This window comes from Carassius auratus, unplaced genomic scaffold (genome assembly GCF_003368295.1).
Source record: "Carassius auratus strain Wakin unplaced genomic scaffold, ASM336829v1 scaf_tig00214205, whole genome shotgun sequence".
In the NCBI taxonomy this organism is placed as follows: Eukaryota; Metazoa; Chordata; class Actinopteri; order Cypriniformes; family Cyprinidae; genus Carassius; species Carassius auratus.
This window is the reverse complement of record NW_020527558.1, coordinates 121,895-410,252: the sequence shown is the minus strand read 5'-3', so window position 1 is coordinate 410,252 and position 288,358 is coordinate 121,895. Positions and strand designations below refer to the sequence as shown.

At 39.3% G+C, this 288,358-nt stretch overlaps 3 protein-coding genes and 2 long non-coding RNA genes across 8 annotated transcripts; 3 read left to right on the top strand and 2 right to left on the bottom strand.

The window, feature by feature from the left end:
• Nucleotides 1–16,606: 16,606 nt before the first annotated feature.
• On the top strand, nucleotides 16,607–17,243 carry LOC113091528 (uncharacterized). Its single transcript, XR_003287378.1, has 4 exons — nucleotides 16,607–16,661; nucleotides 16,910–16,944; nucleotides 17,052–17,084; nucleotides 17,178–17,243. It is a non-coding gene; the product is annotated as an uncharacterized LOC113091528 (long non-coding RNA).
• Nucleotides 17,244–119,761: 102,518 nt separating this feature from the next.
• Nucleotides 119,762–178,131, top strand: LOC113091514 (NACHT, LRR and PYD domains-containing protein 12-like). The gene is made up of 12 exons (XM_026257086.1): nucleotides 119,762–119,812; nucleotides 125,705–126,047; nucleotides 128,425–128,562; nucleotides 128,752–128,799; nucleotides 144,523–146,317; nucleotides 155,670–155,843; nucleotides 155,953–156,126; nucleotides 156,236–156,409; nucleotides 164,244–164,417; nucleotides 164,882–164,928; nucleotides 165,518–166,047; nucleotides 178,066–178,131. The coding sequence occupies exons 2-12, from the start codon at nucleotides 125,792–125,794 to the stop codon at nucleotides 178,129–178,131; spliced, it is 3,576 nt and encodes a 1,191-aa protein (XP_026112871.1). The 5' UTR covers nucleotides 119,762–119,812; nucleotides 125,705–125,791.
• Nucleotides 178,132–181,619: 3,488 nt separating this feature from the next.
• On the top strand, nucleotides 181,620–181,921 carry LOC113091529 (uncharacterized). The gene is made up of 2 exons (XR_003287379.1): nucleotides 181,620–181,696; nucleotides 181,852–181,921. It is a non-coding gene; the product is annotated as an uncharacterized LOC113091529 (long non-coding RNA).
• A 15,379-nt stretch (nucleotides 181,922–197,300) lies between these two features.
• LOC113091513 (repetitive proline-rich cell wall protein-like) lies at nucleotides 197,301–202,288 on the bottom strand. Its single transcript, XM_026257084.1, has 4 exons — nucleotides 202,217–202,288; nucleotides 201,974–202,039; nucleotides 197,392–197,980; nucleotides 197,301–197,308 (listed from the first exon to the last, which is right to left on the bottom strand). Exons 1-4 carry the CDS (start codon nucleotides 202,286–202,288, stop codon nucleotides 197,301–197,303), a joined length of 735 nt encoding a protein of 244 aa, XP_026112869.1.
• Nucleotides 202,289–209,836: 7,548 nt separating this feature from the next.
• Nucleotides 209,837–235,821, bottom strand: LOC113091522 (gastrula zinc finger protein XlCGF8.2DB-like). Of its 4 annotated transcripts, XM_026257102.1 has the most exons (4): nucleotides 235,769–235,821; nucleotides 234,754–235,052; nucleotides 218,070–218,331; nucleotides 209,837–211,776 (listed from the first exon to the last, which is right to left on the bottom strand). In XM_026257102.1, exons 2-4 carry the CDS (start codon nucleotides 234,979–234,981, stop codon nucleotides 211,112–211,114), a joined length of 1,155 nt encoding a protein of 384 aa, XP_026112887.1. In that variant the 5' UTR covers nucleotides 234,982–235,052; nucleotides 235,769–235,821; the 3' UTR covers nucleotides 209,837–211,111. The 4 variants fall into 4 exon arrangements, with proteins under 4 accessions (XP_026112887.1, XP_026112889.1, XP_026112888.1 ...); XM_026257104.1 differs by lacking the exons at nucleotides 234,754–235,052; nucleotides 235,769–235,821 and adding an exon at nucleotides 234,692–234,753 and having other exon boundaries at nucleotides 218,070–218,362; XM_026257103.1 differs by lacking the exons at nucleotides 234,754–235,052; nucleotides 235,769–235,821 and adding an exon at nucleotides 219,049–219,118 and having other exon boundaries at nucleotides 218,070–218,526.
• Nucleotides 235,822–288,358: the final 52,537 nt, after the last annotated feature.

The following is a 288,358-nucleotide window of genomic DNA, read 5'->3' as shown; positions in this document are numbered from 1 at the left end:
GAATTCAGTGATGCCATCTCTGTTCAGTTAAATAGTGTGCATTCATTTGCAATCAAGTCAACGATATCACTGTAGACGAAGTGACCCCAACTAAGCAAGCCAGAGGCGACATCGGCAAGGAACTGAAACTCCATCGGTGACAGAATGGAGAAAAAAACCTTGGGAGAAACCAGGCTCAGTTGGGGAGCCAGTTCTCCTCTGACCAGACGAAACCAGTAGTTCAATTCCAGGCTGCAGCAAAGTCAGATTGTGCAGAAGAATCATCTGTTTCCTGTGGTCTTGTCCTGGTGGTCCTCTGAGACAAGGTCTTTACAGGGGATCTGTATCTGGGGCTCTAGTTGTCCTGGTCTCCGCTGTCTTTCAGGGCAGTAGAGGTCCTTTCTAGGTGCTGATCCACCATCTGGTCTGGATACGTACTGGATCCGGGTGACTGCAGTGACCCTCTGATCTGGACACAGACTGGATCTCGTCGCCACGGTGACCTCGGAACAAGAGAGAAACAGACAAATATTAGCGTAGATGCCATTCTTCTAATGATGTAGAAAGTACTGTGTTATGTGAAGTGTTTACGGTTCCGGTTTACCTAATTAATGCAGCCTAAAAATCCTTCAACGGATTTGGATATTAAAAGCATATTAGTATGTTATGTGTATGCCAGGTTAAAGAGATGGGTCTTTAATCTAGATTTAAACTGCAAGAGTGTGTCTGCCTCCCGAACAATGTTAGGTAGGTTATTCCAGAGTTTAGGCGCCAGGAAAAGGATCTGCCGCCCGCAGTTGATTTTGATATTCTAGGTATTATCAAATTGCCTGAGTTTTGAGAACGTAGCGGACGTAGAGGAGTATAATGTAAAAGGAGCTCATTCAATACTGAGGTGCTAAACCATTCAGGGCTTTATAAGTAATAAAGCAATATTTTAAAATCTATACGATGTTTGATAGGGAGCCAGTGCAGCAATGACAGGACCGGGCTAATATGGTCATACTTCCTGGTTCTAGTAAGAACTCTTCCTGCTGCATTTTGGACTAGCTGTAGTTTGTTTACTAAGCGTGCAGAGCAACCACCCAATAAAGCATCAGCAACGGCTCTGTGTAGTAACAGCTGCTCTATGTGAAATCACGCACCTGATTGAATTAACCGTTGATTAGAAAACCGGCTTTACTGACGAGATGCGCATAACGATCGGCCGATCGTGATCGGAGCACCCCTAGTACCTGATACCCAGCTAACAGGGAACGTTCCCAGAACATTCACTAATATTCTTTAAAAGTTCTGTAAATGCTAGTACAAAACGTTATTAAAATAATGTTTTTGAAACGTTCTCATAACGTTATTAATGTTCTTGTAAGGTCGCTAGAAAACGTTCTAATAACAACGTTCTCAGAACATCTTCAAGACGTTATTTGCGCTTGATGAATGTTCTTTAAAGGTCGAGAACAAACGTTCTCAGAACAATGTTCTCGGAACATCTTCAGGATGTTATTTGCGCTTGATGAATGTTCTTTAAAGGTTGAGAATAAACGTTCTCAGAAAAACGTACTCTGAACGTCTTCAGGACGTTATTTGCGCTTGATGAATATTCTTTAAAGGTTGAGAATAAACGTTCTCAGAACAATGTTCTTAAAATATTGCTAGAAAACATTCTAAGAACAACGTTCTCGGAACGTCTTCAGGACGTTAACTGCACTTGATGAATGTTCTTTAAAGGTCGAGAACAAACGTTCTCAGAACAATGTTCTCGGAACATCTTCAGGATGTTATTTGCGCTTGATGAATGTTCTTATAATGTTGCTAGAAAACGTTCTAATAATAACGTTCTCGGAATGTCTTCAGGACGTTATTTGCGCTTGATGAATGTTCTCATAATGTTGCTAGAAAACGTTCTAAAACAACGTTCTCGGAACATCTTCAGGATGTTATTTGCGCTTGATGAATGTTCTTAAAATATTGCTAGAAAACATTCTAAGAACAACGTTCTCGGAACGTCTTCAGGACGTTAATTGCACTTGATGAATGTTCTTTAAAGGTCGAGAACAAACGTTCTCAGAACAATGTTCTCGGAACATCTTCAGGACGTTATTTGCGCTTGATGAATGTTCTTATAATTTTGCCAGAAAACAGACCACAGACCAAAAGTTTGGACACAACTTCTCATTCAAAGAGTTTTCTTTGTTTTCATGACTATGAAAATTGTAGATTCACACTGAAGGCATCAAAACTATGAATTAACACATGTGGAATTATATACATAACAAAAAAGTGTGTAACATCTGAAAATGTGTCATATTGTAGGTTCTTCAAAGTAGCCACCTTTTGCTTTGATTACTGCTTTGCACACTCTTGGCATTCTCTTGATGAGCTTCAAGAGGTAGTCACCTGAGTCTTGAAGGAGTTCCCCGAGAGATGCTTAGCACTTGTTGGTTCTTTTGCCTTCTGTCTGCGGTCCAGCTCACCCCTAAACCATCGATTGGGTTCAGGTCGGTGACTGTGGAGGCCAGGTCATCACCCCATCACTCTCCTTCTTGGTCAAATAGCCCTTGATGCATTCAGTGTGACTCTACAATTTACATAGTCATGAAAATAAAGAAAACTCTTTGAATGAGAAGGTGTGTCCAAACTTTTGGTCTGTACTGTATTTAGGAGGTTATTTGCACTTTCCAAATTCTTACGATGTTCTTGTAAAATGATTAATAGATGTCATGAGTCAGGTTTTCTTCCCCCTTTCTTTCTATCCTTTCACACATACATGCACGCGCACACGCACATCTTCGTATGTTCCTCTGAGATCCACACACACTTGGACAGCCTTCGTCGCGGCGCTGTGATGTAACATCCTTCAAATGAGTCCTCCGAAGGATGTAGACCCTGAATTTGGACACAGAAACTCTCTCTCTCTCCCTCTCTCTCTTTTTGCTAGTCTCTGTCTACTCGCACCTGTTAGTCATCGCAATCAGCGCTCACGCTGCTTTGCAATGACACCTGTTCCCACTTTCTCCTTAATGCTCACTCTTTATCTAGTGTTGGTTCAAGCAGTCAATTGTCGAATTATTGTTTCATGTCATGCGTTTTAACTATTGCTCTCTCCCACATAGCAAATGTCTTCTGGCCCAGATCCGGGCTTCAAAATCACTTTTCCCTTGGCCCAAGTACTACTACGAATGATGTCCCTGTTCTGGTTAAGTAAACCAGAATCCCTCAATCTGAGCCACACCTGAGCCTTATATAGCCCAGACCCATACAGAATCTTAATATTTTGAATTATTGGCTTGTATATTACTATAATCACAAATATTCATTTTGTGAAATGCTTTGGTAATCCAGACGGCAATATAGTGTTGGACCAGATCCGGCCCACATCTGAGATGACATTGCAGTCTGGGAATGTACACACAAACCCATGGTAAACCAAATAAATATTTCATCATAATTGTTAAAGAAGTATATCTTCCTCTCTCTCTCTCGCTCTCTCTTCGTGTAAGAATTCTATGATTATTTGTACCAAGAATAATAAACATTTAATAAAATTATAATAAAGTGCAGTATAATGCACTTGACTGATCTGCTTAATTTTGAAATGATAATGTTTTATTCTGTTTTGACTTGCCATTTAAAAGACTACATTTTAACAGTACTACACTTCATTAAAATGTCTGTGATCATTTAATCATTATCATGCAATATTGTATTTATCTTGTTTATCATGGGTCACATAATATACTTCCAGATCTTAGCCTGATTTGGGCCACATATCACTGGACTGATCTGGGCCACACTCCTCCCACCAACAATCGGCCCTCATGTTGTTTGGCTGAAAGACTACATGCCATTGCCGACAGGAGGCCAGCAGTGCAAGCTTGAGGCCACATTTGGGCCAAGTCTGTTTGCTATGTGGGCTTCTTGTCTATAAGATATTTGGAAGAACTCACCTTGTCCTGTCTGTCCGGTACAGTCTGCATCTACGTGTCTCTGAACCCTGCCTCTGCTGCATGAGTACCTCTGCGTTCCCTAGCTGAGAGACCAACTAATCGGTCTCTTTCATCTCTACGGGTGACCAGATCTAAGTCTCCATCGAGACAGAAGGTTTTTCATTGAAGGTGCTTCAATGACAGACAGCCTTGTTTTTCTTATTCATTAAAGACTGTTAAAGCCTGTGAACCTCTGCTTTTGGATCTTTCCCCCCCTTAAGACTGTGACAATATAATTTCTAAATTAATAATCAATTGCTATATTTTCTTATGGTGTTATCATAAAACATTCTTAGAAGAGTATTCATGTCATTTTAATTGCAGGCTACTTTATGAGATTTGTCATTAGTGATGGGTCTTTCTTGAACGATTCGTTCATTTTGAATGGATATTTAATGTGACTCGGGAAGAACGAGACATCTCGGGGAGAGATGCATGTGCAAAATTCTATAGGATCTGTACTGGTACTAGTAGTTCACCTGTTTCAGTCAATGCAGTTTTGAGCCGGAAAAAGAATTTATTAGTTTATCTCTCGAGTCTTCAGGTTTTTCAAGTTGTTCATTCATCACGTGACAGACCCATGAGCTTTAACCCATGCAGGATTAGTCAGAAAGAAACTTCATAATAATTATAGCCAACTCTTTATTACAGCATTCATTGTATGGAAATGACCACTATGACATAAATTCACACATTTATAAACTGCAATAAGTAACAAGCTACAATTTGAGAACAGAAACACAGAAGCCTAACTATAAGATGATGATGATGATAATAATAATAATAATAATAATAATAATGACTATGCATCCGTTTGTAAGGAAGCTTGTAAATTAATTTATCTATCCAATGCTGTCACGACACGTGTACGATTGGTAGGTTAAAGCCTTTGCATACTATCCACCCTATCTGCCCTAAATAGCAATGAAAATTACTAATATCACATAGAATTAAGGATGGATATGCACATTGGCACACAGGCTATGAGTAAAGCTGTCATGTGATGAAGGAATAACTCAAACCCGATGATTTGTCAGATAAGAGGTGAGGTGAGCTATTCATAGACCCAGGTAAAGAATTAATTAATATTTTTAATTATGTTATATGTACATATATATATATAATTATTAATTACATATCTTTTATAATTTATTGAAGTCTCTTAATTGGCGTAAGTGTATGTCATGTAAAACATCTGCAGAAAAAAAAACTTTTTAAAAAATTTCATATTTCATATCATAAATATTTCAACTCAGAATATGTGAACTCAAAAGCTAATTAGGTTTAGCAGAAATCTTTACAGTCTATGATTATTACTTCTAAATGACTGATCACAAAATATGAATATTAAATATAAAAATAAAATAAAAGAAATATGAGCTTAATTCATGATTTGTAAAAAAAAAATTTAATAAGTTATTTTTGTATCACATAGGACTAATATGTTATGCTTTATGTCTTTCTTAACTAATTAGCCTAAACATTTTATTTTTATATAAATATTTTAATAAAAGAAAATATAATACAATAAATACATTAATATATTTCATATTAAGCATAGTTTAGTCCTTTTAAAGTAATTAATTTTACTCGAGACAAAATATTATCTGGTTGTTTTTCAAAAAACCAGCGCAAATTTCAGTCAGTAACGTCCGCTCCCTCATCCACTGCTCACTCTTTCACGGGATCACAACGGACGGCTGGAAAATAACAGGTAAGCATTCGAACTTCTTTTTTCCTATTTAAAGCCTTTTTTGTGAAGATTAACCAGCTTGGCTATCATAATGAGTATTATTAGGCAGAAGCAAGGAGCTAAACCGCCATTACATCAAAGTAATCAACGACAAGAGTTAACGTTATATGCAGTGTAACGTTACTGTGTATGTAAAAAACATATGTACTTTTATGTAAGTTATGTGTCTGTATAATTTTTTTTTCATAGCCGGACACAGACAAACCAGTCACGCAAATTGTATTTTTTCAACAAAGTTAGAGAGATCGTTGACTGACAGGCCATATGAAACTGCCTCGGATTCGCCATTTTGTGAGGGTCAGGGTGGCTTGATTAACGTTACTTGATAATAGGCAGCTGATTTTGAAAATATATTTGAATACTTCGATGCTTTTTGTCTTTGGATACCAATCTAAAGGTATGGCATATTGAAAATCGTCTATGCTATTATTGTTATCCTGAGTCATCCGATGTTAATTTATCAGGACTTGCCTTCGCGCCATTTCATGAGGCGTCATGTAACGTTGCGTTAGAGATTAACTTAGCTGTGATTAACTTTAATTCTATATATTTTTTATAATGTGAATATTAATTAGAATTAGGGGAGCTGGTGTGTTGATATCATGACAACGAAAACTTATCAACGTTAGAAATTATGCTATTTCATTTATATCAAGGGTGTCAAACTCAGAGGGCCAGAAGCCCTGTAAAGTTTTGTTCCAACCCTTCTCCAACACTCATACCATATAGTTTTAAAATAAGCCTGAAGGACTTCATTAGTTGGATCAGATGTTTATTAGGGCTGAATCTAAACTCTGCAGGTCTCTGGAGTTTGAAACTCCTGGTTTATATCATTGCATTATGTAAATATATACGAGTAATGTTACTTAACACTTTTTAATAATTAATGTCATGCATGAATGACAAAATAAAATGTAGATAATGTTAACAAGATAAGTTTTATTCAGTAAAATAAAGCTTTAATTAACAAGGAACTGAGCGCTGTGCTCTGACACAAAAATTGTGTCAGCCAAGTCTCCAGGTTCAGGTTCAAGTCTTCATTTATCCTGTCCCCCTTAGGTACGGTAATTGTTTCTCGTGGGGCCTTAAAGGGTTAGTTCACCAAAAAATGAAAATTATGTCATTAATAACTCATTCTTATGCTGTTCCAAACATGTAAGACCTCCGTTTATCTTCAGAACACAGTTTAAGATATTTTAGATTTAGATCTCAGTCCCTCCATTGAAGCTGTGTGTACGGTCTACTGTCCATGTCCAGAAAGATAAGAAAAACATCATCAAAGTAGTCCATGTGACATCAGAGGGTCAGTTAGAATATTTTGAAGCATGAAAATACATTTTGGTCCAAAAATAGTAAAAACTACGAATTTATTCAGCATTGTCTTCTCTTCCGTGTCTGTTGTGAGAGAGAGTTCAAAACAAAGCAGTTTGTGATATCCGGTTGGTGAACGAATATTTCGATGTAACCGGATCTTTTTGAACCAGTTCACCAAATTGAACTGAATCGTTTTAAACGGTTCTCGTTTCTAATACGCATTAATCCACAAATGACTTAAACTGTTAACTTTTTTAATGTGGCTGACACTCCCTCTGAGTTAAAACAAACCAATATCCTGAAGTAATTCATGCACTCAAACAGTACACTGACTGAACTGCTGTGAAGAGAGAACTGAAGATGAATGAACACCGAGCCGAGCCAGATAACGAGCGAATGCACAGGCCATAGCGTGACATCCGTGTAAACATAGATGACGTCACGTTTTTTTTTTTTTTTTTTTAAATGTAGTCTTCGTACTTTTACTTACGATACTTACTAAAATATAACGAATATTATTTTATTGCTTTTGTATTAGTTGTTTGAAGAGTACAAAAAAAAAAAAAAAAAAAAGGTCGGTCTTAAAAGCAAAAAAATTAAATAAACATTTGAGTCGGTCCTAAACTGACAAGGTTACGGCAAACAAGAATATTTCTAAGGATGGCCTAAAAGATAATAAAGCACAGTAATAAAGGCAGCAACATATCAAAGAGAGGACAGAACAATAAAGACTATTAATAATCTTTGATTGCGCAGAAAATATAATTATATTATAATACTAAAAGCAGCCTAATAGAGGGTGGGCGTACACGGTGCGAATTCGGATGGTCGGAAGATCGTATTTCCACGCACATGGCATGAGTGAGTTTATCTGAAAATCGTACGGACGAGATGATATACGACACAATTTTACTACCCGCAAATTCCAGAAGTAATCGCACAAAGTTGATAGACACGTTTGACTTGAAGCACCGCTGCACGCACAGAAGGATCACTGTATGACATTAAAGTACCGCGAGAGCGATAGAGAGCACACATATCCAATGCATTCGAATCGCTCTCGCGGTACTTTGATGTCATACAGGTGATCATTCTGTGCAGCTCTGCTTCAAGTCGAACTCGCCTAATATAACTGCTCTCCCTCTCTCATAAATGCATATCAAATATTAATACAAGCCGTGACTGTTTCCTACACGTACAGGTTATTTTACAAAATTACAAAAGGAAACTGGGACGTTTGGTCACCCTGTGTATGTGTGTGTTCTTGTATATGGTTTATAGATATCTGAAATAGGTATTACAATGTAAACATGGTTTGTGAGGACAATTCCTGTGCCCTCGTAAACCAAATGGCTTTAAAAAATACTATAAGGTATTTAATAGAAATTTTAAACATGCATTTTCCGTGATGGATATAGGTAGTGTATGGGGATATACAGAATACCAGTTATGTCTATGGAGAGTCCCTGTAAACTACATATGCGTGTGTGTGTGTGTGTGAGAGAGAGAGAACGAAAAAGCATGGTACATGTTGCTAGAAACATCATAAAACGCTTGCTGTTCCTGTCAGACTTCAGCGTGTTTATCCTCCTGGTCCACATTCGCTGTGGCGCTGCCGTCTTCGTCTTTCTTCTTCTGTGGTTTTCCTAGTTCGTGATTGGTCAACTTCAGATAAATGAACAAATCGTCTCATTCAACCGCACAAATGTCACGAATTCAAACCGATAGCTCACAAACTTTTTAGACATGTTTAAAAATGATCGGGAGGTCGGGAAGTGCTCGTAAGCCACTCTGCTCGTCAAGTAATTCATCGCAAATGATACGAGCTGAGACCATACGAGCATACGCGATTTCCACACGATTGCAAAAAAATCGCATGCGAACTCGTACGACAGCTAAAATCGCACCGTGTACGTCCGCCCTTATGCGCAGAATGGTGAGCTTGAAACAACACGGAGTTACAGTGTGCAGGCTGCGCAGTCCTCCGAGCCCTCAGTACAACACACAAGCTGGTTTTCATCTTCAGTTCTCTCTTCACAGCAGTTCAGTCAGTGTACTGTTTGAGTAAATTAATTACTCCAGGATATTGATTTATTTAGACTCAGAGGGAGTGTCAGCCATGTTAAAAAGTGAATAATTTAAGTAATTTGTGGATTAATGCTTATTGTAGACGCGAACCATTTTAAACAATTCAGTCTGATTTGGTCAACTGGTTCAAGTGGTTCACTAAGAAGAACCTGTTAAACGACACACAGTTTGATTGCTGAATGGAGGATGACAGACAGCCACAGCAGAAAGAAGAGTTTATGTGAATTTGAATTTAAGGACTTAATATTAATCTGTACCTCACATTGAACTATGAAACTACTTCAGAACACTTCAGAAAAGTTTTGATGCTCTTATAATGTTTTTGTGCCTTTTGTGCTTTCGAGTTCAACAATAACATCGAATAGTATACGCACAAAAAGGGCCTCCTGCTGGCAGAAAATTTATTTGCTATGCATATATGGGGGCGGGGGAGTGCTGCCACAAATACTGTGTGTAAGACTGTGGGAAACACTATATATAAACAGAGCACTATGTTTACATTGTCTTTTTATTCTCATTCATAGGGAGACAGAAGTGGAGATGGAGTCTGGCTTGGTATGTTGGTGACTGTTTCGTCTTTCCGTGAACAGCTTCAGGAGGAGCACCACCACTCATCTGGAGTGTCTCATTTTTGCATGCTCCAAATAGACAGGAGACAGCAATTTCCTGCTGATTACATGCATCAGTGCTGTCTTGGAGTAATGCGAAAACTGCTTGTTTTGTGGTTGCGTGGAACACTTAGAACCAGATTATCTTTTGGCCAAGTAAAGGAGATCAGTTCCAGGCTTCTTGGTTTGAGACCATTCATGCCAGTCCTGTTTGCAAGGAAGCCACGTGGCCTAGAAGACATTGACCGGTGGAAAGCTACTGAACTGTGACAGTTTGCACTTTACACAGGCAAAATTGTGCTGAAAGGTGTTCTCTCTGATGAACTTTACGAACATTTCATGCTGTTCAGTGTCGCGTTGGCCATCCTAGTGTGTCCAGGACTAGTGAAACAGTACAGCTCTTTTGCATCAGATCTGTTGGTTCACTTTGTAGAGGAAGGCAGAAAGTTGTACGGGGATGAGTTCCTTGTGTACAATGTGCACTCTATGGTTCAGCTTGCTTCTGATGCACATGCGTACTGTGGGCTAGATGAGTGTAGCAGTTTTCCCTTTGAAAACTACCTGCACCAGCTGAAGAGGTTAGTACGCTCAGGTAGAAACCCTCTGTCACAAATGATTAAACGTCTAGGTGAAATTGACAAACACAGAGAGGAACTGAACAACAAGCCTGCAGCTATGGTGAAAGCACAAAAACCGAACAATGTCTTTGTTCTCAGTGACTTACAGTGTTGTGAGGTAGTTTCTGTAGCAGATGCTACAGGGGAGGAATGGTGCTTTGTCGCGTGTATGAGCCTAACCTGATTTTACCAAGTGAGACATGTTCCTGGGACAACATCGTTGTTGACCCTAGAACAACATTGTGATTAACCAATCAGATTTGAAGAACCAGTTTATAGATTTTGTGAAGTTTATGCTTAAAATCAGTGTTTGGTGCTTGTACATCAGTGTCATTCATCTATCATTTCCTCTGATTTTAGGGATTACTCATGGTTAAGGTTAGGTTTAGGTGTAGGGATATGGTTAAGAATATATTTTTGAAATAAAATGTTGTTCCAGGGTCAACAAAATATGTTGACCTAGGAACACATCGGACTTGGCAAAATCAGGACGTGCCGTGTATGACAACCTTGAACCTCTTTTCATGCACCCTTGTGACTCCAGGTTAATTGGTGTTTACAAGGCCCAAGTGAGTCACACCAGAATGAAACAATTGTTTCAAAGGCTACTGGTCAGAAAGGTGATTTTGATGCAGAAGATGATGTCAAGATTGTCCTTACAGTGCTCCATTCATTTTAAGCAGTTATCTAAATCTCTTTTTCACCACCCTTTACACATTCGATTGATACAGTTGAATTCAGATTTTACATTCAGTATCAGCAAATAACTGCTATTTTCACAATATTGTTCAGGAATCTTTTGCCTGAAATGATAATTTACTCACCACCATGTTTTTCTGATGTTTGTCTTTCTTCAGTCAAAAAAAATTAAGGTTTTTAATGAAAACATTCCAGGATTTATCTCCATATGGACGTCAATGGTGGCCAACCATTTTAAGATTACAATTGCAGTTTCAATGCAGCTTCAAATGGCTCTACAGAATCCCAGCCGAGGAATAAGGGTGATATCCAGCAAAACAGCCAATCGTATTTATATACTTTTTAACCACAGAAGCTCTGGTTGCTCTAGCTCTGCGATGAGATAAATCTTCACACATTACGTAATCCTGTTGGAAAGGTCATGTGCGGTTAGTTCTTTGTGTGTGTACTTCTTATTTTCTCCTCCAACTTTAAGATCATCCAACATTGTTTTACCTATTTTGTAAAGGTCATTAGCCTTTTTTTTTGTAAACACTGGGTCGGGTACTTACGCCTACATCGCATTTTACCTTTTCGATATCTCCTAAGAAAGACATGCATCGCAGAGATAATTTTAGCTGAGCATTTGTGGTTAAAAAGTGTTTAAATATTCTTTCTTTTTTTATAGAAATTTACTGATTGTTTTGTTAGATAAGATCATTATCAACTGGGGTCATTTCGATCCCTTGGAAAATGTATTAAAACTGCAATTTTAACCTTCAAAGAGGTGGTCACCATGGAAATCCATTACATGGAGAAAAATTCTGGAATGTTAACCTCAAAAAACCTAATTTATTTTCGACTGACGAAAGAAAGACATAAGCATCTTGGATGACATGAGGGTGAGTAAATTATCAGAAAACTTTTATTCTGCAAGTGAATGGACACTGAGCTAAATACTTGTGTATATACTTGTGTATGTTAGTTTTTTTGTGTGCAGTATCTCACTTATCAAGGGTTTGGAGCCAAAGGGGTTTAAAGTGCAGATCACTTATGCCCCTTTGGCTCCAAACCCTCAGTATCCTTTTCTTTCAGAGATACGCAGTGATTAAATTCCCAGAAGACAACACAGTTGACGTTGTTCCTTCTAACTGGCTTGAAAAAACAACAGAGGTATTTTCAATTACTAATATATCTGAAAAAGATATAGTTCACCCAAAAATGAAAATTCTGTCATCATTTACTTATCCTCAAGTTGTTCCAAACCTTTATAAATTTGTTTGGCTAAACACAAAGGGAAGCACGATTGTTTTGCATGATATTTAAAAAAAAAAATGGAGATAAATGCTGCTGTTTGTGTTACCAACCTTTACTAAACCCATCTTTTTTTCAGTTAATGTCTATTATAGAGGGTTGACATGAATATCTGGTGTTAACAGGGTGTATATTGCTACTGGCCAAGAAAAAACTTTACTGCTAAAGCAAAAAGGAGAGACAATCCAGACACTACCCTCTGGTCAAAACATGTTTCACTGGTTCTGGTGTATGCAGGTATTTAGGATGTATTTAAGTTTTATATTTGTTACATACATGGTTATAGGATAAGTTCTTTTCCAAATAAAAATTCCCTGATACTTTTCTCACCCCCAGGCCGTGAGTGCACAGAGTATGCATGGACATTGCAAAGCTAGACAAGAAGAGCATTTGAAGAATTTGGTTCCAAAACATGATAAACGGCTTTTAAAAAAAGAAAACAAATTAGTTCCTGCCAAAATTAATTTGACCAAGAATGACAAACATGCACTTCTTTGATGGCATGGGGTTGAGTAAATTATCAGGAACATTTTATTCTGGAATTGAACTAATCCTTTAATACTGTTCTCTTACCGATGAAAAAAATCTGCCATGTTCCTTACAGATAGCTATGAGGAAGCCAGACTGAAGGCCAACCAGCCAGACTGAGGAGCCTACACGGAGACCAGTAAGACCTCCAGCGCGATATAGGAGACAGCTGGATAGTGGTAAAAACTTTTTCTGTAAATTTTATATACTTAACGTGGCTGCAACAACTAGTCAATAAAATTGATAATAACTGATAATGAACATAATCAACAATTAATGTCATTATCGATTAGTTGTGTCTGCCCAACGTGCACAGGAAACTTCCGCTACTTTGCTTCATTATTATCTCCACTTTTATTGCAGGTATTTAAACTGTCCTTTGTCCATGTCCATTTTTCTATTTAAACTCTCCATTTAATGTGCTTTTTAACTCTTTTTACACTTATTGTAAAGCATGGATATATATAGGTGCTTCTCCATAAATTAAAATGTTGTGGAAAAGTTCATTTATTTCAGTAATTCAACTCAAATTGTGAAACTTGAGTATTAAATAAATTCAATGCACACAGGCTGAAGTAGTTTAGGTCTTTGGTTTTTTTGATTGTGATGATTTTGGCTCACATTTAACAAAAGTCCACCAATTCACTATCTCAATAAATTAAAATACTTCATAAGACCAATTGTTTTTAAAAAGTCATTTTTAGTGAACTTTTGGCCTTTAATTACTGCTTTAATTTAGTGTGGCATGGAGGTGATCAGTTTGTGGCTCTGCTGAGGTGGTATGAAAGCCCAGGGATTTTTGACAGTGGCCTTCAGCTCATCTGCATTTTTTGGGTCTCTTGTTTCTCATTTCCTTCTTGACAATAGCCCATAGATTTTCTCTGGGGTTTAGGTCTGGTGAGTTTGCTGGCCAGTCAAGCACACCAACACCATGGACATTTAACCAACTTTTGGTGCTTTTGGCAGTGTGGGCAGGTGCCAAATACTGTTGGAAAATAAAATCAGCATCTTCAAAAAGCTGATGAGCAGAAGGAAGCATGAAGTGCTCCAAAATTTCTTGGTAAACAGGTGCAGAGACTTTGGTTTTCAAAAAACACAATGGACCAACACCAGCAGATGACATTGCACCCCATATCATGAGCTTCTCCACCCTTCCTCCAGACTCTAGGACCCTGGTTTCCAAATGAAATACAAAACTTGCTCTCATCTGAAAAGAGGACTTTGAACCTCTGGGCAACAGTCCAGTTCTTCTTTTCTTTAGCCCAGGTAAGACGCCTCTGACGTTGTCTGTGGTACAGGAGTGGCTTAACAAGTTGAGTCACCTTTTTTATATAGCACTTACAAAATACATTGCGTAAAAGCAACTGAACAACATTCATTAGGAAAGCAGTCTGTCAATAATGCAAAATGATAGTTAAAGGCAGTTCATCATTGAATTCAGTGATGTCATCTCTGTTCAGTTTAAATAGTGTCTGTTTTTATTTGCAATCAAGTCAATGATATCGCTGTAGATGAAGTGACCCCAACTAAGCAAGCCAGAGGTGACAGCGGCAAGGATCCGAAACTCCATCAGTGACAGAATGGAGAAAAAAACCTTGGGAGAAACCAGGCTCAGTTGGGGGGCCAGTTCTCCTCTGACCAGACGAAACCAGTAGCTCAATTCCAGGCTGCAGCAAAGTCAGATTGTGCAGAAGAATCATCTGTTTCCTGTGGTCTTGTCCTGGTGGTCCTCTGAGACAAGGTCTTTACAGGGGATCTGTATCTGGGGCTCTAGTTGTCCAGGTTTCCACAAGAGGACGACAACTCTGTCCTGGACAACAAGAGGAATATGACTACAGTAGCCAAATTCCTTGGCACTTCTGTGTGTGGTGGTTCTTGATGCCTTGACCCCAACCGCAATCCATTTCTTGTAAAGTTCACTCGAATTCTTGAATCGATATTGCTTGACAATCCTCATAAGGCTGCAGTCTTTTTTCTCCCAGTTTTTCTTTCCAATCAACTTTCTGTTAACATGCTTGGATACAGCACTCTGTGAACAGTCAGCTTCCTTGGCAATGAATGTTTGTGTTTTACCCTCCTTGTGAAGGGTGTCAATGATTGTCTTCTGGACAACTGTCAGATCAGCAGTCTTCCCCATGATTGTGTAGCCCAGTAAACCAAATTGAGAGACCATTTTGAAGGCTCAGGAAACCTTTGCAGGTGTTTTGGATTGATTAGCTGGTCGGCATGTCACCATATTCTGTTTTGTTGAGATAGTGAATTGGTATGTTTTTGTTAAATGTGAGCCAAAATCATCACAATTAAAAGAACCAAAGACTTAAACTAGTTCAATCTGAGTGCTTTGAATTTATTTAATTCACAAGTTTCACAATTTGAGTTGAATTACTGAAATGAACTTTTCCATGGCATTCTAATTTTGAGAAGCACCCGTATATTCACCATACAGTATGTTTATTGCGTTCAGTTGTCATGTCTGTTTGAAGGACAGCACTGGGCAGCATGTTGAATAGTGTATTTTGTCAAAGAAAAAAAAATCCTTTGAGCTCAATTGAAATAGTACAGATCATGTGAAACTCAAGTGCTCAATCAGAGTGTTCAGCGAGTGAAAATATTAGGAATGCATGATATGCTGTTATTTTTCAACTGATTTGGCCAATACCAATATAATTCCTTTGTTTGGAAAAGACACCAAGTCTCTCCTGTGCAGAAATTATTAGCAAAATTTTGTTTAGTTTTTAACAAGTTAAAATTAAATAAACAATAGTTATTTTTTTCTAATCTTTTCATGTTAGCTATAGCTTCTGTCCTTTAACCTTTTGAGAGGTTCGGTCTTACATATGGGATTCTTATTTCCGTGTCCCTGGGAGTATGGTCCCACTTATGGGATTTGGAACTTTGGAACACTGAACGGTGACGTCACATAACTGCCAAACAAACTGTTTTTGTACGTTGTCTGGCACTGAGCCAGAGAGAGATGTGCCCTGCTCTTGTCATATTATCACAACTATGCAGTGTTATTAATCACATAATGCATATTTTAGGTTTAAGACATTTAAATGCACATAAATACTAGTAAAACAATACTTTTAGAGTTTGAAAAATACAAGCATATGTCTATGGAAGCAACAATAACAATACATTCAAATTTAATCTGCAGATGTGTTTTATTGATATCAGATACACATAGTGTAAGTAAATATAAAGTTCATCACCCAGTTCACCTGCCACTTATTACTTGTATTTTGGGAGAAATTGATGAATTCACATGCTTTGAATCCGACTGATTCTCTGATCAGCAGCGCAAACAAACATGGCAGTGCCCATCTCACGTTACAGATCACGATCAAGCTCATTTAGAAAGGTTTTTAAATGACAAAACACACTCATTTACACATATTTATCAATTGGACTATCAGATTATTCATGACATGGTATGCAGGTTCATGAATATTTTAAATAAAAAAAGGAAAAACAAAATAAAAGCGATCCCTCTGTCACTCAGTGTTATTGTAGACGCGGTGTGTCACATGACAAACCTGACACGTCACCATGGCAACTTCAAGGGGAATGTTCTAAAATAATGGTCGTCTTAAAAAAACTCACTCTGGGGAGACCGCTGGAATATTTTTAACTCACCACTGAAAATGTTAAATCAAAACAAATATTTTACTTGCATTATAGAGGGTTGGGCAATTTACTGGTATGAGATGTTTTGACATTACCATTATATACTGTTAACTAGGTGATGATGAAGACTCAACGCCACCAAAGACACGCATTGTCAGCACACCAAAATGTGAGTAAATTTTTTTACATATTTTATTTACATCATTACATCACTATGCTCAGTGTTCATAGAAATATTTGTGATCTTGGCTGTGAAAACACAGCTAAAGTCATTTTTTTTTCTTTTATGATTTACTGATTTCTATATAAAAAATCACCCTTCATAAGCTAAATAACATTCTGTGAATATGTAACATTGTTTAGCCTGGATTTCACAGAGAGGGTCACATTTATTTAAAGTTTTACATTTTGTTTCAGTTACACCAAGAACAGAATATTTTGAAGAACAAAGTGTGAGTTTACTTGCTCTTTCTTGTTATCAAACACATTCAGAGAAGAGAAACCTTTGATAATACAGCATTGTCATTACTGTTATTTTTTCACTTTATTTTCACGTCAGTAAATACTCCAAGCTGTGGCACCACTCAACAAAGTGAGTGCCGCACCACCATTTATAAAAAAACAAAAAAAAAAAACATCCCTATACAATTGCCAGAAGACACCTTTTTGGAATTTTGTTTTTCAGGTTTTCTAAGTGCCTTAAGAACCAGCACCCACAGTGTCTAACAGGGAAACGCAACATGAAGGTGGGATATTCAAATGATTATATAATTTTACACATGTAGTAATGTGACACTTAGTTACTATTTGATTAACATTTTTATTAATGATCTGACAGTAACTAGAAAACTAGAAATAGATTTTTACTTAATTTAACAAAATTAATGAAAGAATGTGCAACAAGTAGCCTAGTATGCAGAGTTTTGGTTCATTTGTGTGCTGCAGAAAAGGAAACCAGATGATAGAAAGCTTAAGTAACAAAGGCTTATTTTACAAAAGCACAAAGATTAGATTTTATTGCATATATACACAATTTGAGTTATTGCGCTGGCACCGCATGCACATTTAAGCTTTGTTACTTTGACAATGCAGCCTGTTCATTATCATAATATAATACAGTCAGCCAAACATATTGAGAAAAAAGCACACTGCTCAGTTTAAATATATAGTAAAATCTGTGCTGATCAGTGTTATCACCGTATCACCATAATGTTATGTAAAACATTTTATGTCGATATTGGAATGGGAGTAAATTACATCATAAATAATAATTTTGCATTAAAATACATTGCGAATATGTAAACATTTGATTCTGTGTCATATGAGAGACCCAACATTGTTTTAAATTAAGTTTTAGCCTAAATTAATTTGTTTTGGCTTGATGTTTATATTGCTATAGCTTCTTAAATTTTACATTTTTGTTCTTTTATGTAAATTCTTAATTAATACTTAAATACTTAAAAAATAATTGAAAGGATTTGTTGAGGATTGAAGGGAACTAAAATAGCCTAGCTATGTTAACATTATTTATTATAATGTTTGTAAACATTTTGTGTTGAAATTAGGTCTATTTTTGAATGAAATAATAGATTTATAGCCTACACAACTTTTTTTCTCTACATTTCTTTTTTTTAAAAATACGTGTAGCATATTTTAACCTAGAGCAAACCTTTTTAAATATTTTGATAAATTACTTAAAATAAATAGATTACCTTTTTAAACCTTTTAACTGATTGCATTAATCGGTCAAAATGATTAACACTCAGTTAACAGTTAACCAGTTAAAATGAACATCCCTATTTGTGGCCAATAAGATTTGTTAAAGGGTTAGTTCGCCCAAAAATGAAAATTATGTCATTAATAACTCACCCTTATGTTGTTCCAAACATGTAAGACCTCCTATGATGTTTTTCTTACCTTTCTGGACATGGACAGTAGACCGTACACACAGCTTCAATGGAGGGACTGAGAGCTCTCAGACTAAATCTAAAATATCTTAAACTGTGTTCCGAAGATAAAAGGAGGCCTTACATGTTTGGAACAGTATAAGGGTGAGTTATTAATTACATCATTTTGGGTGAACTAACCCTTTAATGTTTTTGAAAGAAGTTTCTTCTGCTCACCCAGGTTGCATTTATCTGATCCCCCCAAAAAAGTAACATTGTAAAATAATATTAGAACTTTAAATTCAAAAACTTAAAAACTCTTGTTTTGATGTATTTCAAAATGTAATTTATTCTTGTGATCAAAGCTGAATTTTCAGCATTATTATTCCAGTCTTCAGTGTCACATGATCTTTCAGAAATTACTTTATTCACATAAACTACCAATGTAGTTGTGTGTTAAATATTTTTATACAAACTGTTCCAATGTATAAAAGAAGTCATGCTGTACAGTTTTATACAATGTGTAACAAATGTGTTGTTTTTATCAATCTCTATCTTCGTGGTCTATAACAGGAACTGTAGACCTGTTTCTTTTTTGCATGTTAACATGTCAGCTTCACATTTCAGACAACACAGAGTTGAAGAAACTAGAGCGAGCCATCTTCATTCGACTTGACAAAATGGACCAAAAGCTTTCAACTATAGAAACACTTTTAAGAAGTATTGCCCAGCCAACCGACATTTCTGAGTTTTTTCTTAATCCTTGTAAGAGCATAGAGGAACTGGAGGAGTTGTGCTTGAGGATGAAAGACAGTGAATGGAAGAAAAAAACTAAGTAAATTTAACAGCAGATATCCAAATTAATCTTCTTATTGATTCTTACTTTTGGTTCCAATGAGATAATAAATCTAATATAAAAAGATTAAGTCAAAAAGAATTGTCAAACATTTATTCTGTCTTATAAAGCATTCTGTTGCAGCTGAATTACAAACAACGAAAATCAACAGCCTACAGAACACTTTGCAAGAGGAACTTTTGCCTATGCTTTTAATAAAAATACCACAGCAAAAACTAGATTAAATTAAATTAAAATTTCAAATATTAATGCGTCGAAGACAAGTAAAAATTTTGTAATAAAATAAAAACAAACAAATTAAGTAGCAAAATTATCAGGTACAGAAAGTTTAAAAAATGCAGTTTTCTTTTTATAAATGAAATATAGATCTAATTTAAGTTGAAATACTTCCTTTTGTTCCATTGATTAACATTAATGACAGACAGTGTGTTTATTAGGATGTTTATTTAACACCAATTGCATGCAGATCTGTACTGTTACACGTGTGTCCTCTTTCTCATCTGTTTACCTTCACAGGACAAAAAACATCTGTGTTAATGATGATTTATTGATGCAGTTTTCACCATACTGATCAATACTATGAAAGAGATCAGTTCCAGCTCAGAACAAACTTTTCTGCAGTGGAAATGCATGGAATGTTTTGAGAACGAACACACACTGCAACCACTGTTTTCTGCACTGCAGACATGTGCGCGGCGCATATACAGGGCGCAAGTTCTTTCCATTCCACACCTAAATTATTTTAAAATCACATCAAAATGCACATAAAAATAGTGTAGATGCAGGAATCGTAAAGTAGAATTGAAATGCAACCATCTTATCGTATACCTGGTTCTTGGACAGAGGGGTTATCAGGATGTCATGTTTGGGGGGGCATTTGGCTTTTTTGTGGGGGCAACATAATCGGCGCAAAATAATCTATAGCCTACTACACACAATCTGTTTTAGTGCATATCTTTTTCTAAGCCAGGAACCCAGAAATAGGTACAGGGCCCCTATTAGACTATAAGGCTGTCACATAAAAGTTAGTTAAACCCGGTCAACATTAATAATATGATGATGATATTATTATTATTATTCACAGATTCATATATAGAACAGATCACAGTGATTGCCTGATGATGAGTGACAGGTGTTTGCTTGTGAGAAGACTTGCTACACGAGTAGGCTTTTTAAAATGAATCTGAAGTCATGTTTGTATAGACAAGTTAAATTAATTTGTTTCTTCTAAGCTGTTCCAGACGTAGGTGCTACCATAAATTTGCCAGTTAGCCTCTTAAGTTTCTTTGTGAATGCGGCCCCAGGTAAAAAAAAAAAATGCATATGCTCATTTGAACAGTATGAGAACAGTATTTGAATGGTATTCTCTGGTTGTTAGTGGCTTTGGATAAAAGTGTCTGCTAAATGAATAAATGTAAACATGTAGGCCTAGATAAAAGTGAACATATTAGGCTACAGGGGGTAAGGAGACTTAGAGAGTTGAAATAAAATATATTTTTGTGAAACTATAAGAATTGAATTTATGATCTCATTAGCAGAGGCAACATAACTATTTTTAAATATGGTTTTATTTTTATTTTAATTGTTTATTTAATTTTATTTATTATTAGTGATGCTTGACATAGGCAAATGTTATTATTATTTTACAGGGGTGTGGAGTCTGTATGGGTTTGTTCTCCCTCAGGGGGTGGATGATATAATAAAAATCTAATAAGTCTGTTTTTTTGTTGTTTTTTTTTTTTTTTTTAGAAATCATGATTTTATCCTGATTCTTTGTCATGTTGGTTTTTCTGTTTTGCAAGCTGTTTGAGCATCACAGCCAAACTAATTTCCCTATTATAAAGCATTTTAAGGTAACAAAATATGAAAAAGTATGGCGGATATTTAGGCCAAAGTGCATGGGTGAAAATAAAAATCTTTATTTATTAAATTAAAATTAAATAAAATTATTTTATCTTTGTTATTAAAAAATGAGAACAAAGATACACATTAAAAATACAGATATTATACAAATAAAGTGTTTTGTTTTCAGGTACAAGAGATGTATTTAGCAGGAGCATTAAAAAATAATAATGAACAAATATAAAAATAAAACACTATATACACTGATTCCTATTAAAGCAACTGTATTAATTTTTATTTTATTTTTTCAGTCAAGAGTATTGAGTGATTTTTCTCTGTGGGTTTGGTGTTTTGTTAACATTAAAGGAATAATTCACCCAAAAATTTTAATAGTGAAGAAAAAAACCTGAATGAGTTTCTTTCTTCTGCTAAACATAAGCATTATTTTGAAGAAAACCAAACAGTTGCTGGTTCACAGTGACTTCCAGAGTATGTTTTACTACTATCTAAGATAATGTGAACCAGAAACCGTTTGGTAACACAGATTCTACAAAATATCTTCTTTTGTGTTCAGCACAAGAAAGAAGTTAATATAGGTTTTGGACAACATGTGAGTGTATAAACAATGACAGAAATTACATTTTAGGGTGAACTATCCCTTTAATTCACACGGCAGCATGTACTGCCTACTGTCCCTTTAAGACCTGCATGCATACAGACATGCATCCTCTTTCAGTTGTTTACTTTCATTTTAGATATCCAACTTAGTCTATACATAAACCTTGTGTGTTTCGACAGTATTAGCACAGAACATAACTTAGAAATCAAGCACAGTTTGAAGGGCTTTTTCGTTTTCGTGCCGCACTTTGATTGTGCTTAGAAGAACCGAACGTCAGAAAAGCACACGAATGAAACTTTTAAATAAGCAGTAAGGATTTAAAGCAGATGCAAAAAAAAAAAAAATTGTGAATAAGTGCAGCATCCTGTTTGAGTAACTCTACCGCTGAGTTAACACTTATGTTAATGTATTATAATAATTCCGTGGCGCCAGAACTGCAGCTGATAGAATGTGCGCTGCGGCACAATGCAACAATATTTCTTCAAAAGCAGATCGTGGAGACATTTTTATCGTCCACAACCAAAAATATTAATATACTACCCTCGGCAGAAATTGAGGACGGGGCAGACGGGACCGCGAGGGCACTTTAGTGTTGGACCTCAAAGTCGTAGTTGCAAGTCGCAGAATTCTCCGACTTTCAAAAAAACCCTGTTTCAGTCAAAATCACGATGTTCCGCTCTCAATGCACTTCGATCCCATATGCTGTTTTGGGGTGGCAACTGGAGTGGCAAAGCTCATTTGTGCCACCCTTGTGGACACGCCACTGCTCTAAGGCTCTGTGCCAGGTAAACATTTCATTGGCGTTTTATTCTCACATGATGCACTTTTTCTGAGCCCGTAAGCCTGAAGCGCGCACGCACTGTCAAACAGCGCCAAACTGGATTTTTGTTGGGTCAGACTCATCTGCTACTGATTGAAAAATATGCACAAAACAATCCACTTTTAAATGTTCATGTATCATCAGAGGGACAGTCCGTTTCTCGGGGAAGCAGGGCTTATCCTAGGGGAGGCACTGCCTCCCCCAGCCTCCCCCTAGACACGCCCCTGTTCTTGGAAATTTGGAACTGGTTTTTGATAACCAACCCTATACAGACTTACACTGTATTTGTGGCGGCTGTTCGTTTCCTTCTGAATTCAGTGATATTAAATCAGCCGCACCAGTTTTTGGTTTTGAAAAGTGCCATGCTCATGTTTATTCAATGAGGTTAAGGCCTTTTGGAAAACCCTGTAATATATGAGTGGAATAAACATAAATAAACCAGTCAAAACATAAACATATAACCAACCAATTACTGTCCCAAAGTAATAATTGCTTTTTTTATTACAGGTCCATTACTTGAGCCTCCTTGGAGGCAGAACCCCTGGAGATGCCATCCGCAGGGTATTGCGGACAGTAGGAGTAAACAGCGTTTGGTCGCAGTATAGCATGAAGGGAAGGAAGGGGAAAAAAACGTTTAAGGACCTTGACATTTGCAGTGTGATCATTCGTAAGTATTACATTTTACATTACATTTTGTAACACTCACTGTATTTACACCAGGTATTAAAGGAATAGTTCACCCAAAAATTAAAATTCTGTCATCATTTACTCAATTGAAGAATGCAGGTAATCAAACAGTTGGTGGTTCCCATAGTAAGGAAATAAGTCAATAGGAACCACCAACTGTGTGATTACCAGCATTCTTTAAAATGTCTTTTATGCTCAACATAAGAACGCAACTCTTTCAGGTTTGTAACAACATGAGGGTGAGTAAATGATGACAGAAATTTCATTTTTGGTTGAACTGTCCCTTTAACTCACTGAGAGCAGGGATCACGCTGTGAAGACACATAAACAATCATGAGCTCTGAAACTTGTCATCAATGCTCCACTGCGAACTTTAGTAACAAAATAGCTTTGCTACTGAGTCGCTACATTATATTACTCATCAACTAGAGCAGTTGTTCTCAACCCGGGGACTCCCTGCGGCACGTCACCAATTCAAATGCAGCCCACTATGCTGAACACAATATAAAAATACAAAAAAATTAACTTTAATGCTGCGTTAACACCAAATGCGAATAGAGTGTCTGGCGTGAATGATTTCAATGTTAAGTCAATGTAAAGACGGGTTTACGTGTGTCTGGAGGTCTCGCGGCGCGAATGAGGAGTTTAGCGCGGCGTGGTAGACGCCAATTCACCTCATTCGCACGTCTAGTTCACACAAATTTAGCGTCTGGCGGGAATGGTGCTTTTGTGCATTTACTCATTTGACGCGAATTCGCGTCTGCCGCGCTAAATGCCTCATTCGAGCCGCGAGACCTTCAGAATAAAAAGGACCTCGCTTGGAAGAGTGTGTTGTAAATACGCATGTAACTTTTGAGTTACGTACAAGTTTATCGACCCACTGCCTTTCCGCTGTTTTTTACAACTATTTTCCCCCTAATATAGCCTACAGCTACTTTTTGCTAACAAGATAATATGTTTATTCAGAGGACGTGTGCAGGAAAAAGTGGAAAAGCCCCGAATGCTCGATCAACATCAGCCATCTTACAAACAGACAACCGCCTAGCACTTGCCCCTCCCACAAGAAGGGGATTTCGCCTCAGACGTGCGTCAATTTCGCTTCTAACTCTTGCTTTCTACGCGCGAATACATTCAAAATGTTCAAGCGGCAAACTAGACGAGGTAGACGCAAATTTGACGCTCTATTCGCGTTTGGTGTGAACGCAGCGTAACAATTGATATTTTTGCTGAATTACCACTGGGTGTGAAATGCAGTCAAAAAAAAGTTGCCTTATCTTCACTTACGACTTGTGACAAGCATTCTGCACATGCAGCTGACGTAACTGTAAATAAACGCAAAAAAAGTGTTTTGTGTGTTCGTGTGTGTTGACAAATCTTTCCAACACAACACGTCTGCTAAAGTCCGATTCACGACCTAATGACTCCTTTGAGCCGATTCATAATAATGAATGGTTAAAGCAATTGGTCTGCCCATCTGAATTGGTGGATAACAAATCATTACTTCTTAGAAGAACATACACAACTGAAATGAGAAAGAAAGTGTGCTTACTAGGGGTGTGCCGGTTTCAGAATTGGTGATGACGGTTATGACGTGAGTCAAATGTGACGTCGGGGGGGGGGGGGGGGTTCAAGTCAATTGGTTGTTCTTGGAGATAGCGGGTTAACTCCGTGTCAGCGCGCGCTCTGATCGGTAAAGGGGCAGAGATTTCAGACCTCCATTTATTAAGGAGATCTGTCACAAAACTCATCATCCGCGCCAACGTTTTTTGATCAAATTTCAAAGCCGCACCCGCCCGCCATCCGCTGATTGTTTTGGGGTCTATGGCGATGCAATGCTTTGCTGATGCGAGCCGCAAAAAAAAGCCATTGCCATTTGCCCATTAGCTCCGCCCACTACCGGAGAAACTGGTATGTCTTCTGCTTGTTCGAAAATGAATATGAATAATTCTAAATTAAATCCATTATTTTGACAGGAGAAGACAACAAAGAATAGTTTACATATAAGGTGTTGTTTAAGCGTGGTAAGACTCTCGCTCTCTCTCTCTTTGCATGTGTGAGAAACAGCGCTATCAGTAAAGTGACGGTGAGTCGTGTGCCTTCACAAAGAGTTTACAGAGTGTCAAATACAGGTGCGCTGTGTGTCCATTGAGATGAGCTGAAAAGTTCAGATCGCTTGAAGGAGAGAGAACTCTGAAGCTCAGATGCTGAAATTAATGCAAGCGTCATGCGCTTCAGTCTATGTAGTAAACAAACCTGCACGTCTCTGCCATTCATTAATTCACACAGAGACGCGCAGAACACGGATTTATATTTTAAACAACTTTTGCGGCTTAACATTTACAGATACTGGTCCATATGGAGATTTGATTATTTTATGCTAACTTTGGCAAATTCCATGACTGTCCATATTAAAATGCAAGTTTCATTTTCATGACTGGATTTCGAGATTCTGTCCTCGTTTTTTGCTTCATGGAAATCATAGAGCAAATTTCAAAGCCGCACCCGCCCGCCATCCGCTGCTTGTTTTGCGGTCTATGGCGATGCAATGCTTTGCTGATGCGAGCCGCAAAAAAAAAAAAAGCCATTGTCTGTTCTAGAAAGGATGCAGCAAAGATATTTAATGCTAAAGTATGAGGCATAGGCCTACGCTGAGTTTCATTTACGATGAGATGTGCTCTTGGTCACAGTGCAGTGCAAGTGAACGCGGCGCGCTGGTGCTTCCATGTCACGGTTATCATTGTCTGCTTTACTTGCTTTTTATTTATTAAAATACATGCAATTGGTTGATGAAACATTTATTAAAATTAAGATAAAATTTGTACAAAACGAAATTCGTTTTTAAGAAAGGTTTTCTACAAAGCAAAATTTTATGAAGTGGTAAATATAATGTCTGACGATTTACAAAACTTCATTAAGTGGTAAAAACCATGTGTCCCGATATATTGCGCATCTTATGATCCTATCTAAAAAATTAAAATAATTTTTGATAAAAAATTTTTGTAAAAAATATTTTAATGACACGGTTTTGGCGGTTATAGAGTTCTAATGACGGTGTTCAACTATAACCGCCGGTCTCACGGTTATATACTAACCGTCACACCCCTAGTGCTTACCCCATTTAGCTAGAGTGTTTAGTCAAATGTAGCCTTAATAATCCACAGTATGTATAGGCCTATGACAATTTGTAGTAAATTACCTATAAAATAATTTAGTTTAAAGTTAGACTGGAGTGAGATGAAACTACATCAAAGCACAAAGCAAGCTGTTGCTAGCTAGCTGCTAATTTATTATATTTTATATGGCAAAAAAATACACTATTACACCTTTTAACGCTATGTTTTTAATTGATATGATTATACTAAAATAATTATCATGTCTATCAAAAAACTATTTTATCTTTTTAAACTATGAAAGCCAGTCGTGGAAAAATCACAGCTTATTTTGCAAAGAGGGCAAGAAAGGATGACAGTGATCGTTTTTTCATGAATAAATAGGATCTTTGTATTTATTTTAAGTGTAAAATGTATTGTCAGTATTGGGCTTGCAGATCATGTGGGTACTAGGGTGTTCTTTGCTGTGTGTGGATGACCATGTTGTTCAGTCACCACCGAAGACCAATTTTGACCCAGGAAAGCCCTGTTATGGGGAGTAGAATTATTTATTTATTTCAATTAATGTAATTGATTAGATATCATAATATTTAGGCTATAATATTATAAATAAGGTTGGTTTATATTGGTGACGTTATATGTAATTGATATGCGTACAACATATTGAGAAACATGTTGACTATTTAAAATTACTTTTCTATGAGAGTATCTGTTAAGATGTAATTTATTCCTGTGATCATAGCTGAATTTTCATTGTCATAACTTCAGTCTTCAGAGTCATATGATTCTTTAGAAATCATTCTTATATGTGGATTCATCTTCAGAACACAGTTTAAGATATTTTAGATTTAGTCCGAGAGCTCTCAGTCCCTCTATTGAAGCTGTGTGTACGGTCTACTGTCCATGTCCAGAAAGGTAAGAAAAACATCATCAGAGTAGTCCATGTGACATCAGAGGGCCAGTAAGAATATTTTGAAGCATCGAAAATACATTTTGGTCCAAAAATAGCAAAAACTACAACTTTATTCAGCATTGTCTTCTCTTCAGCGTCTGTTGTGAGTGCGACTGCTGTGACTGTTTATGTACGACGCTGCTGACATGTTTTCTGTTGCGCCCAATAACAAAGATAACACGTCAGCAGCATCGTACATCAACAGGGTGAGTCATTAATGACATTTTCATTTTTGGCTGAACTAACCCTTTAACCAAACATGGGAACTGCTCTCTGTGTGTTAGCAGCAGTGCGAACACAGATTTGAATGATCTGGTAAGACTTTGTCAAAGGTTTAATAGACACGGGAGAATCGTTGTCATTTTGAAATGAGTTTGTGTGGTTCTCTGATTAATGATCAATCATGCAGCTGTCAACATACTGGTTTTTCAAACATTTTTAATGAAGTACTTAACCAAGATGTTGCAAACTTCTTTTTAGAGGCTTGTCAAAAGATGCACCCAAATGTACCAGTGAAGGTGTTCGAAGACTACAACGCAGAAACCCTGAAATACGTTCCTCACCGTGATTCAAGAGTGGGTAACATTCAAGAATAGGGTTATGCCAGGATTACATTTTCCTGTTTCGATTAATTGCTCATGCTTTTGTCACGGTATGCGGTATTATCACGGTATTTAAATTAAGTATTAAAAGGGCAGGGGCATAATACAGTATAACAGGTTAAATAACTGTTTTCTTATAACAAAAATGAAAAAATTTAAATACAATAAAGCAATACAGAAAAATATATAAAGTTAAGTTCGTGTTAGCTCATTAAATAATGAGTAATAATGGTGTTATTAAATATTGGAATACGTAAGATTAATTAATGTTTAGAAGCGTTTTTGTTTGTTAACTAATGAATTAATGAACTAATGAAACCCTTATTTAAAGTGAATTAACTATAAATAATCAAAACACTTTCAAACAATATCTAGGGCATGTTGAAAGTCCAGATTAAAATGAAAAAAAAAAAAAGTTTGAAAATAAACATTAATTCTAAATATTTAAGTATTTGATCGGAATGGTTATTTACAATTTTTTTAATATGTTTTAGAAAGTAGTGCAGCTGCTTTATGGGGTTTCCAGGCAGCATTTTCTGCAGTTTATCACCATATACTGTCAGAGAGTGAATGTGCTTTCATTCAGCGTGTCTCTTACATGTTCCTCGTGTGCTTCTCATGCGTGCTTGTTAACATCAGAGCTCACATGTCTTTTAGACAGCATTTTGACTAGTGTTGGGAATAGTATTTTTAAAATGCATTCCAAATTCTGAATAATTTGTAATTACAATTATTCCCTGTATTAATTTGATCAATATCAATAACGTGTCATCAGTACTACACACCCTTTACTCCATTGATTCTGGCTTTTGTTCAGACAGTGCTCATTCCAAGACCGAACCCCGCAATGTTACTAGGTCCCCAACATGGTGTTTGCTTACACACAGAAGGTGACCTGGCAATTTTCTGGTGTCCTGACATTTTATCCTACCCGTCAGATTTTCCTACCCAGGTTTACTGCGCATGCGCGCATCAATATCACAATCCTTTTTCTCATGCTAAACAACGATATTTAATGTATCTGCATTACTGTAAGGGTAGGTTTAGGGTTGTGGTAGGTGTAGACTTTAATAAAATGCAATCTAATTGGTAGAAAATAATATTTTATTGGTTTCATGTAGCTGTATCCCTTCTAGCAACAACCGCAAATATAACACATAATTACTGTATTATGTGTTAGGGTAGGTTTAGGGTTGTGGTATGTGTAGACGTTAATAAACCATAACTTGACAGTAGCATTTTTCGTTGTCGAATTGTACTACCCACTGTATTAGTGGGTGGTAGGAAAATCTGACAGCATAGGAAAAATCGACAAGAAAACCGGGTTTTTTCAATATTATTACTATACATTTATGACTAATTCTTTAATAATTGACTAATGACTAATAGCTTTTTAATCAGTTTTCTTTTTAAATGTGGAGTTTATATAACTAATTTTTGTAATTCACATTATTGTTGTTATCGGAATGGTTGTACCATGTGTTAATAAAAATAAACTTGAGAGAATGGTTCAGGCACATTATTCCAGTGTTAAATTTACATTACCATTAATTAATGCGAGAACTTTAATGTTTTTAGAATGTTCAAAATAACTTTCTTAGAATGTTGCATTAATAAAATTTAGGTTTCAGGAATGTTATGCTAACCTATAACATTCTAGCAACGTTCAGCAGACTGGACATTTTAATGTTCTTGGAATGTTCCAAAAAACGTTTATAGAATGTTATATTTTTTATGAAATATGGGTTTCCGGAACGTTGTAGGAATGTTATGCTAACCATAAAATAACGTTCTAGCAACGTATAGCCAACTAGACATTTTAACGTTCTTGGAAGGTTCCAAAAAACTTTATAGAATGTTATATTTTTTATGAAATAAAGGTTTCAGGAACGTTGTGGGAACGTTTTGCTAACCATAAAATAACGTTCTAGCAACATTAAGCAAACTGGACATTTTAATGTTCTTGGAATGTTTCAAATAAACTTTCATAGAACGTTATATTTTTTATGACATATAGGTTTCAGGAACGTTGTAGGAAAGTTATGCTAACCATAAAATAACGTTCTAGCAACATTAAGCAAACTGGACATTCTAACGTTCTTGGAATGTTCCAACAAAACGTTCATAGAACATTATATTTTTATTGAAATTTAGGTTTCAGGAACGTTGTAGGAAAGTTAATGCTAACCATAAAATAACGTTCTAGCAACATTAAGCAAACTGGACATTTTAACGTTCTTGGAATGTTCCAACAAAACGTTTGCAGAACGTTATATTTTTATTGAAATTTAGGTTTCAGGAACGTTGTAGGAACGTTATGCTAACCATAAAATAACGTTCTAGCAACGTTAAGCAAACTGGACATTTTAACGTTCTTGGAATGTTCCAAAAAAACTTTCATAGAACGTTATATTTTATTAAAATTTAGGTTTCAGGAATGTTGTAGGAACGTTATGCTCACCATAAAATAACGTTCTAGCAACGTTAAGCAAACTGGACATTTTAACGTTCTTGGAATGTTCCAAAAAACGTTCAGAGAACGTTTGATTTTTTATGAAATTTAGGTTTCAAGAACGTTGTAGGAACGTTATTCTAACCATAAAATAACGTTCTAGTAACGTCAAACAAACTGGACATTTCTACGTTTTTTGGAACATTCCAAATAACGTTCATACAACCAAAACAGAACGTTAGAAAAACGTTCTCAGAACATAAATTTGTTAGCTGGGTACATCCAATATATCCTATCTAAAGTAGCAGTCTGCGGCTAGTCTTGGCAAATTCAGAAACAAATTGATTCATGTCCAGACCTTTTGTGATTTTTTTTTTCGTGTGCCAAAATGACCAAATCTCTCTTCCTTGAATGCAGCATTGACCTTCAGAGAGGGGTGAGAATGCGGCTCAAGGTAGAAAAATTACTTTCACATGCAGCTGAGGACACACCAAAGATGAGAGCTGTGACATACAGCTTATGCAAAATGGGGAAGGCCTCTTTGTACTGCTGAATGCACTTGCATACTTCAGAGAGGTTAGCATCAGTGGACAGTTTACGGAGCAACATAGCTTTTGCCACAGCAATTTCATTTTGCAAGGACATAGTATTTTGATCTGTGTCTGCAAGCACTTGAAGTGGCTTCAGGAGAGAAGAGTCTAGGAAAGACACTGATTTTGGTAGGAGAAATGATGTTGCCCTCATTAAATTAACATTTCTTTGAGAGAATCTGGTCTCCATCTCCACAATAGCCCTATCAAGGATGTTGAACATAGCCATTTTAAAAGTCTCATTAGGAGCAGTGTGGTCATCAGAGTCACCACCACTGTTGGGAACGTTACTTTAAAAAAGTAATTAGTTATAGATACTCACTACTTGTTCCAAAAAGTAACTGAGTTAGTAACTGAATTACTCTTTAATGAAAGTAACTCGTTACCAGGGAAAGTAACTATTTGCGTTACTGTAAAAAAAAAAAAAAAAAAAAGTTGCTATATGTCAAGGATTTTTTTTTTCATTATATTTTTTATTTTTACTTTATTTTTTAGCAGTTTTCAGTCAGTTTAAATGAGTAGAACAAACAGGTGTTCGATATTTATTGCATGTCAACAGACAGCAAGAGTTTTATTCTGCACTTTAAATATTATCTTTCTATAAAAAAGTGTTTTTGGCCACTAGCTTTGTAGATGCGTGTGTATCACATTACATGTACACATTACATGCACTTTCTTGCCTTTGAATGCAATGCAATGAATTTGAAGTAGTGCTTATATCTCCACCTTGAAAATGCCAACTTTACATCGGATTGCTCCTGACTCGCCATCTCTGCTGCTGCTGCGAATTTCTCTTGTTGCGTTCGTGCGAGTGTGTGTGTTTGGCACCACTGGCGTAAAAACACTAGCTCTGATTGGCTACCATGAAACACATGACTCTGCCTTAGCCAATCATAATCGCTTATCTCGTTATTGACCCACCTCCTTACTCGCTGTGTGAGCCAGGAGTGCGTTTGGATTAATCAATGCATAGTAACGGACCGCATTTTACGTCCAGTAATGTTAACGGCATTGTAACAACGGGAAAAGTAATTAGTTAGATTACCCCGTTGCTGAAAAAATAACGTTATTACCTAACGCCGTTCTTTTAAACGGTGTTATTCCAAACACTGGTCACCACCATGCCCTATTGTAGACAAGATAACACAACTGACAAGTTGTGAATTAACTGTGTCCTTTTAGGTGGGTTGGTAGGCCTACTTCCACACTGAGAGCAATGCTCCTCCCAGAATGAGTCGCATCACATCTCCTTCAGTGTGACCAGGGAAGCTGTCACCACTTCTCCTGCAGTGCACAAATCCACTGTTTCTTACTGCAGAATTGAATTGGCTGACTTGAGCGCACCAAACACATGCAGAAGAAATTTGAAAGTGTCAAAGAAGTTCTGTCTGTTAAAGAGCCACACAGATGGGAAATCAAAAATTACCTGTATTACAGTGTATGATGTAGCTGTCCATCTGTGTAAACAATGTGCAAATAATTAAACCAAAAAGTACACGATTTATAAAGTTATTGGCTTCTAAAGTAAGGAGTCGACTCTGAATCGCTGAAACCAGTCGTTATAGATTTCAAATCTTTTGCCCATCTCTATGTACGTCACTAGGAACACTTTGCATAATAATCTCCGCCTACCGTCATGCGAGAAACGGAACTCTGACCTGCCCCCCCCCCCACAGACGCTCTGGTTGGTGTGAGAGCATCATGTCAAGGAGACAATGTGTTTTTAATTGTAAAGGCAAGTTTGTTTTATTTTCACTGCCAAAGAATGAAGATCAGAAGAACCAATGGCTAAAATTCATTTTTACCACAATACCAGAGCAGTACAACAAATCCTTGTTGTGTTCACAACATTTCACTGATGACTGCTTTTCTAATGTCGGTGAGTACAAGGCGGGATTCTCAAAGCGTTTGGCCATAAATGCGAAGTATGATTATGAAGTTATGTGTCTGTTTTCTCCCGAGCGTCTTATCAGTATGTGTGCTGTCTGCAGCCTTTCTCTGCGCTGATCGTCATGTACAAACACGTCATTAAAATGAAGTGTAACTCCGTGAATACTCAACGAAGAGACATGAGAGAGATATCTATAGAAAGCTTGACATGTCTACTTTAAAACTAAACAAGTGTTGCCGAAAACAGATATTCTGTGATAAAGTAATCCATATGAAAACAACGCGATGTCTGTTTTTCATGTCTCGCTTCCTTATATGTGACCACGCCACCGCGCTGAACGCGCTATTCAGATTCAAACTGAAGCGCGCGGCTTGAATACACACACACAGAAGAAAAAGCACCGAGACTGTTCAACTTTTTTATTTTACTGTTTGCTTCGCGGTGAGAGGAATAAGACATAATTCACCCCAAACAGATGCTAACATAGTTTACCGTGGAGGTGTGTGCAAACAACCAATCCAATCTGCTTGCATGTTAGTTGACCAATCAGAACACAGTATGCTACCGAAAGGTGGGGTTTAAGGAAACTGAATCTTTTGAACAGCTTCGTGCAAACCGTTTGGGGATCTCTGAGAATTGAGGTAATTTTAAAATGATATTTTGACAAAATGACAATGTTTTTTAACCTTGGATGGATTTAAACCTAATGTACAGGACTTAAACAGTGATAGGAAGCTTAGAATTTTCATCTTACTGGCTCTTTAAGCTGTGTCAAAAGACCACATGCCTCTGTGTTAATGTCAAATGGAGCACTGTCATCCTCTGCTATCTCAAACAGAATTTCTAGTAGTCTTTTCAGTGTGGGTGTACTGTATATATTTGCAACATAATGTCTGTGACAAATTGTGTTCAGGGAACTGGACCAGTCAAATAACTTCTTTGCCACAGGTTCTGCATGCATTGCATGTACCACTGCCAAATGGACTTGGTGGTTGTAGCAGTGCACAAATGGGATATCTTTACCCACTTTGTTTTGCAGCAAAGCTTGCACACCGCCCCTCACTCCTGACATGACAGAAGCACCATCATAACACTGAAACACTAAAATGTCACCACTGTATCCCAGGTCAGACAGATTAGACAGAATTTGGTCACACACATACTCAGCATCAAGCTGATTCAATTCAATGAGGCTGATTAGGTGTTCCTCTGGGATCAAGTTGTGGACAAATCTAATGATGACTGACAAATTCTCAATGTTACACCGATCTCTGTTACCATCACTTTTAATACAAAGGCCAGGAGAGTCGGCCTCCTCATATTTGGTCTAGATGTCTTTTACTACCATTTTGGCAAGAGTTTGAATTCTCTCGTTCTGAATCAAATTGGATGTGTATTTCGCATTTTCGGGAATGCTTTTTGCAATCTCTGCGAGTTTAGGGTCTTTTTGGAGGGTGTAATCAAATAGCCGAATTAAAAGACCTTCCTCATCCCCACCCCCGTGATGGTTCATTAACCGCAAGAAACTGAATAACTTCCTCAATACTTTTTACATAATATCAGTTTTTTTTCTATGCGAGTTTGACCAAGCTGGTGAATGATGTTATAATCTGTCTCTATCCAGCACTGGTATTCCTGCCACACAGACATGGCTCTGACGTGCGCAGTGCCGGAGGCATGTTTCTGAAAACCACTGTTTTTTATCAGCGCTTTTTTCCAATTGGTGTAGCCTACTTTTGTGAATGCGTCATCTCTTTCAGAATTGGACACACTAAATTTACCCCAGGGAAAGCAAAAGCTGGCACCACATAAGATAGAATATTCGAGCCATGGTCGAGACTGATACCAGCCCGCATTGAAACACCTGAGAGCCTGTCCAAATGGGTGCTTAGGATAGCCACTTAGCTTGGACTGGGATGGGCTATACCAGGGGTAGGGAAGTTCAGTCCTAGAGATCCACAGTCTTGCACAGTTCAGCTCCAACCCTGAAAAAAAACTCACCTGCCTGTATCTTATTAATCCTGAATGGATTGATGAGTTTGTTCAGGTGTGTTTGATTAGGTTTGAAGCTGAACTCTGCAGGTCTGCTGCTCTCTAGGACCGAACTTGCCTACCCCTGGGCTATACAAATCTAAGTCAGGGGGAACAAACACATTAGAGCTGGAGGAGGATTGTCTATTTTGAGGAGGGCAGAATGTTGCTGGCTTTGACACAGATGCAGATGTGGAGGGTGGTGCATGTGGATTTTGTGGAGGACATGCGTTTGGAGGATTTACTATTGTGGATGCAACAAGGCTCTGCTCGGTGTTGGAAGCAGAGGTATACTGGGCTTGTCAGAGGCAGCATGCTCACTGTTGCTAGTAGGTGTGCTGAGTCATTTGTGCATTTTTTTTATGTTTAATTAAAACTAGTCTAATTATTATATCCAAAAGCCTACTTCAGTGCCAACTTCAGTGACTAGAGACTAGCAACATAAGTGGCTACCAGCTGGCTAAGCAGCTAGGGTATATTAACCAACAAATTAATAGCCTGCTAAAATGACAAAAAATTAAAAGTGCAAACCAAACTTAACTGTTCAACTACAAGACTTTGTGGAAAAGCTTATAAGTACACACTAGCATTAAATGAGAAAATAAAGTTGTGAGCAGTGAGCCTTTTAACATGAGCTGCCAACAGATTCAAAATCTATATTGTCTGTGTGCAGAGTGACTGTGACTGCTGCACTCTCTGGTTGTTAATGTGATACACCCCCAATAAAGGCCAATAGAAAAGCAATAGACTAAAAAAAAATTTAATGAACTTTGGGACTGTTCGTTTTTTATTAAAGGGGCTACTGGAGGAGTTTTGAGATCTATATTCAAAATAGACTTAGATAAATGTATTTAATTAAATACTATATTTTTTACGGTCATCTTTTTCTTTTTTTAAGACCGGGGTAAAACAAGCAAAACTACAATTTACCTCAAAAAGGCGGCATAATGAACGACGTCTCCAACGTCTCATTCATGGAGGTGGAAAAACAAGTTCTTTGTAAAATGCAAGATTTATTTATATTTTTCATTCTATATATAGAAGTAATGCTTTTTAGTTTAAACATGAATACATCTATTAAAGAGTATATGTGTACAAGGAGAACCGCAATGCTGACAAAACTTTTTTTTTTTTTTAAATAAGAATTGCTGATAACTTCTGGATTTGAAAAAATAAATAAATGTGAGTATCTGTTTCTGGTACAGTCGCGGATCACCTACAAACGCAGCATGTGTGAAAGCACTATAGGACGGACTGCTCCTGTACTGCATTCGCACTGCATACGGCTTTCTCTTACACATCACACTCCACTGTTATGGTGGCCAAATGTTTGCTTGATTAATGAGGATAATCACCCATTCAATTGATAAATTAACAGCTAGTTAAAGATGTAAATGGAACTGAACTACTATAGTATTCATTAAAAATAAACTGACATTAGGAATCAATCTCTTACTCTCCTTATGTTTCTATATGCGTGTTATCAATTCAGCAGCAAATGAAGAACAGGATGTGTTTTTTACAAAAAAAGATTTTTACTTCAATTTCAGTTAAAAAGGAAATAACCGAAGTCAAATAAATCACTGTTAACACAATTTAATATTACACTGCTCACTTGTATCACATTCCTCACTTACATTACACTGCTTAATTAAATTACTCCCTTATACTGCTCCCATACTATCCATATGCATCTTAGCTCTTTCGTGTTTTTCACCTTCTCCAAGAGATGATGCATTTCAGTGACACCTGTAGTCGCCCATGCAATGTCCCGCTCTCGCGATAGAACAAAATCCAGAGGTAAATTAGCAGAATAAGCATCAGCTACTTCGCAGCCTATAGATGGTTTCATCGGGCGCACACGTCTGGATCTAAGTTAACTTCCAGTCTGTGTTGTGTATATCGGTCTGGCTGCAGTGCCTTCTACAAACACAGTTAAAGTCAAGGTGATGGATAGACTGAAGTTGGGCTCATGTGGTTGTGCTTCGGGATGTATTTTCCATACATTTTTTTTTTTTTGGAGACTCGCCACAATTTTAAAACTGATAGATTTTCAAAAAGGCTTCATTGAATAAACATGAGTAACATTACGCACTGCACGTTTATTAATTATAATTCCTTACATTTATATGTTTAAATATCAAAATGAGGCACGGGTGTTTTTATATCACTGTATTTCTGAAGGAAGACTTGCATGTTATATGCCTGATAAAGCAGCGTGTGAGCGTACCAGCTCTGCTTTGTTTACAGCTGTTACTGGGGAAACCTCTATTTCTCATGCTTTATGTCTATGCTTTAAAACATCTCCTGCTGGCAAAGAATGAATTTGCATTTTCATTAAGTCCGCCTGATCCACGCAGCAAACATATTTTGTTTTTTATCCAAAAAATATCTACTCTAGAGAGACTTGGTTGTTGTTATTGATTCTATTTGGAAGTCTACCGGAAGTTAAGTTAGGTCCACAAAAGCGTGCATGCGCAGTAACGTTTGTTTATGTTGCTGCTGTTGAAACCGTCTATTAGCCTTTTTCTCCGCTCATACCACGTCCTCGAAAATTCTCGTTTATACAGCTTCCCACCCTTTATAGATACTTGTGTGATGTTTAAATTTGGTCTGAGTTGTCCTAATTCTTTAATTGCCAAATCATCCTTATTACTACACAACCAATAAATGGTATTTCAATGACACAATATAATTAATCTGCGCTGAGGTAACGTTCACTGTGATATCAATCAAGTTCAGCTGACAAAGGCTGACAGCTGAAAAATAATGTCTTTTTTACATTTGATTAAGATATTCATGTCGTTTTTCCTTTTTTTTTTTCTTGTTGTTACAATTCAAAATAGTTTTTAAATATTATTGGATGTCACTGTTCCCACCAGTCGTTGCACAAGTTAAGGTTACGGAAGATGACGAAAGTATGTTAGTGCAAGCCCTCCCGGAACTGAGATTGCATTGCAGTGCCTGCATTTCGAAAAAAAATATCTTTGAATGGAAGTCTATGAGAGCATTCGGGGCGATTCTCAGTTTGACAGAAAATCGCCCCAAAGGGGCGGTACTACACAAAACGCGACTCAACGCTGATTGGACTATTCAGAGGGAACACAAAAAGTCTAGAATAGAATTGTTAGAATTTAACAAAATAAAAAATAAAGACTGCAAGTAATGTCACTAGCGGAAGTGCAAGTGTCTGATAATGCAAGTCTGTGCAAGTTAGTGCAAGTCTGCAGCCAGACCCTCTTGGAATAACCGGCATGCTACAATGACAAATCTCCCATTTTTATCAGAAATCACTTCCTCAGCTTGAAAGGGAATGTCCTTATGTACGAGATTTGCTGTCCCTCTGGCTTTAGCATTGAACTGGGAGTGGAACACTTGACCAACCCACAGCCTTTATAAAATGGTTGAAATTGTTGTTCTTAAGATGGGTTTCCCTGCAGTGAATGGACCGACTTTGATTGTAACTAGTTTTAAAAGACATGCTTTAGAGCAGGGGTTCCCAAACATTTCCATTCCACGACCCACCTAGACAAGTGTAATCTATTTTACGACTCACCAAAATATTTGAGGAAAAAAAAGATAAAAAGAAAAAAAAGTGGACATTACTTTAGGCCTAATCTTACTTAAAAGTTTGAAGACAGAAATTATGTAAGAGAAATTGGCATTTTATTTTGGAGTACAACTGAAAAATTTCACTACTAATATGATAATATGTAGTAAGTTTAAATTTTTTTTTACAGACGTTAAAATATGAAATGTCTATAAAACCATGAAACGGGCTCACTCCAGTGAACTGTAATCTTCACTGCTGTGTTTTGTTTCAGAAAATGCATTCATGATCCTTCTGTGTGTGTCGGCTAAAAAAAGGAACCCAATCCAACAGTTTTTTTAGAAAAGCATAAGAAGCAAAGCAGAACTATCTAAAACAGTTTGGAGATTAAAATAATTGTGAAATAGGTAAAAAAAAATAAATAAATAAATAAACAATGTTTCTCGTTTTAAATAAAGAAACAAACAAAAAAAAACTGGATGACATTTAGTTCAGGCAGAAATGTATTTTTGCAATGGTTAAATGTTCAAATGCAGTATCTTCAAAAGATTTCTGAAGTTTGGCAAATTTTTCTCTAAACAGAGATGATAGGGCAAGAAAATATTGCGAAATTTTGTACATTTTGTTATGTGGAAATGTTTAAATCTTGTAGTGTTACAATTAACCCTGCATTTGTGCCCTGTTCACCCTGTACATGTGAAATGCTTTTTACAAACCGTTTCCGAACGAAAACAGTGCAGAGTTCATACAGATGATAGAAATGAGTGAACATGGCCTACCTGAAACCGTTTTGTAACATTTTAATTTTCTGGTGTATGCAATCTCATTAGGCGGGAACCGGCGGACAATCAAACAAACTTTTAAAAACCAAATAAACACAAAAGACACAAACAAAAACCTAACACAAAATAAAGCCCAGGCCTGGTCCTCTCTCTTCCTTCACTGTCATACGCTCCTCTTTTGTATCCTTCCGATATCCTCCGTGGTTCTCGAGACCGGTGAGTCACAAGGTGTTGCTCATTTCCAAATCACTCCACCGGCCTCGCTCCGTTCCCACGGCTCTCGGCCCCGCCCCACTCGTCACATTTGTGCAGCCCTAGACTGAACTGTGTGAGTGTGTGTGTTATTGAAATGCAAATTTAGCTGTAGCCAAGTGACTTTGTGTGACCCACCTTATTCCATTCTGCGACCCACATTTAGAGGATTATGGGGTTCTGCATAGTGAGTAGCGGCGTGGGCTTGGGCTGAGAAGAGAAAAAAAAAAAAGATTATCTGTAAGGAAATCTAACAGAACTCGGAGCTGCCGGCTTAGAGAACATCAAATTTACACTTGAACTCTGTTTTACAAAGGAACAAATCAATTAGATTATTACAGCTTATTACTGTCACAAGGAATTGATGTTGATAGTGTTGAAATTATGCAGCCAAGTGATATCTCAGAACATTATTTAGTTTTGTGCAAACTTCATATAGCCAGTATTGTAAATTCTACTTCTTGTTACAAATATCATAGAACCATCACTTCTACCACAAAAGACTGCTTTTCTAAGTTATCTTCCTGATGTATCTGAATTCCTTAGCATATCCAAAACCTCAGAACAACTTGATGATGTAACAGAAACTATGGACTCTCTCTTTTCTAGCACTTTAAATACAGTTGCTCCTTTACGCTTAAGGAAGGTTAAAAGAACCAGTCTGACACCATGGTATAATGAGCATACTCGCACCCTAAAGAGAGCAGCCCGAAAAATGGGGCACAGCTGGAGTAAAACAAAACTAGAGGTATTTCGTATTGCTTGGCGGGAAAGTAGCCTATCCTAGAATAAAACAAACATAACTCCAGGTATTTATTCAATACAGTGGCTAAATTAACAAAGATTATTTCATTTTTATTTTTATTTATTATTACTATGTTATTGACAATTGACATTTCCCAACATCACAGCAGTAATGACTTTATGATCTACTTTACTTCTAAAATCGATATTATTAGAGTTAAAATTGTAACCATTCAGCCATCACATACAGTATCGCATCAGACCGTGCACTATAGACCCCCTGAGGAACAGTTCCACTCATTCTCTACTATAGGAGAGGAAGAATTGTATAAACTTGTTAAATCATCTAAACCAACAACATGCATGTTAGACCCTATACCATCTAAGCTCCTAAAAGAGGTGCTTACAGAAGTCATAGATCCTCTTCTGAATATTATTAATTCCTCATTGTCATTAGGATATGTCCCCAAAAACTTCAAACTGTCTGTTATTAAGCCTTTCATCAAACAAACACAACTTGACCCCAAAGAGCTAGTTAATTGTAGACCAATCTCGAATCTCCCTTTTCTGTCCAAGATACTAGAAAAGGTGGTATCCAGTTTCCAGTCTCCAGTCTCTCTGTTCTATTAGATCTTAGTTCTGCGTTTTGACCACAATTGACCAAAACATTCTTTTGCATAGACTTGAACACTTTGTTGGCATCAGTGGCAGTACATTAGCATGGTTTAAATCGTACTTATGACCGCCATCAGTTCGTAGCAGTGAAAGAAGATGTATCACATCAATCACAAGTACAGTATGGATTACCTCAAGGCTCAGTACTAGGGCCGCTACTCTTCATGCTTTATATGTTACCGTTGTGAGATATCGTCAGTAAACATGGTATTAGCTTTCACTGTTATGCTGATGACACTCAGCTCTATATTTCTTTGTGGCCGGTGAAACAAACCAATTTGAATAACTAATGGAATGCATAATCAATATAAAAAAACAGGATGTCGAGTAATTTCTTACTGCTAAATTCTGAAAAAAACAGAGGTGTTATTTATAGGACCTAAAAACTTGCATGTATTAACCTAGAACACGGTCTAAGACTTGATGGCAGCTCTGTCAATTCTCCGTCATTAGTTAGGAAATTAGGTGTGCTATTTGATTGCAATCCTTCCTTAGAAAACCACATTTCTAGCATTTGTAAAACTGCATTTTTCCATCTCAAAAATATATCTAAATTACAGCCTATGCTCTCAATGTCAAATGCAGAAATGTTAATTCATACATTTATGACCTCAAGTTTAGATTATTGTAATGCTTTATTGGGTGGTTGTTCTGCACGCTTATTAAACAAACTACAGCTAGTCCAAAATGCAGCAGGAAGAGTTCTTACTAGAACCAGGAAGTATGAATATATTAGCCCGTTCCTGTCAAAACTGCACTGGCTCCCTATCAAACATCATATAGATTTTAAAATATTGCTTATAACTTATAAAGCCCTGAATGGTTTAGCACCTCAGTATTTGAATGAGCTCCTTTTACATTATAATCCTCTATGTCCACTACGTTCTCAAAACTCAGGCAATTTGATAATACCTAGAATATCAAAATTAACTGGCAGATCCTTTTCCTATTTGGCACCTAAACTCTGGAATAACCTACCTAACATTGTTCGGGAGGCAGACACACTCTTGCAGTTTAAATCTAGATGAAAGACCCATCTCTTTAACCTGGCTTACACATTACATACTAATATGCTTTTAATATCCAAATCCGTTGAAGGATTTTTAGGCTGCATTAATTAGGTAAACCAGAACCGGGAACACCTCGCATAATTCCCATAATTAGAAGAATGGCATCTACGCTAATAGTAGTCTGTTTCTCTCTTATTCCGAGGTCACCGTAGCAGCCAGATCTAGTCTGTATCCAGATAAGAGGGTCACTGCAGTCACCCGGATCCAGTACGTATCCAGACCAGATGGTGGTTCAGCACCTAGAAAGGACCTCTACATCCCCGAAAGACAGCGGAGACCAGGACAACTAGAGCCCCAGATACAGATCCCCCTGTAAAGACTTTGTCTCAGATGACCACCAGGACAAGACCACAGGAAACAAATGATTCTTCTGCACAATCTGACTTTGCTGCAGCCTGGAATTGAACTGCTGGTTTCGTCTGGTCAGAGGAGAACTGGCCCCCCAACTGAGCCTGGTTTCTCCCAAAGGTTTTTTCTCCATTCTGTCACCGATGGAGTTTCGGTTCCTTGCCGCTGTCGCCTCTGGCTTGTTTAGTTGGGGTCACTTCATCTACAGCGATATCGTTGATTTGACTGCAAATAAATGCACAGACACTGTTCAGTTTAAATAGAGATGACATCACTGAACTCAATGATGAACTGTCTTTTTTCATTATTGACACACGGTTTTCCTAATGAATGTTGTTCAGTTGCTTTTGACGCAATGTATTTTTTTTAAAGCACTATATAAATAAAGGTGACTTGACAGCTTTTAACGTGTAACTGTGCAAAGGCACTGTGTGTCTAGTAAAAACAAATTGAACAATTGTACACTATGGTCATGCTGCATTCAGCATTATTCAAAGTGTGTGTAAATGTGTACATTTGTACTTGTATGTGTGTGCGTGCACGCATGAGTGTATGAGAGTAAGTTATACTGTATGTAGAAGGGAGCGCTTTTATCCTAGTGGGTTACAATGTGAAATTAAAAACAAAAGAACAAATGGAGGTCCATGGTAAAACATTGAAATGAAAGCTGCATTGTAAATGAGTTGATTTTCAACTTAGACCATGTATTCGACTAATAATAAGAGTATAAACAAAAAGCAAATGTGTACATTTGAAGAGTAAAAAAAATAAATAAATTATATTAAAATTAAACAACAATTAAATAAAATACATAATATAAAGGCAACCATTGTATTACATGGAAAAAAATGCATAAAAACACCAAGAGAAAGCTAATAGGTCTTATAAAGTTTGCAGCGCTGTCCAGCCTGAGGATATACAGACGTCAACAGACTTAAACATTGCAGCGGAGCGATGAAACACAAAGCTTACTAGCAACAGGATGGCTGCCTCCATCTCAAAGTAGTTTTAACGCCATCAAAATCAATGTCTCATGAAGTAGAGAGAGTGAGAGGAATACCTGGACGGTTGTTTTGAAAGGTTGAAACTTCTTCAGTGGATGAAAAAATATTAGTTATTTGAAGTTTAGCTGAAAAAAAAAAAACAACCAATATGCGAATCCGGTTTATCTCAACTGAGACTTCACGGTGTAGTACACTGCTCTTGTCTTGGAAACCTCTGCGCTTTAGTCGGGGTAGATGTGTATCTCAGAACCGCTAAAAGAGAGGCACCTAGCCTCTCTTGCCAATTTCAGGATGATAACTTGATAACGATGGATACGTGCAATGAACAGACACGGAGGGTCATCTTGTTTCCTGCATAAGATGGCTACACTATGAGCCCTGTCGACAGAAGGAGGTGAGGGAAAAGCCTCTGCAATAAATGTTTCTTCAAGGAATACCTCTATGACAGCAGTTGGACCCGAACCTTCAACTTTTTCAGGTAGGCCATTAATACGGATATTGTTGTGCCTCAATCTATTTTCAAGAACATTCATCTTAAGTTTAAGGGCCTTGTTTTCTCTAGACAGGGTCATGCAGGTTGACTCAAGGGTTGGTAGTTTTTTCTCCATATCATTAAGGGACGTTTGGATAGTCTAGTCACGTCAGTCAATAATTGCTCGCTCAGCAGAAATTTTGACAGATAGTTTGGCAATAATGCGGTCCTCCCATTTGAGAAGTTTCTCCATATCTGCCAAGGTAAGCGGTGCATTGCTAACAGCATGCTGTTCATTTTGGTTAGCCTGCATACCAAAATCTTGGATGATGAACTGTTACGCTCGGGAACACAGGAGCCGAGAGATCCAAATGCAGTAAGGGTTTTAATGGGTAATCCAAATCAGAATCCATCAGGCAGGGCATCAAAACCAAAAATCAATCCTAAACAAACAAACAGGAATAGGAACTAGGAATGTGAGGAAACTGGGTGATAGAAAGTAAGGACTTCAAGAAAACAAACAGAAACAGACCGGTTAATATAGGCAGGGTAATGACTATCAAGTGAAGACACCTGAGTGAAATTAACAGGAGTGCAATTACTGTGATGAAGGAACAAGGTTTTGTGGGAATTGTAGTGCCTGCTGTGAGGTGCCTATGGGGAAGTGAGACCACTAGTGGAGACCCAGGGAAACAGAGACCAGACACTGTGACATAAACTGATCACCATTTATAAGCTACTTCTAAATATTGTAGAAACATAATCTTCTGTAAAGTTGCTTTGCAATGATTTATATTGTAATGTGTGCTCAAAATTTAGGCTCATATCTTGAATTAGCATTGAGGTTTTTTAAGGTGCAGTACCTAACTTTGTCCATTATATGTGAGCAAAGCTTTGCTATCCCAGCAAACCATACACATAACATGTATCCTAGAGCTATGAATCATATTTATTCATATGACCACAGTGATCAAGTATTTTTTTGCAATGCACAAAATTCAGTTTCTTTGGCAGAATGACAAAATCATGCAATCCTGAAGTTTATTTTTTGTTTACTGGATGAAAAAAATAATGTAAAAAGTCACCACATTATCATTTTTGTTAAGTTATGAATTAAAATAATTACATCCTGTAATTCTTACTGGCGCCGAAACAGGATGGCTGCCTCTGTGACGTGCTCTACAGTTGTTTTTGTGTTTTAGTTAGTTTGTCCTGTTTTTAGTTATATTCCTGCAATCAGTTTCACCAGGGATGAACTGCAGAACATTCGCCAGAACACACTACAAGATCTTTTACCGGATTTCAATTATTCAGATGTTTTACTGAACATTGTTATCGGAGGAGCAGCAGCGCTGATCAAACGCTACAGGAAACGCAGATGGGGAAAGCGAGGGGGAGCGCTCGTCAGACTCAGGAAGCGCAGATTTCGAACGCCGTCGCCTAGCATCCATCTGGCAAATCTCCCCTCTCTACCCAACAAAACGGACAAACTCCTTGAAGGCACAAAAAAGTGCACTCCATCTGCCGGAGCGAATTGTGACTCGGAATCAACATGGAAAACGTGCAGCAGTGAGCTTTTAATGAAAGGTGGTGTACAGATTTAACTGTGTTAAAGAAGATGTGCTATCCTGATCTAGAAATGCTGTTTGTCAACTGCAAGCCGTTCTATTCGCCGTGGGAGTGTCACTCGTTCATTCTGGTGTTTACATTCCTCCGCAAGCGCACATAAGTCTGGCTTTACAGAAACTCGCTGATCAGATCACAGAGACAGAACAACAACACCCAGACTCTGTTTTAATCATTCTCAGGTACTTTAATAAAGCCAATCTCTCCGGTGAACTGCCAAAATACAGACAGCATGTTACTTGTCCCACATGAGACACTAATATATTGGATCACTGTTACACCACAATTAAGAATGCATATCACCCTGTTCCACGAGCAGATTTGGGACGTTCTGATCACTCTCTGGTTTATCTTATACCGACCTATAGGCAGAAATTAAAATCAGCTAAACCTGTATTAAGGACTCTATAAAGATGGACTAATGAAGCAGAGCAGGATTTACAATCTTGTTTTGACCTCACTGCTTGGAGTGTTTTTGAAGCTGCTGGACGAGCTCACGGAGACTGTAACATCTTATATCAGTTTGTGTGAGGATATGTGTATTCCTACCAGGACTCATTTAACTTACAATGACAAACCGTGGTTCACTGCAAAACTCTGTCAGGCCAAAGAAGACGCTTACAGGAAGGGGGACAATGTCTTGTATAAACAGGCTAAATACGCACTGAAAAAAGGAGGTCAGAGTGGCAAAGAGGAATTATTCTGGAAAAATAAGGACTCTGTTCACTTCCAACGACTCAGCATCAGTGTGGAAAAGTCTGAAAGAGATCACCAACTACAAGACACCATCTCCCAGCACTGTGGAGAATCAATGACATGAGAATCACCTCTCCAAACAACCGTTCACACCATTCACAACTCCTGCAACCCATCCTGAACACCTCTCCCAACAACCGCTCTCACCATCCACTCTTCCTGCATCACACACCATTCACAACTCCTGCAACCCATCCGGAACACCTCTCCCAACAACCGCTCTCAACATCCACACCTCCTGCATCCCCCCTCTCCCCCACACCTGCAATACAGATAAGCGAGGATGCTGTGCGCCAGGTCTTACGGAAACAGAAAAGGAGAAAAGCACCAGGCCCAGACTGTGTTATCTTAAGCACTAGCCTGTCTGAAATCATGTGCTGACCAGCAGGCCCCAATCTACACAAAAATCTTCAATAGATCACTGAAGCTGTGTGAAGTCCCTTCATGTGTCAAACACTCCACCATCATCCCCATGGCCTGTGGCTCTACTGTCTGTAGTCATGAAGTCATATGAAAAACTGGTGCTGGCCCACCTGAAGGACATCACTGGATCCTGGCTGGATTCTCTTCAGTTTGCCTACAGAGTAAACAGGTCTGTGGGTGATGTAGTAATCTTTGGACTGCATTATGTTCTGCAACACCTAGACAGAACGGGGACTTATGTGAGGATCCTGTTTGTGGACTTCAGATTGGCCTTTAACACGATCATCCCAAACCTCCTCCTGTCCAAACTAACTCATCTCTCCGTGCCCACCTCCGTCTGTCAGTGGATCAATAGCTTCCTGTCAGACAGGCAGCAGCTAGTGAGGTTGGTCAAACTCACATACAGCACCCGTACAATCAGCACCGGAGCTCCCCAGGGCTGTGTTCTCTTCCCACTGCTCTTCTCCCTGTACACTAACGATTGAAGGTCTAAGGACCCCTCTGTCAAGCTCCTGAAGTTTGCAGACGACACCACACTCATCGGCCTCATTCAGGATGGTGACAAGTATGCTTACAGATAGGACGTTAAAGAGCTGGCTGTCTGGTGCACTCTCAACAACCTGGAGCTTAACATGCTCAAAACAGTGGAGAGGATCGTGGACTTCGGGAGAAACCCCCTGCTCTCCCCCCACTCACCATCATGAACAGCACTGTGACTGCAGTAGAGTCATTCAGGTTCCTGGGCACCACTCAGTGGTACCACTCGGGGCCTCATCTCTCAGGACCTGAAGTTGGACATTCACATCGACTCCATTGTGAAAAAGGCTCATCAGAGGATGTACTTCCGTCGCCAGCTGAGGAAGTTTAACCTGCCACAGGAGCTGGTGAAACAGTTCTACCCCACCAACACTGAATCCATCCTCTGCACTTCAGTAACTGTCTGGTTCAGCTCAGCTTAAAAATCTGACCTCAGAAGACTACAGAGGGTAGTTCGAACTGCTGAGCGAATCATCGGTAGGGATGGGTATCGTTAAGGTTTTAACGGTATTACTACTCTTACCGATACTGCTTAACGGTCCGGTACTATAAAGGTATTTTTATCAGTACTTTGTGTTGTGTGTGTGTTTTTTGTTGTTTTTTAAAGTTGAGAACAGAATGAACATTTCTTTATGATTTTAATTTAAAATAAAAAAACAATTATTTGTAAGCTAAAAAACAAATCAATGTAAAACAAATTAAATAAACTATATTTTTATAAACAGAACTTCTACTAAGATTAGCAAACCAGGGAGATTTTACATTTATTTTAAATGATGTGAACAACGTTGATTCAACAAGATTTTAGCATACATACCTGACGTAGATGGGGCAACAACCAGAGACTAGCTGGCTAGGCAGTCAAAAACTTTGCATTTCTCTGTCTGCACATAATTCACTTTTGAAAGATGTTTTGTCATATTGCTTGTGTTTCCACCCTGTGGGGACATGACCAGAACAAAGGCGGGGAGACGCTTGCTTGCAGTCAAAAAAGGTTTATTGAATCACATCGGACACTGGAGACATTAAAGTTAATCCTCCTCATGGAGGCCCCAACCAACACTAAACCCTGAGAGGCCAAGTATGCCCTTTTTAAACTCAAGGGTCAAACCATCCCAAATTATAGGGAAACCCACAAAAATGAAAATCATATACAAACACATAAACAGACACATAAACTAAATTGAAGATAAAGTTCAAAACCTCATAAGATCAACATTACAAAAATACATTCAAAAACTGAACAATACATTTACATATACACACATTCAAAATAAACAAACGATGACCCCCCTGCTCTGACTAACCAGTAGACTATGCCTACATTACCCAGAATTCCATTTGATGGTATAAAATAGCTGCAGTCATGAGCCCAGAGGAAAAAAGGTACGGAAATCAAACAAACTTTGAATAAATAACTACAAAAATAAACCTTTTTGGCGTCTCTTTCTTGACCTAATGTGCACCTTAGACCAGAAAATAAAGCCAAAAACAAACAAACATTCATATCAATAATATAAACCAAATGAATATAAACCAAACAAAAACACAGGGCATAGCCCACCGATTAAAGATGACTTATGACATCGTCACATCTTTCCCCCCCGAAACTCTCACAAGGTAAGCGAGAGAGAAAATCAGCGGTCACATTTTCTGACCCTGGCCGATGTCTAACAGTGAAATGGTAAGGTTGCATTGACAAACTCCAAAGAGTTACACAAGCATTGGTATCTTTCATTTTATCAATCCATTGCAGTGCTCGATGATCCATTTCAACTAAAAAGTCTCGTCCCAAAAGATAATATTTGAAAGAATCAAGGGCCCATTTCAGTGCCAAACACTCCTTCTCAATAACGGAGTACCTTGTTTCCCGAGGATTCAGTTTCCGACTCAAATAAGCCACAGGACCAAAACCGCTCCCAATCCTACTTCAGAAGCATCTGTCTGAACATTTTCTCAAAATATCCAGGACATATCCCAAATACTCAGTCTCCCTTTTAGCCAAAGAACACTTAGCAGGATTGATAGTCAGACCAGCCTCCTTTATTCGCTGAAACACCATAGCAAGATGAGAAAGATGCATCTTCCAGCTATCACTAAATATAACCACATCATCGAGGTAAGCTGCGGTAAACTCACCCAAGTCCTGCAGCATAGTATTCATTAGCCTTTGAAATGTAGGGGGAGCCCCGTGCAGCCCAAAAGGAAGAACCCAAAAATGCATAAGACTTGTAGGGGTTCGGAAAGCAGTCAATTCTCGGGATTCAGGAGCCAATGGCACCTGCCAATATCCCTTTCATAAATCTATTGTACTGATGAATTTGGCTTTTCCTAATTTCTCAATAAGCTCCTCAATTCGGGGCATAGGAAAAGAGTCAAATTTGGATTTTGGAATTTTGGAGTTTGAATAACGGAAATCAATAAAAAAAACGCAAGCTTCATCCTTTTTCGGAACCAAAACCACTGGATTATACCATTCACTCTGGGAAGGCTCCACAATGCCCATCTCCTGCATTAACTTAACCTCCTCAGTGAATGCTGACACCATACATTCAGGAATGCGGTAACTCATTCTTTTCACTTGAGTAGTAGGCTTCAACATAATTTGATGCTGAACGAGTGTAGTACAACCGGGAATGTTCTTAAACAATTCTGAATCGCATAGCTCTTCAATTTGCTTTTTCTGTTCCCCTGATAAGTGGTCAAGATTAACCGAGGAGGAATCCTGACTAACAGATAAAAACTGTTCTTCTATCTCCTCCTCATCATCTACCAGCCGAATCACATTCACACTCGCAGACTCCGTCGGTGGAAACCATTCCTTCAAGAGATTAATATGCAATGTTCTATGAGAACGTGATGCACCAGGAGTAGCAACTTGGTAAGTGGTAGGACTTAACTTCTTTGTGACCTTGAATGGACCCTCCCATTTACCTAGCAATTTGTTCTCCTCCGTTGGAAGCATGACTCAAAACCTGCTGCCCTATTTCGAAAAAAGAGCACGGCTTTGTCTTTCTATCATACCAGCATTTCTGCCTTTTCTGTGATTCGTGTAAGTGATCTGCCGCCAATTTAGTCATCTCCTCCAATTTCTCCCTCATTTGCACAACATAGTCAATAACGTTGACTGTACTCACAATCTGTGAACTTTGCTCCCAGGATTCCTTCAACAAAGACAAGGGACCCCTCATGTCTTGCCCATATATCAACTGAAAGGGAGGAAAACCTGTAGAGGCCTGAGGAACTTATCTATATGCAAACAGTATGTAAGGTAACCACTGGTCCCAATCAGACCCTGTGTCACAAACAAACTTACGGAGCATTTGAACAAGGGTTCGTTTAAATCTTTCAACAAGACCATCAGTTTCTGGACGGTATGGGGTGGTCTTCAAACCTCTTATCCTCAGCAGTTGATAAACCTGCCTCAGTAATTTTAAGGTAAAATTTGTTCCTCGATCAGTTAATATCTCCTGGGGTAAACCCACCCTAGAAAAGAACTGCACCAAACAAAAAGCTACACTTTTTGCCTTAATGTTTTTCAAAGGAAAAACCTCAGGATATCGGCTTGCATAGTCACAAATTACCAACATTTATTTGTTACCTGCTTTACTTTTCTCCACAGGGCCGACAATGTCCATGCCCAGCCGTTGGAAAGGCACCTCAATTACTGGCAAAGGCATCAAAGGCGCTTTTGGGGGACCCCGAGGGGCAGTGCTCTGGCATTCTGGACACCTCTTACAGAATTCAGCTTTATCTTAAGTCATGCCTGGCCAGAAAAAGTGTTTGCTAATTCGATGGTACATTTTACGGCGACCCAAATGACCAGCCCAGGGAATAGAATGTTAACCTCTAAATACACTTCAGCGGTCGGATAAGACCGTTCATCACCATGGATACATTTTACCATGACAGGGCAATCAATTTCCATAGAACACTCCGATACAAGACCAGCTTCTACTAACGTTTGGGTGCATCCTGTATCTACTAAAGCTATAACCTTTTTACCATTAAATTTTACAGGAATGGTGACCTCACTGGGCATGTGAGAATTGGTAGGTTCAGGTATCTTAATTCGGGGAACATAACAGACATTGGCAAGCTTTTTATTCAGGATTGGACACATGGGTTTTTTATGGCCAATCTGGCCACAACTAGAGCTAGAGTTGGGTCCGAGTCCACCTTTGTCGAGTACGAGTCAAGACCAAGTCCACAAACATCGAGTCCAAGTCCGAGTCCAAAAGGGGCCGAGTTGGACTCAAGTCCGAGTCCTTAAAGGCCGAGTCCGAGTCGAGTCCGCCCGAGTCCAGAAAGTAATTAAATTTAAAAAGATTATAAATTGGTATTGTACATTTTTACATTCTATTTATATTTTAACCTTTCAACCCATTAAACCAATGGCAATATAAAAATTTAATAAAAAAAATACCACTGTTACATCTAGTCATTGCCATTGAACATTTTTATTTTATGTCAACAGAACTAGTTTCCTATCAAAAAAGTTTTCAAAGGTTTTATTGTATTACAAGTGCATGAAAATACAAATGAACCTATTTTATTATTGTATCACACTATATTGTCCTCCAGTTAAAAATGACATTTCAGTTATTTAATGCCTCTCCCCCACATTTGACAGAGGTAAAGTGCAGCCAATGAGGAGATCCTTAATGATGACATTATGAATTTCTTGTTGTCTTGGAGAACTTGCATCATAATTTTGCATTGCTTGTTTGGTCAATTCTAGTCTTGCAAATCCTGCAATGCTGAGCTGTGCAGCATCTGTTGGTTGCTGCTGCTGTCTTTGGTACTCGGTTGCATCGGTTTTCGGATCACCAGTACACTGAACCGAAAACCGTGTCTTTCGGAGGCGTCCGATTTGAGAACCGATGAACTGATGATACTGCACATGAGTGTAATTTTTCAAGTATTTTGTTAAACATCGGAAAGTGTGATAAAACTATAATATATATATATATATATATATATATATATATATATATATATATATATATATATATATATACTTTTTTTTTTAAGATAGGGGCTACTTGTTTCTAATCTGTATATTGTAGATTATGTATGGGCCAAAGGGGTTTTCAGGGAAGTTGGACAATAATTAAGACTCTAAAGACTCCATGTTTAATATGAATAAGGGATGATTTATGAAATATCTGTACTGTATTTATAGTTAATGATGACAGATTCACAAACTGAGTTTGTAGTAAACAGAACATGAACACGAGTAGAGCAGCTGATGATACTGCGCAGCATGTGCCGGTGTCCTGACATTTTATCCTACCCTGTCAGATTTTCCTACCCGGGTTTTGAGCGATTCTCGTTCTCGAGTCAAGAACCGGTTGTATCAGTTTTCAGATCATCAGTACACTGAACCGAAAACCGTTTCTTTCGGACGCGTCCGATTCGAGAACCGAGGAGCTGATGATACTGCGCATTCGTGATTCAGCATGAAGCCAACTGACTCACAGCGCGTCTGAACCGAACTGATTCTTTTGGTGATTGATTCTGAACTGATCCTGTGCTAATGTAATGAGTGCGGGTAAACCAAGGGCTTGAATGAAGGGCAATCTGACGAAACGTAAGTTCATTTAATAACAAATACATCGCAATGGATTATGTATCCGGTGAACTGTTTTTTTTTCAACCGGTTTATTGAATCAAACCGTCCGAAAGAACCGGTTCGCGGAAAAGAATCGAACTTCCCATCACTAATCCACACTGATATCCAGTGAGTGGTGCGTGTGTTTCGTCTGCAAGCAGGAGACTTCTGCCTGCCGGTGTGGTGCAGTAAAGTGACAGAAGGGGAGACATTCATTAATTTATCATTTCAATTTTATGCTGGTTTTATTGTTACACATGACGCGGACTCGACTGTACTCGGAATATTTTCAGAGTCCAAAATGTTCAAGTCCGTGTCAAGTCCGAGTACAAATTCACCCGAGTGCGTGACAAGTCCGAGTTCATTCAAAATTGGACTCGAGTCCGGACTCGAGTCCGAGTCCAAGTTCGAGTACCCCAACTCTAACTAGAGCACTTAATAGTCCCCCCAGTAGCTACGCTTGAAGTTTCTGTTTGTTTCACCAGTCTCTCACCCATATTCTTACCACCTTCTGCAGTGAGGATATCTTGCGAGAGGAAGGCCTGTCCCTTACGGTCTTCCACTGAGCATAACTACTAGGCTCTGTCTTTCGCCTAGCTGCCACAAAGACATCAGCCAGCCTGGCGGCTTCATCAGCAGAAGATGGATCATGCTCTTTAATCCAGGTTTGCAGCTCAGGACACAGCATTCTCAAAAACTGCTCCAAAATTATAGTCTCTGCAACCTCATAGACGGTCTTTCCTGCCGGTTTCACCCACTTGTAGAACAAATCCTTCAACCGAACATACAGTTCGACCGAACATACAGTTCTTTTGGAGTCTCTTCCGTCAACACTTCCTTCGTACGAAACCATTGCCGGTAAGTCTCAGCATTGATAGAATATTTCCTTAATATTGCCTCTCTTACTTGTGCATAGTCGGTCACTTCATCCACAGCCATCGCTACATAGGCGGCACCGGCTTTGCCAGTGAGCAGGGGAACTAGGCGAATGGCCCAAACTTCTGGAGGCCATTTACACACTGTAGCGATTCGCTCAAAAATAGTAAGATAATGCTCCACGTCATCCATTTCACTGAGCTGCTGCATCTTTGGCTCCTTCCACAGACTCCCAGCAGTTGGATGTTGCGCTCCATCAGAAATTCTGGAAGAAGTGCCTGGATCTTCACCTCCCCCTGCTGGCATGTTTTCCTGTGCAGTATGCTGACCCACTTCCTCCTGAAGGAGTCGAAACTGATGCTGCAAAGACTTCCATCTTGTCTCTTGCCGTGCAGTTTCTAGCTCTTGACGATCCTGTGTCTCTTTTTGATTTACCAGGAACTTCTGGAACATATCCTTCAACTCTGCAATATCCTTAGAAGAACTCTCATAAGAAATCAGCTCAACAGCTTCTCCAAAAGCCCCTAGCAGTTCTACCTCATCTTCTCCAGGGTCCATCCTGGCTGGTTTCTCACCACGTGCCCGCTTTGGTGCCATCACACCTGAAGATTTGACACAGCAATGCTTCTCTTCTGGAATATCCCACTGCTGCCACCATATTGTAGGGACATGACAAGAACAAAGGCGGGGAGACGCTTGCTTGCAGTCAAAAAAGGTTTATCTGCATCAACTCTAGTGAAGTATAACCACACTTTGGAATGTTTTGCTTTCTCCACCATCATCACTCTATGTATTAAGCAGGAGTTTTCATACTGTTATGCGTGTACCACGTTCGTTCTTGTTATGTGTGTGTGACTTACAGACAGCCTCCGCGTCGCGCATGAGAGATCTCGCAGGTCTCACAGACAAACGTCTTAATAATATTGCAAATTAATTAAGAGGAGTGGCTGGCCGTACACTGATCCACTCAAGACTGGAAGTCTACAAAAATTATTTTATTTTTCAAATTGCATCGTGCAAAAAGGTGCAAAGTGCATGTGGGTTAAAAACACACATGCACTTAACCCACATACACATTGCACCTTTTTGCACGATGCAATTTGAAAAATAAAATAATTTTTGTAGACTTCCAGTCTTGAGTGGATCAGTGTGCGGCCAGCCACTCCTCTTGTTCATTCCAATGACATTGGCTCTACGCACCTGTAGTACAAGGACCTGCAGTACTATAACTTTTTTTTCTGTTTGGAGCGCTACATATTTTTTCCTAATATCGCAAATTAAAAATGTTTGGCAAGATAAAATGTGCATGATAACATTCTAAAGCAAATCTCTTCACCATCGTCACTCTTTATTATTAAGTGGGAGTTTTTGTACGGCTATGCGTGTCGTGTGCATGCGCATGAGAGATCTCGCAGATTTCACAGACAAACGTCTTTATATGATCGCACATTAGAAACATTTGGTGAGATAAAATGTGCACGATAACATTATTAAGCAAAAATACATAGTACATTAATTTGTTTTCCCTCCAATACCGAAAGCAGAACCGGTAGCGTTAGATCTTACTGATACTACAGTCTTTCATAATTTAGCCCCGGGGCCAGTTTAATACCGGGTTTCGGTACCCATCCCTAATCATCGGTACAACCCTCCCTTCTATTCAAGAACTGTACTTATCCAGAGTGAGCAAAAGGACCAGTAAAATCAATCTGGACCCCTCACATCCAGCATACTCCCTCTTTGAATTGTTGCCATCTGGTCAACGCTACAGAGCACTGAGCACCAGACACAGGAACAGTTTCTTCCCTCAAGCAATCCATCTAATGAACAATTGATAACAGCAATTATTATATGATGCAGTCATACTTTTATCAATATTTGTTACTTCTTTTTGTTGATTCAGGGTTAGCATCATCTGGGGTCCTCAGAGTGGTCAGCTGTCATGAACTGGGTATCCTCCTGTCTCTTTCTCCCTCTTCTGGTTAGTCTCCTTCACACACTCTTCCACTCATCTCAATATCACTCACAGCTGCCTCTCATTAATGGAGACCCCCTTAGATGACCGATCTAACCAGCGTCTGCACCACCTTCACACTGATTCTCCCTCTCACAGGAATTCCAGGAACGCTCCAGAGCCGAGAGTTAACAATCCTCCTTGCTATGCGGGTGAGTGTCGTTCTTTTTTAAAACATTGTGGGGATGGTTTTCTCTCTCCAGCCTTCAACATATTCGCAAGATCGCTCCTGCATTGCCTTTGTGGTCTCCCTTCTCACTGGTTGGGCACGGGAGTGGGGCACAGCTGTCTGGAACTCCAATGCTGACTGTCTAGTCTGGTATGCACTCTTTAAGGAGGAGATGCTGCGAGTCTTCAACCGATCCGCTCATGGGGCTGAGGCTTCCCGACTCCTTTCGTCTCTCCGTCAAGGGAGGAGGTCTGCAGGCCTTTTCCAGCGTATTCCATCGTATTCCGCACCTTGGCGACCTCCTGTGAGTGGAACGAACACGCCTTGGTAGCGCGCTTTCTCGAGGGATTGAACGCAGACATCAAGGATGAGAACTTAGCCCACGAGACCCCGGCTCGCCTCAATCCCCTCAGCGACATGGGCTATCCGCGTCGAGAAGTGCTTCGAATTATGCCGCCATGCTCTGAACCTCGAGAGATCTCTGCTGGACACCCCGGCTTCCCCATCGCCTCCTACTGCAAACTCTGAGACGGAGCCCATGCAGTTAGGTGGCTTAAGGATTTCCACTGTGGAACGCCAGTGGCAGATCACAGGATGTCTCTGCATGTACTGTGGTTCTGCCTCTCACTTGTGTGCAGCCTGCCCGGTAAAAGCCAGAGCTCGCCAGTAGAGGGACGGTTACTGGTGAGTGCTTCAGCCTTAGTCCCTCCATCACGCAACCGAACTACATTACCTGTTCACCTGCGGTGGCCAGGCGGCACTGTTTCCTGCTGGGCATTGGTTGATTCAGGGGCCAAGGGAAGCTTTGTCCACGAGTCCTGGGTCCTGAGTCCCGATAGCATGCCATACCCCTTTATTGAACTTAAGGACGCTACCCCAGTTTATGCCCTTGATGGCAGCATCCTCACCAGGATACGTCATGCCATGGTTCCGGTGAGTCTCATCATTTCTGGCAATCACAGAGAGACTATTTCCTTTCTTATTTTTTATTCCCCCTATACTCCCGTGGATTTATTTTAATTTAATTTAATTTGATGGGGGCAACAGCTTCAAATGTATTAGATAAAATAGTGCCCTTGTTGCCAGTCATTTCATCTAAATCATGTGTATTTTTGGGTACAAATAGCAGTTGAGATAAATCAGGCAGGTTATTTGCGAATCTGTCTTTGGTGGCTGTCCAGTTAATATCAGTGATATGCAGCATGCACGATACAAGGAAATGGTGTGTAACATCATCAATTTGAGGTACGATATCTATATCAGTAAGATCAATAACATGCAATATAATTAAATCTAGTGTATGATTAAAACGATGGGTGAGCCTGATGACATTTTGCTCGACTCCAAAAGAGTTTATTAGGTCAGTAAACGCAAGTCCTAATTCGTCATTTGTATTATCAATGTGAATATTAAAATCTCCCATGATAAGCGCTTTATCAACTGTAACCAGAAGGTCTGATAGGAAATCTGCAAATTCTTTTAGGAATTCTGCATACAACCCTGGTGGTCTATAACCAGTAGCCAGAGCAAGAGATACATTAGATTTGTTTTGCATATCTGACAGTGTAACATTAAGCAGAAATATTTCGAATGAGTTAAACCTCTATCCTGTTTTCAGGGTAACATTGAGAATATCACTATATATTGTTGCAACACCTCCGCCACAACTAGTCTGACGGGGCTCATGGTTATAACAGTAGTTTGGTTGAGTAGACTCATTTAGACCAATATGATCATTTGGTTTTAGCCAGGTTTCAGTCAGGCAGAGTTCATCAAAACTGTTATCTGTGATCACTTCATTTACAATTACTGCTTTGGGTGTGAATGATCTAATATTTATTAGCCGAAACTTTAAAAATTGGTTTTTTTTCATTTACTTTTAATGTTTCTGGTTTAATCACGATTAATTTTTTTTAGATCCAACATTAAATGTATATTTTGACCTCACTATTCGGGGAACAGACACAGTCTTAATAGATTTAACAGCGCATGTACTTGTAAAAAAAAGTCATCATAATGGTTGTTTGAGAATTGGCTTACTAGTCATATGGAGCAAAGCACCCTGGAGATGTTGTCAGAGGGCAGCTCTGCTCCGACTCTGCTGGGGTGCAGGCCATCATCGCGAAAAAGCCTAGGACACTCCCAGAAAAGATTCCAATTATTAACAAATAGCAGTTTCTGTTCTTTACACCATGACAACAACCATTCATTTAAAGCAACAAGTATCCTGAACCTTTCGTGATGATCGTCGCCGCAGGCACCGTGCTGCGAACCATCTCGATCAGGCTCCTGAAGTCCCTCTTCAGTGTCTCCGTCTGCTGCAGTGTAGTGTCGTTAACCCCAGCATGAAGCACAACCGCTCTGGCGCTCTTGTCGGCCTTCGGAATCATGGGTATCTATGCAGAAATATCGAGAACACAAGCACCAGGGAAACAGTGAGTGTGCACTTTACCTTTGGTTAACGAAGCATGGATATGTTGGACGATGGAGTCTCTGATGATCACAGAGTCACGTTCTGTCTCGCGGAGGGGAGTGAAGTGTTTCCGGGTGGAAATCTCAAAGACTGGAGGGGGAGAAGTCATCGCCCCGGGGCCTGGCTCGTGTCGCAGAACCTGATTTTACCAAGTGAGACATGTTCCTGGGACAACATCTTTGTTGACCCTGGAACAACATTTTGATTAACCAATCAGATTTGAAGAACAAGTTTATAGATTTTGTGAAGTTTACGCTTCCAATCACTGTTAGGTGTTTGTACATCAGTGTCATTCATCTATCATTTCCTCTGATTTTAAGGATCACTCATGGTTAAGGTTAGGTTTAGGTGTAGGGATATTGTCAAGACTACATTTTTTGAGTAAAATGTTGTTCCAGGGTCAACAAAATATGTTGACCTAGGAACACATCTAACTCAGCAATATCAGGACGTGCCCTCGTGTCCTCCACTGTGGATGTCCCAGCTCTCCACTCTCTCAGCTGGGCCTGCCTCACCTCCAGATTGCGTTTCTGCTTCTCCATGACTTCCAGCTCACGCTGCACCGAAGGCAGCTTGAACGTGTCCTCACCTGCAATCAAAGGTAGACATTCATCTGCCATAAAAGCAAGTAAAAGTTATTAAAGCAATGGTAATGTGTGTGAATAGAGTATTATCAAAGCAAGCTTGGTTAGCAGCAACCACGCTGCCAGTGCTAATGGGCTATAAGCTTATAGCGGACCCGGGAGATCCAAATAAAACTAGTGATAACGAGGAGCTCTGATTGTTTTTGTTGTAAAATACGATAGAGGATATATTTACACATTAAAGAAACGGAAATGATGGTGTATACAATATATTTTTAAGATAAAAAATAGTTGATAAAAATAATATAGTGACGGAGTTCAAACGCAGAACAAATGGCAAAATAAGCCGTTTGAGTTGAGTATGAAAGTAGGTGAGTTTTAGTTACCTTCGAAAAACATCAAAACTATACACAAAACAGAAACTGCACTCCCCACTTGCATTTGTGATAGGTAATGTCAGGTAAAGTCTGAGAGCAACATCTACATTTGGGAAGATGGTTTGTAGTTTTCTTTTCCTAATGGTTAATAAAAGTTCCCTTGTAGATAATGGCTCATCATGGCAGATGAAGTCTTTGAACTGGATGATTTCTTTTTTTTTCAGGTCATTTTCAAGATGTTCAGCAGAAAGAGCAGGGATGTTGTTCGGGAAACCAAAGGAGACCGATCCAAATTGAGATCGTTATAGGATTTAAAATGATGATCAAGTTCTTCCAGCAACCTGTCCATCACAACTAGAAACACACCAGATGAGAACTGACAAGTGAGCCTCAGTTGTTGCAGACTAACCCAGAAGAGTCTTGTATCTTCTTTGTCTTTGTGTGTCTTGTTTGTACATTGCTTAAACGGTGGGATACATTGCTTTTGCTCAGGCCTCAAACACATCGAATTTACCTCTCAACTACAATGTATTCCTGCAGTGATCTCACCAAATCAACAATAGTGCACAGGTCAAGATCCACAGCTTGTAGTGCAACACTTGTCCCATGAAAGCGTTGGAGAACAATATTCCACATAGTGCACAGAAAAGCAGTCTCTAGTTTGTTCATTTTTTTATGCAGTGACCTTGCATCATTTTGTATTGTCTGTGTGGCAGTTGTTACGTCACCTGCCGTGTTTAGCCAATTGAGGGCGCTCACAGGCTATAAAAAGGTAAATGATGTGCTACCTGGGATACGTCACCTGTTGAATTGTTGCGTCGGTAACGCGTTTCCGTCACTTCCGCACTTCCATCACTCCCTGGCGCTAGGAAACATCAAGGTAAGCAGAAAGCGCTTCTAGTGTGTTGGCTGTGGCTCCGTTATTTGGTTAATACAGTTTTCATGTGTGTTTATAGGTTGCAATTATTTTGGAGCATCGTTTTCGATTCAGTGATTGCTGCCGTGCGGCTATGTAAACAAGCCGTGCGTAGACTTTAATGACGGTAGGATGAATGCTTTGTGTATCTATTCATGACGCACATTTTATAGCAACTGAAAAGTTAAGCACGATAACTTGCTCCCTTTCTCAGCTGTGAGACCCAATGCAGTCGCTGTAATTTTGTTAATTCCTACCCTGGCCTTGGCTGTAAGAGTCCTGTCGTGTGTGTTCTTCAAATCTCCTTGACGATTGGTAAGATATTTTTAATCTGTTCCTGTATTGGGATGGGAGAGAACCAATCTAACAGAGTCTCGTTTTTGTGTATAGGTTTGGGGAAGCCAGTAGCTGCTTTTCATTCGAGGCACTCGTGTCCTTTTACAACTGCATTGCTGTCCTGTTTCCAGAAACTATTTTTTATTATTATTACTTTTCCCCCCAAATAATACTTTGGGTTTCTAATATTATTTTCTAGTTTTCAAATCTTTTTTTCTCTTTCTTGTTTTTTTTTTTTCAATATTATTGTTGCTCTGGTTGTTTTTCATTGATTTTGTCTACCTGCCTCAGTTGCATTCTCTGCTATTCTTTTTGATATTTGAATTGTTTTACAACAAAGTCCTAATTGCGTGACTTCCTTTCTGTCTTCATTTTCTTAAATCTTGTTTAATTTGTTTCTGTTTCCATCTATTTGTTTACTTCTGTGGTAGGTTTATATTGTTGTTGGTTTTATTTTTATTTTTTGATTATATTGTGATTTTATTTTCTGGCCACACGCTCTTCTCCAGTGGCTGTGTTTATTCCATATATTTGGATATCTGTTAAATTTTGATTTTCTTTTATATTGTTACTGTGACCTCCCCGCGAGGCAACTGCAGATTTTATATTTGCAAAAGTGTTTTTTTTTTTTTTTTTGTTTAATTAACCTAGTTTTAGATAAACTGTTTATTTGATATATATATTTTTGTCTTGGCAGGGTCTGGGCACCAGGGCAGAGAACCAGCTTATTTTAGGTGGTGGCACCTCTGTCACAGTGTGCAGTGATTTCTCACAGTGTGTTGTGGTGCGTCTTCAAGTGTGTGTATGTGTGTGTGTGTGCACACCGTGATTCACTTATAGGTGGTGTGGTCTGGTTACCCGCTGTCCTGTGGTAAGCTCCAGCCCCTTGCCTTTTGGCGTTGTATTAAATTTCTCTTGGTGGCCCATTGGGCTGAATAACCCATGGGTGTAGGTTTAGGGGGGGTACTAGTCCCTATCAATATTTTGAGATGACAAATTTGTCCCCACCAATATTTAGCAAGCACCTTTAAACTGCTATTTGTATCTTTGCACTGCTATTTGGATCGATTCTAACGGCCACGACGGCAGTACAAGAAACGCTGTAATTTTGATGGGCGGCGAGATATCTGACAGGCTACACGCGCGGGCCAGGACTACTATTGTGCTTGCACTAGCAGCGAGCGGCTGGTGTGTGTGTGTGTGTGTGTGTGTGTGCGCGCGCGCATGTTGTCGACGGTAAGCTACCAGGGCTGTCTCTGTGCCACATACAAAGGCCAGTAAAAACATTTTAATATTCAGTTTTTTGCCCCTTTTTGTACGTTGTAGATGCCACACAAGAAGAAATAAGGGGACATACAGTAAGAAGCCTTTTCATAAAGCAGAGTCAGATTGTAACGTTAAGTAGGCAAAATAACTAGCTAGCCACACAAATAAACTAGTTACTAGTAGTAGTGAATGACCAGGCTTTCAAATGCAGATTCTACTGTGGAAAATAGTATAACTGGTGATAGTATGTGTTACCCAGGATGATAGAATGCTACGTTAGCAAGTAACTGTCAATGAGCCTGTACCTTAACTTGGAATCTTGCAGTCAACATAAACGTGAGTGTACTGGAGGGTAAATAGTATTTATAATAGAAAAAGGTTATTATATTTATTTAGATTTGTTTCCTTGTGGCAGAGTATTTTTTTTTTTTTTTTAGTGTAAATACTAATGTACATAATAATTTTAAGTTAATGAAACGTTTGGTTGTTTAGTCTCAGGTTTTTATTTTTATTTTTTGAGAGTGCATTTTTGAGATTATACAGTTATACTAGCTCTTTAGCGACATTATACACGATGGTATGTCAGGGCACAATATAATGAGATGAAGTAGATTCACTTCTGTATTGTGATATTCTGTATTGCCAACAGTCAAGGGGGTGGGGTGGGTGTCCCTTGGTGTCCCCACCAAAGCTGAGACCAAACCTACGCCCATGGAATAACCAAATGCTCCATTGCCTATTTTAATATTGGTTTTAACTGTCAATAAAAAGATTATTTTTATATTGTTACCTCTGTCTCTGACTCGTGTATATAAGTGGTGATACGAACCTGTGTTTGCCCTTTTAAAAGGTGGTTTAAAATCTTTGGGTGAAATTCCCATCGTGGTGTAGTCTGGTTATATTTATTATTGTAAGTCGCTCCCCCGTGACGTAACATTTTCAGTCTCCACCGACCCTCGTGCCACATCTGGTTCTATGCTGTTTTCTGCGATGTTCATTAGTGACTCTTGAATATGGGCATAATTTCTCACAGTGCCTTGGTGCCCTGTGCATGTGCAGGCCACCTGGTGTCAGAGTTTTTAGTGTCTCAATGCAGTGATTTTCATTACCCTGCAGTTACCACCTTCCATTTTGCTGTAGTTTTGGAGGAGAAGTAAAAATCACTAAGGCACTGGGTTACTCCGCCGCGGTACCCCCGAAGCAATCTAAAATAGTACGAATATAAACACTTATTATAGGTGCACCCTAGTGTTTCAGGACAAGCTAAAAATACGGTTTGGAAAATGGATTAATGGCGTACTCGCTTATTATATAAATTTTTCCACATTTTGAACACAAAGTTACGGACCGCAGCTCTGATTGGTTGCTTCTTACCGGGAGCGATAGTATTTCTGCAAATGGCAATAGGACCAATGGGAGGAGCCAGAGGAGCTTGATTTTTTATTTCACAGATTATCTGTCTCATATTCTATTGTGAGGACATAATGACAGGTTTAACAAATATGTAAAAAATACATTTTTACAAAAGTTACCTACTTTAATACCAACAAGATTGAGCATGTGTGTGGCACCCAGCACCCACTCTGCTAGTGGATTAATGTATTTGATGTGAGCTTGCAAGCCGTTGTACACTCCTGACATGTTTGCATCATTATAGTAGCATTGTCTGAGTACGGCATCACACAGTGCCTTCCCTGCATGGCTTGCTTGAAATTTTAGGAATCTCTTTTCAATGAGGCATTTAATTCCCATTGTCAGCTATACCAAATATTTCACTTGAGCTTCAGAGAGCCAATCCCCATTCTGAAAGAAATTTTACAAATTTTACCAATTTAACCACTCTTTGCAAAACTTCACTCCCATAACAGTGCTGCTGCACTGTTGTTGTAATTAAGTTGGCTTGAAAAAGTAAACTTACTGAAATTCTATTTAAACTTCTTCTACTGAGACTAAATTTTTAAATGTATCTCCTCCTAGAGCTTTCAAGCTAGAACCACCAAACCTTCAGACTGGTCTGACTCGGCTTGCTATATCTTTTCTAACTGATCCGGCTTATGGTTTTCGTAAACCAGACTATTAAAACCACCTAAAATCCCATAGACTTTCATTGAGAGGGTGAAAATTTTAGGTAATAAAGACTTATAATGTATTTTAACTGTATACTGCCATAGCAAAACTTAAAACTCCCTACTGAAAATACAGCTAAAACCAGCCTAAGCTGATCGGTTGCTTTGGATGGTCTCTCAAGCTGGTGGTTTTTTGGCCACCGTCACGCTGGTCTCATCTGTTTTTTACTGAATCAACTGGATTTAGCAGGATTAGCATGGAAACATGCCAGCAACATTCTAGTAACTTGCTAATCAGGATAGAAACATGCTTTTAACATGGTTTTAAAGTGGTTTTGGCCAATGTCAAGCTGGTTTTAGCTTTGTTTGTTTTTTACAGAATTAACTGGTTTTACCTGGATTATCATAGAAACATGCTAGCAACATGCTATTAACTTGTTAATCATGCAAGCAACATGTTAGTAATCATGCTGGAAACATGCTAGTCATTTTTAAAGTATTTTATTTGTAGTCAGCATAGAACTGACGTAATTCTGCCACCTCATCAGTCAATTAAATAAAAGAACTGCTCTGTGAGCCCTTTGTCACTTTAATCAGACTGAATAAGCTTTTTTGCACTACAATCTTTTTATCTGCACTATTTTATCACTTCACTGGTTTGCATCTGCGAGGTGCCTTGTGCTGCTTTATTTAACTTTATTTTTATTTTTATAAATTGTTTTACATGCCTTTAATAAATAGTGTACTGTATAGTTGTATTCTATAGTTGTATTTTATATTTGATCTACATGTTTAGGCTCTACTGTTAGTGTTATCTGTATACACCATGGGTCTGAGACGCAATTTCAATTTTAAATTCAATAGTTAAAATGTTCCTCAGTCCCTGGCTTGAGATGGCACAATACAATTTCTTGATATTTTAAGATTTCTAAATTTCATAGATATAAAACCGGGGGAAAAAGATTAATCTTATTTCATATTAAAATTTTTCAAAACTAAAAAAGCACAGATTTCGTGGAATGTCCCGGGAAGCATTCTCACAAGACCTTGAGAAAAACACGTCCATCAACAGCAGAACAGAATTCTCCGAAAGATTTCAATCTAATATTAGTGACTGCTGTGAGATTGAGACCATTTTACCAATCACACTGAGACATTTAAAATGACACCAAACATGGTAGTGAAAATAATAATAGATTCACAACATACATCATATGTGGTTTAAAAACGTATACCACAGGGCCGGTGAATGCTTGAATCTGATTGGCTGCTGAACGTTCTGAGATGTGTAATTATTTTCTGGGAGATGCACGGCAAACATAGTTCCAAGCAGCTCTCTTGACCACATTACAATATCACTTCACATATTTAACTATAATAATGGTGACGCAGTTTGCACAAAAAGGTCTTGTCAGCACTGCTCTGACGATTTCATCAGTTAGCCTATACTATACACTGTAGCAAAGTAAAGGCTACAAATGACATTTCTTACTAGCGAGGTAATAACAGCTCAGTTTAGACACACACAGAGGTAGCCTAATTCACACAAGCGCTCTCTCTCTCTCTCTCTCTTTCTAACTACTTCATTGATAACTTAGAATGCCAGCAACAGCTCAAGCCTCCATTATCAGCTTTAAAATTACATTTTGGAACTAGCAAAAACGGCATTGGTTGAGATGCGGAAGAAATAATCCTACTCAAAATAGCAATTTAAGTACAAAAAACGGACAAATCCCTTTAAATATATAATCTGATCGATGTCTTGAGGTGTGGTAACCGTGGTTTAAGTGGAATAATTGACTCCAGGCCAATTATTAGAACAATAATGCACACCCGAGGTGTAACGGTGAAAATCTGCTTCGTGTTGTGGCCACATCACCACCTCGGGTGTGTGATATTTTTCTAATAATTTAATAGCCCGTCATCAATTATCCCTTACATATTTAATAAACTCTCAGTGACTTGAGTCTGGTGGAGGAGAGTAGGGAAAGGGGGAGAGTGTGGAGAGATGTTTGGACAAGTGTTGTATGCTCTTTCTCTGAGATCTCAAATTTTTGATTTTGTGTTCTGCCTTAGCAGAAAAACCACACTTCCATAAGTAGGTACTTATTTTGAATAAGTAAATACATTATAACTGCTAAAAAGTATATTATATATGAATGTGTGTAATATGAATCTAATCTGGAAATTTTACACCTGCAATGTTGTGAGTCAAATTATCGTGATTTAAAACTAATTTTGTAGCCAGAGGTGGAAAATGCCACCCGTGCACTTTGATTCCATTTGTAAACTAGTTGTGTATGTAGAGAATATTATTGTTTATTACTGATGTCATATAAAGATCATCTCACAATTGGTACTTATAAGAAATAACTATTAGAAAAAAATTATGATTTATTTTTACATTAATTAATAATTATTTTGACATCATGTAAACCTATTCTAGCTGACCCAATAAACAAAATCACTATACAGTCACATAACTCAATCATTTTGGCTAGAGTTATTTTTATTTTCCTAATTATTTCCTTTTATGTGTAATATTCATGTGAATGAAATGTGTTATTAAAATGTAAGTGAATAATTGTATACATTTGTGTGATATTTGTAAAGTAAGAAAGAAAGACTGTTTACTGGACAAGAAGACTTTATTTAAGAGAATTTTCCCAGAAGAGACTGTGGCTAAACTGTGAAGTGAGCTAAAAAACCACTGGGTGTGTGTTTCTCGATCTGTAATCTCGATGTGTCGAACTGCAGATGTGGTCTGCCAAAAACCTGGTGTTGGTGGTTCACATGATATTTCGTGGGAAAGCTCTCTTTTACAGCAGATCCCCTTTTCATCCTCTTCATGTGATTGTCAACATAAAGATGGATAACCAAAACACTTAAACTGTGTAATGTATAAAACTTGCCCTGTTTTTCTACTGGAACAAATTGATTCAGTGACACACCTCAAGAGACTCTGGGCCCAGTTCCATAAAGCACCTTACGTTTTTCCCTTAAGTATGAGCCTTAAAGGGTTAGTTCACCCAGATAGCAAAATTATGTAATTAATAACTTACCCTCAAGTTGTTTCAAACCTGTAAAACCTCCGTTTATCTTTGGAACACAGTTTAAGATTTTTTTTAGATTTAGTCCGAGAGCTCTCAGTCACTCCATTGAAGCTGTGTGTACGGTATACTGTCCATGTCCAGAAAGGTAAGAAAAACATCACCAAAGTAGTCCATGTTACATCAGAGGGTCAGTTAGAATTTTTTGAAACATCGAAAATACATTTTGGTCCAAAAATAGCAAAAACAACGACTTTATTCAGCATTGTCTTCTGAATCGTTTTAAACGGTTCGCATCTCTAATACCCATTAATCCACAAACAACTTAAGCTGTTAACTTTTTCAATGTGGCTGACACTCCCTCTGAGTTCAAACAAACCAATATCCCGGAGTAATTCATGTACTCAAACAGTACACTGAATGAACTGCTGTGAAGAGAGAACTGAAGATGAACACCGAGCCGAGCCAGATAATGAACAAAACATTGGTTGCATCGGTTTTCTGATCACCAGTAGTTCTGGTAGAACCGAGGAGCTGATGATACTGTGCATGTGTGATTCAGCGCTAAGCAAACCGACACACAGAGCGCCTGAACCGAACTGATTCTTTTGGTGATTGATTCTGAACTGATTCTGTGCTAGTGTTATGAGCGCAGGTAAACAGAAGGCTTGAATCAAGGGCAATCATCGCAAATTACACCAGTACGTCGAGCGCAAAAGAACTGGTGAACCGTTTTCTTCATCCGGTTTATTGAATCGAACTGTCCGAAAGAACTACTGGTGATCAGAAAACCGATGCAACCAATGTTTTGTTCATTATCTGGCTCAGCTCGTTTTCATCTTCAGTTCTCTCTTCACAGCAGTTCAGGCAGTGTATTGTTTGAGTACATGAATTACTCCGGGATATTGGTTTGTTTGAACTCAGAGGGAGTGTCAGCCACATTGAAAAAGTTAACAGCTTAAGTCGTTTGTGGATTAATACGTATTAGAGATGCGAACAGTTTAAAACGATTCGGTTCAGTTTGGTGAACTGAATAATTTGTTCGCGAACCGGAAATCCAGACTGCTTTGTTTTGAACTCTCTCTCACAACAGACACGGAAGAGAAGACAATGCTGAATAAAGTCGTAGTTTTTGCTATTTTTGGACCAAAATGTATTTTCGATGTTTCAAAAAATTCTAACCGACCCTCTGATGTTACATGGACTACTTTGATGATGTTTTTCTTACCTCTTTGGACATGGACAGTGTACCGTAAACACAGCTTCAATGGAGGGACTGAGAGCTCTCGGACTAAATCTAAAATATCTTAAACTGTGTTCCAAAGATAAACTGAGGTTTCACGGTTTGAAACAACATGAGGGTGAGTTATTAATAACATAATTTTGCTCTCTGGGTGAACTAACCCTTTAAGTGATTTTCCCTTACCTAAGGGAATGTCTTTAGGGTGTTGCATACAGTATAATCCCTTAATCACTTCCCTTAGCAAAGGGAAACCGTTAAGTATTTCATGGCAGTGACCAATGAAAAAAACAACTGTTGCCATGGTCAGTTAAGGGGCTTTATGCAACACTTATTGGGTTTTAATTGATACTTAAGAGAAATTCTAAGGGTTTATGACGTTTAAACTAAAGAAACCCTTAAGTGACAATTAAGGGTAATTTTCAGCAACACCCTTTGTCATCTCCTCTGTTTGATCATCCTGTTCTTCTGTGTGCCTGTTCTGTATATATCTGCATGTTGTGTGCACATGGTGTTTTGTTTTGATCATTCGCCATGCACGTTTTTTGTGGCGTTCCTCCCTCCCCCTTGTTACTACCTCTTCCACTCCTAATTGTTTGACTCCGCTTACCTGAATTCAATGTCTGTTCATTTCTCACACTATTTATTTCCGTTCTTCATTCCAATTGGTGCCAGATCATTGTACGCCAGTAGTCTATGTACACCCACTTTGTCCGGTCCAGTCTAGCACTGTTAAGTTGTGCCATTGTTGTTCCTTGTCAGGTCTTTGCTGCTACCAGTTGTTCTGTTTTTTTTTTCCTATTTTTTCCCCTTCCTCATTTCCTAGACTGGGCAACTGCATTCCACAGAAGTTTTTCGGTCCGCTCAGATGCTGGCTCTCTCGCTTCTTCCCCTCCCTGTTCTCTAAGCGGATGCCCCATTGGGTGCCTCATGCCAGGTGTTTTTGCAGGGCCTTGAAGCCTCTAATTTTTCTGCTGGATTTTTCCTTATTCCTTTGCCGGTTCTTGTTCTTTTGAGTTTCTTTTTGACTTATTAAATAAAGGTCCCTGTGCTGCCTTCTCCCACTGCCTGAGTTGTTGCCGTTCAGACTGGCTTTGGGTGACTAGTGTCACTGGTTGGAGGACGCAGCTCAGCCCTTCCTCGTCTGGACGGATCACAAAAACCTTGAGTATATCCATTCGGCCAAGAGGCTGAGCTCCCGACAGGCTCGCTAGGCTCTTTTCTTTGGCTGGTTCGATTTTACCCTGAAACTTGAGAGACGAGTAGAGGAGGCCCTACCCAGGGGCCTGTGCTGAAGGGGATTCCAGCGGGTAATCCGTCAGCGATTCTGGTTGCCATCCAAAGGTTTTCAGGCAGTTTGTGGCTGCCTGCTCTGTATGTGTTCAGATCAAGACTTCCAATGTGCCTCCCATTGGTCTGCTCCACCCGTTGCCCATCCCTTCTCGCCCATGGTCACATTTGGCCCTTAATTTTGTCACTGGCCTCCCTGAAACAAGGGTAACAAGGGTGTACCGTTTCTCCAAGGCGGCCAATTTCATTCCCCTTCCCGAGCTCCCCTCAGCCAAGGAGACTGCTCAGGTGATGGTTGATCACATGTTTCGGATTCATGGTCTTCCGGCCCACATGGTCTCTGATAGGGGTCACCAGTTTGTCTCCCAGTTTTGGAGGGAGTTCCTAACTCCCTTCCGGCTTCTGCCACAGGTATGTCCCCATTCCAGTGTTCTGTCAATTATCAGCCTCCCTTGTTTACTACACAGGAACCCGAAGCTGCAGTCCTATCTGCTTTGGCTTTTGTCCGACAGTGTCAACGCTCCTGGAAAAGGGCTAAAGTGGCTTTGACCATATCTAATAGGTGGACAAAAGCAGCGGATGATTGTCAATGGACCCCTGCTCCCCATTATGTGTGTGGTCAAAGGGTATGGCTCTCCACCAAGGACCTGCCTCTCAGGGTAGCCTCACGCAAGTTGGCAACTGGGGTTAATTGGCCCATACCGGATCATTAAGGTCCTGAATTGCATTCCCCTCTTGTTCCCTCTGCCCCAACCCCTAGTGGGTGGCTCCCTGGTCTATACGGTGCGGAAGTTGTTAGATGACAGACGTAGGGGTCGGGGCTTTCAATATCTTGTAGACTGGGTGGGCTGTGCTCCAGAGGAGAGGAGCTAGGTTCCAGCCTTGGACATCTTGGATCGGACACTGGTCGAGGACTTCTATCGGTGGCAAGGTGAGTACCTTCCTGCGGAACTTGGTGGCATCTGTCGGAGGGGGGCTACTGTCATCTCCTCTGTTTGATCACCCTGTTCTTTGGTGTGCATGTTCTGCATATGTCTGCATGTTGTGCGCATATGGTGTTTTGTTTTGATTGTTTGCCATGCACCTTTTTGTGGCATTCCTAACTCCCCTTTGTTACTACCTGTTCTGCTCCTAATTCCGCTAAACCTGAATTCCTGCTAACCTGAATGGGTGTTTTTGCAGGGCCTTGAAGCCTCTAAATTTTCTGTTGGACTATTTTCCTTATTCCTCGGCCAGTTTTTGTTCTTTTGAGGGAGTTTCTTTTGGACTTATTAAATAAACTGGTCTCCTACTGAAACCTGCATCTGTGTCCCTGACACCCTTAAGTTTAATGGAACCTTAAGGTCGACCTTAAGGGAAAATTACTCTTAAGGTGTTTTATGCAACTGGGCCCAGGGCTTTAAATGTTAAGTAAAACTGCAGTTAAGAGTCACCCGATGCACAGCAATCCGAGCAACTGAAGCTCCAACAGCTCGTGCAAATGAAACACATCTGACTGCTGAAATAACTGAAATAAATCAAACTCATTTTCTCTGTGAAGAAACAAATTATTAAATGCATGCCTCATTAACTCACACATGATACCAGAGTAATTCTCTCCATGTTAATTTCTGGAGGTACACTAATATTCTCCACTGTAATAATGTTGCATGTCTGAAACACTTATCCAAAAATATGACTGAAAGCATACTCGTACGTGACACTGAGATAGACAGTAGAGTTCAGCATCGACTAGAGCTAAACCTCTGTTCATTGTCAATATGAATTTTTGTAGACATACAAAATAAATCAAGTCAAACTGTTTAGGAATAACTGAAGCTGGTAAAACTGTTTGTGGAGTTGTTTACCCTTAGCCTGCACCCCGATGCCCTCGTCATTTATCATTATAAAGATCTAAGCCTCAAGCATCGATGACAGATCGCTGTTTTTCAATGGAAAGCTTATAAAGACTGTATTTGATAAATTTGTGTAAGCAGTACACATACAAAACATGAACAAAGGAAACACTGTACATACCAGCTTCGTCGTAATAATGAGTCAAAAACACATCCACAGCTTTAAATCCCGGTTTAGTTAGAAAGGTAAGGGTCCACTGAACGACATCTCATGAAGCACGTTTAGTCCAACGAAGCAATAACGTTGTAATATGGATCATAATTCCTTTGTTTAGATTTCTAATTTTTCTCATTTTTCATGATATTTCATTCATATTTGAAATAGAAACTCATGAGACATGGCTTTCAACCCATTACTTTTATAGATTGCTCCAGGACTCATTTCATGGATTTTTATATCAAATAAAAAAGTATTTAAGAGTGGTAAAAAAAATTCAAGGCACCTTAGTGTCTCTAACTTTTAATATTTTTGAGCATTATCAAATCTGGTTAATGAAAAGTGAAGCCCAAAGGGTCTTCTTTCTAAAGACACCACAATTATGTTTGTAACACACTGAAGTAGGAAACTATTACAATTATAAGTTTGGTAGAGCACTTTCAGCTGTGAGTCCCATAATGGGGGTTCAGGTTAACAGGTTAATCATCTAAAGCTGTACAGTTGGAAATCAGTCACAGTTATTTCTCTTTCATTCAGTGATTCTGCTTATCACTAATGCTCAATAAGCACTTCATTATGTCATTAACTTTTTTACACTCAAGTACAAACTGATATAAACACCAAGCAATATTCATTTAACACTGAGAATTTTGCAGAGTATGAAGCAACAGTCTGTCTTAACACTTCTTCAGCACACTTCCTCTTATCATTTACTGGAATACATGACACTTTTCACACATCATGTTTGACCATAACTAAATTTACAGCATCTGGATACAGTCATTTTAGTACAAGAGGAAGAGTGAACATAGAATAATACTGTTATGTTGAGCTGTATTAATAATATTATTGTGTGTAAATATGTTTGTTGTAACGTAAAATTTCATATGGAAGAACATTTAGGACTTTTTTCAAAAGCAATTGCAAATTGTATTTTCAATTGCATTTTCCACGTGGGTGCATAAAGGGTGACAATTCAAATGCAATTGCAAATCTTTGATTAACGTTTGCATTTGCTCTTTCACGAACATACAGTCACTGCCACATTTCAAATGAAAAAGCAGTCAATTTGCAACTGAATTTATGAGCCTTTCATGTTTAAATAGCAATAATTACCACATCTGCATTTTTCACTCTCTCTGCGTCATGCATTTAACCTGCCAAAACTCAAATGGAATCGCAATTCCTTTTACATTTGAATTTCCAACATCTATGCAGAAAGCTGTCAATCAATGTGAGAGGTGGGACTATACTATGCTTATACATGTTTGATTTGGAAGATGTACCGGAAGTTGTATTGGAAAAAAACAGTGCCAATCTTTATTTATTTACTCCTTTTCCACCTTATTTTATATTATTTCATATTTTAACAGTTTTAATCAGTTATGGAGCAAGCGTCCTGTGGCATAAAAAGCTTTGCTTAAGTCTCAAGATCTCTCACTGTGGACAGTCACCAATGCACGCACATGAATATTAGAATGAATTCACCTTGGCTGCGGAATGTTCTGTGACAGCTGCATCTAGATCGTTGGTGTAAAGTTAAGTCTCATCTAGAGCAGACAGCTAGGAGTAGCAGCATTTATTGTTTTGTCACGTGCATCAATTGCAGCATAAACAGACTGAAATCTCTTGATTCAGGTGATTATTTGTACGATAGGAATAAGATATGGGTGGCAAACTACTTGACAGTGTCAGTCCACTATGTGAGAGAGGGCTCCATGAAAGAGAAATACCTACATACAAGGGCAGTATACACATCCCAGAAAAATCTGCTGCTTTGCTCACTCTCTTAATATTGCTCACGATGGGCAGGAAGGATCAGAGCCAAGGTGATGTGGCTGAAAAGATCCAGCCTGGTTAAACCGGTCCTTAAATAGAAGCAGCATCTTCTCAGAAGGTAGAAATCAAATAGAACATCTTAAGTGCAAAACTTTTTGAGTTTAGAAAAAAATCCTTTGTTAAATCAAGTAGTAAAACATTTCTGCAAATGAACTTCCATGTTGATAACCACACACACATCAACTTCCTCTTTCTCACACTTGGTCTTCCAGAACATGCTGTCATCCTGGATGTGAGAACAGGGAGGAATTACCTGTTCCTCTTGGTGGAGCGATTCCTGAAGCAGTTCCCTGCCAACCAGGCCGCCTCCATGGACCCTCAGCTTCAGAAATCAATGGAGAAGGACAGGTAAAGAATTGTGTGACTAGCTTTGTCATGGATTCGGTTTTCCTCCCCCCCCTCCCCCTCCATTCAGCTGTTTCTCATTATCTCTCCTCTGTCTCGCTAATAGATTCACACCTGTTCTCGTTTCTCCCTAATCTAACTCTTCTCGCCAGCTCCCCTGGCTATTTCTAAGTCCCAATTTTTTGTGTTCTCTGCTTGATTATTTTGTTTGCTGTTGATGCTGAAGTGTCTCTATCATCTTGTGCCAGTCCTGTCCTGTCCTGTTGTGTCGGATCCTACCCTGCCTCGCGTGCTCCAGTCTCAGGTCAGATCTAACGGTGCTCTGGGTTAACCTTTTGCTCTGCTCTCTGTCCAGCCCTGCTGGTGCTGACGAGTACTCTGGACAGTTACCATACCTGCCACCTGAAGTTTATCTCGTAAGACCGGAGGTCAGCTAACGCCAATCTCCGCACTCTGCCCGAGCGCCGGATTCACGCAAAAGACTTTGGGTTTACCTTTTGGGTACCGGCTCATCGGCTGCCTTTTGTTGTTTATACCGAAGACGTGTTTTTGTTGCAATGCTACTTCATTAAAAAGCTTCCTTTTGCATTATCACTCTTGGGTCCTCATCTTTCCACATCACAAACTTATAATATTTTCACCATTTTCAGTCTGAACCATTGTGCTCATTAAACTATAGCCCAGCTAATGAAACTGATGATATTTTTCAGACTGCAGAGAGATTCTGATGAGGACTTCAGAAAAGCAGAATAGTCTGTCAAAGTTACAAAGATACTTTACACTTAAACCCTCTGCGTCTCTGCTGAAAGGAGCCCAACCTTGGGTCAGATTCTGATCTTGAATAAACTCCAGCACCACTTCACAGTTAATGATGAGGACTCCTCCTTCACAAAGACCTGGAGAGATCTGGAAGGATCTGTAATATCATTTTAGGATGAAATTACAGATATTTCTTACAAGCATTCTGTTACGTCCCATCCCAGTTATTTGTGTAAGGGTATCAAAAATTTACAAGTATAAAAGGACAGGAACGTCAGGTTTGTAATGGACAGCTTTAAAGTACTCTTTTGATAATCTGACACGAGGCAACAGGGTTATGTGCATAAATGAGAGTGGTATATTTACAAATAAAATGGTTTAAATTGCATTTGCCGTCAATTAATTTCTTTAAATTCTTAATTTCAGGGACCTGTGATCTGTATTCTTTGTAATTTAGAATTAAATATCCAGATACCCTAATGAATATCCTGTGAAAGATCTGCTATAATAAAATGTTTAATAATACCATTTTATAATTTTCTTTCAATTTATTTTCCTTATTAATTGCTGTATTTTCTTTTATTTTCTTGCTGTCTGTTTTTGACTTATACATTTGAGTTCTGTACAGCTGCTGTTCAATGCAAAACTGTGAGAAGTGCTTGGCTCCAGTGAGGTTGGGGTTAGTGGTGGGCCTTTGTTCTTGCTTTCTTTTTGTAGATAATTCCCTTGATGTCATGCTGCTTTCTCAAGCACTTCCTTCGAAACTGAGAGCCACATAACATTCTAAACTACATTAAAATAGCCTTTCAAGTGAATGTTTCAAATTAATAAGGTAAATTACTGATCTCACACACAAAACTTACACATAAGGGAGAGTTGGGATTGTTTGAACACAGCTTATTCTTCCAATTAGGAACAACTGTCCCTTATCACAACACTGATGTTAAAGCTTGTCTTTCTAACATATAACAATTGTAATGTAATGGATTAATAAAGAACCATTTTAACGGCAAGGTTTCCCCCCTTTTTACTCCTTATGCATTGTTGGGGACGTTTTCGTCCACTAGGGGTAAAGTTGAGTCTTATTTTGGCCACAACTTTGTGTTTGAGCTAATGGAATGAAGTCTTATTTTACCCATATTTTGGGAAAATGCTTTGAAATTTTTAAAAAACTAAATGGTACACTTTGGGCAAATTCACTACCCTTTCGTTATGTTCGTAGATGAAAACATCCACTAAATTAAATTGCTGTAAAGATGTATCAGTATCGTTTTAACATAACGAAAGGGTAGTGAATTTGAGCAATGCACAAGGGTTAAGTACAGATCACCTGCAAGTTTATACAAAGCCACACGTTGTAATAGACATAATGTTTCCCAGCTTTTTGACAATCTTAGGAAGGTGCCAAGCTCAAATTTCATGCACAAGACGTGTGGAAAATGGATGAAACGGGTAACAACTGTCCAAAACCCAGAGAATATTGTTGCTAGGCGTGATGGTGGACAGTTTGGGTCATCCACATCAGCAGAGACAGGTACACATGTGACCCTTGTTTGTGCAGTCACTGCACCGGGGAATATGTTCATATGTTCCCACCCCACTTTGTATTTCCTCATGTCTATTTCAAAGAACATGTGTTGGAACAGGGAATGCATCTGGCTGGATGCTGGATTAGGACTTTATCATTACATTACATGTTCTTGAAACACTTCACTAAGGCCGGTAACACACTGGCTGCGTCACGTTTTCTGTGTCTTTACACACCAGGCTCGCCAGACCTTTTTACATGTATATTGGCCACAACTGCAAGTCCGATGTGGATTTATTTCTTACCTTCTCTGTCACACACTCATGGTCTACCTCACACACACACACACAAACACACAGTTCAAAGAAGTTCACCATTGAAAATTTTATTTAGATGTTTTTTTCTTTGTAGTTCAAATTTATTGTAATAATGCATCAAAACATTATTTCTTACTCATTAGTTTGATATGTTTTTTTTACAATTTAGTTTTTATAAAATCAATTTAACTGATCACACACACACACACACAGTTCAGAAGAGTTCACAGAAGTATTTAAAGTACATTTTCAGTGTCTTTTGTAGTTACATTTTTTGTAGGTCATATAATTAACCAAAATGTGGTTGTTACTTTTCCTTATACTAGTTTTTTACTTTATACAGACAATTTGACAAATTAATAACGGTCCTCTGTTATGGATTCAGTTGCAGCATTTGAATTTGTCTTTTTAAGTATAAATTGTACATATATTATCACATGTACGCCTGTTAGAGCAATGCAGGTGGGTATCTGACAAATGTGGGATTAGTGTATTAAAGTTTTGACTTTCCACTAAAAGCATTCTCTGAGACTTCCAGTTATGACGTTCGCTGCTGAATATACATTTAAACTCTTTCAGAAAGCCTAGAACTCATATAATAAGGAAAACAGTTTAAAGTACGGCGGGACAAAATGCCACCCAAAATTACCAAACATGCACAGCATCCGAAGATGTCTGGACAGATGGAGGAGGAAGGCAAGGTGCTAGCTAGCAAGAAGCTAGCCGAACCAGAGTGTAGATAACGCGGCAACAAACGACGATATCCTACGTGCGGTTCAATCTTTAAAAACCTGATTGTTTGAGACAATTCACTGTCACGATGGATGCTATAAACGCCATAAAATCAGACTGTCACAAGAGCAAAGAATCGGAGAGGATGAAGAGAGGATCGCACAAACTTAAGAGGACGTCTAAGCCCTTCAACACAAAGTTAAAAAACTCGAAGAAACAACAGAAATACTACGAAATAAATTACCAGATTTGGAGCACAGAGGAAGGCGTTCTAATCTGAGACTAATTGACCTGGCCGAAAAAAACAGAAGGATCAAATATGTGTGACTTAATTGAGAACCTATTCCCCATGATTCTGAAGGATGAGTTCAGATCTCCACCTGTCATCGAACAAGTGCACCGAGTAGGACATGTTTAACCCAAGCCACCCGTCAGCTTCAAGAGCGATTGTGAGGAAGTTTCTAAATTATCAGGACAGGGAGAAGGTTTTGAGAATGGCTAGGAAAATGAATGGGTTAAAATATGAAGGACAATGGATAAGCTTTTTTCCAGATCTATCAGCTGAGACTCGCCAACAACAGCAACAGCTTGATGGAGTAAAGACAAAACTTTAGAGACATGGAAATTCGAGGCAGATGACTTTGTTCGGTCAATACGTACCACTGCTTTAACACTGTAACACAAAACCGAAATACTTCCGCTGATCACCTTGCTGGGTTAAATGCATAGTTTAACCTGTTGTGGACTTATCTGCTGCTCTCACCTAATCTCCCATTCTACTCATGTGTGAAGTGTGTGCTCTCCAATTATCTCCTGGTGGACAGAATAGACTGTTACTATTCATTCAGCAATATCATGATGTTCATCATCTCTTCTACTCATTTCTCACGCCAGCATCCATATTGTTCAGTAAAAACTGCTTTGGTTCTTTTATAATATCGGCTTTAAGTGATGTCTGGGGCATCCGGAACTGATCAGTGTTTCCCTGGGTCTTTTGCCCTTTAGCGGCATGGACGTGACTGTCGTGACCACATGATGCTTCATGGTCAGTCCAGTGTCAAAAATGGAAATTGCTTTACTGTAAACTGTACAGTAAGCATTATGCCCATCTTTACTTTAACCCCCCCCCCAAAAAAATTTTCTATTCTACCCAGTATTTTCAGAGCCTTTTGTGTCTCATAGGAGGACTTGACATGTTTATAAAACAAGTAGGTTTACGGCTCATGATCACAGACACTGTTGATATGGAAAAAAAGACATTAAAATGCAATCACATGCAGATGTCCTTCTTTATTACTTCATTTTTTAATACCCTTGAGCCAGAGGGTTAATTCTTAATAGGAACTTTTGTAGACATATATAGGAAAGTCAAACTCCTATGTAATAATTGAGTACCCTCACTAACTGCTACAGTGTTACTTTTAAAACTCTGTAGTGTGGATTAAACAAACACTGAGCAGAGTTAATTTAACACCAGAGATTTTGCTGTGTAGACCTTGTCTGTCTCTATGATTGTTAGGTGTTAAGTTTGTTTTGAGTGTGTCTCAAGTGCTAGTTTCCTCTTCCTGCTGCCTGTCGAGATGTTTGTGTGCTCTTTTCTAACATTAGAGTTAGTACTCTTCAAGTCACATTAACAATACAGCGGTCGCATTGAAACACTTTTAAACACTACTTTAAAAATAGACATCTCACATTAGCTTTTTCCCCGTCAGCCACCAGCAGCATTTTTGATTACTGAAGTGCATTTTAAAGTTGCGGTCTGAAGTGCTGGTTTCCTCTTTCAGCTCTTGAGATGTTTGTTTGCTCTTTTCTCACATAAAATAATGCATCCCAATATAGCATTTATATACTGTTTTTTAATTACAGAATAATTTTTATATTTTATATACTGTTATAATCCAATACACTGTTAGCTAGTGGACCCAAATCATTTACAGTAATATTTATAAATGGCGTTTTTCGACTAGAATATAATTTTTACAATTCATTCACTATTACAATCAAATAAGAAGTCAAGTCCAAAGTAATTCTGAGTGAAAATTGAGGAAATAACATTAAGTTATTATATCCATCAAATGATACATCAGCTATTAAATATTTTTTATAAATAGTGAAAACTGAGGAAATAACATTGTTATTACATCCATCAAATGATACACCAGCTAGTCTCTGATGAAACAGTAAATATAGTTTAACGATAGCGTTTTTAAGGAACCATAGTAGCCACAAATTTACCATTGTCTGAGACTCCATGAAATACACTTTAACATCATAAACCATAAAATGTAATATACTTTTACTATAATAACCAGGGTTCATTTTCATTATAGGTAAACATGGGTCACAAGTTAACACAGCCCCATTTCCTTGATTCTGCTCGCTGTTTAATGTAACACTGAGAATTCCTGACCTAAATCCAAAAATCTGCTGCTGAGCTAGAAAAGTCAGATAGCTCAGTGTGTACATAACTGTCATCACATATGGCACTTTTTTTTAGCATGTGCAGTCGAAACCCATGCCAAGCAGACTTTTTTATTTATTGATTTTTGATTTTTACATGATTTTTATCTCAAATCATGCAATAATCAAGTCTGCATTTATTATAAAGCTTAATATTACATCAGTTTGTTCTTTCAGAATCTGCGGCGGTGATTCCATCACATCTAGAAACTGGACACGTTCCAGGACCTGAAACTGGACACGGTCACCATTAAACTGTAACACCGGCTGTGATTCAGCTACAGATAATAACAGCATGCTGACATACAGCCAAATCTCACAGCTACGACTGTGATATTGTGTTTATACAACGGTTCAACAGCACGAGTGTGTAATTATATAAAAAAAACAATGAAGTGTCTGGAAAAACCCTTTTGGTGCAGAACTCCTTCCGCGACAGATTCAAGTGTCAGTTTGACAGTTTAACAGCTGAGCTCAAGATCCATTACTATATCAAAACATCACTTCAGAACTTTAGTAATGAAACAACGTTGAGTTGCTTCATTGCAAGCTGTGTATCATATGGAGTCGAGTACGATGAGAGAGAGATGGACTAAGAGTGTGATTATCTGAATCTGATACAGCATTCAGTCTCATATTCACAATAAAACATTAGTTTGAACGTCCACTGAGGAAATATAACTTACAAATAGCTTCCGTGTTTACAGCCCTGTTTCAGTCTCTTTCAATATAAAATCTTGACTGCTGAGAGTATAATACAAAAAAATAAAAATAAAAGTACAGTACAGACCATAAGTTTGGAAACATTACTATTATTAATGTTTTTGAAAGAAGTTTCTTCTGCTCATCAAGCCTGCATTTATTTGATCAAAAATACAGGAAAAAACAGTAATATTGTGAAATATTATTACAACTTAAAATAATAGTTTTCTATTTGAATATACTTTACAAAACATATCCCTGTGATGCAAAGCTGAATTTTCAGCATCATTAATCCAGCCTTCAGTGTCACATGTAACATCCAGTCTATCACATGATCCTTTAGAAATCATTCTAATATTCTGAGTTATGAGTGTTGGAAACAGTTCTGCTGTCTAATATATTTGATCAATAACAGGTTAAAAAGAACTGCATTTATTTAAAAAACAAAAATTCAAATAATATATATTCTAATAATATATTTTCTTTACTATCAATTTTTACCAATTTAACACATCCTTGCTGAATAAAAGTATTGAATTTATTTAAAAAAAAAGAAAGAAAGAAAAAAATTACTGACACCAAATTACTGACCAGTAGTGTATATTGTTATTACAAAATATTTATATTTTTTTAAATATAGCTTCTTTTATTTATTTTTTTTTTACTTTTTATTCATCAAAGTATCCTAAAAAAGTACCACATGTTCTGAAAAAATATTAATGAGGCAGAACTGTTTCCAACTTTGATAATGAATCATCATATTAGTGTGATTTCTAAAGGATCATGTGATAATGATCCTAAAAATTCAGCTTTGCATCACAGAAATAAATGATAATTTAAAGTAAAGTATAATAAATGTAAAAACAATTATTTTAAATTGTAATAATATATCACAATATTTAAAAAAAAAAAAAAAAAAATCTGTATTTTTGATCAAATAAATGCAGGCTTGATGAGCAGAAAAAAACTTATTTCAAAAACAGAATAGTAATGTTTCCAAACTTTTGGTCTGTACTGTATGTTTAACTATTTTGACTACCAGCCAAAGCTGACAAATTCTGACAAATAATGGAAAAGATACACAGTAATTTCATGTCCTTTTTTGTTTGAATGATGTGTTATAGATCATTTGGAGATTGTGTCAAACTCAGAACAGAAAGCACACAGATAATTACTTGACAGATGTTGGATGTCTTCAGATTCATCACTTGCATTTCTACAGAGTATATACCAAAATGTTTTCTGCATTATTTCCCAGCCAACACACCCATGAGGGGCTCAAAGGAGGCCTACCTGGGCTACCCAACTTGGACCCAGCTAATTTTGTCCTCACTTTCCCCTCTTCATGGGCTCCAAATCAAACCCATAAGGGTAGCCCAGGTAGATCCCATTTAGAACCCACATGGATACACCCACATGGGTTAATGATGGGGCCCAGATAGTACTTATCTAGGGCTCTTATGGGTTACAACAGGTATATGGGCTACCATATTTGTTGATTTGGGTTACCTTATTTTACAGTAAACCCCTAAATACAAACATTCCATGTAATCCACTGAACTACAATAAAATGTTAAAGGTATTCATCGAACAGAAACCAGTAGTTAATGCTTTACTTTATTAAGCAAGGTTTAATAATAATTTAAACATGACTATTAGGGTTTGTATATTTACAACTTTAGATTAAAGCTGCAAGCAGCATTTATCGGGGTTCAAGCACATTAAGGCCTCTGAGGTAGTCTCGGCCAACCTGGATGTATAGATGACAGTTAAACACATCCAAAATGGAGAACAGGTTAACAGACAGACACACACACACCGAAATTAAATGATTAGATTAATATATTAATACTCTCTAAGCATATGCATGCACACACACACACACACACACACACACATAGACAAAGACACACATATACATGCACACAAATTTTGTTGCAGATATAGGTATTTGAAATAAGTGATAGGTGATTATAAACTTATTGCAAGTCTTCTCTTTTTAAGAGTTTATATGTCATTTTCAAGTTAAACTCTAAAAACTGATATATCTGTATGATCAAAATGGAAAACATTGACTCAATGAGAATTTAAATGTTATAACAGTTAATTTATTAATGTTTTGGCATGAATTCATGAAACCTTTGAACAGTACTGTTTAACTTAGCTGAATGAGCCCATTAGTGGTCTTCCATTGCCATCTAGTGGTTATATATTGCATTTTCTCAAACAACACTGCGTATTAAACATAACTGTTATAGTGTTATTTTTTGCCCAATCTCTCTTAAATTTTGCATGCTTGTTTAGAAGGAAATCATGCATAATTTTACACAGTCTTGAGAATTTTTGACTTTCTGTTTGTATTAATAGGCCTTTGGGTACACTACGTAAAAAACATTTTACAAAATGACCGTTATATAGTTGCCCAAATGCAAATGTTTCGCTTTTTTTTTTATATATATAATGATTGACCTAGAGAGGCTAGAGAATTGTACCGAAGTGGTTTTATTGATTTTCAGCTTAACCTGTTAACCTGCACTCCGACGTCCTTATCATCAAAGCCTAACCACGCGCACGTGTCAGTGATTATGAATAGATTAAATGAAACGGGACAAATTCAATCTTGACAAACTATGTAGGGGAGAACGGGGTAATGTGAGACAACGGGTTATGTGAGACACCCCCTGTATATAGGCAACGGAATACATTTGTGGTCATGTGATCATTATGTTTTCAAGTCTCTCCCATTTCCCCTTGGCCATGAAGGAGAGGACCTCATGTTGCTGTGGTAAGCATGTTTTTTTCACAAAAATATTTTTTTTGTGCATGTAAAAGTAAATTTTCTTGATGTCAACTTAATCAACTGTTGTGCTAAAGCAAATTGATTCAGGTAGAAAACCTCATATCATACATGTTGATGAACTAAAACCATGTGATGATGCTAGCTGAAGATTAGCCTGAATTGCTAAGGGAGATAATTTTTTTCTAAAATGTGGCAGTGGGGTAAAGTGAGACAAATGCTGTGGGGTAAAGTGAGACATGAGAAATATGTTAAGTTTAGTATTAAACATATTTTAATGTAATATTACATTACATATGTTTTATTTTTAATGTTCTAAACATTGTAGAAAAGCCATCATGCCAAGGCAATACACCAGGAAGACAACCTGGGGCAAAACACCCCTAGAGGAGATGGAGAGTGCAGCCACTGAGGTCAAGGAAGGAAAGAAGTCTATAAGAGCAGCTGCAAGGGATAGAAATATTGACAAGTCAAGCCTCCTAAGATTGATGCTAATCCATCCACTGCGCATGGTCCACATGGATGTGCCTGACTCAGATGTGCCGTGTGTTCCCAGCCAACCTGGATATGTGTCTCCTCGTGAAATTCTACCACTTCCCAAATGTCCCCCCAGAACACAAACCAAACGAAAGCTTGTGAAGACAGCCATCCTAACTGATACTCCTGAGAAGCAGGCAATTGAAAAGGCTTATAAAGAAAGACAAAAGAAACTGGCAGGGAAAAAGCAAAATAATAAAGAAAATGGAAAACCAAAAAAGAAAGCAACCAAAAAGAAAATCATAGTTAGCAGCTCTGAGGAGAGTGATGTCCCTGTCCCAATTGATAATGTGTCTGATGAAGAGAGCTCTGAGGATGAGAGAAGTGATCCAGGAAACACAGATCTGTCCGTGGGTGACTTTGACATAGTTAACTTTGCAACCAAACTCAGGAGCGTCCGTTACATTGGCATGGTTGAGAAAGTTGAGGATGACGAAATACTTGCACAATTTCTCAGAAGAATCCAGGGAAACACAAAAGAGTGGGAGAGACCCACATTTGCTATAAAGGAAAATGATGTGGTGAAAAAGCTGCCTCAACCTAAAAGGCCTGGAGGAACCACACGGAGAGAGCAACTCCTCATCTTTCCCTGTAACCTTCAGGGCTGGAATGTAGAGTAAGCCTAGTTGTAAAGTATGACAGTAGGCTGATCCAGGTGGGTCTAGTCCTGTGTTCTGAGTCCCAGGGTGTTCTAGCTGGGAAATTTGTCCTTTGCTCCGACCCCCCCAGACACTAGCTGGCTCTAAGGGTCTTGTGTTCTGACCCCCAGACTGTGTTCTAATCTAACTGGTTCTATCTGTTATTTGAATGTTAATTAAAACATTTTGAATTATATTAGCCAATGTTCTTTTTGATTTTGTTCAGAGTGTGCTTAATTGACCAATCCCCATGATTCTGTTACTAGTCCGACATTAGTTCTGGAATGTGTGGTTGTCAAGCTAGCTGTCAGGATTCTAACTGTTACAATGTGTTGTCATGGTAGTTTCAGAGTTGAAAAAGTAAGTGGATCAGTTTACCCCGAGCTGGTTCACTTTACCCCCTCGATTTTTCTGGTCTGTCTCAGTTTACCCCTAAGCTGGGGTAAAGTGAGACACAAGACAACTTTTTAAAAAACAATCATATTTTCACTGCCCTTCGTCCTGAATACATTCCAATAATTTCCATTGCTAGGAAATACCCTGAATTAATGGGAAATGTGTAAATTTTACTGATATATCATTTTAGCTCGGTTCGAGGGGGAGATAATGTAAAAAATGTCTCACTTTACCCCACTCTCCCCTATCATTATTAAGATCTAAGTCTCAAGCATCGACGAAAAAGCTTGGAAATGGAAAGCTTATAAAGACTGTATTTGCTACATTTGTGTAAGCAGTACACATAAAAACATAAGCAAAGAAAACTCTGTACATACCAGATCCGCCATAACAACGAGTCATAAACATCCACAGATGTAAAATCCCGGTTCAGTTAGAAAGGTAAGGGTCGACTGAACGACATCTCATGAAGCACGTTTAGTCCAACGAAGCAATAACGTTGTAATATGGATCATAATTCCTTTGTTTACATTTCATTTCTTCAGCGACAGAATTGTTTGCGTCCGTTATGGAATAACTCACGGTCGGAAACTGCGTCTTTGTAGTAAAAACACATCATGGATTTGCAGCGTACAGTGTCACAAACAGAATAAAGCGATCCACCGGAAAAAAGAATGAATGAAAAATAGGCGGAAGATAGTTTATTTGAATTTGCGCTCTGACGCACCTGTCTGATGGAGGCGGAACTTACAGCGATCGTCTTTTTCTTTGTTTTTTTTATTTCTTTTTAATTTTCGACAGTTTGTATATATGTGAGAGTGTGTTTTACGTTGAATGTGAATGTATCTGCATGATTACCATCTGTTTGAGTGCAAATCAGCCCAAATCAGCTTGCTATTACTGTATGATCACGGCTATCAAAGTGAACCCGTCTTTATGAATAGAGTGAGTGGATTATTTACTTTGGCACATTTGGGTTATTACCATCTGTATACGTGGCCATCAGCACATCAGCTCTTATTTGCATCGTAATTCATTGTATTTTTAGCAATCTCAGGAAGTTCTACCAGAAAGACTCGGGAGATAGAATGATGTACGAAGCATACATTTATTGACAGCTCAGCGAGCACAATTATAAATTTCTTTGGCGGAAGGCCCCGTCCATGGTTCATAATCCGAGGGTAGCAAATCTGCATTTCCTGCCTGAAGACGAAGACAGGGGCGCAGCCGACTCCCGTGGAAAGTAAGGACAGGACCATCCTGGTGGTGGTTATGTTATGTGTTATGTTTGTTACACACTGAAGTAGGAAACTATTACAATTATAAGTTTGATCGAGTACTTTCATCTGTGAATCCCATAATGGGGGGTCAGGTTAACAGGTTAAACCCTTGAACTAGTTTGTTAAAGTAGCCGGAGCTACTTCTCTCTATTTATGTCTATGAAGAATCACAAAGGTACTGGGTTACTCTGCCACGGTTCCCCCGAAGCAATCTAAAATAGTCTGAATATAAGCACTTATTATAGGTGCACCCTAGTGATTCAGGACAAGCTAAAAACACGGTTTGAAAATGGATTCATGGTGTACTCACTTATTATATACATTTTTCTACATTTTGAACACAAACAAAGTTACGGACCACAGCTCTGATTGGTTGATTTCTTACCGGGAGCGGTCCGTAACTGCAAATGGCAATAGGGCCACTGGGAGGAGCCAGAGGAGCTTGATTCTTGGTGTATGCTACTGTCTACTGTCATATTCTACTGTCAGGACATAATGACAGGTTTAACAAATATGTAAAAAATATATATTTACAAAAGTTACCTATTGCAGCTTTAACAGTTTTATTCACAACATGAATAAAATGATCAGAATGATGAGATCTGTCATATGGTAAGAAGATCTAGTGTTTGTGTGAATATATGAGCATTTTCAACCAATTTGAGGCCATTTACCATATAAATCTTGTGTTTTGAGACCTTTTCTACTGTTAGAGTGCCACCGATCTCCACGAAACTTTGCATGATTGTTAAGAGTCATCTGCTACATGATTTCTTCAAGATTCGTAAAGTTTTGAGATTTTGTTGCTGTTTTATAGGCTTTTGTTCAAATGTGGGCACGCCCCTTTTATAAATGACCCGGTTATAGCTAGCCAAAGGATGAAATTCTATTTTTTTTTTAATAATTATTAATATTGAGTGTCCAGAGAAAATTGCTGCAGTGGTTTGGTTCTGATTGGGCAAAAATCCTAGGACTAGTTCGCAAAAGTAGGTTTTTAACTATTTGTGAATAATTAATGAACGATTTGATTGACAGCTGTGGTTCTTGAGACAGTTATGCACTATGAGGAGATCTATCAAATGATATGCATATTGTGTGAATCTGTGTAACACCACATGATTACTGAGCCAAAAAATATCATTAGCGCCAACTAGTGGCCAATTTCATTAAAAATTCTTACAGACCTTTAGGACCATGAGTCGAACATGCCCACTGAGTTTCGTTCCGATTGACCTCCGTTAACCTTGTCAAAAAGGTGCTTAAATTTCATTGGCCACTTATAGCATTTTTTTATTTGACTTAATAAGTTTTAGCTTATTAAAATGTGTTCCAAGTTTGGTTAAGATATCTCATTTCGTTCACGAGTTCTGGCATTTTGAGTAAAATTGGTCCTCAACTTGCAAAGTTATTAGACCCCCCTTGCTACACTGAGTGAAAATTTTAACTTTTTTTTATAATTATTGATAATGACTGTCCAGAGAACATTTTGGCACTGGTTTTGTTCCGATTGGATGAAAAACCTATGACTAGTTTGCAAGAGTAGGTTACGGACATACGCCAAATTTGTGGAAAAACGAGGCCTCCTAGACCCAAAATCAGAGTAAACCTGTTGACAACCGTATTTACCAAATCGCCAAACAGGCCCGATGGAGAAACGGGAGAGTCTAAAAGAAAAAACTGTTCCCTCTCCTTAGTGCCCGTCAAATTAAGCCACAGATGCCTCTCCGTGCTGACTAAAGCTGACATCGATCGGCCAATGGCATGAGCTGTCAGCTTGGTCGCACAGAGGGACAAATCTGTGGCACGACGAAGCTAAACGAATGCTTCCTCATCGACTGTACTGCCCACACTCAAGTCCTTCAACAGGTCAGCCTGGTATGCCTGTAACACTGCCATAGTGTGCAGTGCAGCACCAGCCTGACCTGCAGCTTGGTAAGCTTTACCAACTAGCAATGATGTTACTTTATAAGGCTTAGTGAGGAGAGTAGGTTTAGTAACCGAGGATGCAGACTCGGGCAAGAGATAGCTCGCAAACGTCTCTTCAACCCGCGGCATCTCAGAATACCCACGCGACTGAAAAAGTCAACAACGAGGGCACAAAGACGAGGGAAGTATACGGTTTGCTCCATGACTTTGATAGCTCATCATGGAGGCCCTCGAAAAAGGGGAGAGACTGATGTTGTGGTCTCTCTCTCCTACCACCCGACAGAAACCCATCGTCCAGCATACTACGTTTGGGGGTCTCTTGTTTGCGTGGCCAGTCAAGCTGCAACCTGTCCACTGCGCGAGTAACCATCTCGAGCAGTTCCTCGACCGATTTCCTCTCGCGAAAGGAATGCTCAGAGGCGGGCTGCTCATGGCCTGAAGACCCAAGAGATATATCATCCCCCTTGTGAACCGAAGAAGCACCGGAGCGCGCTTCGAGATCACGAGAGGATGCGCGGATCTGGTGACAACGCAAGCGAAAGGTAAGAGTTCGTTGCTCGTTCGTCATGCAAATCCGCACGAGAGCCCCTCCGATGAAAAGGTGGGTGCGGTCTGAAAACAGTTCAGACGAGCACGAAGCATCTTCACTGAGAGCAGTCCACAATGCTTGCACTCGCCCATCTCTAAAGCCAGAACTGCATGCTCTTCCCCCAAACAAACATAACAGTAAACTGGTATCCAGCTCATACATAGGACGAGAGCATGGAGGAACATAACACTTAGCATTTCGTTGACTTGTCCTACGAAGATCTGTAGCTGATGAGAAGAATCTTCCTGACGCACATGCACAGAATGATCTGAAGACAAAAGACCTGTTGATGCACCTGTGGTGTATCTTTTTATAGCCCCGTGTTTCAGGCGCGCGCCTCGATGACGTCATCAACAGAGGCTATATTACCACTGGGTCAATTCTATTGACGTGTTACACACATTATTCACAGCTGGTCACGAATAAGACATTTCCCAATGCGCTGAGCAGCGCAGCATCGACTGAAGCTTTCGAAAGGGAACTCTTGGACATGTCAGTCCTAATTTTAAGAGTACTAAATTTTTCCTCTAAGAGTTTTTCACAAAGTATTTAAGCTTTAAAATTAACTCCTAAATCTGTGAAACGTTATGAGTAGTCAAGAGGAATCCAAAGTCACATTAAGACCAAATCACAAACAGTCCTAATCCACCCAAAGACACTACACCATTGAGGGAGTAGTGATAGAGCCTTAGGTGCTGAACTTCTTCATAAATGCAATACATTTTGATTTATAAATACATGATGAGATGCCAAAAATAAATCTTTAACAAATAAATATTGTCCGATTACCTGTGGCAGTACCTTTCTTGAGTTCACACTTACAACTGATTGAATAGAGTAAAAAAAATATAGTAACCGTATTTGGTGTGGTGTCCAAGGGGATCGAGGGCTTCGAGCTTGGAATTTAGCCCAAACCCAAAGTTCTCCCCATATCCCCAGCAGAGAGTGAGGAGTGGGGTGGTGGCGAGTCGGCTCTAGCCCGGGTATATAGGATATACCTTCTCTCGAGCTGATTACAAAGACTGTTTGAATGTGTTCCTCCCAAACTTTGTTTATAAAACATAATTTGTCACTTGAATTCTGCATTCTCTTGAGATGCAGACATCCAAGATTCAGACAATTCACTGTATTTACTAGTTTAATTAGTGACACTTAGACTATATTTTAAAACCTGTATTTGTTACAGACACGCCAAGCTTCAACACCAACCAATCACATCGCACACCCTCACCTGAATACTAATCACACCCACCTGCTCCTCATCCACCTGCAATCAGCCCTTCCTTCAAAAGTCACACACGCACGCAGTCACCGTCCGGGATTCTTTTGAGAATCGGAGACCTGGTGCGTGCTGATTGGGCGCGTGAGGGAGAAACCGGAAGTGTTTGAAAGGTGGCGTGCTGGAAACCGTCGTGAGTTTTTTGAAATAACGTATACTGTATTTTATTAAGTATAAAAGTTGTTGATATAAGAGGAGTACGATGGGGAAATCGAGGAAAAAGAAAAAAGAGGAGGTTGGATCAGAAACAAGATCTAGAATTGATGAATCAGAGATTGAAGACGAAAATGATGAGATGGGTTGGACACAAGTGGAAGGAGGGAGAATAAAAAGTGTTGAAAAAGCAAATAATAAGAGGAAGAAAGATAATGAAGGGGATTCAATAGGTACAGATGAGGATAGCGAAAGGGAAGTGACAAGTGAAAGGAGAGAGGAAATAAAAATGATTGTAAGATTTAAAGAGGGACAAGGAGTAAAAGGGGTAAACCCAATTGAGTTAACAAATGAGTTGAGGAAACAGTTAGGAGAGATTAGAGGTGCAAGAATACTTCAGGATGGAGCATTGTTGGTGATTTGTGATAATGAGGAGCAGAGGGATAAGGTGATGAAAATGAAGGTTGTGTGTAAACAAGTGATTTCAAGTTGTAATCAAACAGGTGGAAAATCATGGTTATGTGGAGTAATTACAGGGGTAGCATTGGAGGTCACTATGATAGAGTTGAAGAGAAATATTAAAGGAGGAAATGTAATTGAAGCGAAACGACTGCAAAGGAATAGAGAAGGGAATAAGGAAGAAAGTCTTTCTGTAATGTTGCGTTTTGAAAGTGGTGGAGTGCTACCAAGTAAAGTGATGATTGGATATGTTTGCTTTCGGGTGAGAGAATATGTGCGTGCTCCGATGAGATGCTATAACTGCCAGAGATATGGTCATATTGCAAGTGTATGCAGAGCCAAAAAGAGATGTGCACATTGTGGGGAAGAACATGAGTACGGAAAATGTGGAAGAGATGTGGAAGCAAAATGTTGTAATTGTGGAGGAGCCCATAATGTGGCATATGGAGGGTGTGAAGTGAGAAAGAGAGCAGTAGAAATTCAGAAGGAAAGAGATGGAAATAAGCTGTCATATGCGGAAGCAGTTAAAAAGGTGGACTCAAGGAAAAAGAAAGAGAGTGAGGAGAAGGAGTTGTGGAAAGATCGAACCAGAAATGAAGAAAAGGAAAGCAAAAAATCGGATGACACAATGATAGTTAGTAAAAAAAGTTTTGTGTTATTCATGGCAGAGGTAATAAATTGTTCAGCGCAGACTGAAAGAAGAACAGAAAAGATACAGATAATAGTGAGAGCAGCAGATAGGTTCCTGGATATCAAAGGGCTAACATGGGAAATGGTTAGAGATGGTCTAACTTTAGAAATACAGCCTAGTCAAGAATCATGGGATGGACAACAATCTTGATGTTAGTAATTTTACAATGGAATGCTAGGAGTTTGGTGGCTAATGGATTGGAGTTTAAGGGTTATCTAAATAAGATGGAGGAAAAGCCAGATGTGATATGTGTACAAGAGTCTTGGCTGAAACCTAAATTAGATTTTGTAATTAAAGGGTATGTTTCTGTGAGAAGAGATCGGGAAGAGGGAAATGGTGGTGGGTGTGTTACTTTCATTAAGTCTGATATGCAGTATAGAATGGTGGGGAAAGGAAGAGAAATGGAATATGTAGTGGTGGAGGTATGGAAGGATGATAAGAGTGTTGTAATAATAAATTTTTATAATCCATGTAGACAAATGACATTGGAAGATATGTTAAAGATAGAAGGGCAAAGTAGAGAGAGGGTGATATGGTGTGGGGATTTCAATGCCCATAGTAGTATGTGGGGAGGAAGTGTATGTCACAGGTCGGGGGGGGGGCAAGCCGGACTGCACCCACCCCTGAAACCCAGGATCACCTCGGAGAGCGTACCAGAAGAACCAGACGGACGAAAGTATAAAAAATGAACAAGGTTTTATTTGGTTAAAAGCAATTTAAAAGTTCAGTGTTCCTTCCGTGTCTCCCGACCAGAAAGGAGCCAGACCTCGGACGCCGGGAAGGCGTGGAGTCGTCGGCAGTTCGTGCCTGTACGGGGCCAGCAAGAGCCAGGATAGTCTGTCACCCGTCCCGGAGTGAGGGGGGGTATCCGGGTAAGTAGAGCTCGTGGATGTTTCGGTCGAGACCGGGAAAAGGAATAATTCTCGTGTCCACCTCCTTTTACAGGGACATCACATGCAGCGTTTGGCCCAGAGGATCCTGCAATCTCTTTTCATAGGGACATCACATGCAGCATTCGTCCCAGAGGATCCTACGATCTGCACAGCAGAGTAAGCAATCGACAGCAGGTATGTAGTCTTTAATGGGTGATGGGCTTACGGCTGGGAGATGCTTCGGTTAAGACCGGGAAAGGAATAATTCGTGTGTCCACCTCTTTCTACAGGGACATCACATGCAGCATTCGGCCCAGAGAATCCTGCGATCTGCACAGCGGGGTAAGTAATCAACAGTAAGTATGTGTTCTTGAATAAGTAATGGGGCTTACGGCTGGGAGATGCTTCGGTTAAGACCGGGAAAGGAATAATTTGTGTGTCCACCTCTTTCTACAGGGACATCACATACGGCATTCGGCCCAGAGGATCCTGCGATCTGCACAGCAGAGTAAGTAATCAACAGTAAGTATGTGTTCTTGAATAAGTAATGGGGCTTACGGCTGGGAGATGCTTCGGTTGTGACCGGGAAAGGAATAATTCTTGTGTCCACCTCCTTTCATAGGGACATCATATGCGGCGTTCGGCCCAGAGGATCCTGCGATCTGCACAGCAGAGTAAGTAATCAACAGTAAGTATGTGTTCTTGAATAAGTAATGGGGCTTACGGCTGGGAGATGCTTCGGTTGTGACCGGGAAAGGAATAATTCCCGTGTCCACCTCCTTTCATAGGGACATCACATGCGGCGTTCGGCCCAGAGGATCCTGCGATCTGCACAGCGGGGTAAGTAATCAACAGCATGTATGTGTTCTTGAATAAGAAATGGGGCTTACGGCTGGGGGATACTTCAGTTGAGTGCCTGGGTGTGGATTACGGTGACGGTGGTGGGCTCTCGGGGTGGTGAGCGTCCGGCATTAACTCTATATATCTTCCCCACACTCTGTAACTTCACTTCAAACGATTTATTGTGCAAACACACCACTTCAGACACGGCACACCCACTCTTAGTGCAAATAGAGCCAGCACTCACCCAACGATGGCTCCGTCCACTTCACAACGTTATCACTCCCAGTCCAGATGTATACAATTGATCGAAGTCCCAGATCAGGTCTCTTAACTCTAGTGGGCCCGGCTTTTCCTTCGGGCCGAATTGTATATACTGGCTGTCCAGGCCGCTGCTGGCCCTCGACCACGTATGGTGCATTCTCCCATCGGTCACTGAGCTTCCCCTTCCCTTGTCGCCGGTTGTCCCTTACCAGGACCCTTTCTCCTGGGAGAAGGGGGGCTTCCCGAGCCGTCCGGTCGTACAGCCTCTTGTTTTTCTTCCCAGCCGCTCGGATCCGTCCCGAGACTTGCTCGTATGCAAAATGGAGGCGTTGGTGGTGGCGCCCTACCCATTCGGTTACGTTCCCCTCCTCCTCGGTTGCTGCCGTCCCCAGCAATAAGTCGGTGGGCATCCGCACATGCCTGCCAAACATCAAATAAGTGGGGGCGTAGCCCGTGGTACTGTGCGTACTATTATTGTAGGCCTGAACCAGATTTGGTAGCGCACTCACCCAGTCGCTCTGATGTTCTTGGTCTAGCGTGCCGAGCAAGTTCAATAGGGTCTGATTGAACCGCTCGCATCCGCCATTTCCCTGGGGGTGGTAAGTAGTGGTATGGGTCTTGGTGCAGCCGTACACTTTACACAGCTCTCTGATTACCCGAGACTCGAAGTTTGGCCCTTGGTCCGAGTGTAGGAACTCGGGGCAACTGAACGGCTGGAAGACAGCTCTCCACAGAGCAGTGGCGGTGGTGTTCGCCGTCTGGTCCAAAGTAGGAATGGCCCAGGAGTACTTGGTGAACAAGTCGGTAATGACAAGGATGTTCTGATAGCGGTCTGCCGGCCGACCCAAAGTCAAGAAGTCCATTGCGACTATGTGGAGAGGAGCCTTTGCCTGGATGGGGACCATCGGTGCTCGTGCCTCCTTCCTGGCTTTGAACAAGGTGCAACGAGGACAGGCCTGAACGAAGGTACGTACCGTTGCTTCTAGGTTGGGCCAGTAGAAGTGTCGCCTCAAGAGAGAGACCGTTTTCTCGTGCCCTTGGTGGCCCAGCTGATCATGGTACGCTATCAAGAGCTCTTGTACCTGGCCTTCGGGGACAACGATCTGTCGGAGTTCCTCGTCCAGCCCCGGATCTCGGACAGACCTACAGAGTACTCCCTCCTTCACCTGTAGTCTGGCCCATTGTCCCAACAGCTTCCTTCCTGTTCCCCCTTGGGCCCGTTGTTCGGCCAACGTCGGTTTTCGGCCCCGTTCCAGCCATCGCATCAAGCCACTGATCTCCCTGTCGGCCTGCTGTCGCTCTTTCCAGCGGCAGGGGTCCCATCCCCAACTCACAGGCATCCCCTCATGTTGAGTCCCCGGCGCCTCCACAATGCCCACCATATACTCCTCTCCTTCGGGGTCTGGCGTGGGTTCCGGTGGGTGCCTCGGACCTTGAGCTTCCGGGAGTCGGGACAGGGCGTCAGCGTTGGTGTTCTCCCGTCCTGGCCGGTATCGGAGCTGGTAGTTAAAATTGGCCAACTGGGCCACCCAGCGCTGTTCCACTGCCCCCAACTTCGCCGTCTGTAGATGTACTAGGGGGTTGTTGTCAGTTACTACCGTCACCTGGGCACCCCACAAGTAATCTTTAAACTTTTCGCTGACTGCCCATTTCAGCGCCAGCAGTTCCAACTTGAAGGAGCTGTAATTGGCGTTGTTCCTCTCTGCTGGATGAAGGCTCCGGCTTGCGTAGGCTATGACCCGCTCTACACCGTCCTGTTGCTGGGCCAACACGGCCCCCAAACCCAGGTTGCTAGCGTCCGTGTATAGGACAAAGGGCTTGGAGAAGTCAGCATACGCCAGAATCGGCGCCTGCAGCAACTCGTCTTTCAGTCGCCGGAACGCAGCCTCACACTCGGGGCTCCACAGGATAGCCGGCGATCCGCGACCTCGGGGGCGTCCTGTCCCAGCCAGCAACTGATTTAGGGGTTTTGCAATCTTGGAGAAGTCCTTGATAAAGCGGCGGTAGTACCCCACGAAGCCCAGGAATGACCGGACCTGCTTCACCGTCTGCGGGGCAGCCCACTCTCGCACCGCCGACACCTTCTCCGGGTCGACCGAAACTCCCGCCGCGCCCACACAGTGTCCCAAGAATTTGACCTCCCGCCGTAACAGATGGCATTTGTCCGGCTGGAGCTTCAGCCCATATTTCTCCATGGCCCCGAAGACCTGCTCAAGGTGTTGTAAGTGGGAGTCGAAATCTGGGGAATAGACAATTACATCGTCCAGGTATACCAAGGCGGACTCCATCAACTGACCTCCCAGGCACCGCTGCATCAGCCTCTGGAAGGTGGCAGGAGCGTTGCAGGGTGGTAAAGGCGGTCTTCTCCCGGTCGGCCTCGGCCACTTGTACCTGCCAGTAGCCACTTGCCAAGTCCAGCGTGGAGTACCATGCCGAGCGTGTCAAGCCAGCCAGGGAGTCCTCGATCCGGGGTAGGGGGAACGCGTCCTTCCTAGTGACCAGGTTCAGCTTGCGGTAGTCGACGCAAAACCTCCATGCGCCAGTCTTCTTCTGTACCAACACGATGGGAGCTGCCCACGGGCTGCTGCTCTCTCTAACAACCCCTCGATTGAGCATACCTTGCAGCAGTGTACGGACCTCCGTGTACAGGGTAGGTGGGACGGGTCGGTACCTTTCTCTACTGGGCTCTGCATCTCCGGTGGGGATCCGATGTTGCACGACGTTGGTGCAGCCGTAGTCCTCTTCGTGTGCCGAGAAGACATGTTGCCACTTGCTCAGCAGGTCTTCTAGCTTCCTGGCCTGTGTCGGTCCCAGCTCCTCCCCTTGCAGGGAACTTCCCTTCAAGTGGCCGGGCACCTCCTCCCCTAGACTCTGGGGCGACGAGCTCCTGGTTGGCCACAGCGGTTGCAGATAGGTCGTCCTTGCTCGTCCCATTCAAACTGGGGCCGGTTGGGCCGGTTAGGTCGCCTCCCTGCGTCCCTGTTCCCGTCCGAGTACACCCGGTCCCGCGAGATGGGCCTCTCCTCTGGCCTGGTAGCCCCAGAACGCAGCTCGTCCACGAGCGTCTTGGTTAGCTCCGCCATCTGCTCCCGGACATCCTTTAGGAGTTCGAGCTTCAGAGTCTGTTTCCACTCTGCCATGTCGGGGACAGCCACTGCGGAGCTACTTACGGCCACACACACAGGGGGTTCTTTCACCTCAACCTGATCGTTCTCCAATGCCACCGCTTCCTTCTTTAGGTCTTCGAAGGTGAGTTCCGGCTCCCTTCTGAATTGGACTCTAAGTCCCTGGCGTACCGGGCCTTCCCTTAGCCCCAGCAGGAATTGGTCCCTCAACAGAGTCTCACTATCTCCGAGACCATGGTCTGGGCGTCCCTGCAGCCTGGTAACTCGCTCCCGTAGTTGGAGGGCGAAAGCTCTGACGGATTGGCGGGGGCCCTGCTTGCTGCTGAAGAACTGGGCCCGGAGAACCGCAGTTGGAGTTGCGTCACCATACCTTTCCGTCAGGAATCTGAACACAGACTGGGCGGTGGTTCGGACAGCTTCGGGGGCGGCTTGGACTTCCTGCCGTGCTTCCCCGTCAAGGGAGTTGAGGGCAAACTGTAGCTGTTGGGTCGCGCTCAGTCCCTGTAGCCCGGCCAGATATTCGATCTGAGCCCGCCATTCGGAGAGGCGCACCTCTGACTCATTTCCTCCATATTTCTGGACCCAGGGGTTTCCCATGAACACTGGCATGACTCGGGGTGGGGCCCCCAGTGCCTCGTCGTCGGCCATCTGAGAATCCCTGGTCGCTCAACCCGAGGTGAAACCCTGCCGACTACGCCAAATCTGTCACAGGTCGGGGGGGGGCCAAGCCGGACTGCACCCACCCCTGAAACCCAGGATCACCTCGGAGAGCGTACCAGAAGAACCAGACGGACGAAAGTATAAAAAATGAACAAGGTTTTATTTGGTTAAAAGCAATTTAAAAGTTCAGTGTTCCTTCCGTGTCTCCCGACCAGAACGGAGCCAGACCTCGGACGCCGGGAAGGCGTGGAGTCGTCGGCAGTTCGTGCCTGTACGGGGCCAGCAAGAGCCAGGATAGTCTGTCACCCGTCCCGGAGTGAGGGGGGGTATCCGGGTAAGTAGAGCTCGTGGATGTTTCGGTCGAGACCGGGAAAAGGAATAATTCTCGTGTCCACCTCCTTTTACAGGGACATCACATGCAGCGTTCGGCCCAGAGGATCCTGCAATCTCTTTTCATAGGGACATCACATGCAGCATTCGTCCCAGAGGATCCTACGATCTGCACAGCAGAGTAAGCAATCGACAGCAGGTATGTAGTCTTTAATGGGTGATGGGCTTACGGCTGGGAGATGCTTCGGTTAAGACCGGGAAAGGAATAATTCGTGTGTCCACCTCTTTCTACAGGGACATCACATGCAGCATTCGGCCCAGAGAATCCTGCGATCTGCACAGCGGGGTAAGTAATCAACAGTAAGTATGTGTTCTTGAATAAGTAATGGGGCTTACGGCTGGGAGATGCTTCGGTTAAGACCGGGAAAGGAATAATTCGTGTGTCCACCTCTTTCTACAGGGACATCACATACAGCATTCGGCCCAGAGGATCCTGCGATCTGCACAGCAGAGTAAGTAATCAACAGTAAGTATGTGTTCTTGAATAAGTAATGGGGCTTACGGCTGGGAGATGCTTCGGTTGTGACCGGGAAAGGAATAATTCTTGTGTCCACCTCCTTTCATAGGGACATCACATGCGGCGTTCGGCCCAGAGGATCCTGCGATCTGCACAGCAGAGTAAGTAATCAACAGTAAGTATGTGTTCTTGAATAAGTAATGGGGCTTACGGCTGGGAGATGCTTCGGTTAAGACCGGGAAAGGAATAATTCGTGTGTCCACCTCTTTCTACAGGGACATCACATACAGCATTCGTCCCAGAGGATCCTACGATCTGCACAGCAGAGTAAGCAATCGACAGCAGGTATGTAGTCTTTAATGGGTGATGGGCTTACGGCTGGGAGATGCTTCGGTTAAGACCGGGAAAGGAATAATTCGTGTGTCCACCTCTTTCTACAGGGACATCACATGCAGCATTCGGCCCAGAGAATCCTGCGATCTGCACAGCGGGGTAAGTAATCAACAGTAAGTATGTGTTCTTGAATAAGTAATGGGGCTTACGGCTGGGAGATGCTTCGGTTAAGACCGGGAAAGGAATAATTCGTGTGTCCACCTCTTTCTACAGGGACATCACATGCGGCGTTCGGCCCAGAGGATCCTGCGATCTGCACAGCAGAGTAAGTAATCAACAGTAAGTATGTGTTCTTGAATAAGTAATGGGGCTTACGGCTGGGAGATGCTTCGGTTGTGACCGGGAAAGGAATAATTCTTGTGTCCACCTCCTTTCATAGGGACATCACATGCGGCGTTCGGCCCAGAGGATCCTGCGATCTGCACAGCGGGGTAAGTAATCAACAGCATGTATGTGTTCTTGAATAAGAAATGGGGCTTACGGCTGGGGGATACTTCAGTTGAGTGCCTGGGTGTGGATTACGGTGACGGTGGTGGGCTCTCGGGGTGGTGGGCTCTCGGGGTGGTGAGCGTCCGGCATTAACTCTATATATCTTCCCCACACTCTGTAACTTCACTTCAAACGATTTATTGTGCAAACACACCACTTCAGACACGGCACACCCACTCTTAGTGCAAATAGAGCCAGCACTCACCCAACGATGGCTCCGTCCACTTCACAACGTTATCACTCCCAGTCCAGATGTATACAATTGATCGAAGTCCCAGATCAGGTCTCTTAACTTCCCTCCGATAGTGATGGCGCGGCCTGGTCTTCACTTGCTTTCCAGAGCTCACACTCTTTCTGTCCTGAATATCTCCACTCGATCGCTGATATATCTGTTGCACAGCCAGATAGCCGAAACCCCACAATAGTCCTCAAATACCTCCACACGCCAGCCCAAACGTCCCAGGAATTCACCTCTCCTAGGGGAACACATCCGAAGAGAAGAACCACATACGGGGGCAAGACAACCAGGAAGAATAGCCGGGAGAACGAACGACCAATAAGAATCAACACTCCCCATGGTCTCTGCACTTCTCTTTTTATGTGGTTACTCCGCCTCCATAATCCTCTCACAGATCGCCACATCAAGCTCCTCACACCAGATGTCAATCTGTCATTAGCGTTGTTATTGTGACATCGGGCGCAACCCGGAAGTGGACCGGTGTTACCGCGACACCGTCCCGGGGGGAACACAATTCCGGCGGGACTTAGTTCCGCTTCTCTTTTGTCACCCCGTGACATGTAACTGACAGAAATGGGAAGGTGGTTGAAGAATTGATGGATGAGATGAATCTGATCTGTATGAATGATAGGGGAGGTACACGAGTAGACATGAGAACAGGTCAAGAAGCGGTGTTGGATTTAACCCTTGTAAAAAGTAGGTTAGGGGGTAAAATTAACTGGAAGGTATTAAGGAAATGTACTATAGGTAGTGACCACTTTCCTGTTTTGATTGAAATGAGTGTCAATATGAATAATTGTGTAAAAAAAGTGAGAAAAGAGAAGGGAGATGGAATTATGAAAAAGCTAACTGGACTGAATATGTGAAAATGGTGGAGGAGGGTATAGACATAAATGAAGTAAGAAGTGTAGATGACATAGAAGCTATAAATGCGAAAATTATAGGAGTTATGAAAAATGCAGCAGTAAGTAATATTCCTAAGAGTAAAGGAAGAAGAAAGACAAAAATGGTACCATGGTGGAATAAGGAGTGTGATGAAGCTATTAGAAGGAAAAGGAGAGCATACAAGAAGGTAAGAAGATTGCATAATTATACAGATTTAATTGAATATAAGAGAGAACAAGCAAAAGTAAAAGAGGTGGTAAGAAGGGCAAAAAGACAACATTGGAGAGATTTCTGTGATAGAATAGGGAGAAGTACATCAATAGGAGAAGTATGGAGTATGATCAGAAGGATGAATGGAATAAGGAAGGATATGGAATATCCTGTTTTAAATGAAGGGGAAGTTATAGCAATAGAAAACTGTGATAAAGCAGAACTGTTTTGTAATACATTTATTAAAGTAAACAGTACGGAAAATCTGACTGAAGAGTTTAAGAGGGAAAGGGAGGAAGTACTACGAGAGCATCCTCATCTATTGGGAAAGAGACAGGATGGAGATAATATAATGGATGTCCCGTTTGGAATGACGGAACTAAAACGAGCGATGAGGAGAATGAGAGAAACTACTCCGGGGCAAGATGAAATCAGCTATTATATGATCAAGCAGTTAAGTGAGGAATCATTGAGAGTAATGTTGGAGTTCTATAATAAAGTGTGGGAAATGGGGGTGCTACCGCATAGTTGGAAAGAAGCATTGATATTGCCAATAAAGAAACCAGGGAAGGATCCAAATAAGCCGGCTAGCTATAGGCCAATAGCCCTTACATCTCATGTAGGGAAAGTGATGGAGAGAATGATAACGGATAGATTAGTATATTTTTTGGAAAAAGAAGGAAAATTAACACCTTTTCAAAGTGGATTTAGGGTAGGAAGAGGAACTATGGATCCGGTTATGTGTTTGGAAGTGGAAATAAAGAAAGCTCTGTCAAATAAAGAATCAGTAGTTGCTGTGTTTCTTGATATTGAAAAAGCCTATGATATGTTATGGAGGGAGGGTCTGATGATTAAGTTGGAAGAGATGGGGGTAGGGGGAAGAATGTTTAATTGGATTAATGACTTTCTTAAGCAAAGAGTAATAAGGGTGAGAGTAGGAGATGCTATATCATCTCAAGGAATAATAGAAAATGGTACTCCTCAGGGAAGTGTAATAAGTCCAGTACTTTTTTTAGTAATGATAAATGATATATTTAGTAAGGTGGATAGGAGTGTTGGTAGATCACTGTTTGCAGATGATGGAGCTGTGTGGTTTAGAGGGAGAAACAATAAATTCATTATGGGGAAAATGCAGAAGGCGGTGGATGAGGTAGTTAAATGGTCATATAAGTGGGGATTTAAGTTATCAGTGGAGAAGTCACAAGTTATTATATTTTCCAACAAGAAAGTAGATAATGAATGGAAGTTAAGGATATATAACAGGGAAATGGCTCGAGTAACATCAGTTAGATTCTTGGGAATGTGGCTAGATACTAGACTTACATGGAATGAACATATTGATAAGATAGTGAATAGGTGTAAAAGAGTGTTAACTATAATGAAATGTATGGCAGGACAAGAGTGGGGAGCAGATAGAGGGGCGCTTCAAACAGTATATATAGCAATGATAAGATCTGTACTAGATTATGGAAGTATAGCATATGGGTTGGCGGCAAAATCACAGTTAGAGAAATTGGATAGAATTCAAGCACAGGCGATGAGAATTTGCTGTGGAGCATATCCAACAACACCTATAGTAGCTTTGCAAGTAGAGATAAATGAAATGCCGCTTAATATTAGAAGAAAACAGTTAATGGCTGTGTATTGGACAAATCTAAATAGTCAGAATGAGGTACATCCAACAAGGAAAATATTAGGAAAAAGTTGGGAACAAGGAATGAAGAAACATAAGAGTTTTGGGTGGGTGGTAGAAGAAGATATTAAGGAGATGGGGATAAACAATTATAGATGTGTACCAAGAGTAATATATCCGAATACTCCTATATGGATTATTCCTCAGCCAGTAGTAGATTTAACATTACTGGAGATAAGACAGAGTGAAGGAAATAATGGGATGGAAGTAATGAGAGCAAATGAGTATTTAAGAATAACATATGGAGATAGTATACAGATTTACACAGATGCTTCCAAAAAAGGAAGGAGAGTAGGAGTTGCAGTCAATGTGCCAAAGTTAATGGTGAAGAAAAAAGCTAGAATTAGTGACCAGTTGTCAATATATACAGGTGAGTTGATGGCTATTTTGCTAGGAGTACAAATAATTAAAGAAAGGAAAATAAAAAATGCAGTCATATGTTCAGATTCTTATTCAGCAATAGTTAGTATCTATAATCAAAAATCTGAATCAAGGCCAGATTTAATCATGGAAATTCTTCAAAATCTCTTTGAGTTGAAACAAATTAAAATAGAAGTACAGTTTATGTGGGTCCCAGCTCATGTGGGAATTAAAGGCAATGAGGAAGCAGATAAATTAGCTAAACAAGTAGTAGATGAAGATAGGGTAGAAATTGAGTTATCACATAGTTTAAAAGAAATCAAATCAGTAATAAAGGAGGAAATGATTAAAAAGTGGCAACAATATTGGGATAATGAGAGTAAAGGTAGACATTTATATGCAATACAAAAGAAAGTGGGAAAAGGTAGGAAAAGAGGGAGAAATAGAAGGGAGGAAAGTATAATTACAAGACTAAGGGTGGGACATACCGGTTTGAATAAAACATTACATTTAATATCTAAGCATCCAACGGGTTTGTGTGAGAAATGTGGACAAAGTGAAACTGTGGAACATGTGTTTATTAATTGTAATGGTTATGATGAAGAAAGAGAAGTGCTAAGAGAAGAATTATGGAAGAATGAAGGGAAAGAGTTAACATTAAAGAATATATTAGACTTGGATATAGGAAATAGTATGGTTAATGTGTTGTTTCAGTTTTTGAATAATACTGGTTTAATTGAATAGATTGTAGGATTAATATGTATATAGGATTATAGAGAGAGGTAGAAGATGCGGATGAAGTATAGTGTGAGACAGTGTAAGTAAATCTGGAGGTAAATAAGGTTGCGGATGGGAAGTGGGAGTTAAAGGGAAGTGGGGCGGAAGCTGGAGGAGCTGAACACGCAGCGCCAGTGGGTTTTATTTACTTTTATTTTTATTTATTTTTTTTTTTGGGGGGGGGGGGGGTTGCTTAGAAATGTTAAGAGATAGGAATGTTTCTGATCTAAGCTACCGGATGATGGCAATAATGCACTGTTAAGTGCGGTTGCCAATAAAACGAAAGAAGAAGAAGAAGATGAAGTCACCGTCCGGTCTCGTTCACAACTAGTTCATTGCCTACCTGGTAGCTCCTAAGGACTAACCATTTTGAGATACTGTCTAAACTCCGCTATCCTCACATATTTTCCCCAAACCTGGCAAGGCTTCCCCGTTCAATGTCTGAGTTGATACCCTATCAGATGCAGCGAGAGCCTCCCAGCACGAGTTTCCTTTTCCTCTCCCCGTCCGGCGAGGCTTACTTGTCTGAGGCGTGTGCTCCCGTCAGATGCCGGCAAGAGTTCTCCTGGTCGGGTTCCATTATTGCTGCCCCCAAGCGAGTCTCTTCCATCCGATGCCATGAGTATCGACCTCCCAACGGATGTTGCAAGAGTCTCCTTGTTGGTAAGCCCAAAAAACCTTGTTATCTGCCAAACCGAGAGGAGTCTTAATCTCCAGTCGGAGGCTTCATGGGCCCTCTCAGTCAGCCATTTGCCCTTCGCCCTCTGAATAGCAGGGGCTTACCTCAACTCGGGCCCTCCCGGTCGAACTATACAACCACGATGCTCCTCCTCCAACAGGATGAGTTCAAACATGCCTGCTGTTATTCATTTTCTTGCAGCCCATATTATTTCCACAAGACCATAATAATAACAAATTATCAATTAATCATTTTTTTTAACCTTTTCGCACGTAAGTTCTAAAATAGTCACGCCAGCAGTCTGGCGTGAGTTTTTTTCTGTGACCGTTATTTTGCAATCAGTAGCGTTCTAATTTCCATGGAGACGCATGAACCTTGTCATGTGACATTTCAGTCAAAATGGCGCGCACACAATGGATAACCGTCTGCGGTTGAGTAGCTTGAATATTTTGCTTTATTTAATTTTTTTTATTTAAAACCTCTCAAATAATTTGTTAGCATGTACCGACTATGGTTGAAATGGTTCTGTTTGCTGCCCCCCCCCCCCTCCACTGCTGTGAACTTCGCTTGCACATGGTACTCTGCATCTCCCCCAAAACAGCCTTGTGACAATCGGTGCATCTCCCCCAGAAACGCCGCGTGACAATCGGTAAGTATTAGTATTTAGTTAATTTTATTCTGAAGCATCTAGAATTATTTACAAGCTTGCAATAAATATGAATAAAGATTTTGTGTCATAAAAATTCTCTTGTAAAACGGGCTGCTCAAAAAGGTGGTCGTTCATGTCATTACAATTTGTTTGTCTGTTTTGCATAAGTTATTGCAAAAATGTTCCATAATCCGTGCATTCAGGAGGTAAAGTCAGGGTTCAGTTGAATTGATACGTTATACATAACGTGAATATACCAAAGCACATATTTGACGTTAAATCAATTTTCTTGTTTTAGTATATTGCTCACCGAGTTTTATATCTCTCAATTGCAAAGCAAATCAAAAGATGCCATGTTAAAGCAGAGTAAGGCTACATGGTGTGACATAAATGATATTTTCCTAACCTACAAAACATTTGAGCAAGCTAATAAGTGAAGTGTGACCATATAGTCTATACTATTAATATATGGTCACCTCACTTATCAGCTTGCTCAAATGTTTGTATAGGGAAATATAATTTTATGTCATACCATGTAGATTTTACTTTTTTTGGTAGTGAGAGATATGTACAGCATATGTACAGTTGCACTACTTCCTGAACTTCAGCTAGCTCCTTTTGTTTTCTGTCTGCCATTATTGGACAAACTGATTAATCCAGGTGTGCCTGACCTAAGGAATCACAGCAACAATCCGACAAACCTGGATTAATCAGTTTGTCCAATAATAACAGACCGGAAACAAAGGAGATGGCTGAAGTTCAGGAAGTAGTGCAGCTGTGCATATAGCCCAAAAAGAATGTATGTTTTGGGCTTCATGTATGTTTTATTAAAATGTAAGGTAAATGTATAATAGTTTGTATTAAACAGAAACGTTTATTATTACTATTACAAAACCGAAAACAAATATATCTACAATGACTAACAATTAAAATAGTATCATAAACACAAAATCTGTAAAAATACTCAGACTTTTGGTAAATGTTTTTGTTTAAAACAAACTATATTATACATACTGGTACCTTTTTATATTTAATAATATAATTACAATAAATTATAAAGGATCATCATAAATTCATTAATATAGGCTACTCTGACTTTTTACAGGTTTAATAATGCTTCATGAAAAACAGTCATAATATCAGCTTTTTAAACAAATATAAAAACAAATATATGTACAATAAATATTAAACAAAAAACTATAAATATACTGACTTTTAATAAATGGTTTTGTTCAAAGCAAACCATTATACACACTTAATAATATGATTACAATAAATAATTAACAATGTATCATAAATTAATATACTCTGACCTTTTACAGGCTTAATAATGCTTCAGTGTGTGGTACTCCTCAAAACACGGGCAGACCTTGCAGTGCCACCTGGTCTTGCTGCCTTGGGAAGTGGTCTGAGGGACTTCAGATGGGAAATTCCTGGCTGTAAGGCGCAGAGGAGTGTCCAAGGCAGGACGCCCGCCTTTGGTTGGACCTCGCAATGTGCTGTACTCCTCCAGCAGCCCTCTCATCAGGTTCGTCCTGAATTGTAGGGAGGTGATTTCCTTTCCTACTCATAGTAGAGCACATCAATAGGAAGTGAGGAGAAAATAATAGTATGTGACCCTGTGGTCTGTTTATTATTGTGAATTTTTTAACACTTTAAATTACATTAATTAAAAATGTTAGCACTTTATCTTGTTTATATTTATTTGTATCCAATTCTCACCAGTAATTTGCCGGTAGTAATTTGCCCATTTTACTGCCAACTGTGACCCATTCTCTTTGAATTCCACCTCACCTTTTTTCATCTTGCAGGTGAACTTTGGCATCCCTTTTCTGTGTCCGCGCACTGTCCCACAAGCTCCAGTGCCAAGTGACAAGAGGTGCTGGAAAAGTGTGGGACTACTGTACCAGTTGTCAACATATAGAACATGACATTTGCTTAAGTAAGGTGCTAAGAGTGTCATCACAACGGACCCAGAAATCCCAAGTCCTGGGTAATGTTGGATGTCAGTGGAGGATCCGGTGTAAATGATCATGTCCTCCACATAACCAGTTAGCACATCACACAAAACAAAAAACTTGATCCCAAATCTGTGCCGTTTGGATGGAATGAACTGACAAAATGGCAGCCTGCCTTTCCACTTCATCAGAGACTCATCCGCACACAGATCCCTGTATGGCACAAAAATGCGACGAAAAGAGGAGGTGAGCACAGTGAATATGTGTCTGATTTTTTTTCAGCGGGTCATTGGAAACTGCTGTCGCATTGTTTGCAAAGTGAAGACTGCGGAGGAGCAGAAGGAAGCGATCCTGTGAGAACAAAGACCCAAAAAATGGGGTCAAGAGCATGGGGTCTGTGCTCCAGTAATCACGAAGTGATGGTTTTTTGATCACACCCATTATGAGAACTGACACTAAAAATGTGTACATTTCAGGGATATTTGTTGGAACCCATTTAGGGTGTACTCACACTAGGCACGGTTGCCATGAACCGGGCCCGAGTATGATTGTCCCCCCTCCCCACTCCCCCTCTGGCCTGCACTCACATATAGGGTTTCAGCATTCGTGCCGGAGCACGATTACGTCATTATGGTGCGACGGTTTCGGGATAAACCGGAAGAGCGGCGCTCTCTGAACACAATGGAGTCCATCGCTCTGTTTTCTTTGTGGATAATTTTGTGTTGTTTGGTCCACAGCCTGTTGTTAAACAGATGTGTCGCCTTAGTGGCATGAACATTTTCACATAATCGTGCTGCTCGTATGAGGATGTTTGCAAGATACCAGCTGAAGTGCAGCAAGGACTTTGCAGTTTTTAGTTTTTTTATGCGTTTTTCACCTCTGCCGTAGACCAAAGCGACCCTTTCCCTGCCATATTGGTTTTGGAGCGTCGCAAAACCGTGATACAAAGCGTCCTTTTCCGTGCTCCGCCACGGTTAGCGCTCACACTGCATGCGAACCGCGCCCGAGTCCAACTGAACCGTGCCCTGGCCCACCTCTTCCAAGCGGGCCAGGGCCGTCCAATCGAGCCGCGCCCGGGCACGATTCGGAGCACTCACACTATTCAAACGAACCGCGCTTTGGTGGTCAAACGCACTCGGGCACGGTTCAAACTGGCAGTGTGAGTACACCCTTAACCAGCTTCCCTTTCATTTCCTTCTCTTGCAAGTCAGAGGCATAGCAGTTTGTTTCCTCCACAATTTCTCCCATGACATCTTCCGTTAGAAACGATTTAAAACAATTTACCTCACTGGATGATTCTGGTGGATTTTGCACACCACAGTGCTGGTTGTTAAAATTGCCTGGGCCAGGAGGATAAAAAAAGGTTGGTTGCCTTCCACAACAATGTGTTTAACGTTACCTCTTCTGCCTCATTAGGAACTGGTGTCATCTCTTCGTCTTCAAAATTGTCTAGAGCTTCAAGATTTGGGGGAAGATCCTCATCACTATCAAGATCTCTGCCTCGCTGTCAAAAATCTCATCAGAATTAAAAAAAAATGTCCTCAATTTCCTCATTTGTAAGTTTTCTTCTTTTAAATGTATTATCTGTCATTTTCTCTTATGTTGGTGAGCTGGATTAAAGTTGTGTCTTTAAATTACAACAAAGGCGATTGTGAGGTAACGGTGACGTCAGCTTTACATCAGTTGTCAGCGGGAAAAAAAAGACTCTCAATCCATGACAGTTAAAATATTTAAAAAAAAATTTTATACAAGATATTTACAAACTTGTAATTATTAACGTCATTAAATATATGTAAGTTAACTCCTAATGTGGTATTAATATAAGAATAAAAAATCATGTTTGTTGATCGGTAAGTTATCACGTGACTGGCAATGGGCGCCGCCATTATTTGTTTACAACACTGATGGAGAGTTGGGCTTAGAGCCAGCTGGATTTACAACATGCAAGATCATCCATGTTTCCCGAAATATATGACTGTAACCCCCGCGTTACTGCATCTCACGCGACGCTCCTGCTTGACTCTCACACGCTGCTCCTGGAGTGAATGCACTCATTGATTAACATGCGAGCACGTCTGAAAAAATACCCGCTGTTCACGCGTCGCTGATACTTGCATTGTGAAACAGCTGTTATCTACACGGTATGTGTTTGACTTGAATATTAATATTACATGTTTAAAATGTTCTTTTACTGTTATAAATATGAGTGTGCAATAACATCCTATATTTCTGTTATTGTGTAGTGTAATTTAAAGTGAATGAAACATAAAATAAACATTAAAGGGGTCATGACATGGTTTTTTTTATTTTATTATTATGGTCCCCTAGGTGCAATTATAGTATTACTATAGTTAAAAAAAAAAAAACTTTTAAAATGTAGTGAATTATGACATTTTCCCACCCTGTTTCTCATCCTTTGATTCAAACAGTCTGTTTTGGGTTGTTTCCCCTTTAAGAGTTCAGTGTTAACGCCCACTGTTATGATTGGCTAACGACATTTGACGGAACATTTGCGGATTGAGCGTAACTGTTTAGTAGCGAGTGATGCATTCGAAGCGATGGCTCTTGCAATGATAAAACCTTATATGTTTGAGCCGGAATCAGATGAGGAATCAGAGGAAAATGAACCATCACCACAACAACGAAGACTGGATCAGCCCGTGTCCACATGGAAAGTGAAACTATTTTGAATTAATAAAAAAATTGTAACCCGAGACACTTGAAAACGGTTTATTGTTGCATAATTATTCTATAGTTTAATATGCTAACAGTTCAACATTATTTACCTAATTTCAATGAAATGATAGGGTGTACTGCGGACAAAAATGCATGCACAGGCCATATTTGAAGATGCAGCATTGATAAGGCAACATTTTTAATCTTCTATTACATGTAGGCCTACTAGAAAGGCGACATATTTTCAAGATTCTCTTATACAAATAAACTGCATCCATTTTTCCCTGACGTCAGGATCTTTCGGCAGCGTATTCAAAGATGTTGTTTGTCCACAGCCAGGAACAGCACATCTGCGTGGCATTGTAATTTTCCTGTACACAGACCCACTCGCTGTCCGTCGACTGAACACTTGTGAGGCGCGCAGCGCGACAACGATCCGAAATGAGCGTAGTTGTCTTGTGCTGGAGGCGGTCATATGCAAATGGTTGGAACGTCACTTCGCACCGTGACGTCACTTCTTACCATGGATCCAGAACGAGCTGTATTTAGAGCTTGATTAAATAAATGGCTCGTTTATAATGGGGAGGACGTCTTAAGCTATGAAACTTGCAGGACGTTTTAATGGTACAAAGACCTCTTATATTCCAAAAGATCAAGGCAAATTTGGTTTCTCATTTCATGACCCCTTTAAAATACACTGAACAGTCCTGATAATAATTGTAGCTGAGCACGTCTGTCTCTGGCTCAGTGCCAGTGAAAGCTAAAGAAATTTTGAATTTAGCAGTTGATCACGTGATTTACTGAACGTTCTAAACACACCGGTGTGATCGTACGCTCCAGGGACCAGCCAAGACTGATCACACAGGTGTGATCGTACGTGTCAAAGGGTTAAGAACATCACTGTTATTTGTGAGAGTAGCATTTGCGCAAGGCTTTCCAAGCGCAATCCTTATCAGCTTCTCCCACCCCACAGCAAGGCAGGAAAACATTCAATATGCTTGAAGGAAGACACATTTCATTGTAAGTTTCTGTTGTGATCAGCAAACACTGCTCACCCCTGGTGGAGTTTATGATTATTAAGTGCCATCCGTTCTATCTGCCAAGGAAATATACTGCTATACTGCTCATTACGGTGTACATTCCCCCATTCAACAGCATCAGCAACAGGAACGACGCACTAAATGAACTGTACCAGCACATCAGTGAGCAGCAGACAGCACTCCCCGATGCTTTTTTTTCATCATAGCTGGGGATTTAAACCATGCTGACCTTAAGAGTGTGTTTCCAAAAATACACCAGCACATCAACTTTCCAACACGAGGTAATAACATCTTGGACTTTGTTAACACCACACAGAGAGGAGCTTACAAAGCCCTCTCCCTCCCAAGTAGGTATCGCTGCAGCCCGGAGACCTCCAAGTGGGAGGAGCTTTTGCCGCAAGTGGGCTGGACTTCACGGAGAGCTCCAAGTGGGAGGGACTTTTGCCGCTAGTGGGCGGGATTTTACAAATGGGCGGGGTTTAAGCGGAAATTTCACATTGCGTCTTTGCCGGGGTGCGCGCGAATGAGGATGGCATAAAGAAGCGATACTAATGAAAAACAGATTTATTGTTCTTCATTGTAGTTTAAATTTTATTAACAAGAGGTTATATAATTTTGTGACAACTGCAAACATACAAGTATATTAAATTATATTAATTTTGTAATTATATCAGTATCAAGAAAATGAATGAGTAATTTAGAGCAATAAAATGTTTACTGTATGTGAATGTTTTTCTTTAATGCAAGTTTGAAATCTGAGGGAGAATTATATTGTTTAGATTGTTACAACCCCCTTGGCTCTAGGTGAAACAACATTACAAAAGGCCACACGTGGAAGTACATTTTACAAATAAACATTTAATTTAAAAAAAGAAAACAAATCTAAATAGTAATACAAGAGTTAATAATAATAAATAAATAAAAAACATTCCAAGACTTAAGAGGAAAATATTATTGGTACCAAAGTCCAATTTAAGACACTCATTTCCCCATCTCCTTTTTATCACCAACTCAATTACAGGTAACACTCCAAACCATTAAAAATTCAAGTTTTATTTGTTATATGACATGCAAAAGCAGTGAAATGTAGGTCTGGCATACTCTTTTTAGACTGTGCAAAAAAAAATAATAAGAGAAAATTAAATACAAATAATGAAACAACCGGAAAAAATACAAAGTTTTTTTTTTTGGAGATAATTAAATACAAATAATGAAATATTCACAATATACTGTATTACTACACAGATGATTTGTAGAGATGCTACACAGAAACTGCTACACAGATAATGTGCAGAGATGTACACAATGTGCAGTGAGGATGAAATACCTAGTTAGGTTGTCAAAAAAGCGCAGTGTGCAGAGAGTTATTGGGTAGTCCTAAACAACCAGTCTATAAAGTTCAGTGTGTTTAATGTCCATGTTTAGTAGTCTGATAACATGAGGGAAGAAACTCCTCCTGAGCCTCTCCATCTTTGCCATCAGACTGCAGAAGGGTCTGCCTGACTGTAGCAGATGGGTTGGTGGGGTCTTTAAGGATCTTAACATCCCTAGATTTACATCTCCTGGTTTGGATGTCTTGCAGAGAGGGGAGAGATATTCTGGACATGTGCTCAGCTCCTCTTTGCAGGGCATTTGAAGGTATTGAAGATGCTCACTCTCTCCACTGTGGTCCCGTTAATTATGATTGGGGCAGATCCGCTGCTGCCTCAAATAGAAAAGAGTTATTGTAAAATATTATTACAATTTACAATATGAATGTTTCTACTGCATTTCTGAACAAATAAATGAAGGGCTGGTGAGCATCAGACTTCAAAACCATAACAAAATCTGTCCAACCCCAAAAAGTCCTGTAGAACAGATATTGGAACCTGAGGTTTTAACCTGCTTGAATTTTATCAGCATTGGAACACTTTGCTGCTGCTTTCACTCCAATGCTATGGATTATATTTTTACTGGAATGAAGTGTCATTAGTCACTAAACATTCAGTCCAATGACATCGTAAAATTATTCACTGTTGACAAGTTAACATTAACTAAAGTACAATGCACATTTATGTAAGACGTCCACAGAATGTAATGTCATTTACATTCCAACATTTGTCCTTTAGGACAGTCTCTGACCATACCCCTGGAGCAATTTTAGGGACAAGCGCTGTTGCAAATGTCCACCTTTAAAGTATGAACATAATTTATCCACACAAAGACCCACATACACACACACATTAGTCAAAAATCTTCAGAAAAAATAAATTACACATCTTGATGCATAGAAAGAACAAAAAAAGTTTACAGGAAATGATCCTTTGGGTTTGCAGAGAGAGAAGGTAACCAGGTCACTGAAATATAACTTTTGGCCACCCAGAATTGAACTTTCTGTAACACAAAGTTTACACATAATGTTTTTGTTTGTTTGTGTTTCCTACAATGTCAAAATTAATTTTACACCTGTTGATATGTAATGCATGGTAGTGGACACTGCAGTTATCCTCATATATCCACTCTGTTATGATTATTAAATTGAAAAATGAATTTGGTAATTAAACCAAATGTTTCAATTGCATTACATTATTTGGATTAACGTTACACATAAAAATAGATAACATTTTAAAATTGTTTTGAAACAATGACCAGCTTTGTTAAAGTTAAGCATTATCAGTTAGGAGTTTTAACTATTATAGAACACTGTACTAAATCTATTAATAGTTATTGATCGCTTAAATATCAGTGCAGTTATAATACATAGGTCTGCATATTTTACGTAACGTTAGTAACAATAGCCTACCTGCTTATAGTCTTCAGTGTCCGTAATCTGCAGCTTAAATGTATTGCAGAAATATTAAGCACAAAAGGGTAACAGACACAATAAAGATGTAATTTATCTGTGCTGCTAATGCTGTCTTAACGTGCTCTTGAAATAATCGTAAATATGAGTTTTGAAGGTAAAAAATTGCACATGAATGTCCTCCCATTTTCAAACTTGAATGCAATGAGCTTGTAATCATGATTTAACTACGTCAAGACTAAAACATCAACCGCCAAGATACTGCACTTTTTCGCAACTTGCAATACGTTGTACAAGTCTAAACTTACCCCTTCAAACTCCTCTTTCTTGACGCTGAAAAGCCTTGGGAAGTTGACGTCGTCTTTTTTTTCTTTTTTTTTTTGGTGGGGGGGGGATCGCAGCATGCATTAACCCCATGACATTAAATAAACCAATCAAAAGGCTCTGGAGGTTTGTACAGCCCACTTGGAGCTGAAGTCCCACCCATTTGGAGCTGACCCGCCCATTTGGAGCTGGCTCCGACCTCCGTTTATACCTATCTCCCCCCTCCCCCACCTCAGAGTCTCAGAACACATCACTGTACTGCTAATGCCTGCATACAGACCACTCATTAAAGTCGCCAAACCAGTTTACAAACAGATTAAAGTGTGGCCAGAAGGATCATCAGAGATTCTTCAGGACTGCTTCAACACAACTGACTGGGACATGTTTAAACAGACTGCCACATGCAATAACACCACTGACCTCCAGGAGTACTCAGAGACTGTTACTGCCTACATCAATAAGTGTGATGATGATGTAACGGTCACAAAAACCATCACTGTCCGGGCCAACCAGAAGCCATGGATGACAGGGGAGGTCTACAGACTCCAGAAGACAAGGAACGCTGCCTTCAGAGCTGGTGATGAGGTGGGCCTGAGAACAGCCAGGGCCAACCTGTCCCGTGGCATCAGAGAGGCTAGGAGACAACACTCCAGGAGGATAGCTCACCAATTCAGCAACAGCAGACACACTAGGAGCCTGTGGCAAGGGATACAGACCATTACAGACTACAAGCCCCCACCACGGACCTGTGACAACAACATCTCTCTGCTAAATGAGCTGAACACCTTCTTTGCTCGCTTTGAGCAACAAAACAGCACCACTGCACAGAAGACTCCACCTCCTCCCGGCGACCAGGTGATGACGCTGACCCCAGACAGCGCGAGGAGATCCTTCAGCAGGATCAATGCCCACAAAGCTCCGGGTCCTGACAACATCCCTGGGCGTGTACTGAAAGACTGTGCAGCAGAACTCACTGATGTCTTCACAGACATTTTTAACATCTCACTGAGTCAGGCTGTTGTTCCCACATGCTTTAAAACTACCACTATCATCCCAGTCCCGAAGAAGCCATCTCCATCCTGCTTCAATGACTACCGTCCTGTTGCACTTACCCCCATCCTCATGAAGTGCTTTGAACGCCTAGTCATGCACCATATCAAGTCTGCCCTCCCCCCTCCCTGGACCCCTTCCAGTTTGCATATCGGTCCAACCGTTCGACCTATGATGCCATCTCCACTACCCTCCACTCAGCACTCACACATCTGGACAAAAAGGACTCATATGTCAGAATGCTGTTCATAGACTTCAGTTCAGCATTCAACACAATCATCCCTCAACAGCTCATCTACAAGCTGAGTCAGCTGGGGCTCAACACTTCGCTGTGCAACTGGCTGTTGGACTTTCTGACTGGAAGACCTCAGGCAGTACGGGTCAGCAGCAAAACATCCAGCACCATCAAACTGAACAAGGATGTGTGCTGAGCCCCCTCCTCTTCACTCTGCTGACCCATGACTGCACACCGTCACACAGCTCCAACCTCTTTATTAAGTTTGCAGATGACACGACTGTGGTGGGTCTCATTAGCAACAAAGATGAGACAAACTACAGGAGTGAGGTGAGCCGCCTGGCCAAGTGGTGCTGTGACAACAATCTGTCTCTGAACGTGGAGAAGACAAAGGAGATTGTTGTAGACTTCAGGAGAGCACACACTCAGCACGTTCCTCTGACCATCAACGGTGCGACTGTGGAGAGAGTGAGCAGCACCAAGTTCCTGGGTGTGCACATCACAGAGGACCTCTCCTGGACTGAAAACACTGCAGCACTGGCCAAGAAATCACAACAGCGTCTCTACTTCCACCGCAAAATGAGGAGAGCCAGAGCCCCACCCCCCATCATGTACACCTTCTACAGAGGGAACATTGAGAGCATCCTGACGGGCTGCATCACTGTGTGGTATGGCACCTGCAAAGCGTCCTGCCGAAAGACACTGCAACGCATAGTGAGAGCAGCTGAGAAGATCATTGGTGTCTCTCTCCCCTCCCTCCAGGACATCTATGGAACCCGTCTCACCCGCAAAGCCCTCTGCATCAAAGGTGATCCCACTCACCCATCACACAGCTTCTTCAGTCTGCTGCCATCAGGGAGGGGACTGCGGAGTCTCCAGGCCAGGACCAGCAGACTGAAGGACAGCTTCATCCACCAGGCTGTCAGGAAGCTGAACTCCCTCCCAAACCTGCCCCCCCTCCCCTATTCTTCCCCAGGCACCACTGAACTATGACCCCCCCCCCCCCCCCCAAACACACACACACACACACACTAATTATATGATGGCATTCACTAGTCACTTGTGCAGAATTGGTCTGCTCACTCACTCAACTGACGTCATTCCGCTACCTCATCAGTCAGTTAAATAACTGCTCTTGGTCACTTGTCACTTGTTACTTTAATCAGAGTTAATAAGATATTCTTAATAAGTGATTTTTTGCACTAAAAAAATCTTCTAACTGCACTGTTGTTCACTTCATTGATTTGCACTATATCTGCCATTTACCTTGCGCTGCTTTATTTAACTTTATTTTTAACTTTATTTTTAATTTTATTATATGTCTTTTTTTATCATTCCCTTACTGTATAGTTGTATCTACATTTTATATTTGATCTAGTTTTTTTTTAGGCTTTAATGTTAATGTTATCTGTATGCACCGGGGTCTGAGAGTAACGCAATTTCGATTCTCTGTATGTATGTACTGTACATGTGGAAATTGACAATAAAGCAGACTTGAACTTTCAGATGTGGAGCGCAAAGTGAATTCCTTATTATGGCAAATTAGCTCAAAAGGGAAATGTATGTAAATAATTACTATTAATTATGATTACAAATATTTATATCTCTTGCCAGAAGTAACTGTCCTAAAAATTATATTAACATCAAGTCATCTGTTATTTAGTATCAACTCTAAGAAATATTATTTTCATGGCCACAGAAAATAAATTTCTAACTGTACTAATGCATTAGAGCATGTAGCTTGATCAGGAATCCATCAGTGAACTTGTCAGAAACTTTAATTTGTGCACAAACGTTTTATTAACTAAACATTAACACAACTAGTCCTAACAAACACACTCACACATACATATATTCATAGGCAAAAACTGGAAAGCAAAAATGAGTGATTAAATTAAATAAAAATTAATGCATCTATGAAAGAGAGGCAGTTAATCAACCTGAACAGAGAACCAGCAGTGAATAATTAGGTCTACTGCTTATACTTAACCTCTGTTTCATTCATACAAATGATACTTGGCTTGTCTTGACTGATTAACGAGCATCCGGATGCAGATTCTGATGGAAGTCTTTAGATGCTAAAGATACTCCATAGATGTTATTTTGACTTAGTGGTGATCAGGAGAGTTTTCTCCCAGATGGAAAGTGGAGACATGGCTGTAGTCAAGGGGACGATTCCAGGATTTAGGGTCCCACACGAGCAGCAAACAGAAGACAAAGCTGATGGAATCATGAGAAGTCATCCTTGTCTGTTTCAGTTGGTAAATAAAACAGAGATTCTAAATTCAACTGGGTCATAAAGTTGATCTGGTTACTGTGGTAAACAGAAGTCTGTTCTGTTCTTTTGGGTTATTTGAATTTGTGGGAGTGTCCTATAGACCCTCATGGTTGGATTGTTTGATATAGAGTGATTGTGGATTACTTGTTAAAAATAACTAAAAAATAATTAGTCTGATTTGTCCATATGTTACAGTATATTATTAGAGAAAGAAATGCTTCCCCAACTGCTCTCATATTTAAATTCAGCAAAGCTATTTGAACCTTTTCACTCAGGGTTTACAGCCTACTATAAAGTCTTGCTAATCTTGCTAAAAGTGACCACTATAGCCCCTTTCACACTGCACGTCGGACCCGCAATATTCCCGTAACATTGCCTGGTCGCCTTCTGTGTGAAAGCAACCACGTCCCGGAATTGATTACCGAATCGAACCCGGGTCGGGGACATAGTAACATTGCGGTAATCGATCCGGAACGAGCGCTGTGTGAACAAAAGCCAGATCTAATTCGGTATCGAAGTGATGACGCGCGTTATCACGCGACTTTTTTACCGGCTGTTTTGAAGGAAGATCAACATTCGCGACGAAAACATATGTGCAAACTGTAATGAAGCAGAGATCAGTTAGTTCCTCACTTTCCGCGCTGACGGCGAGATCGTTTGCTTGCTTCGGTTAAAGTATAACGTGCCAAGCTTTGTCGACTCGTACATTACACGTCACGCGCTGATGTCACGTGTCGTTACGGGATCTTCAAGGGTTGTGTGTGAAAGCACGCACATATACCGGGTCATCACTGGCAGTGTGAAAGTGCCAAATCTAGCGACCAGGGAACAATTACAGGAACACTTTACCCCTGTATTTGCCGGAATGGCAGTGTGAAAGGGGCTTAAGTATTATTAGTGGTTGACTCAGGGATAAGCACTGTATTGTTGCTAATCAATCTTAATCGATCTGCCTTTGATGTATTATATCATAGTATCCTTCTTTCTCGTATAGTTGAAAACCATTGCTCCAGGAAATACTATTAGGAAAATGAGATCCTGAATAAAATACAAGCTTTGTTAGGGCCCTAAAGCAAGTGAACGTAAGGAAAACAGCTGGACCTTATGGGATTTCTGGTCGTGTTCTGAAGTCCTGTGCTGATCAGCTCGCTGGTTTGTTTACATCCATTTTTAATGAGTCTCTTGCTACTTCGGTGGTTCCCACCTACTTTAAAAAAAATCTGTCATCATCCCTGTGCCTAAGAACAATAACCCCTCTTGTCTGAATTACTATCGTCCAGTTACTCTCACATCAATAGTCATGAAGGTTTTAGATGGACTGGTAAAGAAAAACATTTTCTCTTCCAACCCTGATACTTTAGACCCTCTTCAGTTTCACCCCAATAGATCCACTGATGATGCCATCTTTCACATCCTGCACTCTTCTCTCACGCACATTGGCAGCAATAACAGGAACTATGTAATGCTGCTATTAATCAACTATAGCTCAGCTTTCAATACTATAGTCCCCACTCTGCAACCTGATTCAAGACTTCCTCACAGGCAGACCTCAAGTTGTGAAAGTGGGCCAATTCACCTCTAACTCCATCACCTTGAATGCAGGAGCCCCACAGGGCTGTGTCCTAAATCCAATGCTTTACTCTCTCTACACACATGACGGAGTGTCTTCCCAAAGCTCCAAATCTATAATCAAATTTACTAATGATACTGTCTTTCTGGGCCTCATTTACGACAATAATGAAACTGCATACTTGGATGAGGTAGAAAAACTAAGATCATGGTGCCAGGACACATTTGTCTCTCTTTGAATGTGAGCAAAACTCTAAAGAGTTAATTGTGGACTTCAGGAAGAGACAGCAGCAGCCCTATACTCCTCTTATGATCAGTGGGACTCCTGTGGAGAGGGAGAGCAGCTTCAAGTACCTAGGTGTTAAACATCAACAAGGACCTGACTTGGACTACTCACATTCAAACTCAGGTTAATAAAGCCAAGCAAAGACTGTTCCATCTGCGACAGCTGAGGAACTTCAGGGTCTCACCAGCAATCCTGAAAACTTTCTATTCAGAGGCCATAGGGAGTGTATTGACTGAGTGCATCTCAGTGTGGTATGGGAACAGCTCCAGTCAAGACTGCAAAGCCCTGCAGTGAGTTGTGCGCTTAGCTGAGCGCATCTCAGGATCTGCTCTTCCCTCTCTGCAGGACATCTACATCAAATGCTGCAAAAGCAGAGCTGTTAAAATCAGCAAGAACTGCATCCACCCCAGTAACCATCTTTTCACTTTGCTGCCATCTGGTCAGTGCTTCCATAGCCTGATGGCAAAAACCGAGAGACTTAGTAGGAGTTTTCCCCCAGGCCATCAGGCTCCTAAACTCAAAACCAGCCTCTTAACATCTACATGTCTCCACTTAATATTCACTTAATAATCTGTAAGTTATTCATTACTCTTTAGGTCTTATTGACAGTGTCACTGCACACAGCACTTTTTTTCCTTTCCCTTTTTTTTTTTTGGTATTGCATCCAGTTTTTGCTGCACTGGATTTGAGAACAAAAAAAGTAGTAATCAGTGAACTTTCTCAAGCTCAACAATGACAAAACTGAAATACTTATTTTTGGTCCCACAAATTATAGATGTTACCTGGTCGTTTTCCTCCAGTTTCACCCCAGGTAAGACATCTGTGTGTCATTCTCGACTTTTGAGTTTTAATCAGTCAAACAAACTAAGCAGTAAAGGAAAGTTTTATCAGTTATAAATAATTTCTAAATATTTTATCTTTTATCTTTTCAGGATCTGGAAAAAGTTGCTCACATTTTTATTACCTGGTAAAGATGTATTTTTGTATATAGGCTATTGTTGTAATTTTCTCTATCTTGGTCTTCGTCAATCTTTGATCTTATGATCTACAATCATCACTTTACCGGCTTCCAATTAATTCTACAATCTAGCTTAAAACTTTGTTTTAAAGCCCTCTGTGATCTGGCCCCATCATATATTAAAGATCTTACCCTCCCTCACTCATCTAGCAGATCTTTAAGATCTTCTGATAAAGCACTTCTGCATATGGCTCATGATTTTGTCTCAAATTAAAAGGCTGATGAAGCTTTTATGATCCTTCTCACCTGGAATCAGCTCTCTTCACATCTGTCTTGTACCTTCTCTCATCCTTTTAAATCTAGGCTTAAACATCTCTCTGTTCTCTGCTGTTTTACAGTATTTATTTTAGGTTGTTTTCTATTATTTATGCTGTTTTGTCATAATTTACCTAATTCAGTACTGCTGTGTATAAATATGTGATCTATAAAGACACTTTACCTACTAAAATAAAATGATTTAGCAGTAAGAATATCATTCTCACAACATAAACTGAGACAGTTATTTTTAAATAACAGTGATATAGAGTCATAACTTCCTACACAATGTCAGAAATACTCTTTATACATACCTGGATGAATTCTAACTGTCACATTAAAGTTTTATTAAAGTGTCAGTGTTTCCTGACAATCAAACTTTCATTTGAACTGACTGAATAACAGCAGATGAGAGTTTAGATGACTGACTGTCATTCTTCTCATTCTCACGTCTCTTCCTGGTAGAAGTGATATAAATTTCAGAGCTGCTGTTCAACACGACACTTCAGAGGAAGACAAAGACAGAAGTACAAACATTGAGGTGAGTGTTTCATCTTTCTCTAGTTGTTTTCATGTATGAATTTCATCTTAAGATGTGTCATTGGTCACTTTGTGCTGCTTTAATGCTGTGCTGAAGTTGTTTTGATGGTTTTATTTATAACTCTACATGGTGTGTTCAAACAGATGATCAAGTAGTTTAACATTCATTGGACATTAGTTTTGTTTTGCCAATTAAACTCTTTGCTTCTGTTATGTTTTGAACCCAAACTATCTCAGATAATCATAAATATATGTCCTTTACGTTGCACAAGGCTTAATTTTTAGGGGAAAAAATGTAAAAAAAAATAAATAAATAAAATTACCCATGTAAATTAATTAAACAATTTAACTATGTGTCATTATAATATAAAACCAATAATAAAATGTTCAGAAAAACATCCTTGTTATTGCACAAAGCTCCATTTTTGGAATTACCATTTTATGTGTTTTATAATATATAATATTGCCATTAAGGTGATAGTGTTGTACAAAAAACATGGGAGAGTGATACAAATGATAATAATGTTCTGAATATTTTACAGTTGGTTTGATTACTTTATCTCAAACAGTGTCAGAGTTGAATTAATTTAAGGGGGTACAGTATATAAAACTTGAAAAATATGGTTTAACTACTATATATAAAAACAATTCAGGCATAATCTGAAAAAGCAAGCCTTGTGTATTATAGGGAAAAATATTCAGAATTTGTTACTGTTAGTTTGATGTTTTAAGGAATATGATACACACCACCATTTAAATGCGGCTGCAATCATTTTTTCTTAATGAGGTCATTTTCACATCTTAAATTATATGAAAGCTCCCATTAAAATCACTGAAGTTGTCAAGTTGCTCTTTTTTTACAATGTGTGTATGTTGTTGATTATAATGAGAGAACTTGAGTCTAAACATGAGGATGTTTTATTTATTAGTCCATTCAGAGTCAATTATTTATCTAAATCGTGCAGGTTTAATTTTAATGGAAATAATGGAAGTGAAATTATACAGTGCCTCACGTGTTACTAAAATAAAGGAAATAATTAATAAAACACACAACAATTTCTTAATCAGTGTACAGACAGATATCTTTTTCCCAAGAAGTTATCTGTCAAAATAAATGACAGGTTAACGAATAAAGTAGTGTGTGAGAAAAATGCATGTTGCTTTATTAAAGGAATTTTAAAATATAGGCCTAATATGTGAGAATATTGATATTTTGCATATTAATCCATGTAGTCTATCACACTAAAATAGGCTACCACTTTTAATGCTCCAATGCAAAGTAAACCACTTTTTTTTTTTTTATATAATATAACACATAATTCATATAATGTAAATAATACTGCACACCTTTTAAATGTGTCAAATCTAAAATATGGTTTAATACCATGTAGATTAGAGAAGATATAAGCACAGACTCAGGCACAGGCTTGACATTTATCCTGCTTGAATTCATTCTAAGAAATGCACATAACTTCAAGTAATAAACTTTCATCTGTGAATATTAATTATTTTAACTACAGTGTTTTTCTTTCATTTTCCTCGACTGCAGCCGTCAAATGTAACACATCGGTGATTGGTATTGGCAAAAATATGCTTTGAAGTAGAGCTGGGTTTCCGATGGGTTCGGGCTCGACTTATATCATATGATATTATTTATATTATTTTACACTGGCTTGGGCCGGGCTCAGGCAGGCACTCAAAGTTTTGATCATGTTTATAATGAGAATAATTAGCCAGTGGGTTTTTATTGCTAGATGCACTATCAGTGAGCGCGGGAACGCGCTGAAGCCATCTACAGGGGATTCATCATCATGATCATTTTCCTCCACAAAAACATGTACGCCTAGCTTAATCTTGGTGAGTAAAGGCTTTTCAAATGATAACAAAATCGAAGAGTCCTAAATGCATAATGTATACAGAGTATATAGGAAAATGTTGGCACTATTTTTTTATTTCCCGTGTTCACCCTTACATCTAACCTGAATGCAAATAATACGCATATTTTGGTGTACTGTCCTGGGGGAGGAGCCCGGACCCAAAGAACTCCCCCATCCCTAATTTGGGATAAAAATAGCTTAGAAGTGAGGAGATGCGGTGCAGGAGGGATGCCGAAAAACTGTCGTAGGATAGGAGGTAGGAAGGCTGCATATATATATATATATATATTGTGACGAGTCAGCTGCCTCCTCCCCTGATTGTCACCGGCACCCCGTCCTAAATCGCTGCCCTCCACCAGGCTCCCGACTGGTGTGGGTGTGTGAGAGGAGGGGCGCTGGACGAATCAGGGCTGGCGGCGTGTGATGGGGCACACCTGAAGGAAGTGGAGCCTCATCACCGCCGCTGTTTAAAAGCCCAACGCGCCTCTCCTCAGGAGACCGGTCTCTTCTCCGTGCATGCACACTGGTGTCTTCGTGGGTCCAGGAAGGGTGCGTTGAGGGACTCCCGCGCCACCAAGATGTGAGCTGCCGGACCTGCGATCCGGATGGGAACCGCACCCGTACACACGGCCGACGGGCCAGGATGCCGGGCCGTCCATCCCCTACCAGCGCCGCGGCCAATGAGAGAGACACGGCCGCTAGGAGAAGCCGCCGCCCCTCGCGCCCCGGACCGAGGAGGGGAGCGCGTGTGGCCGCCGGACTCCGCCCCTTGCCTGGACCCTTCCTCGATGAACACTGCCCGACCTACACAAACTTTCCCCCTTTGGCCACTTTTTTTCCCTGTGTTATTTTATGATTTCTGTTAATAAAAGCCTCTCCGAGGCCTGATGCCACGCCCACTGTGTCTGTCTTGTGCTCCTCCCGTGACAATATATATATATATATATATATATATATATATATATATATATATATATATATATATATATATATATTCATACATACACACACTTGTTGTGCTAGTTTAGATGGTTAGCTAAATGAGATGCACCTGTGCCAAATTGGATGATTATCTGATCGTGCTCCTCCCGAACCTTCTTAATAAAACATCAAGACGATCAAATTTGAACACATCCACCACAAAAACAGACTTCATTTTACAGTTCACTGTATAGTAAGTGTTAAACAGCAGAGTTACAGAAATACAAGTAACTCCCAGATATAGAACAACTCCTTAAAAGTGTTCATAAATCCATATAGTTTGATCACTTTGCATTTAGATCTTGGAAAAGTAGAGCTGAATAGCTTTATACAATAATAATGAATTCTAATGATTCCCACATAACCTGTGATTTCATGCTTGTGCTGAAATCATCTGAAGTTTAAAGGTTAGAGGTTTAACTGAAGTAAAATATCCGTGACAAACAACAGGTTTATTAATGAAGGAAAAAGTGATCTGGTCAACAATCCCCACAGGATTTGTATGGAAGCAGGTAAGACACAGTGGCACAGTTTATCAGGTAATGTCCGGTTTCCTCCTGATGAGCCATGGGAAACCACAGAGCTTAGGTGCGTTGAGTAATGGAGATGTTATCCTGGTAGGAGATCGCTGGTTAGCAAATGTGCAGGTAGTCCGGAAATTCAGCACAGAAGCTATGAGGCCAGACAAACACAGAGGGAGAATGCAGAGATAAAGGGAACTAACTTGATTGGCAGAGACAGGTTGCAGTGATTAGTAAGCAGATGAGAATACCTGATAATATGGGATATATAAATGTAATTTATGGATAACATGGTGTACACATTTATTTTGAATACGTTACTCATTTTCAGGTGAGGTAAGGGGAAAGGGAGGACTCCTTTTGGGGAGTTTTATTAGAGTTAAAAAAGGAATAAATTTAATACAAAAATTAAACTCGGAAAACAGTCCAAGCAGGCAGTGGCAGGACTGGAAGAAAAATCATCCTTGACGGGAAACCATCCACAATAAAGTAGCACAGCACTGAGAACGCAAGGGGAATAAATAGGGAAGGAAATGAAGTGGGTAAGGAGAGCATGTGCGGCAAGTCAGTCAGCTCAGGTAACAAGAAGGGCAGGGTTTAGACAATGGACAGCGCAGCACATGAATAGAAACATAGAAACAAACAAAACCAAGCCATGTGTCTGCACAAAACATGACACAAGAACACACAGCCAATAAGAGCTTTTCAGCAAGAATTTAGATACTTAGGTTTGATTCAATAAAGGACTAAGTGTCACAGTCCCTAGTGTTGCACTGATACTGATTCATTGGTGAGAAGAAAAATGGCTGCTACTGTATAAGCCTTTATCACCAGGATGCATCATCATTTGTGTACCTTAGCATCAAAAAATGCTAATTTTACCAAGGTAACCTGGCCAAAAATGTATATTTTAACCCCGGGAACCTCCTTGAAAACGCGATTGGCCAAGTTTTGAGAAGCATCTGGGCAGGATTTGTTGTGAAAACCTGGCCACCCTGATCTGAACTAATGTGCTGGAGATATACTTCTAATTACAGGAGCGTCTTTACTGATGAGATGAGCATGAAAATCGCATTTGATTTTTTTTTACAACCCTACTGTATACAATTACTCTGCCTCAGAAGCCTGTCCAAAACCAGTTCATGAGGTGAACTGTGCAAAAAACGCTGCCTGCAAGACATTACCTGATACTCAGTCAGCTTCCTAAAGTTTATTCAGCCATAGACTGTATAAAAACATGGGCAATCGAAAATTGGCAAAAGGCAGGAGTTAGTTGCTGAAGCCACGCCCACCTAGCTCGATAGCAGTGTCAGCAGTGGCAATCCACCTGTCACTCAAGTGGCCAAGCCCTTAATTATGCAAAGCTTAAAGGGTTAGTTCACCCAGATAGCAAAATTATGTAATTAATAACTTACCCCCATGTTATTTCAAACCTGCAAGACCGTTTATCTTTGGATCACAGTTTAAAATATTTTAGATTTAGTCCGAGAGCTCTCAGTCCCTCCATTGAAGCTGTGTGTACGGTACACTGTCCATGTCCAGAAAGGTAAGAAAACATCATCAAAGTAGTCCATGTGACATCCGTTAGAATTTTTTGAAGCATCGAAAATACATTTTGGTCCAAAAATAGCAAAAACTACGACTTCAGCATTGTCTTCTCTTCTGTGTCTGTTGTGTGAGAGAGTTCCAAGCAAAGCAGTTTGTGATATCCGGTTCGCAAACAAATCATTAGATGTAACCGGATCTTTTTGAACTAGTAAACCAAATCGAACTGAATCGTTCTAAACGGTTCGCATCTCTAATACGCATTAATCCACAAATGACTTAAGATGTTAACTTGTTTAATGTGGCTGACACTCCCTCTGAGTTCAAACAAACCAATATCCCGGAGTAATTCATTTACTCAAACAGTACACTGACTGAACTGTTGTAATGAACACCGAGCCGAGCCAGATAACGAACAATAGACTGACTCGTTCTCGAGTAAAGAACCATTTCTGTCAGACGCATCCGATTCGTGAACCGAGGAGCTGATGATACTGCGCATGTGTGATTCACCGTGAAGCAGACCGACACACAGAGCATCTGAACCGAACTGATTCTTTTGGTGATTGATTCTGAACTGATTCTGTGCTAGTGTTATAGACTGTCTGAAAGATTTAGCACTTACGCAGCACAGTGATTTTCATTAAATTGTGGTACACATTTCACAGGATTATTATGGCACGGTATAGAGATATCGCTCTAGTTAAATCAACTAGACTTTCATTTTCATGGTTCAGATCACCTAGTCTGAGTACAAAGCTAATTCTGCTCTGATCTAAGAGAAACCTCTGCAGCCTATCTGTTCTTCTCCTAACAGTGTATTTCAGTGTGGTCTGTCTGCCTCTGTTTGTCACCTCTATTTCAATCTCAATCATTTTACTCAGAGGTATGACAGATACATTATGTGTGGGTCTTTTGAGGACAAACAGTATTTTCAGCATATTTACACACAACTCTGACACTTCATAGGTCTCTCAGCTTGACTTTTGAAGTCGCTGGAGGAATTGGTCTAAGAAGATCTGAAGAAGTTTCAGTGGCACTATATCAGCGTCTGAAATGGAGGATGCAGAAGTACTGCTTCTGAAGTCACTGGAGGAATTGGGAAAAGAAGATCTGAAGAAGTTTCAGTGGTACTTAAAGAAACAGGACCGTATATCAGCATGTGAAATGGAGGATGCAGATCGGTTAAAAACAGTGGATAAGCTGGTGGTGTGTTTTGGACCAGAAGAAGCTGTGAAGATCACGGTCAGCATCCTGAAGAAGATAGGAATGAATGACCCAGCTCAGCAGCTGGAGAACAAACACAAGCAAGGTGACATTTAACTCACTGTGACTGTAACACGAACTGTAACGTGTCATTGTTTAGCAGTGTAACTGTTTGACTTACACTTTCCTCTGTGCTCTGCTGAAGTGTTTGTGTGATTCATGTTTCCCAGTCAGTGATCCCCTCTCTCTCTCTCCCTCTCTCTCTAAATAAAACAGCAATTACATAACACAGCCCAACAGTAGCAGGTCTTACACAAATAAATTTAATAGAACTATGAGCCCCAGTTTACAAGTTTGATTAAAACGTTTTATACTGTAATATAATTTATTTTTATACTCTGATACCAATTTATGCGATGAAATAATTTAGTATCATCAATCCATCATTACAATCACAAAAACAAAAAGTACGGTAACACTTTAGAATACTGTTTCTTACTGCATAACTAATAAGGAATTATTGAAGAACTAACAGGTTATTATTCTGTTAACTACTAAAGAAGATGTGTTAACTAATCATCATGTAACATAATTTCATGATTGTGTTAAGTAACAGCTAATCATTAACTAATATATTCTGTCATACCTCCTGAAGAACTACTATTAATTATCTACTAGTTCAATTTCAAGAAATAATAACTATGAATAACGACTTCTGAACAGTTATACGCAAATAATCACTAAAATAATCAGGCTGTGGCCCACAAATCAAGTACTTGAGTAAAAGTACAGATACTCCAATAAAATATTACTCCAGTAAAATTATAAGTTGCCTATTCATTTTAATAATTACTTGAGTAAAAGGACAAGTACAAAGTACTACTACAGTAGCAATTTTGTTACAGTCCACTCATTAGCCTAGAATGGAAATTAAATATGCATTTTTTTGCTTCTAAATGTTTAACTTTTGATTATAAAATGTTTGTTAAATTAGTTTAAATGTGGGCAGTATACATGTTAAAATGGAATAAAATATGCTCTATTAAGAAAAGTTCTCATCTGAAATAAACATCATGAACAAGTTGTGTCGTGTATTTTACAAAGTTTATGATTACTTTTATAGGTTTTTAGAGTGTACGTTTAATTTGATGTTTTCAAAATGATGTAGTAATTATTATTTACTAACAGGTTGACTTTAGAATACTGCAGAATTATCTGATAATTATTTATCAATTAAAAATGGGTTCAACTGTATCAGGTTTGAAATAGGTCCTAGAGAATTATCTAATAATTCTTTATAAATTAATAATGGGTTTCCTATAATTTGTCTTTAGAATACTGTTTTAGGTTTTAAGTAAGTCTTGCAGAATTATTTGATAATTCTTTCTTTAATTACAAATTAGTTACCTGTATTTTAACTTTCCCTCAGTACTTGCCTTAAATACAGGAATTTAATTAATGGTAATGTGGTATATGTTGATAAGGCACACCTACAGTACTGTTAATAAAATATAAAAACTAAGATAAGTTATCGCATGGCACTGGAGTGGTGCTGGTGTTCCTATCAGAAGCTGATTTCTTACAAAACAATTCACTACCCATGAAAAACCTCTATAAAATGTATTGCATTTATTAATATTGTATTTTCATACTACTACTACTAATACTACTAATACTACTGCTAATAACATTTATATGATAGGGTCACAATTCATGTAACTGTAATTGTGATTAACTGTACTTGTGTAAAATTGTGTGTAACTGTTCATTAGTACCGTATTTTCCGGACTATTAGTCGCACTTGAGTATAAGTCGCATCAGTCCAAAAAATGTCATGATGAGGAAAAAACATATATAAGTTGCACTGGACTATAAGTCGCTGATTGAACCGATAGAAATAAACCAAGAGAAAATATTACCGTCTCCAGCCACGAGAGGGCGCTCTATGTTTTCAGTGTAGACTACAGGAGCAATGAGCAGCATAGAGCCCCCTCTCGCGGCTGTAGACGGTAATGTTTTCTCTTGGTTAATTTCTATCGGTTCATGTTAAATTAATTTTGATATATAAGTCAACCTGACTATAAGTCGCAGGACCAGCCAAACTATAAAAAAAGTGTGACTTATAGTCCGGAAAATACGATAGTTACTTCATAGTTATTTTTCTTGAACCTTAACTAGTAGATAATTAATAGTACTTCTTCAGGAGGTATGAGAGAATATATGAGTTATTGATTAACTGTTAAGCTAACTGTTACTTAACACAATCATAAAATTGTTACATTAGTTAACACATCTTCCATAGTTAACAGTAGTGAGTTAAGTGTTAATGAATAATAACCTGTTAGTTCTTCAAATAATTCAAAATAACATATTAGTTATGCAGTAAGAAACAGTATTCTAAAGTGTTACCAAAAGTAAGTTATAAAAAAGTTGTAAAGTATGTACATTTTTGTAGGAATCATAAAGCTTTCTCTCTCTTTCAGCTGATAAATCCCCAGTCCAGATAAGAAGCAGTGCTCAGCCTGGAGCCAATGTTGTTGAAATGAAAGCTGAAACAGGTGCAAGTGTAAATGCTCCTGTACTCGCTAGAAGCACCTACAGTTCACATGCTGCAGGAAACGGTACACTGTCATCACTGTGACAAGACTCACTACTAATACTAGCATTTGAGTAAAGACTGGTAATGGTACATCCTAGTAGTGAGTTAATGGGACACATGATTTAGCACCATTTTAGTGCTATAGAATACTATCTCAATTATTATTATTCTGTATCTTCTGTTTATGTCTCTCATTCTGTATGCATTTCAGATAAACACAAATGCTCCGAGACAGCAGAGAATAACAGAGAAAAACAAGGTAAACCTTTCATGTATGAAAATGTACTGTGCACCTGCTACAATTATATTACTACAATTATAGTTTATCTCCCCATTTACAGATCTAATTTAACAGTAATGAATGTGATAAATTATCATTGCATTGATGCATTTGGCATTATTATTCAGTAACATTATATAGGCTATTTAATGTGCATATTTTCATGAAATTCATGTAGGCATATGGCCAGCACACATCTCATAACTGTTATCTCATAAGTGACCAGTAAAAAAATTATATATACATTAAAGGAATAACTTTATAACAAGCAAGACAAACAAACATGTTTGCATTTTCATGCTCAAAGTGATTCACTGCAGCTTTAACATTGATTTCACGAGCACAGACATTATCGGTACTAAACTGGACAGTCTTTCTTCTAACATTGTGCTCTGAAGAAATGTCTTGATCCCTTTCAGTTTCGAGAATAAATGACAGCAATTGCATGGCAGAGTCTGTTGACAAGTCGTCCATGCCCTGAACCACTAAAGCGTTTGCCATTTGAAACAAGTCATTGTCAGAGAAGAGCAGCAGCGGACAAGAGCACAGAAACGCACGTGTTGCGTTCATATTCTGGGCTCTTCTGCAGAATATGAATTAAGCCATGTTAAGCATAAAAATATGCCCTTTGATAATGTTGATGTTGTCTTAGAAGTAAGCCTATAGTGTTTATGACAAGTGAAATGTGAGAGAAAATAGATTTTCCCTGGTAGATGATTTAGAACATCACTAAACCACATGCGCTTTTCCACTCCACTGCACTACATTTGCATTTTACTGTGTCCCAAGCACGTGTTAAAAAAATGTGGCACTCAAGACAAAAAAAGGTTTTTAAAAGGTTTACATTTTTATTTATTTTATATATATATATATATATATTCTCAAAGCATGTGATTTGTGAATGCCTTTTAGAATGTCCAGTGACAGGACCCCACACACCGCGGGGAAGTCCCGTATACTACCATCTGTAACATCCTTCACAATGCAAAGTGTTCAGCTGTACCATGTGATTGTTAAAGAAGCTATTATATTGTCCCAAAGCTACTATTGTTCTACACATTCATTAAAGTTGATTTTATTTCAGTGAATCATTAACTGGAGACTTCTCTTACCAGATAATTTGAATCAGTGTATTGATGATTTAAGAAAGCCTGTAGTCCAATCAGTAACTAATTACAAATACTTTAGTTACAGTACTTCAATACATTTTTCTTTTCTTTTTTCAGCTAAATTGTGTTACTTTCACTTGAGTTTAAAAAAAATAAAGTATTAAACTTTGCTACATTTATTTTTCACTGAAAGTAAAAAGACAAAGGTGCCAATGGAGAAACAGGGCCGTATTAAAACACTATACCTCAAATGCCCCCCCCAGACATAATTAAGGTGATTTCTCAAATCAAATGTAATTTATTAACTTGTCCAACTACCGTATTTTTCGGACTATAAGTCACACCTAAGTTTAAGTCGCATCAGTCCAAAAATACGTCCTGACAAGGAAAGAAACCTATATAAGTCGCACTGGACTATAAGTCACATTTATTTAGAACCAAGAACCAAGAGAAAACATTGCCGTCTACAGCCGCGAGAGGGCTTCAGTGTAGACTACAGGAGCAATGAGCAGCATAGAGCGCCCTCTCACGGCTTTAGACGGTAATGTTTTAACTTTAACTTCAATGGTAAACAGGGAGAGCAAGCGAGAGTGCAGTCAATCGCTTCTGTGTCATTGTCGTCCTGAACTCATTCTTCACTTGTTTTAAAAAAAACTTTCGATCCCTGGAACATTTTGAATTGTAGCTAAACGTCTAGCGTCCTTGTCTTTCTTTAACTTTCTTTTGGCAAAACACTCAATTGACGTCTGTCCATTTTGATTCATTTTCTGTAGCCATTAAAAAAATGACACATTTGCGCGGCGTACTTGTTGTGGACCAACTCAACTCTTGATTGGGGACGGAAGGGGGGTACTGATAGTTGTCATGTAATCTTTATTTATTTATAATTTATTATTATTATTATTGTTGTTAAGTTAGTGTTCATAAATGGGTTATGTATGGTCTTTAAAGAATTTCAAGTTAACAATAAAACAATTTACAAAAAATATTTTTAAAGCTTGTCATGTGGTGCCCCCCTAGTTGTTGTGAATGGTCGGCCTGGGCCAAGTGCCCTTATGGATAATCCGGCTCTGATAGCTGTACACAAAGCATCTCAGCTCAAGTTTTCAGGCTTATTTGTTCATTAATATTGTCATCAGCGGCTAGTCAACATAGACTCAACTTTCATTACATATATGTCAACTTTTAAAAATCTGAAGTCATTCAACTAACGCACACACAATTTAGTTGAATGGTAAAACTCGCTCTCTTTAGCAATGCATTTAAACTAAATGTATGAAGCAAACTTTGTATGAAGCTGAAATAACCTCAACATTAACAACAAAACTAAAGTAAGAGCCATGTAAACCATGATTTTTCTGTCAGCCATTTTTTACTATAGCAACGGTGGACTCCAGGCATATTTTCGGTGGAATGAAAAAGGAGCATTTTATTAAGTTGGCTTGAGAAAGCCAACTTACTGAAATCCTATTTAAACTTCTCCTTCTTCTTCTTCTGAGCCAAAATTTTCAACTCTATCTCCTACTAGAGCTTTAACTTTACAAACTCCAAACTCGGGTCAGACTTTTCAGACTGATTTGACTTTCAGTTTTCTTAAAAATTAATATTAAAAATCATTTAAAAAAACCATAGACTTACATTGCAGAGTCCTCAAATTGAGCCAAGACTACAGTGGCCCATCTTCAAACATTTTCTTAATTTCTTTCTTCCTTTCTATCTATCTATCTATCTATCTATCTATCTGACTGTTTCTATCTATCTATCTATCTACACATCTAATATTTCTAATCTATCTATCTACCTATCTATCCTAGCAACATGCTAATAATATTAGAAACATGCTAGTTGAATGCTAATCATGCTAGAAACATGTTAACAACATGCTAGTCCCATGCTAATCATGTAAGAATCATGCTAGTCGCATGCGAGTCATGGTAGAAACATGTTAGCGACATGCTAATAATGCTAGAAACATGCTAGTCACATGTTAGTCATGCTAGAAACATGCTAGTCACATGCTAATCATGTTGAAAACATCCTAACAACATGATAATCATGCTAGAAATATGCTAGCAACATGCTAGTCGTATGTTAGCCATGCTAGAAAAATGCTAGGAACATGATAATCATGCTAGAAACAGGGTAGCAATATGTTAATCAGGCTAGAAACATGTTAGGCACATGCTAATCATGTAAGAAACATGTTAGAAACATGCTATCAATATGTTAAGCATGCTAGAAACATGATAGTCACATGTGACAAGCATGTTAGTCATGTTAGAAACGTGCTAGTCACATGCTTATCATGTTAGAAACATGCTAGTTGTATGTTAGTTATGCTAGAAACATGTTAACAACATGCTAATCATGTTAGAAACATGTTAACATGTTACTCATGTTAGAAACATGCTAGTCACATGCTAATCATGCTAGAAACATACTAGCAACATGCTACCAACATGCTAATCATGCTAGAAATATGTTAGCAACATGCTAGTCGTATGTTAGTCATGCTAGAAACATGCTAGCAAAATACTAGTCTCATTTAGTCATGCTAAAAAAATGCTAGCAACATGCTAGTCAAATGCTTATCATGCTAGATATATACTAAAAGCATGCTAGCAAGATGCTAATCATGCTAGAAACATGCTAGTCGAATACTAATCATGTTAGAAACATGCTAGTCGCATGTTAGTCATGGTAGAAACATGGTACCAACATGCTCGAAATGCTAATCATGCTAGAAACATGGTAGTCACATGCGAATCATGCTAGAAACATAAATTAAAATGAAAATTACATTAAATTTATGCATTTAGCAGACGCTTTTATCCAAAGCGACTTACAGTGCATTCAGGCTATGCATTTTTACCTATCATGTGTTCCTGGGGAATCGAACCCCCAACCTTGTGCTTGATAACGCAATGCTCTACCAATTGAGCTACAGGAACGCTAGAAACATGACAGTAAACATGCTTATCATGCTAGCAACAATGCTAGTCGCATGTTAATAATGCTAGAAAAATGCTAGTTGCATGTAAGTCATGTTAGAAACATTCTAGCAAACATGCTTATCATGGTAGCAACAATGCGAATCACATGCTAATCATGTTAAAAACATGCTAGGGACATGTTATTCATGCTAGAAACACGCTAGCAACATGTTAGTCATGCTAGAAATATGTTAGCAACATGCTAGTCGTATGTTAGTCATTCTAGAAACATGCTAGCAATATGTTAATCATGCTAGAAACATGCTAACAACATGAAAAATAAAGATATAAAAAACAAACAAAACAGAACAAAACAGAAATTATTGTTTTTGGTCCCCCAAAAATAAGAAAGGATATTATTAAGGAGCTGGGCAATCACTTCACCTCAATTTCCTCGCAGGTTAGAAACCTGGCGTTATCATAGATTCAGAATTATGTTTTTCTAAACAAATTAATTCTGTCGTGAGGAACAGCTTTCACCAATTACGGGTCATCTCCAAACTTAAAGTTTTTGTCTTTTCAGGATTTGGAGAAGGTTATTCATGTTTTTATCTCTTCTCGTTTAGATTACTGTAATTCACTGTACTCAGGTCTTCCTCAGTCATCGCTTTCACGTCTCCAGTTGGTACAAAATGCAGCTGCAAGGCTGCTGACTGGGGCAAAGGAATATGACCATGTCAATCCAATTTTAGCTTCTCTTCACAGGCTTCCATCCATTTTAGGGGTTCAGTTTAAGATTCTGTTGTTTGTTTTTAAAGCTCTTAACAATCAAGCTCCATGCTATCTTAAAGATCTTATCATCCCTTTGTCATCTACCAGACTTTTAAGATCTGCTGACAGGGCTCTTTTATCTGTCCCTCGTTCCCGTATGAAAACTAAAGGGTGACAGAGGTTGAAAACATATCTTTTCTCCTTAGCATTTTAATTTCACTTCATTGCTGTTTTATTGTATTATGTCTTTTTTTTTCTTACTTTTAATTTGATTTTACATTGATAAGCACTTTGGATAGCTTTGCTATGTTTAATGTGCTATATAAATAAAATGTACTTACTAGCAAAATGCTATCAAGATGATAATCATGATAGCAACATGCTAATCATGCTAGAAATATGTTAGCAACATTCTAGTCGTATGTTAGTCATACTAGCAAACATGCTAGCAAGAGGTTAATCATGATAGAAATATGTTAACAACATGATAATTATTCTAGCAACATGTTAGTGATATGCTAATCATGATAGCAACATGCTAATCATGCTAGAAACATGCTAGCAACATTTTAGTCACATGTTAATCATGCTAAAAAAACATGCTAACAAGATGTTAATCATGCTAAAAAAACAAGCTAACAAGATGTTAATTATTCTAACAACATGTTATTGACATGCTAATCATACTAACAACATGCTAGCAACATGATAATAATGCTAGAAACATGCTAGCAACATATTAAATGTCAAATGTTAATCATGCTTGAAACATAAATTAAAATGAAATTCAATTTATGCATTTAGCAGACGCTTTTATCCAAAGCGACTTACAGTGCATTCAGGCTATCCATTTTTACCTATCACGTGTTCCTGGGGAATCGAACCCCCAACCTTGTGCTTGATAATGCAATGCTCTACCAATTGTGCTACAGGAACACTAAAAACATGCTAGTCTAATGGTAATCATGCTAGAAACATGCCTGCAAACATGCTTATCGTGCTATTCATGCTAGAAACATGCTAGCAACATGCTAGTCATGCTAGAAATATGTTAGCAACATGCTAGTCGTATGTTAGTCATGCTAGAAACATGCTAGCAATATGTTAATAATGCTAGAAACATGCTAACAACATGATAATTATTCGAGCAACATGTTAATGACATGCTAATCATGGTAGCAACATGCTACCAACATGATAATCGTGCTAAAAAACATGTTAACAAGATGTTAATCATGCTAGAAACATGGTAACAACATAATTATTCTAGCAACATGTTAGTGACATGCTAATCATACTAGCAACATGCTACCAACATGATAATCATGCTAGCAACATGATAATCATGCTAGAAACATGCTAGCAACATGTTAGTTGCATGCTAATCATGCTAAAAACATGCTAACAAGATGTTAATCATGCTAGAAACATGCTAACAACATGATAATTATTCTAGCAACATGTTAATGACATGCTAATCATGGTAGCAACATGTTAGTTGAATGAAAATCATGGTAGAAATATACTACCAACATGTTAGCAAAAGATGCTAATCATACTGGAAACATGCTAGCAAACATGTTAATCATGTTCGCAACATGCTAGTCACATGGTAATAATGCTAGAAACATGTTAATCATGATAGAAACATGCTAACAACGTGTTACTCAAATGGTAATCAGGCTAGCGACATGCTTGACATGAGGTTGTAGGCGCTGCGGAGGTCCATCTTGGTGAAGACTGTGGCACCACGGAGATGTTCCAGTGCAGCTGGGATGAGGGGAAGTGAATTTTAGAATTTGACGATTATGTTGTTAAGAGTCCGATAAACAATACAGGGTTGTAAGCCTCCGTCCTTCTTTTCGACGAAGAAGAAACTCGAAGCAGCAGGGGAAGTAAATGGACGAATGTAACCCTGGGCCAGCGCCTCTTTGATGTACTCCTCCATGGCCTTCTCCTCCGGAATGGAAAGGGGGTAGATCCTTCCTTTAGGCACTGGTTCACCCGGAAGCAGATCGATGGCACAGTCCCACAGCCGTTGTGAAGGCAGCTTGGAAGCCCGTTTGGGGAAGAATACGTCACTGAAGGGGGTGTAGCATGTTGGGATGGTAATGGATTTTCCTCCGGGCTCTCAATTGAGGTAGTACAAACTGCAAGAGGTGCAGGGGTAGGTTTGGCTGGGACAGGACAACCGGTGATGCAGCTCTGGAAACAGGAATCGCCCCACTTCAGGACTTTGCCCGTCTTCCACGAGATGACAGGGTTATGCTGCTCCAACCATGGGTGCCCTAGGATGACGTCAGCAGTGGATTCCTCCAGAACCAGCAGATAGATCTCCTCTTGGTGGAGTAGTCTGGTTTGGAGGGTAATGGGACCCACACTATGACGCACACATCTTCTACTCAATGGACTTCCACTTATTATGTGGACCTGATAGGCTGACGGCGTTGCCGTGGTAGCGAGTTTGAATTGACGGCCTGAGATAAAGTTGCCGGCTGACCCAGAATCGAGGAGGCCGGAAACTGGAAGAGAGATGTCAGCGGCAGTAAGTGTCACAACAGTTGGGAGTGGTTTCATTTGATACTGTAGAAGGGAGAATTGCACTCACCATGGGACGAGGAGGACGGACGGGGCAAACACAGATGATATGCCCCAGGGATGCACAGTAGAGGCATAGATTCTGGGCCAGCCGTCTTTGTCTTTCAACCGCAGTGAGTCGATAGGAGTCGACTAGCATAGGTTCGTTGGCTGGTTCTGGGGAGCTGACGGCCTCTGGTCACGCTTGGCCCTGGTGCTCTTCTAAGCATGACTGCATACAGATGGCGAAGCGGATGGAGAGTTGGATGAACCGTTCAAGGCCGATGGTATCCTCGTATGCAGCAAGATGCAACCGCACTCAAGGTTCCAATCCCTGGCGGTAGATAGTCAGCAAGGCCTGTCCGTTCCATCCACTGGTGGCCGCTAGAGTCCTGAACTGAAGAGCATATTCATTGACAGACATTTTTCCCTGTTTAAGGTTATACAGCTTCTCACCAATAGACGAGACCCAAGCTGGTCTGCCAAAAACTTCTTGGAAATGGTAGATGAAGCTGGAATAAGACTGGATAACTGGGTTATTCTGAGTCCAAATTGAATCTGCCCACAGAAGTGCTTTACCTTGCAGTTGAGAAATTACGAATGCTACCTTGGATCTCTCGGTTGGGTACAAGTGCAGCTGCATCTCCAGGACCAGCAAGCATTGGAGAAGAAAACCGCTGCAATCCTCCGCCGCACCAGAGTAGGGCGCCGGCCTGGCCATGGGACTGGCATGCACGTCAAGTGGGGAAGTGCTGGCGTTGCTGGCAGAAGTGCTTGCTGGGGTCGGAGGTGCGGGTAGAGTGGTATATGTCTGACGTAATGCACCGACCAGGTCTTGGAAGGGTCCGTGAGGCTCATGCTTGTGCCGATCGGTGTTGGTCCGGTCTTCTGTTACATAATACCACAGGAGGCTGAGGATAACAGAAAGACAGTTTATTCAGGCTCAAGCAGAGGAGCGGGTAGAGCTGGGTAAAGTGATGTGGAGACTGGCTGTGATGAAGGGATCCGTAGTAGATGGGTAGAGATGTCAAAGGAGGGATGTGTACCACACACACACACAGGGATGGCTGGGAACTTCTGGAGATCGCTGGAGACAGGTAAGTAGAGATAGAGTTAGTCCTTAGAGTTAGCATAAAGGTAAGACCTTGTTGCGAACGAGACCGGATGGTGAGTGCGTGTCTGTGGTATTTGTAGTGCCGAGGTGATTGGATGTTGATGAGGGTCAGGTGGAAGTGCTCAGAACTGAGGTGAGGGCGTGCGCTGTGAATGAATGGAGGTGGAACCTGGCGTGTCTGTAACACAGATGTAGATTGCAGAAATGTATTAAATTTAGAGGTCGACCGATTGTGGATTTGACCGATAGCTAGGTTGGACCACACTGGGCGATACTGATTAATCAACTGATAGTTTTTAAAATGAATACTGAACGAGAACTAAAATAGTGCTTTACTATTTAAAAAAAACACAGTACTGAATCTACTGTGTTCATGAATAATATTAAATATGAATTATACAGTAGGAGGCCAACCAAACTGTGCTTTCTACTGCTGCGAGTGCCACCGCCATCATGTTTGCAATGTTCATTTGCAGCTTTTGACTGCGCTGAGTGGCACTTTAATCACAAGTTATCAAACAAGCGCATCAAAGCACATTTTCGCAAATAGACGTCAGCTTTGCCTCATCGATGTGTTACATTTGATGGCTGCAGTCGGGGAAAATGAAAGAAAAAAACTAATTTAACTTTAATATTCAGAGATGAGTTTAGTACTTATGAAGTTATGTGCATTTATTAGAACAAATTCAAGCAGGATAAATGTCAAGCCTATGAGCCTGTGCTTATATTTTCTCTAAGCTACACAGTTTTACACCATATTTTAAATTTGACACATTTAATAGGTGTGCAGCATTATTAATGTAATATGAATTATGGGTTATATTATTCTGAAGAAATTGTGGTTTATTGTGCATCAGAGCATTAAAAGTGGTAGCCTATTTTAATGAGCTAGGCTAAATGGATTAATATGCAAAATGTCAATATTCTCACATATTAGGCCTATATTTTAATTTATATTTTAAAATTCCTTTAATAAAACAACACACATTTTTTTGTCATGCACTACTTTGTTATTTGTTACGTGTCCTTTATTTTAACAGATAACTTTTTGGGAAAAATATATTTGTCTGTACACTGATTAAGAAATTGTTGCGTGTTTTATGAATTGTTTCCTTTGAGTAAAGCGTAAGTCACTGTATAATTTCGCTGCCATTATCAAGGCCTAATTAAAACAAGAAACAAATTAATTAAACCTGCACGATTTGGCTAAATCCTTGAAACTCTAAAGAATGGACTAATTAATAAAATCATCCTCACATTTAAACTCAAGTTCTCTCATTATAATCAACAAAATGCACACGATGTGCAAAAAGAGCTTCATTATTTGAATGAAAAATTATTAAAGAGCTTTTATTATTTTCTTGCTTTCATACAGTATAATTTAAGTAAAAAAAAATAATAAAATTGCAGCCGCACAAGATTTGCTTGGCGCGCATGATGCTGAGTGCAATGCACAGCATTTTTTTTTGTCTACATATTTTATCTTCATTACAAATCTTGTTTGTTTTTATTTTGGATAATCGCATGTAAAAAAAATAATTTACTTTGAAATGCATATTCAAAATGTGAATTAATATTAAAGTGTTTGTGTGAAAATTATTAATGCACGTAAATGACAGGGATGCACCCTCTCGATCACTTTAATTTTTTCCTTATAATGAATTTACTTAAAATTGTGGTGTCTCACATACATCAAAGTCAAAGTCACCTTTATTTATATAGCACTTTAAACAAAATACATTGCGTCAAAGCAACTGAACAACATTAATTAGGAAAACAGTGTGTCAATAATGCAAAATGATAGTGAAAGGCAGTTCATCATTGAATTCAGTGATGTAATCTCTGTTCAGTTAAATAGTGTCTGTGCATTTATTTGCAATCAAGTCAACGATATTGCTGTAGATGAAGCGACCCCAACTAAGCAAGCCAGAGGCGACATCGGCAAGGAAACGAAACTCCATCGGTGACAGAATGGAGAAAAAAACCTTGGGAGAAACCAGGCTCAGTTGGGGAGCCAGTTCTCCTCTGACCAGACGAAACCAGTAGTTCAATTCCAGGCTGCAGCAAAGTCAGATTGTGCAGAAGAATCATCTGTTTCCTGTGGTCTTGTCCTGGTGGTCCTCTGAGACAAGGTCTTTACAGGGGATCTGTATCTGGGGCTCTAGTTGTCCTGGTCTCCGCTGTCTTTCAGGGATGTAGAGGTCCTTTCTAGGTGCTGATCCACCATCTGGTCTGGATACGTACTGGATCCGGGTGACAGCAGTGACCCTCTGATCTGGACACAGACTGGATCTGGTGGCCACGGTGACCTCGGAACAAGAGAGAAACAGACAAATATTAGCGTAGATGCCATTCTTCTAATGATGTAGCAAGTACATAGGGTGTTATGGGAAGTGTTTCCGGTTCCGGTTTACCTAATTAATGCAGCCTAAAAATTTCTAAACCAATTTGGATATTAAAAGCATATTACGTAGTATGTTATGTGTATGCCAGGTTTAAGAGATGGGCCTTTAATCTAGATTTAAACTGCAAGAGTGTGTCTGCCTCCCGAACAATGTTAGGTAGGTTATTCCAGAGTTTAGGCGCCAATTAGGGAAAGGATCTGCTGCCTGCCGTTGATTTTGATATTCAAGGTATTATCAAATTGCCTGAGTTTTGAGAACGTAGCGTACGTAGAGGAGTATAATGTAAAAGGAGCTCATTCAAATACTGAGGTGCAAAACCATTCAGGGCTTTATAAGTAATAAGCAATATTTTAAAATCTATACAATGTTTGATAGGGAGCCAGTGTGGCGTTGACAGGACCGGGCTAATATGGTCATACTTCCTGGTTCTAGTAAGAACTCTTGCTGCTGCATTTTGTACTAGCTGTAGTTTGTTTACTAAGCGTGCAGAACAACCACTGAATAAAGCGTTACAATAATCTAAACTTGAGGTCATAAATGCATGGATTAACATTTCTGCATTTGACATTGAGAGCATAGGCCGTAATTTAGATACATTTTTAGATGGAAAAATGCAGTTTTACAAATGCTAGAAACTTGGCTTTCTAAGGAAAGATTGCGATCAAATAGCACACCTAGGTTTCTAACTGATGACGAAGAATTGACAGAGCAACCATCAAGTCTTAAACAGTGTTCTAGGTTATTACAAGCTGAGTTTTTAGGTCCTATAATTAACACCTCTGTTTTTTTTCAGAATTTAGAAGTAAGAAATTACTCGTCATCCAGTTTTTTATATCGACTGTGCATTCCATTAGTTTTTCAAATTGGTGTGTTTCACCGGGCCGCGAAGAAATATATATATCGCTGAGTATCATCAGCATAACAGTGAAAGCTAACACCATGTTTCCTGATGATATCTCCCAAGGGTAACATATAAAGCGTGAAGAGTAGCGGCCCTAGTACTGAGCCTTGAGGTACTCCATACTGCACTTGTGATCGATATGATACATCTTCATTCACTGCTACGAACTGATGGCGGTCATATAAGTACGATTTAAACCATGCTAATGCACTTCCACTGATGCCAACAAAGTGTTCAAGTCTATGCAAAAGAATGTTGTGGTCAATTGTGTCAAACGCAGCACTAAGATCCAATAAAACTAATAGAGAGATACACCCACGATCAGATGATAAGAGCAGATCATTTGTTACTCTAAGGAGAGCAGTCTCAGTACTATGATACGGTCTAAATTCTGACTGGAAATCCTCACATATACCATTTTTCTCTAAGAAGGAATATAATTGTGAGGATACCACCTTTTCTAGTATCTTGGACCGCAAAGGGAGATTCGAGATTGGTCTATAATTAACTAGTTCTTTGGGGTCAAGTTGTGGTTTTTTGATGAGAGGCTTAATAACAGCCAGTTTGAAGGTTTTGGGGACATATCCTAATGACAATGAGGAATTAATAATAGTCAGAAGAGGATCTATGACTTCTGGAAGCACCTCTTTTAGGAGCTTAGATGGTATAGGGTCTAACATACAGTAAAAATATATCTACAGAAAACTTGTTTATTAAAAAAAATGTTTATTTAACAAAAACAAAAACATTATGTAATTTGTGAATGTTGCATTTCTCTCGTCTGAGAAAGTCAGCACTGTAAATTTCATCTTGCAGCCGACAAGAAAACATTTGTTTATTAATAAATAATTAAAATGTCTCCTTTTTCACAATTATTAGGCAACCTCTGCATGTGCTTTGTGGCAAACTTAATGCATGTGCTTGAGCGGGGAATATATTAAGACTTGATGATGTAAATTTAATATAAACCTTTGATTAGCTGAATATAACAAATGAACGTCTAGAACTAGAACTCTTACGTGGGGGCGGACCACAACAAATCCTATCTAAACATTTACATTTATCTGACGCTTTTATCCAAAGCGACTTACAATTGCTATATATGTTAGAGGTCACACTCTGGAGCAACTAGAGGTTAAGTGTCTTGCTCAGGGACACATTGGTGTCAACCTGTGGATTCGAACCCAGGTCTCTCCGACCAATGCGTCTTATCCACTGCGCCATCACTTGCTCAGCAAGTTTGAAACCCTCATAAGAGCAAGTCCAAATGAAAGAGCAAGAGATTTACACCTATATCTTAACCCCCGCAAGCTATACAGAACTACCCCCCAAAAAATCCTAAGTCCATCAAGCTGAACTGAATTCGGTCTGTTTTTTGGCTCAGAGGAATGGTGTGTTGTCATATTACTGGGCTGAAACATGCCTGTACTCACAGCAGCCTTACTCTTTTTACACATTTTCTCGGAGCCCATATTATTATTTTCACTAGACCATAATAATAATAACAGATTATTAATTGATAATCATTATTTTACGAAAATCATTGTTATTTGTGATAGTAGGCATTTGCGGAAGGCTTTACAGGGATAGTTCACACAAAAATCTAAATTATGTCATTAATAACTCGCCCTCATGCCGTTCCAAACCAATAAGACCTCCATTTATCTTCGGAACCAGTGAACCGTTTTCTTCAACTGGTTTATTGAATCGAACTGTCCGAAAGAACTACTGGTGATCCAAAAACCGATGCAACCGGTTCTTGACTCATAAACGAGTCATTATCTGGCTCGGCTCGGTGTTCATCTTCAGTTCTCTCTTCACAGCAGTTGGAGAGGCGCAAACTGTTTAAAACGATGCAGTTTGATTTGGTGAACTGGTTCAAAAGGATCCGGTTACAGAGAATATGATTATTTCGCAAACCAGATATGACAAACTGCTTTGTTTTGAACTCTCTCACAACAGACACAGAAGAGAAGACAATACTGAATAAAGTCGTAGTTTTTGCTATTTTTAAACCAAAATTTATTTTTCGATGCTTAAAAATATTCTAACTGACCCTCACGTGGACTACTTTTTCTTACCTTTCTGGAAATGGACAGTATACCGTACACACAGTTTCAATGGAGGGACTGAGAGCTCTTGGACTAAATCTAAAATATCTTAAAATGTGTTCTGAGGATAAATGGATGTCTTACTGGTTTGGAACAACATGAGGGTGAGTTATTAATGACATAATTTAGATTTTTGGGTGAACTATCCCTTTAAGTCCAAGCGAAATCCTGTCTCACAGTGCAGGACTCGTGCTAATTGACCCAACCTTAAGCAAGGCAGGAAAAAATTCAGTCTGCCTGAAGACATATTACATTGAGCTAATGTTGTTAAATAGAGAGAGAGAGAGAGAGAGAGAGAGAAACTAGTATAAACTAGGCTATTCTTAAACTTGGAGCTCATTATATTGAAGTACAAATCGCAAACATCATAAGCAACTTACTACACTCTCGAAGTGTTCTTTCATTGAAAGTTTGCATTTTATTTATTCATAGGCTAAATAGTTGAAATAATATTTTAGTTCACAATTTTAAGTTCCATTGTTCTCACTCGGGACATATATATACAGGTCCTTCTCAAAAAATTAGCATATTGTGATAAAAGTTCATTATTTTCCATAATGTAATGATGAAAATTACACTTTCATATATTTTAGATTCATTGCACACCAACTGAAATATTTCAGGTCTTTTATTGTTTTAATACTGATGATTTTGGCATACAGCTCATGAAAACCCCAAATTCCTATTTCAAATAATTAGCATATCATGAAAAGGTTCTCTAAACGAGCTATTAACCTAATCATCTGAATCAACTAATTAACTCTAAACACCTGCAAAAGATTCCTGAGGCTTTTAAAAACTCCCAGCCTGGTTCATTACTCAAAACCGCAATCATGGGTAAGACTGCCGACCGGACTGCTGAAGTCCAGTGTCAAGTACCCACAGTCAGTGATGGTCTGGGGTGCCATGTCAGCTGCTGGTGTTGGTCCACTGTGTTTTATCAAGGGCAGGGTCAATGCACCTAGCTATCAGGAGATTTTGGAGCACTTCATGCTTCCATCTGCTGAAAAGCTTTATGGAGATGAAGATTTCGTTTTTCAGCACGACCTGGCACCTGCTCACAGTGCCAAAACCACTGGTAAATGGTTTACTGACCATGGCATTACTGTGCTCAATTGGCCTGCCAACTCTCCTGACCTGAACCCCATAGAGAATCTGTGGGATATTGTGAAGAGAAAGTTGAGAGACGCAAGACCCAACATCTGGATGAGCTTAAGGCCGCTATCGAAGCATCCTGGGCCTCCAGAACACCTCAGCAGTGTCACAGGCTGATTGCCTCCATGCCGCGCTGCATTGAAGAAGTAATTTCTGCAAAAGGATTCCCGACCAAGTATTGAGTGCGTAACTGAACATAATTGTTTGAAGGTTGACTTTTTTTGTATTAAAAACACTTTTCTTTTATTGGTCGGATGAAATATGCTAATCTTTTGAGATGGGAATTTTGGGTTTTCATGAGCTGTATGCCAAAATCATCAGTATTAAAACAATAAGAGACTTGAAAATATTTCAGTTGGTGTGCAATTAATCTAAAATATATGAAAGTTTAATTTTTATCATTACATTATGGAAAATAATGAACATTTATCACAATATGCTAATTTTTTTAGAAGGAACTGTACATATATATATTTAGCAATCTGTCCCTTTGTGCCATCTGGTGGTAGTGGGTGGCCCCTCAGGAGCATTAATTAGAAATAGACTCAAACACAGTTTTCAAGTTTTGTAATGGGAATCACAGACCATGTCTGAGTCTACATAACTTTTTTTCCATTTTCTCAAAGGCTCTGCTGAGGACAATAAAGCTACTCATGATGATTACACAAAGATCTTGAAGGACAAGTTAAAACAGCTCTGTGAGCGGATATTGGTTGGTAATTCACAGACAGGTGAAAATAAATACCTGGACGACATTTACACTGATTTATATGTGGTGGGGAATCAGACTGGAGGAAGAATGAATGAACACGAGGTGAGACAGATTGAATCAAATCACAACAGACTGACTGCCAAGGACATGCCGATCCAGTGTAATGACATGTTCAAAGATCATATGGGTCGGCAAAACCGAAAAGTGCTCACAGTGGGGATTGCAGGAGTGGGAAAAACTATCTCTGTCAATAAATTCATCCTTGACTGGGCTAAAGGAAAAGAAAATCAAGATATAGTCTTCATTTTTCCACTCCCATTCCATGAATTGAATTTGATTAAAGAGGAGTACAGTCTCATGGGATTGCTTAATACATTCTGCTTAAGTGGCCTTAAAGAGCTGACATCTCTTCCTAAAGATGGCAATAAGATCATGTTCATCTTTGATGGGTTGGATGAATGTTGCTTCCCTCTGAGCTTTGAAGAGGGTGACAGCATTACAGATGTTAATAAGAAAACAAAAGTGAGTAATATAGTTACAGCCCTAATCAAGAATCAGCTGGTTCCCTCTGCTCTCATCTGGATCACATCCAGATCAGCAGCAGTCAGTCTGATACCCCGAAAATACATTGATCAGGTGATAGAGGTACGAGGATTCAGTGATGAGCAGAAAGAGAAGTACTTCATCAAAAACAGCAGTCCTGAGGTTGCTGAAAAAATCATTCATCAGATCAAAAAATTCAGAAGTCTGTACATCATGTGTCACATCCCGGTCTTCTGCTGGATCTCTCTCACCGTTCTTCAGCCTCTGCTGGTTCAAAAAAGCAATGACCAAACATCCACAACCCTCACAGGGATGTACACAAACTTTTTACTTTTTCAGAAGCAACAGATGGAAATAAAATATTGCAAGGATCCTAAAACTAAGCCTAAAGTCATGTCTTTTGATGAGATTATTCTGAAGCTTGGGAAACTGGCCTTTAAACAACTACAGAAAGGTAAACTGATTTTCTACAAAAAAGATCTTGAGGAGTGTGGACTAGATGTCAATGAAGGGTCTGTGTACTCTGGGTTATGCACCCGGATGTTTCAGGAGGAAAAATCTATATCAGAGAGAAACGTTTACAGCTTCGTACATCTCAGCATCCAGGAATTACTTGCTGCTCTCTATGTGTTTTTTAATAACAAAAACAAGAAAGCAAATCCATTTCTTAAATCCTGGGAAAAAACGACATGCATCCTGTCCACAAAGCCACTGTTTGAACTTCATAAAGCTGCAGTCAATGAGGCTTTACAAAGTAAGAATGGAAACCTGGACCTGTTCCTCAGATTCCTTCTGGGTCTTTCACTGGAGTCCAATCAGACAGACCTGAAGGAACTACTGCCAGGACTGGAGCTCAAAACAGAGGACACCAAAGACACTTCTGACTATATCAAAGAGAAAATAGAGATGGAGGAAACAGAGAGGACTATCAATCTGTTCCACTGCCTGAATGAACTGAAAGATGACTTTGTGGAGGAAATCCAGAAGAATTTGAGCTCTGGAAAACTTTCAGAGCAGAATCTCTCCTCTGCTCAGTGGTCAGCTCTGGTGTTTGTGCTCCTCATGTCAGAAGAGACTCAAGAGAAGTTTGAACTTCAGAAATACAGAAGATCTGATGAAGCACTGATGAGACTGCTGCCAGTCATCAAAAACACCAGAAAAGCACTGTAAGTGTCGTCTTAATATTCATTTATATAAACTGTTAGTTGATTTAAGGGGAGACACTGCAGGGAGAAACTGTTTTTAGATGCACCTGTCAATTTTGAGATTTTGGGCTTCATGGCTTTTCATAAAGTTTCATGAAGATTAGTGGAAAGAAAACATCCAAAAGACACTATTAAGTATTTATTTGATAGCACTTTATCTATTTGTGTCAATAGATTTCAATTTAGTTTATTTCTCCTAAGCCATAAATCCCCAGTTCAGTAGCACTTACAACAAACTTTACATTTTTACTCCTGTCTAAATTCTGAAGGTTTTACATTTTAATCCCCCCAAAATTGTGAAAATATAGTTTTATGGCTGTTCAAAGATTTTTCTGAATTATGGAGTGACAAAAAGATATAACAAAAATTCCTTCTGTAAAAACATTTTACTCTAATATGTAAAAAAAAAAAGAAGGAAAAAAAAAATACAATATTAAACGATTTTTGAAACTTACTTCATCCAGTTCAGATTTTTGTATAAGACATTTATGCCAATTAGTGCGTATTCCATAAAAAAATGCCTCATTTGCATATTTAAACAACATTTTAGGAGACTTGTAATACAAAAATGTTTACATTTGTCAATGTAATCAATTAACTGTTAAAGTAAGGTGATAACTATTAGCTAATATCTTTACCCTATTCACCTGCAGTTTCTCACCTTATTAATCATGCTTTAACTTTACACAGTGACTTTTCAGCCAAGACTGTTCAGAAAAATGAGTATATGTAATTCTATCTATCTCTCTGGAGATTTTAGCATGGTAATAGATATGACAATGTCAAAGATCTAAGACTTTTTCTATGTACACAAAAGACATTTTCCTCTCAAATGTTGTTTACAAATCTGTTTAAATCTGTGTTAGTGAGCACTTCTCCTTTGCCAAGTTAATCCATCCACCTCACAGGTGTGGCATATCAAGATGCTGATTAGACGGCATGATTATTGCACAGGTGTGCCTTAGGCTGGCCACAAACCAAGGCCACTCTAAAATGTGCAGTTTTATCACACAGCACAATGCCACAGGTGTTGCACATTTTGAGGGAGTGTGCAATTGCCATGATTTATTATTTTCTTTTCTTTTTATTTATTGAGAACTTTTGCACAACTGATCATTGACCAAAGTGCTGTACAATAAGTAAACACATAATAAAGCAGTATCAAAACATAAAACTCAACATTAAAACCACAATAATATGAAATAAACTCCAAAAGCTCAATCTCCACTTCGCCGTTTAGTTCTAGGAATCATCAAGGCCAGCTGGTCAGCTGACCTTAGAGACCGTTTTTGGCTAATATTTCTCAATCAGTTCAATCAAGTACAGTGGAGCCCTACTATGCATTGATTTATATACAAAGAATCGGGCCAAGAATCAACCCCTGTGGAACCCCACAAAGTAAAGAAACAGGTTGTTAATAATCTTGACCAACATTTACAGAATAAGATCTGTTTGAAATAAAGGATATAAACCCTTTAAGCACTATACCATGGATTTCCACTAGGGAGGCACCGATCATGATTTTTCATGGCCGATTCCGATACAGATTTTTTACAAGCAAAAGTGTGCATAAACAAGATATTTGATATTTAATAGGCCAAACTTGCTTTTGGCTTTTGGCAAAACTTCATAAAAAATTTCATAATTTAATCTGTAAAATTGTGAATTTTATAAAATATTTTCTAAGGCCATGTCATGTGTGTTTTTAGAGAAGGCTTATCAGATTGATTTATGGCCCTTGTCATCCCTGTAAGATCTCACATTTAAACTCTCCTGTGTTTTGTATATGTGTTGGCTTTGCAAAACTCCCCGATTCATTGTTTTTATTGTTCTCACCAAACGAGTCTTTCACACCTCCGCCAGGTATGACACATTATCCGCATTATTCTTTTATCATTATTCTTTTATCATTATTCTTTTGTTTTAATTACACCTTTATTAGCCTTTATTGTGGTTTTTCAGGCTTTACTGTCAGGACAGATGTGGACCCAAGAGCGGAATGAGGCTGAAAAATAGTGTTTTATTAAAGAGGACATCTTAACGTCAAAAAACAACAAAACCCCCCTGCCAGGGAAAAATCAGTCTTGACTTCACACTGCTCAGTGGGCAGGTCGTGCGCTCAGCCTCCGAGAACGCCAGGAGAGAGGGAGCAACAAATCCAAAGCGGCAGGCAGGAGAATAGTCGGGCAGACAAGGGGTCAAGCGAGGTGCAGACAGGGCTGAGAACGGCGGGCAGTACCAGAGTCAAAAACAGTCCAGGTCGAAAACCAGAAGAGCGGTCCGAAATCCTCTGAGGGCAAAGCACAGGTTACACTAACTGGGCAGACAAACCAACAAGCGAACTGACCAGAACAGGACAGAACTGAAGCCAAACGCCAAAAGGTCACAGAACACACTGACAAGGTTGAGTGAAAATCAAGCAGAATAAATAGGGTGAGTAATGAGATAGAGGGAACAGGTGCGTCAGACAAGCCGCAGCCTAGATTGCTGAGCGAGATCAGCTGGCGCTAGAGCGAAGGGAAGAAAAACCAGAAAAATATATTAAAAATCAGAGAGAGAGAAAAAAAGGAAACAAAACAAAAACAAGTGTAGAAAAATTAGTAGAAACAAAAAAATATATATAAAAATAAACAAAGTAAGAAAAAGGAAGAAAAAAGGACAGATCATACCCGAGTCCTGAGAGTACCCCCTCCCCCAAGAGCACCTCCCAGCGCTCCCGAGGAAGGGCAGCGTTGGTGAAACTGGTCGATGAGTGAGCGGTCCAGGACGTCCCGGGCCGGGACCCAGCATCTCTCCTCCGGACCGTACCCCTCCCAGTCCACTAGGTACTGATATCCCTGCCCACGACATCTGAAGTCTAAGATTCTCCTAACCCTATATGCAGGAGAACCGTCAACCATAACGGGGGGGGGGGGCGACAGGGGAAGACACAGTAGGAGAATGGGGAGAACGCAAGACAGGCTTAACTTTGGACACATGGAAGACAGGGTGCACACGATGAAGAGAATTGGGCAACCGGAGACAGACCGTCACCGGGATGACGACATTGGAAATACGGTACGGCCCCACGAACTTAGGTGCCAACTTTTGTGATGGGACTCTCAGTGGCAAATCCTTGGTGGAGAGCCACACGCGTTGTCCGCAGACATAACGGGGCGTCAACCTTCAGTGGCGGTCTGCGGCAGTTTTAACGTGTCCCCTAGCTCCGAGAAGCGCCTCCCTGGCCCTCCTCCAGGTGCGGCGACAACGCTGAACAAAGGTCTGAACTGAGGGGACAGCTGCCTCGGAGCCCTGGGAAGAAAACAGAGGAGGCTGATAACCCAGACTACACATGACCGGGGACATACCTGTAGACGCCACCGGTAGAGAGTTGTGAGCCTATTCTGCCCAAGTGAGTTGATCACTCCAGGAGGCGGGGTTATGGGATGCCAGGCAGCGGAGCATCTGACCGAGATCCTGGTTGGCACGCTCAGTCTGGCCGTTGGTCTGTGGATGAAAGCCTGACGACAAGACTCGCGGAGGCTCCAATCTGTCGACAGAACTCTCTCCAAAAATGCGACACGAACTGGGGCCCCCTGTCAGAAACCACGTCCTCCGGAAGGCCGTGAATCCGGAAGACGTGATCAATGACCACCCGCGCCGTTTCTTTAGCCGAGGGGAGTTTAGGAAGGGGAACGAAGTGGACCGCTTTGGAGAAGCGATCCACTACAGTGAGAATAACAGTATTGCCACTGGATGGAGGGAGTCCAACTACAAAATCCAGGGCAATATGGGACCAGGGACGGGATGGGATGGGAAGCGGCATTAACAGACCAGCGGGGGGAGAATTAGAGGATTTATTTTGAGCACAGACTGGGCACGCCCCCACGAACCGGCGAACAATCTCTGCCATGGCAGGCCACCAAAACCGCTGGCGGATGGCAGCCAGCGACCTCCGCACTCCTGGATGGCACATGATTTTGGAGGAGTGACCCCACTGGAGAACGGCAGAGCGAACTGACCTGGGCACGAAGAGCAGGCCCGTGGGACACGGTGTCGGGGGCGGATCGCCTGGAGAAGCGAAAAGACGAGACAGTGCATCGGGTTTAACGTTTTTGGACCCGGGTCGATAAGAGAGGGTGAAGTCAAAGCGCCCGAAGAAGAGCGCCCACCGAGCCTGTCTGGCATTTAGCCAGCGTGCAGACCGTATGTATTCCAAATTCTTGTGGTCAGTCCACACCAGAAATGGAACGGCCGCTCCCTCCAGCCAGTGACGCCACTCCCCCAAAGCCAGTCGAACAGCCAACAACTCGCGATCACCGATGTCGTAGTTTCGTTCTGTGGGTGACAAACGGTGTGAAAAAAAGGCACAAGGATGTAATTTGTTATCAACGGAGGATACCTGGGAGAGCACGGCACCGACACCGACCTCTGACGCATCCACCTCCACCACGAACTGCCGGGAAGTCTCAGGAGTTACCAGGATGGGGGCTGAAGTAAATCTGCGTTTTAATTTATCGAACGCCGCTTGGGCATCCGCTGACCAACGGAAGTTGACCTTGGTGGAGGTTAGCGCGGTCAGAGTGGCCGTCACCTGCCCAAAGTTCCTGATGAATCGCCTATAGAAATTGGCGAAACCAATTATATAATAATTGGCTGCCAGAGAATCACTTAAATACTTCTCCATCGCCTCGTGCTCGGGCGCGGAGAGAGAATACGGCCGCCCGCGAGGCGGAGAAGCACCAGGGAGGAGATCGATGGCACAGTCGTACGGTCGGTGAGGAGGAAGAGATACAGCCGGGGACCTGCTGAAGACCGCCCGGAGATCATGGTAGCAAGCAGGAACTCGAGAAAGATCCGCCTCCTCCTCCTGTAGAGAAACAGAAGGCAGACAGAAGGCAATGTGTATGACAATATTGACTCCATGACAAAACTACATTGTCTGCCCAGTTAATGTTCGGCCCATGGCGAACGAGCCAAGGATGACCCAATACCAAAGGAACAGATGGAGATTTACAGACTAGGAATCTGAGGTCCTCCCGGTGGTTCCCGGAGGTAAGAAGGCTCACCGAATCAGTGATCCGGGAGATCTGCATAAGTGGCCTGCCATCGAGTCCGTGAGCGACTATTGGGGGCTGCAGGGATTGGATGGGTATATCCCAAACGTGAGCCCACTCTTCATCTATGAAGTTGCCCTCTGCTCCTGAATCAACGAGTGCTTAAGCCTTAAACAAAGTGTGTTTAGTAAACAGAGACACAGACAGAAGAGTGCGTGACCTGTGAGCAGGGGAAATGGCAGTACCACTCAGATTAACCCTATGTGTCGAACGAGCAGCCTTAGCTGGACAGGAGTGAGCTCGGTGTCCTTGAGCAGTGCAATACAGGCAGAGACCCTCCAACAGGCGGCGTTGTTTCTCCTTGGATGGAGATGGAGGGACGAACGTGACCGGCTCGGAGTCTGCTCGAACTCGACGGCGAAGCTCTCTCCTGGCGTCTATGTGGAGGGACAGACTGATAACATCGTCCAATCGTTCTGGAACCTCGCGGGAGAACAGTTCATCCTTGACTGAGTCATTGAGACCCTCTAAAAAGCGAGCGATAAGGGCCTCGGTGTTCCATCCACAGGTAGCGGCCAGGGTACGGAACTGCACAGAGTAATCTGCCACTGAACGCCTGCCCTGTTGAAGGCGCGCTAAAAGTCGGGACGCCTCTTTGCCAAAAACAGACTGATCAAAGATCTTAACCATCTCCTCCTTAAAGGAACTGAAGTCCGAGCAGCACGCGGCCTGTGATTCCCATACTGCAGTCCCCCAATCACGTGCTCTACCAGAAAGCAGGGATATGACATACGCCACCTTGGAGACATCTGATGCGTAGGTTTGAGCTTGAAGGGAAAACACCACCTCGCACTGAATAAGGAAAGCTTTGCAACTAGTAGGCTCACCAGAATACAAGGGGGGGGGGGGGGGTTGTTCACTCTCGGCTCAGAGGAGGAAGCGGACGGGAGAGGCCCGGGAGGCAGTGAAGGGAATTCCTGTCGAGTGAGACGATCGAGTCGACCCACTAAATACGTGATCTGAGCCGACAAAGCATCCACAGAGTGACGGGTGGGAGACAGTTCCATCTCATGATGGCCCAGCATCGGGTCCATTCTTGGTCAGTGTGTGGTGTCAGGACAGATGAGGACCCAAGAGCGAAATGAGGCTGAAAAATAGTGTTTTATTAAAGAGGACGTCTTAACGTCAAAAAACAACAAAACTACTCTGGCGGGGAAAAATCAGTCTTGACTTCACACTGCTCAGCGGGCAGGTCGTGCGCTCAGGCTCCGAGAACGCCAGGAGAGAGGGAGCAACAAATCCAAAGCAGCAGGCAGGAGAATAGTCGTGCAGACAAGGGGTCAAGCGAGGTGCAGACAGGGCTGAGAACGGCGGGCAGTTCCAGAGTCAAAAACAGTCCAGGTCGAAAACCAGAAGAGCGTCCGAAATCCTCTGAGGGCAAAGCACAGGTTACACTAACTGAGCAGACAAACCAACTGCCCAGTCGCTGGGAGCGGCTGTTTATCATCAGATCGCATAAATCTGTGGAAAATGAATAGAAATGACGATTCTGTCTGAAGAAATATGAAGTAAACATCAGTAAATATATCCATATATCTCCGCAGATATGCATCTTTGGTCTATAAAGCCTTATTGACGCTGTTCATTGAGTCTATGTGAACACAAATAAACCGCTGCTGACATGAATGAATATGAACGATTGGTGAATTTCTATTCAAAATGTGGCATAATACGGATTTATTATTTTGCACTCCTGACATAAATTACTAAATATCTGTCACTGCAACAATGTTTTATCAAAATATTGGTCAAATATCGAAGCTAGAGTCTTTAAACTTTCAATTGATGCACAGTTTGTCCAGATGAAGTAAGACAGTGATGTTTAATGTGCTGTGAAAGTGAAACAATAATAAACTGGGGCCATCGGCGATGTTTGCACGTAAAGTGGTTAATTGGATGAATGAAACACTTTTATTCAGTGTGCTACAGCAGGTGATTTTTAAATCAAATGAAGTCTATGTAATTTTAAGGTAAAATAAAAATAATCATCCTAATGCAGAACTGACGTTTATTTCTAGCTTTTCAAACGTGTGTGCAAATTAAAAAAAAAAAAAAGCATTTCAGTTTTGTCAGTTTAGTCAATTTCTTTTCACATCCAACACATGAGAAGCTGAGCTGAACATCTCTTCACGTTCTACACATGTTCAGAGCGCAGAGCGGTACAGCTTTAGTGCGCGCAGAAAAGGGGCTCTTATTTTGTGCACCAGTACACCAACAGCTGTTCGCTTCCTGCTATCTGTGCCTCAGATTTGAAACTCTGCATTTCTAGAACTGATCGGCTGCCTGTGTCCTGCGCACAGATTTCGAAATACTCTTCCACACAAATTACATAGCGAACGATTACAATGTAGTCTGCGCACACGAGCGCACTTCCTGAAAAATCGGCCGAAAAAAGAAAAAAAAATGGTTCCGATTTATGGCCGGTCAACCAGTGCATCCCTAATTTCCTCCACCTTCTCAAGCCGTGAGAGTAAAATCTTATGGTCAATAGTATTGAATGTGGCGCTAAGGTCTAATAAAACAAGAACTGCTGAGGACCCTGAGTCAACTGCAGTCAATAAATCACTTAAAACCGTGATCAAAGCCTATTCAGTACAAGAGTCCTAAAGCCTGACTGGAAAATTTAAAAAAATTAATTTTGTAGCAAAAAAAAGCCACCTTCTCTAAAACTTTTGATAGAAAAGGTAACTTTGAGATTGGCCAATAATTTGATACAACAGCATGATCCAAGAGTTTATTTTTTTTTTCAAAAGAGCCTGAAGAACAGCATGTTTAAACTGATTAGGAACTACTCTTGTAGAAAGGAGAATTGTTATTTATTATAGATAAAATACTGGGGCCAAGAACATCAAATACCTGTTTCACTAACCTAGCTGGAATGATATCAAGTCACGTCACTTAGCCAGGGCTCAGGTCTGGATCTATCTTTTTTTAACCTGCAGTGGAGCAACTGAGTCCAATAAGGCAAACAAATGTAATATAACACATCAAGGGATGAATCCAAATCCATATTAAGGAAAATACCCATTAAACAACAAGGATCAATTTCATAAAATAGTTATAACTTATAATATAAGTTATAATATAAGGTATAATAGGTATAACTGCTCTACAGCTCAAACATTTAAAACCCATCGTGGTGGACTTTGATTTCTGGGCTTCACTATTTATGTGATATCAATACCTTAAAAACAACATATTTATGGTCAGAAAAAAACTTTATCTGATGTTTCAACATCATCAACAGATAGACCAAAAGACAAATCCAACTCTAAAATATGACCATAAACATGAGTGTTTATTCACATGCTGTATAAAATTAAAAGAATCAATTACATAAAAAAAATCTCTTACCAATTGATTTGTAGGACAGCACACAAGTATGTTAAAATCACCCACTAAAAGCAATTTATCATACGTCAATATAATTTTCCTTAAAAAATCTGAAAACACCCCAATAAAGTCCTTATTATATCTAGGCGGCCGATATATTAAGCCACACACAACTGGATTTGTCACTTTAAATAAAAACACTGCAGCTCATAGCTTGAAAAAATGGCAACAGATAATGGATGACACGTGAAACTATTCTTAAAGACAGATGCAATGCCTCCACCGCGGCTTGTAGTGTGTGGAGAATTTAAAAAACCACAATCGCAAGGTACCAATTCCGTGAATCAGGGGTCAGCCATGTCTCAGTCAAAAACAAAAAGTCTAAATTATGTACAGTGAAAATTTTTGTTAAAATTGAATTTGACAATGAACACACACACATTCATCACCAGCAGAGTTAATTCAGCAGATACCTCCTCTGAATTTTGTTCTCGGTGGACTTGTCTGAGATTCTGAAGGTTCACAGTCCATTTAGAAAGATGAGGGGGTCGATAGCATGGTGATATGGCTCTGTTGCATGTGTACATTTAAATACACATGATTACTAGTAAAGCAATACATTTAGAGATTGAAAAATACACGCATATGTCTATGGAAGCAACAATTACAATCCATTAGAATTTAACTTGCAGATGTGCTTTATTCATATCAGATACATATAGTTCAGCAATCACTGAATATATCATATATAATATATGGTTATAGCTTTGCATTAAGTGCATTACTAGTCAATGGTTTTTGGAAGTTGTCTGTGCGCCAGAATATAAATCATACCAAATAAACACATTATTTGTTTTTTATTATTATTATTGTTTTCTACACAGGCTACAGTGCTGTAATCTCACTGCTCAGTCTTGTGAGAGTTTGTCTTCAGCTCTACAGTCATCAAAACCCTTTCTGAGAGAGCTGGACCTGAGTAATAATGATCTGAAGGATTCTGGAGTGAAGCTTCTTTCTGTTGGACTGAAGAGCCCAAACTGTCAGCTGGGGATTCTGAGGTAAATGGTTTTTAATCAAATAAATATTCAAAATATTTGGTGTGTTTATCAATTTGTAAAGCTTGTGATGTAACTGCATATATAACTGTTTGTTTTGTTCTTTACACAGGCTACAGAGCTGTAATCTCACTGCTCAGTCTTGTGAGAGTTTGTCTTCAGCTCTACAGTCATCAAAATCCTTTCTGAGAGAGCTGGACCTGAGTAATAATGATCTGAAGGATTCTGGAGTGAAGCTTCTTTCTGTTGGACTGAAGAGCCCAAACTGTAAGCTGGAGATTCTGAGGTAAATGGTTTTTAATCAAATAAATATTCAAAATATTTTGTGTGTTTATCGATTTGTAAAGCTTGTGATGTAACAGTATATATTACTGTTTGTTTTGTTCTTTACACAGGCTACAGATCTGTAATCTCACTGCTCAGTCTTGTGGGAGTTTGTCATCAGCTCTACTGTCATCAAAACCCTTTCTGAGAGAGCTGGACCTGAGTAACAATGATCTGCAGGATTCTGGAGTGAAGCTTCTTTCTGATGGACTGAAGAGCCCAAACTGTCAGCTGGAGACTCTGAGGTAAATGGTTTACCATAAAATAATACAGATGCCTATTATACAGATTTTTCAACCTGAGAAAAATGACCCAGGTGAACTGTGTACATCTGACAATAAAAATGTTGAAATATTAAATGTAGAATTTTCAAATGCATTTATTTCATGCATGAACAGTGTTGGGAGTAACGCATTACAAAAGTAATGCATTACAGTAACATAGTACTTTTTGCTGTAACGCAGTAGTGTAAGGCATTACTAATCAGTTGTCAGTAATTTTTTACTCTGTACATCATCAGTAATGCTTGCATTACAACACACTTTTAGCCCAAAATGTGTGATGGGGTGGGCTCACGCTCACCCCGTCAGATACTCTGACAGAAAGGCTGCATGTGAGATGCGCTGTTTAATGTGTTTGAGAGGTGATGTTTTCCTTAATGCATAACTTACATTTCACAGGTACATTCTCCATCTGTAAATGTAAAAAAAAAACAATGGAAAATTTCTATTTTGCTGTCAGAAGTGCATGAGCTTTTGCTTTATCAATTCTGCGTTAATCTCCACAGACTTCAAGAACAAGTGCTGCCGCACGCATGAGTGCCAAACAGACAAGCTGCGCAAATCCAAGTTCATTATCAGCTTGGATTTGCGCAGCTTATCAGTTAACAATGGCACTGTGTAGTAAAAGCTAACAGCAATAAAAGTGTTAGTCAATAGGCTGAGTCGAACGTCAATCAAACTGTTGACTGGTGCACGAACGCCTCCTAAACATTGTCAACAATCACAAATTGGAGAGCGTGCGTGTTTGTTCGGTCAGGTTAAGCAGCCATGTCCAGTGTGGCCACGAAAAAGTGAAGATGCACTTTAAATAGCGAATGGACCACAACATACTCTTGGTTAAGACCTGTAGATGGTGAAGCAGAGAGAGCTTTTTGCATTTTATGCAAAATCAGATTTTCTGTGGGACATGGTGGAGAATACGGTGTGAAGCGACAAGGTGCATGTTAGTACCACAGAAAAAAAAAACACATCATCAAGAAACATGCAAATCAGTGCAATCGTTTTTCAATAGACCAAATAACCCACAGGCTGACAAAGTTTCGGCAGCAGAAGTGACAAGCATTTATCATGCCGTACACATGATAGACATTCATATTGCTCAACCTCTTTTCCAGATTCTGAAATAGCTAAGAAAAAAGCTGTAGAAACTTTGGTTGATATTTTGGGTCAGGTAGTGTCTTACTCTTTTAGTCGGTTAGTTTAAAAAGATATATAGGCAATATATTAAAGAAAGCTTGAAATGTCTACTTTTAAACGAAAATATTCAAATCAAAATAAATAGGCTACTCTCTGATTATGTGATCCATTTGAAATGTGCATTTTTCTCTGGCGTTCATGGCGAGTCCGCATCGTCAACTTCATCTTTGCACCGACACAGAAAACACCAGTTTATTACTAAACAATTAAATGTCTCCATGCTAATTTAGACACATTCATAATAATTATTTTAACCAGTTCTTTGTGGCAAGTTTCTTTGTGTGTGGTCATAATGCTTATTATCCTGTTGGCTACAGTCTATTTAAGTAATTAAATTAATATGAAGGGATGACACATTTACTACTTTTAAAAAATTTGGGTCAGGAAGAGGGTCAGGGACAATATTTTCTTTCACTTTTTTTGCGGTCCGAGTTGCGGGCGGTTTAGTTGAAAACATTGGTCGGGTGTGGGTTGTTTATACATTGACCCACGCATCACTGGCTACCATATACCACAAATCATATACCACTCACCAAACAAGTCTTTCACACCTTTTCACGCCATGTATTACACATTATCAGCATTATTCTTTAATCATTATTCTTTTATTTTTATTTCACCTTTATTAGCCTTTGTTGTGGTATTTCAATATTTACAAAGCCCCCAAGCTGCGATCTCACTTCAGTCTCTGTATGCATTTACCCCTTATTTATCAAAAGTCTTAATATAAAAATACAACCAAACATTTTCTTACGAACTTACGTGAATTATTGTGACAAAAATGCATTATGAAGAAGAAATGCACCTGCTATTAGTAGCATTAGAGCTAACGTTAACATCAAGCTACAGCAGACAATTTATGAAATTATTAGTACACTTTTACTCAAAACTCACTTTAAACCCCGATCGAGTGTTTGTAATAACTTCCTTTTGTGATCATAGGTGGAATTTGGTCGTTTACTCTTGTAAAAATATGCTATTTATAGCCTTTTACATCACTGCACAAGTTAGCATTTCAGATGTACATTTTATATATTTTCAAAAAAAATGTCCCAGATCTCAAGAAATTCTCATACCAAGCTAAACTATCGTAATCGCGGGTTTATTATTAGGATATTTCATGTGTACAGAGGTGTATCAGTGTTGTGGTGGCCAGATAACAACCTGGAAGTGTACACAAACCTTGTGACACGATCTGACACTGTCCAGTTTTGGGACTGTTAGATTGACAAGACCAGGGACCAATCAGAGTCTGTCTGAGCCACAGCTCGAGCACTGAGGAGCACACACACAGAAACAGTACTGGGAGAGGCTATTTATCATCAGATTGTGTAAATCAGTGGAAAATTAATAGAAATGATGGTTCTGTCTGAAGAAATAAAGTAAACATCAGTAAAAATATCCATATATCTCCGCAGATATGCATCTTTGGTCTATAAATGCTTATCGACACTGTTCAGTGAGTATATGTGAAAGCAAGGCAAGGCAAGTTTATTTATATAGCACATTTTGTACACAATGGTAATTCAAAGTGCTTTACATAAAAGAAAGTAAAATAATAATGAAGAAAAATAATAACAAAAATAAAACGAGCAATTTTACAACTTTTTAAAAATATAAAAAATATAAAAAAAATGTACTTATTTAAAGCAGAAAAAAATACTATGGAAGTGATTGGAGCTCATGATCAGTTTGATTTCAAACATTCCTAAAAATATTTTATTTTGTGGTTATCAGAAGAAAATAACACTTTTCAATTTGGGGTGAACTATCCCTTTAAAGACAAGTTGATGAATTTCTACACTCAGCTGTCTTTTCCTTTGTTGGTTTTTAGCTCCTGTTTTAATGGCATCTCTTTAGCTGGGACTTTTCTGGCTGAGTCAAATTGTACTTTCTCCGAAGTGTTTCAAAGTATGTCTTGCAACACGCTGAATAAAAGAGAATTCAGATAAATGACAGAAACTACACTATTGAAATCATAAGATGGACAAAATATAAGAGACTAAAATTATGGACATTAAAATTGTTAAACATTTTAAAATTACCTAGTATACATTCAGGGTCTGCATCTGCAAAAGTTGTTTTCAATTCCTCTAGCAGATAAGTCATGACTGCTTGGTTACGAGGCGAACTTATTCTGTGTGGAAAGAGAGAAGTGTGTAATTAAAATACATTTAAAAGGAATATGTAAAACCCCATAAACAGTATGGCCCACAAAGGCCAAATAAACATGGCAGAAAAACAGCAGTCTTACCCAGTTTGTGGATCATATTTATGTGGGTTGTTTTCCGAATTGTGAAGGAGCCTTACAGCTTCCTGTAACATTGAATGGCCACCCTAAGTGTCATAGGTTCATCTCTAACATTTATAACAAACCAAACCGTTTGAAAATCGGTAGAAAATGGAGCAAGTTATGGTTATTTAAAAGTCCATGCACCATTAAAACACAATACTACGAGTGAGCGAGCGAGCTCCCCGTGGTAAGATTGCCGCCAAATGCGGTGCGGGCCAAACATCTAGCCTTTATTATACATATCTTAACTACTATATTGTCCGCTAAAATAAAACTCACTTACTTACGTTGTGCGCCCTCTTCATCCTTTTATGTAATGGCTCTTCCTGCGGTCTTTTGTTCCTCTTGCGGTCTTTGCTCGTCAAACTTTCGCTCAAGAGCACAGAGACGCTGGATAGCATCTTCGAGAAGAACAGTGTTTGCAGCTTGTTTCTCCATCAAACCCTCAAGCTGACGAGACAAAGCGTTCTGACCGGAGATCAGCTGTTTCATTAAATCATTTATGCACAGTGGGCTTGCTGCTGGTTGCAAAGCCCTATTACTCACGGGAGTAGTAAAACTCAGGTTTCTTTTACACGCCATCACAAACAATAGTCAGTTTCACCAAGTCGCAAAAAATTACTTTACACAATGCCGACAATTTAAATTGTGTTCGCGCGAATGAAACTGTAATGTCATTGGTTGCATTCCCTCAACCAATTCCCACCCTTTTTCTTGATATACTAAAACAATGTTTGTTGTATTCCTCTTGACTAATGTAACCCATGAAGGGTCAGACATATAAAGTAATCTTTACACATTAAAAGAGTAATCATGCCTAATTTTTGCAACAGTCAAAATAACAAATTCAATTATATTACTAACAAGCGTGTTTAGGGGATAAGGTGTGTTGCAGAAAGTCGCTTGGATGTGTCACTTGATATGATCTACCACAAGTTATTTTGATATAGCAATTAAACTTACATAAATTTTATAATATGTGTCCCTGGACACATTATTTTGATCCATTTAATGTATTGTTGGCTATTGCTAATACTACAAATATGACCTACATGTGCTACTTATGAGTTAACTTATGTTTTGTGGCCCAGGGTCAAATGTGACACGGATATATTATAAAAGACCAACTTTGGCCTGCGTGCCCTACAGTAGCTGACAGGTATCTGCAAATATTTTTACCCGAGTTTGTCAGTCTGTTTCACCCAACATGTTTTGCATTCACATGTGAAAGACTTTTAGATTATGGACCTGTCTATTGATTTTCTTTGTTTCTATTTTAAAATATTTAATGAAATGTTAGGGCAGAATCATAATAATAATAGAAACAGTGAACTTTAATTCATGAGACATCAGCAAAAACAAGCAGCTACAAATTTCACTGACTTATGAATATGGTACTGAATTTATCAACGTCCTAGCTAGCAAAATGTGTTACATGATGTTTTTGAAACAAAATGTCTCATTTGAACTGCTTCTTTTCTACAATGAAAGAAGCATTGAGAGATACATGCACAACATACTAACATAGGGCAGTTGGAGACATGTTTTCAAAGTGTTGGAAATATATATTCTGAAATAACATTTGTTGCATTCCCCACAGTTTTTATGTTCCACAATACTGTATGTGCTGTCTTGACGAGACATTGTTACCCCCCCCCCCCACCCAGCTCTGAAAACAGAGAAGGCACCTCTACCTGGGGGTCATTAACATATAAAAAGCCCTTCACACCTCACAACCAGCTGTAAGGATTCCTGGAAAATTCCACCAGTTCCTATACACATCCACATACGTAAGGTTTCTGGATGTTTCACGAGTTTACTTCTGTGTATTACCTTTCCAAGCACTCTGCCTCATTTATCTGGCAAACCTACAGTTTAGCAGAGATTTGTGGGCAATGCCTTAGGGCTGATGGACTGGATGGCTGCTTGCCTGTTCTGGATTACCTCGGCCCCCAATTTCCGTCCCCAGTTGCAAAGTCGTGTGTTTTGTATTGATTATGTGCTTTGTTGCTGAAGTATTTTTCCTGTTCTCATACTGTACTCCCAATAGGAGCATAGTCTGGGTATTATTTTTTCTCCTCACTTTCCTAATATTATTCTGTATTTCTTCCTCAGTTCTCTGTCTTCCTGTCCTGTCTACCCCCTTGTCATATTGTAACTGTGTATGGACAGGTTGATGGCTAATTTCTCTGGTACTTGTGACTAGTGACAATAAAGAACTTCTACTATTAGATCCACAATCAAAAAAAAAAACATCCGCAACTTGTACCAAACCGGAAGTAAGATTGTAAGCACAGAAGTTATCTGTCATTCTTCCAATTTTTTTTTAACTTTGCCCATGTTTAGCATGATAATCCATCTCTTTAACACTGTGAACAACTCTGTATACATGATACACCATTGTAGCCCCACTTTAAAATTATTTAAAAAAATGTTGATGTAGGACATGATTTTAGAAACATAATGAAGTTCAAGTCTACTAATACTTCATTATTATATCTAAGGCCATGTCATGTGTGTTTTTAGAGAAGGGTAATAAAATATGGGTCACCAAACTTGACTGTATGTCACATCACTTTATTTATGACTACTGTAAGCTCTCCTGTGTGCTATTATCTCACGTTTGGCTCGGCAAACTGCCCCATTCATGATTCTATTGTTCTTACGAAATGACCCTTTCACACATCGTTCAGGAATGAGACATAATCCTCATTATTTTTTATCATTATTTTATTATTAGCCTTTTTCTGGTATTTCAAGGTTAACCATGCCACATCGTTTCAAACCCAGTGTACATTTACCCAAATATTATCAAACATATTTCTATAAAAATACAACAAAACATTTCCTTATGACCTTATGTGAATTATGATCAAATAGATTATGAAAGAAGAGCTGCACCTGTTGCAGCTGCATTAGAGCTAATGTTAGCATCAAGCTACTTAAGATAATTTATGAGATTATTAGTACACTTTTACTCAAAACTCACTTTAACCCTCTGGAGTCGATTAATGCATAGTCAGGTCAGACTTAGTCATGTGCGACTTATTTATCAAAATTAATTTGACATGAACCGAGAGGAATGAACCAAGAGAAATGAACCAATATAAAAGATTACCATCTACAGCCGTGAGAGGGTGCTCTATGCTCTCAGTGCTCCTGTAGTCTACACTGAGAACATAGAGCGCTCTCTCGCGGCTGTAGACGATAATGGTTTATCTTGGTTCTTGGTTCTAAATAAATGCGACTTATAGTCCAGTGGGACTTATATATGTTTTTTCCTCATCATGACATATTTTTGGACTGATGCGACTTATACTCAGGTGCGACTTATAGTCCGAAAAATACGGTACGCATAATGAGTCATTTTCTCCTGATAACCCCGAAGCTCGAAGATCATTGCATTTAAATTTTGGATCCATGGCCAGGCAACTCCTCAAATCTCAATCCCATACAGAACCTGGGGTCAGTCCTCAAAAAGCTAGTGGACAAGCAGAAGCCCACAAATTGTGATCAATTCTGAGATCAGCATGAGAGAATGGATTGCCATTAATAAGGATTTGTCCCAGTAGCTAATATCCAGCATGCCAGAACAAATTGCAGAGGTTATGGAAAAAAAACACTGTAAATATTGACTATTTTCTTTGCCAATAAAAGCCTTTAAAATGTATAATATGCTTATCATTGTTATTCAGTATACAATAAAAAATAGAAAAATAATGTACAAATACTGAAGCAGCAAACTTTGCAAAACAAAATTTATGTCACTGCCAAAACTTTTGGCCATAACTGTAAGCACAAAAATTACATCAAATCATGATCCAAATGACAAAATAATGATATAAATATGAAATATGGTCAACCATTTAACCAGCCTGACCAGTCAAATAACTGTTAACTAATGCTGAGGTCTGATAATGTTCTTAGATGAGCACATAAGTATGAATGAGGTGTGTGTGAATAGCATGTTTCTATGCTCCTACCTCCTCAGTGCATTGCTTGGTCATCTTTAAAATAAAATAATCAGATTTTCAGTACACAAACAAGCTAGTTGCACATATTCATAAAGTGACTGTTTTGTCTCTGTGAATATTACACATTTGACCTGACTGAAAAGATCAGAATCACAATAAACGCTATAAAATAATCAGATGTGTGTAATATAAATTAATCAGATTTTACATAAATATTGTGTTATATTACACACAATATTTTTTTTATTGAATAATCCGTTTAACACAAAATGGATACAACACATAATGTAATATACAGAACAGACAAACTAATGGTATCTGTATTTTTTTGTAGGTTGTCTGGCTGTATGGTGACAGAGGTTGGATGTTGTTGTGTTTCTTCAGCTCTGACTGCACATCCCTCGTGCTTGAGAGATCTGGATCTCAGCTATAATCACCCTGGGGATTCAGGAGTCAAGCTGCTCTCTGAAAAACTAGAGGATCCAAACTGCTCACTGGATAAATTCAAGTTTGTCGAGCAGGAAGAGGTTTTAGATTTTATTGTTTAAACTTTTCAGTGTTTCTGGGTGAGTCTAGGAGTTATTATAGGATGCAACAATATATTTAGGATCTAAAGTGCACTAGTCTTCTTCTTTTAGTCTTCTAATAAAATCTTAACTAGACTGCTCAAACAAAACAAATTAACAAAAAACAGTACTTTAACTAACCCCCTTAATGGCCTCAAAACAGGAGAAAACACTGAAAATACAAAAAAATGGCATCCACCTCCATACAGCTTCCATAAAAGGTAGAAACAAACATTTTCAAAATGATAACTTGTAAAAGAAGCAATCACTCTGAGTACCCTAGCAACAGCATTGCAACATCATAGAAACCACCCTGAGTACCCTAGCTACTGCAAAGCAACCGCCCTGAGTACCTTGTATAGTAACTGCAACAGCAATTTGTTTACTGATTGAATGTGTTTTCTAGTGTTGATCATGGAGGAGAATCCAGGATTACAGCAGGACTAAAGAAATGTAGGTCTACACACACTCACTCACTCTCTCTCTCTCTCTCTCTCTCTCTCTCACACACACACACACACACACACTTTTGTTTTTGTGAAAAGGGGGGACATCCCATAGGCGTAATGGTTTTTATACTGTACAAACTGTATATTCTATGGCCCTACACCAACCCTACCCCTACACTTAACACTCACAGGAAACTTGTACATTTTTACTTTCTCAAAAAAGTAATTCTTTATGATTTATAAGCATTTTGAAAAATGGGGACATGGGTTATGTCCTCATAATTATTCCCCTCCTTGTAATACCTGTGTCATACCCATGTCATTATACAGAGTTGTGTCCTGATATGTCACAAAAACAAGAGCACTCTTTCTAACACTCACACACACAGTCTCTCTCTCTCACACACACACACACACACACACACACACACACTCTCTTTCTCTCTCTCTCACACACACACTCTCTCTGTCTCTCTCGCTCATACAGACACACACTTTCACACAATCTCTCTCTCACACACACACACACACACACACACACACATAGCTGTAGTGATTTTTGTTGTTATTAATGTCTCTGTTCTTGTGTTCAGATGCCTGTTTTCTCACACTGGATCCAAACACAGCACACACTGAACTCATTCTGTCTGAGAAGAACAGAATGGTGACACGTGCGAGAGAGAATCAGCTGTATCCTGTTCATCCAGACAGATTTGATGTGTGTCATCAGGTGTTGTGTAGAGAGAGTGTGTGTGAACGCTGTTACTGGGAGATTGAGTGGAGTGGAGATGTGTCTATATCAGTCTCATATAAGAGCATTAGCAGGAATGGAGCGGGAGCTGAGTGCAGGTTTGGACGTAATAATCAGTCCTGGAGTTTGATCTGCTCTCCTGACAGTTTCTCATTCAGATACAATAACATAGAAACTGATCTCCCTGTGAAGTCCATCATCAGGAGAATAGGAATGTATGTGGATGATGCTGTAAGGAGAATAAGAGCGTATCGTGATGATGATGATGATAATGATTATGATGTCAAGAGAATAGGTGTGTTTGTGGATCACAGTGCAGGAACTCTGTCCTTCTACAGCGTCTCCAGAAACAATATGAACCTCATCCACACAGTCCAGACCACATTCACTCAGCCGCTCTATCCTGGGTTTAGAGTTAATATTCTGTCTTCAGTGAAACTGTGTTGATGAATCAAAAGAGAATGATGGGAGATTCTACCCATAATGCTTTGAGCTCCATGATAAATCAGTGACACTGAGATGTTATAGAGTCTCTTCATGACAATAATACTGCATCTGAACTTCTGACACTGAAATAACAGTCAGAATAAATGCATCAAAAAACTGCATATAGTCAGTAAGATCTGTTTGTGTGTGTGTGTGTGTGTTAGAGACTGTCTGTGTGTGTGACACCAATCATTTGTATTATTTCTATCAAAACGTTCTTTCAATTGAAAAGTTCTTCATGAATCATGTTTGTGAAAAGTACATGTAATTCATTTTTCTTTATTGTTTTTGTGTCTAAATAATAAAACATAATAATATGTTATAATAAAACGATGAGAAATGAACTTCTGAATTGATGTTTGCATCATGAAATATAATCAATTTCTCACAAGACTCACATGAGCTTCAGGAGAGTTTCTGACATTATAAAATAAAACATATTTTTATCATAGCATTTCAGAAAAAATATATTCTAAATAAACATCATGATAAAATGTTTAATCTGCTAATTTGATAGTAATAGCAACTACAATATGACTTTTGTATTATTTGAATTATAAAAAATCAATGACATATGATTACAGTAATACTATTGTACTCTTAAATAAAGTGTGTATGCATGTATTATTATTAATAATAAAAAGTAATTAATGTTAAAAAATGTTTTATTGCAGTAATGTTTTATTTTTTATTGCAGTAATAATATTGCACTTAAAATATCAGTCAGTATTTAATAATGAAATTAGAGTATCTGCTGATAACGATCCAATCCGATACCAGCACAGTTCTTTTAAAAAATCAATATAAAATTTCTATACTTCTCTGTATTGACCTGATCATCAATCTTTTGTGTTAATCTCAGTCTACTATATATACACAACTAAATTTTAATGAAAAATAATAAATGAAAAAATATAATTAATTACAAAATATTTTTATAAACTAGGTTGGTAGATAAATTCAGCAGCAAAAGTTACTCTAGATTCTTGAAAAGTCACGGGAGCACAATAATTTTTTTTACAAATAAAAGTGAAAAAGTCTAACATCCATTAAAATGTAAGACATTGCTCTTTGTATTGTTGTAAAATAGATTATTGAAAAAGCAACTATATACATTTCTAAAGAAATCTAAAAGTTGTTTCTTTTAAATCTATAGCAAAATAATAAAGGCAGCAACATATAGATAGAACAGAACAATAAAGACTATTAATAGTCTTTGATTTAGCAGAAAATATTATAATACTGAAGGCGCCAATATAGAGCACCACAGAGTGCTTATGCGCATCCTGTGCGCAGAACAATGAGCTTGAATCAACATAGAGTCACAGTGCGCAGGCTGCACAGCCCTCTGAGTCCACATAGAAAGCTACTTGGTTAGTGTTCATCTTCAGTTCTCTTCACATCAGTTCAGTCAGTGTACTGTTTGAGTAAATTAATTTCTCTGTGGTATTGGTTTATTTCAACTCAGAGGAAGAGTTGGCCACATTAAAAAGTAAATAAATTGTGGATTAATTCTTACTGGAGACGCGAACCGGTTCAAACAATTCAGTCTTATTTGGTGAATTGTATACTGTTGTATACTGGTTCACTAAGAAGAACCGGTCAAATCAAATTAAAAAAAATATTTTTTTTTTTTTTTGCGAACCAGACATCACTAGTACAAAGGGAAGAGATATTGATACTTATCCTATTAAATCTGCGCATTAGTTTAATGAGCCTTTTCTTTGAACAGTTACAAACCTCAGTTACTTCCGCTCTTGAAGAGAGTTTCATGGTTTTAACTAAATAGCCAAACGCGACAAGCAATTTGAACACTGAATGGAGGATGACAGACAGCCGCAGCAGAAAGAAGAGTTTATGTCAACTTGAATTTAATGACTTCAATATTAATCTGTACCTCACATGGAACTATGGAACAGCTTCAGAATACTTGAAATATAGTGCACATAATGGTGCTTTATAATGTTCTTGTGCCTTTCGTGGAGCTCAACAATAACACAGAATAGTATCCACTGGATCGTAGCCAATATCGATGTGTCTCTAAATGAAATAAAGAAATGTTATGTTGTACAATAACATAATAACATAAATATCAATAATATAATTGTATTATTTATATTAAATTAATCAAATCAATAAAAAAACATTCCAATAATATTACTGCAATGTTTATTAAATAAATATTATATTCATATTATAATACTTATTTTAGTATTTATTTATTAAAGTTATATTAATAATAGTAAAAAATATTTTATTATTATTATTAATATTACCAAAATATTATTTTTACATTACTTAAAATATACCATTAAACAAATCAATAAAAGTTCTTACTATTGCAGTAATCATTCTGCTCTGTAAAATAAAATGTCAGTGTTATTGTAACGAAGACAGGAGCAGGATGCAAAAGCGCTTTATTAACAAGGTAAATAATAGCGGCCAGATGGAAATACAACACAGGTAGCCCACAACACAGATTGTAGGTCGAGACGATCACAAACTCAGATAGTGGGTGACACAGGGACTTCGGTGGACAGCCAGTGATGATCCTCTGTGATCCAGTGCTGTATCCCACATGGCGGTGCTTTTAATCCCAGTGCAGAGTGTAGGAAGACACGGCGTGTAGAAATACACAATCAATTGGTAACAGGTGGTGCTGCTGATCAGCAGTGTTCACAGACCATGCCCTCAGACACACACTACACAGTACGAGAGACAGTGAATTCAGGAATCGTGACCGTACCCCCTCCCCTAGGAATGCCTCCTGGCATTCCTTGACAGACTTACCCGTCGATTGTAATCATAGATCAGGGAGTGATCCAGAATGACCCAGGAACCCAGCTTCTCTCCTCTGGACCGTAACACTCCCAGTCCACCAAGTATTGGAATCCCTTCCTTCTCGAATCCAGAATATGGTTAACCGAATAAGTTGGTTCTCCATCTACAAGACCAACGAGGGACGAACCAGCACCGGCAGGTTAATGCGTGTATGAAACACAGGTTTTATTTTAGACACATGGAAGGCAAGATGATTTCTCCTGTACTCAGGAGGAAGTCTGAGGCTAATGATCTTGGTGACAGTGAACGGGCCAATAGATTTAGGAGCCAACTTGTTAGATATGGATCGAAGAGGAATTTTCTTAACAGAAAGCCACACTTTTTGACCAACGACGTATACGGGAGGCTCCGACCAGTGGCAATCGGCCTTAGACTTGGTGCGCTCTGCTCCAGGTGTGACGGCACCTCTGGATGAATGCGTAAGCAGAGGGGACTGTGACTTCAGATTCCACACTGGAAAAAAAATTGGTGGCTGATAACCTAAACTACATTCGAATGGATAGAGGCCCGTGGATGACACTGGTAATGAATTGTGGGCATACTCCACCATCGAGAGTTGTTGACTCCAGGATGAAGGATTCTTGGAAACCAAACATCACAACACATTCTCCAATTCGCGGTTGGCTCTCTTGGCTCTCTTGGCTTGTCCATTGCTTTGGTGCTGAAATCCCGAAGATAAACTGACACTCGCCCCCAGTAATTTCTAAAACTCTTGCCAAAATTTGGATACAAATTGGGGACCCCTGTCAGAAACCACGTCCATCGGGAGGCCATGTAAACAAAAGACGTGATCTACAACTGTTACCGCTGTCTCCTTGGTGGAGGGGAATTTAGACAACGGAATAAAATGAGCCACCTTCGAGAGCCGTTCCACAACGGTCAAAACGTCCATCTTGCGCTGGGAGGGCGGTAATGAAATCTAGAGCAATGTGGGACCAGGGTCTCAAAGGGACTGACAGCGGTTGAAGTAACCCATCCGGAGGTCGATTGGAAGTCTTACCAGTGGCACAAACCAAGCAAGTTAAGACAAAACTGCGGATGTCGCGAGTCAATAACCGAAGTTCTGTCATGCCCTGACATTTGTGATTTTTTTCAGTTGCTTAAGAATATCTAAATGGCTTAAGTCTAATATCACTTTAATCAGCACAAACTGGGCTATAATATGTCAGCAGCATGTATGTACATTAGGGATGGCACGGTTCGCTGAAAAAAACTGAACCGTTTGGTTCACCACACACGGTTCGGCACGCGTTGGGACCGCGGTTTAACTTAAATCTGACAAAGCATCTGTAATATGGTTCGCTGTAAATAACAGGTAAAACAAACAGAGTTCGGCTAATATATATTTCTGTTGATGGATAAGCATTATGGCTTACCAGACATTACAACAACAACGATAAAAATAAAAAAAACCTGGACAAACCATTTACTCTTGTTCAATGTTAATGCAGTATTCTGGAATATGAACAGTCAATTATTCAGTCATCACCCGGGTGCTGATAGCACGCACTCACAGGTGAGACCTTAACCCCTTTACGTGCAAACATCGCCGACGGCCCCAGTTTATTATTGTTTCACTTTCACAGCACGTTAAACATCACTGTCTTACTTCATCTGGACAAACTGTGCATCAATTGGAAGTTTAAAGACTCAAGCTTCGATATTTGACCAATATTTTGATAAAACATTGTTGCAGTGACAGATATTTAGTGATTTATGTCAGGAGTGCAAAATAATAAATCCGTATTATGCCACATTTTGAATAGAAATTCACCACTCATTCATATTCAGTCACGTCAAGCAGCGGTTTATTTGTGTTCACATAGACTCACTGAACAGCGTCAATAAGGATTTATAGACCAAAGATGCATATCTGCGGAGATATATGGATATATTTACTGATGTTTACTTCATATTTCATCAGACAGAATCATCAGTTCTATTCATTTCCCACTGATTTATGCGATCTGATGATAAACAGCCTCTCCCAGAGCCGTCTCTGTGTGTTTGCTTCCGTGTACTCGAGCTGTGACCCAGACAGACTCTGATTGGACCTTCGGCTTGTCAATCTGACAGTCCCAAAACCGGACAGCGTCAGATCGTGTCACATGGTTCGAGAACACTTCCTGGTTCATATCTGCTCACAACAACACTGGAACACCTCTGTATACACGAAATATCCGAATAATAAACCCGCGATTACGATAGTAAAGCTTGGTATGAGATTTTCTTGAGATCTGGGGCGTTTTTATAAAAAAAATTGAAAATGTACATCGGAAATGCTAACTTGTGCAGCGATGAAAAAGGCTACAAATAACATATTTTTACAACGGTAAACGACCAAATACCACCCCTGATCGCTAAAGGAAGTTATTATAAACACTCGATCGGGGTTTAAAGTGAGTTTTGAGTAAAAGTGTACTAATAATTTCATAAATTGTCTGATGTAGCTTGAAGCTAAGGTAGCTCTAATGCTACTAATAGCAGGTGCTTTTCTTCTTCATAATGCATTTTCGTCTCAATAATTCACGTAAGGTCGTAAGAAAATGTTTTGTTGTATTTTTATAGTAAGACTTTTGATAAATAAGGGCTAAATGCAAACAGAGACTGAAGTGAGATCGCTGCTTTGTGTCTTTGTAAAGCCTGAAAAACCACAATCAGTGCTAATAAAGGTGGAATAAAAACAAAAGAATAATGATAAAAGAATAATGCAGATAATGTGTCATACCTGGCAGAGGTGTGAAAGACTCGTTTGGTGCTTATATTATGTTTGAGCTTATATATCTCTAATATCATAACAGTCTGAGTGATTCTGATTCTTGACCAGTAAACTTTAAAGTGTCAGCTTTGTGAACAAAGGTTGATTATGTATCTAGTCAGAAAGAATCATGAGCAGAAACCTTTTTATTTTGGGTATGTCATTTCTGTCTCCATGCCAAAAAAGGGGGGATACTAGTAAGGGGTTAAATGGACAAATTCAGACAAAAATTATGTAAAAAGAGTATCCTATAGCAGACATAGCAGCCTGAACTTAGGCCTACTGTATCAGTGCACTGGATCAGTGCATTCTCTTAAACTTACAGTCTTTATATTAATCAAACAGCAACAAAAAAGAAATCACTGCTCTGAGCCTTCTCAGTCAGCTGTGTCACTGAGAGGGAGGTATTACAAGAAAGAATGTGAGGACAAAATAAATGTGTATAATTTTTTGTTTTTTGTTTATTTATAATATATTTAATTATCGCACAGCATAATATATTATTCAGTTGTCAGTGCAGTTACACAGTTTATTAGGAACAATCAAAGCAGATTTTTTTTGCATCATTGCATCACACAATCCACCAGAAATGCTTTTAATGATGTGATTTTCATTATTATTGAAAAGAGCAGAGAATATTTTTTAAGGTTTTTTTGGCATACATTAAAAGAACAGTATTGTTTGTTACATTTATATAAATTACATGAAGCTTTTGAATGGTATAGTAGTGTATATTGTAATTAAAATTTCGTAATGTTTCACTTGATTATACATATGGTCAGGAATTATAGTTTGGAAAAAGTCTAACTAGTAAAATGTTTACACGTTATGTGAAATGTCTCTTCGTTGTGTATTACTGAGTTACAGTTAATTTTAATGACGTGTTTGTAAATGAAGATCATCGCAGACAAAGGCTGCAGACAGCACACCTAGTTTGTTATTTGTATTTTATAAATGCAAATTTTTTTTATTGTTACTATGTATACAAAAAAGTAGACTTTTTAGAAAAGTTGATTGATTTATTGCTCTTATCTGTATGATCAAAACTGAAAGTGTAATTTATGTTCTTTTCAGGGTTATCAAGAGAAAATGACTCATAACACGTTTACGCGTTAATCGTCTTGAAAGGGTAAATAGGCACCAGAATCAATGCTTTATCAAAAATCAAAAATAAATTAAATTATTAAAATTAAAATTAAAACCAGATTAACGATTTCATTACAGAAAACTACGCAAAATATGTGACAAAATTGAGAATGAAGTTTTCAGTGACATCCCTGTCAAATTGAAAAATAAAATGCAATTGGTGATTTCACGTTTAATTTTTAATACAGTCTCGAGGCAAGACTGCCAATATTAAAATGAAAAGCCAAACGTGAAAAAGAAACTACAAATACAGTTTTTACAAAGCTCTTGATTATTGCTCATTATTTCACAGTTTTCATTTTCGTCTTAATTTTCAAAGACAACCTGTATGCAAATTATATGGTAATGAGTGGGTGTGGCTTATTCAAGTAATTGCGCTAGAGACAGTTAGTCGTCATTGAAGTCTCGTATGCATGAGTTGAATGCTGGTTGAATCATTGTATGAAACAAAATTAATATGTGAATATATTGTAATCGAGACATGGCGAAATCTGTTAGTGAGCTTTTGCGGGAAGCTGCCGCAGCATAGGAACATGGAAGAAACAACCAGCCTGACCAGCATGCATCAAACCCTCGGCCCACTGCAGTTCCTCGGCCTTAGTCACGGGCATCTTCAGTTGCCAGAGAAACTGTTCAGAGTAAGTATTCGGTAGGCCATGTTAGTTATGATGTTAGACTAGACCATAATCTATGAGGTTCATTCATGTATTAGGCTGTTTTGGAAATTCAACTATTTGGGTGTACAAAAGTCTTTTTACAGCCAACTATACAATTATAGCCAGACATTAATACCAGACAGCTTTAACCGAGGACCTCCGCCAATGTTTCATATACGCGTCATGCTTAACAAAGCATGCACTAGCCTAAAGTACCTTATTGCTTTTATAAAATATTTACCGCGCAATACAAATATTAAACCCGACAAATATGTATCTGTGCAACTTTCATGAAGTAAAATCACTAATGCTGTGTTCACACCAAACGCGAATTCTCTAGATGAATCGTTTGCCTATTCTTCAGTTTCATTTATTTATGATAAAGGCAAAACTGCTCCCCAACTGGTCATTCTTACAGTGGGTTTTGCAATTGGCTTTGTTTTAGGAATTCTTCTGATCTGATAAACACTGAATTTCTCCAAAAACAGGGTCAAGCATTACTTGTGCCGGTTTCTCGCACACAAATAGTTCCACATAAAATGTTGATATCAAACATTTTAGGTTTTGGAAATGGCGGCTCTTGGCTGACAAATGTGTAGTATACTTCACTGTTGTGCGTTTCAGGGTCATCTGCATCAGTGGCTGTGATTGTCATAAACTCATAATCTATTTCAGCAGCTTCAGGAACATGTCCATGAAAAGGATTTTGAGTAAACACAGGCTTATGATCATTTTGGTCCATCACATTCAGTGGCGGTTCTACATTGAAATACACCCTGGGCGAGACCCCTTTCTGGCACGAGTGAGTTTATCTGAAAATCGTACGGACGAGATGATATACGACACGATTTTATAACCTGCGAATTCCAGAAGCAATCGTACGAAGTTGACAGAAGCGTTCGACTTGAAGCACCGCTGCACGCACAGAAGGGTCACATTAAAGTACCGCGAGAGCGATAAGAGAGCAAACATATCCAATGCATTCGAATCGCTCTCGCGGGACTTTGATGTCATACAAGTGATTCTGTGCGTGATACGAGCCGTGACTGTTTCCTACACGTACATGTTTTTTTTTTCAGCAATAGGAAACCGGGACGTTTGGTTACCCTGTGTGTGCTCTTGTATATGGTTTATAAATATCTGAAAATATTTAGGAATCAGATAGGTCCTTCAAAGTATCTTGGAGAGGTGAGGTGTCCAAGTCTCAACATCTAACTACTGGGGTGCCTCAGGGCTCAGTTCTTGGACCACTTCTCTTCTCTGTCTACATGGCATCATTAGGTTCTGTCATTCAGAAACATGGCTTTTCATACCACTGCTATGCTGATGACACTCAGCTCTACCTCTCATTCCATCCTGATGATCCGACGGTAGCTATTCACAAGCTATCTCAGCTTGTCTAACTGACATTTCTTCCTGGATGATGGACCATCACCTTCAACTTAACCTTGCCAAGACAGAACTGCTTGTGATTCCAGCAAACCCATCGTTCCATCACAATTTCACCATCAAGTTAGGCACATCAACCATAACTCCTTCAAAAACAACTAGAAGCCTTGGAGTTATGATTGATGATCAGCTGACTTTCTCAGACCACATTGCTAAAACTGTCCGATCCTGCAGATTTGCTTTATTCAACATCAAGAAGATCAAGCCCTTTCTTTCGGAACATGCTGCACAACTCCTTGTTTCAAGCTCTTGTTCTGTCCAGGCTGGACTATTGCAATGCCCTCTTGGCAGGTGTTCCAGCCAATTCTATCAAACCTTTACAATTAATTCAGAAGGCGGCAGCAAGATTAATTTTTAATGAGCCAAAAAGAATACACATTACACCTCTGTTTATCAATTTGCACTGGCTTCCAATAGCTGCTCGCATAAAATTCAAGGAATTGATATTTGCTTACAAAACTACCACTGGCTCTGCACCCATTTACCTAAATTCGTTACTTCAGATTTATGTGCCCTCTAGAAGCTTGCGTTCTGCAAGTGAACGTTGCTTGATTGTGCCATCCCAAAGAAGCACAAAGTCACTTTTAAATTAAATGTTCCCTTCTGGTGGAATGAACTCCCCAACTCAATCCGAGCAGCTGAGTCCTTAGCCATCTTCAAGAATCGGCTTAAAACACATCTCTTCCATCTTTATTTGACCCTCTAACTTTAACACTCACTCTTCTAATTCTATTCTTTAAAATCTAACTACCTTTCTAATCTTTTTGTATTCTATTTTCTTTTCATTTATTATGCAATTGTATATGTATGTGTTTGTGTAAAGACCTCTAACTAGCTTGCTATATTCTTTTATTTTTTTATTCTATCTGGTTTCTTTTTATTTATTATATTAGTTAAAATCCCATGCTACGTGTACTGTATTAACCTAACTGAGACTTGTTATAGCACTTATATATCATTGCTCGTTTTGTTGTTTTTGATTGCTTCCAGTGTCTTTAATCTGTAAGTCACTTTGGATAAAAGTGTCTGCTAAATGAATAAATGTAAATGTAAATGTATCACCTAGTTTCATTTGCAGGAACTATAGGCCTGTATTATAACATTATGAATGAAATGTGCGTTATTTGGAAGAAAGTCGAGGTGTGTGACTGACTTTAGCCTATTATTAATTATATTACTAGTGTGGATCCCCCGTCCCCGTCCACCCCGCGCCCTGTCCATTACATTTGAGAGAGACCCAGAGGTGAAATGTCGCCCGCGGTACATTTTCAGCAAGCAGGGGCGCCGGCAGCTGCAGGGAGCGCCAATTTGCCAATTCCACACACAGTAAAATTATATAAATGATGAAAAACCGCTTCGCGACACAGATGTTTTTTTTTTTTTTTATCTGCTCGTGCTGCCGCCCCCAATGTGTCACGAAAAAATGACGCCCCGGGCGGCTGCCCGGTTCACCCGTGCCTAAAACCACTACTGATCACATTGATGAGATTTTCCATTGGACTTTCTACTATATGATTGTCAAGTCCTACAGCATGAGCTACAAGTCTGTATGAATCTTTTTCTTTCTCTGTCGAGTGTCTGACTGACAAAGACATTCCCTGATGATCTTTCAACAGTGAAAATTCCCTTTGGGTCCTGATCTGCTCCTTCACCTGTGATGCTGTATACCATTTTATTTCCCATTTGAAATCCTGACATTATTTGGCCAATCTTCATTGGGAATGGACCTCTGCTATTCTCAGGTAAACAGAACGAAGGAATCACCCAATTTTTCTTTGCTCTCTTTGCTCCCATTTAAGACTTTGGACATGTTCCTGAAGCTGCTGAAATAGAGAATTTAATTTTCAACAAACAAAGCACTGAGAGCACGGCGGCTCAATATCTGGCTTTCCAATCCCATTACTCACGGTAAAGCAGCGAAGCATATATCTGTCCATTCTCCACAAAGTCCATGAAATCATTTGCTGCACAATCCGTCGTGTAAATCCAAGGTATTCCAGAATTTAGACAATTTTTTTACTTGTGTTTCGGCCTTAGTTTTGGCCGCAGAAGCATGGTAGGGGGCCTCGTTCTGAACACACTTAATTTAGAGAATCGTTTGCCTTTTCTTCAGTTTCATTTATTTAGACAAAATTGTGGGGTGCTTTGTTTCAATGGGTAAGGATGACTTACTAAGCCTGCCACCGGCTCTTAGCAATCCATCCACAATCACTGGATCCAGTTTGTACAAGTGGCTTGATTTCTTCACATTACCTTTGACTAGTGCAGTAATTTCGTCTTTAAAAAACTGTCTCTGAAAAAAGCGCACAATTGCTCTCTCTGCTTGTATCAAGTCCTCAACTGAAAGTCCTGATATGGCAGGGTTTAAGTGTTGCAATTCATCCTTTGGCACGACATCTTTGTCAGTAACAGGAAGAATCTTAGCTTGATTTTTTCTTTTACCCTTTGCTGTAGAATTTTCATGAATTTCAATATCCATGCTACTGACCTTTTGAGGGTCACCCATTTGGAGAAATAATTCAGAAGTTTGCTGGTTGGACATTCGTCTGGTTTTACCATGATTGTATTAGCAGTAATCTCGTTTCTCACTTCTGGATCATCATCCTGGATGGCTTTTACTGTTGCAGCACTCGGCCACTGGGACTGTGGTTGGGAAAGAAAATCGGGACCATTAATCCAGATTCCAAACTTTAGAAAAACGTCCACCCTCATGCCTCTGGAAGCTGCATCCACAGGATTCAACTTGGTACTAATGTATCTCCAATTAGTTGTTGCTGAAAGAGACTGGATGAATCACACTCTGTTTGCCACGAAGGTTTTGAATCATCTTGTAGTGTTTGTGATGTAACTTAGAACTGTTGTGCTGTCCGACCAAAAGGTAGATTCGTCTAAAGGAAGTTGCAACTCTGTTTTCAGTAATTTGTCAAGATGCACAGCTAAGACGGCAGCAGCAAGCTCCAGTCTCGGTATTGTTGTTTGCTTTAAAGGTGCTACCTTTGCTTTTCCCAAAACAAATGTTGCATTGTGTTCACCACTACTGTTTGAAATTCATAGGTAAGACACAGCTCCAAATCCAGTTTCGCTGGCATCGCAAAAGTGGTGCAACTCTGCCAGTGTTAAGTCTTCAAACCCTTTGGGAAAGTTCTCAATAGACTCAAATCATCCATCCATCTCTGCTAAGATTGTCTCATGCGCAGTGGAATGGTCTCATCCCATCCTAATTTCATCATAAAGGATCAGGATCATAAAGAGAACTAACAAAGGCCAGTATGCCACGCCTGGTCACAGAGTGAGGTTTGATTCAGTTGAATGTGTCATTTTCCACATTCCATTGAACGCCAAGGGCTCTTTCCATGGGCAGCTGGTCTCTACTGAGATCCAGTTGATTCACCCCTTTAGCTCTATTCTCTTCAGGGATAGCAGCTAAGAATGTGCGGTTATTGCTTATACATTTGTTGAGTCTAAAACCCCCTTTGGCACATACTTCTGTTAGTTGCTGATATAGAGCCATGGCTTGTTCTTCCGTGTTAACAGATTTTAAGCATTCTAACGTAGAAATTTTGCCTGATTGTGTTTATAACATCGACTGGATAATTCCTCTGGTTATCATTCGCTGTCTTCAAAAGAGCAAATGTGGCACAGCTTGGGGATGACACAGCTCCAAAGATGTGCACAAGCATTCTGTACTCTGCAAGCTCTGCATTAACATTTCCATTAGGCCACCATAGAAATCTTAAGAAATTGACATCCTCTTTTGCCACTCTTACCTGATGGAACATACTCTGAATATCTGACATGAAAGCAACAGGGCCTTGACGGAATCGAAGCAGCACTCCCAGGAGTGAGTTAGTCAGATCTGGGCCTTGCAAGAGTTCTTTGTTCAGAGATGTTCCACCAAATGTGGCTGCACAATCAAACGCCACACGTAGTTTCCCTTTACGAGGGTGGTAAACTCCGTGGTGTGGCAGGTACCACACCTTTCCAAGTTCTACCTCTAGCTCATTTTGAGGTATGATCTCTGCATATCCCTTTTCAAGCACATCATCCATGAAATCCTTGTATTCTTTATAAAATGATGGGTTCCTTCTAAACCTTTTCAAAAGGTGTTGTGCTCTTTGCTGGGCTATGCACTTGTTATTGGGCATACTCACTTTGGCATCACTAAATGGTAATTTCAAGTAGTAATGCTCATCTTTAAGAGTGGCAGAAGATGATACTATATCCATAAACTGCTTATCTTTTACAGACATTTCAGTATTCTCATAATGCTGTTCTACAAAGTCTTGTTTATACTGTCTAATTATCAGCTCTTCCAAGTTACCAATGGATATTCGATTGACTTGAACTGTTGGCGTATCCCATACATCACCATCCATGCTGAGACTCAGCGGGCCATTAATGACCCAACCAAGGAGTGTTTTTACAGCGTACGGCCCACTACCCACGCTTTTGGAGCATTTACTCCAATAAGTAACCCAACGGCAGCATCTGTTGGAGTTAAATCCACATCTTTCAAATAAGACAAAAAGTTATTTTTATGTCTACCATTTTGGGGACGTTATCTTTGGTGACTGGGATTGTGCTTTGAGTATACACATCAGGTAATGCCAAGTAAGTATCTCCTTTTAATGCAGCTACTTCAATCCCAGAGATTTTGTAACTGGAAACTGTTTTTTCTTGACCCATCGTTTTCAAAAGTATATCGGTCTTTCGCCCAGGAGCATTCAATTCTTCCATCAGCTGCTCAGTTCAAAATGTTGCCGAGCTGCCTGGGTCGAGAAAGGCATAAGTTTGTACAATTTTGTTCCCTTTTTTAACTTTCACTACTTTCACTGGGACTATAGCGAGTTCACAGATTTTGGTGCCGGTCCCAGTATGGATCCCAGCATCCATGGAAACTAGAGCACTGGACAGTGATGATTCTTTTGATCCAACTTTAACAACTTTAAATTCGTTTGTTTTTTCTTGTTCTTCCTTTCTATCAATATGAAGAAAAAACACTTTCTTAAATGGCTACAACAACTAGTTTCCTAGTTAAAAAAATTAGACATGAATACGCTCAAAAATGTTATGTAATGAGCAGGGGCGGACTTTACCATTAGGCAAAGGTCGGCAATTGCCTTGAGCCCCAAGCTACCTAGGGGCCCCCAAAATGCCCCATTAACTTGCTTAAAGATTCTTTTTTTTATTTTTTACTTTGTGCAAAATATATATTTCTTAAACTCCATTTGTGAAAAATGGCATCAAATCATTAGTGTCGCAGACAGGAGGCCCCCCCCCCCCACCTCACTACATTGGACTATGCTGACAGTCATCTGCGAAAGTGACAAGGCTGTAAATGCGCCAAAAAACTGACGAAGAAGAAGTGATTGACAGTGATAGACAGAGTGTACAGAGAGAGAGTGTTGACAGTAAAAATGCTACCCAAGCGGTGCTGAAAAAAGGAAGAAACAGGAGTAAAGCAAAAAGTTTTAAGCAAAATTGCCGAAGGTAACAAACTTTTTTGTGATGCCCGGCCCCGCTGACAATGACAACAATGCTAACACCATCATGACTGTTAGCATTGCTGCTAGTGTGGAGGAGCTACCCGTTGCCGCCGGCGCCGACAGTGCTAGCCCAGGCTGCTTAAGCAATATTGCTGCTAACGTTACATGCACGGCAATTTTACAGGATGAGGAGGATCCTTCAACTGCAGCTGCAGGTAACAAAACTTCCGCGTTCACTTTCAGTGAACAATGAGAAGCACTGAGAAGGAAGGGAAGCTGGATGAATGCTGCCACAGATTAGAGCAAAGGATGGATGACATTGACGCAGAAGATCTGAAGCTTGAGGTTAAGGGTGCAGTTAGGTCATTCCCGCCACATGTCTCATCACCATTTGAGATGCTTGACTATATATTTAAAGAGAATTTACTTGACATATATCCAAATTTGAGTATAGCTTTCAGACTCCTCCTCACTCTCCCTGTTACAGTAGCTTCGGGTGGGAGAAGTTTCTCATCACTGAAACTAATCAAAACGTGCCTCAGATCAACTATGTCACAGGACAGGCTGTCTGCTCTAGCTGTTCTCTCCATCGAGCAGGAAGTCAGGAAGTCACTGGATATGGAATCAGTGATAGCAAGATTTGCTGAGGCCAAAACTCACAAGGTCAGTTTATAGTGCTTTAGACATGACAATACAGACACTCACTCACACAGACACTCTCACTCAGAGACACTCACCCACACAGACACACTCACTCACACACAGACCAAAGAGAGAAGAAGAAAAAGACAGGCAAAGACCAAAGAGAGAAGAAGAAAAAGACAGGCAAAGACCAAAGGGAGAAGAAGAAAAAGATAGGCAAAGACCAAAGAGAGAAGAAGAAAAAGACAGGCAAAGACCAAAGAGAGAAGAAGAAAAATATAGGCAAAGACCAAAGAGAGAAGACGAGAAAGATGCAAAAACAGAGACCAGGGAAATGAAGAAATGGTCAGAAAAAAAGGGAGAGCAGGAAAAAGTCAGTGAAGGAAAAAAGGTAAACATTTTAAAAGGTAAGTTATTTTTACTAAAATGATGTCTCCATAATTGGTCATTTATTGTCTTGTGTGTTTCTAATCACTTTAGTAACACAAGACAGAAGTCCAAAAACAACATGTAGCAGCAAGCAGATCCATATAGAAGATACTATCAGAACAACCAAGGTAAATGACAACCAATGACAGCTCTTCCCTGTGTAAATAGACAATACATATTATTGTACAGAGAAAATTTTATGTAAATACAATTTTACAGAGGATACATCTGTTAAACAGAATGTTGTTCTGTGTTTTTTATTTTTCTTCTTTTATTCTTACAGATACAACTCCAGATGTCTATACATCATTGCTGTGTGAAGACTGCTGAAGAGAAGTAACAAGTAGGGCTTTTAAAAAAATAATAATAATAAGGATTGACAAAAGGAGGGAAACAAGAGATGTAGAGGGCCCCATGTCTGTGTTTGCCTTGGGCCCCAAAATGTCTAAATCCGCCCCTGGTAATGAGCTCATAATCAAGACATAAGAACTGGGAAGTAGAAAATTTCCTATTGTACGTGAAGGCAGCATATGTCCTCATCTCATATATGAAACGCCTATGATTCAGAAACTACTCACATTCTAATGCACTCACATTTGCGTAAAGTAGCCTTATTCACAAGTTTGGGTGATTAATAAATACATGTACCCAAATACTTTAAACCACTGCCCAGTGCCCATTTTTAAATTCATTATTCAACCTTTTTTGGCAAATTATAGTGACTCCAAAAAGGGTATGTGCACCATTTAAGAACTCCATATGATTTGTACACTACGGTATACTCATAAGTCTTCTGAAACAACATAATGTATTATATTGTAATTGTATTGTACTATTGAACAGACTTTAAGTAATAATTCACTCTCTGAAAATTAAAAATAATTGAAGATTTCAATTTTTACACTGGCACAGCAGAAGAGCTGATACAACTCATTCAATTCTGGGTGGGTTGGGGAATTCTTCCTCAGAATCTGTACGTAGAGGTGTCCTCTGATGTTGCAATGCATCCACTTGCTTAGAATAATGCATGCAATGCATAGAAAAACCATCAAACTCCCATAAGGACCTGAAAGCTGCTGTAACATCCACAGAGAGTGGGTTTGGTTTGGTGTAAATCGAGCATTCAGTCAGGCCGCGTTAGTCACGCTTGCATCAGCTGACAGTCAGCTGTTCCTGACGTGTACCAATCCAGTCTTGACACCTATCACCTGCGGCCTATTTAAATTCCCATTCTTCAGTGTCTCTTCCATCGCATTGCTGCTTGCAAATCAAACTTTTGCAGTTTGTTTCAGAACATCTTAACCTTAAAGTGTAACTAAACCCCTGGTCAGAGCCTGACTCCACCCACTGACAATATTTAAAAAATGCTGAAAAGTGGGCAGATCACAGCGGAGATAGAGGGGACGAATCTAGGACGGGGCTGAGCGAGAACGGCGTGAACCTGAGACCCGCAGTGACGGATTGATTGACAGCTGCTGTCAGAGTCGCTAAAATGGAGAGTGACTGTAATGACGCAAGTAGCTTTGCAACCGAGTGATCATTTGAAGTAGAGGACTTTTCTCACCTACCTTCATCTGAAGTGGAGGATGTCGATGTGTTTGTTCATATCAATTCGATCAACTGGCTCAAACTGCGGTCTTAACTCCTGCATCGCGTCGCTTTTCAGCGCGAGCTGTGGCCATCTCCACCTCCATTGCGTTGGAGAAGCAATCCCGTGTAAAATGCAGTTTGCACACTCCAGCTCTAGGCGGGAACTCACGGTCTTCCAGGCCAAGTGCATGCAACCACTGGCGCCTAATTTTAATGTCTGCTGGAAAACTATGCATTCCAGCAGTGCTGTCGCAAATAACAACACACCTCCGTACCATCCTGACCACTGTACTAAATACAGATAAATCTACGCTAAGTTGAAGATCTAAATAACTATATAATTGATGCTATAATAGTCTTTCTTTATCGTTTTCAATACTCGCAATTCCAACTCCTGACTCACTACAGTGATTTTGATGGAACAAGATGATTTTATACTGCCAAGGGCGTGGTAGCTCGTACCAAGGGGTGTGGTGAGCTGGAAACTGCTTACGTCACCTGCCACCGCTTACGTCACTTGCCACCGCAAACATCCAATAGAAAAAATCAACTGCAGTAGCCACCGTTCAACCTGAAGAGCGCAGCACTCAGACGTTTTTACACCATATATTGTAGAATGAATACATTTTATACTCAAATGTCAAAAAAGTTACTCGAATCAATGAACAGAACTAATAAAGCCCCATTCTTATAAATCATTAACTAAAAAAAGTTGGTTTAGGGTTTAGTTACTCTTTAAGCTGATCGCCGAAGCAAGGGAAACCTCCCCCACATTAGACACTGTTTCTAAATTACACCAAACTGACAAAAATGTGTGAAGAGCAGAGTCTCCCGCACAATGCTGCATTTGCGCAACAATGTAAAGTAATAAACCACTTCATCCATTCAGCTGTGACACAGAATTATTGATATTGGCGTGTTGTGTGACACATGAGAACATTAAAGGTTCTGTAGTGATGCTGGCTGAAAACATCCACAAATAATGTTGACTGTATGAAGAGTAAACTGGAAAACGCCAACATAGGCATGTCAATTCCGCAAAGGGAAATAGCCGCAGCCTAAGACTTTTTGTTTTGTTGTTTTATAAACAAGACCAGGTTGATGCTGGATTTGCTATCATTTGTTATTTGCACATCGTTGGCTATTAAAACATGGTAAAAGACCCCATTCAGGTGTAAGGTCCAGGCACTCGGCCCAAGGAAGGTATCCGGTGCTTGATGAAGGTTTCCTACGTGTTTGGTCTTTCAGCGAGTTATTCAATTTAGGTTAAACTCAAATCTGACTCCATTTTTGTATCTAATCTTGTGACACTTCAACTTCCGGTCAACTTCCTTGCCGCCTGATTTTATTATGACCTCGAATTTAGGTTGAAAGTCAAATTGGTTGCGTGTCTCTAATTTATTATTATTCTGAGATTTGATTATTCTTTTTATTCTCTAATATTATTGCACTTGTTCATTCGGAAAACATATAACTTTTTGAGTCTCGCACAAATCGGGAATACGATCTCTTAATCACAAACTTGTTAGTCTTGGTCATTAGACAGAGACAATTGACTGATACTTTTAGATGCCGCACCATTATTGCTTATTTCTAAAAGTATATTATTCAGTCCACATAAATCTGTTAACACTGTTAACTACTTTACATAATCATGCCGTGGTTTCCCACGTACACTTAGTTAGAATAATATTAGAATAATCAGAGGTTGAGGCTCACCCTATTCAGATTGATCAAACAACATTTGGTTGTTCTGAATGGAAAACCCATTATTAACCTCTACAGTCTAAGTACACATGACTAATGCCAATGTGTTAGTCGGAGCTCTAAAACTTCAGTCAACGTGCCCCCAATGTTCCACAAACTGAGTTTTAGTCCATTACTAACCTGAGCATAGATTTGTTATATTAATGACTTAACGTATTGGGTATTCAAGAGTGTTCAAATGTTTCAGGAACATTCTCAGGAAAGTCCTTTGTTTTCTTAGGGTGAAGTCGTCCCTCAGTCCAGACGGTCCCGCTCCAATCTTACACAGGTAAGTACAACTGCATCAGATTTCTGTTTTTGTCGGAAATCAGCACATAAGTGAATATATGTTAATGAAAACAACACAAAACCTCAGTATTATAGCTCCGACCACAGCGTGCCTACAGGAGCTTGGTTTTCCAGAGATGGGGATTCGGTACTTCTCTGTGGGTGATTTTACATCATGTTAGACACTTAAAATTGTATAATATACAAGCTGCCATCGTATTACGCTGCTGCTAGGGGTGTATGCTTCCCCCATGCATCCAAATATTTAGCATAAGCAGCTAAAGCAACATGCTTGTTGTATGCTTTCTTTCATTTCTTTTGGGTGATGCTTTCCCCATAAATATAGTATCAAGCAACATTTCTCATTGCTGGCCATTCAAATTGCATCAGTTGCGATGGGGAGTTTTGACATATGGTTGTTTTGGGGGTTTGTCTTGCTGCTCTCCCCGCTTTTTAAAGCATGGCTGCATGGAAGGGCGTGTGGAGTGTTGCCCAGAACATAACCATACTGCCAACACTAACTGTATGCAATTATAATTGTCATTAAATATACCTGACGGAAGTGGTCCTGATTGAAATCGAGCATCTATTTTAGAACCCCTTTCATACAATCCAAATAGTCTACAAGAAACTTTCAGAGTGTTCTTTTTCATTTGAGACCAGGGGCCCATTCTTCGTACGTCGCTAACTCAGTTAGCTGGATTTGAATGTTGACGATTTGGCATGATCTTGGATCGTTTGGTTCTTCGAAGCTCATCCCGGAGTTGCTGTCATATTAACAGGTCCGTTAGCTTAAACCTGCTCGGGAGGTGACCACTGGGCTATTGCTCTGTTGCAGGTCAGCAGACCTGATTTTGCGGGACAATGCGGGACACGAGGGAGAGAAATTACTATTATTGTACTTGGTGAATAAATATAGATTTTTTTATTAGATATATTTTTGCAGTGATGTAAACATGTTTTAAATTGCTAAAAGGGTTTATAAAAATGTTAATGATGGCGCTGACCGGCGCTCTGAACGTCACTAATAATATTTAATAGTAATATCAGTAAAAAATATATTTTAACAGCACGTGTCTATTCAATCCAAATAATTAAGTGAAAATAATCCAATCGCTACAAAGCACATTTCCAAATAAGCACATAAATTCCATTAGGAAAGACTAGAAAGATTAAATGCGTTCTTACCGGATTCAGTGCATCTTGAATTTATATTTTTTTTGTCTGATCTGGCAGCTTCGAGTAGGGCCTTCTCATTCATCATGTGTCTGTAGAACTCCTGGCAGGCGTAGCTGTAGTTAACTTTCACCAGGAGGCTTTTTTTTTTTTTTTTTTTGTCTGTGTGGGGTTTTTTTTCTCAGTGTTTATTTTCCCGCTCTGGCTAGCCGCTAGAATAATAACGGCTTCGCTGCGCATGTTCAGTGTTTTCTTATTTTTTTTACATTATTGTAGAATTGTAATTTAAAGGACGATGTAATAAAATGAAGACAAAATTAAAATGCGGGACAAAGCTTAAAATTTTGGGACTGTCCCACATGGTCACCCTACATGCTATACAGATAATAGAGTCGTGCATTATTTTGAGTGATGACTGCTATTATAAGAGTGGATTGATGGAGAGCAGGAGATGCAGATAACATGATGTTGATCCTTAAGAAACTTTCATTAATGCTGTCACGTAACAAATCTGTTCAAATATAAAATGAAATTAATAGATAATTTCTACATTGAAATAAAAATGTAAAGTCTGCACAACTGTTATAAATTGCGAATCTAAATAATTGGGAATCATGAAAAAAATAAAAAAAAACATGTATCCATTATCTCTTTCATGTATCTATTATAACATTTATGTAGTTTTGTTTGCTTGGCTGTTTCCTTATAAAAGTCCAGAAATTTGTCAAGTTTTTTTTTCGTCAGGTGTCGTTTTAAATTATATGACGTCATTACATTGCCGTCTTGCCACCAGCCAATCGCTGCACTGCTGATAATGGTTTCAGTATCGATACATATCCCCTTTTAAGCCAACACATGAATGCGCAATTACCTCAGATAACTCAATCCAGCGATACTAATCATACACAACAGGTGTGTTCGAAGAACCCAATTAGCCGGATCATGATTAGCACGATGATATCATCTTGGATTTGTCATTTGATCTCGGATGTAATAAGCGACGTACAAAGAACAGGCCCCGAGATTATGCTTCTACACCAAGAGGTTGCCGCACAGTAAGCATTTTATTGTTAGTATCCATTTTGGTTAACCAAAAGTCCTATAGGGAGTTTCCATAGGGCATTTTACAAAACGCATGAGCATAGCTTGGCAAATAAATGGTCTAAAGTACTCATATTTCATTCTATATTGATCTGCTATTGCACACAGCTTCACAAGACCTTGTGCTTGGGCTCAGTTGTGTATCTAAAGTCATAACAAGTGACCTAGAGTCTGAAATGTGGTCAGTTGAGATGCTTGTTATCCAGCAGAAAGAAAAAACTATATTCTAGCCTCTATAACTCTGTGCCAGTACTTCACACAATTGTTCTGATTGTTTCCTATGAAACTACGGGGTCTCAGCTTTCTAAAGATGTCAGGCATTTGATGGTAGGCAAAAATAACTGGGAACTGTGATCTCTGAAGTACTAGGAAAAGCCTAGTTAGTGGCCCAACCCTGAAGAAATTAAAATAAACATAATTCAACAATAATTCAAATTAATGTATTATAATAGTAATATTCATATTATAAAAGTAATATAATCTATCGAGCATCACATTAGTTCTGTCAGGCCGCGTTAGTTATGCTTGCATCAGCCGACAGTCAGCTGTTCCTGACGTGTACCAATCCAGTTTTGACACCTATCTCCTGCTGTCTATTTAAATTCCCATTATTCAGTGTCTCTTCCATCGCATTGCTGCCTGCAATTAACTCCCTCCTCAAACCCCAACTCCACCAACTGAACCTGTAATCTGATCTAACTTGTTCTTTCTTTACAGTCTCTTCATTGGAAGCAGTCTCTATCACATTTTCTTTTACAACTCAAGTAATTGTGAATTGTAATTATATATGCTTATAATGGTTCTGTTCTGTTTTGTACCCCAGGGCAGGCCCGTCGCAACAAGGCAGGCAAACCAAGCAATTGCTTGGGGCCCCGAGCTGACCTGGGGCCCCAGGACAACGACTGGTTAAGAATAAAATGCAACGACACTGTGTGAGCGCCCCTTTGATTGTCAATGCAGTAACATCTAATGACACTGTTATTGGGATCCCCCTCAAGGGGGCCCCTCTCAGTTGTCGCTGACAGCAGCAGGCCAACCAAGTCAAGTGATCTCTGCTTTTTTTTTTTTCGAACGGAAGGAATATGGTTACTGTAATATGTTTTTTTTTAACGGGATAAGGAAAACGCAGATCAGAAATCGCAGACTGCAAGGAGTCAGCAGTGTTTTGATTTGAGGGCTCAGGCAAACATAAAGAGAACGTCGTGGCGTGTTTCGATTGCAAGAATCGCGGAATCCAGTCATAAAAACGGAATTTACAGTTTAACGCAGAATGACACGTAATTTGCCAAATTTTGAATGAATTAATTAAAAATAGGTCATTGCACTTACATCAAACCACGATACGGACTAATATCTGTAAATATTAAGCAGGAACAGTCTGTTTAAATATGAATCCTGCATGTTCTGCGTGTCTCTGTTAATGAAAGGAGCAGAAGCGCGTCTTCCTTGAAGACGCACTAAAGCGCGCGTGACGCTCGCGGTGATTTCGTCTCGCGTCTGATGTCTCAATAAATAAGGATGTGAACACATGAACAACATCTACAGAACTGCTCTTAACAAAAACTTTAGTTTGCTTAATTTTCAATAATTAAAAGATAAATTAATGTTTGGTGTTTAATGTGCATCTCAGAAAATGCTTTATTTAGAAACCCACCTGAATGGCACTTAAATGCACTTAATTCATCTGTCAACTTTATTGTCATTGTTCAAAGTACAAGGGGGGCCTCTATGTCCATTTTGCTTGGGGCCCCCAAATTCCTTCAAACGGCCCTGCCCCAGGGGGGGGGGGGTTGTCTTGCTTCTCTGTCCAAGCATGGCTGCATGGACAGGCGTGTGGAGTGTTGCCCAGAACATAACCATACCGCCAACACTAACTGTATGCAATTATAATTGTCATTAAATATACTTGACAGAAGTGGTCCTGATTGAATTACTGTTCTGTATACTAACATGTAACTTCAGTTACTTCTAGAGTTAAAGTTATAATTCACCTTAAAGTTGCACTACCTAAAGGTCACAGTCAATTGCTTATTTTTTTGGCTGTAACAATATTGGTGCATGCTTCCTGTTAAAAAAAAATAGTTTTGCACCCTAGTTTGAAAAAGTAGTTTTTATATTACATATAAATTATATTTTCTGTCCTATTACAATATTAAATTTACTTAATTTACTGTTTTTTAGGTTTATTGAATCAATGTATAATAAACTGGCTGGAGAGTTTATACTAACATTTTGAATGCTATAAAATACAGTAATATTTACAAAATGTCCAATAATTAATGAATTTTAGTGATTGTGTTGTAGTATGTGTCAATGGCTTCTGAAAAGGGCACATTAGGATTCAGCAGACTACCCAATTCCAGTGCCATAACTCCACCAAGCATGAGCCAAATAATACAATTTAATAAGGCCCATATGTGAGCCTTATATGCAATTTTAGTACGGTTGAGTTTTCCTAAAATCGAACAGCCCCTATGTGGCCCACATGCCGCTGACGGTATGTAAAAGTCTTATTAACTCAAAGGTAAATGAAACACTCAACAACAAATGTACTCAAAACAATTTACTTTAAACAAGTGTTCAAATAATTACAGCTTTAAGAATAAATATAACATTTAAGAATACATTTAAGAATAAATATTACAGCTACTCGGTTGTACTTAATAATTTAAGGTGGAATTCAGTTGAAAACATTAAGAATATATTAATAATATAAATAACATTCAAAGAGTCTTAGACTCTTTATTTTTTACACCAAAATTTATGTTTTAAAGCATGTATTAATGTTATGTTCAACTCTGAGAGTTATAAAAAAAATCAGAGTAACTTGTACAGAGAACTTAGTAACTTGTACAGAGAACTTTAAAGAGAAATTGATAAAGTAAAAGAAACTTGAAAGGTAAGTTGAGATGTGTGTTGATGTGCAGGGACATCTCTAATGAGGTTCGGCAATGTTTTGTTGGGGCTCGCCTTTCTTCAATCGCTCCCTCCTCCCCCCTCTCGGTCTCCAGCAAGGTGCAACCATTTAATGATGTTGAATTCAATGTCTTTTATTTGAGGCTTTTTCAGTAAGGGGATTCTGCCTGACTGCACCTGCAATGAAGATAAATTTAAATAATGTTAGAAGCAATACAACCTGAAGTGAAGTGACATTCAGCCAAGTATGGTGACCCATACTCAGAATTTGTGCTCTGCATTTAACCCATCCGAAATGCACCCACACAGAGCAGTGAACACACACACACACACTGTGAACACACACCCGGAGCACACACCCGGAGCAGTGGGCAGCCATTTATGCTGCGGCGCCCGGGGAGCAGTTGGGGGTTCGATGCCTTGCTCAAGGGCACCTAAGTCATGGTATAGAAGGTGGAGAGAGAACTGTACATGCACTCCCCCCACCCACAATTCCTGCCGGCCCGAGACTAGAACTCACAACCCTTTGATTGGGAGTCCAACCCTCTAACCATTAGGTCACGACTTCCCTTGGAAGCTGGAAGCTGGAAGCCAGTGCTGCTGGAGCATAATAGAAGAAAAAAAATAAAAATAAACTGTTTCTTTTAATATTTAATCGCAACTTTTAACCACTGCATGAAAAAAAATAATCATTTCCAATACATTTTCAAAAAGAAATTGCAAATTGTATTTTTCAGTTTGTGGGTCAATAATAATACCTTAAGTTTTCTTATGACAAATAATTTAGGTTTTGTTTTTAGAATATTTTTTTAGAATACTTTTTCACCAACCAATTAGAATTTACGACACTGCATGTATTCTGCTTTGAAAAAGACATGAACACTTTAATGTAAAAACACACCAACACAGATAGCATAAATGTCACGTTTAAGTCCAAAGACGATGAAGAAAATTCAAATAGAAGTGTTTTTAATAACACAAAATAAACTCAAACACAATGATGTGAGACAGCATGCAAGCACAAACAGCCAAGTACTGAATGCAAGGAGGAACTTAAATACACAGTGATAATGAACTAAATACAGAGTTGTAGGCATGTGCTGGTATGAGACTTTGACAGTATGATAATCTCAAGCAAAAATATTGATTATAGCTTTATTGATTGATTTATTGATTGACAATATATAAAAATAAGCAAAACCAAAACAACTTATAAATAAATAAAATTGAAGTCACTTAAGTGAGCCAGGGATGTGATCAGCTAATGACAAAAAAAGAGGGAAAACAAGAATAGCTAACCCCATCCCCTGTAATTATTATTATTTTAATTAAATTGGTAAATAGATATCTTACTATTCAGTCCCTCCAGGATTTTTTGGGGGTGATTTTTGCGATCAAAATGACTAATTTGTGGGGTTAATTTCCTGAAATTTTTACATTTTATAATTAGGACATCACATTTACCATAATAGTATTATGTCAGATGCACAATAGTCATATATGATACAAACAAAATGCATAAAGCTTATTTATTAACAACAGCAGGTAAATTAGGTTACTGTCACTTTAAGACTTACTACAGTAATGACAAACCTCCCAATCAGTTATTACTGATTGTTTAACATAAATACACACCAAGATGAATATTTTGAAGTAATTGTAGCTATGTGTAGTTGTTCAAGCTCTTTAAAGAGAATTCAAAACTCTAACGCTGACCGGCGGTGACACGCTGCCAGTCACACACACACACACTCACACTCACACACACACACACACACACACACATCCTACTGTAGTCAGGCAGTCACTCAGTCAGAGACAGACCATCACTTGAATGGCTGAAATTAGTTTTTGTTGTGGTATTACTGCACTTGAAGGACAAGTTCAGTATTTTACACTTAAAGCCCCGTTTACAGATCGTTTCTGATGATTGAAATTTGGACAGATGCTGTGTGAGCATATTAGTGCACATCCCTGACCACTCGGTGAGTTTCATGTATTTGTAAACGAAAGTTTAATGCGTTTTAAGGAAGGATTATGCCAGTGCACCTATGCAGCCATTGTGAAATTCTCATGTCAGCAGCATTTGTCCAAATTTCAATCTTAACCGTTCTATTTAATCAGAAACTATCTGTAAACAGGTCTTTAAGTGTAAGATACCAAACTTGTCCTTTAAATCGTCATGCCACACAGCAATATAAAATACAAGAATCACTTTTGCTTGCTTCATTTCGATCATGTCCAGTGGCCGTCATCCTTGAAGCCATCTCTGACATGGTTAGCTGCTTGCAATTCCTATGATTCCACAGATCTGTTTCTGAAAGACCGATCACAGACATCATGCATGCGCAACATCTGTATCCATGTAATGCATTGAAACTTTAATTAAAACTAGAGATATTTCAATTGGGTGTTTATAATTGAATGTTTTATGAGGTCTTTTTCATTTTTGTGAGTATTTTGCGGTTAAATTAGGATGCAGGATTGCAAAAAAAATGTGACATTTTGTTGATTTTGCGTTGTATTAAGCGAACGTGGAATCGTGAAAAACTGGAGGGACTGAATATTGCAATTATATGCACTATTGTACTGTAAAAAAAAGGGAACTTATGTATTCATAATAATAATAATAATAATGTTACAATAATATTCTATTCTCTTTACAGAAAAACTAAAATTACAATACTAACATTTATGATGTCTTGCTTTCAAACCACTGAGCTTTTATTTTTTGCAGAAAACCAGAGACGTTTCTCTTTGTTCACAACAGATTTATATATGATTCTAATTACAGATGTTTGGTGCTCATTGCGTTTTCCAAATGCAAATTATAAGCGGCTCAAACTTAGAGCGCTTGCAGAGAAGCATTAACTGTGATGCAGCGCAACTAGAAAAATATTTAGTCGAGGGCAGCCCTACGTGGATATAATAACTGATGCTTGGAAAATAAACTTTTGGCAATTTTTGTGAGTTTGACTCATACATTGATTATTTGTATTGTTAATTACATTTATGCATTTAGCAGGAAGAGAAAAGGTGTTTAGGGTATTTAAGCACCAAACCATGCATTTGTGACTATTACTATTACTGAGATAACAGAATTTACAATACGATGTTCTGTAGAGGGGTTTTGAAAAGTTGTGTATTGTGCAAAGTGCTATACAAATAAGAATGACTTATAAAAAAAAAAGTTCTTACAAATGATAACTTCCTTAACAACCAGTCGTTGGACACCAATCTTCCCATTGACTCCTCTCCAATTCATACCACGTGCCAAAGCAGTTGTAAAAGTGGCTTTCAGCACTCTCCAGGCGGTGTCTTTCAAGGTCAAAGCCACCAACCAGACCCAGATAGGTAATCTCAGAAAAAAAAGAAGAAAACAAAACAAACCGTGTAAGTGGTTGACATTTATATATTTTAAAAAGACCACCCTACAATGAAAATGCTGTTATATTAAAAAAATTAACTATAAACTAATCACATACTCCTGAGAACATTTTCTAGGTTTGTAATATGGAAATTCTTGTCATCGCCCAACCCATACCGTACATATATGACAATATATAGCATATATCTATCTATAAATGTAAAAAAAAAGGAACATCTCTAAAAGGAACGTCTGTCTGTCTGTGTGTGTGTGTGTGTGTGTGTGTGTGTGTGTGTGTGTTATTCGCATATCTCTCGAACCATAAGTCCAATGGATTTCAAGCTTGACCGGTGTCTTGCTACGTGCACAAGTAAGTGCAGTGCCAAGTTTGACGTTGTTTGAATTAGAAATGCAAATCGTTAAATATATTGGTAAAAGAAGCAGAAATTGGCTTTTGCCAATACGGTTCACTGTGCAGCCTGCTGCCTGAATCCATATTTATTGTATGTCATTACGTCAGTATCAGTATTTGCTTTCTACCATGCACATATGAACAAAATTTTTGCTGTGTAATGTAACAATGAGCACTCAAACACACCAAATCTACAACAATTACTAAAAACACACACAAAAACTGATTTTGCACTGGCAATTTGCACTAGTTAGTATAATATAAAAAAAATTTGACCGAGTAATACTATCAATTAAATGAAAAAAAATAATAATAATAATAATATGTATATTATATATATATATATATATATATATATATATATATATATATATATATATATATATATATATATATATATATATATAAAAATTTATATAAATTTATTTATTGCTGCATGGTTAAAAAATATATATATAAATATATAAATTCAATTGTTAACTGACTGACACGCAGCCACACGCGCCTACAGACATATTTCGCTGAGCAAGCCAAATGAAGCCAGCGAAAAGTAGGCTACTGTGTGGCAACATTTCAACAGAAATGGCGATGAAGTTACTTGCAAAATATGCAGAAAATATAAAGAATTTTTGGTTTCTGTGGTATCACCTTCACAATGGGGGGGTTTGATACCACAAAAACCTAAAAATCTTGTGTCAGCAGCATCTGTACAAATTTCAATTCTAACCGTTGTATTTCATCAGAAACGATCTGAAAACAGGGCTTAAAGTGTAAAATACCGAACTTGTCCTTTAAAAATAAAGCAGTAGTGCAATAACCATGCAAACATCCACAGGCAAATGAAAGGCCCTTCCCGAAGCTGGCCACTCCAGCGAGACGTGATCTCTGTATTCCCGGTCAAACCATCAGAGAGGGGGTTTTCTGCCACGAGTCGAACTGAACAGGCTGCGCTCCAGACTAACCCCACATCATGTAGACGTGTTACGTTTTTTATTTGGCCAAAAAATGTAGTCTGATGGGAAAAAAATAGCGTTTTTTCAACGCTTCAAACTAATTCAATGTTTTTTTAGGGGTCACAGACACTCAACAATTTTATTTTTATGTAATGCCAATTTAATATTATAATTTTAGCAGTTAGCAGTTAATAATCGGATAATGAGTGGCGGTTGTCGGTTGGGAAAATTAACCGAAATGAGCATCCCTAAAACATATGCGTAGCACAGCAATATTGAAACTTTAGCGATGAAACATGTACGAGAGAATAATGTGCAGGACACCTTGATGTTAAAAAGAGTTAAAGGGATTGTTCACCCAAAAATTTTAATTAGCCCATGATTTACCTCAAGCCATCCTAGGTGTATATGACTTTCTTCTTTCAGATGAATACAATCATAGTTATAATAAAAAAACTGTCCCGTCTCCTCCAATGGCAGTTTCTGTTTTGAAGTCCATAAAAGTGCATCTATCCATGATTAAAGTAATCCTCATGGCTCTAGGGGGGTAAATAAAGGCCTCCTGAAGGGAAGTGATGCATTTGTGTAAAATGAAAAAACAAATGCAACTTCTGTTATAATTATTATTTATTCGGGTATAACACAATGGTAAATAATATGTATTAGGCTACCTGATAAAAAATATTTGAATTAAATGCTGCACAACTTGAATGCTTCCACTACTTGAAAAAACTCATAGTCGCGCGGCGATTTCACTGCATACTATGTGAAACGCTGATAAGGAATCATGTGGCGGGATTACATTTTAAAGTATAAAGATGGTAGCGGTCAAAACTCTGGTGTAGGCTACCTTTGGACGGAGCGGGTGGTCTGACTGACAATAGCCCACTCCCGACATCTATCCACACTTCATTTAGCCAAACCTGTACACCTTGCTCTGAGGAGCTTGCTCTGAGGTTTGCTACTTGTAACGGCCACCTAATGTTATAATGTTCATGACATGAATGTTGTATGCCGACTGCTCCTTTGATTTATTGTGTTTACTTTCTACTCTTATTTGTAGCGTGTTTTCAGAGTGTTTTTCCCCTGTTAATATTCGCTCTATGACATGTATGTGAAGAGTGCATTTAACGGAGAGGAATTATATAAAGACTCGTGAAACTACCATCCGTTGGCGTTGCCGTTGTCTTTTCATCCTGGGCAGACTTAAAACTCTGACAGCGTTACATACTGAAACCATTGTTGGTCAACAACATTCTTTTTTTGTACGCATGTTTGAAATTGTTTGGCAGAAAATAGCCTACTTCATTTGTCAGTAGGGCAATATGGTTTTCGTTTTTGTTTCTTAGAAATTTGAGTGATAGGCTTTGTCCTATTTAATTTGTTATTTATATTTCTTTTTTTTTCTGTGACATTTTTTTTTCTCTGCTGACAGTAGCTTACAATGTTAAAATAATATTTATATTGACATGAACACAATTTTTGTATAGCATTTATAATTGTTATAGGCTACTTAATCTCTATCTTTTCGTTAGAGACATTTGAATGGAAACAAAATCAAAATTTTACGGACCAGTCTGGTCGGGAAATAATGCAGGTAAACACAGAGTGTATTTTAAGCGGTTGCTGAATAGAACCTTGTGGGACCGGGATGAAAAAAAAAATAAACAGTCCCACGTAGACCTCCTTAAACCTTAAGTGTGTATGTCCTAAATAAATAATAATAAAAAAAGGAATAAAGTTCAAAAGTCGGAGTATAAACGAATGAGGACTGATTGCTATTTTTTATTAAAATGGCTTTAATCTTTTAGGCTACCACAATAGTACTTGATCTGTTTATAATGATTTCATTGATATATGCCTAAGGTGTTAAATTAAAAAATAAAATTTGTCTAATCCAGTACTAGATTTTTTTTCAATTTTTTGATCCGATCATCACAATCACAATTTTATTTTTTATTTTAATTTACTCCGTGTAGCTGGCCCGCCATCTACTGGCTAAAAAAAATAGTGTCACGTGGCCAAAGTTACTTGCCGACCTCTGCTCTACAAACATTCATCGTAGATATTAATCAAGAGTATAGTTTAAAGTTGCACAATTGTATAACATGCGTTGTAGTGGTTGGTTTCTCCTTATACCAGATTCTGAGCCTGCTGGCTGCAAGTAATTTAAACTTGGCTGGCTATTTAGCTGCAAGAGAGATAGTTGGTGATTTAGCAGTGGCTGACTAGCTAGCAGTTGAAAAGGTGGTTGGCTCCATGCTGGTGGCTGACTAGCTGGTTGGTAGAAATGAAATTGGTCACTTGCTGGTGGCTGACTAGGTGGCTTGTAGAACTGGGATTGGTCACTTGCTGGTGGCTGAATAGCTGGCTTGTAAAACAGGGATTGGTCACTTGCTGGTGGCTGACTAGCTGGTTGGTAGAAAAGAAATTGGTCACTTGCTGGTGGCTGACTAGGTGGCTTGTAGAACTGGGATTGGTCACTTGCTGGTGGCTGACTAGCTGGCTTGTAGAACTGAGATTGGTCACTTGCTGGTGGCTGAACAGGTGGCTTGTAGAACTGAGATTGGTCAATTGCTGGTAGCTGAATAGGTGGCTTGTAGAACTGAGATTGGTCACTTGCTGGTGGCTGAACAGGTGGCTTGTAGAACTGAGATTGGTCAATTGCTGGTAGCTGAATAGGTGGCTTGTAGAACTGAGATTGGTCACTTGCTGGTGGCTGAATAGCTGGCTTGTAGAACTGAGATTGGTCACTTGCTGGTAGCTGAATAGCTGGCTTGTAGAGCTGAGATTGGTCACTTGCTGGTGGCTGAATAGCTGGCTTGTAGAGCTGAGATTGGTCACTTGCTGGTGGCTTGTAGAACTAAGATTGGTCACTTGCTGGTGGCTTGTAGAACTAAGATTGGTCACTTGCTGGTGGCTGAATAGCTGGCTTGTAAAACAGGGATTAGTCACTTGCTGGTGGCTGACTAGCCAGGTAGTAGGAAGGGGATTGGTCACTTGCTGGTGGCTGACTAGCTAGCTGGCAGAGAGGAGGCTGCTGTTTTGCTGAAGAGGGGCTTTGAGTTGATTGACTAAATGTTTGAAATGCTGGTGGCTTTAAAATTTTGCCCTTCATCATCATTGTCACTCAAAAGTTTAAAGTTTTGAAATCTGAAGCTCTTCATTTCATAGAAAAATAGAAATTGACACAAGGTTACTATTGCCATGGTCGGAAAGATATATTTTCTATTTAAAATTTTAGAAAAACAATAAAATAAACTCATAAAAGAATAAAAAACTCATGTTGGAAAAGAGATGTTTGCTTACATAATTCGTCTAGCTTTTTTAGCCCCACGCTCTGTATCAGATGTCAGAGAAGAGTTGTGCTTCAGGGAGCTTTTTCCTGGCATCTTCATAGTTGTCTAAAACACATGTAAGACTAAATGACAACCACATAGCCTAAGTAGTCCCTTTCACACATACATTCTTTACTGGTAAAATACTGGTAAATTAACGTTAACATTAAAATAATGTTGTCAACTTGGACAGATGAAACTAAAGCACTTCTCATCCAGGTGGATGGAAAAAAAGCGGTTCAGTATTTAAAGGGATAGTCCACCCAAATTCTGCCTTTAATTTGTGACTGTTATGTCGTTCCAAACCTGTAATGGTGTGTTCACACTGAACGCGAATAGAGCGTCAAATACGCGTCTTTCACATCTAGTTAGATGCTTGAACATTTTGAATCCATTCGCGTGTCCGCTACACTATATAATAATAAAAAAAAAACAACACAATTTCTTTCTGGCATACATTTCCGTCATGTCTGAAATAAAAGATATTCCTGCTCTGTACTTGTTGTGGAAGTTCCAAATATGGAGGAAAGCCAAACAAACGCCGACGTGTCTGGGTACCCAGACAGCAACAATTAGCATCTCCTCCATTTTTGAAAACAGTGATAGACCGGATGTATCAATTAGCTCTTCGTTGATTGGCTGGCGCAACAAAGCGTCATGTGAATCTTCCACATGAGTTCAAATTTTGCGCAGAAGACGTTTTGCGGCAAACGCGTCGCCCAATTCGCATCATTTATGATAAAACATCAGAGAGGTTTCTGACCACCTGTAGACTGCTATGTCAATAATCCCAAAACTGCACACAAAAAGTTTCTCGTCGCTTCATAACATTAAACTTGAACCACTGTAGTCACATGGACTATTTTAACAAATTTTTTACTACCTTTCTGGCCATTGAAAGTTGCAATGACATCGCTGCATATGGATGGTTCAGAAACATCTCAGATTTCATCTAAAATATCCTCATTTGTGTTCCAAAAATGAACAAAGGTCTTATGGGTTCAGAATGACATTATGGAATGAAATAATTTACATTTTTGGGTGAACTAACATCAGAGGCTACTAGTATTCTGGTACTGATGTGTGAATGGTATCTTACTGGTAAAAAGAAAGAACGTCATTGCATGTTTGAACAGCACCTTTCTGTGTTTAGTGGAAAAGTTTTACTGGTAATTTTACAGTAATTTACCGGGCTTACTGTGTGAAAGTACATAAACAAAATAAACATGAGCATAATTTATAAAACTTTTTATACATTTTATAACATTGTATACAAATAGAAAAGTTGATAGAATCCACAGATATTCTAAACATGATCAATAATTTTCCTTCTGCAATAAAAATCTGTTTTTCTTAATTTGGTTGATAAAGCGCAAAACTTATAGTGAGACATTAAATATTACGTATCGCATTTATTTATTGGGGTTAAACATGAAAGAAATACCTGTTGTGTAAAAAAAAGCTTAACTTTAAAGATTTTCCAGATTGTCTTTCTGTGTTTTTTTGTTTGTTTGTTGCCTCAGGGCAACACTGTGCAGTTAGACCACTTTTTTTTTCGGGCAATATGCTAAATTGGGGAGATGTGATCGGATGCAAAATTAGGTCCACATGGTGCATTCAAGTCCTCCTGGGAAGCTCTGTGAATGCATCATATATGTGCAATTTATGTTATTATTATTATGGTGTCTATCATCTCATAATCTGGCTAAATGAGTAGTGTTTTCTGGCAAACTTTATCTCTCTTATTTATTAACAGTACACATAGTAATTTTACGGGCGAAAGGAACATGATAGAGCAGTTAGGGTCATTCCTTCTGACAGTGAGGACAGTGAGCTTGAGGAGAGTGAAAATGAGGACAGTGAGGTTGAGGAGAGTCATGAAGACTGGATCCCTGAATCAGGTTTGAGGGACAGTTTGGAGGTCAGGGGTCAGTTAGGGGTCAGTCAGCAAAGTATCGTGTGTGTGTGTTTGTTTGCACGCATGTCATTGTATGATGAAGGGTATATCGTCCCCTTGGAATTATAAGGTTCTATCTGACATTTTTGTCAAAAAAGCGTTTTTTTTTTTTTCAAAATTGGTGATTTTCGTTTTTTTGCAGAATCTGTTAGTTGATATCACAAAGAAGCCTCTCCGTGTTTGAGATAGCAGTATTGGTATATTTAAAAGCGTACATTTTGAGGTTGAAATCAGCTAGTTTGTCAGAGATTCTAGCACGCAATAGGGGCGTTTCATTGTCTGTCTGTATTTCCATACTGGATAAGCCGGCTTTTGTTTCTTTTGTTATTGCCCCCGCCCTCCAAGGGAAGCGTGGCTACTTAGTATGCAGCGCTCTGGCTGGCTGTAGCTGATATTAAAATTCAATGAAGATGGACGCCACGGAGATGGACGCAGATGAGCTAAACCATGGTCGTTACACCGAAAATGCTTTGAAGTACTTCTTCGACAATCCGGATGCTTATAAACAAGCGCTCACTGATTCTGAAGACGATCTGAGTGACGATGAAAGCGGCATAATAAGACTGTATAATATCCTTAATCTACAACTGAGCGAAGATGACGAAGAGGAAGAATCTATTGGACTGGCGTCAGACGAGTTGGACCGTAAGATATCAGAGGCTATTTCGATAGTAACATTTGATGGGGATAAAGACAGAGAAATGGGGAAAATCCGTAACATTTAGAGGCAAACAGACGCACAGTGCTAACTTCGGATCTGCAAGAATACTTTTCTGTTTCTTATGGGGTGAGTTTCCATAAACATCAAAGTTTGTCGTTTTGTGTTCATTCTAAGAACACGTTCACGTTATCTCACGTTTAGTCCATGTTTAGACCTTCCCATATCTACCTATTGTTATTAGCTAGCTCATCGGTTATCACAGAATCCTGTTAAAAAAGTCCTAATGCTACACAATGAAATCAATTCACCAAGTTTTATGTAGAAAACCAGCAAATAACAAATAAAATTAGCATCAATATGTAATTTTTGTTTACATAAACATTAAAATAATAACATTAAAAATGATGGCCACATTTGAAAAAGATTAAAGATTTTTTATGAAAACATAAAACTCACATATTTCAGCCTCTAAATAATTTTTATAAAAGTCAAAAAAGATAAATTACTTACATTTACAATGCACATTCTCCTTTATTATTAATAATATGCGGTCTGATTCTTCCCGTTGTGTCTGTCGTTGCTATGCAGGGGGTATGGCTTATCTAAATGAGATGTTAATGAGCCCCATTGTCACTCGCAGCAGTGAGAACTGCACTGTCTTTAAAGGCTATTTTCTGCTTTTTGAGGTTTTTTGAGTGCCTACCTTCAAATGGCCACAACTTCTCCAAATATTATCAAATTTCCATGTGTTACACATCGTTGGAAAGCTTGGAGACTACACTTTCAGAAAACACTTTCTTTGAATGACTCAAGATGCCCCAGAACCGACTTGTGTCCCTACTTTCCGTGATTGGTCACATATGACAAACATGCTTCCTGTTGTCTTTTTTAGGAGAATACCTGTCTCTTGACAATGACAAAGAGTCTGAGGATGAAGATGAAGTAGAAGAGGTTGATGTTCCACGCCTACCCCGATGGAGAACACCTCACAATGCACACTTCAATGCTTACCCCGAATAGCAGGACCTGCTTCCAAGATCTGATGATATCATGTCCCCCCCTCCAGTACTTCAAGCAGTTTTTCTCTGAAGACATTCTGGAACTTATTGTACAATGTGATGCAAACAAGCCGCTTAACCTCACCATAAAAGAATTGGAGCAGTTCCTGGGGATTGTGGTGTACATGTCATTGTTTGGTTTACCAGGCACCCGCATGTTTTGGAACAAAGCCTGTAGAATATCCCAAGTAGCGGACACCATGACACTGAATAGATGGGAGGCCATCAAAAAACACCTGCACTTCAATAAAAATTAAGAAAGACATGAGGATATTAATGATCCACTCCACAAGATCCGACCACTGGTTACTCATCAACTTCAAAATTGACATCAATCCCAATGAGTGAGAAGCTGGCTGTTGATGAGCAGATGGTCCCATTCAAGGGAAGAAACAGACTGAAGCAATATCTGCCATCAAAACCAAAGAAATGGGGCTACAAGATTCTGGTCTTGGTTGGCTCTGATGGTGTCCCGTACAACTTGGAAATCTACACAGGGAGAGTTGTACAACCCCCTGAGCTAGCAGACATGGGAGCAAGTGGCAACGTTGTCCTCCACCTTGCACAGACTATACCCAAGCATAAGAACTACAAGGTTTTTTTTCAACAACTGGTTTACGAGTGTCCCTCTTGTACTTACACTGGCTCAGCAGGGAATTCACTGCACTGGTACTGTTCGTGGCAACAGACTACCAGGTGTCAACTTGATGTGCGATGCTGAGCTGAAAACAGCAGGACGTGGATCTTTTGAACAGAAGATGGCCATGGTGAGAGAAACCACCTTGTATGCTGTAAACCTTCTCAGTGATTACACTGGAGCCCACCCAGTCACCGAGGTTGACAGGTGGGATGGCAAGCAAAAGATGATCACCAAAGTCCCCTGCCCTGCTGTGGTGAAAGAATACAACAAGAATATGGGTGGGGTGGATCTTCTTGACTCACTGCTTGCACTGTATCGGATCAAAATCAGATCAAAGAAGTGGTGCCACCGGCTGGTGTTCCACGTTCTGGATATGATCATCGTGACCACATGGCTGCTCTACCGAAGAGATTTTGAAGGTACTGGAATGAGAAAGAATGAACATATGAAGCTGTATACCTTCAAATCCTACATTGCTGAAGCCCTATGCAAAAGTGGAAAGAGCCTGGAGCACAAGAAAGGTCGCCCCTGTTCCACAATTGCTGGTGAGTATGAGGAAAAGAGGAAAAAAGGACCAGCTGCTCCAATTCCAGTCCCTGATGTGCACCTGGATGCCACAACCCAATGGATCATTATGGCTGAAAAGAAGGGGAGATTCAAGGTACCAGGGTGCACAGGTACACCAAAAGCCAAGTGCCGGAAATGTGATGTTCACCTCTGTTTTACATCCACCAGCAACTGCTTTCTGAGGTTTCACACATAAGGAAAACAGAGTATGCTTTGTCAAAAAGAGAAGCTCTGATTCAAACAATATCCCAAAAAACCACACAAACACACATTCACACACACATAATCATTCGGATGTTGGTTAATATATAAGTGTTACAATATGTTTATATAAAATGTTAGAAACATTTGGTTTTGTAATTAGTAGTAGTTTGTTTATTTGATTGTTCATTGTTTTTTTTAATTGGTTGGAACCATTTGTTATTGATGTTTGTCAAAATAAAACATGTTCTAATGAATATATTACGTTTTCCTTATTCCACTTATATAGAAAACCTTGCTGTTTTAGTACCCTTGTAGCACATTTTATAATGGATATATTAACATACCCCCCCCCCCTCCCACTCCCAAAATAAAAAGTCATGCCATAGAGGGGTTAAGTGATAACAGAATTTTTTTTTAAGGGAACTATTCTTTAAAGAACACATTCTTATTTTCAACAACCAAGCTAAATTTCTTACTGAGAAGAATATAAACAGAAACTGACAAAAGCATAAAATGGCTGTACACTGGTGGGGCCAGGACATTACAAAGGCTCACTGGACCAGTGTATAACAAGAACTGCCTAGGTTCTGTAGCTTTCCACCTCAGTCTATGTGTTAGTGGTCTTTGGTTTACGTGCAAAACAGAAGTTATGTAAAATCTCAACCCTACAAGAGAATCTGAAATTACTTGACTCAGCCGGGAATATAATCGAACACGGAGTGGCCCAGAACTCAGCCAAAGATCTAAAAGTCTCCGCATCATCCCAAGACAAACCAGATGCATGTAGTCATGAGGAAAACCACCAACCATGTCAATGTTTGTTTCTATTAGAGGAGACTTGGCAACATGATGGTCCTCATCTATCATCTGCCAGAAAGAGAGGTTTGTCCTACATGGGGCATTAATTTCAGGAAAGGTCATTCGGTGTTTGAGATACAAGCCAGTTTGAGTACATTTACCACAGACAGAGTGGCCAGTGTGACTTGATGGCTTTGATAAAAGCCCTAGCAGATGCATCACATACAACATAAGTAACTTTTAAAAAGAACCATTTGCCTTTTCAATTCACTTACAAGATCTTTCAAATATTCGTTCAAAGATTTTGGTTTAGAACTACCATAGAACAGTCCGATTACGAAGGGCCTCTTTACTTTACAGTCTTGAAGAATACCAAGTATTGTCCAAAATTGTACAGAGTTGCTATTAACCCCTTTGCGTGCAAACATCGCTGACGGCCCCAGTTTATTATTGTTTCACTTTCACAGCACATTAAACATCACTGTCTTACTTCATCTAGACAAACTGTGCATCAATGGAAAGTTTAAAGACTCAAGCTTCGATATTTGACCAATATTTTGATAAAACATTGTTGCAGTGACAGATATTTAGTGATTTATGTCAGGAGTGCAAAATAATAAATCCGTATTATGCCACATTTTGAATAGAAATTCACAACTCACTCATATTCAGTCACGTCAAGAGCGGTTTATTTGTGTTCACATAGACTCACTGAACAGCGTCAATAAGGATTTACAGACCAAAGATGCATATCTGCGGAGATATATGGATATGTTTACTTCATATTTCTTCAGACAGAATCGTCATTTCTATTCATTTTCCACGGATTTACGCGATCAGATGATAAACAGCCTCTCCCAGCGATCTCTGTGTGCGTGCAGTAGTCACAGCTCGTGCGGTGTGTGACTCAGACTCTGATTGGGTCTTTCAAACATCAATCTTAGAGTTTCATATCTGGACACCGCCCCATCGTGTCACATGCTTCCTGCACACTTCCTGGTAGTTATCTGGCCAAAACAACACTGAAACACCTCTGTACACACAAAATATCCAAATAATAAACCCGCGATTACGATAGTAAAGCTTGGTATGAGAATTTCTTGAGATCTGGGGCGTTTTTATAAAAAAAAAATCGAATATTTTTACAACAGTAAACGACCAAATTCCACCCCTGATCGCTAAAGGAAGTTATTATAAACACTCGATCGGGGTTTAAAGTGAGTTTTGAGTAAAAGTGTACTAATAATTTCATAAATTGTCAGATGTAGCTTGATGCTAACGTTAGCACCAATGCTACTAATAGCAGGTGCTTTTCTTCTTCATAATGCATTTTTGTCTCAATAATTCACGTAAGGTCGTAAGAAAATGTTTTGTTGTATTTTTATAGTAAGACTTTTGATAAATAAGGGCTAAATGCAAAGAGAGACTGAAGTGAGATCGCTGCTTTGTTGCTTTGTAAAGCCTGAAAAACCACAATCAAGGCTAATAAAGGTGGAATAAAAACAAAAGAATAATGATAAAAGAATAATGCGGATAATGTGTCAAACTTGGCGGAGGTGTGAAAGAACCGTTTGGTGAGAACAATACAATCATGATTCGGGCAGTTTTCAACAGTGAAACATACACAAAGAGCACAGGAAAGTTTACATGTGAGATCTTACAGAGATGACAAGGGCCATAAATCAATCTGATTAGCCTTCTCTAAAAACACACATGACATGGCCTTAGAAAATATTTCATAAAATTCACAGTTTTACAGATTCGATTATGAAATTTTTTATGAAGTCTTGGAAGACTTGTGGCCTTAGCTACACTGTGTTTTCAAACTCATTTCCTACATCAACATTTTTTTAAATACATTTAAAACATATGTTTTTTATATTTTTATTTTTGTTTTTATGTTTGAGCTTATATATCTCTATTATCATAACAGTCTGAGTGATTCTGATTCCTGAACAGTAAACTTTAAAGTGTCAGCTTTGTGAACATATGTTGAATATGTATCTAGTCAGAAAGAATCATGAGCAGAAACCTTTTTATTTTGGGTATGTCATTTCTGTCTCCATGCCAAAAAAGGGGGGTTACTAGTAAGGGGTTAAACAGTGGAATGCCATCAACATTTAACTGCAGTCTAAAAATGTGTTGGTCAGGAACTTTGGACCACGTTTTCAAATGCTGTCTTTAGTGAATTTAGTATACCGAAGTAATGAAAATCTCCACCAGTTATCATTTGAGTCCTGTACGAGGTTTTTGTTCTAAGCAGTGTTCTACCATCTTTAGGAAGGAAAGGGAGATGCACCCTAAGTATAGTCAAAAGGGCAGACAAAGCAATCAGAGAGACTCCAAATTTACAGCACAGCCTGCCAGTGAAGCAGCCAAATCGTCACTCACTATATTCCCATCATCAGATTGATTATCATTCAGAATCCATCTCTGATGATGACTCAGCACATAGCTCCTCAGAATCTGAGGCATCAGATTCTGAGGTATCCCTGGCATCCCATCCCAATAATACAAGCCTATATCTGCCTGCAGTTAAAAAGTTATCATATTTGTTTTGCTTCACCCATTTATAAATGCTACAATTATTAAAAAAAACTAAATAATAATAATAATAATAAATGTCATTAAAAAATGCCATTGGCCGGAGTAAATTTTACCATTATATAATTGTGAGTCTAGGTTAAGTAAGGTTACTAAGGTTAGTAATCTGGGAGGTGAAAATACTGTGAAGTTACAAATGGCATGGGATTTTAAAGCATTACAACTGAAGTTCTATGAAACGTTAGTCAATAAAGCACTTTTTTAACCCCTTTGCGTGCAAACATCGCTGACGGCCCCAGTTTATTATTGTTTCACTTTCACAGCACATTAAACATCACTGTCTTACTTCATCTGGACAAACTGTGCATCAATGGAAAGTTTAAAGACTCAAGCTTCGATATTTGACCAATATTTTGATAAAACATTGTTGCAGTGACAGATATTTAGTGATTTATGTCAGGAGTGCAAAATAATAAATCCGTATTATGCCACATTTTGAATAGAAATTCACAACTCACTCATATTCAGTCACGTCAAGAGCGGTTTATTTGTGTTCACATAGACTCACTGAACAGCGTCAATAAGGATTTACAGACCAAAGATGCATATCTGCGGAGATATATGGATATGTTTACTTCATATTTCTTCAGACAGAATCGTCATTTCTATTCATTTTCCACGGATTTACGCGATCAGATGATAAACAGCCTCTCCCAGCGATCTGTGTGTGCGTGCAGTAGTCACAGCTCGTGCGGTGTGTGACTCAGACTCTGATTGGGTCTTTCAAACGTCAATCTTACAGTTTCATATCTGGACACCGCCCCATCGTGTCACATGCTTCCTGCACACTTCCTGGTAGTTATCTGGCCAAAACAACACTGAAACACCTCTGTACACACAAAATATCCGAATAATAAACCCGCGATTACGATAGTAAAGCTTGGTATGAGAATTTCTTGAGATCTGGGGCGTTTTTATAAAAAAAATCGAAAATGTACATCGGAAATGCTAACTTGTGCAGCGATGAAAAAGGCTACAAATAACATATTTTTACAACAGTAAACGACCAAATTCCACCCCTGATCGCTAAAGGAAGTTATTATAAACACTCGATCGGGGTTTAAAGTGAGTTTTGAGTAAAAGTGTACTAATAATTTCATAAATTGTCAGATGTAGCTTGATGCTAACGTTAGCACCAATGCTACTAATAGCAGGTGCTTTTCTTCTTCATAATGCATTTTTGTCTCAATAATTCACGTAAGGTCGTAAGAAAATGTTTTGTTGTATTTTTATAGTAAGACTTTTGATAAATAAGGGCTAAATGCAAAGAGAGACTGAAGTGAGATCGCTGCTTTGTTGCTTTGTAAAGCCTGAAAAACCACAATCAAGGCTAATAAAGGTGGAATAAAAACAAAAGAATAATGATAAAAGAATAATGCGGATAATGTGTCATACTTGGCGGAGGTGTGAAAGAACCGTTTGGTGAGAACAATACAATCATGATTCGGGCAGTTTTTAACAGTGAAACATACACAAAGAGCACAGCAGTGTTTACATGTGAGATCTTACAGAGATGACAAGGGCCATAAATCAATCTGATTAGCCTTCTCTAAAAACACACATGACATGGCCTTAGAAAATATTTCATAAAATTCACAGTTTTACAGATTCGATTATGAAATTTTTTATGAAGTCTTGGAAGACTTGTGGCCTTAGCTACACTGTGTTTTCAAACTAATTTCCTACATCAACATTTTTTTAAATACATTTAAAACATATGTTTTTAATATTTTTATTTTTGTTTTTATGTTTGAGCTTATATATCTCTATTATCATAACAGTCTGAGTGATTCTGATTCCTGAGCAGTAAACTTTAAAGTGTCAGCTTTGTGAACAAAGGTTGATTATGTATCTAGTCAGAAAGAATCATGAGCAGAAACCTTTTTATTTTGGGTATGTAATTTCGGTCTCCATGCCAAAAAAGGGGGGTTACTAGTAAGGGGTTAAAACAATGGCACTTAAAGTTTAAACTAAAATATTATTTCAACCATATAGCGTGTGAATAAATAAAATGCATACTTTTCAATGAAAGAACACTTAGGTTGCTTCTGGTGTTTGGACGCACCTTTAAAAAGGAATGCAACCTTCACAGATTACATTATGCTTTCATTTTGAATCAATTCCTTTAAAAGTAGACATTTCAAGCTTTCTGTAGATACATTTCTCATGTATGTGAGACACCACAATTTTAAGATATTTTATTATCAGGAAAAAATTTAAGTGATCGAGAGGGTGCCTCCCTGTCATGCGTGCTAATTTTCACACAAACACTTGAATATGAAATATGAATAATAAATTAACATTTTGCATATGCATTACAAAGTAAATCATTTATTACAAGCAGTTATCCAAAATAAAACCAAACAAGATTGTTAATGAAGATAAAATATGTAGACAAATAAGAATAAATAATGGCAGCATCATGCGCACCACACAAATCTTGATAGTTTAAGGAATATGATACACACCTGCTTTCAAAAGCCGCTGCAATATATTTATTTAACTTTAATTATATAAAATCACTGAAGTTGTCAAATAATGATTGTGTGCATTTTGTTGATTATAATGAGAGAACTTGAGTTTAAACGTGAGAACGTTTTATTAATCTGTCCATTCTTTACGGTCTCAGTTATTTAGCTTAATCGTTTCTTGTTTTAAGTAAGCCTAAATAATGTGAGCGAAATTATACATTGTACCAAGACTTATGATTTCTTAATCTGTACAGACAATTAGATTTTTCCCCAGAAGTAACAAATATGTAGTGTGTGACAAAAATGCATGTTGTTTTATTAAAAGAATGTTAAAATCTAAATTAAAATATAGGCCTAATATGTAAGAATATTGACATTTTGCATATTAATCCATGTAGCCTAGCTCACTAAAATAGGCTACCACTTTTAATGCTCCAATGCAAAGTAAACCACAGTTTACTTTGAATAATATAACACATAATTCTTATTATATAAACAAAACTGCACAGGTATTAAATGTTTCAAATTTTAAATATGGCGTAATAATATGTAGCTTAGATAAAATATAAGCACAGACACATAGGATTGATATTTATCCTGCTTGAATTTGTTTAAAGAAACACACAGAATTTTAGAAGTATACTAAACTTTCATCTGTGAATATTAAATATTTTAACTTAATTTTCCCCCAACTGCAACCGTCAAATATAACACATCGGTGAGGCAAAGCTGACGGCTATTTGTGAAAATGTGCTTTAATGATTGTTTTGGTTGGCCATCTACTGTATTAAGTGGATGACATTCAGACATGATGTAGAATATTCAAATTAAGTCCTGATAGCATCATTTTGGAATTATCTGAAGCATTTTTATCTTTAAAGACAGTCTCTGTGGGTTTTAGAGAGGATTCCAGTCATGCAAGAAAGAGGTAAAAATGGAGTCTGGCTTTAGCTCTTTATCTTGAGAGAGGAAATCCCACTTTTTTCTTATGATTTTCCCTGTGAGATTCAGAATTTGTGTCTCTAGACCCATTTATCCTGGGTTAACTGCCTAGAGTCGAGAATGCTGGAGGAGTTATTTTTATACAGTCACTAGTTTATAAAATCATCTGTAGAGGAGTAACTAGTTTACTCAGGCTTTGAGGTGACAGGTCTCAGTTTTATGGTCATCCAGTGTGAGAGACTCAGGGCATCTTGTGAAATTCAGTTCTTTGCATTGTTTTAACAAAAATCTGGGTTGCATTTCCCAAAAGGATTGTAAGCTTTGGTGGTTACAATGGGTCTACGATGTCCTTAAGCTTATAATGCTTTGATAAACGCAGCCCTGATCAAGTCTTAGGTATCTGAAACGCTACAAAATTTTACATCAGTTTACATGTAGCAAGCAGGGCGGAGCTGAGAGTCGTGGGAACAGAGCAAGGAGGCAGGAACCTTCCATGAAACTCGAGGCCTCAATCCCTTCCCACGGCTCTCAGCCCCATCCTGCTTGCAACAATGTTTGAGGTCTTTTTGATATGTGAAACACATTTTACACTGAAGACACATAAAAGGTCTCTCTCCAGTGTGAAGCCTCATGTGATTATTAATGGTTGCTTTATGGATGAAACTCTTTCCACTGATCATGTCACCAGTGTCACTATTCATGTGATAGTTAAGGTTTAGTTTTGTAGTGAAGTTCTTCCACACAGTTTGCAGGTTTAATGCTTCTCTCTGGTGTGAATTCTCATGTGCCCGTTAAAGCTTGTTTGTCGTGTGAAACTGTTTCCACACAGTTTACATGTGAATGGCTTCTCTCCAGTGTGAACTCTCTTGTGCCTCTTAAAGTTTCCTTGTTGAGTGAAACTCTTTCCACACTGAGAGCAAGTGTAAGGCTTCTCACCAGTGTGAATCCTCATGTGCATGTTAAAGCTTCCTTTTCCAACAAAATTATTCCCACACAGTTTGCAGGTGTAAGGCTTCTCTCCGGTGTGAATAGTCATGTGGGCATTGAAAGTGCTTTTATGAGTAAATCTCTTTCCACATTGAGAGCAGGTGAAAGGCTTCTCCTCGGTGTGAATCCTCATGTGGACTCTAAGATTTCCATGTTCATTGAAACTCTTTCCACATTGTTTGCAGATGAAAGGCTTCTCTCCAGTGTGAATTCTCATGTGGACTTCAAGTTTTCCTTGATGGCTGAAACTCTTTCCACACTGTTGGCAGGTGAAATTACTTCTAGATCTAGTCTTTCGAGCTCTTTTTCGTGAGGAAGTCTTTGCTGTCTTTGAGCAACTAAATGATTTTTGTCCAGTTATGAATTCATGTTGCTTTTTGTAATGATTTTTATCTTGCATTTCTTTCAGTTCTACACTCTCTTCTTTCAGGTCTAGGATGAAAAGAGACAAATACAAGTTAACTTCCAATTAAATGCAACAGTAGAACAGAAATCAATAATGGCTCCAATCTGCCTTTCATGTCTAAAACAGGGGTGTCAAACTCAGCATGTAGAGGGTCACAGTCCCACAGAGTTCAGCTTTAGATGTGTTAGAACAAAACTCTGCAGGGCTGTGGTCCTCCGGGAACAGAATTTGGCATCCCTGGTATAAAATATAAAAAAATACATATTGCAGGGGCGCTCGTGGATGCTGGAGAAGATGGCCATGTAAACTGTAGCTCCGCTCCTGTAAAATATCTCCTAATTAAAAAGCTCAACACATGACTAACGTGTCTGAGTGCCACGTGCCGCTACAATGGCATCGCTGACGAGCGCTCTGTGCAAACTTTGCACAGTGTTTTTCATGTTTTTTTGTGTTATTCGGTTTACTTAGTATACTTAATTTCGCTCAGACAGTACAGACTCTCATACAGTATGATCGACAAACACTACCGGACATCCGATCAAATTTAAACTTCGGTTCGGAAACAACGCCGCCTCTGAACTCCAGCCACAGCGTCTATGCGCTCCCTCTATTGCCGGCTTGTGTCCTAAGACACCGTCGGAAAAGGAGGAAAGGCAAGCGTGCTGGAATTCTATGCAGATCGCGGAAGAGACGTTTTAATCCTCCTCTCCCTACCATCTTGTTAGCCAACATACAGTCTCTGGATAACAAACTTGACAAACTTAATACGAGAATCACATACCAACGGGACATTCGTAACTGCTGCGTTCTAGCTTTCTGTGAGACGTGGTTACACTCAGAAGTACCCAATACAGCCATTACATTGCCTGGATTCTCCGTTTTTCATCATGACAGATCGCTAAACTCCGGTAAGAGCAGAGCTCGAGGCATGTGCTTTATGATTAACACTCGCTGTGGCACTGATGTTACAGTTTTATCTACACACTGTTGCCCTGAGATCAAACTTCTCTCCACTAAAATGCGCCCCTTCTACCTCCTGTGGGAGTTTAATTCAATCATTCTTACAGTGGTCTACATCCCGCCGCACATGGACAAAACTGAAGCATTGGACGAACTGTACAGCACCGGATTAGAAATTGCTCATCCTGACTCTGCCTTCATCGTTGTTGTGGATTTTAACAGGGTTAATATGAGGAAAGTTCTTCCCAAATTCTATCAGAACATACATTTCCCCACTCAAGGTGATCAGACATTAGATCACTGCTATTCAACACTAAAGGACAGTTACAAACCTCTCCCCCATCCAGTGGGGTGACCACATTAACATACTGCTATTACCAGTCTACAGACAATGCCTCAAACAGGAAAAAACGGTTTCTAAAACGGTTTACAAATGGAGTGAAGAGGCTCCACACTGCAGGACTGCTTTGAATCCACAGACTGGCAGATGTTTCAAGATGCAGCAGGAGACAACATACAGGAATACTCAGACTCTGTGATAGGCTACATTAACAAATGCACAGAGGATGTTGTTCCATCCATTAATGTTAAATCATTTCCAAAACAGAAACCATGAGTCAACAGTGAGGTCCATGTATGACCTTCAAAGATCCATCAAATCAGCCAAAAGAGACGTTAGGGAAAGAGTGGAGTCAGAATATAATGGCTCTGACCCTCAACACATGTGGAGCAGTCTAAGCTATATCACAGATTACAAAGGAAGGAAAAGCAGTGGTGTGTCTTTGTCTGCCTCCTTACCAGATGAGCTCAAAACATTCTATGCCCGCTTTGAGGCAGACAATACATTCCCTGCTGTGAAAATACCTGCTGACACTGACACCTGCCCCTTGGTTCTAACCACACACGAAGTAAGGGCTTCAAGAGAGTCAACGTCCGCAAAGCTCCAGGTCCAGATGGCATACACGGATGTGTCATGAGGGCCTGCGCTGTCCAGTTAGCAGATGTCTTCACCAACGTCTTCAACCTCTCCTTGAGACTTACAGTGATCCCCACATGCTTCAAGCAAACCACCATCATCTCCTGCCTGAACGACCACTGCCCTGTAGCACTGACATCAGTTATCATGAAGTGCTTCGAACGGCTAGACAAATCCCACATCTGCTCAACTCTGCCTGACACCTAGGATCCATTACAATTCACTTACCGTTCTAACAGATCCACTGATGATGCCATTGCAATGGCCATACACTCTGCACTACAGCTATGTGCGGATGCTGTTTGTTGATTACAGCACTGCCACTTTAATTTTCCTTCATGTAGCTCTGCCTCACTCTACAATGACATCGTTAGACACCGTTCTACCCCAGTAATCATAATATTGCCTCAGGACTACTTATAAACACTATAACTCTTAACACTGATTACCTTTATTGTACCGGTTACTTCCACTTATGGGCATATAATGCTCTGTCCATGTCTTTCTGTCTATGGGCACTGTAGTCACTCAAGAACCTCAGTGCTTTCCACGTACGTCTATGTCTTATGTCTTGTTATTGTCACTGTATGTCTGAGCCTCATCACAAGCATTTCAATGCCCAGTTTTCCCCAGTGTTAACTATGCAAATGACAAATAAATGCCTCTTGACTCTTGAGACTCAAGATCTAAAGGACCTTCCACTTATTGCAACCTCATGATCACAGAAAAAGAAGAAACAAACTGCGTCAACAGAAGCGTCCTGGTCTTCAACAGAACGAACTGAGCTTGTTTTAAATGAAATAAGAAGCACTTAGAACCCGATTGGGGAAATCGATGGTCGTTTTGACACTATCTAAAGTTGTCTCAATGTTATATTGACCCGTTTCTTGCAATCCATAAGACTTTATTCAACTTATCACAAAGAGTGTCTGTGAGTGAATCCCATTTAAAGCTGCGGTAGGTAACTTTTGACGCTCTAGCGGTTAATTAACAGAACTGCTTGCGTCTTGCAGAAGAACATCGTAGCCGGAACTACTTCTCTCTGTTTATGTCTATGAAGAATCACAAAGGCACTGGGTTCCTCCGCCGCGGTATCCCCGAAGCAATCTAAAATAGTCAGAATATAAACACTTATTATAGGTGCACCCTAGTGATTCAGGACAAGCTAAAAACACGGTTTGAAAATGGATTCATGGTGTACTCACTTATTATATACATTTTTCTACATTTTGAACACAAACAAAGTTACGGACCGCAGCTCTGATTGGTTATTTTTTACCGGGAGCGGTCAGTAACTGCAAATGGCAATAGGACCACTGGGAGGAGCCAGAGGAGCTTGATTTTTTTCACAGATTATCTGTCTCATATTCTACTGTCAGGACATAATGACAGGTTTAATAAATATTTAAAAAATATATTTTTTACAAAAATTACCTACTGCAGCTTTAATGGAAGCTGAAAACAGAATCTCTATCAAGAGGATGATTTGTGGGCCCACGAAAGTGAACTTTCTGCTTTGACGAAAACTGTGACTCGGCTAAGTGGATGACCTAGAAAACTGAGGAAGACGTAATAATCTGTGAATCGTCGGATCACCTGAGAAAGCTAAGGACTCTACCCCACTCTTCCAATTACTGAGGCAAATGATACTGAAATGGTTTGACCTGTCTTTTGATCTCAGGCTTGAAATTGAGAGGTTACACCAATCCCTTGCACCTACTCCAGGAACTTTCAAGATCTCTTGATGATCTACGGCTCTGTCTATTAAATGCTGCTCCATTTAAAATCAGGCGATGGTGATTTAGCTGATACGCATGATCATATTGTTAGATATATTGCCCAGCCCTAACTCTAAATGTACTTCCCTTGGGATCCATGAGCTCAACTTTAAAAGATGTTTTATATGATATATCTTACGCCGATGCATGTTAAGATGATGTTTATCAATGCTACGGTTTTAAGTGTGAAAAAGAGAAAGGTACATTCGTTCATTGTTTTTGGTACTGTGATAAAATTTTGCCATATTGGAAGGAAATACATAGGGTAATGAAAGATCTTCTTGAACTAAACTTTGATATGACCCCAGCTTTGTATTTCTTGAATCTTAATCGAATAGTCTGTTTTAAAAAAAGATGCAATACAGTTATTTAATGTTTTGGTATATTTAGCTTAAAGGGGTCATATGATGCTGCTAAAAAAAACATTATTTGGTGTAATGAAATGTGTTTATGTGGTTTCAGGTAAAAAAAACTATAAACATTATTTTCCACATACTGTACATTACGGTTTCTCATCTGTGCCCTGCCTTCTGAAACACATCTATTTTTACAAAACTCATCATCTGAAAAGCGAATACCTCAAGCTTGTTACGGAAATGTTATGCCCCTTAACATATTACGCCGTCTCTCAAGCCAGCTGCTCTGTTCGTGCACATCCCTTCAACGGTTCTCTTTTAGCAATTCAGTCAATGTACTGTTAGGAGTAACTTAATAACTTATACTGTCTTTTATGCATTGCCTATCGCACTGCATAAACATAATACCATATCTGCATTTGTGATCTGAGAAACAACATACAACAAATCTACTCTACAGCCGTTGTGCCACAGAGCAATTGCAGGCTACTGGTTCAGGAAACAGTCCTCATCCTTCATAAAATGTGCTGCACACATCTGAATATTTGGGTTGAACTGTTCTTGAACAGTGTTGAAATACAACTTAAACACTGATTTCTAGTCGTGTGCTCTTTTGGAAGGCCAAACTGAGTTTCACTTCAATGAAACAAACAGCGACTCCAAACATGGCAGCTGCAGCAAGAGGGAATAAAAGGTACACCTTTCTTTCTTTGTGTGAACTTTTGGGTGGCGTTATGCAGATCTTCCCACATCATGACATAGACATGTGGGGCGTGTTAGAAAGTGCCGTTTAAGGGGGGTGTGGATGAGTCTTAACTTTTATAAAGAATACCTCTTTGGATTTGAGACTTTAATCTTTGCAACTTCACAGATCTTCTTTATGCACCAAGAGCTTGTAACTCTCCAAAGAGAAAGGACAAATTTAAATAACATATATAATGTATAATTAATGGTGCGTCTATTTTAGAGTTATTTTTTCTTGGTGGCTGTTGAGTTTATGGTCACTTAATGACTTTAATGAGGTAAATGTGACATTATGTGGCATACTGTTTACAATCGGTTTTATTGACATCTTTCTACAATACAAACCAATACAAACACTGATTGACTGATTACATTATACATTTAGATGGATTTCTGTAAGTTACCACCTAATTCTTTCAGCACACAGTCTGATGTTCATTCATGTTTATTTCGTGTTCTAATCAGTAGTAAAGCAGAAGAGATGTGCATTCACTTGTGCTTTGCTTGATCTGAGGTGACAGTGATCTGTCATGGCACATTAAAGAGTGCCAAAACAGTATTCATTGAAATTCGTGATAAATCCAGCAAAATTTGTAATCCTTAAAGGGTTAGTTCATCCAAAAATGAAAATTATGTCATTAATAACTCACCCTTATGCTGTTCCAAACCCGTAAGACCTCCTTTTATCTTCAGAACACAGTTTAAGATATTTTAGATTTAGTCCGAGAGCTCTCAGTCCCTCCATTAAAGCTGTGTGTATGGTCTACTGTCCATTAGAGATGCGAATCATTTAAAACGATTCAGTTCGATTTGGTGAACTGAATGATTCATTCGCAAACCGGATATCCAGCTGCTTTGATTTGAACTCTCTCTCACAACAGACACGGAAGAGAAGACAATGCTGAATAAAGTCGTCTTTGCTGCCATTTTTGGACCAAAATGTATTTTCGATGCTTCAACAAATTCTAACGGACCCTCTGCTGTCACATGGACTACTTTGATGATGTTTTTCTTACCTTTCTGGACATGGACAGTAGACTGTACACACAGCTTCAATGGAGGCACTGAGAGCTCTCGGACTAAATCTAAAATATCTTAAACTGTGTTCTGAAGATAAACGGAGGTCTTACATGTTTGGAACAGCATAAGGGTGAGTTATTAATGACATAATTTTCATTTTTGGAAGAACTAACCATTTTATTTCAAAAGTAACAACTGAAAACAGCATCTAGACACAAAGACAGACTGGGATTTTAAGAATCAACATCAGTATTAAAATTGAGAATCAATTCAAATCAAAAATCTATGGAGACTGTTGCATAAATAAGTGATATAAATAAAAGTTTTTTTTATTGTTTTTAATCAAGCAGTACTGGGTTTAATGTTACACTCAATGACTGTTTTGTTTGAGCTACTTCTGTATTATTTTTCCTGATTTCTATAGAGCTGGTCATTTTAATAAGGATCAAATCAAACTGAGTTCAGCTTTGAGAATGAAAACCAACCTGTTTGTGTCTCAGTTTCTTCTTGTTTGACTCTTAATGTTTCAATCTTCACATCTTCTCTCTCCTCTTTAATAAAATCCATCTTTGTTTGCCCCTCAGTATCTTTATGTTTGACTCCGAATGTGTCTTCAATCTTCATCTCTTCTCTCTCCTCTTTAATAAACTCCATCTTTATAATATTGTGTGTCTCAGTCTCTTCATGTTTGACTCTGAATGTGTCTTCAATCTTCACATCTTCTCTCTCCTCTTTAATAAACTCCATCTTTATAATATTGTGTGTCTCAGTCTCTTCAGCAATAGTTTTTCTGTGTTTGAACACTGTCCTGTTTAAGATGAGAACAATGAACAGAAAGAAAAATAGACTCAATCTAAATCTCAGGGTGTGTCTCAATCTGTTCCCTAGTTCAGCAGTCATCACACTATTAAGGGAGTCAGTCAGAGTTACTGGACTTATCACCTGATGAGAAAAAAAAACAAGCAAATAAAGGGACACACAATAAAATATTTGTAGTAAACCTTACTATTGAACTTTAGTTCCTATTTCCTGAAATAGGCTTTCTGACTATATTCACATGTATAATGATATTATATGTGACGTTTAATGATTTGTAGATTATATTTAATAGATTACAATGTCAATGGAAAAAAAATCGGTTGGTTTATTCAAGTTTTCATTGTTTGCGTGTGTTGCTTTGAGCGTGCGCTGATTCGAATCACTGAATCATTTTGTGAATCTATTGATTCAATTGACTCGGATCTTCAAAAAGCTCAGTTTCTCCAGTCCTCGATGATGAACTGATTCAGATACAGAGAGAGATGAGACTCGCCGTTTCTGTTGCTCTTGAGCTTTAAAAGCACAAAATACCCTTCATTGATGACACTTAATTAATAAAGCAGTAATACAGTCGGTAGCAATTCAATTCTAGGTTTTATAAACAACTGTCTGATTTAAACACATTAAACGATTAAAATCACACACCTTTCTTCAGTCGAATCACAGACGCGGAGCGCGCGCAGCCTTATGACGTCACATCGCTAGAGCAAAATAAAAGTCCTGTTCGTGAAATTATTTGAACTGCAGAGCTGTCAAAAGACCAAAACTGATCTTGATCTCCAAATGACAGGACTGGAAAGAACGTATGAATATTTAAAACTCAGGGATTTTGTAGAACAAAATTAAATATGTGGCTGCAGAGAGCTCTTACTATTTTATTTGTTAACTGAAAATGAATCTTTATGCCAGTTTATTAATCTTATTCTCTCTCAGTTTCTCCCCAAATGTAAAGTCAATAAATCAAAGTTCAGCTTTATTTGATTAAAGTGAATTTCATTAAAGTACTGTGAATGTAAAGGATTATTCAGCAAACATGCCCGCGCCTGGCCCCCTGCGGGTTTTCTGTGGGACAGTGTGGACAGAGCAAACCCACACTAAACCCACGTGGACCCGTGCGGGGCCACTGGGCTTGCCCACAAAATATAAATAACATAAAAAAGCCTAGTATATATATATATAATTGTTTTTTACATGCAATTGTTGCAATAATATAACATTTCTGTTACGATGACAGTAAAATGAAAACAAATTGTCCATAACAAAAATATAATATATCTTTGTGTCATGTGTATATTTATTTTGTAAATACACACACATGCATATATATATTTAAGAAAAATCCCAGATAGCATGGTCACTTTGAAACAATGTTGAGTCAGTGTTGACGCGTCAATGCCAATTACATTGAATTAACGTTACAAAGTGATGTTGCTTTAGCATCACTCTTGCACCCTCAGCTAATAAATAGAAGCAATACTAATATTTCAACCACAAATCAATGGTAATAGTATTGATTAAACATTACAGAGTGATATTTTTTCAAACGCGTCTTTGGCACTGTTGAAATAATGTTGAGATGTCAGCCACAAATCAACAGTAATACAGGGTTTATACAGAGATTCTTAATAAATCACCCTCATGTCGTTCTTAACTCGTGAGTCCTCCGTTCATCTTCAGAACACAGTTTAAGATATTTTAGATTTAGTCCGAGAGCTCTCAGTCCCTCCATTGAAGCTGTGTGTACGGTATACTGTCGATGTCCAGAAAGGTAAGAAAAACATAATCAAAGTAGTCAATGTGACATCAGAGGGTCAGTTAGAATATTTTGAAGCACCAAAAATACATTTTGGTACAAAAATAGCAAAAACTACGACTTTGTTCAGCACTGTCTTCTCTTCCGTGTCTGTTATGAGAGAGAGTTCAAAACAAAGTAGTTTGTGATATCCGGTTCGCGAACGAATCATTCGATATAACCGTATCTTCTTGAACCAGTTCACCAAATCGAACTGAATCGTTTAAAACAGTTCACGTCTCCAATAAGCATTAATCCACAAATGACTTTAATGACTTTCAAATTACATTTTGATATGTTTTAGCTTACCGCAAGGACATCCAAGATGTAGGTTTCTTTGTTTCTGCAGTATTTCCCATTTTGATATTTTTAGGTCAAACCGTTTTTGTCTGTGACTCATGTAATGGAGGTCTATGGTCACCACCTCAAAGAACATGCACAGAGTCCAAATTAAACAATTCCCCATCGTAAATACACATTGATGACCTAAGACATGAAACGAGCGGTTTGTGTGAGTAAACGAACATTATTTATATCGTTTTTACCTCTTGTACACAACCACGTCCAACTGATCTGAGTGCGCGAGTGCTTCCTGTTGTGACGTGCACGCGCTCTGGCTTAGTGTGTGCAACCGCAGTCTCAAGAGTTTAGCTCCACATAGCCTATCATAGAAATATAATAATGTTTTATGTTCGGGAGCTTTTATAAAAATAGAGATATTATCATTCATTCTAAAAGTGACGTATAGGCTACTGCTGCAAATAAATAGAAACAGACTCGACTTAATAAGCATGCTATTTTCATAAGCGTTAAAAAATAAATAAAATAGAAATAAAAAAAAATTTAAAAAGTTTTAATTAAATTATTTTATTGTAGTTACATTAAATGATTAGTGTTGTGCTGCAGTGACTTCACATGAGCAGGCTCACTATTCGATGATTCAGAGGTCAAGGTCAGCCATTTTAGGTTTAAGGGTTCATTTCAGTCATACTCAAATATAGAACGTGCTGCTTATATGGGTTTTTATTTATTTTTATAATACATACTTTTACAATAGGTGCTTACCCAGCGTCCATAATCAATCTCCATTTCCATTTCTTATAGAAGCTGTCAATACTATTTGTGGACTTTAGTTCAGCATTCAACACCATCATCCCAACAGCCCTTCAGACCAAACTGACCCAGCTCTCTGTTCCTAGCTCTATCTGTCAGTGGATCACCAGCTTTCTGACAGATAGGCAACAGTTAGTGAGACTGGGGAAATTCACATCAAACAGCTGCTCCACCAACACTGGTGCCCCTCAGGGATGTGTTCTCTCCCCTCTGCTCTTCTCCCTGTACACCAACGACTGCACCTCTAAAGACCCCTCTGTCAAGCTCCTAAAGTTTGCAGACGACACTACAGTCATCGGCCTCATCCAGGACAGTGATGAGTCTGCTTACAGACAAGAGGTTGAGCAGCTGGCTGTCTGGTGCAGTCTTAACAACCTGGAGCTGAACACGCTCAAAACAGTGGAGCTGATCGTGGACTTCAGGAGAAACCCACCTGCACTTTCCCCACTCACCATCATGAACAGCACTGTGACTTCAGTGGAGTCATTCAGATTCCTGGGAACCACCATCTCTCAGGACCTGAAGTGGGACAATCACATTGACTCCATTGTTAAAAAGGCCCAGCAAAGGTTGTATTTCCTTCGCCAGCTGAGGAAGTTTAACCTGCCACAGGAGCTGCTAAAACAGTTCTACTCGGCCGTCATTGAGTCTGTCCTCTGTACTTCAATAACTGTCTGGTTTGGTTCAGCAACAAAATCAGACGACTACAGAGAACTGTTCGGACTGCTGAAAGGATTATTGGTGCTCCCCTGCCCACCCTTCAAGAACTGTATACATCCAGAGTGAGGAAAAGGGCTCAGAAAATCACTCTGGATCCCTCACATCCAAGTCACCCCATCTTTGAACTTTTGCCATCTGGCCGGCGCCTCAGAGCCGCAAACACCAGAACAGCAAGGCACAAGAACAGTTTCTTCTCCCAGACAATCTACCTCATGAACAGTTAAATGTTCCCTACTTATGCTTATAAACGTGCAATATCCTTATATTTATTTGTTAACCCTCCATCCTAGAACATTCCTGCATCTCACTCAATCCTATTCCATTATCATTTATAGCACAATTGTTTATACACTTATTTATTTGTCAATTTGTAAATCTTTTATTTTTTTTATTTATTTTCCTGTGTGTTGTCTCTGTGTACTGGAAGCTTATGTCACTAAAACAAATTCCTTGTATGCGCAAGCATACTTGGCAATAAAGCTCTTTCTGATTCTGAATATGCTTTATTTAAATAAATTGTGATTAAGCTCTGTATTTGTAACTTTGAGAGAAATGTGAATTATTTGTTGGATTTTAACTAATTGAGAGTTTTCTTACACTCCCCCAATCCACCAGTTTCCATTCTATCTTAATTTTATCTTCACCCAGTCATGTCACTAGATACTTTCCTATGTAAATCAAAGATTACATTTTTAAAAATGGATTCAAATACTATTATCTATGTGCTTTATCTGCCAGTGGAATGGAGGCCAGCAAGTAAAAGCTGAGCAGGAAAACCTCACTCCCTGATCTCAAGAGACACTAGTGACTGCCGCTAGAGACTCCAGTTTGTAGTGTCCTTGTTAATGTACCTGCCTCTCATGCTGAAAACACCAGTTCTAATACCCCTTAGAGTGACTGAGAAGAGTAGACTGAAGGGGATACATTGGTGCCAAGACCCGGATTGGAACAAGGTTTGAGGGGGTTAGTGTAACGGAGGCCAACTGGTAAGTGCTGTGCAGGAAAACATCACTCCACTGATCTCAAGAGGCATCCTGCTCAGAACGTGTGACGGGAGAAGAACCAGAGGGGTTAATGTGGTGACGTAACCCAGATGAGAACCAAAAAACTTTGTGTCAACTAAATTCTTCAATGAATCTACCGGACTTCATACCTGGGAATAAGACACCCAAGCGTCCGCTGGAGGGGTTTCATAAAATGACCTACAAAAACAGGTAACAGAGTTAACAATGTTAAAATATCCACAATGCTCTAATCAGACGCTTTCACAAATTCCATTTGTTCTCTTCATTTACTTTAATGAAATGAAAACATGCAACACATACGAGTTAAAAACATTCAGTACATATTTACATGTTAATGAAATAAAACATTCACAACAGCACATATCTACATATTAACCAAGTTTACAACTGCAAATAAGATCTTATTGTAAATAGAGATTTCTAATTACAGTTTGCAAACATGATAAGCTTGTCCACTTTTGACCACTTAAAGAGGTCGTGGATAACACATTTGGTTTCCTGATATTTTATTCTATCTTTCAGATTGACCTATGAGGTACGTGGTGTACCCATTAATAAAACATTTTTTGACAAGTAGCATTTTTCATTGTTGAATTGTACTACCTACTGTTTTAATGGGAGGTTGCAAAATCTGACGAGGTAGAACAAATCAACAGAAAACTGGATTGTTTTTGTAGTGTAAATACTCATGTGATCAAATGTATTCAAACAGCTTACTCTTTGCCCACAGATCTAACACAATGGCAAGCATCTTTCCAGATGGGATGTAAACTTTGTCAGTTGAAGTTGTAAGTTTGGTTTGAAGATGAAAAATGTACAAAGCACAATGTTCTCCACCACTCCTCACTTCTAATATGCATCCACAGCATTAGGTGTGGTTTTGTAGAAAGCTGCAGCTCTCTTTACCATTTTCTCATTTCACATTTATTTGTCCATTTTGTGAGTGTGTTAATCCATTTGATCAGAAGATCAGGAAAAAAAAACTTTGAAAAAAGAAAAAAGATTCTTAATGTTTTCAGTCTGTGAAAATTTCCACAATTCAACAGATTACATAAAACTGTTCTCTTCTTTGTGAAAACTCATGTGGTACTTAAATGCTGCTTTATTTTTGAAACTCTTTCCGCAGTGACCACATGTAAACGGCTTCTCTCCAGTGTGAACTCTCATGTGCCTGTTAAGGCTTCCCTTCATATTGAAACTTGTTCCACATTGTTGGCAGATGAAAGGCTTCTCTCCAGTGTGAGTTCTTAAGTGATCTTCAAAGTGTCGTTTGTAATTGAAACTCTTTCCGCACTGAGTGCATGTGTAGGGTTGATCTCCAGAGTGAATTCTCATGTGGTTTTCAAAGTGTTGTTTTTTACTGAGACTCTTTCCACACAGAGGGCATATGTAGGGTTTCTCTCTATGAGTTCTCATATGGACTTCAAGATTTTCATGTTGATCAAAACTATTTCCACACTGTTGGCAGGTGTAAGGCTGCTCTCCATTGTGAATTCTCATGTGTTGGTTAAGGCTTCCTTTTTGAGTGAAACTTATTCCACACTGTTGGCAGGTGAAAAGACTCTCTCTATTGTGAACTATCATATGGCAATTAAGACTACTTTTCCGGTTGAAACTTTTTCCACACTGTTGGCAGGAAAAAGGCTTCTCTCCAGTGTGAACACTCATGTGGTCTCCAAGGTTTCCAGAATGAGTGAAACTCTTTCCACACTGAGGGCATATGAAAGGCCTCTCTCCAGTGTGAATTCTAATGTGGCTTTTAAGAGTTACTTTTTGACTGAAACACTTTCCACAATGATGGCAGGCATAGGGCTTCTCTCCTGTGTGAATTCTCATGTGTCTTTTAATACCTTTTTTTTTACTTAAACTCTTTCCACACTGTTGGCAGGTGATATAACTACTACTTCTGGTCTTTTGATCCAATTTTCTTGAGGAACTTATTTCAGTCTGTGAGCAACTCAAAGATGTTTCTCCAGTTATAAAATCATTTTGATTCTTATATTGATCTTTCTCTTCCATTTCAATTAGTTCTTGACTCTCCTCTTTCAGCACCATCAGGTCTAGGGCGAGAAAAGACAAATAAAAATTAGAAATGATTGAGATGCCGTTTGACCAATGTTTGTGTACATGACTGGCCAGTGGTGGTGGTCAAGAAGGCGGAGAGCTAAAGAGAAAGGTGAAAACAATGCAAAAACTCACATTGAATGGTGAACCCAAGACATTTTGGGCAATTTAGAAATCATGGTTGGACACATTTTCTTTTAGGTACGAAAACAGTGTTAGGGAAAAATAGGATGAATGGTCACCCTACTGCACAGGCACAGGCCTCTTCTGGAAATGACAAACTGCTTATTGTAATTACATGACCTACTTTTGCCATCTGATTGTGGCTACATCTACCTTCTAGTTCTGTTAGATGAGTGGTGTAATTATGTCCATGCATGTATACGCATATATAGGCTTATGCTTTCCCAGGGCTGTTTTTGTCATGGTATTGGAGAGTGAGGTGTGGACTCAAATTCAGGAGAAAAATTATATATTTTTTAATAATAAAATGAATCAGAACAAGCAAAAACTACCCCTAGGGAGAAAAACAGGCAGGCAGGCTTGAAACAAAGCACAACACTGCAAGGCAGAAATACGGCAGCAATATGGGTAAGAAACATTTAATTAAAATAATGGATTAGCACAGGACTGCAGACACCAGCAGAAAATATAGATTGACAGAAAATATAGATTGACAATGTCTCAGAATTAACAAATATTGCTACAAGTGTGACTGCATCATATAACAATTATTAATTAATAATATTAATAATGTTCATCGTCTAGCTGACTACGTCTTGTATTAATTTTTTCTAAAAATCCTGTCAAACGTGCACAAACTGACAGTCACCACCATAAGCTACTACTAAATATTGTAGAAACATAATTTTCTGTAAAGATGCTTTGTAATGATTCGTATTGTAAAAAGCGCTTTAAAAATAAACTTGAATTGAACAAACAAGGAGCAACTGAAGCAAAAAAAGGTAACAATATGGGAGGGAATAGACAATTAGGACCTAGCACATGATGAGCACATGGCACCTACAAACACACAAGCAAACCATGTTCTCACACAAAACAATGTCCTCTGGTGGCCATCTAAAACACACTAGCAGAAAACCATGAAAAACCCCCTCTGCCCTCAAGATGCTCCGTCAAACTAAAAAGCAATCCAGGAGGGAGGTGGAATGAAGGCGGACCCGGGGAGGTACGTTGGGTCAGGCCTAAGAGGCAGAAGAGGCCCTAAAGCCAAAGATAGACCAGAAAATTCTGGCAGAGCAGTAAGCAAGGGTGGAGCGTAAGCATACTAGGTGGTGAATGCAGAGCTGAAGCCCACCAGGGGGTAGTATTTGGAGCTTAAACCCACCAGAGCAGCTCGGTGAAAGCTGAAAATCTCCACGGTGGTGCAGAAGACCACCACAGCAGAGCAGGCATGACCGAAGATCCCCATGGTGGAGCGAATGCCCACCTCAGCAAATAGATGGAAGAGAGAGCTACAATGTTGGATCAGGTGGAGCTTGAGACCACCAGATGGGTGCACGCAGGGTTTCATAGGTAGGAGTTTGCTCTGGACTCAGGAACTGGAGTGGTTTCTTGAGTGGATTCTGAGTGCTCCTAGGCTGGAGTGGACTCTGAGGAGTCCCAGACTGAACAGATTCTGAGGAGTCCCAGTCTGGAGTTGTGCATGAGTGTATTAAAGTGTTAATGTGTATTGGATACGCGAACCGTTTAAAATGATTCAGTTTGATTTGGTGAACTGGTTCAAAAAGATTAGGTTACATCGAATGCTGTGGCGGCTTCTGGTCTGTCAGAGAGGGGAAGCTCATTTTCGGCCTACATCATAAAATTGTCTATTTATTTAAAAGTATATTCTGCCCTACATTCCTTTTCAAGAAAATGGTCTGTGACCCTGTCGTACCAACTAAGAGTCTTTTCAAGTGACTTGACCAGTGTCCTCTCAATGGCCAGCAGAGCTAGGCTGCTTAAACGGCCTTGGCCCATTGTGTTTCGGGTGTAGGACTTGGGTCGCTTTAAACAGGAGAAGCTCCTTTCTACACCTGCAGATGTAGCTCCAATTGTTGCCACTAATGAGAACAGTTTGTAAAGCTGAGGCATTGCACTGTCCAACTCCGTGTCTTTAAGGAACACCAAGTAATCACACAGCTTTCCCCTGTTACCCTGCAAGTCCTGACCTGAATACAGGACTTGAAGTTCTGACCTCAGTCTTCCTGAATCAAAGTGATGGCCATAACTTTTCAGGACACTTTGGAAGGCCTCCTCTGGAAATACCTGTCTCATGTCATCCAATTTCCCTGGATTGACTAATTCTAAGAAGAGCATGCTTTCCAAATTTGAAAAACGTTGAGGAATCTGCTCCAAGATGTTATCAAGGATGGCCATGTACAGATTTCTGTATCGCACTTGGGGATCCTGCAATTGGGTCAGACGGCGCTTTCTCATGGGCTCATCTTGTGGGCCTGATGTGAGATCTGCTGTTTTGGCATAAATGGCTTGGAAAGCCCCTCTGACCTCTTCTCTTTGACAAATGCAAGAAGAGATTCAATTCTGTTCTTGCAGTAAAGAACATCCATCGCCCTCTGCTGGACAATATCAAAGACCACATCAGTCTTAGAGAAGATTTGTTCATATGTGTACAACATGAACACAAACTCAAAATCCTCCAGTTTCCTCACAAAGCATTTGGCACAATCCAGTGTATCATCATCCATTGTTGTATCTGCAATGATGTTCTCAAATGTCTGCAGGAGGCCATCATAATTGTTTGCCACAGTGCTCACTATCCGTGATGTGAAATTCCAGAGTAGGAGCGTTTCTGGGCAACCTTGAACAGCCTGCAGACTCCAGAAAAGATGTCCTCTTTGTGGATTTTGAAAAAAATGTGGCAAATCCAGAGAGTGATGCAAAAAAAATTCTGTACTCAGGCAAGCATTTAGCCCCCTGTGACAGCACCAGATTCAGTCGGTGTGCATAGCCATGCACAAACATTGCACTGGGGGCTATTGCTTTCACTTTGGCCTGCAGACCATTGAGATCTGAAGCCATGACAGCAGCCCCATCATAGGTCTGTGCCACAAGCTTGTCCTTAAAATTGTAGCCCTGCATGTTCTCATTTAATATTTCAAAAACGGACTGGGCATCTCGTTTATCCAATGACCGTCTAGTTTCGAAGCGCTGAAAAAAAAACGTTCAAAGCAGCCCCATTGAAGTCAATGGACGCTGGGCTTCAATAGGGAAATGCACTGTGACGCTGCGGGAATGTATGAGAAGGAAATCGAGTCAGCCGACCTGCTATATGTAACTGATTCTGAACGAACTCGTCTTTGAGATGAACGTTTTCTAACGCATTACATTACAATACAATAGTACATATTTGACCATTAATTTTGTGACATTATAAGGGAAGAACTGCCACACTGGAAGCCAGTCTCAAAAGCATTTGGCCCATCCGGTGAAGAGGTTCCGAACTGGCAGCCATCTTGTGGGGAGTCTCTGGAAAGGCACCCTTGACAGGACGGGATTCAGGAGTGGGGGCCATGATGGGATGAGGCTCAGGAGGGGCTGCCATCCTGTGAAGAGGCTTTGTACTGGCAGTCATTTTGTCATGAGACACTGGCCTGGCGGCCATCATGTGAAAAGACTCTGAACAGGCAGCCATGTCAGGAAAAATTCCCATTGTTGGCTAATTAGTCCGCAAATGCTCCCAAAAGACAGGTGTTCAGTGATGTACCTCATCAAGGTATAAGAAAACAAGTCTTTGGGAGCCGAATCATTATACTCTGTCCCCTCTACAGCATTCCTGAATTCTAAGGCGAATTCCTTCTCGTCAGACCCCCATTGCCAGGTGAAACTTAATACTGATAATTGGATCATATGTTGGTAGAGGGGGCTACAGTTTGTAGAGGCTGGCAGTGGGAGGTTGGCCATTTTCCACGGAGTTCTCATTTGGTTGATCCATTCTGTCATGGTACTGGAGTTATAAGGAAAGGACTCAATGCATGAGAAGAATTGTACTTTGTAATAATAAAATTAAACACCACAAAAACTACCCAGAGGGCTAAAAAAAAGGGGTCAATAATATTAATAGTCAGAATATAATATCCTGTTTATTATATCATTATTCAAACTGCCTATTAAAAAAAATAGAACAAAATGGTTTCCTGTCTTGCAATCCAATCCAATACATTCAAATACAGCTACAAAACACACTGCTTGAAAGGCAATATTGGAAATGGCATAATAGTGCGAGCCAGGGCTTAAAACGGGCTGGGCGGGGCTAATAGCCTTGGGCCAGTAGTATCGAGGCCAGAATAGCACCGCGTTTCCACAGTCAGGGCCTGAAGCTCCGCTGCACTTCACTAAAACCCGCCCTTTACATGCCTCTCAGAACAAAGGACACAACCTGATCATTTCACCAACAAAGAGCAGTTATCAGACAACTAAGAAATAAGTCATTGGAACTAGTGCAATCACAAAACGAACATGATAAAAGCATAATGCATAAAAGCGAACATGTAATCCCCTCAATACCATGATTATATCAGTTGCACTCACAGTAAACCACAGATAGTCGAGATGAGTGTAGCCAGCTGCAGCCACAGCTATTCTGCAGATCATGGTGCATACACGCTGAAAATCTCCCCCAGTCCTCTAAAGAGGAAGGTGGCATTTGTTCAAAGTAGCCTGGGTTTCTGCAAGAAAAAATTGAAGCTTCAGGACCAGAGAGTTCGAAGACTGAAACAGAAAGTGAAGTCCCTCTCTTCAGTTGTCACTGATCTGAAAGAGAAGCTGCTTGTTTCCACCAGCTGTGGTGATAGGCCGGAGGCTTCCTTTAGCGGTGTTGCTAAAGAAATTCTTACAAGGGCCAAGTGCAAGACTAAATCTTCTAGAATCTCTGATAATTTGAGATCTTATGCCATGACTCACCATTTCTACTCTTCAAAAGCTTACCATTTTTTTTCTTGATAGCTTTTAATTGTGTTCTGCCATATCCTCAAACAATCAGGTCTTGGTACAGCAGCATTCCTGCAGACCTAGGCGTTACAGAGGCATCATTTGCTGCCCTCCAATCCCATGTGCAGAAAGGAAGGAAAGATGGTAAGGAGACTGTTTGTGCCCTTATGATGGATGAGATGGCCATTAGAAAGCATGTTGAATATGCTGAAGGGAAATTCCATGGGTATGTTGATGTAGGATGTGGCAAAGTTGATGACTCTTTGCCAGTAGCCAAGGATGCATTGGTCCTTATGGTTGTAGCTGTTAATGGATCTTGGAAAATCCCTGTGGCTTACTTTCTCTTTGACGGGGTTAAGTGGACAAGAGAATATTGTCACACGGTGTCTTTACAAGCTGCATGACAATGGAGTGCGCATTGTTTCCCTGACATGAGATGGACCGTCTTGTCACTTCACCATGATGCTGGCTCTTGGAGCCAATATCACAGTTGGAAACATGAGGCCATTTTGTCCTCACCCTGCAAACCCAATGCAGGCTGTACATGAGGTTTTTGACGGGTCACATGATGAAACTCTTGAGGAACGCTTTTGCTGAGGGACTTGTTTTCCAGACAGGCAGTGGCAAAAAGATTAGGTGGAAATACCTAGAAGACCTCAACAAACTTCAGGAGACGGAGGGCTTGAGGCTGGGTAATAAGCTGAAGGCGGCACATATTCTGTGAAGAAATCAGAAGATGATGGTAAATCTTGCTGTTCAAGTTTTCAGCAGCAGCGTTGCAGATGCCCTTGAATTCTGCAACAAGGAGCTTCACTTGCCTCAGTTTCATGGTTCAGAGGAAACCGTTGATTTTCTGAGAACAATCGACTTAGCTTTTGATGTTCTCAACAGCAGGAACCCTCTGGCAAAGGGTTCCAAAGCTCCTTTTAGAAGTTGTAATAAACTTCACATGCGGAGTCTGTTGGAGAGAGCTGAAAAGTAACTTCTGCAGCTCAGAGATAGCTCTGGGAGACATCTTCATGCAGGTCCTAGGAAAATGGCTCCCATTGGACTTATTGTCAGCTCCAGAAGCAATTCCAACATTTTTAAAGAGCTGGTTAAAGCACAGGATGCACCTTGTAAGTATCTCCTCACTTACAAACTCAGTCAGGATCATCTTGAGCTGTTCCTTTCTGCAGTAAGGGCACGCGGAGGCTACAACAACAACCCAACTGCCCGACAGTTCAAAGCTGCACACAAACGCCTCCTTGTGATACATCAAGTGAAAAATGGAACAGGGTCTCATTAGAGATGGAACAACATGTTGGCAGTGACAGTTGGTACAACTTCTCTTCAATTTGATGTCACACCAACACTCCCTCTGGATTCTGACCATTCTTACCTTATGGCGATTCAATATCCGAGTTCAAGGTGGCCGCTATCCATTACATTGCTGGATTTGTGGTGAAGAAAGATGAAGGAGAAAATCTTGTGCATGCCCTGTTCTCTTGCACGGAATTCTGATTCCAGCATGCATGCTTTCATTGCCCTGGATTGACAGCTGACAAAACGATTGACAGCTGCCAATATAATTCAGGTGTTGAGTTATTGTGCTAACAAAAATATATTTTCAGAGTTGCACAACCACATGTTTGAGACCAGTGTTGAGGACAATCATGTTCACACCTTGGTTAAGATGGCAGCCTCCATGTACTGCAAGATACACCTTCATCATTTGGCAAGGCGAGAAACTGAGAAAGTAACAAAATTAATACTTTTCCATCACCAATTGTATGGTGTTTGTAGTGCACATCTTCCTGTTTGAATAATGTTTACAGGACGTTCTGTGTATCGCTCACACTTGTTTTGTTTAGAGATCAGATTAACAGGGCATAAGCATTTGCTGTGATAACAGTCTTAACCTTTTTCATTTATTGCTCAAACTTGCATTTCATAATCATTTGCTGAAAAAAGCTGATTTTACATATGCTCATACATTGCTCACACTTGCTTTGCTTAGAGCCCGCATCAATGGGGCATAAGTATTTGCTGAATAAACCTGACTTCACATATGTTCAGCTGTCATGCTTCTCACTTGCTTTGAGAAAACCACGACTTTAAATGCACATGGGAAAAACCTGTCAGTAACACATTTCTGTTCGCTGTTACTCAAATGCTAAGTTACATGAAGTTTTCAGGTTAAACTTTAATTTGTTGTGCTTATACAGTACATTCTGTTCAAATGTTACAATCAAATGTTCAGATGTTTCATTGTGTTGTCTGTTTGTGGCGTCTGTTTGTGACGTTTGTCTTGTCCTGTCTACCCACTCTGAGCCTGCACCTTGACGTGGTGAGTGGGCTTCTAACTAAGCCAGGCTAGATGTTGAGAGTTAAGCCAGGATGCTGCTCATTTTTTCTCTTTTTCAGACATGCTGGTGGTTGCTGTTTCCAAGTTTTTCCAGTAACAAACACCTCCAAGTATAAAATAACTTTAAACTCAACTTTGATTCAGATTTCTCTTGGCACAGCGATTAGTAGACTTACAATTGTCAGACAGGTTGCTCACGTCACATCTACATCATCAAGCTCAGTTTGAGTCTGCGCAGTTCGCTCGACCCCCAGGAAGTTCGTGCTTCTAATTGACTTCACTTGTCTCCATTGGATCCAATGGGGTCGCTGTGTCCATTTCTTTTACTGTCTATGGTATTGTCACCCAGAAACGTCAGAAATGGAGGAGATCGCGTTCTAGTTTTTTTTAATCACAGACGAAGTAGATGTAATCGAAATACCACTGTTTTGTCATCATGTGCATCAATTCCTTTGTTATGCTGAACTCAAAGGAGGAAATTTAGAATGTTTGCACACAAGCAGGTTTCTGCCATCATTTTTTCATACTATGCAAGTCAAAGCTGTTTCGTAGCAAACATTCTTCAGAATTTCTTCCCTTGTTTTAAGCCAGACCCTGACACTTCTCAGATGAAACCACGAAAAGATGAGGCATAATGGCTAAACAGTCCATTTAGATATGTATGTGTGCATGTATATTTTTAATTGATTGATTTATTAATTCACACAAACATACAATAGAATAAAGTGAAAATTACAACGAGGAAGAATTCTAATTAAGAGACAAATTAAATTAAATAAATGAACATCCTAATTCTTGACTTCACTAGGCTTCTTTTGTTTTCGTTTAGTTCACATGTAAATATTGTTAATGGAGATTATGATTTTGCAATTGTACTGTCTTGATTAATGCTTAATTTGCTATAAACAGATGTACTGTAACCTAAGCAGTAATAATGCTTTTGCTTAAGTACAAAGATGTAACCCTGTGATTAATGCTGTATGGAAAATATATTGTGTAACTTCACTAACATTAAGAAAACTGCTTAATTGCATGAAATGTATGTAGTGACTGATTTAGAGTAGAAACACTTAAGTATTAGAAATAGTTTTTATGATAAATGGACAATATAGTAGTTTTTGAAATGCTTACAGTCCAAAGTCGACTTTCCTTACCTACCTGAGAATAATAAACAAATAGGTAAAAGGTGTATAGATAAAGGAGACACCATAAAAAAATGAATTAATGGCTAAATCTTAAAATAAAGACAAAATGTAACAGTTGACATTGTCAGCCAATGGGCATGAAGCTGTATCGTCAGTCAGTCGTTTCCCATCATGCTTTTGAATAGCGCAGTGCTCAACTGCTCAATCCGACACAGCCGCCTCTCCGTCGCGTCGCGCAAGTTTTGGCACACGTCAGCATGACATCAGAGCAAGGCGGACGTAACTCGGAAACTTGTCATGAATCTCGCGCTGATCGGTTCTGCGCAGATTTTGATAATTTAAAAAAAGCCTATTGTATGTCTGAGTTATAACAACTTCCTGTTTCATGACGAAACATTGAAATCAGTCAGGCTGCCTCTTTAAATGTAGTGTTTAAATCAGAGCACTAATATAGAAGTAGAAAATTGCCTTTTTAAGTGGAAGTGAAGCAGTCAGTCAAGTTTACAATATTTAGCAAATTGTCTTCTATATTATTGAAAAAAATTAAAATAAATTAAAAAATAATTATTAGTTATATATATATATATATATATATATATATGTGTGTGTATATATATATATATATATATATATATATATATATATATATATATATATATATAAACACAATTAATGTAACCACTTTAAATAAAAAAAGGATGTTTTGTTATAGCTTTTATGAGCAATTGTGCCGCCATCTTGCATTACCACCATGTGTGACGTCACAGAGTTGGTTCACTCTGTTGGCCAGTGAAGTAATGTATAAGCATTTCTTTACTTTTTCAACACATGCTTGTTTAAACGGAGGAAGATGAACTTGAAAAGACTGTTGAGGCCATAAGAAGCGCTCATGTTTATGTATTTTAGGGGACTGAATAGTACTGAAGTTACAGGTGGAAGAAGTCATGAAATTTATAAAAAATAAATGAAGTTATAAATTAAGCTAAAATCCTTTAAAAAAATAAACTGCATGCGGACAGAAAAGGGTATAAAAACCAATGGCAAATTATTATGAAAAAAAAAAATGTACAAGACAATATAGTTCAGCTTTGAGAATGAAAACTAACCTGTTTGTTCCTCAGTGTCTTCATGTTTGACTCTGAATGTGTCTTCACTCTTCACATCTTCTCTCTCCTCTTTAATAAACTCCATCTTTATAATATTGTGTGTCTCAGTCTCTTCATGTTTGACTCTGAATGTTTCTTCAATCTTCATGTCTTCTTTCTCCTCTTTAATAAACTCCATCTTTATAACAGTGTGTGTCTCAGTCTCTTCATGTTTGACTCTGTATGTGTCTTCAATCTCCTCTTTAATAAACTCCATCTTTGTTTGTTCTTCTGTATCTTTATGTTGGACACTGAATATTTCTTCAATCTTCATGTCTTAATATCCTCGTATCTTAATAATAGTGAGTCGTGTTGATCTCACTTTTTGGTGTTTGTACCGTTAACCTGTTTAGGATGAGAACAATAAGCAGATAGATAAATAAACCCAAACTAAATCTCTGGGTGCGTCTCAATGAGCTTTAGTTCAGTAGTCAGCACACTGGTGAGGTAAAGTCAGTCAGAGCGAGAGTTAATGGACTTAAATGGAGTAATTAACCAAAAACACTCAAAACCTTAACAATAAATAATAATAAAAAAATAAATAATAGAACAAGCATTAACACTTACTATGTAGTTATGATAAATATTATGTATTTAATGATGAGTATGTAACATTTAATAGATTACACTTTCGTAAAAAAGAAAAGCTTTTGTTTGTAAAAGTTGTGGCTGCACACAGAGTGCGATGACGTCAGAGTGATTCAAAACAGAGAATCATTTTGTGAATCCGTTGATTCGATTGACTCAGTTTAGATGAGCTTCGTTTCTCCATCACTACCATAGACAGTAAAATAACTACTCCCCAGCAGCTAGATTCGTGGTTAGGATGAACTCATACAGTATATAGGGAGCGAAATCAGACAGTTTCTGTTACTAATGCATGCATGCGCTTTATTTACACTAAATCGAATTCATTAATGTAATGTTAAGTTGTAAAATGCTACATTCAATAATAATTAATTAACTTTACAGCGCTTGTTAAAACTATACAGCATACTGAACGCGTTGTAGTAATTAAAACACAAACATTTTAAAAACACAAACATTTTAAAACCACAAACCTCTCTTCAGCTGAAACAGACCCAGAAACGGCGCAGTCTTATGACGTCACCCCACCAGATCAAAATAAAAGTCATGTTCAATCGCTGCTGCTTCTTCTTCTTCCTTTCCTTTTATGGCCGTTCACTCCTTAGGAGTATTACCGCCACCTACTGTATACCTTACACACATGAATAATGGATCTGAAATGCAGGAAAAAACAACAACGACAAAAAAAACCTTTAACATCCCAGAGGATCAGATGCCAAGCTTCACCTGACGCTGTGTGTTCAGCTCCTCCAGCTCTCACACTGATCTCCTCAACCTCCAGGATGATCTAGTCCTGTTAGATCTAAAAATGTTATCACGTCCTTAAACCTCTGTCTAACCAGTTATAATTAATCACAATATTTCCACTTTCATCTTATTACAAATTATTAATATTTGCATTATATCTGAGGTATTACTTAATCATATAAAAAAAGCAGTTACACATCGTCACTCAGCAAGACACAAACACACACACGGATTTTACCTTCTATGTTAGGATTTATTACACTAATTCTGACTGTTATTTTAGTGACAGAAGTTCAGCTGCAGTATTAACATCATGAAGAGACTATAACATCTCACTGTTACTGATTTATCATGCAGCTCAAAGCATTATGGGTAGAATTTCTCTACAATCTATTCTGATTCATTCACACAGTTTCAGTGATGACTTATAATCAGCCCTAGTACTTCCAGAATGAACCGTAAATCCAGTATAAAAGGAAAACCCATGATACACCCCAAACCCAGGATAGAGCGGCTGAGTGAATGTGGTCTGGACTGTGTGGATGAGGCTCATTGTGTTTCTGGAGACGCTGTAGAAGGACAGAGTTCCTGCACTGTGATCCACATATACTGATGGACTTCACATGGAGATGAGTCTCTATGTTATTGTGTCTGAATGAGTAACTGGAGGGAGAGCAGATCAAACTCCAGGACTGATCATTAGATCCAAACCCACATTCTTTACCCTGTCCCTTCCTGCTGATGCTCTTATATGACACTGTTATATACACAATCCCACTCCACTCAATCTCCCAGTAACAGCGTCCACACACACTCTCTCTAGACAACACTTGAGGATTATATTCAACAAATCTGTCTGGATGATCAGGATACGGCTGGACTTTGTCAGTATATGTAATCTCTCTATTCCCTGCAGCCAGACAGAGACATTTATTCACTGTGTTCAGATCCAGAGTGAGCTGGTGTGAATCTGATGGAGATAAAACACATCACAACATGGGATTATGAATCTATTTAAGCATTTAATGGCATAGTTCACCCCAAAATGAACATTTGCTGTTCATTTACTCATCTTCAGGTGAGTGAACTACAGCTAAGATGTAAGATTTGTTTCTTCAGCAGAACAGTAAATACATTTTTTTGTTGAAATCGTGGTCATTGGTGTTTCATATAATGCAAGTCAACAGTTATCATCACTTTGAGAGTCAAAAAAACCAAACAAAAACTAAAATTGGCTCTCTCTAGATGCTTTCTAAAGGTCTTATGAAGCGAAACAAATGGTCTGTGCAAGAAACTGAACATTTACAACATTATTACTTTGTATTAAAATATTTTATTTATCCTATAAAAAAACAATTGTAGAATTAGTTTTAATACAATGAAAGTCAGATGTGTTTTGAAGACCTCATGGTCTGCATTACAGTGAGTGGAAGTCATGAGAAAGAATGGGATTTCACCAGAAGTTATGTTGTATTCAAATTTCAAGTATACAGAGGATGTTCAAAGGATGTTTCTTTATTAATTTTTCTTTTTCTTTTAATTCCATTTATGATTTGAGTAGTGCAATAATTCAATTTACCTTGAGGATATTTACCTTTTACATAAGGGAATGTTTTATCACTGGCAATTTTTTTTTTATTAAGAACTTATTTTTGTACAACTTGCTGAACAACTGTCATAGATCAGGCCAGAAACAACAGGTAAGTGCAAACAGTAAGGTTTATTGACAGGTATTTCAGATGGAGGAACTGGTGAAGTGAATGCAGGTGAGGAACAAGGTTGGATGATTGTGAGAGATTCAACAGGTAAGTCTTTCCTGGTGAGTATCGCTCAGAGAGTCCAGATCAGTCCAAAGACGCGAATGGTAGACCGGATGGTGAGTAACTAGGAAGTGTGTGCATATGTGGTTGAGGCTTGTGAGTTTCTCGCATCTAATACGTATTACATTCCAAACATTAATTTATTAGTATTAATTTAGTTTTGCCTGTATATGTTTTTTGGTCTCTCAAAGTGCCAGCACCCATTGACTTGCATTATATGAACCACTGCTGATCTGTGTATTAGCAGTGCCTCAGTACAGTTACTGATATCCTGTACAATTGTGTTATCAGTTCTAAATCTCTTCTTTAGCCGCGTTTCCACCGCAGGAACTTTACCCAGGAACTAGGGATTTTGGGCCGGTACTCTGTGTGTTTCAATCGCAGATACCAGGAACTAAATAAAGTTCTGGGTAAAAAAATGCCCTGAACTTTTGGGGGCGGGACTTGGGCGATAAACATCCTGATTGGTTGACTTCACGCAGCACTGTTTCGACCACCATTTATTCGGATCTTTTTCAAAATATTACTGTTATTGTGTCATGAAATGTAATTTTAAAACTATTTCACGCAAAAATGTTCAATTTATCTAAATGTTAAAGTGGAGATAAAAAAGGCAAATTGATATACTTCGTTTGATTGTAATGGCTGTATATATATATATATATATATATATATATATATATATATATATATATATATATATATATATATATATACATATCCCTGAACTAAGTACATGTCTGCAGCTGTTATTATGTTTAAATGAAAACGAAAGGAGGCAGTGGTATTTGATATCATAATTTGTTTTATTGTAAATGTACAGTAAGGAAAATTGCAGTAGTCAAGGTGACCTAACTGATGTTATCAATACAAGTACAGAATTTGTATTGAGAAACGCGCGCAGACCTACGTCACCTAGGGTTGGGAATTGTTAGAAATTTTCCCGATCCGATTCTGGTTCCGGTTCCACTTAACGGTTCCGGTTCCGGTTCCATTAAAATCATTAAACATTTATTAAGAAATAGTGGTAAGGAAAAATGCACAATACTCAACTACTCAATGCTCAATACTGTTTATTACTAACTGTCAACTTAATTTAAAGGTTGGCAATGTCAAAATGCAACATATATTACAGTTTACAGATCTTCATAGGTGTAGGGTGGGGTATTTTTAGAAATTTTCTGGTTCGGCTTCTGGTTTCATTTAAATGAACCATGTTTTTTACTATTTTACCTTCAATGAATGTAGCGTTGCTTGAAGGTAGTAAGTAATGTTGAGTAATGCTAGTCCATCAAACAGCATGTGTTTCAAAGTTGATGTTTTTTACACTATCAATAACGTTTTGCTTTTCAAGCAGGAATAAGCTTGTTGGCCAAATAGTCCCTTGAGGGCTGAGATACTCATTAATTTCCCTTAATTAATGAAATATAAACGGTTAAACTTATCAACATGTATACACACTCTCCATAAATTCCCTATTTTACAAATAATAATGCAGTCAGGAGATGGTGTGATGCAATGAGTGGTGTCCACATTTTCAAACATTTAAAATGCATTAAAATAAATATTTTCTATCACTTTGTTTATTACTCTTGAAATTACCTGTACACTAAATAATCTAACCCTCATACTTGCATAACAATAGCAGTCTATTTATTTAGTGGTCCAAGCTGAAGCCAGTATGTACAGTATATTAATGACAATATGGGACAAATATAATGTAATTTGGTGGCGGCAGGTGCAGCACGCTGCTGTTAGATGTACAGTCAGACAAAACTATGTGAAGTTATCAAAGGCGCAAGTGCACATACAGTCGTGGGAAACAATGTGTTCGGCAATTAAAGACGGGACAGCGCAACGAGTTTGTGGCTGCGCGTCATTGGAATCAATGTGCTCAGTAATTAAAGAGGCAGGGAGGCGTTTCTGTTATTCGGTTCGTGACATCCTTTACGCCGCAGCTGTTCTCAATTGCAGTCCTCGCGCCCCACATTTTGAACGTTTCTCTTAGCGCTTCAGACATTTGTTCTATTCGAACATAAGTGCTCTGCGAAGTGGACATCACAGGGTATTCAGCCATGATTCCAGTTCGAAGCACCGTAGCTATATATTCCAATCAAAGTGCACTGAAGTGTGCAAGACATGAGTTTAAATTGTATTGATATAAAGAGGTATATGATGTCACAGTTGTCCATGTTTAAAGACGCTGCACAGCACAAATCAGTGAATGAATGTTTCGATGTCATGTAAACTTCAACAGATTTCCCCTACTCGTTCATTTCTAACGAGCTGATTATCTGAATCAGGTCTGTTAACAAAGAGAACCATGAAAAATATGCAGAGCAGTGGAGCGCGAGGACTGGAATTGAGAACCGCTGCGTTTACAGGAAACGCCAAATATTCAGAACACCGGCACAAGGCTGCTCACAGTGCTTGGTCACGTTTTGCACCAGTACCGTTTTCGTGACCGAAACTTAGAAATTGCTGACGGTTCCGGTTCTTTTCAAAGAACAAACCGGGTTCTAATTCATGTTCCGGGTAATCTCGGTGGAAACGCGGCATATCATGTTTTCTATTACCTTATGAAGGAAGAACATGAACATGAGGTGAGGTTTTCTGTTTGTGACTTACACTGTAGGAAGTCGTTCTTGGTCCAGGGAATAAAGGTGGTGAATGTGACTGTGGAAATAAACAGACATGAACAGTGTAAGATGATTATGGACTCATTTCTGAGAGCAGATGAATTACCAGTTCTTCACCTCTGTCTGAGATCTTTTTGAGGCCCTTTTTGCAGAAATCCTCCAGTTTGTCTCTCAGATGATGGACAGATTCTCTCACACCATCAAAAGAGAAGAGAGAACTGAAGGGAATGATGGGATCATGTTTAGATTCGGGAGGTGATAAGAGAGACTGGAAACTCTACAAAAAAAACAAACAAATCAAAACTCACCACCTCCACGCATCACCCAGTAACCTGTAATACTGTTAGATTTTTGCAGCTCTTGTTGACTTATCGTTAAGGACCCAATTTACTTATGGCAAAGTTCATTTTTGTTCTTCTTCTTAGGGGTAAAACAAGTTTGAAATATGCAAACAATGATATACTGTTATTGAACATCCTGCTGACATGATATAAAATGAATATCTATGGCAAGCGCTCAATCCACTAAATTATTTTCTACCTTTATATTTTCTTTGTTCTTTTGTATTTCACTGGAACAATATGAAAAAAAAATATATATATACTGCAGATTTGTGGCCTGCTCTTTTTTCCATAAATGCACTAAGAATATATTTGGTTTTAGATGGATGTATTAAAATGTATTTGCTAATAGTGATTAGAAGACAGGAGACTAGGAGAGTGATTATGAGTGTTTATGGGAATGTTTGCAAAGCAAGTAAATACAATATTTGTTATTTTTCAAAATGATGAAAACAGGTGTGGATTTATGGATTTATGGGATTGACTAGTGGCCCACTCAGATTAGCTGTGATTGTAATCTGTGTGTGACCTGAACACCAATAAAAACATGTTTGATAGCATTTGGTTGTTTGCCTTGTGAATATATAACACATAGCATACCTTTTTTCTTCTGTCATGATTCTTTTTAAAATACAGAATCAGCTCGTTCTCTTGTGAATTTTTTTTCTGCACGGGCCGGCCACATGCTCTCCGTGCGCGCACTGATTTAAAAGTGTTACACTGTGAAACACACATACTCTGCGTGTGCAGTGTGTGACTGATCCACGACTGTAGGCTACCACAAACACATACTCACTATTTGTATTTCAAATCCAGAAGTTATCAGAAACTTTTATTAAAAAAAGTAAAAAAAAAGTAAAAAAAAAAAAAAAGTTTGTAAGCATTGCGATTCTCTTTGTACATACACTCTTTAATAGACGTTTTAACACAATTTAAACAACGTATTATTCAGCGCTACTTATATAGATTTATATATTAAGTTGCTCAAACAAGTGGTAAAATATTTAACCATGTAGTACTTATAATAAAATCGCAAACATTTCAAATTAAAACTTAAAATTGACAAAAACAGCAGACTATCATGCCTTTTCTTTTGCATTTAAGTTTTAATACAATAAATATTGCATGTCACAAAGAAATTGTTTTTTTCACCTCCACCATGAATGAGACGAGAGTTGTTCATTATGTCACCTTGTTGAAGTAAATTTTATTTTTCCTTGCTTTACCCCGGTCCTAAAGTATAAAAGATGACTGTGTAAAAGAGTATAATTAAATTAAATGCATTTATGTGGAGATTACTACATTTTATTTAATTAAACGCATTTATGATGAGATTATTATATTTTCATGTCAATCTGTGTTCATTTTGACCCCGAACCATGCACTGTCAGCCTGTCACTTTAATTCAGCGCATACAGCACATCAGAAATAGACTCGGTGCGGAAACGATCTCTGCACTGCACCGCACATGGAACGTATCGCTGGACCGCATCCGCACGTAGTGTGAATGCTCTATAATACAGTGCCCGGGAATCAGGTGTATAAGATTAAAAAACCTGAGGCCCCTCCGTAAAATCACCAGGCCCACCTATTAATGACATTTTGTTATCTGCCACTGTATGAAAATTACTTCAAATATTATAACTCAATGTTTCAGTTAATGACACTTTTAAATAAGGCAATGTACGTTGTGTAATATAGACATACTATACAGTGAAATTCAACACATCTACAATATTAATGCTGAAAAATAAGTCGGGAAGGCTTTTGGAACTCTGGTGGGGGCCCTGGCTCATGGGGAAGGGATAGTGCTTGGTGGCTTGAGTGCGCCGTTGGAGCTCAGGCTCTGGTTTGAGTTGAGCAGGCAACAGAGCAGGCTTTTCAGGCTGTTGAGAAGGCATAGCCTCTTGGAGACTTGAAGCAGCTGCTGGGTTGGAACACTTGGGCAGGAAGTGGCGCATTGTTTGTGACAACTTCTAAGCAATGGTAAAGCATTACGCAAAGCCCGAATGTTCAGCCCTCTGATGCTGCTGTTTCTTTCTCTAAGGCTCCTGAGAGTGGAGAAATGGGAGACCCCTGGGGCGGGCCGCTATCATGAAAGACAATGATCCTCAAGGGAAGGAAGGTGAGACTCATGCTATCGCAGTGAGAGCAGTCTGTCTCAACGAACACAATCTCTGCCTGGGTGTGGCCCAGGCAAGTGGCACACTCATGGTCCCCGTCCGAGGCATCCAGGGCTACCCTGCACAAGCCACAATCATGGCACAACATTTTGAATCAAACATAGCAGGAAATTTGCTCATAATTTGCTCTTTTAGGTTTGCTAGATAGCCATATCAGGAAACCGCTGAGGGAAGAGCATCTTTCTGCTGCCAGGGCACTTCTACAGCGAGTAACAGGCTTCTTAGTTCTACTTCGGAGTACAACAAGAAGATGAACTTCGCGCTGAAGGAGAAATATCAAATTAATGAAATTCAGCTCTGACTTATATAGGCAGCCTTCCCACCTATTTTGGTGGGCTGAAATGCATTTTTTATGGATCTGAATAGTAAAACATCTTCTAAGAACATACTGTCAGTGTAACAAGTAATGTGGTGTCACATTGTAGGATTGAGTACATTTGCTAAGAAAATACGTTTCAAGTCTATAAATAGATTGAAGATTATTCAAAAAAATTTAACATCACCTGACAGAATTCCTGATAAAACGGCAGGCAAAGACTCATTCTGCACTCACGAAATGTTTTTCTGCGAGTCTCTGTCACAGCAGGATCTGCTCAAGTTCACTCTGATCCGGTTCTTCTAGATCTGTATTACCTGCAGGAACTGGATGTGATCCTGTGTGTGTGAAAGCTGCTCCAGCTCAGCGTCTCTCCTCCTCAGATCATTGATCTCCTGCTCCAGTCGCTCCAGTCGTTCTTCAGCTCGACTCACTGCAGTCTTTTCCTGATCTCTGATCAGTCGTATCAGCTCAGAGCGGCTTCTCTTAATGGAGCGGATGAGCTCAGTAAAGATCTTCTCACTGTCCTCCACTGCTGTCTGTGCAGAGCGCTGTTAGGACACACATTGATTCAGCTTCAGTGAGTCTGAACTGAGACTGAGACAAACTTCTCTTCTTCTCCAGACTCACCTTATGAGACTCCACAGTCTCTCTCAGCTGCTGGAGATCTTTCTCTCTCTGCTGGATGCTCTCCTCTAACTGCTTCTGCAGCTCCTTCAACTGCATCTGGACGAAGAATGGATAATAGTTAATGTCACATTAAACTGTTGTTTGTTAGTGCTTGCCTTTGTGATAACAAGGCATGCACCCCCCTCAGCATGGAAGATTTGGTATTATATTCCCCATAGTTGTCACAGTGTCTTGATTGTGTATCCCTGGGTGTCCACCAGAGGTCTAACTTCCCCATATCATCACACCACTTCAGTACTGCATTTCACACAAGCCTTTATCTGGACTAATGACTGTTCATTGCACACAGCTGTTCCCACTCACATTGTTTGCACCCAGTTTGTTTCTGTCATTGTCATGGAGTCCTTGTTTAATGTCTCCCTGTATTTTGTATTTCCTTGCCATTGTTTATGTTTCTTGTTTTCTAGACTGCTTACCTGATTTTCGACCTTTGCCTGGCTGATTTATGATTCTAGATAAACCAATAAATACTGCTACTGGATCTTCCTGTTTGTGTGTGCGTTTCGTGACAATAGTGTCTTTCAGAGGATGTACTGCGAGTTCCCTCAAGAGGGAATGTCTCAGGTTATGCATGTAACCATGGTTCCCTGAGAGGGATTAAGACACTTGCCATGCCTCTGGGACTCCTGGTTCATCTCCTTCAGACGAAGAAGTGGATATTGTGTTCTCCTCGCCCCCTTAGCTATGTTCCCTCATAGTGACTTCTAGAGGACGCAGTGTCTCGTTGGGATACTGGGATTGTCAATCTAGCCTTTTTAGGCCAAGGTATACCAGACCATATTTGTGCAACCAAAAGATGATATTGAGATATTTTAGTTAATTAAATTTACTTAGAATGTTAATAAATATTACTAAACAGTCATTAAATATACGTGTTGACTTGACCTAATTTAAGCGTTTTCATAAAGCATGTTTAAGATTTATTGAAAAATTAATAATTAATGTTTTTGTTCTGAAAGAGAATAAAATATTACTGTGGTATTACTGAAGAAACAATACTGTTGTATTTTTTTTTTCTTTATCATAAGCCGTGTCCATTTATTTCCCATTTATTACACTGTTAGAGTGCTTTCACACTAGCACTTTTGGTGCACACCCGGGTTCAATTGATGTCAGAGTTCGGTTCGTTTGGATGATGTGAACGCTGTCTTCCGTACTCGGATGCGCACCTGCGAACCGTACCCGAGTCCGCTTAAAAACGGTGGTCTGGGGTACGCTTCATGTGAACTCTGGTATGGTTCACTGCTTATGTGAACACAATTGTATCAAATCGCAGAAGTGAACCGCTTTTAATGACAAATTATTTGATGAAAATGTGTGTTTGTGTGTGTGTTTCACTCACTTTCCTGTGAACCTTTTGATTTTCTATGTATTTTTTGATCTTGTAAGGTCATCTAAAGCAAATAAAGGAATATCCTCACTGGACATCACTTTTGGCTACAACTGCATATAAGAAATGAAAAAGAAAATGGAAAGCATTGCCTTCATTGCTATTGGTTGGGATTTTTCTGCTGTCCATGATGCATTAGTTAACGAGAAGACATGCTCCATGGATGTAGATATACCACTTAGGCATAAAATAAACGCCAAGGCTAGTTAGAAGACTCCAGTGTGAGTGACTTGCTCACCATCAACATTTGAATTATGCAATTATTTGTATATTCTAATACACTGTTGAAATATAACATTTAGCTGTCATATCTTGTTTTCAAGACATTTTATTAAAATACTGTACAATATGAGACAACACTAACAAGTTAAATAGATATAATGAATAGTGCATTTAATAAAATGCTTTTATTTGTTGACTGTCATGTTGTTTCAAACGCATTTTCTCTTGCATTCTGAATAATGTTTCTGTTTCTAGAACCAGATATGTTGATGCATCAACAACTTTAAACCTCATTGGTTCTTGCATATCACAAGATGAAAACGATAAACTGATCAAAGATTTAAGTGTGAATATTGACCCCATTGACTTTAAAGGGGGGGTGAAATGCTATTTCATGCATACTGAGTTTTTTACACTGTTAAAGAGTTGGATTCCCATGCTAAACATGGACAAAGTTTCAAAAATTAAGTTGTACGTTTGAAGGAGTATTTTTGTTCCAAAAATACTCCTTCTGGTTTGTCACAAGTTTCGGAAAGTTTTTTTCGAGTATGGCTCTGTGTGACGTTAGATGGAGCGGAATTTCCTTATATGGGTCCTAAGGCACTTCTGCCAGAAGAGCGCGCGCTCCCGTATAGCAGAGCACTGAGAGCACAACAGACTTCACTGATCAGAGCGAGAGCGTCGCGAAATGTCACAAAATGAGTGTGTTTTTGGTTGCCAGGGCAAGACAACCCTGACTGTTAGCCATGGTTTGTTTTGGATGATGGGTTTTCCCTCACGGTAATGTCACAGTTTCCACATGCTCTCGACGCAAAAGCCTACTCGCGCTCGTGATTCTTTAGCTCCGCCCACACGTCACGCCTCCAGCCGGTCGTGCTTTTCCGGGAAAAATCGGTACAGACTATCTTTCTCTTATAAATATAATAAAAATAAAGACTTTTTGGAGTTATGAAGGATGCAGTACTACTCTATAGGTACTCAAGATTAACAGGATATAGAGTGAAAACGAGCATTTCACCCCCCCTTTAAATGTGTGGAGATGAGACATTCTACAAAATAACTTTTTCTGTGTTCCTCGGGAACAAAGAATGTCACGTATCAAAATAACATTAGAGTTAGTAACTCGTAAATCGTCATATTTTTCAGTGATATTACTGGAATCCGTTCAAACCTGTTTTTCTGTCCTCTATGCTGCAGCTGATATAGTGTTGTGGTTTTTATGATCATCTATACACAGCACACATAAACATTTCTGATCAGTAAGACAGAAAACCTCAAGGAGCTTGTCATGTTTCTGGCAGATCATCTCCTGCAATTGTCCATTGGCTTCTGTCACTTTGTGTGGTTTACGTGAATGAAACGCCTCATGATGATCAAAATGAGTTTGACAGTAAGATTCCTGACAGTTCAGACAAGACTTGACGGCTTTGTATTTTCTTCCAGTACAGACGTCACACTTAACATCTCCAGCTCCAGCGTCACAGTCAGCAGGAAGTTTAGTCTTCTTCAGTTTCTCCACTACTTCAGCCAGCATGGTGTTTCTAGCTAAAGCAGGTCTTGGACTGAAGGTCTGTCTGCACTGAGGACAGCTGTAGACTTTCTTCCGATCCTCCTGATCCCAGTGGCCTGTAATACAGATCTTACAGTAACTGTGTCCACAGGAAGTAGTCACAGGATCCTTCAGGAGATCCAGACACACTGGACACATGAACTCATTTTGATCCACTGAAATTCTGGCTTCTGCCATTTTACTGCTTGAATCCAGAGACACAAACACACAAACTCTCGACTACACTTTAGTTTTACTTTCCCTGAACAGGAGTTTACTGTTTCCTCCTTCTGTGTTTGTGTGACTTGTGTAAAACAGGAAAACCACTTGTCAGTCTCACACAGGCACCAAGAGAAAAATTACAGAGAAGCAAGAAAATGCCCTTAAAAACAGCAATACTTTATCATAATATCATAATTACTACATTTGTACTAAAAAATGTTCAGATTAACATTTTCTTATTTTTTTAGTAAAGTTTTCACATTGTATTTCATATTATATCTGGATCCTTTTTTTGTCAAAAGTCCAGAATCATTCAAGTTTATAAATAATATTTAAAAATGTGTCACTTCTTGTTAGAAATAGCTGATTTGAAATTGACATTTCGATGCAGTGTCGAGATCCGAAGCTTAGGCGTTTCGTACCACTGATCCGAAGTGTGATTCAAAACAACCGTGTCATGTTACTTTCAATTAACAGTGAAAAATGTTGCACTAAGACTCCACAAACGCAAATAGTCCATGAATAGCTAAGATGACCCTTACCTGCACAATGGTTCCACTTAAAAGGGTGTCAAATACAGCAGTGAAACTCTTTAGTCTGTAAAACCATGAGATCAAGGCAAGTTTATTTATAAAGCACATTTCGTACACAAATGGTTATTGAAAATGCTTTACATAAAAGTAAAATAATCATGAAAAAAAGCAAGGAATTTGAAAACTTTTTGACAATGATTTAAAAAATTTACTTAAAGCAAATTAAATTTTTTAAACAAAACATTAACAACGTAAAACTATTAAAATTTAACAAATTAAATAAAGATAAATGTATTAGTTTGACTGAATTATGTTAAGATAACTTAAATAGAGCATGTACATATTGAATATAATTAACACTAAATTATGTTGAAACAATGTGTAAAAATAGGACACTGTAAACCTAAACAAATGATATGGAACCAGTGTCCATTATTATTACTTTATTACGTTTTTTGATTGAATTAATTGACATTTGTTCCTCCTTTCTTGGAAGACTACATACAGCAACTGAAAACTGAGCAAATGCTTGTGCTTTTGAGTCATTAATGATCAAATCTTTGTTATAATGTTTGTGTGATTGAATGTATTCATGATTAATCTCAATTCCTGTGAGTTCAGACTGAATTCTCAGTGTGTTATGATCTGTGATCTTGTTTCCAGTTTGTCCAGTGATAACATCAGTATTTTCACACACATCATTTCTCCCAGAACGGACTGAGTTCTGCTTCTTCATCTGCAACAATATTTGACCTGATGAAGGAAGTTTTAATGCATGTATTAACATACAATAACTCTTTCCCTAATAACTAATAATACATTTCCTCAAAAAACACAATGACTATAAAAAATCATGTGAAAATACACAATCATTAGTACAGTTTGTCAGCAGGGGCTTGTTCGTTTGGCGTTTCAGGTTGTCACTTCAAAAGTCCAGACTGCTGAACATTTGATAGTTTTAGCAGTGACTGTATTTGATGCTCTTCCTTCAGTCGATTATTCACTGACTTTTAGGAGGCTGGACTTTAAAGGAACTGTCAGTCATCTGGGTGTAAAATCTTGGCTTGTTTTGTGTGAGCAAATGTTGCCATCTTTAGCACATAGCTGATAATCAACAGTTATACAAATATTTTTAATAAAACAATTTATACTTGAGGCATGTAATAGTTTCATATAGTCTTAGTTAATGACTCATATTTACTTATCCTAGAAGGTGCTTGAGCGACATGTTGTTGTTGTTTTTTTAATAATGCATCTCCAAAATAGTAACTCATCCATAATGTATATCCTGATTTAAACAAACAGAATTGTTCATATTCTGAGTGAAACATTAGGAGCTTTTTAGTTAATTTTTATTTATGTGAACTTTCCATTTATATTGCTCACATGGTTTAGTAAATATACCAGTTAATTACAGAAAATGAGTAAATCATCAAGTAGGTTTATTCTCATACTGTAGTTGTTACAAGAGTCACAGTTCAAAATAAACTTTAATGATGTCCTGACAAACAATGCTGTTTGTATGAACATTTCTATTATATCAGTGTATATCATATATATCTTTATAGACATACATATCCTCTATCCAAGCTAACTATCAAATACTAAAACATCTATCTTACTCTCTCTCTCTATATATATATATAGAGAGAGAGAAAGAATTTATCTAGTGAAAAATTTAGAGCACAGTCTTCCTCTTTTCCCCAGTTGCTGTTTGGCTCTGTGGATGCCCAGAACCTGCTTCAACAGATCAGCATTAGATCTTCAGAGCTGCTTTCTGTGTGATATGATACTGTCTGAGACAATCATTTATTATTTAATAATCAGTTTATTGATTTCTCACCCAGAGGTGATGTTGCTGTTGCTGCCATCAACCCATTTCCATCTGCCCTCCTCTTAAACATCAGTCAAACCAATCCAGACTTTAGAACCACCAGAAATATTCCCCACAAAATCCTGAGAAGTCAAACAATAACATGATTTATAAAATGAGCACAGACTGATTTCAGCACATTCTCTTTCATTTAAGGTCAAGGTCAAGGTATCTTTATTTCATGCCCGCAGGTAAATTTGTTTTGCAGATAAAAGAAGAATTCGGTCATCCACAATAAAACATAAAAACATAAAACAGACAAAAACATGCTGCACCGATCTTTCAAGACAATACTTGCTTTCCGGTACAGCTTATTTGTCTAAATATTTCCCAAATACCACTGGTTTACTCCAATTATCCTACTCGCCCATTTAACAATTTGGTTTAGGGAGTTCTTATTCTTCACTGACAGGCTTCCATACCACACCACAATGGAAAACGACATAATAGATTCAATAAAAGCATAATAAAACAAAGTCAGCATGTGTCTATCAATGTTAAATTTAGCAAGTTTCCTAAGGCAACTCAAACGTAGATGACCCTTTTTGCAGACAATTTCACAATTCAACTCAAATGACAGTTTTGAGTCTATGGCTGTGCTAAGATATTTATAACTCTCTACATGATCCACAACCTGTCCTTTGATAGTCGTAGTGACGTGATCAACAGCGTGTGTTCTAAAATCAATGATCATGTCTTTCGTTTTAGTAATATTTAACTTTAGATAAGAATCATTGCACCAGGTTACAAAATAATCCACAACTGGACCGTGACCAGACTCTTCCCCCTGTAGCAGGCTCTCTATCACTGTGTCATGAGCAAACTTAATAAATATCCGGTTTTCATGTAAGTTTTGACACATATTGGTGTACAAAATATATAGTAATGGTGAAAGAACACAGCCTTGAGGGGATCCTGTGGATAAACATAATACATCTGAGAAGCTACCATTCACTTTTACCCTCTGCATTCTGTTAGTTAAAAAGTCCAGAATCCATCCCACTAAGTTGTGGTTCATTTTGTAATACCCTAGCAATCTTCTGGCTAGAATATAAGTTTGTATAGTGTTAAAAGCAGAAGAGAAGTCAATGAACAACAGTCTTGCATGGGTATTTTTCCCTTCCAGATGCTTAGTCAGTAAGTTTAACAACATAAGTGAAGCATCCTCGACACTTCTATTAGCTCTATATGCAAATTGCATAGGATCGAGGGCTTGTCCAGTTTTACTCAATATCTCAGATTTCACCAATTTCTCAAATTATTTCATGACTAAGGAGGTGAGGGCAACTGTTCTCAGATCATTTAACACTTTAGGCTTATTGCATTTGGGAACACACACACACACTCACTTGTTCCTCTCTGTTGTTGATGATGATCAGATCTGCTTCTCTCTCTCTACAGTATCTTCTGCTCTCATTCCAGTTCTTCTCAGAAGAAATGAAGTAAAGACTGGATGACTTCCGTCCATCTATAAACACAACCAGATACACCATGAACTAAACTTTGATCCACACCAAGTAAAAAAAATTACGATAGTTTTAGTAGAGGTGTTTATATTATTTCAGTTCTTTGTAATATGCTGCTTACATCTTTTACATTTGTCTTGTTGTTGATTGCTAATCTTATTACTTTATGTTACTGGATCAAATTAACTGTAATTATTATAGGACTATTATTTTATTCATAATGCCATGCAGAAACTAAATGCAATTATTCATGCTCCCCGTCCCAATTGCAAATTATGTAATAAAATATTGTTTTGCAATTCAAGTTTGAAAGTATGTAGGTTTTCTTGATTGCTAATGCTGTACATCATAACTGATTCATTTAGCAAAACTTTCCACAACATTCATTCAGTTCTTGAAACAAAGACACGATTCTCAAAACATTTAACTGTCACGGTTGGTAAACTGTGATCACTGGGTTTTGCACTTTGTGGGTGACGTCTGTGTGTTACGCCTCAGCACTGATTACTTTGTGGGCGTCTCCGTTTATTGTCATCAGCAACAGCTGCCACTCATTACTCATCCCTATATAATGGCTTGTCTAGCGTCTTGTGTTTGTGAGAGCGTTGTTTCCTGTTTGTAAGCCCTATTGTAACCCGTGCCTTGCTTTGTTGTGTGTTTCTGCATTGGATGTCCGTGTCTTGCGGTGGGCACAGTGGGAGAGGTGAGTTGGTGAATCTGCTGGGTGAGCTCGGACAAAAGCTCGCTCAAACTTTTGCAAGACTTTCCTTAACAAATTTTCCATGCATTTTGCATTACAGCCCCTCACCTTCGTGACAGAGGAGTCCAAGGTTGTGTTTTGCGCTTACTCTACTATTTGGCAGAGCTGGCTTATGGGGGATGGCGGTATTGGAGAATCAATATCTGTGTTGCACCTCGTTCCACGCCCTCTCCGATGAGATGGAACGGGTCTTCGATTGAGCCGCGGCCGGCAGGGAGGCCACCCACCAGCTCTCGGACCAAGGTCGGTCCCGTCGACGATCACAAACCCATGCAGGTGGGTAGAGCTCGGCTTCCGGGAGGGAGAGAGAGAGGCGGAGGTCCCAAGGACTGTGTGTATATTGCGGTGGCTCTGGTCATTCCCTTCATTCATGCCCGGTAAAAGAGCCAGCCCGGTAGTAAGTTTGAGGCTACTATTGGGTGGGATCTCCACCGGGAAGTCCTAAACCACATCATTTACTCCCCTTCCGTTGAAATTGCAGTGGGAGAATCACACTCACGACTGTCACGCCCTTCTGGACTCTGGGGCCGAGGGTAATTTAATTGACTCTCTCATTGCACGTCACTTGACACGTCAACATTCCTGTCCTTCCTGTGTCTCATCCCATCCATGTCACCGCAATCAATGGCCAGGAACTGCCACACGTCACCCACTACACTGAACCCATCACTCTGCTCACTTCAGGCAACCACAGTGAAACTATATCCTTTTACCTCATGGACTCCCATGTAGCTCCCATTGTTTTAGGTCACCCATGGTTAATCAAACATAATACACGAGTGGATTGGGGTTCCAAAACGGTCACATTGTGGAGTGAAAGTTGTCATAAGTCTTGTCTGGTTTGGTCTGCTTGAACATGGTGTTATCAAACGTGCCCGCAGAGTACTTGGACCTGAAGGAGGTGTTCAGTAAGTCCAGTGCTGCTTCTCTTCCTCTGCATTGTCCCTACAACTGTGCAATAGATTTAGTGCCAGGAAAGTTTCCGCCTAAAGGCAAACTTTACTCTCTTTCTATTCCGGAGAGGGAGGTCATGGAGAAATACATTTCTGATTCCTTTGCATCGAGGTTTATCTGCCCTTCCTCTTCTCCAGCGGGGGCGGGGTTCTTTTTTGTGGGTAAGAGGATGGTTCTCTGTGACCTTGTATTGACTACCGAGAGCTGAACAACATCATGATAAAGAACACCTATCCGATTCCATTGATGTCTTTAGCTTTCTAAGTGGTTACAGGGAGCATCCGTATTCACAAAATTGGATTTGCGTAATGCTTATCATTTGGTCCGCATCAGGAAGGGGGATGAATCTAAAACCGTCTTTAACACTTTGAATATTTGGTGATGCCATTCGGGCTCTCCAACTCACCAGGGGTTTTCCAAGCACTCGTTAATGACGTGTTGAAAGACAATGTAGATCAGTTTATATGTGTTTACTTGGATGACATAATGATTTTTTCTTCATCTCTCCAGGAGCATGTTCAACACGTCAGATGAGTGCTCCAGAGGTTACTTGAGAATGGGCTTTTTTCAAGGCGGAGAAATACGTATTGTACGTACTCCGTTCAGGTGGTCGGATGCAGCCGAAACTGCATTTACCAGCCTCCTTATAGCCCCTGATCCCACACGGCAGTTCATGGTGGAGGTCGACGCGTCAGAGGTGGGGGTAGGAGCAGTTCTTTCCCAACCTGCTGCCTCGGACGATAAGATGCATCCCTTTTAGAGTATATTAGAACTGCCAAATGACTCAATTCCAGACAGGCTCGATGGGCACTTTTCTCTGTCGTTTTGATTTTACTCTCAAAAATGTCAAACCTGATTCTTTGTCACGTCTTTTTGATCCCTCCGCCCGCCCAGTGACTCCCGAGTGTATTTTACCTGAGAAAATAGTTGTCTCAACACTCGTATGGGAGGTCGAGTAGAAGGTAAATACGGCCGTAGAAGGGGTAACGCCTCCGCCCAGTTGCCCACTGAATCGTTTATTTGTGCCGGAAGAGTTACGGTCCGAAGTCATTCAGTGGGGTCACTGCTCTAATGTTGCTTGTCATCCAGGGATAAGCCAAACCAAGGGGTTAGTTAAACAACGATTCTGGTGGCCACTTATGGCTCAAGATGTCCACGATTTTGTTTTGGCTTGTTTAGTTTGCGCCAGTGGTAAGTCATCTAACCGGCCTCCTGATGGCCTTCTTCACCCACTGTCTGTCTCTTCGAGACCCTGGTCACATATCGCACTAGATTTTGTTACCGCCCTCCCACCCTTTAATGGCATGACGGTCGTTTTGACCATAGTGGACCAGTTCTCGAAGGCGGCACATTTCATTCCCTTGCCCAAATTACCGACAGCCAAGGAGACAGCGGTCACTGTCCTAGATCACGTCTTTCGGTTACATGGCCTCCCGGTAGACGTGGTTTCTGACAGAGGATCCCAATTTATATCCAAATTTTGGTAAGAATTTTGTAAGGTGCTAGGAGCGTCGGTTAGCCTGTCTTCGGGTTATCATCCCCAGAGTAACAGGCAGTCTGAGCGAGCCAACCAAGATTTAGAGAGGACATTGCGATGTTTGGTCCTTCCAAGAATCCTTCTTCCTGGAGCCAAAAACTCTCTATGGTGGAGTACGCTCACAATTCGTTACCAGTGTCAGCCACGGGCCTCTCTCCGTTTCAGTGCAGCTTAGGTTACCAGCCACCAGTTTTTCCTAGTCTGGAATCTGAAGTCGCGGTCCCCTTTGCTCACGCATTTGTCGAGAGGTGCCACCGCACCTGGACCAGAGCCCACAAGACTCTGCTCCAGGTGAGGGAGTGCACTGAGGCCAAGGCCAATAGCCACCGGTCAAAGCCTCCCGTTTACGTTGTGGGTCAAAAAGTGTGGCTTTCTGCGAACAATATTCCTCTCCGTTCCTTCTCTAACAAATTAGCTCCCAAATTCATTGGCCCGTTTACTATCACCAAGATCACTAGTCTGGTGACAGTCCGCCTCAAACTACCTCCAGCGTACAGGAGGATACGTCACAAACACAAACACAATATAATTACCTCAAGCATCACAATATGAACATTTATTTAAAATAACACATGTAGTGGAAAATAATCTTTTCTTAATGCTTATTGCTGAACTGTATCTGCACCCTTGATTTGTGTTGTATACTGTCATATATTTTGACCTCAGTCCCAAAGGGAGGTTTCTGCAACAGTGTTTTGAACTGATCTCACTAGTGTTCTCTTGGCAGTGAAGTACAAAGATTGATTAAAAGAGAAAGTCTTTAACCAAAATATTTGATTTTGACCTGGAAGTCTGACATTTGTAAAAGTTGATGTGTAGTTTTGAGATTGTGTTTATAGTTGCAAGCTGAAGCTGGAGTTTCTGATCATCACACCATCACTTCCTGACCATCAACACAAACATTACTTTATTCCCGTTTATTTATCAATTTAACACAACACACAGCAACTGAAAAAATGAAAATCAATCTCAGTACCTGTGAGTTCAGGTGACTGGATTCTCGTTGTGTGACTGTCTGTGGTGCTTTTTCCAAATGTTCCTTTTGTAACAAAGTCATTCACGGATATCATTGATGCTTTTCCCATGTTCTCTGTTCATTTTCCCTTTTCTGTATTTTTGTTCACTTTCTGACAGTTTCAGAGTCAATAATCTAACACTACTTTCTCTCCTGTAGTGGACTGTGTTGTGTTCCTCATCTATGTTTGTGCAGCCACTATTCATGCAGAGAGGAACTGTTTTTTGGAAATGTTTCAAGTATTTATTCATAAAGGAACTTCAAATCACCGCAGAACGTCACCAGAAATATCTGTAAATTTAAACCGTGTAGATTGTGTTCATTTAAATGAGGTTCAAATACATTTCTTATACCACGTTCACTCAGTGACTGTATAAAGTCTTCATAGGCTTGTTCATTTTGATGCTAAAAAAAAGATTCTGTCTGTAAATTTTAAGCTAATTCTGTTGAGGTTCATTAAACTAAAATGTACTTAGTCATCCCTAGTGCAGTTAGCTTACCAGCAACACAGTTTTTAAATAAAACTGTTTTTGTAATATATTTGTTCAATTTTTTGAGCAGCCTACTGTTGATGTGGTTAGTTGTCAGGACATCACATATAAGTTACAGTGTTTTAAAGTTGCTTACATGCTAAAAGTGTCACAGAATCACAAGAGCTCCACTGTCACTCCCTCACAATCATTTTAATCAGCAGACTTTTAATCACCAGCACCTGTCCCTCATCAACACACTCATCAACACCAGTATAAATGCATACGCTTCTCATGCTGTATTTACACTTGATATTTACATGCGATCTGATCAAGCAGGGCTTTTTACAAATTCTGAAAATATAGTACAAGTCTCACTAGCACTCCACGGCCTGGTATCCTCCATCCTTCTTCTGACAGTTTGGGAGAGATGGGGCTGGGTTTTGTGGGACGTCAATCTGTGAATGCAGAAACATTGGTATAGTTTTGAAATAAGGGATACAATGATCACAGCAAAGCTCACTTTCATCTCACAGGCTTCCTCCCAAACCCAATCAATAAACTGATGTTATTCCTTTTTACACACGTTGCTGCCAACAATGTCAGAGTGTATGGACCTTTAGTTTGCTACCTTGATCAAAATAACCATTTAGGAGGTTATGCTTTACCTTGAACATACAATACTTCCTTACATTAGTTGTTAATGAGTTACTTTACAATAGCTGATCTTCAAAGATTTGACTCAGTTCTCAAATGTGATTTTTAAAGTAAACTAGTGCAAGCTAAATCTTAATTAATATCTTTGTGCAAGGTATTGCAGAGAGTATTAAGTCCTCACTTTTACAAAATATGAAGGCAGGGTAAAAGGAAACATGATCTATTTGTGTCCATTACAATATCACTCAAAACATTGGTAAACAAAACATTACCTATAATTTACACAGGGTTTGCCTTTGTTAAAACTGCTAAGACAAAAGGATGTAACTGTTCAAATACCTCATCAGAGCCTAACGTACATCCCTGCCCTCCTCCTCTGTACCTTGTACCACTGTCACCACAGGCTCTGATGCAGCAGGTATGTTCCATTCATGACCATTCCATTTACCTGAAAACTGCCCGAAATTATTAATTTTTCACTTCTGCCAACAGTGTTTGAAAGGTTTTATATTTTCAACATTGAGTCCATAAAACAAATAACAGCTAAACATCCAACAGACTCCTCTCTGAACACCTCTCTCTCTCTCAAACACAGTTTACATACAACATTAAACTTTGTTACATTTCTCCTCTCTCTCTCTCTCTCTCTCTCTCTCTCTCTCTCTCTCTCTCTCACACACACACACACAAACACAAACACACTCTCTCAAAGTATAGAATATGAATATGACATATTTTCAGTTGTTTCACTTTTTTGTTATGTACAGTACAGACCAAAAGTTTGGACACACCTTCCCATTCAAAGAGTTTTCTTTATTTTCATGACTATGAAAATTGTAGATTCACACTGAAGGCATCAAAACTATGAATTAATACATGTGGAATTATATATGGAATTATATACATTACAAAAAAGTGTGAAACAACTGAAAATATGTCATATTGTAGGTTCTTCTTTTGCTTTGATTACTGCTTTGCACACTCTTGTCATTCTCTTGATGAGCTTCAAGAGGTAGTCACCTGAAATGGTCTTCCAACAGTCTTGAAGGAGTTCCCCGAGAGATGCTTAGCACTTGTTGGCCCTTTTGCCTTCTTTCTGCGGTCCAGCTCACCCCTAAACCATCTCGACTGGGTTCAGGTCCGGTGACTGTGGAGGCCAGGTCTGTAACTGTAATATGCACTTCTCATGATTAGGAAATCGCGCAGCTGTTGTTTTTCTGATTAATTGTTTTGCTCTATGAGAAAGACAAAATATTCGGGGCTAAAGCCCCCTTAGCCCAGCCCTAGTGCCGTTTTTTTTGACGGCCTGCTAGCAGATCGTTAGGGGCCGTTCACATATCACGTCTTTTGCGTGTGCAAGTTCGTTATTTCCAATGTAGGCGCCCGGTATGCTCGCTCATAATGGAATCAACGCGGTCTTGACACGCACGCAGTGCGACGCGCTCGTTTTTTCCAGGCGCGTCCGCACCGCATCGAGTTAAAAACATCTCAACTTTTCAGAGAGCCACAAGTGCACCACAGGTCATGTGACAAAAACTAACCAATTAATACCAAGCTTAATCCGTTCCTGTAACAACGCTGAAAACTCAGCCAAGATGAAGGAACAGCTGATCATAGCTGTATATGGATTGCCATTTTGAAATAAATTTAGTAGCAGAGCTACTGCAAGCGATTTTTAGTGCTGTAAATCCATTTATCCTTTGCTGAAATTTCCGCGTCTTTATGGAGAGAGCACATCATGGTTGCTTAGCAAAGGCATATGTCATAATGTTGTTACTTCTTCTCAATAGCATTATTAAATCCACAACTATCACCACCACCACCACAGCGGTACCTCAGGTGGATGACCACACAGCTAACAACAGCACCTCCATTACAGTGCCCAGCGGTCGAGTCTGCAGTTAACAACAGCACCATCAGAAGCGCCTCAGGTGAAACGATCATTCAGCTACAACAGCACCGCCACCAGTGCCTCATGTGAAATGATCATTCAGCTAAAACAGCACCGCAACCAGCGCTTCAGGTGAAATGATCATACAGCTACAACAGCACCGCCACCAGCGCCTCAGGTGAAACGATCATACAGCTACAACAGCACCGCCACCAGCGCCTCAGGTGAAACGATCATACAGCTACAACAGCAACGCCACCAGCGCTTCAGGTAAAACGATCAAACAGCTACAACAGCACCGCCACCAGCCCCTCAGGCGAAACGATCATTCAGCTACAACAGCAGCCCCACCAGCGCTTCAGGTAAAACGATCAAACAGCTACAACAGCACCGCCACCAGCGCCTCAGGCGAAATGATCATACAGCTACAACAGCACCGCCAACCAGCACCTCAGGTTAAACTATCATTCAGTTAACAACCACCAAGGCAGCGCCTCAGTGGAAGAGCCCACAGCAAACCACACCACCACGGTAGTGCCCCGCAGCTAACAACAGCACCACCACAGCAACACCTCAAGTGGACGAGCCTGCAGCTAACAACAGCACTGTTATCTTATTCAGGCTAGATCAGTCAGTGTGAACGCGTAGTCCTAAGTGCATGTCTAAGACTGTTGACTGTTTCAATAGCAACTGGGAAGCTTCCAATGGCAGCCGCAGTGACGCGCTGACTTACTGTTTGGTTCTTTCATTCAGAAGGTGGGGCTTCCTGTGATTAAGCGACCTATTTATGACTCATTGCATGTTCTATAGTGTTTGCTCACACAGACCAGCCGGTCTCCTTCAACCTCCAATTCTATTTCCAAACCTCTTTCCGTTCTCCCCCTCCCTCCCTGCTTCTTGCAACACACCCCACTCACAAACATCCTTCCATCCCAACATCCCTTCTTCCACCCTTCCTCTCTCCCTACCTTCCCCTACCTCCTGCCCCCTCCTATATCCTCTCATCTTCAACCCCCCACTCAAAGACATCCTTTCATCCCATCATCCTTTCTTCCACCCTTTGCGATAAACTCCTACTCTCATAACCTTACGACACCAGCAGACTGACTTGCAAAGCACCTCCGCAGTCCTATCAAGAACCTGACATGGTCGACAGGTCACTATCAGAAGAGACTGAATTAAATCAACTTATCTTCTCTCCATGACACTCTCATTCCAACCATTAAAGAGCCACACAGATGGGAAATCAAAAATTACCTGTATTACAGTGTATGATGTAGCTGTCCATCAGTGTAAACAATGTGCAAAGTAATTAAACCAAAAAGTACACGATTTATACAGTTATTGGCTTCTAAAGTAAGGAGTCGACTCAGAATCGCTGAAACGAGTCGTTATAGATTTCAAATCTTTTGCCCATCTCTATGCACGTCACTAGAAACACTTTGCATAATAATCTCTGCCTACCGTCATGGGAGAAACAAAACTCTGACCTGCCCCACCCCCCCACACAGACGCTCTGGTTAGTGGTTGGTGTGATAGCATCATGTCGAGGAGACAGTGTGTTTTTAATTGTAAAGGCAAGTTTGTTTTATTTTCACTGTCAAAGAATGAAGATCACAAGAACCAATGGCATTTCACTGATGACTGCTTTTCTAATCTCGGTGAGGCGGGATTTTCAAAGCGTTTGGCCATAAAAGAGGGTTCATTACCAACTTTATTTAGACCATCAAGCATCTCCGAATCACAACGCGAAGTATGATTATGAAGTTATGTGTTATTTTTCTCCCGAGCGTCTTATGAGTATGTCGCGCTAGCACTAACAGTTATATGTTAAAACCCTCTGGAGTCGATTAATGCGGATACGCGTTATGGGTCATTTTCCCCTGAAAACCCCCGAAAAAGACGGCGCTGATCTTCATTTACAAACACGTCATTAAAATGAAGTGTAACTCCGTGAATACTCAACGAAGAGACATGAGAGAGATATCTATAGAAAGCTTGACATGTTTACTTTAAAACTAAACAGGTGCTGCCAAAAACAGATATTCGGTGATAAAGTAATCCATATGAAAACAACGTGATGTCCGTTTTTCACGTCTCCCTTCATTATATCTAATGTGACCACGCCCCTGCACTGAACGCGCTATTCAGATTCAAACTGAAGCGCGCGGCTTGAATACACTCACACAGAAGAAAAAGCAGCAAGACTGTTCAAGTTTTTTATTTTACTGTTTGCTTCGCGATGAGAGGAAAAAGACATAATTCACCCCAAAAAGAAGCTAACGCATTGTTTACCGTGACGTTGTGTGCGGAACAACCAATCAAAACTGACTATGTTAGTCGACCTATCAGAACACAGCATGCTACCGAAAGGTGGGGTTTAAGGAAACTGAATCTTTTGAACAGCTTCGCGTGAACCGTTTGGGGATCTCTGAGAATTGAGGTAATTTTTAAATGATATTTTGACAAAATGGCAATGTTTTTGAACCTTGGATGGATTTAAACCTGTTGTACATGACTTATAAACTGTGATAGGAGGCTTAGAATTTTCATCTTACTGGCTCTTTAACCATATCACAACCACAGAATACTCATTCACTTAGCAAGCCACGGAGCTGGCCGACCAAAGCCCATACCACTAAATGCCAAGCCTTGCCTATCCACCATGAATCCTGTGAGGCTTCTGGGATGGTGCCGTTAATTCATCGTGAGCCTCATTCGTTTGCAGAAGCAGCCTAGGATTTTGGTCTCTCTCCCGAAGCTACAAAGGATTCTTACTAACAACCACAGTTTCCTTACGTTCTTCACCTCCTCGAAGACTTCAGATAGTCACACCTTCATCAGCATGATGAGGATAATCCACACTAATCTACATCTCTCATCTGGCTACATCTAACTGTATATGGATGCAACACCCTAAATAGACTTCGGCAGTAAATATGGTGGCTGCCGGGTCGATTCTGAACAGCATCCAGAATTCAGTTCCTACAATCCACAGTCAAGAGCAGTTGCCACAGCATTATGAAACATATACCACAGTCATAACATCCATCTTTAGGTGTTTGAATAGTCTGAATCTGCTTATCCGCTCAGACTATGCAGTAGAAATTGAAACCATAAACAAGGGATGACTATGTTTAGCAGTAATGCAATTCATGCATAGGGCACTTAATCTACTCAACAACAATTCCTCCTCCATGCAATCCTGCGATTGTCCAGCTTCTCTCATTCTCACACATTCATACTTCTAAAGGCTTACGAAAACAAGAACCTGCGTTAACCATTTAAAGCCTGAACTAATCAGCCTCTGCATCCTCTCTGTATGATCGGGCATTCCGAGCTCACACTTGACTCAGCTCTTCCCATCTTTGGGGGTACTCATTGTCTGGTCTAAATATATGCTATAGATGGTACCCCCACCCTGACTCTCTCTGAGCCCTCAATTCAAGATGCACTGATCAACTTGACCATCATCCCATTCCCTAAACCCCTTCATCCTCTTGCTACTCTTCCCCAGTTCCTTAGTTTGTTTGTGGAGTGGTCCTAGCTTGTGAACTGTCAGTTAATCAAAGGTTATTAAAAAGAACTAACAAATCACAGAATCCTGATTTTACTGGATTTTATAAAATGTGGCAAAATTTCTGGAAATGGGGATTTGCATAAAGTAATGAAGAAAAAAAACATGCATAGAAAAGTAGATTATGTCTAAGTAATTTCAGTTGTAATCTGTGGTGGTTTTATTGGCTACATGTGTTCAGCTAGGTCCTGTAGTGATTACGTCTATGAGGATGATTCAATCAGGTCTGCTTGTAGGCGCATGACACTTCATTATGCAATATTTGTGTGGTTATCAATTTAATTCGCCAAAATATTTTATTTAAACTTTTTTTTTTTGAGAGAATTTAGACACATTTGAGTTTACAGGTCCTTCTATAAAAATTTGCATATTGTGATAAAAGTTCATTGTTTTCCATAATGTAATGATAAAAATTAAACTTTCATATATTTTAGAATCATTGCACACCAACTGAAATATTTCAGGTCTTTTATTGTTTTAATACTGAAGATTTTGCCATACAGCTCATGAAAAACAAAATAAATTCTCAAAAAATTTGCATATCATGAAAAGGTTCTCTAAACGAGCTATTAACCTAATCATCTGAATCAACTAATTAACTCTAAACACCTGCAAAAGATTCCTGAGGCTTTTAAAAACTCCCAGCCTGGTTCATTACTTAAAACCACAATCATGGGTAAGACTGACGACCTGACTGCTGTCCAGAAGACCATTATTGACACCCTCAAGCGAGAGGGTAAGACACAGAAAGACATTTCTGAACGAATAGGCTGTTCCCAGAGTGCTGTATCAAGGCACCTCAGTGGGAAGTCTGTGGGAAGAAAAAAATGTGGCAAAAAACGCTGCACAACGAGAAGAGGTGACCTGACCCTGAGGAAGATTATGGACTGAGTCTGAAGTAGAAACATCCAGAGCCACCGTGCACAGGCGTGTGCAGGAAATGGGCTACAGGTGCCGCATTCCCCAGGTCAAGCCACTTTTGAACCAGAAACAGCGGCAGAAGCGCCTGACCTGGGCTACAGAGAAGCAGCAATGGACTGTTGCTCAGTGTTCCAAAGTACTTTTTTCGGATGAAAGCAAATTTTGCATGTCATTCAGAAATCATGGTGCCAGAGTCTGGAGGAAGACTGGGGAGAAGGAAATGCCAAAATGCCTGGGCCCGTATTCATAAAGATTCTGAGAATTCTCTCAGAAAACTCTTAATTTATCTTAAAATCTTTTACGTAGGAGTCTTAGCTTAAGGGCGATTCTATCTGAGAGCAACTCTGAGTTAGGAAAAGACAAAAACTTTCATCTTATTGAGTAGGCGGGGTTGACCCCGTTGCTATGTATGACACAATCTTTTGAAGACTGTGATTAGTTGGTTGTCCAAGGAGGAAAAAAAGAGGGATTTTAAGTATAGGGTGTATTCTAATTCTCACTTTGAATTTACATGTGTAATTTTTGCTATTTGACTGTTCTCTCTCACACACACACACACTATATGTGTGTATATAAATCCTTTTTTAATTTCCTATAAGATATTTGATTTGCTTAGAATGATAAAAATTGTTCCACTATTTCCAATTACAATGATTGCTGTCCTATTTAAGTGGTTTGAATGTTGGTTTTAATGTATCAAACATGGAATCAAAACCAAGAAGGGCGAGAAAGCCAAACTGGACAGAGGAACAGTGTTTACTGTTCCAGTTAGTGGAAGAACACAAGGCCATTCTTACAGGAAAATTTGGGCTTGGTGTCACAGCAAGGGACAAGAAGCAGACATGGAAGCGTATAGCACAAACTATTAACGGTTTATTCCCCCTGCTTGTGCGCACCTATAAGCCTGCTATATTCATGAATGCAGTTTTTTGAGCCTGCAAGGTGGGAATGTCCAGTGGAAACGAAATGAACTACGACACAATAAGATGTTCTGAAAGTGTTGTAATTGTTTGTGTGATCACTCTGCTTACAGAAGGTTGTGACAGACCCAAATCATCACCATTGCATTGTTGCATTTTCCCATTATGCCAAATATCATAATGTAGTGATTACTTCAATTTCTAGCGCTAAGGCATTTCTGTGCTGTGTCGGAGATGTTAGCACGTCTCTAATAAAATCAGTCACAAACATGATCCCTGCTAGCCTGGTAATACCAGACTCTGCTACTTCACTTTGCTTTGTATACAGAGTCAGGAATGGCATAATAGATAAGTGTTTTCTCTCTCGCTAGGGGGCGCTTGTCTGAAGTTTAAAATCATTGGTTACCCGTAAGCCAATCAGATACGTTTAGATATGACGTATGTTATGCGCCTGTACAGCCGCATCGAAGCACAGACATCATGCATCGAACTCAAATCTATGATTGAATTTCCACTGTAAACCTGTTGTTAAACACTCTTCTTGTTCTGGCTTCAGTTTGAAAAAGAGTTGAATGTTCTCCTTAACAGAGCGAATTGCATCCCGTCTCTTGTTTCCCATTTCCGCGGTCGTTTCAGTTTTCGATTTCTCTAACCTACAATTTAAAACTCGGTGCTTAGCATCTACGTCACGGCTCTCAGCCCGCCCTCTGCTCGTTGATTGGCCCGGCTGTTTTCAGACCGGTGGCAAACAGAAAGCTCTGACGCTGTATCAGACTGAGTACAGAAGCGAAATGAAATTGAGCGGAAGTAGGAAGTCTGGCGTAGTCAGGCTAGATCCCTGCACGATCTAATCTATAGCGTCTTATTAACTCACTGTCATCCATTGTCTGCAACATTTCTTCTGCCTCTTTGTCTTTCTGCCATGTTCTCCTCTGCTAAAGAAACTCTTAAGCCTCTTAAAAGTCCTCGTCTGTGCTCCTAACAGGTTTGACCTTAAGACCTCTTTTAAGGGTTAAGATCCCTTCTGAATTACTTTTTTCTTTACTAGGATTTTTTCTTTAATTTTAAGAGTAAACGCCAACATTTCTAAGAATTTCCTTAGAATTTTGTCACTAGGAGCTACTTTTTGCCTTAAGATTCTTTATGAATATGGGCCCTGAAGTCCAGTGTCAAGTACCCACAGTCAGTGATGGTCTGGGGTGCCATGTCAGCTGCTGGTGTTGGTCCACTGTGTTTTATCAAGGGCAGGGTCAATGCAGCTAGTTATCAGGAGATTTAGGAGCACTTCATGCTTCAATCTGCTGAAAAGCTTTATGGAGATGAAGATTTCGTTTTTCAGCATGACCTGGCACCTGCTCACAGTGCCAAAACCACTGGTAAATGGTTTACTGACCATGGTATTACTGTGCTCAATTGGCCTGCCAACTCTCCTGACCTGAACCCCATAGAGAATCTGTGGGATATTGTGAAGAGAAAGTTGAGAGACGCAAGACCCAACACTCTGGATGAGCTTAATGCCGCTATCGAAGCATCCTGCGCCTCCATAACACCTCAGCAGTGCCACAGTCTGATTGCCTCCATGCCACGCCACATTGAAGCAGTCATTTCTGCAAAAGGATTCCCGACCAAGTATTGAGTGCATAACTGAACATAATTATTTTAAGGTTGACTTTTTTTGTATTAAAAACACTTTTCTATTATTGGATGGATGAAATATGCAATTTTTTTAGATAGGAATTTTGGGTTTTCATGAGCTGTATGCCAAAGTCATCAGTATTAAAACAATGAAAGACCTGAAATATTTCAGTTGGTGTGCAATTAATCTAAAATATATGAAAGTTTAATTTTTATCATCACATTATGGAAAATAATGAACTTTTATCACAATATGCTAATTTTTTGAGAAGGACCTGTATAATACAAGCTGACCCTCAAACCTTAACTTGCCCATTTGTATTTCATGAAAAACAGCAGTTATAAAAGATGCAGTTATAAAAATTATGATAAAAGGCAATATGTATTAACATAGTATAAATATTAAGTGTTCTGATGTCAAACGATTGATTTCTTTCTGCTTATCAGAGGTTTTTCTGTCCGTCTCTCTTGGGTTATGGCCTACTGTGTGATTCATAGGTGATTTTACTCTTTGCTAGGTTTTTGTTCTTTTCCTTTCTTCTCTTGCAGCATAGTATATCAGCAGATTAGAAGGAACATTTAAATTTAATTCTTCCTTTTTAGAAAACCATTAAAGGAAAGTGCATAATGTGGCTCAATGACTCAAGAACATGTTTTTAAAAAACCAGAGTCAGCAAAAAAAAGAACATTATTAATAAATCGTCGTACAGTAGGTGCAGACACACAGATGAGCGCAATATGATCGCACACGCTCAATGATGTGTTAAGTATTTTCCTTAGAAAGGTTTTCTTTATTGAAGCATTTAAAATTGCTTTATTAAATGTGTTGTATTTGTAATCAGGACTTAGTTGCCTGTGTGTACATTGTGTGCTTTATGCGTTTACCGATTATGGTGGTGTTTTACAAAACAGTGTCTTAAGGCATTGGGGTATTTTAAGAGTATTTTAATGTCTATTTTTTACGTCATTTGTTGAAGAATGGATCTGGTTGGCAGCGCCTGCTTTTGATGCGGAGCACAGGCCAATCCTCAGTCTGAGCTTAATTTGCATGTCAGAGGTATAAATAGGTCCAGGTGGTCGAATATGTTGTCATTTGTTCGATACAACCATCTTGACATCTGGAAAAACTGCGGAATGGCCAGTCCAGCAAAAGTGCAAAAAGACGCCAATGACGCGGTGGAAGGGTTCATCCATGACTTGTCACCGAGAAAGCAATCTAGGAACAGCTCTTAATTTTTCACAGCCGTTCTACAAAGCGCCCGACAGGAATACCAAAGAGTTGTCGTTTTTGCGATGGACAAGCAATCAACTTTCAGTCAGGCTGAAAAGAAAGGCAACGTAGTTAAACTGCTGAACGTCAGGCGCATCTTAAGTAAGTAGCTTAACTGATTTTGGAGCTCGGCCTTGCAGATGGAGTGTTGTGCTGTACCATTGGTGGGCCCAGTTTTAATTGTGGACTTTGCCTGTTACTTGTAGGCTTCTCTGATCCAGATGGATACAACGTTTTATACTCTCGTGCGACCAAAGTGGAGGTGACCAGGCTGCCGTTTCTGTGTCACTCACTGCCGGGCTGCAAAAGGATGAGTGTAGCGGAGGTGAACGCTCTCGGCTCAAAGCAGAGGGTGGGAATTTCAGAGTGGGCATTTCAGAGCTCAACCTAGCTAGGTTCTGAAAAAGAAAAGTAATTTTTTTGGTTGATTTATGCAGGTAGGAGAGGTCCGTGGGAAGGTTCAAGTACACAGTTGCAATGGCTAGTTCACCCAATAATCAAAATTATGTCATTAATAACTCACACTCATGTCGTTCCAAACCCGTAAGACCTCAGTTTATCTTTGGAACACAGTTTAAGATATTTTAGATTTAGTCCAAGAAATCTCAGTCCCTCCATTGAAACTGTGTGTACGGTATACTGTCCATGTCCAAAAAGGTAATAAAAACATCTTCAAAGTAGTCCATGTGACATCAGAGGGTGAGTTAGAAGCATCAAAAATACATTTTGGTCCAATAATAACAAATTATTCAGCATTGTCTTCTCTACCATGTCTGTTGTGAGAGAGTTCAAAACAAAGCAGTTTGTGATGTCCGGTTCATGAACTAATCATTCAATGTTACCGGATCTTTTTGAACCAGTTCACCAAATCGAACTGAATCGTTTGAAACGGTTCACATCTCCAATACGCATTAATCCACAAATGACTTAAGCTGTTACAGTGCCTTGCGAAAGTATTCGGCCCCCTTGAACTTTGCGACCTTTTGCCACATTTCAGGCTTTAAACATAAAGATATAAAACTGTAATTTTTTGTGAAGAATCAACAACAAGTGGGACACAATCATGAAGTGGAACGAAATTTATTGGATATTTCAAACTTTTTTAACAAATAAAAAACTGAAAAATTGGGCATGCAAAATTATTCAGCCCCCTCAAGTTAATACTTTGTAGTGCCACATTTTGCTGCGATTACAGCTGTAAGTCGTTTGGGGTATGTCTCTATCAGTTTTGCACATCGAGAGACTGAAATTTTTGCCCATTCCTCCTTGCAAAACAGCTCGAGCTCAGTGAGGTTGGGTGGATGGAGAGCATTTGTGAACAGCAGTTTTCAGTTCTTTCCACAGATTCTCGATTGGATTCAGGTCTGGACTTTGACTTGGCCATTCTAACATCTGGATATGTTTATTTGTGAACCATTCCATTGTAGCTTTTGCTTTATGTTTTGGATCATTGTCTTGTTGGAAGACAAATCTCCGTCCCAGTCTCAGGGCTTTTGCAGCTTCCATCAGGTTTTCTTCCATAATGGTCCTGTATTTGGCTCCATCCATCTTCCCATCAATTTTAACCATCTTCCCTGTCCCTGCTGAAGAAAAGCAGGCCCAAACCATGTTGCTGCCACCACCATGTTTGACAGTGGGGATGGTGTGTTCGGGGTGAAGAGCTGTGTTGCTTTTAGGCCAAACATAACGTTTTGCATTGATGCCAAAAAGTTCGATTTTGGTTTCATCTGACCAGAGCACCTTCTTCCACATGTTTGGTGTGTCTCCCAGGTGGCTTGTGGCAAACTTTAACACTTTTTTAACACCGACACTTTTTATGGATATCTTTAAGAAATGGCTTTCTTCTTGCCACTCTTCCATAAAGGCCAGATTTGTGCAGTATACGACTGATTGTTGTCCTATGGACAGAGTCTCCCACCTCAGCTGTAGATCTCTGCAGTTCATCCAGAGTGATCATGGGCCTCTTGGCTACATCTCTGATCAGTCTTCTCCTTGTATGAGCTGAAAGTTTAGAGGGACGGCCAGGTCTTGGTAGATTTGCAGTGGTCTGATACTCCTTCCATTTCAATATTATCGCTTGCACAGTGCTCCTTGGGATGTTTAAAGCTTGGGAAATCTTTTTGCATCCAAATCCGGCTTTAAACTTCTCCACAACAGTATCTCGGACCTGCCTGGTGTGTTCCTTGTTCTTCATGATGCTCTCTGCGCTTTATACGGACCTCTGAGACTATCACAGTGCAGGTGCATTTATACGAAGACTTGATTACACACAGGTGGATTCTATTTTATATCATTAGTCATTTAGGTCAACATTGGATCATTCAGAGATCCTCACTGAACTTCTGGAGAGAGTTTGCTGCACTGAAAGTAAAGGGGCTAAATAATTTTGCACGCCCAATTTTTCTGTTTTTTATTTGTTAAAAAAGTTTGAAATATCGAGTACATTTCGTTCCACTTCATGATTGTGTCCCACTTGTTGTTGATTCTTCACAAAAAATTACAGTTTCATATCTTTATGTTTGAAGCCTGAAATGTGGCAAAAGGTCGCAAAGGTCAAGGGGGCCGAATACTTTCGCAAGGCACTGTAACTTTTTTAGTGTGGCTGACACTCCCTCTGAGTTAAAACAAACCAATATCCCAGAGTAATTCATGTACTCAAACAGTTCACTGACTGAACTGCTGTGAAGAGAGAACTGAAGATGAACACCGAGCCGAGCCAGATAACGAACAAAAGACTGAAGACAAATCAATCTTTTCAAATTTATCTTTTCCAACTGAGCTAATGTAATAGATGCAAATTTACTTAACAAAAAAAAGTAATTATATTGGCTACAACATTGCCTACAGGCACAATATTCGACCGAATAAGAACAACCTTATCAATAAAATATTTAAAAAAACTCACACAGATCCTTAGAAGGGGAAGGAAAATAATTGATAGACGGACTCAATACTTTATCTGTAGTTGAAAATAGTTCCTTTGCATTATTTGCATTACGTGATAAATAAATAAAAAATACGAAGATCTAGCGCCTCTAACAGCGTTTTGATAGATTAATAGAGATTCTCTAAGAATATCATAAGATATCTGCAATTTATCTTTCAGCCACTTACGGGTCTGCAAGCTGACAAACCCGCCTCAAATTACGCGTTAAATCTTTTAACCATGGTCGGTTTTTTACTTTTTGACATCTCATTTTAAAAGGTGCAATATTATCCAAGATTTCAGAGCACACATGATTGAAAGAGTCCACCAATTCATCAGGTCCCACAACTGACAATATGGTAGGCTCAATATGAAGGGCTAATTCAGTAAAAGCAGTTGAGAATGCACTAGGTGTAGAAGTAGTAATAACCCTTGACAAGAATGATGGAGGCTGTAGAGGTAAAATTAAACCTAATAGGCATATGATCCGAGATGGCCATTTCTTCATCAATGGCCAACAATGATATTTTCTATCGTTATTCCCAAAGAAAAGACCAAGTCAAGTGTGTGGCCATGATCGTGTGTTGGTGCAGAGATACACTGAAATAAGTAAAAAAAAAAAAGACACTTCATCAAGAATTCATCAAGCTCAAAAAATTCATCAAGAAAATTCTTATTATAAACAGGAGGCCTATATATCAAGGCACAAATCACTGGCAAGGGCAAGTCAATCTTCATTAAGTGAACTTCAAAACTCTTTGAACTTTCAACTCTCACAACAGACAATGAGAAGACTATGCTGAATAAAGTCTTAGTTTTTGCTGTTTTTGGACCAAAATGTATTTTCTATGCTTCAAAAAATTCTAACTCACCCTCTGACCCTCACATGGACTACTTTGAAGATGTTTTTATTACCTTTCTGGACATGGACAGTATACCGTACACACCAGTGATAGAGTACTCGATTCCTGGACTCTGATCTATTTTTTTCCATCACATGTAAAACTATGTGCAGCACATTTTGCTGAGGACAACTTCCAACTTGCCGGATTCACACAAAGATTATTCTTGAAAGGTGGAGAAGTTCCCTCTTTGTCTGGAGAATAAGTTGTTTATGGACCACAACCGGTAAGTGTATATTATTATTTAAGTTGGTGCGTTTAACAGTTTCTGTAACTTATTACACAAAGGGTGACGCTGTTTAGCTTTGTTAACTAGATGTTAGGGCTGTGCAAAAAAACGAATGCGATTTTCATGCGCATCTCGTCAGTAAAAGAACTCATCAGAACTCGTTACGTATTTCTGAAGGAAGGACTTTATAGAAAAAGGAAGACATCAGCCTGTTTTTATGACAGTGAAAACAGCGGTATATAGATTTGAATTGTGTAAAAAATAATGTTTTTTTTTACACACAAAATATGAATACATGTTATATTATACACTGTAAACACAATCAAAGCTTCAAAAAAGCAAGAAAAACAGGACCTTTAAAGGATTATGTCACACAAAAATGAAAAGTTCCTAATCATTTACTCCTCCCAATGCCATCCAGGATATCCATGGATTTTTTTCTTCAGTGGGAAATAAATTATGTTTTTTTTAAGGAAAACATTTCAGGACGTTTTTTGTCATATAATGGACTTCTATGCCTATCAACTCGGTTGCCATTTTTTCCTCAAAACTTAAAATCTTTTCCACTGAAGAAAGAAAGACATGGATATCTTAGATGACATCAGGGTGAGTAAATTATTAGGAAATTTTCATTTTGAGGTGAACTAATCCTTTAATGTTACTTATAAAAAAATATTTAAACAAATAAATATAAATTTTCTATGCTAGTTCTCAATCACAAGTTCACAACAATGGAAGTAAACACATGTTTTTGATGGCATCGTAAGTGTGTTGCCAAGTGTATGTCAAATCAGTAAATAAACTCCCTTTGCAATTGTGACAGTGGTGTCATTTTTGTTTAATGTAGAACCTCTTTAATTCATTTTATCAGTTCTTTGAAGGTCCCAGAGTGGATACATGTAGGCACTGGGAGCTTGAGACTCTACTCGGACTCAACTCTGGTAATGGTGACACGACTTGGACTCTTCTTTGGTGACTCAGACTCGAACACTGGGACTCGAGACTCGACTCGGACTCGACAGTTGGTGACTTGACTACAACACTGGTACACACAGTTTAACGGAGGGACTGAGAGCTCTCGGACTAAATCTGAAATATCTTAAACTGTGTTCCGAAGATAAACAGAGGTCTTACAGGTTTGGAACAGCATGGGGGTGAGTTATTAATGACATAATATTGATTTTTGGGTGAACTTTCCCTTTAAGCAGAATGTTGACGGTCCAAGGCTCGGACGTTGAGCTAAAAGAAGTAGTAATCTGGGTTGGGATGGCTGACTTAGGCCGTCAAAGATCACTTTCTTCAGTCAGCAGTTTTCGACGTAAAAGTAAACGTGGATGGCTTTCTTCTATCTATCGAAGCTGCGGATGCGAGACATGATTCTGGCGCGGATGACCAGCGGGCCGACAATACAGACAGAGGTGCGTCGCAGGTAGCAGAGCATGTTGAAGGGCCTAAACAAGTTTGGCAGCTTCGTGAAGTAGAGCATAGTTTGAGGAATACGTTTTTGTTTATCTAAATATTTGTTGCATTGTGTGCTTATTTTACCCAAGTAGGCTACAGGTGTCAGGATTGATTTGTTTAAAATGTACAGGCCTATGCCATAGTAAAGACAAAAGCTTGAATAGAAAAGTAGATTAAATTTTAATACAGCATCTGAAATTGAGTTTATGTGCTGAAATGAATGGTGTTCGTTATAATAAATATTGACAACATACACTTGGGCTGCGCGCTGCCGTCACCGAAGTTTTCTGTGTCTATAAGATTTAACAAATGTTTTAAATTAACAAATTATTCAATAAATATATATTTTTTTGCATTGTCAGCTTATTTAACTAGACATGTTAGGAATTCATCTGTAATGTATTCTTAAACATGATATTCAAGGTAAAGAAAAAAATTCATAGAAAAGTAGATTGTCTAAATAATTTTAATTATGATATTTGGTTGTTTATAGACAGTTTAACTGTTTTAAAAGCTTTGAACTTTTATTTTGGCTCTGTTTCTACTTTTCTGGACTGAGTTGCAGTTATTAAAATTAACAAAATTTTGTATTTACAAAATACTATAAATTTGGTCTGTAAAGATTGGAAATATTTTCTGTGTACTTTTGTCAGTTAATCAAAGGTCAAATAGAATTAGCAAATCACAGAATCTTTGATTTACTGGATTTTATAAAATGTGGCAAATTCTGTAAATGGGGTTATGGATAAAGTAATGAAGAAAAAAAATTATAGAAAAGTAGATTGTGTCTAAGTAATTTCAATTGTAATCTGTGGTTTTATTGGCTACATGTGTTCAAATAGGTCCTGTGATGATACGTTGATTAAAGAAGGACGGGACTAGTTTTACAGGGGGTTGTTAGAGAAATATGTTTTTCACAGACGTACTTGGTGATTTTAATCCCATCCGAATCTGCCACGTCTGTGTTTTTCTCACACAACCTCTGTGAGAATTCCAGAGCAAATTACCTACTGTTTTTCAGCTAACTCAGTGATAATCTGAGAAAACTAATCCCATCCAAATACGAATGTCTGTGATTGCCGGTGATATTTTATTTCACAACGCATTTCCTTGTGTGTTTTGGCCAGCGTGAATTACCGTAGATGCTCTTGTTTGATATATTTGTTTACCGGCAAATAAATAATAATAAAAAAATAATAAAAGATCACGTAAACTGTTAATACCGGCTATTGTAATATCTCCTTTTCCTCTATTTACTGAAGCCTATTGAGTAAATCACATTTTACAGCTGCACAGTGAGGCTCAGTCATTGGCTGTGCCATGGCAACTGCACATCCAATGGCGCGGGTGAGGCCTAGCCTATATTAGTCTCTGAAAAACGCTGTTTTAGTCGGTTTAATGACTGAAGCAACAACTAACCAGGTTAGTGCGGCGGATGCGGCCGGTCATGCAATACTCGTTCCCTACTCGTCCCAGTGAGTAAAATTCTGCTGTGGGAAAGACTCAGTACCAGAGTGTTTGCTGGGAGTATGTACCTGACGACCAGCCAAAGAAGTGAAATTGAACAAGTGGCCCCTCTCCATGGTCTAAGTGATGTAATTGAATTCAGAATTGACGAAGGTCAAGTAGTTGTGCTGGAAGGAAGCATTACCTCAGTTGGGGTTGCGCTTTCATGTCGGTGTTCCCGATGCAATGCTTGGCAACAAGATTTTGAGACAAGAGGTCAATTCCATCATTGTTTTCGCTTCAACTTGTACAAGCATTCCAACCAGCAGTCAATGCTTCAGTGACCTTTGTTGGCGAGAAGGAGTTGATCTTGCCGAACTCAGTTATTAAAAGGTAATTTTAACATTTATATGTAATTTATTGTAATTGAAATGAAGTATTATGTGTTGTATGACTACTTAATTTGGAGAAATAATAATAATAAAAATTGTTAGATAAAAATGTTATTAATTTTTAATAATGGATACAAATAAAAGTATTAAGTAGTTGTAATTTGTTTCTCAAATAATATTTATTACAATTGTTGCTAAAGAACAAAATTGCAGTAGTATTTTGTTATATAATAAGTAAAGATCATGCATTGCTAACTGTGCATTAAATTACTTTAAAGGATTAGTTAACAAAAATGAAAATTAGCTAATAATTTATTCACCTTGTAGGAATCTTAGGTATATATGACTTGTTTGCAGTATGTAGTGTTGCAGTTTAATTTAAAATGGTGATTAAGTGGTTTGGAAGTAGCTGTGCATTTAATGGATTTACTGCTAGCCAATCAGAATTATTTAGACAGCGTGGTTCTAAAGCATTTAATTGTAATGTAATAATAGTTTTATAGATCTTGTATGAAATGTATTATTCTACAAGTTGTTAACATACAATAAGTTTATAAACCATAAAATATATTAGTAGAATTTTTAAAGTGTTTTTTTTTAAGCTTAATAAATGTTAGTGTGCTGCCCTCTGGCATTTATTTATAGTTCCTTGTCGGACTCGTTTCAGTGACGGACCTGTTAGAGCAACAGCGCAGAAATCATTCACGAGTCTGCTTCATTACACACCTTGGTCAAATATGTGTCTGTAAGTAATTACTCGTCAGAATTGTGGTTCTTGTATGATGTATATGTTTACATTCAGTAATGTATTTTACTACATTCATGGCTGTTTTCGTTTTCTCGCGTATGCTCTAGATCCAAGCCTTTTGTTTTTCTGATGCTCTGATTTATCTGTTCAGCAACGAGCATCGACACTTCACCTCAGATTAATTAATTTAGTTGGTTTGTTTTCATCTGCTGATTTGCGTAGATTATGCATGTAACAGTGTTGCAGTTAGTTTGGTGATACTGATGACTGTTTGATTTATATACATTGAAGGGTAACTAAACCCCTGGTCAGAGCCTGACTCCACCCACTGGCAATATAAAAAAAATGCTGAAAAGTGGGCAGAGCACAGTGAAGATAGAGGGGACGAACCGAGGGCGGGGCTGAGCGGGTGGGGCGTGAACCTGAGACCCGCAGTGACGGATTGATTGACAGCTGCTGTCAGAGTCTCTAAAATGGAGAGTGACTGTAGTGACGCAAGTAGCTTTGCAACAGAGCGTTCATTTGAAGTAGAGGACTTTTCTCCCCCACCTTCACCTGAAGTGGAGGATGTTGATGTGTCTGTGGCCTGAGCCATATCAATTCGAGCCGCTGGCTCAAACTGTAGTCTTAACTCCCGCATCGTATCGCTTTTCAGCGCGAGCTGTGTGGAGAAGCCCATTTCCACCTCCATTGCATTGGAGAAGCAATCCCGCGTAAAATGCAGTTTGCACTCTTCAGCTCTAGGCGGGGATTTGCGATCTTCCAGGCTAAGTGCCTGCAACCACTGGCGCCTAATTTTCAAGTCTGCTGCAAAACTATGCAGTCCAGCAGTGCTGTCGCAACCAGCACTACACATATGTACCATCCTGACCACTGTACTAAATACAGATAAATCTACACCAACTTGAAGCTATCCTAACTGATGCAATACTATGCTACTAACTATGCTTCTAACAATACTAACGTTACATTAACAACTATGCTAATTAACTACATAGGGTACACAAAATAATCTAAATAACTATATAAATGCTATGCTAAATAGATGCTATAATAGTCCATCCTGGTCGTTTTCAATACTCACAATTCCAACTCCTTACTCACTACAGTGATTTTGACGAAACTATGGTTTTATACTGCCAATGGCATGGTAGCTCGTACCAAGGGGCATGGTGAGCTGGAAACTGCTTATGTCACCTGCCACCGTTTACGTCACTTGCCACCGCAAAATTCCAGTAGGAAAAATCAACTGCAGTAGCCACTGTTCAACCTGAAGAGGGCAGCACCCAGACGTTCTTACACCATATATTGTAGAGTTAAAACACTTTATACTCAAATGTCAAAAAAGTTACTCGAATCAATGAACAGCATTAATAAAGCCCCATTCTTACAGATCATTAACTAAAAAAAGTTGGTTTAAGGTTTAATTACTCTTTAACAACATCTGTAGTTCCTTATGTAAAAGTGTGATTTAGAGAATATTGTTTAATTTTACGGAGTTACTGGGTAACTTTATATTTGCTTGTATAAAAGACACAACAGACGTTACACTTTTGTAATGTTTATTTGTTCTTTTTATGTTTATTTTTCCAATCTTACAGACTTACAAAAGTAAAATTGTGAAATAAAAAAAACAGTAATATTGTGAAATATTATGACGATTTAAAATGACTACTTTCTATTTTCATATTTTAAACTAATTTATTTCTGTGATCAAAGCTGAATTTTCAGCATCATTACTCCAGTCTTCAGTATCACATGATCCCTCAGAAATAATTATAATATAATGCTCAAGAAACATTATTATTATCAATGTTGAAAACAGTTGTGTACAAATTTGTTTCAAAATTCTTTGATGAATAGAAAGTTCAAAAGCATTTATTTAAAATAGAATATCTTCTAACATTATAAATGTATTTTCTGTAACTTTTGATCAGTTTAACTCATAATGAAAAAAAGTATTTATTAATCTTATTTCTATCCCCCAAAAATAAAAAATTATTACTGACCCCAAACTTTTAGACGGTAGTGTTTAATGTTACAAAAGATTTTGATTTTAAATGCTGTTCTTTTGAACTTTCTATTCATCATAGCATCATGATATAAAAATGTAAACAACTATAGAACTGTAGTGTATATTGTATTCTTTTACTATTTACCGGTGTATAAAGGTGCTGCATTATCCAGCTCAGCCTCAGGACCAGTGTTGTCAGTGTCTTAGCGATGGGTGCTGCTGCTGTGACCTCGTCGCTCTTCTCCTAAACCGTTTTCGTAACTTTGACCTGAGTGATCCAGTCATATATAGATCAGTGGTCTATTCTCAATAGAACTCTTTCTAGGTTGATAAGTACATGATAGCTGTTACGACCGCTAGGGGTCAGTCGCAACAGGAAAAGGAAGAGAGTCTGAACCAGAGAGAGGTTGAATAAACAATAATTTATTTACAAGTTGGGACTTAGCGTCAGGGGCAGACAAGGCCAAAATAACAAACAAAAAAAATCCTCTTTGTTAACCCTCTACACTTCCTAAATCAAAATTAAAGAAACCAAAAGAAATAAAATACAGATTCAACTTACCTGACTCCCTAAACCCAAAACAATGTGAAAAGTGATATCAAAATAAAATGGCGTCTAACCCCCTACGTCCCTCAACAAAAACTAATATATATATATACACACACACACAAGTTAACAGCAAACAATTTACAATCAGAATCCAGAATCGTAGTCAATCAGGCTTAGGTCAAGTTAACCGGGAATATCACAGAATTTAAACAAAAATAAGACAATACAATATAATTATCACAGAACACAATCTTATTCACCAACACACTATCTCTCTGGTAAGACACTCAAATTCAAACAAACAACAATAACAAGGCAAACAGCAAACTATGGAGTCACACGCGATGGCACAATCATGGCCTCTATTGAGTGTTTGGGGCAGTCCTTATATCTGGATCAGGTGAAGAGGAGAACCAATCGCAGCCTCCAATTAATTATCTCCAGGAACCGCCCATCTGAAACAAACATGCACAGAGAACACAAGAGGGCAGAATGGAAAAAACCAACAAATGACTTTTGCTCATAACAATAGCAAATAATCATAAAATAGTAATAATACTTACAGGCAAGCTATGCACAGGGCCACATCTTTGTCTTTCCAGGTGGGAACAGCATAGAGGTCAACAATGTGAACATTTTTTTCCCTTATGGAGAGAACAGAAGTTAATAAACATGGATACACCCAAATGAATACTTCAAAAAAAAGATATAATAGTATAAGGTAATCTTGAGGCAGGCATTTCTGATCTGAAATGAATTACAGAACGATTATATCCCTGTCAAATCTGTTATGTGCAACATTATGCATTATCTAGGAATTAGTTTTTTTTTAAAGTAGTTTAAGACACAAAACATATGCACATTAGATACCATGCACTGGCTTAAACCCAGGCTCCAGAAGTCTTCTCGTGTGAGGCTATTTGGCCTTGCTTTATGCTAAGTTCCTCTGATGGACGGCTTTTGTCCAACACATACTGTAACTAAAAATAAAGATTGTTTAACAGATTAAGTAATGGTTATCTTATTTATTTAAATATGTAAAGTTTGACTAAATCAACCCAATACTAACCAATTCAAATAACTGCAATCACCGTAAATAATAGCATTATAGCATTATCTAACAGCTTCATTTTATTTAATAACACTTATTTTATATGCTGATCCTGGTAATCTCAGAAGAGTACCTAGACATGTAATTATACATTTAAATGCTAACAAGTACACACTATCATAACTGTTTAGGCTAACGTTGGCTAGCTAGTGAGGTTATCGAATAACAACATTGTAATGGTATTCTTGATATTTGATAACTTACCTTCATAGACATTTATACATGTTTTAAACACTTATAATATTTTAAAGCCTATATTATTTCTTAACTCTTCAGCTGTACAGAGAAATTCACTTGAAAGATTCACTTTTTAATCGATGACGACATGAAGAAACGTGCCAAAAATGACATGAAATTAACATTATAACCAACAGAGGATCACCATGAGCTCAGTTGCCATTTCATCTCCCTAGTTTTTTGTTTTTGTTTTTTTCTATAACTTCTTTTTTTGGGATTTATACTACCGTATTTTTCGGACTATAAATCGCACCTGAGTATAAGTCACATCAGTCCAAAAATATGTCATGACGAGGAAAAAAACATATATAAGTCGCATCGGACTATAAGTCGCATTTATTTAGAACCATGAACGAAGAGAAAACATTACCGTCTACAGCTGCAAGAGGGCGCTCTATGTCTTCAGTGTAGACTACAGGAGCACTGAGCAGCATAGAACGCCCTGTAGACGGTAATGTTTTCTCTCGGTTCATGTCAAATAAATTTTGATAAATAAGACCGGCCAAACTATGAAAAAAAAAGTGTGACTTATAGTCCGGAAAATACGGTGTATATATATATATATATATATATATATATAACTTTTTAGTACTTTTACTGTACTGAAGTATATCAAGTGCACAAAGTCACAAAGTCTCATGTTATTTAAAAATAAAAATAACCTAGAATAATTATTTATTTAAATACTTAACTAGTTTAGGACATATTAATTCAGTTCATTATTAATGGTATAACAATTAAATACTACAAATCTACATTTTTAAGGTTTTATCTTTACCTGTAGAAACTGCTTAATATATTAAGCCAACACAGACTTGTTGTTAGCTGTAGTTTTGTTACTCTGAATTTACTCTGCATCACTTAATGCTATTTTGACATCGGTTTCACAGATGTTTTGTTCCATTCATAGCTACAGTTATCACTGTCAATCACAGTAATGAATAACTCGCAGAACAATCTAGTGGTTATTATATACATTTGCTTCTGTCATTCTTGAAACAGTATATGTTAGTGTTATGTCCTATACAAACAAAAATGTTCTTAAGATGTTAATTGATTACATATTGAAACCGAGCAAAGTGCACAATCATCACCGGCCTGAATTGAACATACTAAATTTTGCAATTTTGGAATGACTTATGTTGCATGCTCTGTGCTCTCTCTATGTTGTGAAGAACCTACAAAAAAAAAGAACAGTACACAAAATTAAAATACATTGAAAAAAACAGAATTCTCTGGTCTCTTGATCTATGTAGTCTCAGTCAGGCCCAAATAGAATAAGGAACAAGGTTTAATCATTACAATGTAACAAAGTGAGGGAGAGTGGCTTCGCATGAAGATTCAAATGCTTTTATAACTAGAACTGGAGATAAAGCAGAATCACAGCAAAAAAAAAAAAAACACACAAAGAAACAAATACAGTACATATATCGGCCTATGCCTAGGTCTCATTATGTAAGTAATTCCCTACTCATTAACCTTTATTATTCAAATATATACGGTTTCATTGAGAAGTTTCATCTTAGTGACTCTGGTGTCGAAATCATCTTCTGGGTCAGTTACTTCAAAATCATCTCCCATGGGACAGGCATTCATGACCTCTGGCAGACCTGGGTTTCGATGGAAGAGGAGGAAGTAGGGACTGTGTCTGGTGGAGTACTGATCACATAAGAAAACTTCCCATTAACTATTAAGTTTGTATTTATCTATAAGTTTGAAAAACTTCACCAGTGTTGTAGTCGAGACCAGCTCATTCGAGTCCGAGTCCAGATCGAGTCCAGAGAGGGTCGAGTCCGAGTCAAGACCGAGTTCAGAAAGGGTCAAGTCCGAGTCAAGACCGAGTTCAGAAAGGGTCGAGTCCGAGTCAAGACCGAGACCAGAGAGATTGGGTCTGAGACAAGACCTAAAGAAATCTTCAAGAGTATGTCAAATGTTTGGTGGAAACAATAAAGGTTAAACGGGCCACATAGTATGTGGTGTAAAGGTAATTTTATTAGTATTATGAAGTATTACTTGTCAATATTAAGTGCTCATTTTCACATAACATCGTTGTACCACTATACATATCCATATAACCTTTCTAGTACACATAATATTACTGTACGACTCTATATTGTAATTCTACATAACACTTCTAGTACAAGTAACATTACTGTACCACTATACCTGTAAATGTTCAACTGTAACAGCTTTTACATAACTTTTAACCTTGAAGCTTAGCTAATGACTGCTAATATCCTTACAATGTATTGGATTATGTGCACTTTAGATGTTGTGAAGATTAGAGATGAAAATATATAGCATAATTACTTTTCAAAAAAATAAGTGAGGAGACCATCCAGCTACCCAACCAAGCACGATGTGGTCTCATGATCAATCCACCCCAACTAAAAACTCTCTCTACTGGCGCAGAGGAAGCAGGGACTGACAACAGTTACCATTTTATCACTTTCTGTAACAGCAACGGATAATCTAATGCTAATTTCCCTGGATGGTGTGTTTTAATGCAGGGTAAAATACACACTATTTTTTTTGTTACGGAGGGCATACACACAAGAGCCGAGTGACTGTCCAGGAAAATTTCATCCAAAAGTGTGTATGTGCCAGGGGAAGAAAGCTGGATCAAATGCCATATAAGTTCAATGCATTCTGTCAGACATTGTTTTTGAGGGGGAGATGTTTAGTGTTGAGACAGTCAGTCTGTGTCTGTATTCATTATATAATTTAACTAAACAATATTTGTTTTTTTTTCTGTGACCATTTTGTCCTACTTTGTAAAAATAACACAGTTGAGAGAAATAATGTAGCAATGTGGCTTTATGGAAAGCGGGATCACTACAGGCGGATGGCAGGAGGGTAACTTAAGGCCGGTGACACACTGGCTGCGTGGCGTCTCTACTGCGTGCCAGAAACGTGGTGGCTGCTTCGCGTTTTCTGTGTCTTTACACACCAGAAGCTTGCCTGCACGCGGCGCTTGGCGCGCTGCTGCGGCTGTAGGTGACATAGAGGGAGGCCGCCAAAAAACCAGGCTGTTGTCTTCATGACAGCAATATGAAATTTATTTTTTTATTTTTTTACACACCTACTGATAAGACACCATCAACAGTATTGACGGCAAAATAGAGTATGTTTGACAGGTGCAATATTTGAAAATCGATCATTATTAATTTATTTTTAAAATTACATTTATATCTGAATTTATGTCAACCTATAGACTTTCAAATATCAAAATGTCATGAATTAATATGTATTTGTGTACAAAATGACATATAAACATATTTTCCTAGTATATTTTGCCTGGAAACACTTCCAACATGCACGCGTGTCGCGTGAAAAATAGGCGTCGGTTCTATTTCTAGCATGCACGGGTTTTCCGCGCGTCTCACGCAGGGAGTCTGCAAGATCTAACCTGTTAACAAGGGAGCTGAATTAAAAACAGACACGCCACGCAGCTGAGGCGCTTGCGCCACGCATCCAGTGTGTTGCTGGCCTAACGTCTCACGTCAAAAGAAAATCACCAGTCATTGGATGTGTCAATCATACATCAATTTAAATAAACATTAACATACAGTAATAATCATGAAATATTTTGATTGGGACTCGAGTGGACTCGGGCATAAGTCCGATTCCTAATATGTTCGAGTCCGAGTCAATACCGAGTCAAAATGCACACGAGTCCATGACAAGACCGAGACCATTAAAATACGGTCTCGAGACCGAGTCCAAGACCGAGTCCGAGTCTCGAGTACTCAACACTGAACTTCACCCTTGACATGAAATAGTTAATAAATTCACCAATTTATTACCGTTAATATTATAAATATAAGTAAGACAAAACCTGCTTTGCAATGTGGATTCCATACACCACAGCAGGAAGGTGGAGGTCCCAGTCATTGTGGTTGTCATTCACGTACTTCCTGATGGTACGCTTGATATTCGGATTAGTTCTTTGATCCTATTCATAAATGCATTTATAAAGTTGATGAATAATCATAAAGCAACAATAGATCTTATAAGACAGGTATCCAAAGAGCTACCTGCCCGTTGGTTTGGTGATGGTAATCACTGGAGATGGCATGAAAATGCTTTCATTGACCTGCAGAGGGATCATAAGTTAAATGTGCAAGACTTGAGTAACTGTATAGTTCTGCTTCACGGTAGGGAAATAAGGAGAAGAACAACAGTGTAGTAAACAGTATAACTGTGCACTACAAACCAGTGTGTTCATGATTAAGATAATACATTTATATTTAAATAATATATGGTAAGACACAACAGTTTGCATGATTCAAGCTAAACAGCTGGAAGCAGATGGGACCGGAAATTAAAATTAACAAATGGCTGTGCCAGCTCTTACTGGAAAAAATAAGGTGGACATGTTTAGACATTAATTTCATACAGAAAAGAAACACTTCACCTTGCAGACAAACTCCTTCCCTTGGTCTGTAATGATTTTCCTAACCATGCCAAACAAGTACAGCTATGCAGTTATTATTAATGACACTTCAGCTGCCGTCTTAAATTGCACAGGTTCCACAATAACCCACTTGGTGTACAGGTCAGTCATGATAAGGACATACTTGTTGTTATGTGCGGTTTCTGGCAGTGGTTTAATTAAATCCAAACCAAGCATCCACCACGGTTCATTTACCTGCATGGCACAAAATAAGCATCATAAGAACATGGTCTTGATGTTTGATTGAAGTATCTCATTGTGTCATTTGTTTGACACAAGCCCGGTATTTGAAGACCCTAGATATCACCATGACAATGGGCTGAAATATTAGGCTAAATATGGATCATTCACATATTCACTAATTTTGGCCATATGATTTTGAAAACGTCTAATTGTTATTGTTACGAGTGGGCCAGCTGAGAGCTGTGGGAATCAGTGATGCGCGGATTAGTCTATAAACAACACGCACCCGACCAACATTTTCAATTAACCACAAAAAATAAAAATAAAACATTGTACCCCACCCGCTTCCTGACCCGTAAATGCGTCGCTCCTTTATATTAATTTAATTACTTAAAGGGTTAGTTCGCCCAAAAATGAAAATTATGTCATTAATAACTCACCCTTATGCTGTTCCAAACATGTAAGGCCTCCTTTTATCTTCGGAACACAGTTGAAGATATTTTAGATTTAGTCTGAAAGCTCTCAGTCCTTCCATTGAAGCTGTGTGTACGGTATACTGTCCATGTCCAGAAAGGTAATAAAAACATCATCAAAGTAGTCAATGTGACATCAGAGGGTCGGTTAGAATACTTTGAAGCATTGAAAATACATTTTGGTCCAAAAATAGCAAAAACGACGACTTTATTCAGCATTGTCTTCTCTTCCGTGTCTGTTGTGAGAGAGAGTTCAAATCAAAGCAGCTGGATTTCCGGTTCGCGAACGAATCATTCAGTTCACCAAATCGAACTGAATCGTTTTAAACGGTTCGCATCTCTAATACGCATTAATCCACAAATTACTTAAGATGTTAACTTTTTTAATGTGGCTGACACTCCCTCTGAGTTCAAACAAACCAATATCCCGGAGTAATTCATGTACTCAAACAGTACACTGACTGAACTGCTGTGATGAACCCCGAGCCGAGCCAGATAATGAACAATAGACTGACTCGTTCAGGAGTGAAGAACCGGTTGCATCGGTGTTCGGATCACCAGTAGTTCTTTCGGACAGTTCGATTCAATAAACCGGTTGATGAAAACGGTTCACCGGTTCTTTTGCGCTCGACGTAATGCCGTCATTGGCGATGATTCAAGCCTTCGGTTTACCCGCACTCATAACACTAGCACAGAATCAGTTCAGAATCAATCACCAAAAGAATCAGTTCGGTTCAGATGCTCTGTGTGTCGGTCTGCTTCACGCTGAATCACACATGCGCAGTATCATCAGCTCCTCGGTTCACGAATCGGACGCGTCTGACAGAAACGGTTCTTCACTCGTGAACGAGTCAGTCTATTGTTTGTTATCTGGCTCGACTCGGTGTTCATCTTCAGTTCTCTCTTCACAGCAGTTCAGTCAGTGTACTGTTTGAGTAAATGAATTACTCCGGGATATTGGTTTGTTTGAACTCAGAGGGAGTGTCAGCCACATTAAAAAAGTTAACAGCTTAAGTCATTTGTGGATTAATGCGCATTAGAGATGCCAACCGTTTAAAACGATTCAGTTCGATTTGGTGAACTGAATGTTTCGTTCGCGAACCGGAAATCCAGCTGCTTTGATTTGAACTCTCTCTCACAACAGACACGGAAGAGAAGACAATGGTGAATAAAGTCATCGTTTTTGCTATTTTTGGACCAAAATGTATTTTCGATGCTTCAAAATATTCTAACCGACCCTCTGATGTCACATTGACTACTTTGATGATGTTTTTCTTACCTTTCTGGACATGGACAGTATACCGTACACACAGCTTCAATGGAGGGACTGAGAGCTGTTGGACTAAATCTAAAATATCTTAAACTGTGTTACGAAGATAAAAGGAGGCCTTGCATGTTTGGAACAGCATGAGGGTGAGTTATTAATGACATAATTTTCATTTTTGGGCGAACTAACCCTTTAAATAGGCTATAACCTAAAGGATAATAAGCGTTATGACCGCACACATAAGGCTTGCCACAAAGAACCGGTTAAAGTAATGATTATAAATGTGTCTGAATAAGCAAGGAGACATTTAATTGTTTAGTAATAAACTGGTGTTTTCTGTGTCGCTGCTTAGATGAAGTTGTCGATGCGCACTCGCCATGAACGCCAGAGAAAAAAAGAGAAATGCACATTTCATATGAATTTCATAATCATAGATTTATTTTGGTTTGAATATTTTAGTTTAAAAGTAGACATTTCAAGCTTCCTGTAATATATATTGCCTATATTTCTTTTTAAACCCACCGACTAAAAGATTAAGACACCACCTTACCCAAAACATCACTGAAGAGTGATATTAATGTGTGTGACAGTACGCCTATGGATGTATCGAATGAAAAAGTGGGACAGACAAAGGTTTAATTGGCATCTTTATTTCAAACGACCCGACCGACTGCGACCCGAATATCATAAAAATATTTTTGGAGGACTCGTAAATGCGGGTAACCACGGGTGTGGTCACCTGATCATTTTGTATCAACCTGCGCATCACTGGTGAGAGAGCAAGGCCGGTAGATTGATTGGGAAATGAGTGACACCTGCTCCACTCACTGGTCTCGAGTCCCAAGGAGGAGATGGAAGGATACAAAAGAGGAGCGACGACAGTGAAGGGTGAGAGAGGACCAGGCCTGGGTTTTATTTTGTGTTTTGGTTTTTATTTGTGCACAGCAGTCGTCCGCGAGGGGCTGTCGCGCTGATTTGTGTTTATTTGGTTATTAAAGGTTTCATTTGAATGACAGTCAGTTCCCGCCTCCTTCTCAAAATTGTGAAGTTTTTATATTGTTAAAGTTATCTTTAGATGAAGTATAATAGAAGTTGGTCCCAATGTATAAATTGACTTTCAGGCAGTATACTACTGTTTTCTGCAGTTTTATCATATTTTTGTTATTATTATGGCTTTTTTTTATTTAAATAACATTCTCCAAGATGTTATTTATTATTTATTTTAGTTATTCACAACTTATTTTCAAATGACAACTGAGTAGAGTCTAACCTGAAGAACTCTGAAAAAGGCACAGCAGCTATAAAGGTATCCAAGAAGTTCTTGAAATAATTGTGTTAGTAGTTAAAAAGAGTAGAACAGATTACATTGTCTCTCAGAAACAGTCTTGACTTGATTGAAACTCTTCAGTCAACTCAAGACCATTGTGGCAGGGGGGGCGTGGTTTAGCGAAGTCTGCAGCGGGAGAGAGGATCAGGAGATGAGCGGTAAGTGAGTGGTTTGGGCAGAAATTATTATCACCTGTTTCTTGTTCTAGTAATTGGCGTGGAGAGGGTATAAAACACCAGGAGAGACGGAAGCAAGTGAGAGAGAGTGGGACTGCTGACGGAAGCCGAGACCGGAAACCGGAAGCTGGAAAGCGAAAGCACAGAGTGAACGCAGCAAAATAGAAGTCACCATATGGTGTTAGAAAACGTTTGTTTTATTTTATGTTAATAAATATACATCAGCAGTCCAGCCGACCCCTTGTCCTCTTCCTTACCCACACGAACTCACAACACTGGTGCCGAAACCCGGGAAGGAAGACGGACCGACGCCACCGCCATGCAAAGCCCGTCCTCCACGCCGCTTGCGGACATTATCTCTTCCCTCGCCTCCACCGCGAGCAACACCAGGCGCTGCTGGATCTGAGGACCGATCAGGAGCGACGGTTCCAGGCCATCGTCCAGGCCCAGCAGGAGGACCGCGAGAGGTTCCGGGGCTGGTTCGATCGGGAGGTTCGCACTGAGGCCGCCGGGCCGCCCGCCATGCACCTGCCACTGCACAAGACGGGGGCCCAGGATGATCCGGAGGCCTTCCTGGAACTTTTTGAGAAGGCGGCCGAGGCCTGCGGGTGGCCCCGTGAGCAGTGGCCGGTGCGCCTCTTTCCCCTGCTCTCCGGCGAGGCCCAGGTGGCCGCACAACAACTTCCAGTGGCGAACCTCCTGGTCTTCGACGACCTGAAGAGGGCCATCCTCCAGCGGGTCGGCCGATCGCCCGAACAACACCGGCAACGCTCCCTGGACTTGGGCGAGGCCGGCCGACCCTTCGCGTTGGCCCAACAGCTCCGGGACTCCTGCCGCAAGTGGCTACTGGCCAAGGGAAGCGACGTGGAGTGTGTCGTTGATCTGGAGGTGCTGGAGCCGTTCATCACTCGGCTCCCCAAGAAGACGGCCGAGTGGGTCCAGTGCCACCACCCCGCGTCGCTGGAATCGGCCATCCACCTGGCGGAGGACCACATGGTGGCGTGCCCAGGGGTCGGCACACCCCCACCTACTAACTCTCTCTCCCCTTCTCTCTCTCCCCCTTCTCTCTCTCGCCCTGCCCCTCTCCCTAGGTCCCGTCCACCTGGCCCTCCTCGTGTCCCGCCCCGGGGGCGGAGCGGGATGGACCAAGGCCGCTTCGCGAATACAAGGGCACCGCCCAGGGGGGCAGGCCTCAGGGCTGCGGGAGGGGACAGTTCTTCCGTCTCTCCACTCTCTCCACGCCAATTCCCCTCTCCGCTCCCTGCCATTGGAGCGGCAGGTAGGTCTGGGCTGGCCTGCTGGCGTTGCGGGGACCCGGAGCATTTCGTGGACAGGTGTCCAGTGATGGAGGTGGAGATGATGGTCCGGGTTCCGGACGACCCACGGGCCACCCCCGGTCAGGCTGGCGAGTACCAAATACCCGTGAGTATCAAGGGGGGTACATATCCAGCCTTGGTGGATTCAGGATGCAACCAAACCTCAATCCATCAAAGCCTGGTTCAACCGGGGGCGTTGGATACAAGCCGCGTGGTTAAGGTGCGGTGTGTACACGGGGATGTGGTGGAAT

Bases quoted from the DNA above. Each gene is read 5' to 3' on its own strand.
- LOC113091513 (XM_026257084.1), bottom strand. From the start codon at position 202,288: ATGCGGGTGCCTGGTAAACCAAACAATGACATGTACACCACAATCCCC. The intron at 202,040-202,216 runs GTGAGGTTAAGC...CCATCGGGGTAG, and splicing joins ACTGCTCCAATTCTTTTATG to GCGTGGAACATCAACCTCTT. The intron at 197,981-201,973 runs GTATTCTCCTAA...GACCAATCTTAG, and splicing joins TTGTCATTGTCAAGAGACAG to TTCTACAAGCCACCAGCAAG.
- LOC113091514 (XM_026257086.1), top strand. From the start codon at position 125,792: ATGGAGGATGCAGAAGTACTGCTTCTGAAGTCACTGGAGGAATTGGGA. The intron at 128,800-144,522 runs GTAAACCTTTCA...ATTTTCTCAAAG, and splicing joins GAATAACAGAGAAAAACAAG to GCTCTGCTGAGGACAATAAA. The intron at 146,318-155,669 runs GTAAGTGTCGTC...TTTTCTACACAG, and splicing joins AAAAACACCAGAAAAGCACT to GCTACAGTGCTGTAATCTCA.
- LOC113091522 (XM_026257100.1), bottom strand. From the start codon at position 234,981: ATGAAGATTGAAGAAATATTCAGTGTCCAACATAAAGATACAGAAGAA. The intron at 225,114-234,668 runs GTTAGTTTTCAT...TTCTCGCCCTAG, and splicing joins AGACACTGAGGAACAAACAG to ACCTGATGGTGCTGAAAGAG.